The 288358-nt window shown below is 42.7% G+C and overlaps 2 protein-coding genes and 1 long non-coding RNA gene across 7 annotated transcripts in view; 1 reads left to right on the forward strand and 2 right to left on the reverse strand.

Annotated features, from left to right (window-relative positions):
* Positions 1–30973: 30973 nt before the first annotated feature.
* Positions 30974–34123, forward strand: PSMG4 (proteasome assembly chaperone 4). 3 transcript variants are annotated; one of them, XM_061590920.1, is made up of 3 exons: positions 30974–31287; positions 32935–33010; positions 33884–34123. In XM_061590920.1, exons 1-3 carry the CDS (start codon positions 31087–31089, stop codon positions 34021–34023), a joined length of 417 nt encoding a protein of 138 aa, XP_061446904.1. In that variant the 5' UTR covers positions 30974–31086; the 3' UTR covers positions 34024–34123. The 3 variants fall into 3 exon arrangements, with proteins under 3 accessions (XP_061446904.1, XP_061446922.1, XP_061446912.1); XM_061590938.1 differs by having other exon boundaries at positions 30977–31287; positions 33929–34123; XM_061590928.1 differs by having other exon boundaries at positions 30983–31287; positions 33925–34123.
* Positions 34124–35951: 1828 nt separating this feature from the next.
* Positions 35952–183117, reverse strand: SLC22A23 (solute carrier family 22 member 23). 2 transcript variants are annotated; one of them, XM_061590951.1, is made up of 11 exons: positions 181626–183117; positions 149755–149858; positions 147239–147393; positions 74821–74989; positions 70381–70508; positions 68256–68378; positions 61866–61968; positions 57331–57563; positions 53116–53148; positions 50404–50527; positions 35952–42259 (listed from the first exon to the last, which is right to left on the reverse strand). In XM_061590951.1, exons 1-11 carry the CDS (start codon positions 182202–182204, stop codon positions 41902–41904), a joined length of 2109 nt encoding a protein of 702 aa, XP_061446935.1. In that variant the 5' UTR covers positions 182205–183117; the 3' UTR covers positions 35952–41901. The 2 variants fall into 2 exon arrangements, with proteins under 2 accessions (XP_061446935.1, XP_061446945.1); XM_061590961.1 differs by lacking the exon at positions 68256–68378 and having other exon boundaries at positions 181626–183115.
* Positions 183118–256858: 73741 nt separating this feature from the next.
* LOC133365006 (uncharacterized) overlaps positions 256859–288358 on the reverse strand; it is a 49037-nt gene continuing 17537 nt past the window's right edge. Inside the window, exons 1-3 of one of the 2 annotated variants that reach the window (XR_009758089.1) lie at positions 265397–265463; positions 258243–258415; positions 256859–257405 (exon numbers count right to left, since the gene is read on the reverse strand). This is a non-coding gene — a long non-coding RNA (uncharacterized LOC133365006). Of the gene's footprint in view, positions 257406–258242; positions 258416–265396; positions 265464–288358 lie in introns of those variants that run through there. The other variant, XR_009758091.1, reaches the window with a different exon arrangement.

The following is a 288358-nucleotide window of genomic DNA, read 5'->3' on the forward strand; positions in this document are numbered from 1 at the left end:
GCATTTTGGTAAAATAATAGCAGTGATTTCAAGTATCATGTGGTTCACTGGCAATGAACAGTTTAAATTTCAGGAAGTTAGTATTGTGGAATCATCTTAGCATACACAAACAGATTCCACATTGGGGAGGCAGATACCAACAAGCCATAGCTTGCAGCAGAAATGAAACAATAGTATAGTAGCACTGTAAAGGGTATCAAATGTATTATTGCATAAGCTTTCATGGATTACCAAGAATGATGCGTCAGATGAAGAGGACTCTAACCCCAGACTGTTTATGTTACAATTAATTTGTTACAGTAGGGCCCCGCTTTACGGCATTCCTTTTTCTGGCGTTCTGCTGATGCGGTGGCTTTCAATTAGGGGAAATTCCCCATTTTAAAGCCGCTTTTGCGGCATTTTTCACGACACGACACGACCCATTATAGTCAATGGGTTCCATTTTACGGTGATTTCTGCTTTACGGCAGGGGCCTGGTCCCTAACCCGCCGTATAAGCGGGGCCCTACTGTACTCTTTAAGGTGCTAGTGCTGTTAGTTTTGTTGTTTTGCTAAAATTGTACTATGATCTACATTATGGGCTAGTTGTGAGGATAAAAGTGCCATGAAATATTATGACAAACCTCAAATGCTGTTACAAAAAGTAGAATGGTGCAGATGGTTTTGATGAGAAAGGGTGCAGAGCCTATTTGTAATGCAGCAACATGGATCGCACTCTGCTTGCGCACCCCATCCAGGCAAGTGTGTCCCAGCAGACAACCATACACTGGATTCATTGAGGAGGACCTGAATGTAAAAACCAATGTCTGTACATGTGAATATCCTGGTTGTGTCCCAATTTTTTTATTTAATTTATAGGGTTGTTTTTCATTATTCCAAATCTGCCCCTTTCCCCAGGTCAAAACTGGGGACAGGTCAGCTGGAGATAGATTTTTTAATTTGATTGTTCCTTATTTATCAGTGTTACATTTATACCCACTTCACCTTTCCTCTAAGGAGCTCAAGGTGGCATTCATGGGTCTCCTGTTCCCCATGTTATCCTCACAACAACCCCGTGGGGTAGGTTAGGCAGAGAGACAGTGACCGGTCCAAGGTCACACAGTGAGTTTCATGACTGATGTTAATCTTCTCCCAGTTTCACTTAACATCTCTCCTTATTCCACATTCAGGACAAAAACTGTAGAAGTGAATATACTGGGGGAGGGAAATAATCTTTCCCCATGGGTCTGGAAATTTATGGAGTGTGGCACCTTTAAGACTAACCAATTCAGTCTGCAATCCTGTACATACTTATCAGGGACCAATCTCCTTGGAATTCAGTGGAGCTTACTTCTGAGTAATGTACATTTATTGTGGCATGAGTCCATCTTAGAAATTGTAACAGTAGTGACCCCTTCTGAACCAAAGTAAGACATGTCAGTGCTAAGTATTGATAAAACTAGGGTTGCCAGGTTCAGGGCCTGAGACTGATCCTGTATCTTTTCTAATCCTTTCTTTTTCATTTTCCAGCTGGAAAAATAGAGAACATAACACTCCAGATGATCAAAAAGTCTTGTCTGTATTCAGTCCAGAAAAAGTATTTGGTATGCACACGCTACAAATAAAGGTTAGCAGTATAATGAACTGAAAAGCAACAAAGAACTTGAAACAGATGAGAACCAGGTTGAATAGGAAAAAAGGAAGCAGCTGCCAAGTACTGAAAAAAATGTTGATTATGAATATTGAACAGAAAATGGACCAAAGCCTACAGTCAGTGAAAAATAAGATTTTCTTTGAAATAAGAGGAAGAAAAGAGGATGAGTGCTGAAAGGATGTGTAAGAAAAGGCAAGGACAGTTAAGGAACAAAGATGAACAGTAGTGTAAATGGATGGGAAAAAACCAATAACTTGAGTGGATACTCTTATGGGTCAACCAGTTCTGATGTTCATAGCCTCTGGAGTTGGTTGCCAGGATAAGGAATAAAGAAATGTTGGCAACATTCCATTTTTAAAGGCTTTTGACCCAGGTGGACTTTGATTGATAGATAGCTCCAGCAGCCAATCAGAGAGACTAATGTAGGTAGGAAGTTGCTGTTAACACCTTTCTGGAAGTTGGAACTGCCACAATGTTGATTACTGCTGAAGTGGTCCAGCTTCACTGCTTCTGCATTGGAGGAAGGACCTGACCTTTCCACCTGGATGTGATGGAAGACTAGTGGACGTGGAGATACAAAAAGGACAAGCTAGGCCAAGGCAGAACAGCGCCATGGGTGCTATCACCGGGTTAAAGAAATCCTAGCTAAATGCTCATAAATATGCCATTTTAAAATTTCCTGATGTTTAAATTTCTGAGATTTTAAATATTTGTTTTAAATTTTGTGTATTTTTATCATTGTAAGCCACTTTGAGACCTAGATAGTGAAACGTGGAATATAAACCTTTAAAATAAATTATTAAATATTTGCATATAAGTAAACAACGCTTCTGAAATAAAAAAACCTAATTTCTTTTTTAGCTGATGCCTAAACATTGTGCATTAACCACCTACTTAAAGGAGAAATTATGTCCTCACATGTGTAAGGGGAGATTACCTCTTCTAAGGTCGTACCTGCCATCCGTGGGTTTGATAATTTTTTTGTATAAAAACCCCAAAACTAAAAAAAAAGAAAAAAAGAAATCATCTGTTGACAGCTTTTAAATTGATTAACTGAGTAACTGCTGAAGCCTTACTGACCACCAAATATAACCTTCCTTCTTCAGTATTGCCCTGATGCCTCCAAGATTGTTGAAGTGCCTTTACGCTAAAGACTGTGTGCACACTTACCTGAGAGTAAGTTCCATTCAGGTGTGTGTGAATGGGCTATGTATGTATGTTTTAACCCTACCCACTGCTGATATGCAGACCCCAACCACTTTCTCTGAAAGTAAGGCTGACCTCTGAGGGGAAAGGGTTCTCCATCCCTAGAGTATAATGTTGTGTTGTCGATCAGTATAGCTCATAACTGACAGTATAAACCAATATATGCCTACTCAGAAGTAAATCCTATTGCTTTCAATAGAACATACTCTTAGGTAAGTATATAGCCTTAGAGCCTGAGTCACTCCACTGTATCATGCTGGTGGATTCTGTTACTGGGTAGAGAGGATTATAAATGCATGCACTGGATTATTTTAATATAATTTGTCAACTACCAGTTTTAATTTTTAGGTTATATAACTATATATTTTTTTTAAATAAAGAAGTATTATTAAAAAATAACTGAGAAAATACAATTAGAAAATTGGAACAGTTTTATACCCGCCCCAGGAATGAACATGGATTGTTTACTGAATCTTAACTGAATCAAGAAAAAATTAGTTTTACATCTCATTAAAATTGGAACTGGTTTATTTTTCTGAATACCATCAACAGAGTGACATTAAAAAGATTCACATGTGCACTGGGAGTCTGGGAAAAGGTATTTCTTGTTACCCAAATTACACTAATGTCTCTTTTCTTAATTTCCTGGGGAATGTGAGAGAAAATGGAATATGTTCTTAAGAGGAAACAAATTAAACAGTAACACCGCTTCCATATATGTTGAGAAGGTACCTCATCATGTTTAATACCAATTTCTTCATTGTTCTCAATGAGACATCCCACTGGGTCCTATTGATTCCTCTTGTATAGTTGAAACTGATATAGTGTCTCTAATACACAATTTTTAATTCTCTGTTAGGAAATAAATCCTTGCATTTTCTCAGTTTTTATTATGCTTCCCTTTTTCTAGGTCTCTTTTTACTTCCACAGAGACATCCCTCCCTCCTTCACTGAAACTCTGCCCAGAGCTCGAGGCTCAGTCTGACAATACAGTCCATTAGATTCCACCTTCTGCAGTTTCCTAGGCAACCAGTCTAGTCCTGGAAACAAGCTGCATTTGAAAAGGATCTCCCTCACCCTGTACCCTGTACCATTTTCATTCTTGACAGTATTATTTCCTTGCTTAAAAGCAGAGGATGTGGAGAATTGCTGCTATGTCAAGATAATAGAATTGTCTCTCGTTCTTTCTTGCATATATTGAAGAGAGAAGTGTCATGGTAGATTGCTTAAAAACAATTTACAGACCAAATTCATTTTGCTGCGTTTTCCTTGCCAGATGCATGGCTACCATTTTCAACTATCAGGCAGAAAGGTGGGTGTGTAAAGTCCTTGTACCATCAGCTTTTCCCAGATCAGTCAAAATTGACAGGCATGACTTCTTGATTCTCTCTTGGCACATCATAAAAATGATTTTTGACTTGTGTAATAATAACATTACTTAGGCATCAATCCTATACCCACTTACCTGGAAAAGGTAAAGTTGTCCGAGGGTTACTTCATTCTGGCCCTCAGGACTTGGTTGAGTCATTGGTGGCCCGCTGTAATGAGTTTGCTGGACACTTCCAGAATAAGATCTTATGCATCCGTCGGGACTTAGACTCCCAGTTTATAGCAGTTGATCCTATTGAGGTGTCCAGAGCAGTCTTGTCATGTTTTATTGGATGAATTTCAGTTGGTTCAGCTCGAGGATGTGGACAAGGTGCTTGGACAGGCACGTGCAACCACTTCGGTACTAGATCCTTGCCCCTCTTGGCTTATAAAAGCTAGCAGGGATGGAACAGCTGTCTGGGCCAGGGAAGTGATAAATGCCTCTTTACGAGAAGGAGTGGTCCCTGGCTGTCTAAAGGAGGCGGCAGTAAGACCACTCCTGAAAAAACCTTCCTTGGACCCAGAAAATTTCAACAGCTACAGACCGGTAGCAAATGTTCCATTCCTGGGCAAGATCTTGGAACGAGTGGTTGCTGGCCAACTCCAGGCGCTTTTGGATGAAACTGATTATCTAGATCCATTTCAATTGGGTTTCAGGCCCGGTTTCGGCACTGAGACAGCCTTGGTCGCCCTGTATGATGACCTATGTCGGGAGAAAGACAGAGGGAGTGTAACTCTGCTGATTCTCCTTGATCTCTCAGCGGCTTTTGATACCATCGAGCATGGTATCCTTCTGGAGAGGCTCGTGGAGTTGGGAGTTGGAGGCACTGCTTGGCAGTGGTTCCGTTCCTACTTGGCGGGTCGTCTCCAGAAGGTAGTGCTTGGGGAACATTGCTCGACACCGTGGGTTCTCCAATATGGAGTCCCGCAGGGGTCGGTTCTGTCTCCCATGCTTTTCAACATCTACATGAAGCTGTTGGGTGCGGTCATCAGGAGCTTTGGGGTGCGTTGTCATCAGTATGCTGATGACTCGCAGCTCTACTTCTTCTTTTCATCTTCTTCAGGTGAGGCTGTCAATGTGCTGAACCGTTGCCTAGCCGCGATAATGGACTGGATGGGAGCTAACAAACTGAGGCTCAATCCAGCAAGACTGAGATGCTGCTCGTGGATGGTTTCTCTGACCAGGTGTTGGATAGTTACCCTGTTCTGGACGGGGTTACACTCCCCCTAAAAGAGCGGGTTCGTAGTCTGGGAGTTTTGTTAGATCCTTCCCTGTCACTTGAGGCTCAAGTGCCTCGGTGGCACGGAATGCGTTCTACCAACTTCGGTTGGTAGCCCAGCTACGTCCCTACCTGAGCAGAGAGGATCTTACATCAGTAGTACATGCTCTGGTAACCTCGCGATTAGACTACTGCAATGCGCTCTACGTTGGGCTGCCTTTGAAGACCGTTCGGAAGCTACAGCTGGTCCAAAATGCGGCGGCCAGATTAATAACGAGGACCAAGCGGTCGGAACACATAACACCTGTTCTGGCTTGCTTGCATTGGCTGCCAATATGCTTCTGGGCCAGATTCAAAGTGTTGGTTTTGACCTATAAAGCCCTATATGGCGCGGGACCACAAGACCTGTCGGAACGCCTCTCCCGATACGAACCTGCCCGGACACTGCGCTCTACATCGAAGGCCCTCCTCCGAGTCCTGACTCATAGAGAGGCTCGGAGGGTGGTGACAAGATCTAGGGCCTTCTCAGTGGTGGCCCCCGAACTCTGGAACAGTCTCCCCGATGAGGTGCGTATGGCGCCGACGCTGTTGTCTTTTCGGCGCCAGCTTAAGACATACCTCTTCTCTATGGTGTTTTTAACTTAAATTTTATACAGGAAATTATTATGAAATTTTGATCTTAGTATTTATATGTTTTGTAGTATTATCATGTAATTTTTATGAGATGTATTTGTATTCTTTTTTTGTTCACCGCCCAGAGAGCTTTTGCTAGTCGGGCGGTCTAGAAATCCAATAAATAAAATAAAATAAAATAAAAGCCCCTCTGAATTCAATGGGACTTGTGTTTGAGTAGACATGTATAGGATAGTAGCAGTAGTGCTCAAAGTCCTTTATGTTATCTCAGTAATCCATATAGCAGCCTTGTAAGGTAGACCGGTAGTATTTCCCCACTACTGCAGTGCAGATAAGGGAATCACGGCTTGAGAGGCAGCCTAAGGCCAACCAGTGGGTTTTAGGGTGAAGTGAGGTCTGAACTGGGGGACTTTGCAGTTCATAGCTTATTATCTTGACAATAGTATCACATTACCATTTTAATTACATTTAGGTAAGTACTTTATTGATTTCAGTGGGAAAGAATTTATTCTGCCCTACTGAAATCAGCAGCACTTACATGTTCTTAACTTTGGCTTCAAATGAGTCCATAGTCTTTTTAATCATAAAACAGTACAGCTACACGTGCAGCAGTGCTGTCCGCAGGATAAAGGGGTCCTTAGCTTCTTGAGAAAAGTGTGTTACTTTGGAGCCTTAGTAATATTTGCTTTATTTACAAATATGCAAGCAAATTCGTCCCCCACTTAGACTGAATCTGTCCAAATTTTGACAAAAATCTGTTAACAAACATGGAAAAGAAAACAATGGCCCACAGACTGGAAGCGCTCAATATACATTCCAATTCCAAAGAAAGGGGATCCCATGAAATGCAATAAGTATACAAATTTAAACCATACCAAATGTGCCTGGGGCAGAGTATTATACATCGTTCGGGGAGACTTTCGGGGACCCCAATTAGCGTAGTGACGGGTAATGGGAGGTATGGTGTTGTGAGGAGAACGTGCCAGGTAAGGGGAACTCGTCCCAGACAAATAGTGCCTGTGACTTGTTCTGGTTCTCCTCACATCCCCAGGACTGCTGGTTGTTTGTCAGTCAGCCTTCGGATCTCCACATGCTGTTATTAAATGCCAGGTCGGTATGTCATAAGATCTCTCTTGTTCACTATCTGATTGTGGAAGAAGCTGCCGACCTGGCCTGTATAACTGAGATCTGGGTGGGTGACCAGGGAGGAGTTGCTCTTTCCCAGATTTGCCCACCTGGGTATATGGTTCAGCATTGTGGTAGAACCGAAGGTCGGGGAGGTGGGGTTGCTGTGGTCTATAGGAGTTCTTGCTCACTCACCAAGCACCCTGTCCAAGTGACGACTGGCTTGGAATGTCTCCACCTTGTGTTGGGCCAGAGAGACAGACTGGGAATTTTGTTGGTGTACCGCCCGCCTTGCTGCTCAACAAATTCCCTAACTGAGCTGACAGAGGTAGTCTCGGAGGGACTGTTGCGGTCCCCTAGACTATTGGTACTAGGGGACTTCAACATCCATGCCAAGACTGCTTTATCTGGGGCGGCTCAGGACTTCATGGTTTCCATGACGACCATGGGGCTGTCTCAATTTGTTACTGGCCCGACACATGTCGGGACATACCCTTGATTTGATCTTCGCCACTGGACATGGAGATGGTGATCTGGAGGTTGGGGACTTATCATCTATACCATTGTCATGGACAGATCACAGCTTGCTGAGGTTTAGGCTCACAGCGACCCTCTCCCTCCACAAGGTCGGGGGACCTGTTAAAATGGTCCGCCCCCGGAGACTAATGGATCCTGAGGGTTTCCAAAGGGCTCTGGGGGTTTTTCCGACTGAGAAGACTGGCGCTCCTGTTGAAGCCCTGGTTGATTTGTGGAATATGGAAATGACCCGGGCGGTTGACACGATCGCTCCCATGCGCCCTCTCCTTTGCAGAGCTCATACAGCTCCATGGTATACCTTGGAGCTGAGAGCGATGAAGCAAGAGCGGAGAAGGCTTGAGTGCAGATGGAGGCGGACTCCCGATTAATGTAATTATGCCTTGGTAAGTGCCTGTTCAAAACAGTATATAGTAGTGGTGAGGGTAGCAAAAAAGAGATATTTTGCTGATATTATTAAGTCATCACTCTCCCGCCCAGCGGAGCTTTTTAAAATTGTACGAGGGCTTTTACATTCTGGCCCTCGGGACATTATAGATTCATCTGTAGCCCGCTGTGATGAATTTGCCAGGCATTTTCAAGATAAGATTGCTTGCATTCGTCGGGACTTAGACTCCAATATTATAGCAGTTGGTCCTAATGAAGCATCCAGAGCACGGTCTTGTCCCCATTTATTGGATGAGTTCCAGTCGGTGCAGCTCGAGGATGTTGACAAGATCCTTGGACTGGTGCGGGCGACCACGTCTGTTCTGGACCCTTGCCCCTCTTGGCTGGTGAAAGCTAGCAGGTCCGGAACCGCCGACTGGGCCAAGGAGGTAATAAATGCCTCTTTAAGAGAGGGAGTGGTCCCTGACTGCCTAAAAGAGGCGGTGGTGAGACCACTCCTGAAGAAACCCTCCTTGGACCCAGATAACCTGAACAACTATAGACCTGTGGCGAATGTTCCGTTCCTGGGCAAGGTCCTGGAACGGGTGGTTGCCGGCCAGCTCCAGGGGCTCTTGGATGACACTGATTATCTTGATCCATTTCAATCCGGTTTTAGGCCCGGTTTTGGCACTGAAACAGCCTTGGTCGCCCTGTATGATGACCTCTGTCGGGAGAGGGACAGGGGAAGTGTGACTCTGTTGATTCTCCTTGATCTCTCAGCTGCTTTTGATACCATCGACCATGGTATCCTTCTGGGGAGACTCACGGAGTTGGGAGTCGGGGGTACTGCTTGGCAGTGGCTCCGCTCCTACTTGGTGGGTCGTCACCAGAAGGTAGTGCTTGGGGAACACTGCTCGACACCCTGGACTCTCCGTTGTGGAGTCCCGCAGGGATCGGTACTGTCCCCCATGCTTTTCAACATCTACATGCAGCCGCTGGGTACGGTCATCAGGAGTTTTGGGGTGCGTTGTCATCAGTATGCTGATGACACGCAGCTCTATTTCTCCTTTTCATCCTCTTCAGGTGAGGCTGTTAACGTACTAAACCGTTGCCTGACCGCGATAATGGACTGGATGGGGGCTAATAAACTGAAGCTCAATCCAGACAAGACCGAGACGCTGCTGGTGAGTGCCTTCACTGCCCAGATGGAGGATGTTCATCCTGTTCTTGATGGGGTTACACTCCCCTTGAAGGAACAGGTTCGTAGCTTGGGAGTTCTTTTCGATCATTCCTTGTCTCTCGAGGCCCAGGTGGCCTCAGTGGCACGGAACGCTTTCTACCATCTTCGATTGGTAGCCCAGCTATGTCCCTATCTGGACAGTGATGACCTCGCCTCAGTCGTTCACGCTCTGGTAACTTCTAGGTTGGACTACTGCAATGCGCTCTACGTTGGGCTGCCCTTGAAGATAGTTCGGAAACTCACTTCCGGGAAGGGTGACTTCGCTTGTGCCTGCTTTTTGAGACGAGCTCTCGTCTCAGAAGAAGCTTTTTCAGTTTTAAAATCAGTCAGAACGTTCTTTTTGACTGGTAAAGATTTTCTCCCGGGCAGGGAGAAACGTAGAGATTAACCACAAAAGCCTGTTTTTGTTGGGAGGACTGGATTTCATTAATTTATGAGAGAAGGTTCAGCCAGCAATACCGGACGGACTTCCAACAAGCTCTAACTGATTAAGCGACACGTTTATCTTTTCTTCAAAGAAAAACGGACTTTAACAGGCAAGCATCCTTCTTTCTATTTTTTTTTTCACTTGGTTTAAATCGTTGCAGCAAAGAGAGATTTGTCAATGAATCAGCTATAAAGAATTTCTGGGTGAGTTATAACTCTTCTCTTTTATTCACGAAATTAAGGAGGAAAGAAATTGAAAAAGCTTATCCTTGTTTTTATTGCAAAAAGCTGGCCTGGAAGTGCATTCTAAAGATACAAACGGAAGAGGGATTTCTGTTTCGAGGAGGGGAAAAAAATAAATAAATTTGATTTATGAACTTTGGAGTATTATATGTCCGGGACTATTTTCTTTTTGGTCTATTTCATTTTGACGAATCTGCTTGTTCACGACGCCACTAACTGTTTTGAAGCTGGGAACTAAATTTGTTTTGTATTCCTGAACAAATAAGAGATAAGGCAGGCTGTACTGTCTACACTGTGATGTCATCAAGCCTGGAATATTAACCCAATTGTGGCTGAAATAATTTTTGTTTTTATGGTTTTAAGAATGGCAATCAGGAAAGTGGCTGAGACCATGGAAGAAATTATGTTTCAGAAAATAATGGATGAGATTGAGATAACGAAACAAACCCTGAGACAGGGTAGACAGGAGATGAAAATTGAATTTGGCAAAATGACGCAGGAGCTTAAAGAAATAGGGGATCTTGTGAGAGAGGAGATTGATGAGATTAGAGATGAGAAAAGAAAAATTAAAGGGAAGATACAAGCCCTGGAGATTGGAACAAATGTGGAATTGGAAAAAGATCTGGAGTTTATGGATATTAGAAACAAAGTTTACTGTTTGGAATTCAACGTTGTCTCTGAAGAAATTAATGAAGATATTAGAGATAAAGTTATCAATGTCTTGGATAATTTTCTGGACTGGAATGATCTGATGGAGCTTGACATAGAAAAAATCTATGGAATTAACTACAGATATGTGACAATGGAAAAATTCTCAAGAGATGAGCCAGTGCATTTTGTAAAAAAGAAGAACAGAGATATGACTTTACAACAATATTTCAGCAACATATTCAGAATTGATGGCAAGGAAATATTTGGGATAAAGGAAATTCCCATCAGACTCTTATTATATGACTATGGCTATGACAGCAAGATTAGTATGGGATACTGATAATGGAAGAATGGCTACTGAAATTACTGGACTTAACAGGATTATTGATAATGGAAGAATGGCTACTGAAATTACTGGATTTAACAGGATTATTGAAGATGGAAGATGGAATTAACATTGATAATGGAAGAATGGCTATTGAAATTATTGGACCTAACAGATTTGAACGAGATGGATTAATCGACATGTTTATTTGGAGAAAAATTGAAAGATATATCTCTCAAGGAATTGAAACCTCTCTTTGACTTTTTGTGGAAAGAATAAAGTAATGTTTATGAGATTTGATGATTAATTAAGATAACTACTGGAGGAAAGTGATTTTATAATATAATTTAAGAGACAGGATTGTTATATATTGTAGACCTATAACTGATCTGCGACAAATCGGAAGTCAACATTTTATTTTGTTTAATTATTTTTGTTTTGTTTTGTTTTTTGTCTTTGAAAATTTGAATAAAAATTAATGATAAAAAAAAGAAGATAGTTCGGAAACTACAGTTAGTCCAGAATGCAGCGGCCAGACTATTGACGCGGACCAGACGGTCCGCTCATATAACACCTGTCCTGGCCCGTCTGCACTGGCTTCCTATTTGTTTCCGGGCTAAATTCAAAGTGCTGGTTTTGACCTATAAAGCCCTACACGGCATGGGACCGCAATACCTGGTGGAACGCCTCTCCCAATACGAAACTACCCGTACACTGCGCTCGACATCTAAGGCCCTCCTCCGAGTGCCATCACATCGAGAAGCTCGGAGGGCGGTGACTAGATCCAGGGCCTTTTCGGTGGTGGCCCCCGAATTGTGGAATAGTCTCCCCAATGAGGTACGCCTGGCGCCGACGCTGCTATCTTTTTGGCGCCAGGTGAAAACTTTTTTATACTCCCAGGCATTTTAAAAATTTTAAATATTCTTTTTAAAGAAATTGATTTGTAGTGTATTTTAAAACAGTGTTTCATTGCTGGTATGTTCTGATGTTGTTTGGTTTCTGCTCTTTGTTTGTTTTGCTTTTTGATTTTCTTATATTTGTTCTATTCGTATATTTTCTTGTTTATCCTCTATGTACACCGCCCAGAGAGCCTTTTTGGCTTAGGGCGGTATATAAATAAAATAAATAAATAAATAAAATGCATAAAAACCAATAGGCAAGTTAAAAAACACGTTATTCAAATGATTTATAATACTTATAATGTATTTATAATAAATATAATATATATAATATACATTACATACAGTAATACTGTATATAATATATATAGTAATATACTGTATATATATACTGTAATATAGAGTACAGTATATAATATATACTGTATAAAAATATATACAGTAATATTTTTGTGTTAATTACAATGGCATCTCCGTGTAGGACTAGTGATAAAATAAGGAGTTGTAAGACTCTTACTTTAGCTGCCAAGTTAGAAATGATTAAACTAAGTGAGCAAGGCACTTCTGTGGCTGAGATAGGCCGTCAGCTAGGTTTGGCTCGCCAAGCAGTACAGTTGTGAACGCTAAGGAGAAAGTGTTGAAGAAAATTAAAAGTGCCACACCAGTAAACACTAAAGTGATAAGAAAATGTGATAGCCTTATTGCTGACATGGAAAAACTTTTACTGGTGTGGATTGAAGATCAAACCAGTCACAACGTGCCTTTAAACTGAGCCACCATCCAGGGCAAGGCCCTAAGTCTCTTCAGTGCTATGATGGCTGAGAGAGGCAAAGAAGCTGCTGAGGATAAATTCGAAGCTAGCAGAGGCTGGTGTGATGTTCCTGCTTATATTGTAAATATGGTAAGTGCTGGTTATATAGAAGATATATGGTAAGTGGAGTGAAAGGGGAGGGGGAGTACATGAGCAGTAGTATGCTGAATGATTGGCTGAGCGTTTGAATGGCTGGGAGTATAAATGGAAGAATGACAGTTGAATCTGGGTGGAGGTTTGGTGGTGAATTGAGGTGGTGGCTGTGAGGTGGTGTTTGGAGGTTGTTGTTGAGAGTGAGTCGGAGTTCTGAGGCAATTATTAGGAAGTAAAGTACGTAAGAAAACATATATGAAACCATAAGCTTGTCAACAAAGTAATTAAGTAATCTTGTTATTTTTAGTGTTCAATAAATATTTCTTGGTTTACAAAAAGCCTGATTCTTCAGCTGGGATACACAATCCAGGGGGTATGGCAGAGTAACCAAGGCTGAACAGTAATTGTATCGAATGGTGGCAGCGGTGGAGGAAAAGATATTGTATCCAGTACCACAGAGAAACCCAGGGCTGTAAGCTTCAGTGCAAAAGGCTACAGGGGGGTTTGGGAATTACCTGTACCCATAGACACAAGGTATCGAGATAGCCTGGCAGAGACTAAGGCACAGTCTAAAGGTTATAAGAGATACAGAGTGTTGGGTAGTAAGGCCTAGTAGGGGGATCTTCTGAGATCTGTGCTAGTGCGGTGAAAGGTAAAAATAAACCTGACGATCCTGTCTGCTGGTAGCCACAAGTGAGAGCATCACAGGTGGTGCCAGGGAAGGACGTTACAGCTGGTTTAATAGGTTTAAGGAAAGAAGCCATCTTCACAACATCAAAGTGCAGGGTGAAACAGCTAGTGCTGATGCAATAGCTGCAGAAAGTTATCACGTGCGCTTTCTAAGATCATCGAAGATGGTGGATATACTAAGCAGCATATTTTCAATGTGGACGAAAGGCCTATATTGGAAGAAGATGCCATCTAGGACTTTTATTGCTAAAGGGGAGAAGTCAATGCCTGGCTTCAAAGCTGCAAAAGACAGGCTAACTCTCTTATTAGGAGCTAACGCAGCTGGTGATTGCAAGTTAAAACCTATGATGTTTTATCACTCTGAGAATCCTAGGGCCCTAAAGAACTATGCAAAAGCTAGCCTCCCTGGTTATTATAAATCCAATTCAAAAGCTTGGATGACTGGCAATCTTTTCTCAAATTGATTCACTGACTATTTTAAGCCTACAGTTGAGGCTTACTGCAAGGAAAAGAAAATTCCTTTTAAGATTTTACTTCTTACAGACAATGCCCCTGGCCATCCTAGAGCTCTAGGAGATATGTACGAGGAGATAAATGTTATTTTTCTACCTGCAAATACAGCTTCATTGCTGCAGCCTATGGACCAAGGTGAAATTGCAGCATTTAAATCCTATTACCAAAGAAGAACTTTTGCTAAGGCTATAAATGCCTTAGACAGTGATACAGTAGCTGGGCAAAGTGAAAATAAATTAAAAGCATTTTGGAAAGGCTTCACGATTTTGGATGGTATAAAAACTATTAGAGATGCATGGCAGGAAGTTAAAAGGAACAACACTGAAAGTTGTTTGGAAGAAGCTAATTCCCACCCTTGTGGATGATTGTGAAGGCTTTGAGAATCCAGTGGAGGAAGTCACTACAAATGTTGTGGAAATGGCAAGGGATTAGAATTGTAAGTCGAGCCTGAGGATGTGGCAGAATTGCTTGTCTCCCATGACGAGACCCTAACAGATGAAGATCTTCTGACTGAAGAGCAAAGAAGGATGTTTCGGGAAGAGGAGTCCCATCCTGATGATAGTCCTGCTGTGCCTAGAGAAATGACAACTAAGGAATTGGAAGAAGCTATCAACTGTATAGAAATGGGGATGGCAGCTTTTGAGAGGATTGATCCAAATTTTGAAAGAAGTTCTAAAGTGAATGCAAGCCTTCTAAACGATATTGCATGCTATAAAGAAATTCTAAGGGAAAGGAGACGGGAATTCAGCAGGCAAAGTTCATTGCTTTGCTAGTTTAAGAAAGTACCATTGCAACCTTCAACAGCAACAGCTACAGCTAGCCTTGAACAACCTTCAACGTCAACATCCACAGCAACAGCTTCATCCAAGTCTCCACCATCAAAACAAATACGATTAGTTGATGAGTCAGATGATGGAGACTTGATGACTTGGGAGTCAGATGATGAAAATGTGCCAGCTCCAGGGGCAACGGCGAAGGCTCACCACACAACGGAGAGCCAGCTGGCCTCGCAGCCCTAAAGGATGAAAGGGTGGACGATGCCAAGCACTTCTCTGCCCAGAAGCTGATCACCTTTGTGTGCACAGGAATAACACCTGCATCAGCCCCAACCCGCTCCTCAGCACCGTGCCAGGAGACCCAGCAAAGATAGAGGCGCTACAGCCAATGTTCTTAAGATTTTAAGGTAAGCAATGTGTGTGCACTGAGTGTGTGAGCGAGCAAGCGGGGGTGGGTGGGAGGGTCAGCAGGCGGGGGGATGAGCGAGGGAGCTGGCAGGGGGGAGGACGAGTGGGCAAGGGGGGACGAGCGAGGGAGGAGGCAGAGGGCGAGCAAGCTAACAGGTACCGGGGAGGGCGAGCAGGCAAGGGGGGATGAGCGAGGGAGGCGGCGGAGGGCGAGTGAGTGAACAGGCAGGAAGGAGGGTGAGTGGGCAAGGGGGGATGAGTGAAGGAGGCGGCGGAGGGCGAGCGAGCGAACAGGCAGGGGGGAATGAGTGAGGGAGATGGCGGAGGGCGAGCGAGCGAACAGGCAGGGGGAGGGCGAGCAGGCAAGGGGGGCATGGAGGGCGAGTGAGCAGGTGCGGGCGGGCAACTCCCTCCCTGCAATCCACGGCAGGGGAGCACTACTCCCCCACCATAACGAGGGCGAGTGAGCGAGCAATGCACAGAAAAGCAGAACATCGATCAGCTGTTGCGCAGGGAGCTTCAGGGGCCAAGCACTGTCAGCTGGAGCTCCCTGCGCTACAGCTGATCAATGTTCCGCTTTTTGGAGCTTTTCGGAGGGGGTCTGGTCCCTAACCTGCTGTATAAGTGAGGCCCTACTGTACCAGACTTGCATTTAGCCCAGACACGTAAGCTACAAGATGGCGACTGAGACGGATGCTCATTTAGGAACCTCCGTAGTTTAATTTAATTTTATCATCCATCACCATCATTTACCACCTACCACCTCTCACATTACCTGTGCCGTTGTTGACGGAGTGGATGTGGGTGTATGTGGGTTGCTGCTGGCTGTCGCTGCTTGGGCTGGATGCGTTTTTCCTTGCGGCCTTGGCGCTGCGGACTCGAGTGCTGCTGTTGCGGCCTCCGGGGCCGTCTTACCGCGGCCGAGCTGCTTTTCCCTTGCGGCCTCTGGCGCCGCGGACTTGAGTGCTGTTTATTGCGGCCTCTGGGGCCATTGCCGCCGGGTCCGGGTGCTGTGCCGCCGGGCCACTTGCTGGCTTCGGGTCGCCGCTGCCGCTGGGTGCGTCGGGCTGCTGGTGTTGCTGGCGCTGCGCCCCTTCTGGACTGCTGCCTGGGCTTGGGTGTCACTGCCTGCCCTGGCCCCTCCTGGATTGCCGCTTGTGGCGCTTTGGACTGTCGCTGGCTTGGACTGGGTCACCATTGCCGCTGCTGTGTGTCTGGGCGCTGCGGCCTTGCCTGGTGCGGTCGTGGGCCGCTACTGGGTTGGCCGTTATTACCATCTGCCGGTTGCTGGAGTGTGGCAGCTGTTGCTGGCGATCTTCGCACACTTACTATCTGGCTGTGGGCTTGCTGCTCTCGTTGGGTTAGACGTGCTGTGGCTGTTTCCATTGCCGAAGATTGTCACGGGTCATCATTGCGGTTCGTGGCTCCCCAAGACGTTAACATCTCTATTGTGAACTGGCTGGTGGTCTGATAAGAACTAGGCGTTACTGAAGATCAAGCTGAAGAAGATTCTACAGCTGGCTGCTTTTATTATTGTAGACTGTGGTTATGAATGGATTCTATGTATGATTGAATGAGTGAATGCAATTGAATGAATGGATACGTAGACTCAGATGGATGAGATATAGTTATACTACCATTATTGCCATTATTGTTATATTTATTTAAGGCTAGGAATGTTCGGACTGGATATCTGTATTGGATATCTATTGTTCATGGAAATAGGTATGGGCATTTAATATTCCAATTCCCATCCTATATTTTTAGCAGTTACTATAGTCTTTATAGTTTATAGTGATTAGAGGAGTAGATAAATTGACATTAATTAACTTCGTGAGACAGTGGTACTGTACGAACTTATAGGGAACAGGTTCTGGATCTTGATCCAGACCTGGATTCAATCTCAGAATTGATCCAATTCTCCGGCGTCTGGGGATAGGGACATGTGTAGATCTTGGGGGGATGTGACAAAAAGGGATGGGGGCCAAGGCATACAAACATTGGGCGGCAGACGATGGAGTGGTGCTGGAGGCAGACCATGTCAGAATAGAGGAACAAGGGATAGATGCATAATATCCATCCCTTATTCCAGGTCTGCACATAACCCGAAGATAACTGGGGGATGCAAGATTCCAACCAACCTTCGTTTGCTGCTGTGTAATGCCAGGTCTGTGGTACAGAAAACATCATGCATCCATGATATGATCTTGGATGAATCTGCAGACCTGGCATGTATAACAGAGACCTGGCTGGACGAAGCCTCGGCACCTATTCTAGAGGCGATGTGCCCGCCGGGTTTCCGTTATGCACATCAGCCGAGGGAAGGAAGGCGGGGAGGGGGAGTGGCTGTCATCTATCGGGAGTCCTTGGTCTTTGCCAGGTCTCCTCTCCATGGGACCAAGTTTGTTGACTGCATGTACTAGAGGTTGGGCCCGAAGGGCAGTTTAGGGATCCTGCTTGTGTACCGCCCGCCTTGCTGCACGGCAGAATCCCTGGCCGAGGTGCTAGAGGTGGTCTCGGGTGTGCGCATGATGTCCCCAGAATTGTTGGTGGTGGGTGACTTCAATGTACACGCCGAGACCACTCTCAATGGAGCCCCTCGGGATTTCCTAGAAACCATGACTTCCTGGGAACTGCACCTTAGTAATGCTGAGCCCACCCATGTAGCTGGTCATGCTCTCGACCTTGTATTTGTCCTGGGAGAGGAGAAAAGTGCTCTGAAGTTAGGGGCCATTACTTTTACCCCTGTGTCATGGTCAGACCACTATCTGGTAAACGTAGACTTCTCGATGCCATACACCCTCTGCAAAGGCACAGGACCTATTAGAATGGTCCGCCCCAGGCGCCTGATGGATCCAGAAGGATTCCTGACTGCGCTGGGGGATTTGGAACTTGCTGAAGGTCATTCAGTCGATGCCCTGGTGATGGAGTGGAATACAAGGATCACCGGGACATTAGACCGAGTGGCCCCGAAATGTCCTCTCCCCCTGAAAAGATCCCAGACAGCACCATGGTACACACCACGGTTGTGTGTTCTGAGGCAGGAGGTGAGACGACTAGAACGCCGGTGGCGTAAGTCCCGCTCCGAAGATGCCTGGACACAAGTTAGAGCAGCAGTAGCTGCCTATCATGTGGCAATAAAGGCAACAAAGAAAGATTACTTTGCTGCCTCTATTGCATCAGCAGAGTGCTGTCCCAGGAGGTTATTCCAAGTGGTCCGAAGCCTGGTCGGTCCAGTTGCTCAGGAACCCTTGGAATATTCGAAGGCCTCCTGTGACAATTTAGCAAAACACTTTGCTGATAAAATCGAACATCTGAGAAGCTCGATTTCGCATACTGTGAATGCAGACAGTGGACCAGAGTTGACCAGTCATAATGTGATCCAATGGGATCGGTTTCGGCCTCTTCCTTCTGAGGATGTGGACAAGTTGTTGTCAACTGTGAAACCTACCACCTGTTTCCTTGATCCATGCCCATCATGGCTCGTGATGAGCTGTAAAGAGAGATTGGGCGAGGGGATCAAGGCGGTGGTAAATGCATCCTTGAATGAGGGTGTATTGCCATTAGCCCTCAAGGAGGCAATTATAAAGCCCATCTTGAAAAAGCCCTCCTTGGATCCCCAAGATCTAAACAACTTTCGCCCAATTTCTAATTTACCATTCTTGGGCAAGGTCATTGAACGAGTGGTGGCCAATCAGCTGTCAGCGCACTTGGATGAAACGGATTATTTAGATCCATACCAATCGGGTTTCAGGACTGGACATGGAACTGAAACAGCCTTGGTTGCTCTGGTGGATGATATGAGGATGGCACTAGATAGGGGAGAATTCACCTTTCTTGTCCTCCTTGATCTCTCAGCGGCTTTTGATACCGTCGACCACGGTATCTTACTGGATCGTCTGGAGGGATTGGGAATAGGAGGCACAGTATTAAACTGGTTCCGTTCCTTTCTCTCCAATAGACACCAGCAGGTGGCATTGGGAGATGAGGTTTCAGACCCTTGGCCCCTCAACTGCGGTGTGCCACAGGGCTCTATCCTTTCTCCCATGCTATTTAACATTTATGTAAAACCGCTGGGAGCTATCATCAGGAGGTTTGGGCTGCAGTGCCACCAATATGTGGATGACACTCAGCTCTACCTCTCATTTAAGTCCTCACCAGAGTTGGCTGTGGAGACCATGTCCAAGTGCCTGGAATCCGTGAGTGGATGGATGGGAAGAAACAGGCTAAAGCTGAATCCTGATAAAATGGAGGTACTGCTCGTGGGAGACGAAGGAGGGTTGCGAAATATTGACCCGGTGTTTAATGGGGTAAAACTGCCCCTGAAGGACCAGGTCCGCAGCCTCGGGGTGATCCTTGATTCCAGGCTGACCATGGAGGCTCAGGTTTCATAGGTATGCCGGGCAGCTTGGGGTCAATTGCGTCTCATCCGAAGGCTGCAACCCTACCTTACGGTCCACCAGCTCCCACTCGTAGTACATGCTCTGGTCACCTCTCGTTTAGACTACTGCAATGCGCTCTACGTGGGGTTACCCTTGAAAACAGTCCGGAAATTACAACTGGTACAAAACACGGCGGCTCGTTTACTTACGAATAGCCGCCGTTATGATCATATTACCCCAGTGTTATACAATCTTCACTGGCTTCCAGTTATTTTCCGGGCTCAATTCAAGGTGTTGATATTAACCTTTAAATCCCTATACGGTTTCGGCCCAGTATACCTGAAGGAGCGCCTCCAACGTCATAAAGTGTGCCGCCCTACAAGATATGCCACTCAGGGCCTTCTCTCGGTTCCACCGACTAAAGTGGCTAGGTTGGTGAGGACTCGAGAGAGGGCTTTTTCTGTAGCAGCCCCCACGATTTGGAACTCCCTCCCAATGGATCTTCGACATACCCCTTCCCTAGATATATTTCGCTGGGGCCTGAAAACTTGGCTTTTCCATCAGGCCTTTACGACCTTTGAGACTTCCAAGGTGAACTAGTTCTAGAACTGTAATATGAACAATCTACTAAATACTGTAATTTTTGCATTGTACTGTACTGGCTATATTGTTTATCGTATGTTATCATGTTTTATTGTACGCCGCCTAGAGTGGCCACTGGCTAGATAGGCGGACTATAAATTAAATTAAAGTTTATTATTATTTATTATATCTGGGGACTGAAGGTAGAGCCTGACACTGATTTTATGCCTTCTATGTTACATTTTACCCTTGTAGTCCCCTTTAGTTCCACCCCCTATCTATCTATCTATCTATCTATCTATCTATCTATCTATCTATCTATCTATCTATCTATATTAATTGTATTTTATGTATTTTAATGTTTTTGTGATTTTATTGTTTGCAATTTTATTACTTATGTGCTTGATTTTATTTTTGTAAGCTTCCCTGAGCGCCCTATTATAGGGTAGAAGGGTAGGATAGAAATATTTTAAATAAATAAATATTCTATGAACAAATATTTATTTTTTGCTTAGCATGTATATGTTGGTCAGTGAATCATGCTGTGAGACTCACAGACAGGGTTTTTAGCAAAGAGACTGAAACCTGAAGCAGAAGGGTTAAGCTGTGAGAACAGAGCGCCAGGTTTGCCAAGGTCAGTAGCTGGCTGGGAAGCCTGATAAGGTGGGATGCTTGGAAAAACTCAGTGTGGGGGAAAAGTCGTCTGTGAAGAGAACTGTGTCTAATGTTTTTGCCTAGTAAAGACTCTTACAAGAAACTTGCCTGGCCTGGCTTATTCCTGTTCTATGCGACTCTTGGATTCCATCCTTGTATGATCTATACACGCACACGCCAACAGGGGTTATGGGCCCAGCTTATCATACAAGGTAGCGGGTTCGAGAGCAGTTGACGTGACGTTGGTGCAGAGAGAAACAAAGTGCAAGTAAGAGGCAAGTAAGAGTGGACAACATGGCTGTAAACCTGTTATCCGGGATGCCGATGGAGAGGCTGAATGCTGTAAACTACTCCAGCTGGAAATGGAGAATGAGAGCAGTTCTGATTAAAGAAGATTTGAATGATGTTGTAGAAAACCCCCCTCCAGCAGCTCCTTCAGCAGCGTGGTTGAAGAAAGACGAGAAAGCGAAGGCTTTTATTACTCTGGGGCTGTCTGATTCTCAACTGTTGCTGGTGAGTAATGAGCCGACAGCTAATCAGATGTGGGAGAAGCTAAGAGCCGCTCATGTGCAGCAAACTGCTGGGAGCAGGCTGTGTTTAGCACGGAAACTTTATCAGATGCGTTTTATAGATGAAGTGACTATGACAGAGCATCTGGCTGAATTCCGTAGATTAAATGCTGAGCTGCAAGATAGAGGAGTGCATCATAGTGACATTCAGATGGTCTATATACTGTTATCTTCATTTGATCTAAAATGGGACGTCATGGTCTCTAGCCTGGAAACTTTACCCGACGGACATCTGAATTTGGACTTTGTAGAACAGAAACTTCAACAGGAGTGGAATAGAAGACAAGAGAATAAGAAAACAGAGTTAAAAGAGACTGTGGCTGTACAACAACAACAAAATCAAAGAAACAGGCAAGAGAATAAAATATGTTACTGTTGTGGGTCCCGTGGACATATACAGAGACATTGTTTAAAGAAGAGAAATAACAGGGACTTTGGAAGTCAGAGAACAAGCGTGAACTTTGTTACTAAGGAGGACAATAAACTCATTAACTCTAAGTGGCTTCTCGACAGTGGAGCGTCTAATTGCCTAATCACAGACTCTAGTTTATTTTACACTTCAAAGCCGGCGCAGGAGAAGATTTATCTGGCTGACGGATCGACTCAGGACGCGATTGCGAAAGGCACGCTCAGGTTGAGTAATTTGGGAACTATATTAACAGATGTGTTATTGGTTTCTGGTTTAAAATATAACATTCTATCAGTAAGAAAATTGGCTCAAATAGGTTGTAAAGTTACATTTGAAGGGGATAGATGTTTTGTGAGAAAGGATGGTGAAATATGCATGCAAGGGAAATTACAGAACCAAATGTTTATGGTTGAGTGCAATCTTGATAAACCCACGTGTGCTTGGATAGGAGTTAATAAAGATAAACATGATAATTGTTTACATGAATGGCACAGAAAATTGGCACACGCACATTTCGAAAAGGTACAAAACACCCCAAAGCATAGTCAAGATTTGAAATTAACACATTGTGAGCATGTGGATGAGTGTGAAGTATGCTATAAAACAAAAATGACTGTGACTCCGGTAAATAAGAGCTGTGAAAGCACGACCACTGAACCCTATCAGCTCATACATGTGGATTTGGCTGGACCTTTCCAGTGCTCAAAAGGTGGAGCAAGGTTTTATTTAGTGATTGTGGATGATTTCTCCAGATTTACACATGTGTTCTTATTGAAAAAGAAAAGTGAAGCAGAAGAGAAATTAAAGGCGTTTATACAGAGGACAGAGACACAATATGGGGTTGTTATCAAAAATATCAAATCGGATCAAGGTGGGGAATTTACCAGTAATTCATTTAAAACATATTTGGAAAAGAAGGGAATAATACAGAGTCTCACTGCTCCCTTCAGCCCATCCTCCAACGGAACTGCAGAGAGGAGGAACCGGTCATTGCAGGATTCAATGAGAGCCATGCTAGCAGATGCAGATATGAATAACACTTATTGGGGTGAATGTATTCTGTACACTGTTTATATTCAGAACCGTCTCATGCACAGAACAATAGGCATGTCTCCCTATGAGAAACTGACTGGAAGAAAGCCCAGGGTGAAACACAGAACGTTTTGGGGCAAAATGCTGGGTATATGATGCAAAACAAAAAAGGCATGGTAAATTAGGCTCAAGAGCTCAGGCAGGATGCATTTTGGGATTTCAGAATTAATATTATAGAGTTTGGTTGCCTGAGAAACAACAAGTAGTGTTAAGCAGAAGCATAAAGGTGATAGATAAACCTTGGAGAGACAGTCAAACAGTTATCCTAGATAGTGCAAGCAAGCAGGAAGCAGCAGATGTTCCTTTTGGGCAGCAAATTCCATTAAGAACTGCATTGACTGATCTAATACACGGTGGCAAACGTACTGTAAAAAGACTGAGAAGTGAAGACATGGCAATGCAAGATACAGAAGTGCCAAGTACAAGTGCAGACACAGGTGCAGGTCCAAGTAAAATTGAGAGTGAGGAAGAAATGGAAATAGATAATGTTAGGAGATCAGAAAGAAAAACGAAAGGTCAACCACCTCAGAGATTCACATTTAATGTAACACAACAGAATGATGAAACAGATAAATATCCAGTAGAATGGGAAAAAGAAGGACCAATAGATAAAGAAACAATGGATCTCATGTGGAAGTTTTGTGTTGAGGAATGAAATATAAATGTGTTATCAAATAAAAGTGAACAAAATGACTCTGTGAAACTTGTATGAATAAAGAAATAAAGAAACAAGAACTGAACTGAAAATGTAAATAGAAACTGTAAGAAAACAAACCATGTACTGATATGTATTGTAATGAAAAGTTAATATTGTAGAAATGTAATGATGAACAATGAAGTTTTGTAATCTGTGAGTCTCAGGTGGGGGCTGTTGGTCAGTGAAGCATGCTGTGAGACTCACAGACAGGGTTTTTAGCAAAGAGACTGAAACCTGAAGCAGAAGGGTTAAGCTGTGAGAACAGAGCGCCAGGTTTGCCAAGGTCAGTAGCTGGCTGGGAAGCCTGATAAGGTGGGATGCTTGGAAAAACTCAGTGTGGGGGAAAAGTCATCTGTGAAGAGAACTGTGTCTAATGTTTTTGCCTAGTAAAGACTCTTACAAGAAACTTGCCTGGCCTGGCTTATTCCTGTTCTATGCGACTCTTGGATTCCATCCTTGTATGATCTATACACGCACACGCCAACAGTATATCCCTAAAAAGAGTTCTATGCAACTCAAAGGCTCACATTTGAACACTGGTTACTCCAGTTACAAAGGTTATGACTTCCCCTTCCTTAGTTTGCTTTTAGAGACTTCACAGGTATGCAAGACCTTTTGTTGTTGTTCTTTCAGGGATGCTTAATGTATGAGTGGTGGTGGTGGCCACCAAGCTTGAGTGCACCACCTGAGTGCACATCACAGTGCATAATGCAGGCCCCTGTGCCTTGGGGTGGTTTGTCCTCTGGTCTACTTGAACCAGCAAGTGGACAGCGTCACTTCGTGGTAGAGGCAGACACAAGCGTATGCCTAACTATAGACACTACCAGGCTCACAAATCTTCAGGTCTGCTGCCCAGACCATTTGTGATGTTCATGCCATGTCCATAGTCTACAGCATGTACAGAGAATCTTTTTCAGCCCAAGGGCCTTATTCCCTTCTAGGCAGCCTTCCGAGGGTCACATCTCAGTGGTGGCCAGGGTCAGAGGCAAAAGTGGGCAGAGCAGCAAATGGAAATGTTACCTTTGTACCGTAGGTTCATTTCTACACCTTGCACATCCCTTCTCTCCTCCATCTAGACAAGCAAGAGGCATTAGTAGAGTGCCAGGACACATTCCAGCCAGGGAAAAACACTCAAGCTGCAAAGCAGGGCTAGTGAGAAGAATGGCCTGGACAGAGTTCCAAGGACCAGACAAGAGAGGCACAGAGGGCTGCATTTAGCCCGTGTCTGAGGTTCTCTACCCTAGTCTACAGGACATCGCACTTCAGGACACGTACAGTGACGTGACTACCATTTGTATACAGCCAACTCTAACATCCTATAAACCTAATATGTAGCTGGGGAACATGTGGCCCTCCAGATGTTCTTGGACTCCCATGTCAGGAATGCTGGGACATTTTAAAACCCCTTTCTCCACAAATAGCCTCCTTGCACCCAATGGCTTTACCCTTTCATTGTTTTTCTGTCATGTGGGCCATCCCTCCTTCCAGCTGCAGCGTCTCTCATGGACTAGCCTCTTGGAATTGTGGAGTGGATGAACAAGACGTGTACAGACATTTTCTACAAAGGCCACCAGCTGCAAAGGACAGGGCCTCAGCACTGTTAGGAGTGACATTGAAAAGGGAATATTGGCAAGGGCTGCTGGTCATGGAAGACTGAAAGCAGCGCAACTTGCTTGAAACTCTTCTCCTACTCAGCTTTAACAATAGGTATTTCTCTGCATATCTGGTCAACTAAGCAGTTTCTATGATTCTTGTCTGTCCATGTGTCCATCTATCCATCCATCCTTGCTGGAATGTTCTCTTCTGCAGAACTCTGTAAGATTTAGCATTCCTATCCTTAGCCAATATGCATAGTGTCCAGATTGTGAAAAGTAACAGTCCCTCTTCAGGTGTTCAATTTGCATGTAACAGCAACATGTGAGCAGGGGTGAACACACTAAGCTCTGTCCACTATCACCCTCCATGAATTGGAAGGTGAGCCTCTGATATGAGGAGCTTCCTGTACTTGCAGGGGATCCCCTCATAAGTTAGAACTCCCAAAGATCAGGTATGCACCCAGTGACCCTATTTATTTCTTACATTTATACCCACCTTTCTATAAAAATACTCAAAGCAGCTAGCAAATATAAAATTCACAACAGAAAAGAACCAATCCACTTCACAAATAAGCAACATCACAACAAAGCCATATTAAAAATCAGAGAAAAAGCTTTCAAAAAGCCAGTCAATTAAAAACATAAAATACAGATTTAACACAGAGTAGCAAAGAAAAATAAAACCAGCTCAATAGGCCAAATATCTGTTTAAATAAAAAAAGGTTTTGCCTGCTGACAGAAAGCTATTAACAAATAGCAAAGAGGCTAGGCAAGTGTCCCTAGTTCCAAAGGCTTGGGGCAGCCAGTTGAGAAGGCCTTTTCTTGAGTTCATTTCAGACGTTGGTGAGAGAGAAGGGCCTCTTAGGATGATCTCAGTACCTGAATATGCTTGTACAGGAGAAGGCAGTCCATCAACCAATCGAGTCCCAAGCCACTGAAGGCTTTTTCAGACCTAGCCAGCACTTTGAATTGTGCTCAGACATGGACTCCCTGCAGCCAGTGTAACCTTTGTAACCTGTGTCCTGCACCCTACAATTCTCCGGCAGACAATGTGGTGTCCTCCAGATATTGCTATCCCATCAGCCCCAGCCAGTATGGCCAATGGTCAGGGATGATGGGAGCTGTAGTTGTTGGCTACCCCTGCAAGCCCAGCTGCAGGCAGCATTCTGAACAGGCTTCAAAGGCAGCCCCACATAGAGCGTGCTTCAATCATCCGAATGCAGGTGTCACCATGTACATATCTGATCCCATTACTCTCAGAGCCCTGTGTAGACATGCCCACTAAATAGGTAGCCACATTATTGTGTTGTACATTACAAAAACAACAAAGAATCTTGTGGCATCTGACAGATGAACAAACTGATGATGGCATCAGCTTGTGTGGACTAGAGTCCACTTCATCAGATGCAATCTAAGATCTTCGTCAGATTTTCCAATTAGTATCAAAGAAATCCAGCCCTTACCTCACAATCCTCTAAATATCTTAATAATGTACCCTCGCCACAGTAAGATTTGAGGTGTGTGGATGAGGTGTGGGATGGGGAATAAGTTCTCAAATGGAGAGGGAGGTGTCCAGTCTTTAAAAGGATTTCCCCAGTAGCTGGGAACAGATCCTGTTGTCAGAAATATTTGCTGTGGATAAGCCTATCGGAAAAGAGGGTTTCAGTATGTGTGAAACTGTATAATGGAGCAATCCAGATGTACGTCCCGCTAACTTAACTGGGGTTTACTCCCATGTAAGCCTCCATAGGATAGGACTGAGCCGTTGATTGGAAATTCCAACCCTATAGGTGTGAAAGCAGCCCTGTAGCCAACCTTCTTTGTTAGGTGGGACAGCCACATTTCTACGTGGGGCATTTGGGGAGGGGGGGGGAGAGGTGCATAGCGCCAGCCAATCCCCCACCCCTCCCTGGTGGAGAGGACACAAGGGCCAGGCCAGGGGAAGGCCGTGACTTTCCCCCATCACTCCTCCTCCATCCAGAGAATGTGTTAACTTACATGAATGAAGTTTAATCTGTTGAATTGTCTTACCCTTTTTTGAGAGATCCCCAGGAATACCAGACTCAAAAGCTTGACTTTGCCTATAGCTACAGTTCCCTTTCATCTGTGGTCTGTTTCTTCATGAACTGAACTACTATGGTAAAGACAGTGATCTCCTGGCTTGGCTTTGATGCTGCATTAGGTATCTTGGTTTTAAAATCAATCTGAAAAACAAACTTGTCCATACTACTTGAGTTCTTGATTTTAAAGGAAGCAAAAGCTGAAAGTAGCCATATGCAGACCCTGGACTTCAGGAAAGGTGATTTTAATAAACTTAGAACAATGACAAGTAATGATAACCCATGGCAAGAGACCCTGATGAAAAAAGGAGTCCAAGATGCATGGGAATTGCTAAGAAAAAAATAATTATAAAGGCCCAATTGCAAACAATTCCAACAAAGGAAGAGTGGTGGAAGACAGCAGAAGAAGCCAAAGTGGCTTCACAAAAAGCTTAAAGATGAACTCAAAACAAACAAAAAAAGGACACATATAGGAAGAAAGGCTAGGCCAGAAAGGAAGGGTATAGACAGGTAGCACAGAATTGTAGGAATGTCACCAGGAAGGCTACAGCTGAGAATGAGATAAGGTTAGTGAGGGATGCGAAAAGCAACAAAAAAGCTTTCTTCAGGTACATGCATATTAAAAGAGAAAAGAAATGGTGGTTCAGCTACCCAATGAGGATGGCAAAATGATAACAGATGACAAAGAAAAGGCAGAAGTGCTCAATTCCTACTTTGGCTCAGTCAAGGAACTGGCAGTCCCACCCCATATATACGGTCTGCCTAGTAAACGTCGCAAGTCGTCACCCTAAGAGTTGGAAACGACTCGCACTATAAGTGCGGGGACACCTTTACCTTTACCTTTCTCTCAAAAGAGAGTCTGTAACCCTCCTGGCAAATGTGAAATATTAGCTGAAGGGGCAGGATTGCACAGGGCTGAAAACAACAGAATTAAATCTAACAGGGATAAGGGCAAAGTTCTACACCTAGGAATAAGAAACCAAATGTACAATTATAACATGGGGGATACTTGACTCAGCAATACTACATGTGAAATGGTTCTTGGAATTGTTGTTGATCACAAGCTGAATATGAGCCAATAGTACAATGGGCTGCAAAAAAGGCAAATGCTATTTTAGTCTGCATTAACAAAAGTATTGTTTCCAAATCACATGAAGTACTAGTTCCCCTCTATTTCGACTGGTTAGGCCTCATCTTGAGTACTGCATCCAGTTTTGGACACCACAATTTAAGAAGGATACAGACAAACTGGAACAGGTGCCGAGGAGGACTACAAGGATGATTAGGGGACTGGAAACAAAGCCCTATGAGGAGAGACTGAAAGAACTAGGCATGTTTAGCCTTAAGAATAGAAGAGTGGGAGGTGATATGATACCACTCTTCAAGCAGATGAAGGCCAGCATCTCTTCTTGATCATTCCAGCGTGCAGGAGATGGAATAATGGGGTTAAGTTGCAGGAAGCCAGATTTCAACTGAACCTCAGGAAAAACTTCCTAACTATTAGAGCGGTACGGCAATGAAACCAATTACCTAGGGAGGTGGTGGGTTCTCCTCCAACACTGGAGGCATTCAAGAGGCAGCTGGTCAGCCACCTGTCGAGTATACTTTAACTTGGATTCCTGCATTGAGCAGGGGGTTGGACTCGATGGCCTTATAGGACCCTTCAATTTTATGATTCTACAAGTTTAGGGAAGGGCACATAAAAGAAATACTACAGGGTGTTTGTTAACATCTCCTTGAGAGTCCCACCTTCCATTCTTGTTTCCTGCCTTTAGATTGTCCTGTTGGACAATCAAGGGAAAATCTTTTAACTAGCCTCCAAATAAAGGACAAACTAAGCAATTGAAAACTAATTGTGGAAAGCAACTGGAATTTTTTTTAATTGGTTGCTGGGTTGATTTTTCTATCCAAAACCCCTGAAAAGCCCTAATGCTGAACTGCACATATTTGGAAAATAAGAAATTAGGCCTGAGTTACATCCTAGGAGTCTAACCAGCCAGTTACCTAACTATAGTATACACAACAATATTTCTATTCCTCTAAGGCTGTTTTCATCCTTTGCCATCACATAATAAAAAAGAAGAAACAGCCACTATGATTAAGTTCTTTAAAAGAGGAAAGGATAGCTGTTTTTTCAGATCATTCTAAATTATCTCTCTATTTCACCCTTTAGCAATAAGCACCCAATCATGCTCTGCTCATTATAATAATTGCAAAATAAACAAACTCTTACTTCGTACTGCTGGCAAACATAGTTCTTTGCTGCTGGCTTGGTAGACTACAAATGAAACTGAAAAACAGAGCAAAGGAAAACCCAAGGGGTGGAGTTTAACTGTAGCCCATAATACTAATTCAAATATTTAACTCTTCAAGGGTCATGCTACTACACAGACTGTTTTTTTTCAGGATCACTTAAGTAACTATAGGAGTATTGTGATCATGAAAAATTCACCCTCAATCAGGGAAAGTCTTGAGTGAGCAGACTTTTGAGGGCTCTTCCAGATGAGGCTTTTGTTGTGCACTCTCCCTGCCTTATTCACTGAATTTTTCAGAGGCTCCTATTCTTAAATTGCTCCTGTTCTTAAAACAAGCTGTCATTCTTGAATGGAAGTTTTCGGTTGGTAGCCCAGCTACGTCCCTATTTGAGTAAAGAGGACCTTACATCAGTGGTACATGCTCTGGTAACCTCACGTTTGGATTACTGTAATGCGCTTTACGTAGGGCCACCTTTGAAGACAGTTCGGAAGCTACAACTAGTGCAAAATGCGGCGGCCAGATTGCTGACAAGGACCAAGCGGTCCGAGCATATAACACCTGTTCTGGCCAGCTTGCACTGGTTGCCAATATGTTTCCGGGCTAGATTCAAAGTGTTGGTATTAACCTATAAAGCCTTATACGGTGCGGGACCATGATACCTTGCGGAACGCCTCTTCCGATATGAACCGGCCCGTGCACTACGTTCTGCTACGAAGGCCCTCCTCCGGGTTCCAACTCACAGGGAGGCCCGGAGGGTGATGACAAGATCTAGGGCCTTCTCAGTGGTGGCCCCCGAACTATGGAACAGTCTCCCTGAGGAAGTACGCCTGGTGCCAACTCTGTTCTCCTTCCGGCGCCAGGTCAAAACCTTCCTATTCTCTGAAGCATTTTAAATTACACTGATTTAATTTTAAAAATGTTTATTGTGTTGGATTGTTGCTTGTATTTTAGTATTGTTTTGTTATTTATTGTATTTTTATGCTGTTTTATGTTCACCGCCCAGAGAGCTATTGCTAGTCGGGCGGTATATAAATTTAATAAATAAATAAAATAAAATAAATAAGTTTTCATTGTCTGTCTTCTCCCAAATTAAAAAGTCAATTCCCCCCAAATAATCCTGGGGGAGGCTGAAGCACAGCTGTAGGGGGGCAGCCACAGCCTGTGTTTGTACTTCCCTTAATTCCAATGGAAAGTTCCATTACGCTGGAAGGCTTTGCATGAAAATATATAGGAATAAAAGACCGCCTTTGCAAACGGACCCTCAAAAGCTGGAGTAGCTATGGTAAGCTGGGGGGGGGGGGGTTATTTTATTTATTTTATTTTATTTGTTGAATTTCTATACCGCCCGACTAGCATAACTCTCTGGGCGGTGTACAACAGAGGAATATAAATATACACAATAAATGGGGTTCATTTCCCCATTAAAAAAAGGCAAAAAGAAAGAAGCCTGCGGAATTTGATGCCCTCCTTATCAAGCTGCCGCCCGAGGCAAGGGGGGGGGAGGAGTCCAAGGCACGCATCTTTTGCAAACTGAAAGTGAAAAGCGGCAGGGAGTGCCTGCTGCGCTCGGGGATCGTTTGCTTTTGCCTGCAAGCTGTAACTGGCGGCCCGGCCGCGACTGAATCGCGGTGATGGAGGAGCCGCAGGAGTTGGGGAGAGAGGGCGCTGAGCGGGTCTCCGCGGGCGATCAGATCTCGCTGCACAATTTCTGCGGGCGCCTGTCCGAGCAGCTCGTGCAGTTCCACGCCATGCGCCTGCGGGACTCGCTTTTCCTTTGGATCGGGGAGAGCCCCGAGCTCAGCAACCTGGCTGTGGCCATGTGCACCCCTCGCGTGAGTGCCCGCAGCCCCTGCCTTCTCCTCTGAATCCGTGCGTTTGGGGCCGGGGGAGGGCAGGCTCGGTTACCTTGAAAAGCAGGCCCGCCTGAACATTGCGGGACGGGGTGGTGGCGGCGGAGGTGGCTTGGAACGAGCTTAAAATTTGCCCGTGCAGGTTTCTGCGCAGTTGGTATCAGTGGCTCCCAGGAGAGGCTCTGGCAGGGCTGTGTTGGTTTGCAACGGAAGGGAATCGTTGGGCAGCCCGAACTTGCGCGTATGAACTCAGAAGTGACTCCTCCCCCCCCCCGCCATTTAAATCGGCTTCTCCCCTTCCCTGGGGAACCATGCAGAGGCCTTAAAAAAAACAAAACACACACAACCGGTGGACTTCTCCTAAGAGGAGCGCTTCAGTGGAGTCTTTAAGGTAGGGAAAGCCACAGGAGTCTTGAAACAAATTTATGATAGCCTCCGCCTTCATGTCATGGCCCACAGTCCGCTTCATCAGATGCATGAAGTATATTCCTCAGTTTACAAGGATGGGGGGGGATGCAGGGGAGAGGGAAATGAAAGGCAAAAAGAACAAAGAGGGAGATAGCTTCTGCCCCGGCTCTGCTCCATGGTTTTTCTTAGGCCTGTCATAACTCTTCGCTTTGTCCCCTTCACCATCTTTGGAGGTTCATGTCTCCCTAGTACGGGGGGGGGAAAGCCTGGCTGGGGGTCCAGAGTCTGTAAGTTCAAATCCCTGCTCGTGCCTCCTGGGTGTCAAGGGCCAGCTAAAGATCACCCCCACAGTGAGTGGCTCAGGGGTTACATGCCTTGCCACCTGTGCAGCCATAGGCAAGCTGCATAGTCCCAAGGAGCCTGCAACCCCCACCCTACACTTTTATGGCAGTAGGACCCCCCTGGACTCAGATTGGGGCACAGAACATTTCCTGGACTGACAAGAGGCTTTATATCACGGAGGAGTGAGTGTATCTACCCTCTCTTCCACCATGTAGGTGAGAGGTGGGGAACCTTCAGTCCGTGGGCCAAATGCGGCCCTTCAGGCCTCTCTAGCTGGCCCTCAGACTGTCCCTAGGCAATATACCTCACCAGTCTGTTCTGCACCCTCAAGTGCTTTCTCTTTGAAGGGGAAAACTTTCATAAACTCAGAATCTGTGCAGTTGGGCATCACCTGCATGCATGATGTGCAGGCCTACTCTTGAACCATACAAAAGATGTCACTGACTCTGAAAATTACCAAACTGCTCAGATGCTCTCCCACTATATTTGTTTATATTTTGACTCCAGTCTCATATATGCCATATATTACATGCAGTGCTCAGTGGCCTTCTGGCCAAAGGACTGATCGGGCCCACACCCCAGTGCCACAGAATCTGGCTCTCTCAGGCTGTTTACTGGGCTTGTGCTGTCAGTACGGTAGATAAGAATTCTTTTAATGGTTGACTTAGGAGTAATGGTTACTTAGACACAGTTTTCAAATGTTGGCGGCAACATATAAATGGCTCAGTATGCCAGGGGCAGTAACAGCAGTTCATATGATTTTGGTATCTGCCACCATGTTCCAAGCATCTCTCTCTTTCTTTTTGGTATGTGCAGGAGATAAAGAGTTACTTCTAGAGGATGGAGAAAAAATTCACCAAATCTTTGCTTTGTTTCCAGGACTCCATTCCAGCATCTACCTTACTCTTTGGCAATGCCTCTGACAGCACCTCCAATTCATTAGCCCAGAGATTAGGTACGTGATTGTGTGGGTCTTTAAACCTGTAGCGCAGGGGTGGGAAGCCACAGGTCTGGGAGCCAAATGTGGCTCTCTAGGCCTCTCTGCCATGTCCCTTGGGCCTCTTCCCAGCCACACCCACTCTCCCCAGCCCTACTTTGCACCCCCATGAGTGTTTTGTGCCTTGTTGGAATGCGTCCCCGAACTCTGAAAATGCTTTTTGCTTGGCTGGCTGGAGGACCTAGAGGGGTTTGTGTAGAAACTAAGGTACTGTACCACAGCTAACATTTCTATTCATTGCTCCATCCACTTTTGGCACTGGCATGTGTGGTGCCAGCGTGGCGTAGTGGTTAGGATGTTGGGACTACGACCCAGGAGACCAGGGTTTGAATCCCCACGCAGGTGTGAAACTACCTGGGTGACCTTGGGCCCGTTGCTGCCTCTCAGCCGAACCTACATCACAGAGTTGTGAGGATAAAATGGAGAGGGGAGAACCCATGTCTGCCACCTTGAGCTGCTTGGAGGAAAAGTGGCATGTAAATGTAAGAAAAAAGAAAATAATAAAAAAGAAAATGCCTTCTCCACACCAAAAAAGGTTCCATCCTGCTACAGAAGTGCATCTGAATGGAGGCAACCTCTGTGACAGTGGAAGATATTATTGAAAGCATCCCTTTTATTCTGAAATATGCAGATAGTTTACTCCATTTCCCCTTGATCCTCTTCTTATTCCCTCCTCGTCCTCAATTGTTGACCCTCAAATCTGTTTCTGTCAACTGTAGAAGTGGGCATGTTCATTCATTCATTAGATTTATAATGGTCAATTGACCAGCCAGGAAGTGGGCATGTATTTTTCATTACTACTGCATCTCAGCTACTTGATTTTTTTGCCAGGTCTTTCCAAGAAGGCTGACGGCCATCTGTTTTTGTTTCAGCCAGCAAGACTAAAAAACAGATTTTTGTCAGCTATAATATTCAAAACACAGACAACAGCTTCATACTACTTGTGGAAAACCGAATCAAGGAGGAAATGACAGCTTTTCCAGACAAGTTTTAGCTTTGCATTGTTGTAGCATATCTGTATTTTTGTTTGTATGTCATTTTTTAAAAATAATAATAAAGAACATGATTTCATGTTTTTTCTGTCACTGAGTGAAGTATATTAGATAGCATTTGCTTTTGTTTAGGTTTCTTGAGAGAATGTATTTTTGAAATTGAAAGGAGGCCAGCTCACATCAGTTCTCTGGGTACTAACTGGAAGCCTAGAAGCAGCAAGGTTTGGCTAAGATTGCCATCTGCTGGGTGTGCTTGGTACTGCATACATGATTAGAGAACTTTTCTCTCTACTTCCTACTTTGGCCTCATTTTCACTTCCAGCAGATTACAAGGTAAACCTGTTTTAGGGCTGTTGAAACAGCTAAGGTCTTCTTAACAGGAATAATGGTTCTTTGAAGCTTGACTTCTTTAACTCTGATTATATTTATTAATTGACACACTTGGCTTACAACAACACTAAACTCTGCTTCTACAAACTGAGGAAAAGGAAGGGAATAAGAGAAAAAAGGCAGGAAAACTAGTTGCTTTCACTTCTCATAATATTCAATAGGGGTTACATAAAAAGATATCCCTTTAGGCCTCTCTATGTGTTGCACCCAAACCATTCCCCTTAAACAGACAACAAACAGTTTCAACAAGGGCAGTATAACTTCGAATGTGTGGGCTCAGGCAAGTAACTTATCTTCTTGACCAGCCTTTCCCAACCAGTGTGCCTCCAGATGTTGTTGGGCCACAACTCCCATCAGCCTCAGCCAGCATTGCCAATGGTCAGGAGAAATGGGAATTGTGGTCCAACACCTGGAGGCACACTGGTCGGGAAAGGCTGTTCTTGACAAGTCCCCATCTGTCAAAAAGCAGATGTCAAGGAGAAGGCTTGACTGCCTGTTTTCTATGTGCATGCTTTGTATTTTGTTTGGAAAGCATTCAGTCAAGTGAGCCTTCCCTGCAATCTCAAATGGCACAGTCCACTACAGGTTTACCTCTTCAGTTGCATTATTTGAGACAATCAGTCCCTTCACCAATCCAGTCTAGCAGGAAGGAGAAACTGAACTGCATCTGTGAGAGGAAGCACTGCTGGCATCAATCCAGTGCCAGCTCTGGAGGAGTCATTTAGTGCTTCTCTTTGCTGTTTCTGTTAAAGCACACTTTCCCTGTTCTTAAAAAGGAGGGGGAGGTCATTTTACTTCTCCCAAGAACAACAGGAATAAACAATGTCCAGTATTTAATAAAAGGATAGATAGATGCTGAAGATAATTTTTAAAGTATTTGGTGAGGTACTTTAAATCCACCACCAGAGATTTAATTAAATATTAATTATGGAGACATACTCTCCCTGACTACATGTTTAACAGAGTGGCATTTCACACGGATCTACAGACTTAACAGTTCACCTTTGATAGGAACATAGGAAGTTACTTTACACCATATCAAACTACTGGTCCATCTAGCTCAGTATTGCCTGCAATGCCTGGCAGTGGACGCTCCAGGGATGCTTTCCCAGCCATACCTGGAAAAACCAGAGACAGTGTGGGATCTTCTCCAGGCAAAGCATATACTCTGCTACTGAAGGTATAGTTGTGGGGGAGCAGGTCTTGTTATGGAACCACAACACTGATGTTTTGGCACATTTTCAAAACGTACTTTTGTGTACCCAGGGGTTTTATTAGTCTTTAATTCCAGTAAGTTGTGTTAATTTGCACCCTACTTGGTTTATCAGCTGCACTTCATTTTTTGTATTGCGATTTTAATCTTTTATGAATTCCTGTACACTGCCTTAATACTTAATATAGAAGTATCTATATAAATATTTCAGTTTTAAAAAACCAACTAAGTATTGGCTTAAAGGAGCTTTTGAAGCAGAGCCATGGCAAATGGTGTACAGCAGGCAAGACAGGGAAGCAAGAAGTGAGGTTCTAATGGGGCAATGTCTTTATTCCTGTACATTGACATACAAAGTTGTTCAGTAGGTACAGTGGATGTAACATCATGCAGACATTTAGCTTTTAAGACTGTTCTTCAGTAGTTGATTTTTAAGCTTGTGCTATGAAGAAGCACCAAACTACTTAAGAGTTTTTTAAAAAAAACCATAGAATAACAACGATTAGTCAACAGAACTTCATCAAACTGAGGGGAAATCTCACCCACTACAGACATAGCACACTACATTCCCAAAAAATGTTTTCACACAATACATTTAAAAATGAGGTTTTGTTTACTTTTTTTTAGTGTGGAAGATCTGCCACACTTAATTGGTGTCTTTCTGTCCCAGCTACAGTTGCAACTTGATATTACATTCACAGTTCATTTTAATGGCACTTCTGAGTTTGGTGATTTTTTCCCCCTTTCATTTGGCTTTAGGAACTGGCAGCATAAATGAAACACTTCCAATTAATAATAACTTAGCCAATAACTCGTATCCCTCCCTATATAAGAACTTGTTTCTGTGATCATCAATAAAATGGTTTTCTACCCTATCTTTATAGTGTTTTGTTAAGATAAAATTGTTATAGAAAACATTTTTAAACATTCAAGCCTGACTTTAATGCTGTTAAAAATGGTTTCCAATAAAAAAAATTCAATTCTAAATTAGAAAAGAAAAAGCCAGACAAAAGCGGCTGATCTAAGCTCATTGAAAGGAAAAAAAGGTCAAAGTGGACAGTACATTTCCAGCGCTTTGTTGGCAGGGCCGGCTCCAGGCATGCCGGGGCCCTTGGGCATCAGCTTGCCCTGGGCCCCGGCGTGTGTGCGCATTCAATGTTTGCGCGTTCCCCCTACACCCCCACCTACCTGTCTCCTGTTTTTTACTATTGCCATTAACCAAGATGGCGGCTGTGGTTTCCCTAAGGGGATGAAGTCTCTGCTTCCATCTATGTTGATGGCACACGTGTGTGCTATGCGTGTGCATCTCTGCCATCAACTAAGATGGCTGCAGGGGCTTCAGTACTTTAGGGAAACCGCGGCCACCATCTTCATTAAGGACAATACTAAAAGGCAGGAGACAGGTAAGTAGGGTGTGTGTGGGGGCACAGATCGTGGAAGGGGAGCAGAGGGGCCGCTGAGGACCCCCTGTTACCCTGTAGCTCCAGGGGCCCTCAAGCCAGTGCCCCACCTGGCTGCACTTTAGAACTGGCCCTGTTTGTTAGGATGAACTTGAGGCCTTGTTCCAGTTGGTGGGGCTTAGATATCTTATCTTCAGGCTTGGCAACTACCTTATTTTCCTGAACAGGAAAGACTGGTTGATTTTTGATCACTACTCCATAGGTTTTTATGAAGCCTACCAAATGTTATGCACCCATCCTGAATCACCTGGCGATCAAGGGATATCAATCCTCCACCTGCAACAGCCACAGTCTTCAGCCAGCCCATGTGCAAAAGCTGGTCTTGCAATTGCACTGCCATAAGCTGAATCGGCTTTTGGCACACCACCGACACACGCCGAGTATGGCTTGTAGAGGAATACAGTAGGGCCCCGCTTATACGGCGGGTTCCGTTCTGGACCCCCGCCGTAAAGCGGAAAACGCCGTAAAGCGGAACCCCATTGACTTTAATGGGCCACATCGCGCGAAAACGGCGCAAAATGACGCGAAAGAGAAAAAAATAGCTTTAAAATTAAAAACGAAAGCCGCCGCATCAGCGGAACGCCTTAAAGCGGAACGCCGTAAAGCGGGGCCCTACTGTATCAGAAGCTGACCTGAGCAGAAGATGTTAGCATGCACACAACACCTTTGCTGCAGTCTGTCATGGCTAGAAGTCAGTATAGATGACAGAAAATCATGGCTGCTACAGACTGAGGTTGTAGTGACAATGGTCCTCATTTTCCCATTAAACCTGCCCCTTATTTACCAGCAGGGAAAATCATGGCACTATGTATTTGGTCAATGTCAGATTATTACTTTTAATAGGGTGTTTAAAAAGCTACCTTCATGCAGTCATGAACAACAAACAATGAACATTACCACTAAAAATATACCATTGTATGATCTAGCCCCGTCTCTCATTGTGTTTGGGTGATCTTTGAAAAACCCTTTTCTGCTAAAGAAAAGGAGAACCAATCAGGTTTTGCGGAATTCAGGCTGGAGATAGACAACTGTTTTTAAGCAGAGATGAAGATGGTATAACTGGATTCTTGTTTGGGATGTAGAGTCATTTCTTTTCATCTCAAACAGAATTTTGACCATCTTTGAAGGATTTCAAAGAAACGACAAAACTTGTTTATCAGAGACCATAATAGGATGAATTTGTACACCATGGCCAATGATGCCCTTATCATACCTACAACCTTTCACAAAACATTGTATGTATCCATCCTCACCACCACACCCCATTTTGCTTGTACACTATTGCAGAGCCTTAGAAAAAACTCTACAAAGTGAAATGCAAACAAGTTCAGCGTTTCCCAAACACTTTTCAAGCTTCCAGCCCTCTGGTAGTGTGCTTGTTGCATACTGAGGCCAACAGAAGGCCTAATCAAATGACTGACAAGTTGTGATACACAGTTCAGGCCTGTCTTAATTACCACAAAAGTTACTTTGAATGAATTTGACAGTCCAGAAACTCCTTGTTCATACAAAGAAGTCAACATCACAACATTATAGTAGGCTGTTAACAACTTGCAACCTATTAAGCTTCTGGGCTGTGTTCTGATATGCATTGTGGAGGTATCAGCAAGTACTCTTCACAAGTTATGCAGGACTGCAGTAGAGCAGATTCAGTAGTAGTCTTTGCTAGGGTTGACAATTTAGTACTAGTCTTGTCCATTGAAACTTGAATCAGTTATGAACCATGAGGTATCAAGACAAGTACTGAAATAATTTTTAAAATATCTTCAGTACTATTGCAATGGAAATTATTGGAGATCTTTGAACTATCAAACAAACTGTAAGATAAGCTGGGAACAAACTAAAGTACAGATTCCAAAAGTCAGTCTTCCAACAAAAATGAAAGGGGGGGAAGCAAAAGTTTAAATTTACATATATAAAAAAGATATTTTGTTAAAAAAATTACCAACTGCTCCCTTCACCTTATATAGGCCTTTAAATACATTGCGACACACTCTTTTGCTTTTTTGTAAAGTTAAAGAGCATCACATCAGAAAAGGAAAGTAGAAAGCACAGCAGGTGAAAGAAATGAGCACAACAGGAACTTGAATGATATTAAAATACAATGAACTTCACAGGCTGACAAGTGGTCAACATGATTTGTACGCTATTCTAAGATTATATGCAAAGAGACAGGGAAAAAATCTGTTCTGTACCACAAGGATTGCAAAAGTGCTGTGTGTTGGCCTGGAGCTTTTGCATGTCCACAACCAATTCTCTTCTCTCTCATATTCTCTTTCTCCAATGCTTTTCAGGCCTCTACTCTTGTTTAAAAACAAATATCAAATTTATAATTCATAGATTTTACTAGAAACACTAGTATGTTCCTGATAATGTCGCTCGAAGCATTATATAAAAGGCATTACACAAATTTGGCACGTGAACACTGCACAATTAAAAAGGCCTTATTTTTCAATGTAATGTTGTAATAGTCTGGGCATGAAGAATGGAGAGAAGTGGCGGCCATTTTGTTGTTGAAGCCATACAGTTTATTTGAGAGTGTAAGAAAGACGGGGCTTGAAGTTTTTTAACAAGTTCCACTGAGGTGGACACAGCAGTGGCACTTCAGGGGGAATATATATCACTGAACAATCCAGTGTTGTTTCTTTTTCTTAACAGGGTTTGAGAAAGATTTCTCCAAGTGTCTCATCTTCTGTACGAAAGTTACCAGCTTTACAACAACATCATTTTTCTTCTCAAGTACATAAATTCTTGTCTCTTCTTCAGGTCCATTTTGCTCTCCCAGCAAAAAGCCAGCACTGGAGGCTGCACAACTGGTTATATGACAAGCAGCCTTGTTGGCTTAGTGCAGGTCACAGGAATGCAAAAAGGAGTCTGACAGAGGAAGAAAGAAGGAACACAAGTAAGTTAATAGACAATATATAGCACAAAGAAGGGTCACGCCAGGGAGGAAAGCACAAAAAATGAGCCCTTTCCCCACAAATGCAAGATATACATCAAACAAAGTGACAGTCAAACAATGGCTTCACACGTCACCACACATCTGGCTGCTGCATTCATTTAAATGGCTGTACCACTGGGCAGTCACAAATGCATGGTCCAAGTGGAAGGGAAAGAAGTGGGACAGTTAACTATATGCACAAGAGCCACAATGTCAGAACGTCCTTGCACAAAGCTAGTTCTGTAAGGCTCTTGCGGAAACAAGGCTTAAGTAGCCAACATTTGCCTGCATTAAGACCATTTAAATTGCCAGCACAAATTCTTGCTAGCTTTTGGAGGAAGGGTTTTTTTGGGGGGGGGGTGGCTTCATTAATACCTGATCCTAAACAAACACATTTTATGCAGAAACAAGCCCGGTTGAATTGCAGTGTAAGTTGCTTCCAAGTGCATTTAGGAAAAAGGTATGTGTCTATTTTCAACCTATGGGGCCTATGTATTTCTTTGGGGGAGGGGGGATGAGAAATCCTACAAGAGCACTTGGGATTTTATTTTGGTGCACTTAACGGTGGCCATTTCCCATAAGTTTCTCATTAGAAAATGGCAACCAGCTGACAATATGCAAACCTATTCTTGAAAAACTATTACAAATCTCATACGGAGAACACTCTGGCCTTAATTAAACTTCCAAAGAGCCTGCTCTTTGATTATTCCCCATCTGCTCCACTCCTCTTCCTAATCTTAAGCTTTAACCTATCATGTCAGTTCATTTATGACGTATCACTCATTTTCATTCATTAGAATGAAACAGTCTTTGAGGAACAGGAAGGGCTCGTGGCTGAACCTATGTTGTGACAGTCAGAAAACAGTCAGGAGCAGATAGTCTAGTTGCTCCTGGACCAAGCATGTTCAACTCTTAAACCCTTCTGGCCATCTTTTCCCCTTCCCAAATTGGAAACATTCTCCTAGAAAAACACTACCTTATAGTTCCTAGACCTGTTAGTTTAAAACTACTCAGTGGTAAACAAGGCTTTACCTAGAGTAATGCACTTTGAAATTGCTTATCGCTGTCATTAATAAAAGCTTGTAAGAATTCTCTATAAAGAGATATATTTCTGTTTTTAAATCCACACAGCTGATCACCATTGGAAAAACCTTAGCTTGTTTGTGCAGTGATTTGTTTGGAACTGCAACTAATACGTGGACTCCTCTACTTTTAAGTTTAGAAAACAGCTTTTAAAAACACACTACAGCTCACTAACCAAACTTTTATTTCTGCTGCCTAGAATGGAGTTGGAATTTTAAGTGAGAGCTTTGTACACACACTTATACAGTAGGTAAACCTGGGCAGCGGGGGGGGGGACTGGATTATCTGGCGAGACAGAAAATTTGTTGAACCTAAAATGTCAGTAGTCCATGAATGCATCATCACAGCAAGAAGATACTTCATTTCTCCAACAAAAACACAAGAGACGATAAAAAGCAAAATGAATCCCATGATTTCTTTCTTGGAATGGCTGCTCTTATTGAGAACAATGCAGCTTCATGTTTGTAGTCAACAAAGAAGAAAAGGGAATAAAGTGCTTCATGGGGAAAAAAATCATGAAAATAAATAGAAACCTTTCATGGCTGGACAAAAAGAAAAGTTCTGATGGGTGATTATCTCCAGCCAGATTGCTTTGAAAATGCATTTCCCCTCATAACTGGTTCCAAAGCAATATGCACCCCAATCAGATTCCTACAAGAAGTGGTTTTAGCAGTAGAGTCCAATTCCCCTGTGTATCTGTCCCTTCAGATTCACGGGTCTGTAAATGTTGTGTGGAAAGCTCTGCCACACCTAAGTGCTTCTCCCCCAGCCCACTACATAACCTTCATCCCATTGGCAGTGACGCTCTCAGTCACCCCATCGTTCACGCCTGCTGAATCGTGCAGGCCAGAGTAATCCTTGAGTTCGGAGTTTGTCAGCAGCAAGGGCTGCTCCCCCTTCTTGTGTGGCAGGAGAGGCTGCCGGGTGTAATGTTCACCATCTGTAATGTTCTCCGGCAGGCTCTGGTTTTTACTCTCAGGCAAGAGGAGGATACAGATGATGCAAATGAGGGTGCAGCAGGCAAAGATCACATGGTGGAGGAAGTAGCCTTTCTGGTTGTGGAGCTCCATGATGGGTGCCGTCAGCATACCAAAGCCGGCACTAGCCTGGACAAGGCCAAGTCCACCTCCCCTGTGGAAACAGCAGTTTTTAAAAACATCAATGAGTTTTGTTACTGATTTACCAATTTGTATTAGCAACGTGATGGCATCTTAGACAGATCAGAATCAAACAGACAGGTGAAAGCATAGCAACTGCACCCCCTCCAAAAGGTATTACTTCACTCATACGGTAACTTCTTTCAACAGCAAGAAAACCCTAGGCAGTTTACAACAATTACAAGATTACAATTAAAAAGTTAACAGCAACAGTTACACACATTTCATTGAATACACTGTCAAAATACACAGAAAACAGAAAGGCCGAAACCAAGCCTGGCTATACCAAACCTATCATGCCAGGCAAGTTCTACAGCATGTGTGGGGAACATGTAGCCCTCCAGATGCTGCTGTACTAGAACCCCCATCAGCCCCAGCAAGTATGGCCAATAGCCAGGGATGATAGGAGGTATAGTTCAGGAAAAAAAAAATCTGGAGGGCCACATGTTCTCTACATCTGTTCTACAGAAATGGCCCTCGTGTTTTTTCTGTTCCAAACTGCAAATCATGCTCTCTCCTGCAGCATCCAAAAAGTAGTCCTTACCTCCATCCTTTCACTAGAGGGAGACAACCCCACTGAGAACTTACTCAAACCTAAAGCTTAATTTGTGTCAAAAATATGGCGTCCAAAATAAATTCATCCTCCTGGAATAAGAAGGTACATTAGCATTCTTCACCCTCAGTTCCCAATTCAATTATTACCGTGACAGCCTTTTGCCTATCTTTAGCAGGGGGGAAGGCACAAGATGGACTGTAGCTCAGGTTTTGGACTAAGAAGCTGGCCTCCTCCTCCTAGGCTTTGCACAGGGTCTATACAAGTATAAAGGAGCAGCTGGCTGGTGCCGCAGAATAAAAATGGGTAGAGTTTGAATGGTGCACTTCAAGGTTATCTGTACTTGTGAGGAAAACACTGAGATGAGTTCTGAGAAATTAATTATATGTCAATAACACCCAATTGTGTAAACTATCTTAGTTTTTAACCTGCCCATCCCACTGGCCCAAAACATAACTACGCTTAACATACATTTGAAAAAAGCAGAAGAATAAATTTTCAAACCCATGAAAATCCAAATACTGTATATGTGGAGTAAAAAGTACCTCATTCAACCCAACACTTACTATTAAAAATTAGAAGAGACAAGGAAATACTATACAGCCACATGGATTTTTCACATTCCGCCATTCTGATGATTCCCATAAGCTCATTTCAAAACAAAACCTTACAAAACTTATAGTCTTGAACTCAGAAACGCTCGCTTAACAACCCTCTCAATTTTTGTGGTGATACACAAAACAGTCAGAGAGAATTGAGAGTTCAAAGTTTAAAAAGAGAGAAAAAAACCCCAGAGCCCTTTTGGACTTTTTTCTATCAGAGTTCTCATAATCTGTTGAAATTCATTAAAAATCAGCTATGCTCACAGAGTACCTGTAACCCTATTACTGACCTTGCCCCATACTCTGACCATCTTCTGCAGTTTAAAAGATAAAAAATGCCTGACTGATTTTTAATTAATTTAAGAAATTTTGCCTTGAACTGAATTATAGTGTCGGGCATGCTCAGTAAGAACCTACTGTCAGTGTTCTAAAAGCCAGACTCACAGCTGCTTGGCTTGGCTAATCGAGGCCACACCCACACCAGACTTTGATTTCACGTGAGACAGTCATGGCTTCCCCCAAAGAATCCTGGGAAGTGTAGTTTGTGAAGGGTGCTGAGAGGAGACTCCTATTCCACTGAGAGAGCTCCAGTGGCCAGACTGGTTTAACAGTCAGCCACTCTGATTGAAGGTCTGTGAGGGGAACAGGGCGTCTCCTAGTAACTCTAATCACCCTTCACTAACTACACTTCCTAGGATTCTTTGAGAGAAGCCATGACTGCCTAAAGTGAAATAAAGGTCTGGTGTGGATGTGGCCAGGGACAGCTTTGGTTTAAATTTGGGTGGGAGCCTAAATGTGCCTGCTGTAGAATAAAAAGGTGGGGGAAATGCTGAAAAGCAACAATACTGTTCACAATGTTTTCTTTTGGAAAGGAAAGGGGCTTCCCTTTTGCCCAGTGCCCACCCACCCAATCTCCTCCCCTCCCCTTCCTGCCCCTCCCCCAGGTCAGTGTTGGACTACAACCTGGGAGACGAGGGTTCGAATCCCCACACAGCCATGAAGCTCACTGGGTGACCTTGGGGCAGTCACTGCCTCTCAGCCTCAGAGGAAGGCAATAGTAAAACCACCTGTGAATACCGCTTACCATGAAAACCCTATTCATAGGGTCACCATAAGTCACGATCGACTTGAAGGCAGTCTATTTCCATTTTCAAAAATGATTGCACAGAAATAAATCCCACTGAACTCAAAAAGTATTCAAATGATCAAACCCATCCTTCCTTCTCCTCCTCCTATCCCCTCCCTCTTGCCCCTTTTCCCTCCCCCTTCCTTTGCCCCTCCCTCCACCTCCCCTTCCAATCCCCTACTCCCTCTCCCCTTCCTCCTCCCCATGGTCAGTTTTACCTATCTTAAGCATTATTGCACGGGAGTAAATCCCATTGAACTCAATAAGCATGCAAATAATCAGACCTGCCTTTCCCTTCCTTTCCTCTCCCTTTCTCCTCCCCTCTTCCTTGTAGGGCAGTACAAAATCTCAGAGAGGAGGTCAGGTGTCCTGCTCCCCTGGTGCATTCACTATAGCTGCCCAATTTCCCTGCTTTTTAAAGTTCGATAGAAATATCCGTGGGCTATAGGTACGTTCTTAAACCACAAGGGTTTTTTTTGCCTATTAGTGAATTACAAATAAAACTACTGTGATTATACTGTCTAGTTTAAATTTGCACCAGTTCATCAAGTACAACCTAATAGCATCAACAATTGGAAAAGGAAAAACTTCTGCATGAACAGCTTGTACAAAGGACAACCACTCACAATGGTCCATCTGTCTTTCATTAGTGAAACTACTTTTTATCCCCAGCTAGCTTAGAAACTTTAACTTGTGAAATTCTCTGTATTATCACTAGGGAGCAGCCTTTCCTCAGATTTATAGATTTATTTAATGAGCAGTACAGAACCATTTATTCTGTTACTGAAAAAGACATTTTAAAGTTACAATTTTTTAACATCTTTCTCCCTCTCTATAATTCTTAATATTTCTCTTCCCATCATAAATCCTAAGCAGTCATTCAGTCAATAGGACTGACATCAGATTAAATAAATCTTAGCTGATCAACTGGATGAATTATAGTTGATTGATTAAATGTGCATAAGTTTGCAGATGAAGGAATTAGTATTTCCAAGAAAACTGTACTTTGTTTTCAGATTATGGCCACTCCCGCCATCCATGTCTAGAGAAGCTTCAATGCAGAGAAATCAGACCTACAAACATTATATTCACCCCTCTTTTATGAAATAACATTTTAGTTCTACATTTTGCTATGTGCACAGAAATTTCCTAGACCCATAAGACTGCTTACTCGGGTGTGTTTTGCAAAAACTTGCTGATTACTAAACATTCTTTTCAAAAGCTGAACAGACATTCAACATCCTGTTCTTGTCTATTCTTGCCACAGTTATGAGAGTCCAGCCATGAATGCTTATCCAATCAAGTTTCAGAGAGCTGCAGTTCTATTGGAATATGCAAAAGTAAGCATTGTGCTACTAGGCTAGTAAACATGACATGAAGAACTTAAGCACCCACAGCACCAGGTGTCAAGGAAGTGGCTTGGTGTGTGCAACATAGGCACAATCACTCAGTCCCTTCAGTACGTTCTAGCAGTGGCCACCAGTTTTAGCTGCCAATGCATATCAATTATATTACTGTCTGATGTAGATGACTAGAGGCTTTTGCACTAATATAGGAGGTTGTGCCAACACTGAACAGAGCAGGCCTATTCCATCTCCTCATTCACTGTCTAGCAGCAGCTGTGGTTGATGGATGCATATGCCTTCCCTTCCTTGGCCGCTACTCAGTAGTGATGTACAATAGTACAGTGCAAGTCTGTACAGCAGGTGCACCTGGATCCCAGGACTGGTTTCCTAAGAAAATTCCTCCTCCTTATTTATAAAGAAAAAACATTTTAGGGCACTTCCTCAAGCTCTAGCTTGGTTCATTCACATAATTCCCTCTATTTTTAATGTTCAGGCTGCAAGTGCCTTTGCTTAGGTAGCTAAGACAACCATACCCATGCACAAAAGAGATGCATTAGCAGGCCTGGGAAAACCTGCTTTGGAGAACCTCCAGGGTTTGCAAAAGTATAAACAAATCTTATTTTTAAAAACCTAGTGAAACTCAAAACACCCCAACGAAGAATGGGTGTGCTCAATGGCCATGGGATGCTGACTGGCTGGATGCATGGAAAAGCATGTGGGAGGGTGAATACAACAGAGGAACTCTGAACAGAAGCACTCCACACTTAAACTTCTTTGGGGGAGGCAGTTCCCACTTGTGTCCCTGTCCTTTTCTATGGAGTGTGAATTTCTCTTCTATTGAAACTTTACATTTAGCTTGGGGTAAAAGCAGTAACTCAATAGGCTTTGTTATTGCTTGGGGCTGCTGATACTCTTTCAGCTTCCTTTGATACTCCTGATTCACTCTCTTGCACATGCAACAAACCAGAGGTTCAGCTGATCATGGGACACAGACCCCTATTGCTGACCTTCTGTTCATTGCTGCTAATCTTCTGCAGGTTCACAAAGCGGGCAAAGGGACAAACAGATGATCCAAATGGAAGGAAAAGAATTATGCTGGCTTCTTAGCCAGCCTGTGGATGTATCCCCCCCCACACACACACACAACACAGTCTTCCTTCCTGTACCACAAAAAAAAAATCTCATTCTGTTTTGTAGTCTCAAAAACACACACAGTTCTATCAACAAGTTTACTGCAGGAGGATTAGGTGTTTCATCTTGTTATGTGGCTGAAAGCTGCTTTATAGATGAACTGCTTGGCATAAGAATTAGAATTCTTTGCTGATGCCTAAAGCGCTTGGCAGCATGGAACCAGAAGAACTGACCAGAATGAAGTGATCAACATACTAAAAATGTCAACAAATGATGTCATATCAAAGAGCCTCCCCTCCACAGCTTTCATTGATGTTGTAGTTTCTGGGAGCCAAAACTCATTCTGGATGCTTGAATTTGCAGCTATCCACAACAAGACTTGTGCTTGTGACAAAGAAAATAGAAATTCTAATAAATGCTACTGACTGCCCTCCCGGCTTTCCTTTTTCCTTTTTGTTGTTGCTTTATTTGAAAAGGCTAAGCACTAGAAAGATTTCCCTTAACTTCACCTTCATTTATGACACTCTTAAAAATCCAACTGATGCACCAAGGTTAACTTAAAAGGTAATAATGTGTTTCTTATTAATGCCAATAAGAACAACAGAATGTTATACCTAAAACCAATGCTATTTTATTTAGGGCTGTATCTCACTCATAGTAGATGAATGAATAGAATAGAATTAATGAATAAAGTAGAAATTAATGAATCTAAGGTAGTTATGTTTAGCAACTTCAATGGGTTTACTCTGAGTAGGACCAACATTAGATACAACCTTATCCCACTTTTCCTCATCAGAGCTCAAGGTGGTTAGCAACAAAATTAAAGTAATATTAATAAACAGTTTATTTAAGACAATGTCTTGTGAATTTATTTACTTTTTTAAATGTTTATAGCACTTTTCTTATGTTCAAAGTATGCTCTCTCAAGAATCCTTACAACAATCCTGGCAGGTTGGACAGCATTGTTATCCCCATCCCCATCCCCATATAGCAGATGGAAGGCCTAAGTATAGTGACTTGACCAAAATTCCACCTAGCAGCTAAGGTCACATTTGAACCAGGAGCTTCCCAGCTCCTGGCTCAGCCTCTTAGGGCCAAGCCAGATGTGATGGGGGAGACATGCAATTAGAGCCTGCAGGCTGAGTTCAAGAGTGGGAAAAGGACACTAGGGGAAGAGGTGGCTCCTTCCATTTTACAGGGTGTTTTAATTCTAAATCATTAATCTAAAGCTGCTGTTAGCCTGGGGGGGGGCAGACGTTGTACCTGGATTTAATAGAGGCTTCAAGGAGGAAGAGGGGAGGCAGTTTAATCAGGGAAAGACCACAGGAGGAAAGGATTAAACAACCTCAGCCAGAGCACCAGTTCCCTGATCTAAGTAGTTGGGACTGCTAATCAGGAAAAAAAATGGTGAAAGATCTTCCTTATCGGTCTCTTGCATCACATCTAAGTTTGGCTCTTACCTGCTACTATACAAGTTCTCAAGCTTACCACCACCTCCAACTGGACAGAACCCATAAGGAACTTGAATCAGTAGCTACAGCTATAGACCAAGCAGTGATCAGGAGCTGGCTTCTGGAGTGATACAACCAAATTATACAACTCTACCTTTATTATTATTTTAAAAAATCATCCCACTATTTCTCCAAAGAACTCAGGGCACATAGTCCACCTGCCTCTGTATTCTCACAACAACCCTGGGACAGAATGGGAGGTGACTGGCCCAAAGCTTTTCCACTCCATTTTAATTCTGTAAAAAGTAAAATGTATGACACAATCAGAGTCCGGCAGTACATGTCAAGTGCAGTTTTTCCAATAGTAAAGAGCAGTGGTCCACCTTGCTCAGTATTGTCTACCTGAGTGGTAGCAGCTCTCCAGGGTTTTAGGCAGGGAATCTGTCCCAGCTGTACCTGGAGATGTTGGGTACTGAACCTTGGACCTTCTGCATGCAAAGCAGATGTGCTACCACTGAGCTACAGCCCTTCTCCATTAGGGGTTCAAAGTGTGGTGTAGCAAAGCGTTCCTTAAGAAAATGTGGAAAGCCATGACCCCTTAAAAATATGCATCTTGAATGGCCTAGGACCAGGGAGACAAAGGTTCAAATTCCGACTTAGCCATGAAGCTCACTGAAAGAGAATCTAAGCCTTCTTATGCTGGGCTGGGAGGGGTAGGTTGGAATGAGCGGAGGTGCCCCTCTGTCCAGCAATCCTGGCTGAGCTGGCCTCTTGCTGGCTGCTGAACATGTGAATGGACAGGAGGGATGCTGCTGGGCTCCCCACTGGCAGGAGCCAGCAGAAAGCCCTGAAACAAGGCATTCTCGCCCTCAGAATGGTGATCTAGCCCATGATCGATTGAATCCCAAGCTGATCTCACCGCTATCATGTGATGGCATGGGGCCCAATCTGGGCCCACTTGCTGTGCCAACTCTTACTGTCCCTCCTTCTCCCTCGGGCATCTGAGTAGCAAGGCTGTGGATTTGGCAGTGCCACGCCCCATAAAGCCCGGCCAGCAGGAAGTGAAGGTTTGGCTTGCACTCTGAGTGTCACAAGGATAAAACTGGCGGAGGGCGAACCATGTATGCTGCCTTGAGCATATTGGAGTAAGGGCAAAATAAAAATGTAGTAAATTAATAAATAAGAGTGCCATTGCAGAGGACAATAGGGACAGTGGCTTTAATTACTTTCAGCTACAACAAAGCTACCAGTTTTTCTCTGGTCCACTTTACATGTAAAAGCAACTGCACAGACACAAATGGTGGGCTGTGTGCAAAGCTGCCATAACAAACAACAACAATGCTCTCTGGCAATTTTTGGATACATGATGCAGCAATCACAATAACATAAAAACGGGTCTGAACAATAAGGTGGTTTAACTCTTCAGACAAATGTTCTCACAGCAGCAATGCAAGCTGCTGAAATGGCAGCGCAGGCTGTGTGCACACTGTAGATATATGAATCATGCTGGGGATCTGGGAGATAAGTCAATTAACTTGATGCAGGGGGTGTGCATGGCCTAGTACTCTCCATCCCTTCACCAAGGAGTCAAAAAACATGATTGCTCAATGTGTCTGGTGTGTTTTCTATCAGCAGGACCGTGGCGCATCGGGAGGTTTTTAAACACTCATTTCCTTCCTTGCTGCAGTACTGATGAACTTTCCTGGTAAAAATTGCTATTCTCCCTAGAATGGAAGCTACCATTACTGCTACTCATGCATTTCATGTATCATATAATTGGGCCCAAGGTGGCCACCCCGAAAGCCAGTAGCTGACTGGAGTTCTAAGGTACCAGCGGACTGACTGCCTTGTACAAAAATAAGACTTCAAAATGTCTCCCCTCCCTACAGTGAGCTTTTCATTGCCATACCTTATTACTGTTGGTGTGATTTCTGCACAGAAGAAAACACTGAGACTTCCAACTGCGTGTGATGAAAACATACCCACGATGGAAAATGCAGTAGAGAATTTGTCCTTAATGGTGTCACTCATACCTATTAGACACATACCAAAAAGAAAAAAAAGTTTATTTCTTTCCCATTAATAATTATCAACATACCTCTGATCAAATACTATTATATCTAAATAAAACCAGTCATTTATTTATTATTTGTAGTTAGAGTTCGCCCTTCACCAAATGGTCCCAGGACAAGTTACAAAAATATGACCATTAAAACAGATAAATTCCAATAAAATAATAAAATAAAACCACAAAATTAACCAATGGCAAAGTTAACAAAACAGCTGCACAGAACGCACAGTAATGCAGGAGGAGGGAAAACATATATAGCGTACATTATATAAAAAATGCTCAATAGTCTCTAATAGTCTCTATTTGCCCTTCACGGGATGGTGAAATAGAAGAACAAGAGGGTGGATAGTTCCTCACTCTTTAACTGCATACTTGTGGGCAATTATTTATAAAAGCCAGTTCCTAGCATTCTGTCACACACTTGTGTGACCAAGCAACTGAATCAAGGGCAAGACCCTGCAAATAGGAGCAGGATTGATTCTTGATGGCTGGGGTTCACCAGGGGCAGTAAACAGGTCCCATACCAGTGGCTTCCAAAGTGAACCCTTTTCCTTTCTTTCACATAAGCAAAAGAAAGGCCTATGCAGCTGTTTAAAATGTTTTTTTGAGTAGCCAGTCATTTTAATGATTGTTTTTGTATTGTTTTTAAAGTGTGTTAATGTGGTTGTACACTTCCCTGATGTTTTGCAAGAGGGTGGTATATAAACAGCGTAGTAAATAATTAAATAAGTGAATAGCAGCCATTAATTCCTATGGAGAAAAGTAAACCTGCCATCCACCCTTGACATTGGATGACCTAGCCCTTGCTAGGGAAGTAGAAGGGCAGCAACTTTCAGGAGAACTCAAACCTTCTTCTTAGTATAGCTGTGTTTATACTATATCCAGTTCTCTTTAGGCAGTTGCAGCACAGCCTCATTATGATAACCATGTAGGGATGCTTGAGGAATTCAGCGTTTTGTGCATTCCAATACAAGCTGACTGGATCCACAACTCCTAGCCTAATGTGTGGCTCAGAACTTAGCTACCTACCATACTCCTAAAATGCTCTGATGAAGTTCTCAGCTTATAAAACGTATCTAAATAATTTAGAAATGCACATTGTGAGAGAAAGCATGCTTTAAAAATTCATATTTAAATGTGAATTTAAATTTTGGACAGGTTTTTAAAAGGGCTTTTGGGATCTTTTTTTTACAAATTAATGCAGACAGAGGACAGAATGGATATATGGGCAAACACCGACTGGAAATACAGTAGGGCCCCACTCATATGGCAGGATAGGTTCCAGACCCCCGCCGGAAAGTGAAAACTGCCGAAAAGCGGATCACCTGTAGTGCGGGGGTCTGGAACCTAACCCGCTGATTGCGCCAGAGGAGGAGAAGATCAGATCTTCCTCTCCTCAGGCATGATCAGCTCAAGCGGGAGTCTGATCGCGCCAGAAGAGGGGAAGATCAGCTGTAGCATCCTACAGCTGATCTTCCCCTCCTCCAGCGCGATTAGCTGGAGTGCGGGAGTCTGACCGCCCCCGAGGAGGAGATCAGCTGTCGATCAGCTGGAGTGTGAGGAGCTCTAGCCCCCCCTCCAGCTGATCGCCCCGCTGGCACAGTATTAGTGGGACGCTAAAAAGCGGGGCCCTACTGTAGACTGATTTATCCATCTATACCACTCATGGTCCCTGTAATAAGTAAAGGCTTGTAAGAATACTACTAATTTATACAGAAGCATATGAGAGCTGGCAGGCCCAGTGCCAGCAGGTGGCCAGGCCGAGGGCCCCTGCTGCTGAAAGAGTGGAGCTCCTGCTCTGTGATCCCTGCTAGCATCGGTTTGCAGGCTGCCACCAAACGGTGGCATGATTTGTGGAGCAGGTGCTCTGCTCTTCTAGCCAACAGTACCCCCACATGTGTGTGCAGCTGGCGGGTGCTTAAATACACCCAGTCACTTCACCTTGTGCGTCAATGTGCATGCCTGCCATCACCCAAGATGGCAGGCATGCGCACTAATGTGCGAGATGGCACAACCAGGGGTATTTAAGTATGTGTGCATGCACAAACACACACACACAGGGCTGGTGCCCCAGGGCCCAAGGTGGGCTGGTGCACAACTATGTCTATTACTTGATGACAGCAGCATCAACAACAGGGACTTAGATGAGAATGAACCACCAAGAAAGAATTTTTGCATCATCTCCTGACACCTGAAACCACAATATATTTCAGCTGATTAAGTTCACACATTCAGCTGCCAGTCATCAAGTGCAGCAAACTCAAGTGATGTATGAACTAGCCTGCAATCACTCCTGATTTTCCCAGCACAAAGAGGGAGCCACTGAACATTATTTCCTAACAGTTTGAATATTCAGTATTAGATAAGTTCTCCCACTTATCTAAATGTAGGATTACTTGCTTCAGACATTCACCTGGTACGAGAGAGGGTGGGGAGGAAAGAAGAGTGTGAGCCGAGGTGAAGATACATTGTGGACAGAAGGAAGTATTGTCAGATTAATGTGGCTCATGAAAAATAAATTACATTTGAAAATGCATTTGAAAATTGTACCTGAGTCTGGAAGTTGACTGTATTTTCCTATCACTGGATTCAGAAGCACAAATGTATTAAAAGATGAGAAAAAGAGAAAATGGACAAGTAAGAATACACAGAGGAAAACATGACAATTAAATGCCAGTTATTCAAAAAGTTAAAATTAAATCACACCATAAAATAGCCCTTTCACCCACCCAACATATTTCCTCTTCAATGCTATGAGAGGGTGGGAACATTTTTTTCTCCCCAAACTGCCTGACAGGGTACGCAATTTTCTGTCCAATTCCCAACGGAAAGACAGAATTCTAATGAGAGATAACAATAAAAAGCACAGTGGTGAAGTATTCTAGGCGTACAATCAGTGCAGACTAAACAAAGGCCTTTAATGCTGATAATGAAGGGAGAACTTAAAAGAAGAGTCACAATTGGTTGTAATACTCAGAGGGGGTTCATTAGAAAGCAAAACCCTGAAACATTTTTTTACCTCAGCATTACTCAGCTAAGTTGTCTGTGCCAAAGCTCAACAATGAGTGAACAGATTGAAAAATTATTCACAAGCTACTTGTGGCCCATGTATTTAGAACACACCCACACACCATGTTCAATATGAACAATGAAGAGATCTTTAATTCTAGCATAAATCTGGCACCTGGGAACTCTGGACATTTTTACTACACAGAATTCTAAAAGTTCTCACCTAAAGACCTGTTACAAGTCTCAGGACTCACAAATCTGTGACCGTCATAAATTGGGACCCTCCTCTACATGATTTTTGTATATCTGAGCCATTTCCATATGAACAGTCAATATCTTCCTATATGATAAAAATATAAGCCCTCACACCACCACATCATCATGAGGTGTGACATCAGGGGCTGGGTGAGGTGGCAAAAAACACAGGGCAAGTGGAGGAGGTAATTGGCGGCAGACCAAAGGAGGCAATGCAGGCCACAGTGGTGGCAGTGGTGTTGGAGGAGGCTGTGTAGGCCGGAGTGGTGGCGTCGATGGAGGCTGTGGCAGCAACGACAGAGGAAGCCACAGTGGCATTGGAGGCTGGCACAGGCTGCACCAGCAGTGCCCGAGGAGAGGGAGACAGAGGTGCAGGTCCTGCAGGCCACAGTGGCACAGGCCCAGCAGCACTTGCAGAAGCTGTGCAGGCTGCAGCAGCAGCAGAGGCAGTGGCACCAGAGGCACCACAGGCTGCAGCAGAGGCAGTGGCACCAGAGGCACCACAGGCTGCAGCAGTGGCAGCAACAGAGGAGGCCACGGTCGCACCAGAGGAGACTGTGCAGGCAGAGGAAGAAATTGTAGGCTGTGGTGGTGGTGGCAACAGCAGCGTAGGCAGCATAGGCCACGGTACTGGTGCAGAGGAGGCTGCGCCAGCAGCGCTAGAAGTGGCTGTGCAGTTCACAGTGGCAGCAGAGGAGGCAGCCCTGCAGGCCACAGCAGCAGTGCCAGAGGAGGCTGCGGTGGTGTGGGAAAAGGCCGTGCAGGTCATGGTGGGTGGGAGGGCTGTGGCCTGTGCCTAGGCGGGTAGTAGGGTGGCGGTAGCAGTGGCCCAACAGTCAAGGTAAGCAGGTTGGGGTGGGGAGTATTGGTGCCTGGCGGTGGGGGGTTGAGAAAGTCCCTGTGTGTCCCTGTGTGTTTTGGGGGTGCCTGGATGTGTGTGTGTTGGGGGTGGGGAGTTGGGAAGTGATGTGAGCAGGGGGCCTCTGCCCCCCTAGCAGGGCTGTGGAATCGGTATACCAAACCTTCGACTCCGACTCTATTTTTCTACTGCCCGACTCTGACTAACTCCACCCAAAATTGCTTCCAACTCCACAGCCCTGGAAAGGGCTGTAAATGTCTTTTTAAATTGGAAGCTCTCATAGGAGCATTTTTATCACTGCCTGAATATGCGCTGATCTTGGCATCACAGCATTTGTCTTCATCTGGGTCCTGTGTCATACACTGACACACAAAATGTTTTCCATCTTGAGTTATGGTGAAATGCTCAACTACAGCTGACTTCATGGGAAGCTTCTTTGACATTTTGAATTTATATTTAAAAAAAATTGTCAATCAAAATTTATTTTGAAGCCGGAGTTGGTACATTTCTACTGACTCCGACTACACCCAAAATTGCTTCCGACTCCAACTCCATGACTCTGACTCCACAGCCCTGCCCTCTAGTATAACCTAACCTGGCAGGGATACAGAATCTGTGACCCTCCAGTTGTTGCTCGACTATAGCTTCCATTATCCCTGACCATTAGCCATGGTGGCTATGGCTGATGAGGGTGAAGTGTAACAACATATGAAAGGCCCCAAGTTCCCCATCACTGCCTTAAGGGCTGCTTTATAGGAGATTTTTCAGCCTGTATCTGTACAGTATAAGCTAAAAATGTAATGTGCTGTGCTTAAAAATGTGTGTTGACACAGTATATACCACAGGAAGCTCCTGCTGGGCTGCAGCTCCGTGACACATGCAGTCATTTTGGAAGACTTGCATCATCTACAAGTATCATGTGATCAGAATTCTCTTGAACAGGCACTAAAGAACAAGGGAATTGCCATGTGACAATCGATTCACTTTAAGTCAACATTTGAAAGAGATAAAGTGCTAGTCTAAAGGTAGGGAGGAAAAGAGAATCAAGATTGGTTTATAGTACTCTGGTGGTGGTTTCTTGGCAGTGGTTTTGTGTACTCTAGGCAAAGTTATTGAATCTACATCTAATCCTTATGGGCAGAATTTCAATTAGCATAGATGTCCTTCCATTCCAACTCTGTTCAAAAGTTGGTTGATGCTACTTCCACCAGAAGCAGCAGAATCCCTGAGTCTCAGGGGACTTCTACTTGCAGTGGCGGAAGAAGGCACATAAGTCAATATTCTCTTCTCTAACCAATCATTTACATTTTAAAGCATGGAAAACCTTTCCCAGACTGACTCTACCCGGTCTAGATACAGAGTGTATTTTTGCTGAAACAAAAATAAATCTTGTAGCAATTCAGACTTTGGCAATAATTTATGCATTCAAGGCCTGGTTTGCACATCATGTTAAACCACAATGCATGTTTAACTATTGTTTAATGTGAATGAGCAGAGTGCTGGTTTACACTGCTCAAGCAGTCCCCACTTTGCTCCTCCCTATATGGTTTGCTTCGCTTAAACAATGAGTGGAAAGCCGAGAACAAACCTTAGCTACCACTTGTTTGGAGAGAAACAAGTTATGAGCCCTGTTTTGGATCACATGACAAAGACTTGTTGCTTGTGATGCATTGAGCAGCAAAGGTGGAGACAAGTGAGGATTTTCGAGCAGCATGCACCAGCATACTGGTTATTTGCATTAAACTACAGCTAAACATTAGCTATGGTTTTAACGTGACATGTGAATATGGTCATGTACACAGTTCAAGTGAAGAGTGATGGTCTTGAATCAAGGGAGAAAGGGTTCTAGGATGCTTGCACTACAGTTAATAAATACTGACACATGACAGGATTGCCAGATTGAAATTTGCTATCCTTGCCCCTCTAAATACCTGATGAATTCTGGGCTTTGTCAATAAGAATGTGTTTGCACAGGAAACAAGCAAAGAAAAATTTAGATGCCATTGTTATGGCCATTAGTTTCACCACAAGAAAAGAAAATGGACTGCCTTCAAGTCGATCCCAACTTGTGGCTACCCTATGAATAGGGTTTTCATGGTAAGCGGTATTCAGAGGGAGTTTACCATTGCCTTCCTCTGAGGCAATACCTGCACCGAAAAGTGCTGGATTTTCCACCTCTGTTATAAAATCTACTCCCAGTTATTGTATGATAATTTCTCATGACTTGAACAGTTTCTTCAGCCCTACTGGATATTCAAATCAGAGTTCCGGGGCTGCTCAGTAAACTGTCCATGCAATAGGCGGGAATCACATGACAAATCAGTGGTAAAAGCTAAAATGGAGAGGACAATTAGCCACAATGAAACAGCTGGGATGTGGATAAAGCAATGTGTGGACCGACCCTAAGGAATAAAAGAACAAAGAGCCATATTCTATTTCTTTATTCTTTCTCCCTCTCTCTATTGTCTGGACCTCACTCTTTAGATCAGATTGGTACTGCTAGTTTTTTTTAGTAGTTCCCTACAACAGTATTCCCCACTTACAGCTAAGAACAGCAACAGACTTGAAACCTTGTGCAAATCTAAAACACAGTATTCTTTGAACTAAATCAAGGTCTACAACAGTTTGATGCCTCCACTCACAGTTCAAAAGGCCTAGCTGTAAAAGTGAAGCCAGTGCAGTGAGGATCATGAAGAGCAGCAGTCCTCCTCTTCGCCCAAGAAATCCAACAACTGGGCACATGGCTAGACAGGACACAAGTGTAATTCCTGCCATGGTATAATAGTCCGCATAAAAATTGTTGGTGAGTGACATCTTATCTTCATGACCCATCATACTCTTTGCAAAGCAGTGGTGTATCCCATAGCCAGTCAACCTTTGGGAGACAAAACATGAGGAAGAACAGGGTATTGTCAATCAATCACTTTATTACAGTCAAAAACCAGATACAATAAAATATTAACAACCATTTCAAAAGATTAATTCGCGAAGTGGTATAAAAGTTTTTTAAAAAATTTAAAATTAAAAGGCACACATTTAACAATCAGGGATACATATTTTTCTCCAACGGATTGCAGCAACTGTGTATTTGGCAACTACAAGAGTAACTTGGGGAGAACAATCCCCAAGTAAATAATCCACATAAAATCTTTCTGATCTACCGGGTAATGACTTTAAAATGGGCACGATTAGTTGTTGTCTTAAGTCTTGATAAAAGGAGCAACGAAGAAGCACATGCTCGCTAGTTTCTATCTCGTCGTATCCACAAGGACATAGCCTTTTTAAGTAAGGTATTTTATTATACCTGCCCTCAAGGAGAGCAGAGGGGAGTATATTTAGTCTAATTAATGTAAAAGCTCTCCTATAATTGGGTAAGTCCAAAGTCGATAAATAAGACATTAAAGTGCAAAATTTAGGGTTATGTCTTTGATTCCTAATTTGCATTAAATGCTCTTGAAAATCAATATCACTAAGACGCTTTTTAATTGTTGCGCTAGCCAAATTAAAACCCATCTGTAAAATATTGGGAAGGGAAAATCCCAAATTAGATATTTTAGCGAGGACAGTTTTAACCCAAGGGGAACCAAAAGAATCCAATAAGACTTGCGGGGCCAGACCAATCGGATTGAATAGCAATTTGAGCCAGAACAATAGTTTCATTTTCCAAACAAGGGATTCAATGGATTGTAAACCAACTTCCAACCTCAGTATAAAACTAGGCACACATGTAGGTACTCCAAGAATAGCTCTGAGAAATGAGTTTTGGATAGATTCTAAAACTACAATGTTTTCACTTGTAGTTATTTGTGAGCCATAAAGTAATTGAGGGACAACTTTTGCTACAAATATTTTTATAATGGGTGGAACAAGTTGTCCACCCTTATTATAAAAGAATGATAATAGAGCCTTAGTTGTACGCTTGGCATTTAGCATAGAGTATTTAAGATGCAATTGCAATGAGCCTGTTGATTGAAGAACAATTCCTAAATATCTGAAGGATTTAACTTGGTCTATACAATAGTTATTAATTCTCCATACGTGATTTATTTTTCTCCTTGTGAAAATTAGGACTTTCGTTTTCTCATAGTTTATAATAAGTTCTTCTTTCAAGCAAAAAGAAGCAAAAGCCCTCAAAAGTCTTTTCAAACCAATCGGAGATTGGGATAACAATACTATGTCATATATTGATGAGAGAGCTAGGGTGATATCTTTTATGTCCTATACAACATTTAATGTACTTCTGGTACTAAGTTAAATATTAACCAAGACTCTGAAAATGTTGTGTTAAAAGTCTTATGTGACCTGTACACAGTATACAAATTGATTTTGCACATAATTGCTTGACTTGCATAATTTATCCAATTCTGTTAGTTTGGGGAAAGGGCAAGTAGCAAGAAATCTACTTATGATCTACTTACTAATGAGCCTCTTCTTTGCCATTATTTTACTGGACATACATATAGCCCTGAGAGTAAGCAGTAGCGGTGGAGGTGTGGATTAATCTTTGCTTAAGACCTATGTCAATATATGTATAATAGCAATGCTTACGTTCATGCCTATTTTGGTACTGAAGCATGAACATAAGTAGAGCCCAACTGGATTAGACCAATGGCCTATCTGGTCCAGCATCCTGTTTCCACAGTAGCCAACTAAATACCTATGGTAGCCCACCAACAGGACATGAATGCATTAGCCCTTTCCTGCTGTTGTTCCCCAGCAACGGGTATTCGGAGGCATTCTGCCTCTGAACCTGATGGTAATATACCACCATCATGACCAGTAGCCATTGATAGCTTGAACCTAAATGAATTTGTCTAGTCCTCTTTTAAAGCCAAGTTGGTGGCCATCACTACAGCTCAGTAGCAAATTTAATCGTTTAACAATGCCAATAAGTCAGTCAATTGTTTTTGCTAAAAATACTGTTCATCACAAAAATATAGACATAATCAAGCTGAAACATTTTAGCATAAGCAATCCATAATGCACTGGACCCCATTCTGGTTGGTTGTCCTTTTATGATTAGAAGGAGGCAACTTGCCATTAGTTTCACTTTTTTCCCTGTAATGCACGACTTTACATTTGCATGCTTATCAGTTACCATAGTCAACTGAGTAACAAACGATTTTTTCCTCCAGAGATGATGGCAAATCTAAGGTAATATGTAGGCTCATATCAAGAGGTTCATTCTGCCAGATGTTTGACAGTCACTTGGTTTTGTGTCTCAAGCAGGAATAAAAAATGGGAGGTTCTTTCAAGTCGTTAGAGCACATGTGGACAATCAACAGCCTTTGGCAACTCTCTGTGCGGCCCACTTTTCCCTGCTGCCCAACTGATAAACTGCCAAGTAGCATGAAGTCAGTGACCTTGGCTGTATCATAATCACTGGGGAGTAAAGGATTTAACCTGCCCCTCAAATGATCCTGATGCAGTCCAGTCAAAAGTTCTGTTCCCACACAGGGAGGGAAAGTTAAAAATGTGTGTGCATTGAATGTGTGAGTTATTGGCCCCATTCACCTGGCATATGGCCCCTTGAGTGCCCACCCATCACCACATGTGACCTTTGGGAATAAAAAGATTGTCCAGCCCTGTTTTAGGGAGATGCCATACATGGCTATGGGCTGCACTTCACCTGTGGATCGCAAGGTGCAAAGGCCTGCTCTAAAGTCACATTCACTTGGGATCGGCTGAGCACTATACACCTGATTGCATCCTACCTGGGCTTACTACTTATCTGGCAAGCTATCTTGTCATCTAGAATTTCAGGTCACAATGCTCTGCTCCCCACACTATTTTCTTTCTTACTTGGCAGTAAGTAGTTCAAAAGATCCTGAGGCTGAGATGCTTCTTACAAGGGGTTCACACATGCACATACATCACTTCAGTGCTCAACAGTTGTTGATGCTGCCGAATGTTTGCACTCTTAAAAACTATTGTGTTTTGGCGGTATGAAAAAGTTCTATCTGTTGAACTACATAAGTGAGTGCTGCAGTCAACCTATGATAAACATGGTTATGTGAACCTGAGTCCAACACCACCTAGAAAGGTTTAGGTTGTCCATCCTTGCACTAGTGTTATCCAGGAAGTGGATGATGTATGTAAAAATGTTACATTAATGGCATTGCCATCTATGACCAAAGCAGACAACTTCTCAAAACATTCCAGGCTTCTAAAATGGCACCCTGAAAAGTTGTCTGTTACTATAAATGTTCAGGAAATGACAAAGCAAACTATTAGTTCTACAACACACATTTATGGCTGACCATCTACTGTTCCTTGGGAATTTTTATTTTTAATCTAGAGATTAGAAATTTCTCTGTTTTATTTCAAAATGTTTTGTTTCAAGGATGAGTTTTATCACAGTTACAGGTGACAAACCCTTTTGGCAAACCTGAATGCTTTTAGTGAAAAGCAACATTCACCCACAGATGTATTCCCTTTAACAAAACAATCAGGATGTTTTGTACCACCACCACCACCATCCTGCTTTAGACAAAATTCATCAAAAATTGCATTATATACTGTTCATGTTAACAGTATTGCATACACAGTGTTTTTCTGTGGTACTTGAGAACAAAGACATTAACTCTCAGGAAATGCATCTGGGAAAGACCTGAATGTGGAACTGCACATCATGACTGCAATGCAATGCACAGCATTGGGAGCAGGTAACTTGAAGGCCAGTGGAGAGTGGCTTTATGCTTGCCCTCAAAACTGCTTTTCCCCAGCTGGGGTTGCATACCTATGTTTCCACCACAAACAGACTGGAATAATGGGCTGCTGGGGAAAAGCAGGAGAAGTCAAAACTGGAAGGCAGGGGAAGGGATAAAGCACACTTCTTCTGATCTGTTTCAAATCATCCCTTTACAATGGAGACATGGCAGGAGTTGCAGATGCAACATTTAGTTCCATTTTGAGTCTGATCCAAGGGTGAACTAGTCACTTTGGAGAATGAAGAGCAGCCAGATTTTCTACTATTCACTTTCACAGCTCCAGTCTAAGACACTCAGCAATATCCAGCTTGAAGTAGATCCATGGAAATCAATGGACTAGAGTAACTGAAGTCCCTTCATTCCAATGGGTCTACTCTTAGTTGGATATCATGCACTGGATTTGTGTTTGTCACTGCTCTATGGACATCAATACTGAATATACTGGACAGGAGTATGGTTATACTTACGAATTCACACACAGCACAACTATGTTTTTCCACAGGTTCCTGGTTCCCACCACTTTAACAATGCAAACCTTTTTCGGCCTCCTGGAAAGTTCTCTCTCTAATTCTGAAACAAAAGCAACAATTCACTTCTTCAAAAAAAATCATGCATTTTGAAATTATGCAGAGCATCCTAGCAATACGGATCTTCTAATTAGCATATTCCATTTCTTCTTTCCAAGTTCCATAATATAGTGAACTTTGCTTGAGTTATTACAGACCTCTGAGGCCTGGAAATTGAACAGTATTAAGTGAAGTTCAGTGTACCTCCCTTATTCTTGATTCCATGTATGTACTCATCCTTAATTGCATCCTCTCTCCCTTGCAGGCTGTGGACACACCAGTCGCTTCAAAAGCAGCCAGAATGGTTTTTCTGGCTACGTTTTGAAGCAGCTCTGCCCTCTGCTGGCCACACCTTCCTTCCCCATTGGTGACTTCAGGCCTTTCAGGACCACCCACAGCAAAATGTTGAGCCAATCACTGTCTCTGCCTGAGCCTGCAGCCAATCAGTTGCGAAATCTGTCTGAAGCTGATTTTTTTTTTAAAAAAATGCACTCAAGCTGATCTGACCAGTTTTAGAGTAAAAAGGGGCAGAGCTTGATTAGCATGTGCCCGTTTTCAGAAAAGAGAGGTGGTGATGCAGCAGAACCGGCACAACAGTGTGTTTCTACCCCAAGTCCTCACAGCCACATTCTCATAGAACTTGAGGATTTGATGCTCACTCTCATCTTCAAGATTTTTAGAAATTCATGTGGGCGTGGGTTAACAATTGGAAATGGCTGTGAAACGGAGAGCTAGGGCAGACTTCTAAATACCCATTTCCCTTGTTACCTTTGACTGGTAAGAACTGCCTCCAGGAGATCATGCAGGAAAGAGATCCAATTTTTGTTTCCTCCCTTGACCTTAAGAGCTTCAATCTGAGAGAGCAGGTGAACTAGTTAATTTTTTTTGTGTGAGCTGGCAACTTTTTTTACTTGCAAGGCTGAACCCAGGCTCTATTTCTAGTTAAGTATTGTGTTGGATTGCTTGATATCAATGGTAGCTGTAGGATGCCCATGTGAATGTGTCTGCCTCTTGCTCAGGTGGAAACAACTCTCCCAGGACAAGGGATCAGTACATGCCATAATGCCCTATGGCCCTGCAAGAATTTGTGTTGCTTTTATTTATTTTATTTATTTTATTTTATTTATATACCGCCCTAAGCCCAAGTGCTCTCTGGGCGGTGTACATAAAATAAATAAAGCAATCAGGAATATATAAATACAATGAAACAATAGAATCAAACCAACAAAGGTAAACAAAAATAATCAAACAGTAGCTTTGAAGACTCATGCCTCCTCTACATGTGAGTATGGAAAAATACATCTTTAACTGAAACCCTACTAATAAAACACCGCTACCACCACATACATTAATTTTACCTATTTTTAAAGCAGTCTGAATAATATAGAATATGCATGAGATTGACCCACACCTCGGAGCTTGAACAAGAACCAAAAGATTACGCACAAATGAGATTAATTTAATGATCTCAAGATAATATATTGTAGTTTGCAATGTCTGAAGTTTATTTAAACTTGATATAAGCCTTATTTAAACTTGGTACAGTTACTAAGGAATATGGGAGTGATCTTTGTCTAATTAAATCCCTATTTAAATATAGGGCCTAATTTTTTCTCTCTCTACTCCTGCTAGCACTCACAGAAGAAGGTTGAATTCTGGAGTAGTCTTCTCTCAGGTCCAGCGCTCACTCTGCTTCTCATTAGCTTGAATTATTTTCACATACAATGAGGATTTCTTTCTGAAAAGAAGTTTTCTTGGGGTCAGGTCCACCACACTGAAGACTTTAAGTTCCCTGCTGCCTGCTTGCTGAAGCCTCTCTGCTTCTTTAAGCACAACTCTTCTCGAACTGTTTGTCAGCAGCTGCTGTTTCCTGGTCCTTCCCCTTCCAGACTTTGTTCAGGCTACTCGTCTCAGGCTCAGCCTTATTCTCTTCAGAACTGCCTCTTCATTTGTCTGCCCATTCTGCTTTCTTTAGCCTTCTATTTTCCTTTCTCAGGCTCTTCTCTACCTGACTCAAGTTCCAGCCAACTCCCAAGAGTGCTTTGTCTGGTCTTTTATTCTCTGCTGGCTACAGCATCTGGCCAACAACGCATGGACACCTTGCAGGACCCCCTCTGAGTGGCCTTTACCCAAGAATCAGTAAGAACTTCTGAGTGCCCCTCAGAACACCAATCAGATTAGCCCCTTCTAATGCCTCTGATCAGTATACATGGCAGTGGCATGCACCTTCAGTACTGCTAACTGAGAAAGGTGCTTCTCTCCTTAACAACTGTAACCAAGGCTTCTGCTGGCAGTCAGACCGCCCCCTCCCCATGTTATAACCTTCACAGAGGATTGAGAGCTAATCAGATACAGTTGTATCTCATGGTTCATTTCAAGCAGAGCCATTTAAGTGCAAAACTTAACCCATTCATAGTACATTCTTAACACCTATCCTTTTATCTTAAATAGTAATACGCAATAAATGTCTTCATCACAGTAGGAAAGACAAGTATGTGGATGGGGAGACAGACCTGACTCTACTAAGGGACATGTCACCCCATCCCCACTCTTTTCACCATGGTGAAAACAAATGCCATTCTAATCCCAAGAAAACACCTGAAACAGTGTGATGCTTTCTCTGTGGAGGAACTATAGACAGTAAAAGGAAGCAGAGCCTGCTTTTCTCTTTTCAAATTATTTCCTGAGAGACCAGCGGAATGAGAAGATAAAATGTTTTTCTTGGCATTTTTCTATTTTGAAATGGAGATTCTCCATTAATTGTCCTGTATGCCTTTGTGTAACCCACCCTTCCCCTAGTTCAGCCTTTCCCAACCAGTGTGCCTCCAGATCTTGTTGGACCACAACTCCCATCTTTCCTGACCATTGGCAATGCTGGCTGAGGCTGATGGGAGTTGTGGTCCAACAACATCTGGAAGCACACTGGTTGAAAAAGGCTGCCCTAGTTGGTACTCTTCAGGTGTTTTAGACTACAGCTGCCATCATCCCACTGACCATGTTGGCTGGGGCTGGTGGGAACTGTAGTTTAACTACACCTAGAAGGCACTAGGTTGGGGAAGGATGATTTAAAGCATTACACCAAATACATACTTAAGATTTATCTTCACCACCTGTCATGGCTTATTATCTGTTCAAACACCATTGTAGCTATTTATTATACAAAAAATGATTTCCAGGTTGGGGAAGGTTAATGTAACAAGAAGTTTTGGTTGTTGTTTTTCCAGAGTCCTAACCTAATTAGTTTTCAAAAGCTTTACTATTACCATTTTAAGTCTGAAACAAATTGCAGGGTTGACTTAACAACATGCCCTTCCCCATGTTTTCCTTTTTAATTTTTTTCCCAGCCTGAGAAAGTGTTCTGTCTAACTTGAAAGTTCACATACTGCGTCATGAACACCGATTGGTCCTAACAAAGGTATTGCTTTACTGCCCCTGTACATTTTTTGCCTGATCTTTGTAAACAGTTGGAAACACAAGCCTCCCTCAGACTGATTTAGTCAAATTCCACCCCATCTCCCCCAAACACAGGAAATTTCATTTCACATTTTCCTTTGGAGTGACGTGAGGAAAAGCCCCAAAGAGAAAAAGATGTTTTACACATCTTCTTGCAAACTTTACTAGACGCTTTCCTGTACACTACTGCCATCACTCTTTGTAGCCTTACAAATTCAAGGGCACTGTAGGAAAATGAGCATAAAGATAAACCATACCATTCATTGCAAAATATGAAGCCCAGAATAACACAATACCTCAGGAACTATATACTCAGTATATGTACACCTATTCTTTTTCTAAAGTACTGTAGAACAACAGGAAAAAAAGAGCACCAATTTTATATGTGCACAACAAACTTTCCTATTATCCTCACAGAGTTGGATCCACCGTTCCTGTGAGAATGTGGGAGATGGCATATGGGACTGGTGAGGAAATCAGTGAAAACTGCCTCCCCTCCTTAGTCCATGGGAGCCTCCACTGAGTCTCAGTCTCTTCCATGAATGAACAGTCTGGTTCTAAACCAAAGTTATTTTCAGGAAGTGGAGTTTATAGAAGAGTTAACCTAAAAACACTTACATATAATGGGGGGGCATGGTGGCAAATATACTACAGCAAGAGCATATAACCAAGCCCAGAGTGTAAAACAATGGCAGAGATGGGGGCAAAATAATATGATTAAGATTACCATTTATGTTGTATCTGTGTGCTGCTGTCACCCTGCTTTTCCTCCATGATGGGACTCAGGGAAACATACAGAGGTGCCCCCCCCACAGACTTCTATCCAGGCACAGACCAGAATCTGACCTGTTTAGCTTTATCATGGGAGCTCAGTCCATGCCCTAAGACCATTATACTAGTACTGTATAGTTCTCTATCATAAACATGAACCACATCTCTAAGGGTTGTATTCAGCTAAGTCCTACTCAGAGTAGACCCACTGAAATTAATGAACCCAAGTTAGCCATGTCTATTAACTATTAAAGGGGTTTACTCTGAGTAGGAATAGCACTGAATACCATCTAATTGTCTAGTCAATTGCATCTTATTGATTTCCTTCTGCTATTAAGGCCTTGTTTACATAAAATGTAAAAGCCAGAAGAGCCTTAGGGGAATCACTGTTGGATCCCCAACACCCTCTGCAGTTAAGACAAAGCTAATTAATTGATTGCATCACCTTAAACAACCCAGCAAAACTGAATTGCTGAAGTGTTTTTTTTTAACCTATGTTTGTAAACTTATATTTTGAATGAACACACTCATTTCCACTGCATTAAGCATTTTAAAGAATCTTGTAATAGGACAATTAACTTTTTTTAAGATGCTGGACATTACTAATCACCTGGCTAAACTCACTGAGAGTTTGGAAAATTTGCATCTTAAAACCCATACCTTAAGATGTGTTGTGCCTACATTTATGTATCCATTTCACAGCCAAAGATGTACAATCAACAAAACTCCAGGAGCTGCTTGACTCCAGAAGAAAGCTTCACTGTTTAGGAGATGTGCATAGAACTGTTCCTAAATCATAGTTTGTCTGCATTTAAGACACTGGTCACAAGTCATTGAGCCAAGACTTACAGCCCTATCCTTGGCTATGTGTAGATTGATGCTAAAATGTAGATATGTGCTGAATTGCACAGGAACATAAAAAGATACTGCTGGATTAGGCCAAACACCCGTCTAGTCCAGCATTCTGTTGTCAGAATGGCCAACCAAATGCCCATGGGAAGCCTGTAAGCAGGACGTGAGCACAATAGCACTCTCCCCCCTGAGATTCTCAGCAACTGGTATCCAAAGGCATACTGCCTCTGGCAGTGGAGATAAATCATGTACATGCAATGGAGGTGCATTCTTTAAGTGCTCGATCTTCAACCTGTGAGCACACCTTGTTGGCTGCCTAACCCATTCCACCTGCATCTTCTCAGTATATATTCAGTTTCTCTGAAGGTTGCTTATATACCAAATTCATTTTCTAAGTCATTTCCAGTCTGCTTCTTGGAGTGTCAGCGATGGCTTGCCAGATCAGATTCTTGTTTGGAGATAAGAATAAACTGGCACTGCAAGATCCAGCAGGTGCTGCATTCTTACAGTGCCTCTGTTACTATAAACAACACAATAACGTGTAAGGTAAGTTTCCATGGACACTAGTTGGTCTAAAACTTAAATAACTGTAATGCAACAGAGATTTCAGGGATGACAGATGAAAAAGTTCTCAAAAAAAAAGGTACAGAAATGTAGCCAGAGCAGCAGCTTGTTCAAAAGGGGTGCTCCTCCAAGCCCTCTCCTATGTGTTTGTATGTAGAGGATATATCAGTGGATTAGGCAATTCAGCCACAGAGACAGGGGAGAAGCCACTGTGCTCCCTCTCCTTTGCATCTGAGAGGCAAGCTGTATGATCAGCAGCCTGATCACTGGACTGTTATCTCTTCTGATTGCAGGTAAGGGATCAAATAATTGAGTACTCTCCTATGTAAATAAATTCCCTCCACATACAAAAGTTAGCAAACCATGGAAGAAAGCTCCAGTGTAGCATTATCCGTGACATACAAGGGTATTTTCATATAATTATATTTTCATTAAGTTTCTATTTGCACGTGCAGGGAGTTTTTTTAAAAAAAACTGGGGAGCAATAGATCATTTGGTCCCTACCTGCAGTATAGTCTGAAGTGATACAGCTCATCCACAAACAAATCAAGCAAGGTTGTTGATCCTGAGACCTGTTTGGGGCTGAACTGTTGCAGGCTTTTATAGAACTTCTATATGTTGCAGCCTGGAGAAAATGTGTTTATACATTACCTCCAGCCTGGCTGCTTCCCTCATTTCCCATCTGGAAATCCCTGATAGTAAAGCCATTAGAGCTCCGTGACGGGCTGTCTTTTTCCTCACTTCCTGGCACTGCTATGGGGAACCACTTGTGGCCTGTGAGAAGAAGCCAACCAAACAGGTAAATGAAGCTTGATGAACTGGCTGAGGTGTCAGGAAGGACTAGCAGCATTGCCACATTATGGTAACAACCTGCCAAAAACATCTGAAGCAATATACACTTTTGTAATTAGTGTAACTTTTGTCCATTTAGGTAATTTTGCTTTAGGGCCCCAACAACACAATGCATCCAGTCCCATAAGTCATAGGACATTCAAGCATAAACTATGCTTGGTAGGCTTTTAGATCGCAAGCCAGAATAATCCTTCTCTTATCTCCTCTCTACCAAGCTGCTGTGACTTTCTCAACTTATCTCTACAACCATAAAGGCTAAGAACTTACTTAAAATTATCTGGATTCTAGGAAGTTATTTATGGACTCAAGAATTATGTGAAGGTATATGATGTGTTTCACTCTCTGGAGCAACATATATGTGGGCCCGACCAGTATTTAGATGGGAGGTCACATAGGAATACCATAAATGCTACTTTGAGTGCTCTGGAAGGAAGTGCAGGAAAACATACAAGTGCTGTAGGGGATACCAAATTAGTCAACTCTTCCATCAACCCAACAGTTCAGCTGCATTATCTATCATGTCAGGCCATTTGCCAAATTCACACAAACATTGAGGTGAATAGCAGATTATTACAGATCATCTAAAGGTAAAATGGATGTAAGATGACTTCAGCATGTACACATAGTAGCTTGATTCATAGCTACACTCAAAATATGAGTGAATTGCTTATGATGGAAGCGTAACTCTCTAAGACACCTCACCATGGCTAAATCACAATGCAGAATAAGTCATCACACTATTATAAGGGCAGTGAAAACTGGCTCTAAGTTTGACAAAATGTGTTAAAAGTAGCTTGACGTGTTTAGGGTGTTTTGTGGGGGAAGCTAAAGGTTACACATTTTTGCTGTGGACAGGATGACATTTGATCTATTCAAACTAATGAAAATGCATCATTTTTCAGTTTAATACACTACTCAGGGAAAAACCTCAACACTGATTCAAGTGATTTCTTATTAAAATTCTAACATGTTAAAAAATGCAGTTTGCAATTATGTAAATATTTCCTACACTGAAGCCATTATTTGTTGCCCATAACTTGTAAGCAATTTCTCTCCGCTATGTTTCTACTTTGTACTTTGAAGTACAATGTCATTTTCTACTTTTTAAGTGAACACGTTTCCAATGATTCATCATTCTCCTTATATCTCATGAGCAGTACTTGCTTTAGGAAGCTTGAGATAATGTTTTCAAGATGTTGTTGTCCATTTTGCTACTATGTTTACCTGTCATGCCCCTCCCCCTAAATTCCTACAGAAGTGTAGACAGGAAATTTTGTTTAATATAGTTCAAGACAGTTAAAAGAACAATATAAACTGGGGGTGGTAGAAAAGAACAAGAAGCACAATTGGCATCGGTAAGAATACAGAAACAGATGTGTCCTGTTTCCCAAAAGTAACCAAAAAAATACAACTAGTAACGTAGCAGTATATATCTACTGATGTTGTGTAATTCTGTAGGGGTAGATTAAGCATATAGCACTAAGATGTGGGTGATTGTTCTTGTATGTGGGAGTTAACACACCTGGCTCACTTAGGTAAAATTAATTATTACTTGTGCATTCCAAAGAAAAACAGCCCTTGGAATAAATGAAGTGGATGCTCCTTATTCCGAAATGATACCTTGTTTCTGAAGCAAAACTTCAGAGGAGGTACTAAGCCAATATTTTCCTCATACCTTAGTATTTGTTCTGTGAACATTCTGAAGGGAAATTGTAGACAAGACTAGGTTTCCAAGGAAATCATGAGCACACAGCCTTAACAAGAGTGAAATAAGTTATCTTCCCAAAAGCAAAGCAAGCTACAGAACGCAATTTTTCCTCTGGTGACAACCCAAAATCTTTTATGTGGCTGACTGCACAGCATAAAAACTATTCATATGTCTGTACTTTCATAGCTTATCACACTCACAGATGCAAACACTCACCAGGCATCACTCCTTTGACATCACATTCTGTGCTCGTCCTGTTCCTGTGAGTCATGCGAAGAATGAGCTTCTTTGCAGCTTCAAACTGTTGGGTGGCCATCAGCCACCGAAGCGATTCTGGGAAAACACTTCAAAGATGGTGAATGTGTTAGAAGAGGCTTCCAAAGAACTGCCAGTATGAACTAAAGTAGGGGTGGGGAATGTATAGCCCTTCAGATATTGTTGGACTCCCAACACCCATCAGCACCCATGGCCATTATGGGGGTTGTAGTCTAGTAACAAGGGCCACCTCTGAACTAAAGTTTCTCTATTTAACTAACTTAGCGTCTGCTAGTGCAAGAACAAAGCTGATATGTACATTTTCTGCATGAAATCACTCTCAGGGAAATTTACTGTCCTTCGTCAATAAACCAATATTTGAGCCTCACTGCATGCAGATTGAGAACTAATTTCAACACTTAAAAGTGCTTTTGGCATGATTCACATGGAGAAAGAAAGCATACAAAAAAAGGGTAATCTATGTAGGTTTTTCTGGGAAAACTGGCAAAAAAGATGTCAAAAGAAATAGGAACATCCGTGGTCATTATGTACACCATAGACAAAACTGGTTTAATAGATGGTCTCATTTAGACTATTTCTATACAGTAGGGCCCCACTTATACGGCAGGTTCCGTTCCGGACCCCCACCGTAAAGCGGAAAACGCCGTAAAGCGGAACCCCGTTGACTTTAATGGGCCGCGTTGCACGAAAATGATGCAAAAACGTCGCAAAAGAGAAAAAAAACCTTTAAAATTGAAAATGAAAGGCGCCGCATCAGTGGAACGCCATAAAACGGGGCCCTACTGTACCACTTAAATATCTCTAAGTGGTGAACAGAAAGCAAATTTTACAAAAATATTATGAATAAGTAAATGCTGATACAAATTTCTTCTTCTGACACACTTCCCCACTCAAGTTTCCTGTCTCTCACCTAGGACTCCACCCATTGACCCTGCCCTCACTGAGGGTACAAACAAACTCACAGATCACCAAAATCTCACCATGAAGAGGGTTTCTATAATCTGCTGACTTTCAGCTGCTCTCCATACACTGAGTTCCAGGCTATAGCAGGTTGGGTTTGGTGAATTTTCTAGGGGGAAATATTTGAGCCTCACTGCATGCAAATTGCCAAATGATAGCAAATAGGACACCCCTCCACTCACAGTTCTTTCTCTGGCCTCACTTCCTGCAGCTGCTTAGGGAACCACCTTGGGCAACTTCAGGAAGAGTATAGATTTTAATAACTGATAATAACAACCCTGAGAATTGTAGTTTGGAAGAGAGGGAGGGGGACTACAGCTCTCTAACCAAGATTGTGCAGCACCTTGACCAAAATCCATAATATGTAGGGTCTTTTGGGGGAAAGTCAGAACAGCTAGACTAGTATAAAACTAAAATAAATATGTAGAAGTCCCCAGCGTATATTCCAAAATTCTCTCCATAGATTTCTGACGCTAAAGCGTCTTCTGCTTAGAGGGTGTGTGTGAGGAATCTGAATGTGCAGTGGGGTGGCCATACATCCATACTCAGGATAACTAGAATCCATCCTTATTAACATAACCTTATTTTGATGTTATAGATGAATGCCAGAAGACTCTTTTTGGGCAATCCTATGGGAAGGGGAAACTCCTGGACATAGAAGGTTATATAAGTTCATTCTGTCACTATCTTGCCTTCCCAAATGTTCGCTCCTGATCAACATGGAAAATTAGGTGAAGAATATATGTTCTTTCAGCTTTGTTGTCAGCAGCAGCAAGAAGTAACAATATAAACCAAATAGAGAAGAGAGCTAACTTAATATAAACAGTGGGAGAAATGGACTGAAGAGTATACAGTTCAAATGGGAAAGGAAATCCAAAGAAAGACAGTGGAAAAGAGAACCTGCCACAGCAGTGTCTTTTAAGAACAGGAATGTGCTTTGAATACACAGGATCATCCAGTAACTGCACTTTATAGAAAATGGCTGGCTTGAACCAGCCTAAAATTACTTTGATTTTGTTTACATTCGTTTTCAGAGGGAACAAATAGTTATTTCCCCAACAATTTCAAAAGATACACATATTGTTTAGTTGCTGTCTGTCTCTAAAGGCAGAATTTGTTGATTCTCTCCAGAAATAAGAACACTGATGGGTGTGTGAAAGGGAAATGGGTGTGTGAAAGGGAAAAAACATTCATTACATAAGGGGAATGAATGAAATCTCAATGGGCAACAGGCATACTAACAACAAAATTTTTCTAAATTAGAGTCATTTTTACATTTCTTCCTTTTAAAAACAAGATATGAAATGCATTCTAAACCAGGGTTGCCACGGCTTTCTGACTACTGATTAGCTACAGTAATTGCACAAATACCTAATCTAAGTAAATAACAAGTTGCACCTGGGGATTGATAGAATGGTAACAATTAGGTTAGTGTCCCTTTTACATGTGTTTCCCCATAAGTCCGATTTCTGTGTGGGTTTTTAAAAATCCTAAAATTATTAGGATTACTAACTGGGACAGCTTGCAGGTCTCATACCACAGCACTACTGCAGGAATTGCACTGGTTACCTATTTACTCCTGGGCTCAATTCACAGTTTTGTTTTATATGTCACAGCCCTAAATGACTTGGATCCCAAATATCTGAAAGATCTCCTCCTCCTTTATAGACCAGCCCAGGATTAAAGAATGGCAGAGAAGGCCTTGATGATAATTCCACCAACCTCAGAGACTCAGAAAATGGAAGCACATGAGAGATTCTTCTTGGTGGTGGTCCCCAAACTTTGGAATTCCATTCCATCTGATGTATCCCTAGACCCAACACTGGTAATGTAATTTTCAGAAAGCATACAAAAGCTTATTTTTTCACCCAGGCATTTGGAATTTATTTATTTATTTTATTGCACGTGTATACTGCCCCATAGCCAAAGCTCTCTGGGCAGTTTACAGCAATCAAAAACATTAAAACAAATATACAATTTAAAACACATATTTTAAAAACAATTTAAAACACAATTTAAAAATTTTAAACAATTTAAAACAATTTAAAACACATGCTAAAATGCCTGGGAGAAAGGGAAAGTCTTGACCTGGCACCAAAAAGATAACAGTGTTAGTGCCAGGCTCACCTCGTCAGAGAGATCATTCCATAATTTGGGGGCCACCACTGAGAAGGCCCTGAGAAGGAATTGTATAATGACTGTTTATTTCCTGTGAATAATTTTATTATCTGATTGCTATTTTAACAGTTTACCATCTATATAGAATATTTTACTGTTTTATTATGATGTAACCTGCCCTAGGACTTTTGTGCTGGTGATAAATGCCAAATAAATACATAATCTGCATGAATTTAAATACCCAATAACATAAATAAATAAATCTCCATGAATTTAGTAAAAGAAAAATTTAAAAAATGAAGCACTTATGACACAGTACAAGGACAGACTCTCTTCTTTTTTCTTTTCTTTAAAAGGAAAACCAGACTAGCCACATGGAGTGGTTAGTGCATGTGGCTCCTGCTATGCCAGTTGAAAATGTGGCTGCAGTTCATCCTAGGAATATAATGGCAGCCTACTGGAACACTATATGGAAAAAAACTCATGGCTGCCCCCATGCGTCCATGGGAGCAGCTTCATCCCCCCCCCTTTCTGTATAATCTGCCACAGAGGAGGAGAGTCAGAACCCACCCTTTGATCACTCCAATGCGGAATCTGGCAGTGGACTCACATCAAACTGCATATTAGTCTGGGAGATGAAGATGTGATGAGACCATTTTGGAATTTGAACTCACTGAATTCCTCCACTATCCCTAGTTATTCTCATTAATAAAACTAGCTAGGTGGCAAACAGATATTGAACCCAGAATGCCAGATGTGTTTATATTAGAGAGGTGGTTCATATATATAATTTCAATTGTCAATTGTAGAATTGCAGCTGGTGAAACTGATGAGATTCCTAGGTCTTTCACACAGAACTACAGCTCCTGGTGCTCCTTGAAAGCGGGAATGTAGTGTAGATATGCCCTTTTTGTTAAAAATAAAAATGATAACAGCAAGTTCTCTTCTGTGGGTTTAACAATTTTCCTCTGAGACTTACACCAAGCTTTTATTTTTTTTATTTGCAATTAAAGAAAGCTTAAAATTCAGACAAATGCTAGAACACCTTAAGGGCCAAACTATTGGCTATCTTGGCAAATACATGGTCTCAGTCCCACATGCGCAAGATAAAGGGAAGTGCGGGGGCAAGGGGAAACTTATAAAGGAAGAGGAATGGACATGGGAGGATGTTTAACTCCTCCTGTGCCAGCTAATTCTTCTCTCCAAGTTCATCCCCCAGCTTATGTCTGATTCTGAAACCTGTCCCAGGGGAGGGCAACTATCAGTAAACATTTCTGAAAATAAGAAACAGCAGATACTTACAGCCAGTACAACAACATCAGCAGGAAAGGGCAGATGATGACAGCTTGGAGAACTTGCCAGTCCCGGCAGAGGACAGCCAAACCTGGCAGGAGGATCTGCCCTGCCATCGCTACAAAACTTGCCACCATCGTTATCATGAAACGGTGACCAGGAGGACAGAGTTCTATTCCTGAAAAAGTAAAGAGATGTGACAGTGAAATAACAAATATTTATGAAGAAAAAAAAGTTTCAGGTAAGTTCTCTTTGGAACTTCTGTTCTCAGTTGCTTATGAAATCCAAGTTATAAATTTAGATGATAATAATCCAGTAAGTAATATTCTTTGCAGCAAAAATATATTTTTAACAGAGTTTTTCTCTCCTACTCAATATTCTGAAGAATGACAAATTAGTGAAGGGTGCAACTGTAAGGAATTTATTGTCTCAAAATGTTGACTGTAGGCCGGGGTAGCCAATGTGGTACCCTCTGGATGATGTTGAACTCAAACACACATAATCCCTGACCATTTCCTGTGCTGGCTGAGGGTGATGGGAGTTGGTGTCCAACAACATCTGGAGAGGGCACCACATTGGCTATCCCTACTGTAGGCCATAACACAGAGCATCATATATAAAATATTTTAAAGGCGATGCCATCAGATGACATATACCAGACCATATAACATCAAGAAAGAGGAGCAATCATAACAAACAACTTTGAAAACTCAGGAAGTACTGCCAGCCAGCGTAGACAACACTGAGTTAGATGCGCCAATGGTCTGACTCAGTAAAATTCAGCTTCCTATGTTTCTTGTTCTTAAATTTCACAATTATCTTTATCGTCATGTGAATTTCTAGATAAGACTGATGCAGTTTTGCTGTCATAAAAGCAAACAAAGGACAGACTTTGAGCCAGTTTTTTGTACATAATCCTCAACCAAACCATGGTTTAAAGCAAACAAACATGTAGGATCCTGGGGCAAACATCACAGCCACAGCACTCCTTCCCTGATCATGCTGCTGATGCATTACCCTGGGCAAAACCATAGTTCGACTTAAGAGTTTTGCCTGAGCCCTGGCTCATGGTTTGTCTCCCCCTGACAAACCATGAGTAACAAACCAAAAACAAATATTGGTTACAGTTCACAATTTGTCTGGAGTGAGACAAGCCATGAGCTTGGGTTCAGACACAATGCCAAGCCAAACCATGGCTTAGCCTTGGATAGCATGGTGGCAGCAGAACCAGGGAAGGAGCACTGTGGTTGCAATCTTGGCTCTGGGAACCAACATTTTGCTCATCTATGCTAAGCCATGGTTTAACTTACCATTACATGCAAACTGGGCCACTGAGGACCAGCAGAATATTCAGAGAAATTGGGTTTCAATTCCCTGCTTCCCAACTGATTTCTGTGTAATTTTGCTTATGTGCTTAACTACCACTGTCTTTCCATTATTCTAGCAGACACACACCTTTGGATACTTTTGTATAACAAATGCAAAGTGTATGTGTGTGGGGAGCAATGAAGTACCATCCTTTACCTCTGGACAGCTCACCCTTAAATAAGCAATCCCCTTCCTCAGAATACACATAGAGGATTGCTCCTTTGAAAGCACACCTACAAAATCTTCCTTTACATGGGCAGTTTAAATGTGGGGGAGAAGACTAGGCCAGATGCATTACTTCTCATGGAGAACCTGCACAGGCAGGAGGAATTTTGGCACAGGGCATTTTCACATAAGTAGAAATGCAAACGCTTAAAACTAGAACGAAGAGTGATTTTATTATGAGAATCTTTTTGCTTTGAGAGCCTCCTGGAGCAATAAAGCAGGATTTAAATATTCTAAATAAATATATAAACAAACAAATATAAAAGTATCACATATAATAATATTCAAACCAGAATGACATCACTGAAATAAAGATCTAGAGGACACACACCTGATAGTGCAGGTGAAGGGAACCATTGACCTTCCAGATGTTGCTGAACTACAGCTTCCATCAGCCCCAGCAAGCATGGCCAATGGCTAGGGATGATGGGAGTTGTAATTCAACAACATCTGGAGGGACAAAGATCCCTTACACCTGTCAAAAGACATTAGAAAGCCAACCTCTTTCACAGGGAAAAGGGATCATTCAAAATAGCCATGCAAACCACTGTCATATCTACATTAACTATTCTCTTCTATAGCATTTATTCTTTCCAAACACTGGTATAATTAAATGTGAGAAGGGTTTTATATCTCCACAAACCATGGAACAGAACCTATACATTAGGAAGATAACACACCTGAGGAGCTGGCATGCTACCTTGTTGCTTCCCAGCAATTAAAACAGAAAAGGGGAATCACTTAGACCTACTTGACTTATATGTGGTTCAGTTATTCACTGCAGATAAATATAATAGACAGAGGCAGGCCCGCCCTTAGCATGTGCAGGGCCCGGGGCAAAAGCATAGTTGCCCCCCCCCCATTCTTTCAATGCAACAGAGACAGTGATGAACAGCTTACAAAACAGTATCATTTCAAGACCATTCCTGGGAAGGAAAAAGCCGACTGTGGTGCAAATTCAGAAGTCTGACCTACAAATTCCCAAGGAGCATGAAATGGTGGAAGACATTTGCCCCAGTTAGCCCCGGCTAACTGGGGGGGGGGAGGCAGCAACAACATACACTATCTATCCCGTGAAGGAATGAAGCTGCCCAGTGGTTTTTTATTTGCTTAAGAACTAGCCAAAGGTCTGGGAGGGCGTGAAAAGCAGTCTACCCTTCAAGAAGAGGGCCAGATGGGCTCCCATTACCCCTCTTATTAACGCCCCACTCCAATATCGACCTTAAGTTTAAGCGTGATATATTTACCCTTCTGTTGAAACAGGAGCAAAGGGCTGCTTCAAATAGCATTAAGACCCCCACCACAACCCCTTGCTCCTGTTGTGGAGAAAAATTATATTACTATCTGTATTTCAAGGGAAATGTCTTAAAGGCGGCTGTTCTCCCTCTCTTTGAGCCCTTCAGACCCCAGCCCAGAGTAGCTGAGACCAGCATTGTTATTGCTACGATGTTCCCGAGGCCCACCTCGCTTTCCTGCTGGGATTAATGCTCGTGTTTTCCCCTTCCTCCTCTCATACGGTACGCGAACTGTGTAAACCTGTGCATGCACCTTGTACCTGAAGGCCAAAGAAAGGCGAGAGGGGGAGCGAGAAGGGTTGAGGAGAACTGTGTAAACCTTTGCTCCGTTGCCGTTTGGTTTCTCGGGAGAAAGAAGTTCCATACAACATCCCTCACTCTGGAACCGGCGACAGGGGCTGCAAATGCGAATGCAACCTCTGTGGCTTTATGAGGTTATTCTCACTAAGGAAAGGGGAGGAATGGTTGGCTTAGAATAAACACATGTCTCATCTCTTCCACTGGTCGCCGGTTTCTGCAAATCGTATTGCTGTTACTCCGTCAGTGCTTCTCACTCTATAAACGCAGATCGCCAAGAGCGGGGCCCCCCAAAGCGCGGGGCTGGGGGCAACTGCCCCGCTTCCCAGTGCCTAGAGGCAGTACTGGACAGAGGCTCCATTCCAGTGAAAGAATATCATAACTAAGACTGCCATTCTATACGGGAAGGAAACTGCACTGAACTCAGTGGGACTTTCAGCTCAGTAGATGTGTATGAGGTTGCACTGTAAATCCCATCAAAACCAGTCTGATGCAACAACTAATTCAAGTTCCATCGTTTTCATGACTTTTGACTAACTTTATTTGGATTGGGGCACCAGTTTGCATTTGACTGTACTAGGAGTGGAGGCAAGGATTACTTTTGTTTGTAGCTATCACAGAAAATGAATATCTGCTTGATACCATTAAATATCCACTCCTATTTGAACAAAGGGTCACGATGCATTTTGCCCCACTGACACGCTGAATGGTTGGACTTTTGATCATTCACCAGATTAAAATTGTGGCAACCATATTATCAAGACAGCTATAAAACCAGGCTGCAAACACACAGACATGGACAGATACAAAGTAACACAGTTTCTCTGGATTTTATCATTCTGGCAACATTGCTCATGTAACGAAAATGACTGCCATAGCCTGTCTCTGTGCAACCATTGCCTCCAGCACATAATATATTCTTTCCTTACAATGAACTCAACTTTCAAGTTAGTTTTGCTGCATTTAGCCCTGACTCAATTTAAGCAGAGGACACACTCATATGGTCATCACTGTTGTCTGCAGGGGCTAAAAAGGAACTGGTGCATGTAATAAATAGAGCAAAATGGACAGAGCTTGTGGAAAATATTACTTACACGTCACAGTGCACAACTCACAAGTTTGTCTTTCAAATAAAATGAAAGGGAGAGAGAAGAAAACATTCTTTTACCAAAGAATCCAACTAATCTTGCCCCAACTTAGTGCAAGCAAACTCACCAGCTATAGACTAAATTCTATTGAACAAGTGACATAAATTGGCTTGGCTCCTAATGCCATGTGACAGTACCAACTGGAATGCGGTTCTCAAAGTGCATTCACACATATTACGATGGGGTCTGCTGCGCTACTAATGCAAAAGAAGCTCCCATTCCTTTGGGGTCCTCATTTATAATTTAGCACTTCAGATATCTGCCAAAATCTGTGTCAACGAAAGCTGCATTGGTCATATTTCTTGTTTGCTTAGTAGCATGAGCCCTAACAGATGATGGGGTTGGCGACATAAGCTTTGCATCCAATCTCATCTATCAACTCAAAAGAGGCATAGCATATTACTGATATACAAGGTCCAGATCATGGCTAAAAATGCAGGCTACATCTAAGGCAGGTCCACATAGGGGCAGGATCTCAAATTCAATCTGAATTACATCCACAGTTTCTTAAGCCATGTTGGCTCAAAACAGTGAATTAAATGTTGCTCCTTTAAGTTCTTAAGTCCTAAACTTAAGTCCCAAATTCATGTAGGTATTCCAAAGTCCAAAGAAGTGGCAAGGTTTAAAATGCCCCCACAAACAAATCTTCATCCTCTGTCAAAAACAAATGCTTGCTCCCCCATCCCCACCCGGTAATTTTGCTATCTTCCAGACCAATCAGAATGAATTAATCTGATTCAGGCCCCATCAAATGTCTATTGGCTTAGTTTTACCCACTGTGGGCAGAAAACACTATCTGTAACGATAACACTAATATTAAGTATTTATTGTTGAAAGTGGGGCAAGAGCAACTCCTGTTTTGTTCTTTTGTTTGTGCTCCAGAAGGGAGATAGAGCTAAGGTCCTCTAGATGTATAGGCTTGTTTACCTTTACCTGTGATGCTCTGACTGACTTCCTTCTGTCACTAGACTGTTATGTCTTTAGGGAAGCTTACCTGCCCCTCCTCCTTCCGCCCTTTCCACTCTTCTTCCTCCTCTGACTGTCCGGGAGAGAGGAGACGTCCCTTTGTCTCTGCTCTCTCCTAGCATGGGGCTAACTCCCGCACCTGGGCGTTACGCCTCCAATTTAGCTAGTTAGTTAGAACTAGGTTTGCCTTTCCTTCTACTATGTATTTCTATAAATAAAGTAGCTTTTCTTATTTTACTAAGTCTCCAGTCTCAGTGATGCAGATGCAGGGTAAAAGCCTGCTTTCTTAGGTAAACACACACACACGCCGGCACACTCGCATTTCAACATCTGCTGTTACTCTCTGCTTGCTGTTGTGCTTGCTTTAAATGAAATTAAGCAACACAAATTACACACAGCCAACATTTATATAGCACATTTTCAAAAATGTTCAAAGAATTTCATATCACACTATCTCAGTAGTGTTTACATCATCACAAGAACATCCCCTTTCCCCTCATTTCCCCCCCAAAGAACCCCAGAAAAAATGGGGGGGATTATGATTATTTTCCTTTCTAAAGTGCAATGGCAAGCAATTCCAACAAGGAAAAAAGGGGGGGGGAAACAGCAGAAGAAGCCAATGTGGCTTCACAAAAAGCTTAGAGTTGACCGGAAAACAAAAAAGGACACATGCAGGAAGTGGAAAGAAGGCCAGGCCACAAAGGAAGAGTACAGGCAGGTATCCAGAAATTGCAGGGATGGTGTCAGGAAGGCTAAAGCTCAGAATGAGCAACAAAAAAGCTTTCTTCAGGTACAGTAGGGCCCCACTCATCTGGCGGGTTACATTCCATACCCCCGCTATAAAGCAAAAACCGCTGTAAAGCGGAACTCATTGAATAGAATGGCGTGCGATGCCCGAAAACTGCCATAAAAGTGGAACAAGAGCCGTATGAGTGGGGCTTTAGTCTAATTGAGACCTCTGTATTAGCGAATTGCTGTAAAGCAAAGCGCCGTAAAGCGGGGCCCTACTGTACGTCCATAGTAAAAGACATAGGAAATGGTGGCACACCTACTCAGTGAGGATGGCAAAATGATAACAGATGACAAAGAAAAGGCAGAAGTGCTCAATTCCTACTTTGGCTCAGTCTTCTCCCAAAAAAGGGTCTGTGACCCTCCCGGGGAACATGAAGTAGAAGGGGCAGGATTGGAACTTAAGATTGATAGACAAACGGTCAAGGAATTCCTAATCACTCTGAACGAGTTCAAATCGGCAGGGGCCGATAAACTGCATCCTAGAGTATTGAAGAAACTGGCTGAAGAACTCTCAGAACTGCTGTCTATTATCTTTATGAAATCATGGAGGACCGGTGAAGTGCCGGATGACTGAGGAGAGGTAATGTTGTCCCTATCTTCAAAAAGGAGGAACAAGGAAACTACAGACCAGTCAGCCTAACATCAATCCCTGGAAAAACTCTGGAGCAGATTATAAAGCAATCTGTAAGCACCTTGAAAACAATGCAGTGATTACTAGGAGCCAACATGGGTTTATGAAGAACAAATCCTGCCAAACTAATATTATCTTGTTTTTTGATCGGGTAGCCTCCCTGGTAGACTGTGGGAATGCTGTGGACATAATATATCTCGACTTCAGCAAAGCTTTTGACAAAGTGCCCCATGATATTCTGATTGGCAAGCTAGCTAATGTGGGCTGGATAGAACAACTATCAGGTGGATCCACAGTTGGTTCCAGAAATGGTTCCTTCTCAAACTGGGCGGAAGTAACGAGTGAGGCACCACAGGGCTCGGTCCTGGACCCAGTGCTCTTCAACATTTTTATTAACGACTTGGATGAGGAGGTACAGAGCATGCTTATCAAATTTGCAGATGATACAAAATTGGGGGGCATAGCTAATACCGTGGAAGACAGAAACAAAATTTAAAGGGACCTTGATAGGCTGGAGCATTGGGCTGAAAACAACAGAATGAAATTCAACAGGGATAAATGCAAAGTTCTACACTTAGGAAAAAGAAACCAAATCCACAGTTATAAGATGGGGGATACTTGGCTCAGCAATACGACATGTGAGAAGGAACTTGGAATTGTCGTTGATCACAAGCTGAATATGAGCCAACAGTGCGATGTGGCTGCAAAAAAGGCAAATGCTATATTAGACTGCATTAACAGAAGTATAGTTTCCAATTAGTTCCCCTCTATTCAGCACTGGTTAGGCCTCATCTTGAATACTGCATCCAGTTCTGGTCTCCACACTTCAAGTGGGATGCAGACAAACTGGAACTGGTTCAGAGGAAGGCAACAAGGATGATCAGGGGACTGGAAACAAACTCCTATGAGAAGAGACTGAAAGAACTGGGCATGCTTACCCTGGAGAAGAGACGACTGAGGGGAGATATGATAGCACGCTTCAAATACATGAAAGGTTGTCACACACAGGAGGGCCGGATCTCTTCTCTATTGTTCCAGAGTGCAGGACACGGAATAATGGGCTCAAGTTGCAGGAAGACAGATTTCGACTGGACATCAGGAAAAACTTCCTGTTACAGCCATACGACAATGGAACCAATTGGGCTCTCCGACACTGGAGGCATTCAAGGGGCAGCTGGACAGCCATCTCTCGGGAATGCTTTGATTTCGATTCCTGCATTGAGCAGGGGGTTGGACTTGATGGCATTATAGGCCCCTTCCAACTCTAATATTCTATGATTCTATGATACTGGAGGCAACATAGCTCACTGTGGCTAATAAGGTAGTCCAGTATTATTATCCAGTGTGGGGCTGAGGCAGATAGACAGTGGCTTGCCTAAAACTCATGAAAGAGCTGAGATTTGAACCTGGAACTTCCCATCTCATATTTTACATTGCCTCCAACAGCAACAGTGCCTGACAATGATATATCAACCAATATGGGTGGGGCTCACTGTTAAAAAATGAATGTGTTGTTTGGCACAAGCCCCATTCATTTTGGCACAATGCAGTGATATTCTATGTGGGTAGCGCTCCAGTGGGGAAGTCACAGAGAAACTGGAGCTGTCACTACCCCGTGCGATTTTCTTTCCTTCTTGATCTTGTTTCTCTCTTGTAATTTCAAACAAATTACTTCTTGTGACTCACAAGGAGCATGGTAGTCAACTGCTGAACATATCACAACTGAGATCCTGTCTTTCAACCAGGGAGGAGGTGTGACATCTGCTTTCTGAATTCTGGAAATTCTGGAAAAGTCCTATTCAGATATTTGCAAGGGATAGACATGTGTAGAGGGGTGGGGTGTGCCCCGTCCCAGCGACCCCAGGTGTGCAGGCTCCTCCCAGACCTTTGCAGGTTGAGTGTGAAGGTCTAAAAGGGACTTCTATGTGTGTTTGACTGAACACATGTGGAACCCTCTGTGTGACTGGGAACCCTCCCTTATCAAGATTCCCAGTTGCATGGAAGCTAGTAAGTGTGTTCAGTCAAACATAAGAGCCCTGCTGGATTAGGGCATTTAGTCCAGCATTCTGTTCTCACAGTGGCTAAACAGAAACTTGTGGAAAGCCTGCAAGCAGAACTTGAGTGTAACAGCACACAGAATCCTCCACTGGACCTTTGCTTTCAACCTGCAAAAGTTTGAGAAGAGCCTGTATGGCCTGCGACAGTCCAGGCCCAGACACCCTCTACACTCTTTTAAAATTTGTGTGTTCAGGCAAAAAGCCTGAAGAGGGCTACAGTTTGAATTTGTTTGGATATAGGACAAAAAGAAAAGATGAAATGGGAAAAAATCAACAAACTATAGACTTACAGTACGATTAGCCAAATTAACAACCACACTAGACTCTGAAGGTAAATGTAAGATAATTATGATAAAAAGCCTCTCAGAACAGACCAGGGCATCATTACAGGTATTAATTTCTCACTGCAGTTCCCGCTCTAATGATCCACATTCCATTTCTAGCTACTTTCATTCTTACAATAACACCTGTTATTTTTAGCAGCAAGCTATTCAAAAGAAAAGAAAAGAATCCCTACCAAAATAAATTATCCAAGACACCTTTACCAGATCCTTCTGGAGGGTGGTCTTTTCTAAGTGGAAATTCAAAGATGAAAGGATTCCTATTTATGCCAGCAAAATAAAATTGTGTATGTATCTATATTCACTAATAGGCAAAAAACCTTGCGGTTTAAGAACGTACCTATAGCCCACAGATATTTCTATCAAACTTTAAAAAGCAGGGAAATAGGGCAGCTATAGTGAATGCACCGGGGAGCAGGAGATCTGACCTCTTCTCTGAGATATTATACTGCCCTTCACATTTGTCAAAATGCAAACAGAATTTGGGTTGGTCTTTCACAGTCCAAACCATTTGCTGTGTAGCTTGGAAGAATTTGGTAACATGTGCCTCTGAGCATATGGTGAGTGGTGGCAATACCTGCCATCTCCAAAGATGGAGAATTACATTTTTGTATGTTTGTTGGTGTTCTTCTTACTTTGCTTCTTTCTTGTGTTACTATTGTTTCTACAGAGAATTTAATTTGGAAAATTTTATTTCTCTCGTTATTCATCCTAGAAACGTGTCAAATTTATTTTATTAATTTCAAAGCCTTTTTATTGGTCAGTGTCATATGAAGGTGAAGACAGCCTTTTCTGTTTCAAATTGGAGGTTATGTTCTATTTCTATTTTGGGTGCATTAACAGTGGAATCTGGACCTGCAGTTTGATGTAAAATCAGACTGATTACAATATGTTGCTAATTCAGCAATGACTATAGCTGTTGGAAAAAAGAGGATGCATGTTTTCAGCCTGCTATGTTTAAACCACTTCATTTAAGGCAAGGTGGGCATGGTCAATTAAAAACGTAGAGCACACCTAGCATTTTGCTAGAATATATTTCACCCCTCACTGTTTTATCTTGTGCAAACTGAGACACTCCTGATGTCCACTGGAGACTATTCCAGAAGAGTGAGTACCATTATTCCACAATTATGTTTGGAGGTTTTTTTAGTGTAAATTTTGCAAAGTGTTGTTGTACTTCACATATTCACAGAAATAGAAACAAAAGAAAATGATTTCCTATAGAAAACTACACTAAAATTGCACAGTAAATCAAACATATTTCAAGTGACTATCTGAACTATGTCAACTGTCTTAATAATGTTGCTTCCTCCCTGCTAAAACAAAATCGGCACAGCACATCTTTCTATTATTTGGGCTGACTGCAGGTGTTGCCACCACTCACCATATGCTCAGAGGCACATATTACCAAATTCCTTCAAGCTACCCAGCAAGTGGATTGGACTGTGAAAGACCGACCCAAATTGTGTTTGCATTTTGACCAATTTGTAGTACAGTATCTCAGACAGGAGATCAGGTCTCCTGCTCCCCTGGTGCATTCACTATAGCTGCCCAATTTCCCTGCTTTTTAAAGTTTGATAGAAATATCTGTGGGCTATAGGTACATTCTTAAACCACAAGGTTTTTTGCCTATTGGTGGATTTCTCTGCTTTTTAATCTGGGAGGTAAGAAATGGGATCCTGTGCAAGTTTGCTGAGAATGGATTGATCATTTGTATGCTTATTGAGTTCAGTGGGATTTACTCCCTTGCAATCATGCTTAGGATAGGTGAAACTGACCACAGGGGATGGGGAGGGGAGGAGGGGGAGGGATGGTGGAGGGGAGGAGGGGAGCAGGCAGGAGGGGGGGAGGAGAAGAACAGGTTTGATCATTTGCATGTTTATTGAGTTCAGTGGGATTTATTCCCATGCAATCATGCTTAGGATAGGTAAAACTGACCGGGGGGAGGGAGGAATGGCTAGAGTGGGCAGAGAAGGAGGAAGAAGGAAAAGGGGAGGGGAGCAGGAAGGAAGAGGAGAGGGGAAAGAGGAGAAAGGCAGGTCTGATCATTTGCATGCTTATTGAGTTCAATGGGATTTGCTCCTATGTAATCAGGGTTAGGATAGGTAAAACTGACCATGGAGGAGGAGCAGGGGGAGGGGAGAGGGAAGGAGAAAGTGAGGGGAGCAGAAGGAGGAGGAGGAGGGGAAAAGAGAGGATTGGAGGAGGAGGGGTAAAGGAAGGGGGAGGGGAGGGCAGGTTTGATCATTTGCATGCTTATTGAGTTCAATGGTATTTACTCCCATGCAATCATGCTTAAGATAGGTAAAACTGACCATGGGGAGGGGGTAGGAGGGAATTGGAGGGGGAGAGGATTGGAGGGGGCAAGAGGGAGGGGATAGGGGGAGGAGAAGGGAGGGAGGGTTTGATCAGTTGCATACTTTTCGAGTTCAATGGGATTTATTTCTGTGCAATCATGTTTGAAAATGGAAATAGACTGCCTTCAAATCGATCCCGACGTATGGTGACCCTATGAATAGGGTTTTCATGGTAAACGGTATTCAGAGGTGGTTTTACCATTGCCTTCCTCTGAGGCTGAGAGTCAGTGACTGCCCCAAGGTCACCCAGTGAGCTTCATGGCTGTGTGGGGATTTGAACCCTGGTCTCCCAGGTCATAGTCCAACACTGACCTGGAGGAGGGCAGGGAGGATAGCAGGAGGGGGAGAAGAGGAGATTGGGTGGGTGGGCACTGGGCAGAGGAGAAGCCCCTTTCCTTTCCAAAAGGAAAACATCGTAAACAGAATCATTCTTTTTCAGGCTTTCCCCCACCTTTTTATTCTACAGCAGGCACGTAGCCTCCCATCCTAATTTAAACCAAAGCTGTCCCTGGCCATATCCACACCAGGCCTTTATTTCACTTTGGACAGTCATGGTTTTTATTTATTTATTTATTACATTTATACCCCACCTTTCTTTTCATCACAGAAACCCAAGGCAGCTTACATATGGTTCCCAGGCGATCTCCCATCCAGGCACTGACCAGGGTGCTGAGAGTTGTTAGAAGGCCCCTATTTCCCTCACATAACTACAATTCCCAGTTCCCTGGAGAGAGCAATGGACTGTTAAACCACTCTGGAAAATAGAGCTCTGTGAGAGGCATAGGTGTCTCCTAACAACTCTCAGCATCCTTAATACACTACAGTCTGTTGGGAAATTTCTCCTCCCCTTGTTAAAATGGTCCTCTCAATTTCTCTGTGCACAACCAGTGTAGAGGCCATTTGCGCACAGCTCTATTTCCCACCATTGTAATGCGCAGGTCTCTACTTTGAGACCCTGCAGATTTCTCTTCCTATGTCTTTCCATTCTCCCCTCAAGCTCCTTTTTCTGCCACAATTGATCAGAGAGGAGATGGGAGGGAATGTAAGCAAATCTATTCTGAACTGCCTGGGACTTCTGGATAGGCTGAGGCACAATTTGGCCAGCCTCTCCTGGTTGGATCATCAGGGTAACCTCACATTGATTAGTTCACTTCTACAGCCCCTGCACACAATATCCCTAATTGGAGCAAGCTGCTCATGTAAGTCAGGACAAGCACACTAGGCCCCATTCCTTGTACTGATTTCCCCATTGCCATTGACAACTTGGAAGGCAAAGTCTGAAGCAGGGAGCCTACTCATGAGGGTCCCCCATACAACTTAGAGTTAGAAACTGCACAGGGAACATCCATGAATAGAGGAGTTCCCCCCCCTTCAGATTTCACTCTCCTTGGACAGCAAGGGGTATAGCGATGGGGCACAGCATAGCATACAGGACTTTCACATGAGCAGCACCTCCTAATAGGACCATTGTATAACTAAAACAAACATTTCCCCTTAGCTTTCGTCCACTGGGCACTTCAGAAAAGTCACTTCAATTCTCAAAAAAAGGATACAGCATGACTACCCTACTTTCCCCTTATTTCCTCCTTCCTTATATCCCACATGCTCAGAACATGGATCCTTCAGCAGGTGACAAAATTAAACAAAACAGTTCAATCACAGCATATTCACAAACATCTAAGAACAAACAACAAAACCTCATCCACTAATCTAGTAGTATGAAAACTTTTCTTTAGGAAAAAAAGGCTTAGCTGCCCTCCTAAAAGTCAGAAAGGAGTAAGGCACAGGTTCGCAGTTTGGGTGTGCTCCTGGACTCAGCTTTGAACATGGAGGCCCAGGTCTCTGCAGTGGCCAGGAGTGCTTTTGCCCAGCTAAGACTGGTGCGCCAGCTGCGGCCGTTCCTGGAGATGCCTGATTTGACTACAGTGATGCATGCCTTAGTTACATCCCGTTTAGATTACTGTAACGTGGTCTACGTGGGGCTGCCTTTGAAGACTGTTCGGAAACTTAAACTGGTACAAAGAGCTGCAGCCACAGTGCTAACTGGAGCTGGTTACAGGGACCATACAACCCCTTGTTGCGACAGCTCCACTGGCTGCCAGTTTGTTTCTGGTCACAATTCAAAGTGCTGGTTTTGACCTATAAAGCTCTATATGGCCTAGATCCAGGCTATTTGTCAGACTGTATCTCCCCATATGAGCCTGCCCGGGTGTTGAGATCCTCAGGAGAGGCCCTTCTCTCAGTCCCAACACCTTTGCAAGCGCGATTGGTGGGGACGCGAGATAGAGCCTTCTCGGTGGCTGCCCCCAGGTTCTGGAACTCTCTTTCTAGGGAAGCACGAATGGCCCCTTCCTTGCTATCCTTCCATCGGCAGGCAAAGACTTTTTTATTCCGACAGGCTTTTGGACTAGAAGATGTTTAAGATAGGACCTCATAAGGTCTGTTGTATTGTTCTATGGTCCTATTCTTAATGTTTTAAATTGTCTTAGTATTTTAAGTGTATGTTTCATGGTTTTAATGTTACAGATAGTTTAATTCTATTTTAATTGTATATTTTTGTATGTTTTTTACCTATGTGTAGTTTTTATTTGTAAGCTGCCCTGAGTTCCAGTTTTGGAAAAAGGGCAGGGTAAAAATAAAGAGTAATAATAATAATAATAAGGCAGCCAAATCTCCCCAGGGAGAGGATTACAATTGCCAAGGAGAGAATAGTGGAAGTGACAAGAGAAAGCTACTTGGGGAGGGCAGAAGCAGTTATCTGGAAATCAGGCTGTTCAGGGGGCAGGTGGGAGTTTGATTCAGGGGTTCAGGCACCCCTTGCCAACACTCCCACCTGCTATTCCAGAAGGACACCTCCCTCCCTGATGCCTGCTACCCCTGTCCCTCGCTGTGTTACTACCACCATCACCTAACACAGCCTCTTGGTTCCGCTGGGTTGCTTTTTATACGTGGCCATTTAAAATGTGCTGCATCTGTTGACTCTTTGGTGCATGTCCGAATTACACGTTCCAATTGAAAATATGTTGTTGTACATTCACGTTACATTTTTAGATGAGCACATAAAATGCTTTACGGGCATAACTCTAAACGCTTGTCTGCAGATCAGCACTACCTATAGAACTGGTAGCTTCCCAAGTAAACCTACACAAGTTACTAGTTCACATTTTTTTTCTTTACAAGTCCAGCTGCTTGCCAGACCTATACAAGTACTTTGCATCACAACTTTCAGAATGTTTTCTTAACTAGTTGCAAGCGTTTGCAAGCCTAATGTTTGGTGGCTTGTTTATTTTTAAAAACACTAAATGCTTTGGTAATGATACTATGTTTCTGTTTCAGGAGGACCTTAGCTATAAGAGCAAAATTGCTGATACAGTAGAAGCAAGTCCTTCTTTTTAGATAGCTGCATGCTTAATTTAGTAATAACCTAAAATCACAGAAGCAGAGATCACACGAAATCTACATGCCAATTTTATATTTCTTCAACAGTAAGTGTCACTCTCCATCAGCCCTCCTTGTATTTCAATTACTGTCACTTTCTGCCCCAGTGAATTGCACTCAGAAAGAAAGGAGACACATGTACCTTCCAGATGGCATAGTTTTTACCATCATCATCATCATCATCATCATCATCAACCTGTTTCAGGTCTGTTAAGCATTTCCAAACTAGCTTTGAATGAGAATGTGGATCACAGACAGCCTCACATCCACTGATGGAGCTAAAAAAAATTGTCAATTTGTGTCTCTTGGCACCACATCTATTCAAGAAGGGCACTTAAGGGATAACATTGTTTTTCACACCATTTTTAGTTCAACTGAACAGTGTTTTAATAGATTCCTGGTTCAAATTCCACCCTTCCCTAGTAGAATTACTAATTTTATCTATTCATTACATCAAGCATAGTTCTCCCCCTCCTGATTTATTCTCACAGTAAGGTAGGTTACACTGAGAGTCAGTGGCTGGTCCAAGGTCACCCAATGAGCTTCATGGCCAAGTGCGGATTTGAACCCTGGTCTTCCAGGTCCCAGTCTGACACACTAACCACTACACCACACTGGAAAATATACAAAAAAGAGGGGTTGATTCTGCATTAAAATATTCAACCTACAACCAGCTGGAGAGCAGCTTCTTTCCACTACTAATCAGTTCACGTTACCCAAGCAGCAACGAGGTTTGGTCCCATTCAGGCATTCAAGGAACATGTGAGGGCACAAAGAGTGTAGGGGGTGCAGGGGGGGCATGCCATCTCGACCTACTGGATCCTCATTCTTCCCTCAATAAGTGGAAAGCTCTGAAAGGAAAGCTTCCCACAACTGGAAACCTTGGTAATATGGAGTTCCTGATTGTAAGGAGGCTTCTGTGACCATTCAGCATGTTTAAAAGCCTTTGTCAGACCTTCCTACTTAATCGTGAAAGATTGAGGGTGGGTGCAGGAATGTTGGGGGCAAGGACAGCACACTCCCTCCATGTCTAATACAATATTCCCTCACAAATTCTCTGAGTGCCTGACCAAGGCTGTAGTAAAGGTCATAACCACACTGTGTCGGTTCAGACAATCATATCTTTGCTTAATATGGAGTTCTATGGGAGTTTTGTGAGAAAGCAAATTATAATAAATGTGGGGTTTTTTTTTAGAAGATCTTGTTTACCCAACCAATTATCTTAAGTCACTTGCCCCATAATCTACTTCAATATAATTTGTTTATGCATTCAGAGTGTTGATCAGAAGAGAGATGAAAGCATTAGGAGTAATCAGGATAATTAGGGGCTCTTGATTTGGCTTTGTTTGTCTCAACATAACTAGCCATGGAAACAGCAGCAGAGTCATTTTCTCAGGAATGCAGAGTAGGTGTATCTAAGAATGAAATGTATAGTGACTTGCAAAATACCTCCCATAGGTCATGATGCTTTGCTTGTTGTATTCTTTGCAGCAACTCTCAGGGCTCATCCAAACGGAGTGGGATAATCCACGTTTTCCACATCTGGTTCGTCATCTGACAGTCCTCACTTTGCCTGTTTGTTTGCTCTTTCCCAATTAATGGTTTGGTAGTACTGGCTGTAATGGAGTTCCTTGTCGCTCACCACTCTGGAGCAGCGCCAGCTGGGGTGTGTGTCTCCAGGTGCCCCTGACCATCCAGGGGGATTGTGGGCAGTGCAAGGGATCAGCGCTTATAATTGCCGGGCGAATCCCCCTGTAACCCTTGGGCTCATTCACTGCAGGGTTCAGCCCCAGACCATTATGCGGCTCGGCGGCAGGAATACTGCTCCTGAGGGAAGCAAACAGCCCCCCCACAGGTGGCCTCTTGGCTCGGGCAGGGAATGTGGGCAAACAGCCCCGTGTGCTGCTGTGTCAATCTGCGCTGAAGCGACCAGCACAGGCTTTGCGGTGTTTCCTCTGATAAAAGAAACATGCAAACCACTTATATGCCTATAATTCCTGTATTTTTGTTTGCATTTGTGATATTTCGCAAAACCGGCTGTATGCTTTTCTACCTTTAACGTTTCTGGAGATACACATGATTGCAATTCCACTTATTTCTCCAGAACAGCAAGTAATGATGTGTCATGTCTAGGAAGGTAGACCACCAGTCTCTACGGTTGCGGGTGGTTGAGACGCTCTAGCAAACCGCTTATATGCCAATAATTCCTGTGGGTTTTTTGCTTGTATTTGTGATATTTCGCAAAAGCTACTGTATGCTTTTCAGCTCAGCTGGGCTGCAGAGAACCTGCAGGCTGTGGTTGAAATTGACAAGACTCAAAGAGAGTAGCCTTGCAGGCAGGAAAGCAAAATTGACTAAAGGTGTCTGTAATCCAAGAGGAAAACCTCTATTTCTCTTCTCCCCCCTCCCTCCCTCAACTCTGGATGCCTGGAAGCAAAGACCAATAGTTCAAGAAGGGCATTTGATGCGGGGGGGGGGGATGAGGGGTGGGTGGTGGAGGTTAGGCAAAGATAAATATTTTCTCCCTTGAAAAAGCTTACAAACAACCACAATTGCAGATCTCACCCTGAGCAGCTGCCCAGTTTGCAGGCTGGCTAAAAATTAACCACTGTTGCTGCTTCTGCGCAAATGCACTTTTTTGCAGCTGCGCAGTAGAAGTTGCAGGGCCTCCCCCAACACCACACCATTGCTCTGATAGGTTCCTTTTTCCCGGGCTTTCCTCGGATATTCACGCACATGCGCAACAGTGGAAATACGTGATTGGCTGAGAATGAGGGAAGGGATATGGGGAACCACCCAAGAACTGCCCATCAAACGCCCACAGCTGTAAAGTCCGCGGTATTGCATCCGAGCACCTGAAGGTACAGCGGATGATTCCCAGTTTAAAAAAGCAAATCGTATGATTTGTGGTATTGCAGGAGCGGATTTAACCATGCGAAAATGCGCAAAAGCGCGCGGTGTCATATGGATGACCGGAAAATAATGAAAACACAAAGCGATCATATCACACATTTTACAGTCGTCTGGATGAGCCCTCAGTGTCAAAATCACAAGCGTTGTTTAAAGTGACAACTGACTGCTGATCATCTTCCCATTATGTGTAGCCACAGGTGAGTGTTAGACATATTTTAGAATCCACTGAATATAAGAGATCCAATATGCCCGGCCAATGCCCTGTGTATCCTAGAAAATTCCCTCAGAATCCTTTGCAATAAAAAAGGGCTGTAGGGTAGAAAGTTTTAAAACCCTGCCTTAAATCGTCCTCTAAAAAGAGAACACCAGAAGACAGTCAGTTATAATTCTTATAAAAAGAAGTTGGTTTTGCTAAGAAAATAGGTCCATAACTACTACTGTAAAATAAGGATTTCTTAGGTGAGGCATGAACTATAGGGAAGAACAAACTTATCATTAGTCCAAAGGGTGTGCATGCTGGTTTTGAATCAGCTGATGGACATTATGTGGGCTTTTTCTGCTCTGCTTGTATGGTGTCTGATATAACTAAAGGAAAAAGAGGGCATCCATTCCTCCCCCACCCCCTTTTGCTTTCTGAAATACCTCTCTGATAGGTTTTATAAAACATGCTACAGAGTCATGTAGGCCTTCTCCACTCCTTTTAAGCTGCCTGTCCTCCAACTTGCAACAGACCTAGTTCGCACTGAGATATGTGCAAACTTTGGTCTGCAAGTAAGAACTTGCATTATAAAATGCTTCTCCTTTAAAAAAAAATCTGTCCACAAAGAAAGCTTGCTGGCAGGAAGAAGGATTCTAGCCTAAACTCCTTGCCAACGTCTGCATGCAGTGATTTATTTATTTATTTAAATTTAAGGAAGACCATTAGAACAAAGTTGGAGAATCCCTCTCTACATATATACCGCAAATGCTTTGGCAGGGGAAACTCGTTGCAAAAAATCCTGACATAACTGATGGTACGCAGGCGTATTTAATTAATTTATATCCTGCCCTTCCTCCCAAAGGAGCCCAGGACAGCAAACAACAAGCAATGAAAAAATAAAAACATCTTACCAAACTATTCCAATACAGCCATAGGCTGGGAAAGATCTCTACTTAAAAGGCTTCTTGGAAGAGGGAGGTCTTCAGTAGGAGCCAAAAAGACAACAGAGAAAGGGCCTCCCTAATATTTAATGTAAAGGAATTCCAAAGGGTAGGCGTGAGAAAAGTATTCAGTCTCTCTCTCACTCACTCTCTCTCTCTCTCTCTCTCTCTCACTCTCTCTCTCTCTCTCTCTCTCTCTCTCTCTCACACACACACACACACACACACAGAGAGAGAGAGAGAGAGAGAGAGAGAGAGAGAGAGAGAGAGAGAGAGAGAGATGTTACAGATTATGAGGTGAAATGCCAGTAAACTGGAAATATATATATTTTAGCAACTTCTGAAGATAACTCTGAAGGCATCTGTAGACAGATAGCTCCAACGCTTAGATTTTGGGCCACTTGGTCTCACGTAACAAGATAGCCCTTAACTCATACTCTAACACTCCCACCCTCTGTTCCTTTCCCACACACACCTTGTGTTGGAATGTTCCCCCACTCATCTGTTTGCTCTTTACATTCTTAATAAAGTGTTAAGTAGTGTGTACGCATGGCCTTCCTTAAGATTATTTGCCCTCAGGGAGTACAAGACACAGTGGACAAATTCCTCATCAGTTTCAGGGTACAGAGTTTTGCTCAACTGCACGACACCATTTCTCAAATAGAGTCAGTGCTTAAGCCATAAAGCCAGAGTGGTGTTCCAGAACCTCTTTTGGCCTGAGTTACTGCTTGTGGAAAAAAGTCCATAGATAACAAATGGATATTCCAATTTTATCCAACTCCTTCTGGACTTTAGCTGCTCATCTGACACAAGAAGTTTGTACTGTGACAGCTATAGTGGCACAAACAGCATGGAATAGATCAGGTGTGGGGAACTTTTGGCCCTCCAGATGATGCTGAACTACTACATCCCAGCAAGCATAGCCAATGGACAGGGATCATGGGAGTTGTAGCTGGTCTCATGTAACAAGCTAGCCTCTAACTCATGCTCTCCCACAGTCTGTCCCTTTCCCCACATATACCTTCTGTTGGAATGTCCCCATCACTCCTCTGTCTTTCTCTTTACATTCTTAACAAGGGGTGAAGTAGAGAGTAGGCAACAAAGGTTCCCCACACCTGGGGTAGATATTTATGGCCGAGGGGGTCTCCTTATGTTCTTCAGGAGACACAGACTCTTCCTTCACCTCTCCCACTTTTTGTACTGGATTTCACAAGGTCAGGAGATTAAGGATCGGCTCTTCCCCTCAGCTTTGCCACAATGTCTTGAATCACCTGTGCAAACAGGTCCTCAGTTTCTGCACTGGATCACAATAACTGTATCCTAGTTAATAAGCGCATAAGAATTAGCAGCCTCTCTTTTACTACTTGGTATGCCCATGTGTCCCTATGATTTGGGGTTTGCATTTGAGCTGGAGAAATTTCCTATAGGAAATTTTGAGAATCTCCAATTGAAGTCCACCACTGCTCTGAAAAATAAACAAATTGACTCTTAAGAGTCATAACAACTCAGCCTTAGAAAAGGAGCTGCACTCAGCATTTTGTTCTTAAGCTTGGTTTTCCAACTATCATTTATTTTAAAACAAATGCCCTTTATTCTACAGGACCCTTTCTTATCCCAAATCACAGCTCAAAGAATATCAGAGACATTTGCTTGCTTATCCACATCAGCTCAATCCTTCTTGTTGTTGTTGTTGCTGCTGCTGCTACAGATTTATTAAATAAAGAAACAAAAGGATAGAGAAAACACCAGAAAAACAAAACAGGAAAATAGAACCAAAAAAAGAAAGCCTGTCAGCTCACGTGAACAGCATCAATACTCCCAATCTTAGTTTCAAATATACCTCAAGATACGCCATCCAAATACCCTAATATATATATCAGCTCAATCCTATGAAAGTTTACTCAGAATTAAGCCATGCTGAGTTCAGTGGAACTTATTTCCAAGCAAGCATACATTGGATCACAGTTTTAATTGCACAGGTATGATTTTACCAGAATACATCCTTTGAAAAAGAGAAAATAAAACGTGAAACAGTAAGTTTTCTGCACCTAGAGTTGGGAATGTTTTGCAGATCAGGTAACTAAGGAATGCACAGCAGGAAAACTCAATGTCTCCACAAATGGAGATGTGATGTTCCATGCATATTAATAAAATACAATGAGAAACAAAGCCATCTGGTTCACCATTTAGTCTCTCTTTCTGTTCTAAATCCAGTTTAGTTTTGATTCCTCGTCCATCTGTGCAGGATTCCTCTCCCTCCACAGTCATCTAAAACAAACCTGCTGCTATTAAGCACTCAGGTTCTCAAGCTATGTGACAGGATATCCTCCCCCCAAAGGGCACAAAAAGCCTTGAGAGGGTGCAGAATGAAGTAAGGGGGGGAAATGAAGATCCTCCCTGGGCTAGGCAGAATGTTCTTTCCAACATTTCTTTTCCATCAGCTAAGAATTGAGGAGATTATATCTGTAAGGGCGACTGTATGCTACTGCCTCTAATAGCCCACCCTGATGTGGAATGAAGAGAACTCATTAAAAATGGCTGTCTTGTTCTAGAGATATCTTATTTTAGGAGGGAGCCAAATATGTCTCCTTTTCCTGCATGCAAAGGTCTCCCTGCACTCAATGTGGATCAAGCTGGGTTGGGCCCACTAGAAGTAATTGTTCAGTAGGGGGCTCAAGTTTAAAAACCAAACAACCAAACTACTTCACTCTATTCTTTAGCAGTAGTTCTAAAAACTACTGTGCTGAGCCTCCTACATCAAACACACACCAAGAAATGCAGGTCTCTAAATGGAATTAACACCCAACAGAACAACCACTCAGCTCATGGGCAGATGAGCTTGTCCCACCCGTTGTGCAAGGCAATGAACAGGAGGAGGAGAACTTAGGCAACCAAACATTTTTTAAGCGATGGCAGCTGTAAGGTTCAAGTTCCACCTTTGTCATGAAGTCTAGCTGGCCTTAGGTGAGCCACTCTATTTCCCAGCCCCAAACCAAGCTTGCCTATCTCTGATATAGAAGCAATAGTGACCTACCTTACAGGGTTGTTGTAGGATTGCTTAAACAACTGGAGGTGCTTTAACAACCTAACATACCATATACATGTTTTATCATTTATTATGATCATAATTCCCACCCACCCCGCAACTGAATCTAGCAACCCTAAGCTGGGGAGAAGCTTATACTGTATACCCACTAGGAACTCCTGTTGTTTCTTTAGAGAGGCCCAGCTCATAAGATGAGTCCTGCCAGGTCTGAGCAAAGGTCCATTTAGTGCTGCATTCTGCTCCCAACAGGGGCAGCTAAATGCTTCTGGGAAGCCCACCATGGAGACACAATTGCAATGTCTTTCACCTTTTGTTTTCCCCAGCAACTGGTATTCAGAGGTAGGGATGGGGGAGAAATTTGATTCAGTTCACATTTAAAGCCAAGTCTATCAAATTCGCACTTTGCAAAACAGTCTGAGAACCTAAACACAGCCATCTCTCAAGCTTCACACTTATCCGAATTCTGCAATGTTGTTCTCCAAGAATAAAAAAGGGGAACCCCAAGATGCTGGAAAATGTGGTGTTTATTTTCAAAAACAGCCCAACACATTTCGGCCACTATATTGTCTGGCCTTCATCAGGGGACAGACTGGTCTGCAATATTCTTTTCTAGCACCACACCTTGGTGTGGTCATCTACCGTTTCAAGCAATCCTGCTAGAAAAGAATATTGCAGACCAGTCCATCCCCTGACAAAGGCCAGACTATATAGTGGCCGAAACACATTAGGCTTTTTTAAAAAATAAACACCACATTTTCCAGCATCTTTGGTTTCCCTTTTTTATTCTTGGCTTTTTGGATACTTGCCACTTTCTGAATGTAGCTCTCCAACCAAACAATGTTTACAAAAATGCATATGTTAGGGGAAAGTGTGCACAATAACAAATATATTGGTGAAAACAACATACAAAAATATGTTTATTATGAGAAATAAGCATTAAAGTGCTGACGAACGTTCATGACAATTTTTTCCAAACAATTGTGTACTGTCTTCAAGTCGATTCCGACTTATGGCGATCCTATGAATAGGGTTTTCATGAGGCTGAGAGGCAGTGACTGGCCCAAGGTCACCCAGTGAGCTTCATGGCTATGTGGGGATTCGAACCCTGGTCTCCCAGGTCGTAGTCCAACACCTTAACCACTACACCAATTAATAATTAATTCAAAAAATTAATTAAATCACAATTTTTGACCCTTACTTTTGTTCTCAGAGACAAAAAACATTGTTTCAAGTGTCTATAAATGTTACGAGTTCTCATACAGTTTTAACTATGAAACGTTTTATAATATTGTTCTCACAATAGCCTATGGCTGATAAAACTGAAATGGCCTTGTAAAATGGCATTTTAACATGGTATTTGTTTATGGAATATATTGCTGCTGGAAGAGGAAAGGTATCTATGGAAGAAAAATTAGACCAAAGCTAAATGCACTTTAGTTGCATTTGTACTGTAAGATATATAAAAGGGCTTTGACTGAAACCTGGTCTGAGACAACTATCTTGCTGTGATTGCTCCCCAGTCATATTGATTGCAGTCTCCCCAAGATGGGAGCTGTCAGTTTATTTGCCTTCCATACCATCTGGTCCAATTATGCTCAACCTGCTTGAGACTTCTTGAGATTCTATTCCTGTATACATGTTGAATCATAACAGGAATGGGAGCTCAGCTTACAGCTGCTTGAATTCCTGGCAACAGAAGTTGGAAAAGCAGAAACAAGCAAGGTCAAATGGGATGAATGAACAACAGCTCTGGGCTTTATTTTCAGCAAGTGACCACTGCTGTGCTGTCCACTGCTATATTAAGTCATAAAACACATTCATTGCCAAGCTCCTTCCTTTTTAAAAAGGGCAAATATATCTGCAAGAAAATGGAACTTCCTTCCAAATAAATGCACTTAGGATTGAAGCTTGAAGCCTGCTATAAAATAATGCACAATCAATGCAAGCATTTGACAGATTTGCATTCATTTATATTAAAAGAGGACAATATAATACACTGGTACAAACCGTGCAATCCTATACATGCCTGCTCAGAAGTAAGGGCTGTAGTCAACTAAGTGCTACTCAGAGTAGATCCACTGAAATTTATGAACATAAATTAGTAATGTCTGTTAACTTCTATGGGTCTACTAGGACTAGCACTGAATACCACCCTAAATCCCATTGAGGTCTGGCTTAATCCTAGATAAGGTATGGGATTGCAGCCTAAATAGGACTGGTCCCATCATTAGGTAGAGCGAGGCAGCCATCTCAAGCAGATGATTTGGGTTGTCTTGAAAGGGAAGCAAACTGTTATTTATTTATTATTGTGCTTTTACTGGCAGAGAGAAAAGAAGAGGCATGTGGGATTTTCTGCCCCAGATGCCAAAGTAATATGATCTAAGGCAGCAAAATGTCTTGGGCCTAAGAAACAGATATTCAAGTGCAGGATGGACATGCGTGGGCAAACACATGCACTGTCAGGTACAAAGGTACAAACTTTATGTGCCTGATACAATGAATGCTTTTTGTAGTTTGATATTTGAGTCTTATTTTAAAAATCTCAAGAAGCTGTCCAATGTCTTTCAAATTATTTTTTATTACAAGACACCCTAGAAATGTTGTCTGTATAAAATTATAAAATGAATAGATAGTATAGCACTGTGGATAATAATCACAGGTTATCTCAATTGCAAGGAAAGGCCAAGAGTTTTATTCAAATAAGCTGCTCACCCTGACAGAGGGTCGACAAGGGCATGAGATGGCTTTGCTCTAGGCAAGAATCCGTTCTACCAAAACCTACACTCAAAAAGCAGGTAACTTGGAAGTGGTTCCATACTTCTGAAGAAGATGGGGAGGGGGTTAGCAGAGAGAGGAAAACTGAGGAGTGGAGGAGAGGGGAGGGAGACTTAGGCTATGTGCACATTAGTTGTTTCAAAAGCAGCAAGAACGTTTTGTCTGGCTGCAGTTCGAAACATAACTGCCCATTGTGGGACACATCTCCCTTCCCCACTGCTGATGTCAGACTTTTTAGGACCGCCCACAGCAATGCACTGGGCCAATCACTGTCTCTGCCTAAGCCTACAGCAAAGTGTTTCTACTGGACACACCTCAGATGGCAATGGGGTTGATGGCCAATTGGTTCTGAAGTCTGTGTGAAGCTGACTTCAGGGTACAACACACTTGAACTCCAATTTTCCAGGTTTTAGAGTAAAAAGGGACAGATTTTGACTAACGTCGTGTGCCCCCAGCTTCAGAAAACAGAGGTGGAGGTGTGCTGAAACGAGGATAACTGCAAGTATGTCTCCAGCCTCTGCCAAGTGCATAGAAGCTGAATCTAGAATCTATAGCAGGTTTTGTTTAATATGATTGGGAACTTGTACGTTCTCCATCTTAGCCAGCCAACCTTCACCAGTGTGTTGAGTCATAGGAGAGTGCTGCCAGTTAAAGACAAAAACAAAACAAATGATAACAACAAATGATAACACACCTTTGGATGAACAATGCTTGCTCATAAAAACCGCTTCAACTAGATCTTAACTTACAATTGTTAGACTAAAACCCACCATAGTGTAGATTTCAATAAATTTCCGGGGGGGGGAGAGAATACTAATCTTTCTGGAAAGCTTCTCACCTTCTCCAGAAACTGAGACCACTCCTTTGTGTTCCCAAACACCCTGCTTTCCATTGTAAAATCCAGATACCTTTAACATAATTACAGGATCAAAGGCTCATATTTGCTGATGGTTGAACTGGCCTAACTTCCTGGGAGTCTGGAAGCTGGATAATGCACAGCTAAACATTATGAACTTGATCCAATCCACTGCAGACACAGCAGATGCATGTGGAGGAAGCCCCATTAACACAGCCCAGTTTCTCTCTCTACCCTGCCCACAGCAGCACATGCACCATTACAAAGAATGGGAAGCCTGTGCATTCCCTTCCATATCCCCATCCAGTTCCCCCTCTATGTTCAGTTAAGGAACATGAGCTCAGATCAATTAAACATTTTTATGATGTTTTAAAGTGTTTTTAGCGTTTCTGTTTGCCGCCCATGGCTCCTGCTGGGAGGAAGGGTGGGATATAAATCAAATAATAAATGAATAAACAAACACAGTGGGAAGGAATTTCACAACATAGAGGTCATCACCAAAAAAAGAAAAGCTCAATGCCTACTGCAGCCTTCCCCAACCTGCTATCCACCCCTCTCTGATATTTTTGACTACAACTCCCATCAGCCTCATCCAATACGTTCAATGGTCGAGGATTATGGAAGTTGTAGTACAACACAATCTGGAAGGAACCAGGTTGGGGAAGACTGGTTTTATCTCTGACAGTGATGGCCCATAATATAATCTCTGACTGAGTTCATATAGGACCTAAACGTAGTTAGGGCCTTAAAAAGTCAATCAGAATTTAGCTCAGAAATCATTTGGAAGCTCTCAAAAACTGATATTACTATAGGTAGACAAAAAAATCACACTTCCACATTGTAGGCCAGCTCAAGAACTTGATCTGTCTTCAGGGCAAGCATCATGTAGAGTGCACACAGTAGTTGGTGAAATGTTACCAGAACATGGAACACAGTGGTAAGATATTTTTTAACCAGAAAAGGAGTATAGCTGGTATATCAGCCAAAGCTAATAAAATCATTCTTGACAAAGCTTCTACCTGGTAACTTTGATACAATGAGGCAATCAAGAGCACTATGAAGCTATGAGCCTTGTCCTTTACTATGACCCCATATGTTGTTGTTGTTGTTGTTATGTGCTTTCAAGTCGATTACGACTTATGGCGACCCTATGAATCAGCGACCTCTAAAAGCATCTGTTATGAACCACCCTCTTCAGATTTTGTAAGTTCAGGTCTGTGGCTTCCTTTCTGGAATCAATCCATCTCTTGTTTGGCCTTCCTCTTTTTCTACTCCCTGCTGTTTTTCCCAGCATTATTGTCTTTTCTAGTGAATCGTGTCTTCTCATTATGCCTCCAAAGTATGATAACCTCAGTTTCATCATTTTAGCTTCTAGTGACATTTCTGGTGTTCTAACACCCAATTATTTGTCTTTTTCACAGTTCATGGTATGAGCAAAGCGCTCCTCCAGCACCACATTTCAAATGAGTTGATTTTTCTCTTATCCGCCTTTTTCACTATCCAACTTTCACATCCATACATAGATATCGGGAATACCATGGTCTGAATGATACTGACTTTGGTGTTCAGTGATACATCATTGCATTTGAGGACCTTTTCTAGTTCTCTCACACCTACCCTACCCAGTCCTAGCCTTCTTCTGATTTCTTGACTATTGTCTCCATTTCGGTTAATGACTGTGCTGAGGTATTGATAACCCTACACAACAGGAACATGGAATGTGAGAAGCATGAACCAGGGAAAGCAAGAAATTGAATTAAAATGGATGGGAATGGGACATCTTCAATCAGGCAAGTACAAAATATTTTATGCAGGAAATGAAAAATTAAGACGAAACGGGGTTGCTTTAATAGTGAGAAGTGATGTAGCAAAAGCAATTACAAGCTATAACACAAGGTCTGAGCGAGTGGTATCAATGAGATTTAATGGGAAACCTATAGGAAAAAATTGATCACACACCAAAACAAGATGTGCTGATAATCATGGGGGACTGGAATGCAAAAGAAAGGAACAGAGAAGAACTAAGAATTGTGGGGAAATGGGGCTTAGGAGACAGAAATGAAGCAGGAAAAAGACTTACTGAATTCTTTTCTTGTATTACAATTTGAATTCTATGCAAATTGAAATACAATAAAATTCAATAAAATAAATAAAAGAAGCAATATAATTACAATAAAACATTATACAGCACCTAGCACAGCACATTACAATTGCTACACCAGGCAGAAAAATCATTAAGTGGTCTACCAAGACCATTATCAATTTTCAAATGGTCCATAGGAAAAAGTTTGGGAACCACTGCCATACAAAAAGCAACCGCTAGCTAAGATGAGCATGTATCTGTTTGGTTTAAAAATGAAATAAGGACTGTATGTAGTTCTATTTCTTAGCAGAAGTATTTAGTAACTACAGCGGATTTTGAGAATCAACCAGCCCACCTTTCCCTCAGACACAAATAACAACAGACACAGTCTTCTTAGGTAAAAAAAAGATTGGTGCAACAGTCCACATCTTTGTATGCAATAGTTTATACACTCCAGAGCACTAGCAAGGTACATCACACTACCATTACTTCCATGAAAAATTTACTTACTATCTCTATCTTCTCTGTCTAAACTTAACATTGTGTTGTATATTTTACTTTTAAATATGTTATACAAGTCTGCAAACATAAATAGGCATTGAGTAGAGAAAAGAAAGGGCTAATCAGAACAAAAGATATTGAAGCAAGCCACATTGAATTCAACAGGGCATGCTTTTGGGTAAGTATGTACAGGATTGCAGCCTGAGGTAGAGAGCTGAGCCTGGTTGGATTACATAAAAAGTGTTAAATGGATGCTTGCATCCGGAAAGTCTGGTCCTTGCTTTTGCAAGCAAAACCTAAATGGATCCAACAAATTAACAAATTTCATTTATGTAAGCAGTGTTTAAATTGCTAGGAAAACAACTCTAAATTCTATTTGGAACCACAAATCTTCCAGCATTTTGTCTGTTTATTAATATTGTATTAAGAACCACTTATCCACTTATTATAAGGAAGCCCCTATAACAATACATTGGTCCTCAAGTAAGGTGCAATTACATACTAGTAGGGCTGTACTGAATATTCTGTTGTGAATACTCTCTGTGCAAAAGGGAGGCTTTTCTGGAGTTTAAATCTTCCCACACATCCTCCCATATCTATCCTTTTAACCCCTGCTCACTAGTGTTTGCAGCTCCTCTCTGCTCCTGCTTCATTACAATTTTTTTTTCTCTCCTTAAGGGCTTCTTCCTGTTATTCAAATTGTGATCCCAGATGATTAGTGATCATGTGGTGAAAGTGATGTCACAGTGTTTAGGAAAATCTCCTTATATGATAACATCACTAAAGCAATGTAAAGTGAGAGCAACATTACCTGCCCTCAACTGGGTGCATGACAAAGCCACTTTAGCCAATCAGAATTGGCTATATGATGAAACCATAAGGCAATTCAGAATGAGGACCAAAAGCACTGAGGCTAGGGAAGGAGCCACAAGGATATTTGCCCTTGTTTGCAAACACATACATCCTCTCTGAAATAGAGGTCTCTTCATGGGGGTGAAAATGTTTGTGAAATATCCCTTCCCCATTTTGGCACAGCCTTACATACTAATAATAATTGCTTTTTCTCCAAATGCCTCTGATTTGACTATAAAGGGGCAAAGGAAGAGGAGAGAGCAAATACAAGCATAAATCAATTCAGGATTTGTTTCTTCAGCCCTTGGCTGCTTCCCAGCTTGCTTGGATGATGGTGCTGGCCCTCCCATTATTTAGAAACTTGGGGAAATAGAAGTGTGGGAACTTTGTTCCTTTGTTTACACAATTAAAGCCTTGTATTTATTCATTCATTTTAGATTCGTAGACTCTGCCATCCCTGCCTCAGTGACATGGGAGAACACAAAAATGAAACCAGAAATTCTATAGCAAGATAAATTTGTTATGTTTCCACCTTTACAGTGCAACAACAACATTTTTTAAAAAATGAGGTATCTTTGGCATTTTATTCCTTAAATTCTTACCAGTTGTCAGACCCAATTCAAGGTGTTGGTGCTGACCTTTAAAGCCCTATACAGTTTCGGCCCAGTTTATCTAAAGGAGCGCCTCCAGCATCACCAATTATGCCACCTGACAAGATCAGCCACACAAGACCTTCTCTCGGTCCCACCAGTTAAAACAGCTAGGCTGATGCGGACCAGAGAGAGGGCATGTTCGATTGTGGCCCCCACCCTCTGGAATTCCCTTCCTCTCGATCTTCGTCATGCCCCCTCCCTGATAAGTTTCCGCCGGGCCTTGAAGACTTGGCTGTTCAGGCAGGCCTATGGGATTTCTGGGATGCGTTAGCTTTTAACATTGCTTAGCTTAATTATTGAATGTGGTTTTGGTTTTATATTGGATTTTATTATGTCAGTGTACGTCGCCTAGAGTGACCGTTAATTCGGCCAGATAGGCGACTCATAAATAAAATTTTATTATTATTATTATATTACCATGTAAAGATACGTTTATGCTATATTCATAGCAGCTGGATGACATTGTTACTCTTATTGTTTCAGCCTTTGTCAACTTGAAGAGAGAGGGGGATATACAAACCCTTCTTCTTAATTCCTTTTATGTTATTTATGAATATGGAAGAGGAGAAAACAATTTTCCAGTTACAAGCAGTGGAAGAACAAGGCAATATAAGGGTGGTAATCATGACAACCTTCCGTTTTCTTTAGGCATATAAAGACAGGGAATCTTCCAGATAGTCAGAACCTTCTACACACTATATCCGAGAAAAGTAGACAAATGTTTTTGAAGACTCAAAACTGACTATCCCCTAGAATAGGGGATGGGAACCTCTGGCCTCCAGGCTAATACAACTCACCCAGTTTGCATTTCCCAAAACACTCAACCTGATATGCAACTATCCTTTGAAATATGCACGTCCCCAAACTTGTGATAAGAGTTCTCCAACCAAAAAAAGGGTACAAAAGTGTGTGTATTAGGGGAGAAGAGCCAGTGTGGTGTAGTGGCTAAAGCAGCCTTTCCCAACCAGTGTGCCTCCAGATGTTGTTGGACCACAATTCCCATCTTTCCTGACCAGCAATGCTGGCTGAGGCTGATGGGAGTTGTGGTCTAACAACATCTGGAGGCACACTGGTTGGGAAAGGCTGGGCTAGTGTGTTGGACTACGACCTGGGAGACCAGGGTTCGAATCCCCACACAGCCATGAAGCTCACTGGATGACCTTGGGCCAGTCACTGCCTCTCAGCCTCAGAGGAAGGCAATCGTAAACCCCCTCTGAATCCCGCTTACCATGAAAACCCTATTCACAGTGTCGCCGTAAGTTGGAATTGGCTTGAAGGCAGTCACAGAAGAAGAGGTGCATAAAAATATATAAATTAGTGAAATTAAAAATACATCATATTGGGGGAAACTGCTTGCAAAAATGTATATATTTGGAGAAATGTGTATACAAATACTGAAGAATTTTCATGAGGACTTAAAATTGAAAAACGATGCAGAAATGTGGCAAACTGAAGTCAGGAAAAAAAAGAGAAATGTAGAGTAACCAAAATTGACTGATTGAGTCTTCCCTATGTGTCAACTACTTATTTATTTATTATTTATAATAATGCCTTTTGGGTCTATAAATACCTATCCTGCTTAGGTACCAAATAGTCTTTATTTGGCCTATGTAACTGACTTCATCACTGCCCACTTTCTGTTGTAGGTGATTTGATCTGTTAGTTGGATTTAAAAAAAAAGGAAAAAAGATAATTGATGTACTATTGTGATATTTATTTTTAGCGCATGAAATTTATTTTGAAATAAAGTTGAAAATACAGGCAATGAAAAGCAAGAACACTGCATAATAAATCAGTGATTAGAAGAGAGAAGAAGGAAACTCACTAATTACAATCCTTAGCATATCATGGGTGGGCTTGCAGGACAGTTTAAAGGAGAATCTAACAAACTATTGAGAGTGTTTGACATTTCTAAATTATTAAGCTAAAGCACAATCAGGACAAAAAAAAAATGAGCCTATCCTTGATTGAAAAGTAGTCAGAACCTTGAAGGGCTCCCACATAGAAGGCCAGTTGATTCAATTGAATTTTAAACTATTTTATTACGAATCACAAAATTGTTCTAAGCACAAATTACAGAAAGGAATGTTATAATTATTTTAAACAAACAAGCACACTGTTGAACTAATAATGTCCAAGTTATTTTCCAGTGAATAAATGCTTATTTTTCAGCAATCGTGGTCAGAGTTTCCCATTTCCTAATTACAAGTAATGTTCTTAACTACCAATGCAGTAAGTAATGATGGAGATTTGTTTTATCCTTGCTGCAAACACACCTGCAGATTTCAGGGACCACATGAAGCTCAAGCTACATGTGCCCTTGGCAGATCCAAGGCTATTTTGTTTATACCACTGAAATAAGTAGTGTAATACTAGAGAGTGTTTGGCATAATCTCTGTGGAGAATGGCTGACACCATTGAACCCACTCAAAATGATGAGCTAATTAACATTCTACGGTCTATCTCAGCAACTGGAGATCTATTTTTAGATCATTACAAGCTACCGTGGGAAGCACCAGGTATACATTTTCAGCATGCTTCTTTTTAAATATTCTAATAAATAATTCAGTTCAGTTCATAAATGCTTTTGTCTCCTTCCAATAGTGCTCCTCTGTAAGACTGGAGAGAGCAATGTTTTGCTTATGGGAAAAACTAACATCTAAGAAGTGCTCTCCACCCAGGTATCTTCACTTTATCTGGTTAAATTGGAAGAGCGCAGGATATAACCAATCATTTATTCCACAAAGATGTTTTTAAATCATCAAATGCAACTGGTGCTTACACAGTTGCAGGTGAGTTTGCAAGTAGGATTTTGTTGACAATTTTTAATCCTCCCTGCCAGGTTTTTTGGATTATTATTGCATTAATTTGATTCCCCCCCCCCCAAAGTCAAGAAAGTAAAAGCTAAATATATAATAATACATCAGGGTTTTTTTTCAAGATACTGTGTCTGAGGACAGAAGCAAGAAATGTGGAGCTGTCTTTGTTTCATATCTTCTTCCTTATTTTCAATCCATTAGGAAAGGTATGAGCACTACTATTGGTGACTTTGGGTTATTTGAACAGTGGAGGAGGAAGCCTTTGAAGAAAAAGAAAAGCATTTTTCCTGACCTTGGACACTGACGGAATCTTGCTTTAACTCCCTCCCTCTGAAGAGTTATGGCAGTGTTTGGAAGTTTATCATTACTTCAGGCGACCCTGGAAGTCAATGGAGAAGTTTGAGAGGAAAAAGGCAAGGTTGAAGCACTGTTTTGATTTCACCTTGTGTGCAAATTGTTATGTCTCCTATTGCCGTATTCCAGTGGCCACACCTGCCTTGTCTGTGGTGCTCACACAATCATTATCGCCCTAGTTATCGGCGTAATATTTCCTGTTCGCCCTTATCTGCCTATTTGTCATTGCTTGGCCAATTATCTGATAGACCATAATACATATTTGGCTATGGTCACAGAGATTGGTTATCAATGGATGACTGTGTTCCTTTGGCCACTCTCAAAACTCACGGCTTTTCCTGTGTGCATGCCCCACAGAAATCTGGCCATGGGGGAGAGGCTGCAATAATTTTCAAGTTGTCGCTGCCTACCAAACCCCTTATGGTAAATCAACAAGCACTGCCAACTTCTTTCAAAATGATGACCCTTTGGGTAGGCCATCCACCAGTGGCAGTGGCGAGGATTTATAGGACCCCTGGAGTAAGTTAGGCTTTTTGACAAATTTTCTGAGTGGCTGTCTGCATTTGTGGTCCTAAACTCTTTCCATATTATCTGTACAGATGTCAATATTCACAGGGATACCCTTTCGTTTTCTCAGAATTTTTACTCCCTTTTGCAAGTATTTAATCTTAAGATCTTGGAACTGCCCCTCCACTCATGAGGCGGAAGAGATTCTGGACCTGGTTTTATATAGTAAATTGAACATTGTGCTGGTTGAGGTTATGACTCGGGGCTATCAGACCACTTTTTGGTGTCCTGCCATGTGGAGGTAGCATTCCCTCCCTCTCCCCCTACCTGATTGAGGCAATGCCGGAACTTGTCAGGGTTATCTTTGGATTCTTTTCCCAAGTTCTTAGCTCAGTATTAGACCACTCTTCAAGAACAGCCTCAGGCCCAAGGATGAGTGAATTGAGGGATAGGTTGGTGATTAATGAGAGGGAGAATGCAGGTAAGGAAGAAAGCCAGAATTCGGCAGGTGGTATATTAGATTGTGACAACTTGGTTTGTCAGTTTAACATCATAACTACAGCTGCTTTGGAAATGGTGGCACCTTCCAGAACCCACCTGGTATTAGAACATCACCCTTGTCCTTGGCTGCACACAGAGTTGCATCTGGAATGGACCGCTATTTGCCGGTTGGAAAGGCGGTGGAAGCAGAATCCATCAGCCAATTTGCGTCAGTCCTTGAGGGCTGCTCTTAAAGCCTACTACCATCATTTGGACATATCTTGGCAGTCTTATTTACAGAAGGCGATTCGGTCCTAAGCTTATATGCCACGCCAGTTATTTACCACTTTTAAGACCTTACTGAGCCCAGTGGCTGATCAGGATGAGAGCCCTTTAGCTCAGAGCCTTCTGGCACGTGACCTGGTTTCTTTTTTCTTCTAGAAGGTGACCAAGATTGTTAATTCATTTTTGGTGGAGGGGTCTTTGCCACCACTACCATCGGTCAATGTCCCAGGTCCACTGGCCCAGGCTATGAATTTGTCGTCTTGGGTAGGATTTGACTTGTCTCCTGTTACTGAGCTGACCATGGGTCAGATTATGTCTTCTATTCCTGCCTCTTGCCCTGCTGATCCCTTCCCTTATTCCTGTACTCATCTTTTTTGCCCCTCTTTCTGTCCTATGTAAGTCATTTGGTGAATTGTTCATTCTCCACTGGTATTTTCCCTGACTGTTTTAAGCATGCTGTTCTTTGTCCTCTACTAAAGATTTTTTTCCTGGATCCCTCAGTGTGTGCTAGTTATTGTCCTTAATTGGCCATGATCTCTTTGATCCATTTTAATCTGGATTTCAGCCAGGCTACTCTATGGAGACGGCTCTGGAGCATGTTATGAATGATATTTTGGCGGCTAAAGCTCAGTGTCAGGCATCTGTATTGATTTTATTGGATTTGTCCGTAGCATTCAATACCCTTGACAATCAGTTATTGTTGCTGCAGCTGGCACCTTTGGAAATTAGGAGCAATGCTTTCTCTTGGTTTGGTTCTTTTTTAGCTAATCATTCTTTTTCTGTTTCATTTCGTAGTTCAATTTCAAAGGCTTTTCTACTGATAGTGGGTGTTCCACAAGGATCAATTCTGGGTCCTCTGCTGTCCTCTCTCTATACCCTCCCTCTTGGTTTTCTGATTTCAGATCTGGGATTTCAATTCCACATCTATGCAGACGATACTCAGATTTTCTGAAGTTTTAAATTTATTGATGCTGATGTGTGGAAATCTATGATGGACTGCCTCTTAGAGGTTTCTTCTTGGATGACTGGACATTGTCTGAAATTGAACATGGAAAAAACTGAGATTCTCCTGTTTCAACCTGATCGTCCTTCTGTTCCTCTTTCTCGTCCTTCGCTGTATGTCCAGGCTGTATGGTGACCCAGCTGCAGGAACCTCAGAGTTTTGCTGGATGATCATTTGCCTTTATGCCCCTTTATTGGGGCAACAGCAAAGACATGCAATTTTCACCTTTTGAATATTCATAGGATCTATAGGTTCCTGACTACCAAGACTGCACATTTTCTTGTTCGGGGTCTGGTTATTGTAACAGTCTTTTGGCAGGTTTGCCCTCTTCCTCTCTCCGTCCTTTGGTCCTGATCCAGAATAGCTCTGTTTGGGTCATTCTGGACCTTCCCTGCTACTCTGTGGGCCAGGGATTACTGGTCATTCCACCAACGTGAACTGCCCTGTCAAGGTTGTGAACTTTTCAGGATTTGGTTCTGCATCTGTGGAATGGCCTTCCTGTGGAGCTTCAGCTGGAGGAGGATTCTATCCATTTTCAGAAAGGTCTGAAAAACTTCCTTTTTGATTTGCCGGAGTAAACAAATGGGCCAATCGATTGTGGTTGAGAGGGCTTGGGGTAGGGACTTGGTTTGTAGGAGAATACATTATTTGGTTTTGGTGATGGCGTTAGGTGCCTATTACGATGGTTGATATTAGGAGTGATGTTATTTTATGTACTATTATTTTAATTGCATATTTTTGGTGTGCCGTCCTTTGGAAGGGCCGTTAAAACATCATCATCATCATCATCGGCTCTAGCTCCCTGCCGAGTGTACGCCTGGTGGCAAATTCAGCCATTCCATCCAGCTATAGCAGAAGGAGAGACAGAACTGCAGGGCCTGCCATTGGCTCAGCTGAGGGACAGCAACCTTCGGCTTCTCTCCATGAACTTTTTCAATTCTAACTGGTTGTTATAGGGACTCTGGAACTAAGGACCAAGTTTGGGTTTTTTTAAATCTTTCCTACTAACCTCTTTTCCTTTTGTGTCATGTCTTTTAGACTGTAAGACTGAGGGTGGGGCCTGTCTTATACTCTGTCTTTTTTTTTTTTTTTTTGCTGAAGAGCAAGGTAAAAATACTTTATATAAATAAACAAAATGTGAAGTGGATATGAATTATGTTTGCACATGCATGAACATATTCAAGAAGTGCAGACAAATTAGAAGGAATCACAGCTGTCTTGGTCTCATGTAGCAACCATGAAGATGGCTGTTGCCTGGATCCATTTTCCCTTTTCTGTTTACCAGAGGCCTATGCATTATGCCTCTTTGGAAAAAGGGAGTGAAGAGCAGACATACATATATTTAGCACAGACATCTTTTAAGCAATTCATGCATAAAATTCTTAATCATAAAAAACCCCAAAACAAAATTTGATCTCAAAAGTGGTTAAGACCATTTGATTTCAACCATTTGACTGAAATTCTATCTCCCAGTTTTTATTTTTGTATTTATTTTTTTAGACAAATTGATGCCTCAATGTGGCTAATAAATATATGTACTGAATTGTTTTATCTTTGTTTTAATGTATGAAGCTGATTTTAATAATCTAACTGATCTTTATGGTCATTTGAACCTGTTTGGATTGTAACATGAACTATTTTATTGTGATTTACATTTTTGGTAGGTTTTTTTTGGTAGACTGCTTTATATTTTAAACATAAAATGTTGGCATAAAATAAAGCACTTTATAGTTGCAAATAGAGCACACAGCTCCTGCTATGAAACAAATATAACCATAGCCCTTAATTTCTAACATTTACCAGTAACAGACATTTTCCATGCCACAAGTATAAAATGTCAAAACATTCCTGACATTTCACACTGACATTTTCTAAGATTCCCAACTAGTCATCATCAACATTCTCTCTCCCTCCACACACCCCAAAATTAAGATATGCAAAAGAACAAGTAAAACAATACTTTATTGAAACATGTCATCTTCAGATGTACAAAGGATAAGTATCTTCATGGTATTAGGGATGAGATGCTAAGGAAGTACACAGCAGTATAGCTGATAAAACCCCAGAAAAGAAGGAATGAAAGAGATCAACCAGTCTTGATTCCAGTTCTTGTTCCTTATTTCTGTATGTAACAAATAACACACACACACACACACACACACACACACACACACACACACACACACACACACACTGTGTAGAGCTTCCACAGTTCCAAATAAAATCCTATCCCCGCTTTGACCTACTGCAATTAATTCTATAGACCTATGGCTGCTTGTTTATAAGGGCCCCACACAGCGTTTTGGTAACATTACAACATTTAACAAGCTGCTTGTTTCATAATTCAGGGCCACCCTGCCCTGAAAACCTGAGGAGCAGGGCTTTGTCATTCAAGCTTAACATGACACAAAAATTACAGTGCCTCAGACTCAGGCACAGCAGCTGTTATGTGTATGCCAGAATGAATAAACAGCACTCATATGAAGAATAACAGAAAGTTTTGCTTGATCCTAAAAAGGCTGAGGGACTATGTTAAAACAGGCCCTAAAGTTACTCAGGGTGAGATTCTATCCAACTGCAAAACAAAGCACAAGGAGACACTCATATGTTGGATGCATCCAACTTTCCATACCTCTCATAACAAGGAGGCCCAAGCAGAACTGCCCACCCTTTAATACATTGGTAAGAACATCATTCTGAAGACAGATTAAGAAGCTACTGGGATGTCCTAATGCAACTCCTGTTATAGCCGACAGACTTGAGGAAATATCAAAAGCAACACCATCAAAAATCAGAGTCCCATCCCTGAGCCCAGCCTCACTGTTCTGGAAGCTTATTTAGAAAATATATTTGAATATAGAGTGAAGCATGCTTCTGATTTTAATTGAGGGAAAAATGTTTGGGAAACATTGGTCTGGTTCACACAACAGTAAACTAGAGTTAAAGAAACTATAATTTAACAGAAACAAGCAAGCATGCCGGTGCATGTTGTTCAAGTCACATCCAGACCCCTCCATTTGCTGCACCTTAAGGAAACAAATCAGAGTGCTGATTTAGTGTTGTATGTAAACCAGGGGCCATGGTTTGTTTCTTTCTAAACAAACCTATGAGAATAAGCCGAGAACAAACCATGGTTTATTCTTTGCTTGCTCCAGTGGTTTCTCTGGCGAAAAACAAACCATGAGCAACGGTCTGCACGTAACACTAAGCCTGCACTCTGGTTTACCCCCACACACTGCAGCAAGGGAGGAGGGAGGCAGGTGTGATTTGAGCAGCGTGCACTAGCATGCTTGCTCATTCCCAGTAAATCATAGATTCTTTCAACTCTGGCTTACAGTTGCGTTTGAACTAGGCTATTGAATTAAATCCTCTAGGATGCACATCTTAACATGGTGACGGGGTTTGAGAGTGTCGCAGAGCTGACAGCAATGCCGTCAGGAGTCTAGACCAAGAGGCTGGACTCCTAGCAGGGGCACCCAAGGCAGAATGGTCAAAGCCGAGACACCAGACTAAGATGCATCCAGACTCAGAGGAAGGCAATGGTAAACCACCTCTGAATACCTCTTACCACGAAAACCCTATGAACAGAGTATCCAAAATGCAACATGAGATAATGCTGGAAGATGAGACTCCCAGGTCAGTTGGCACTCAGCAAGCTACTTGGCAAGAACAACGGACAAGTACAAGTAGCGCTCTGAGTAATGATGCAACTGGGTCAAAGCTGAAAGGAAGCCCAGAAGCTGATGCGCACAGATGCCAAAGGAGAGTCCAGAGTTGTACGACGCACACAATAGGAACATGGAATGTGAGAAGCATGAACCAGGGAAAGTTAGAAATTATCAAGCAAGAAATGGAACACATCAACATTACAACACTTGGCATGAGTGAATTAAGAACATAAGAACATAAGAACATAAGAAGAGCCTGCTGGATCAGGCCAGTGGCCCATCTAGTCCAGCATCCTGTTCTCACAGTGGCCAACCAGGTGCCTGGGGGAAGCCCGCAAGCAGGACCCGAGTGCAAGAACACTCTCCCCTCCTGAGGCTTCCGGCAACTGGTTTTCAGAAGCATGCTGCCTCTGACTAGGGTGGCAGAGCACAGCCATCATGGCTAGTAGCCATTGATAGCCCTGTCCTCCATGAATTTGTCTAATCTTCTTTTAAAGCCATCCAAGCTGGTGGCCATTACTGCATCTTGTGGGAGCAAATTCCATAGTTGAACTATGCGCTGAGTAAAGAAGTACTTCCTTTTGTCTGTCCTGAATCTTCCAACATTCAGCTTCTTTGAATGTCCACGAGTTCTAGTATTATGAGAGAGGGAGAAGAACTTTTCTGTATCCACTTTCTCAATGCCATGCATAATTTTATACACTTCTATAATGTCTCCTCTGACCCGCCTTTTCTCTAAACTAAAAAGCCCCAAATGCTGCAACCTTTCCTCGTAAGGGAGTCGCTCCATCCCCTTGATCATTCTGGTTGCCCTCTTCTGAACCTTTTCCAACTCTAGAATATCCTTTTTGAGATGAGGCGACCAGAACTGTACACAGTATTCCAAATGCGGCCGCACCATAGATTTATACAACGGCATTATGATATCGGCTGTTTTATTTTCAATACCTTTCCTAATTATTGCTAGCATGGAATTTGCCTTTTTCACAGCTGCCGCACACTGGGTCGACATTTTCATCGTGCTGTCCACTACAACCCCGAGGTCTCTCTCCTGGTCGGTCACCGCCAGTTCAGACCCCATGAGCGTATATGTGAAATTAAGATTGTTTGCTCCAATATGCATAATTTTACACTTGTTTATATTGAATTGCATTTGCCATTTTTCCACCCATTCACTCAGTTTGGAGAGGTCTTTTTGGAGCTCTTTGCAATCCCTTTTTGTTTTAACAACCCTGAACAATTTAGTGTCATCAGCAAACTTGGCCACTTCACTGCTCACTCCTAATTCTAGGTCATTAATGAACAAGTTGAAAAGTACAGGTCCCAATACCGATCCTTGAGGGACTCCACTTTCTACAGCCCTCCATTGGGAGAACTGTCCGTTTATTCCTACTCTCTGCTTTCTGCTTCTTAACCAATTTCTTATCCACAAGAGGACCTCTCCTCTTATTCCATGACTGCTAAGCTTCCTCAGAAGCCTTTGGTGAGGTACCTTGTCAAACGCTTTTTGAAAGTCTAAGTACACTATGTCCACTGGATCACCTCTATCTATATGCTTGTTGACACTCTCAAAGAATTCTAATAGGTTACTGAGACAGGACCTTCCCTTGCAGAAGCCATGCTGGCTCTGCTTCAGCAAGGCTTGTTCTTCTATGTGCTTAGTTAATCTAGCTTTAATAATACTTTCTACCAGTTTTCCAGGGACAGAAGTTAAGCTAACTGGCCTGTAATTTCCGGGATCCCCTCTGGATCCCTTTTTGAAGATTGGCGTTACATTTGCCACTTTCCAGTCCTCAGGCACGGAGGAGGACCCAAGGGACAAGTTACATATTTTAGTTAGCAGATCAGCAATTTCACCTTTGAGTTCTTTGAGAACTCTCGGGTGGATGCCATCCGGGCCCGGTGATTTGTCAGTTTTTATATTGTCCATTAAGCTTAGAACTTCCTCTCTCGTTACCACTATTTGTCTTAGTTCCTCAGAATCCCTTCCTGCAAATGTTAGTTCAGGTTCAGGGATCTGCCCTATATCTTCCACTGTGAAGACAGATGCAAAGAATTCATTTAGCTTCTCTGCAATCTCCTTATCGTTCTTTAGTACACCTTTGACTCCCTTATCATCCAAGGGTCCAATTGTCTCCCTAGATGGTCTCCTGCTTTGAATGTATTTATAGAATTTTTTGTTGTTGGTTTTTATGTTCTTAGCAATGTGCTCCTCAAATTCTTTTTTAGCATCCCTTATTGTCTTCTTGCATTTCTTTTGCCAGACTTTGTGTTCTTTTTTATTTTCTTCATTCGGACAAGACTTCCATTTTCTGAAGGAAGACTTTTTGCCTCTAAGAGCTTCCTTGACTTTGCTCGTTAACCATGCTGGCATCTTCTTGGCCCTGGCGGTACCTTTTCTGATCTGCGGTATGCACTCCAGTTGAGCTTCTAATATAGTGTTTTTAAACAACTTCCAAGCATTTTCGAGTGATGTGACCCTCTGGACTTTGTTTTTCAGCTTTCTTTTTACCAATGCCCTCATTTTTGTGAAGTTTCCTCTTTTGAAGTCAAATGTGACCGTGTTGGATTTTCTTGGCAATTGGCCAGTTACATGTATGTTTAATTTAATAGCACTGTGGTCACTGCTCCCAATCGGTTCAACAACACTTACATCTCGCACCAGGTCCCGGTCCCCACTGAGGATTAAGTCCAGGGTTGCCGTCCCTCTGGTCGGTTCCATGACCAACTGGTCTAGGGAATAGTCATTTAGAATATCTAGAAACTTTGCTTCTTTGTCATGACTGGAACACATATGCAGCCAGTCTATGTCCGGGTAGTTGAAGTCACCCATTACTACCACATTTCCTAGTTTGGATGCTTCCTCAATTTCATATCTCATCTCAAGGTCTCCCTGAGCATTTTGATCAGGGGGACGATAGATCGTTCCCAGTATTAAGTCCCTCCTGGGGCACGGTATCACCACCCACAACGATTCTGTGGAGGAGTCTGCCTCTTTTGGGGTTTTGAGCTTGCTGGATTCAATGCCTTCTTTCACGTATAGAGCGACACCGCCACCAATATGTCCTTCCCTGTCCTTCCGATATAGTTTATATCCAGGGATAACCATATCCCACTGGTTTTCTCCATTCCACCGGGTCTCGGTTATGCTCACTATATCAATGCTCTTCTCTAAGACCAAGCACTCCAGTTCTCCCATCTTGGTTCGGAGGCTCCTAGCATTAGCGTACAGGCACTTGTAAGCAGTGTCTCTCTTCAAGTGTCTTTGGCACTTGTGGTTAGGCCTGTGGTAATTTTGCTCTTCTGAATTTATATCCTGTGCCCCTGCTCTCACAATGCCTACTTCTAGGCCTACCCCTTTTAAAATTTCATCATTTCTTTGGTTTTTATCCCAGGGGGGAGGTTTATTCCGAACCGGACCTTTCTCAGCTCCTGTCGGGTTTCCCCCCTCAGTCAGTTTAAAAGCTGCTCTGCTACCTTTTTAATTTTAAGTGCCAGCAGTCTGGTTCCATTCTGGTTCAAGTGGAGCCCGTCCCTTTTGTACAGGCCCGGCTTGTCCCAGAATGTTCCCCACTGCCTAACAAATCCGAACCCTTCCACCCAACACCATCGTCTCATCCACGCATTGAGACTGCGAAGCTGGGCCTGTCTGGCTGGTCCTGCGCGTGGAACTGGTAGCATTTCAGAGAAAGCCACCTTGGAGGTCCTGGCTTTCAGCATCCTACCTAGCAACCTAAATTTTGCTTCCAGGACCTCACGGCTGCATTTCCCCATGTCGTTGGTGCCAACGTGCACCACGACCACTGACTCCTTCCCAGCACTGTCTACCAAACTATCTAAACGACGAGCGATATCCGCAACCTTCGCACCAGGCAGGCAAAACACCTTGCAGTCTACACGCCCATCACACACCCCACTGTCTATGTTCCTAATGATCGAATCACCCACTACAAGGATCCCTCCACCCCCTGGAGATATATCCTCGGCACGAGAGGATAGCTGCTCATCCCCCAAGGAATTGGTCCCTTCTAAGGGATCGTTTCCCTCTTCCTCAGCTGGATGCTCTCCTTTCCCGAGACCATCGTTCTCCATAATAGCAGGAGAGCTATTATCGTTGGAGTGGGACACAGCTATAATGTCCCTGAAGGCCTCCTCCACACACCTCTCTGCCTCTCTCAGCTTTTCCAGGTCCGCCACCTTGGCCTCAAGGAAATGAAGTCGCTCCCGGAGAGCCAGGAGCTCATTGCACCGAGAGCATACCCACGACTTCTGTCCAACAGGCAGATAGTCGTACATGCTGCAGGCGGTGCAAAACACTGGAAAGCCCCCACACCCCTGCTGGCTTCTTACCTGCATAGTTTTGTTTAAGGTTTATTACCAATTAAAATGGACGGGAATGTTCACTTTCAATCAGGCAACTACAAAATATTTTATTGATTGATTGATTGCATTTGTATGCCGCCCCATAGCCGAAGCTTTCTGGGCAGTTTACAACAATTAAAAACAAATATACCAATTTAAAAACACATTTTTTTAAAACAGAAATTTAAAAACACATGCTAAAATGCCTGGGAAAAGAGCACCAAAAAGATAACAGTGTTGGCACCAGGTGCACCTCGTCAATAAGATCGTTCCATAATTTTGGGGCCACCTCTGAGAAGGCCCTCTCCCTTGTTGCCAGCCTCCCTCCAAGTATGCACCTGGAGGGGAGCCTTTGATGTTGAGCATAGTGTACAGGTGGGTTCGTGTCGGAAGAGGAGTTCCATCAGGTATTGTGGTCCTAAGCCGTGTAAGGCTTTATAAGTTAAAACCAGCAGCAGAAACATACAGGCAGCCAATGCAAGCAGGTCAGAATTGGTTTTATATGTTCAAACCGTCTGGTCCCTGTTTTATGCAGGAAATGAGAAATTAAGAAGGAACGGGTGTCTTTAATAGTGAGAAGTGATGTAGCAAGAGCAATTAGGAGCTATAACACAAGGTCTGAGTGAGTTATATCAATGAGATTAAATGGGAAACCTATCAACATAACCATCATCCAAGTCTATGCTCCAACAGCAAACACAAAAGAAGAGGAATTGGAAAGATTTTACACAGAAGTACAGGAAGAAATTGATCACACACCAAAACAAGATGTGCTGATAATCATGGGGGACTGGAATGCAAAAGTAGGGAACAGAGAAGAACTAAGAATTGTGGGGAAATGGGACTTAGGAGACAGAAATGAAGCAGGAAAAAGACTTACTGAATTCTGTGAAGCCAATAATTTGTTTCTTGCAAACACATTTTTTGAGCAACTGAAAAGATGACTGTACACGTGGACATCACCAAATGGTCAATATAGAAATCAAATTGTTTATATAATTGGTATCAGATGATGGAGAACCTCCATACTTTCTGCAGAAACAGGAGCAGACTGCGGTACAGATCAAGAACTGGTAACATTGAAAATCAGAGTAAAGCTATTGTAATGCCAAAATACAATTTAAATAATATCCCAGAAGAATAAGTTGTTTCTTGAAAACATATTTTTTGAGCAATCAAAAAGACGACTGTACATGGGGACATCACCAAATGGTCAATATAAGAATCAAATTGATTATGTAATTGGCAGCAGAAGATGGAGAAGTTCCATACTTTCTGCAAAAACAAGACCAGGAGCCTCAATGGATGACTGAAGAAACTCTGAAAATGGTCAAAGATAGAAGGAAAGCAAAAGCAAAAGGAGACAGAAACATGGTCAGAATCCTAAATGCAACAATACAGCGACTAGTACGTAGGGACAAAGAGAACTATTATAATAGTTATTGTGAAGAAATAGAAGATGACAACAAAAAAAGGTAGAACAAGAGCCCTATTCCAAAATATTCGAGAAATTAAAGGGAAATTTAAACCAAGTGTAGGGATGTTGAATAATCAACAGGGGAACACACTGACTGACCAGAAAAAAAAAGGAAGATGGAAGCAACATACTGAAGAACTCTATGATACAAGGATGACAGATTCATTCACAGAGGAACCGTATGATGAAGAACCAGAGATTTTAGAATGTGAGGTGAAAGCTGCTTAAAATACTTGGAAAAAAACAAATAATCAGGAACAGATGGCATACCAATACAGTTGCTACAAGCTACTGAGACTGAATCTGTCCAAATTCTGACAAAAAATTGTCAACAAATATGGAAAAGAAAACAATGGCCCACAGACTGGAAGCATTCAATATACATCCCAATTCCAAAGAAAGGGGATTCTAGGAAATACAGTAATTATCAAACTATTGCCCATGCAAGTAAAGTAATGCTCGAGATTCTACAACAAAGGCTCTTACTATTTATGGAGCGAGAAATGCCAGATGTCCAAGCTGGATTTAGAAAAGGAAGAGGTACAAGAGATCATATTGCAAACATATGTTGGATAATGGAACAGACCAAGCAATTTCAGAAGAAAATCTCCATGTGCTTTAGATTACAGCAAAGACTTTGATTGTGTAGATCATGAAAAATTATGGAATGCTTTAAAAGAAATAAGGGTGCCACAGCATATGATTGTCCTGATGTACAACCTATACTCTGGACAAGAGGCTACTGTAAGGACAGAATATGGAGAAATCGACTGGTTCCTAATCAGAAAGGGTGTGAGACAGGGGTGTATTTTATCACCCAATTTGTTTAATCTATATGCAGAACATATCATACGGAAAGCAGGATTGGACCAATATGAAGGAGGAGGTGTGAAAACTGGAGGGAGAAATATCAATAATTTAAGATACGCAGACAATACCATACTACTAGCAGAAACCAGTAATGATTTGAAATGAATACTGATGAAAGTTAAAGAGGAAAGCACAAAAGCAGGACTACAGCTGAACGTCAAGAAGACTAAAGTAATGACAACACAAGATTTATGTAACTTTAAAGCTGACAATGAGGACATTGAACTTGTCAAGGATTATCAATACCTTGGCACAGTCATTAACCAAAATGGAGACAATGGTCAAGAATGGAGAAAAAGCAGGGCGGTGCTGAGAGCAGACGCAAACGTCCTGACCGGGGTTTGTAATGTATCACACCGGCGGACATGCATCACCAGCGACCAAGCATGCCTGCCTGCCTGCCTAGTGAGCCCTTGCAAAACTTCCACCGCCGTCCTGTGCCTACGCAGGGGCTTGCTTCTCAGTAAGTGCACGGTAGCACTGCAGCCATTAGGCCAGAAACCCGTGCCCTTGGTGTTGGACTCCAACTCCCGTCGTCACCCCCTGGCGATTGGCCGTGCTGCTGAGCTGGGGCCTGATGGGAGCTGGAGTCCTCCAACAACATCTCGAGGACCACAGGTTCCCCTATCTCCGCCGCGAGCCTTCCTTTCCTCGACCTTTGCGGATGCAGGTGCCATCCTTATCCTGGACGCGCGGCTGTCTGTTGTGCACAGCAATTCCTCCTCCTCGCTCAAGCAAGAAACCAAGACAGTGAAATGACATTAAATAAATAAAACCAACATCCGATTCTGCACCAAGGAAAGCCGGATTGGGACATTATGAAAACGAATGGCACAGAATGTTCATTGGAAGGACCCTCCATTGCTCAGCTCTAAAAGGAAAGACATCTTGTTTTGACACATTTGGTTGGAAATTTCGATAAGCATAGCAGAAAGCTGCATTAGCTGATGGAGAATACTCTTAACTATTCATATTTCTGGAACCATTCTTGTCAGAAATTATGACCCTCACAGTTCTTTGGGTATGAATGAAGATTAATCTTCGATGAAGAACATACCTCGGTGCTGGTGGTGATCTGCTGTCGCAGGTGGGGTGGCCCCTATGTCGATTCGGGTCGGACTGGGCTGGGAGGAGCGTGGGCCTTGCTGCCTGGGTTGCAGCGTGATTTCCCCATTCGGAGGCCTTCCGCTTGCCGATCCATCTGCCCTGCTCTCGTCGCTGGTAGATGACATGGCTCTGGGGACTTTGGGGGGGCAGTGGAGAGGCGCTTTTTGCCCAGTCTGGACTGTGTGGCTGTTTTTTTCCTTCTCCCTCTCCGTGGTATTGCGTGGTATCGGGCAGTACCAACTGGAGGACGTTTCATGCCTTCGGGGGCCGCCAGATAGGGAAAAGGACTCCTCGCTCCTGCTTCCTGTCCTCCATCTCGTACAGCTGTCGGCGAACCGACAAAGAACGAAACGGGAGCTTCTCCTTCTCCAGAGCTGGATTTTCCAACAGTGCTTCTTGCGTGGACCTGCCGGACTTGTGAGCTGCGTTGTTCGTGACCCGCGGGCAGGAGCTACAGCTGAACTTGCAGCGCTTGCTGCAACGACCGTTGGAGTCTTTTCTCGCCTTATTGGTGACGGGACACCGGTTGGGCTATTCTCAACGGAGCAAGAGGTGGAGGTGACGCTGCTCGTTTTGAGGAAGTTGGCTTGATACATCTTCCCATTGCCGAGGCTTCGTTAGAAAAAGAGTGGCCTACAGCGGCTCTTGTTTTGTGTGGAGTGTGTATGTTGTGAGTGTGTGTGGTGACGACCTGCATCATGTGCCTGGGAGAGAGGAATCAAAGTCGACTGGGAAAATTTGAGGGGGGCCCAATTAGTGTAGTGACGGGTAGAGGGAGATATGACGTTGTGTGGAGGACTTGCCAGGTGAGGGGAACTCAGCCCAGGCAATTAGTGGCTGTGCCGTGTTCCGGTCCTCCACACATCCACAGGTTTGTTGGATGTCCTATCAGCCAGCTCTCTGATCTCCGGATGCTGCTCTTAAATGCCAGATCAGTACACAATAAGATCTCCCTCATCCACAATTTAATTGTGGATGAGGCAGCCGATTTGGCATGTATAACTGAGACCTGGGTGGGTGAGCAGGGAGGAGTTGGTCTCTCCCAGCTGTGCCCACCAGGGTACTTGGTTCAGCATCACGGTAGATCTGAGGGCCGGGGAGGGGGGGTTGCTGTGGTCTATAGGAGTTCCATCCCTCTCTCCAAGCACCATGTCCATGTAATTACTGGTCTGGAGTGTTTGCACCTTGTGTTGGGTCAGGGGGACAGATTGGGGATTCTGTTAGTGTACCGCCCACCCCGCTGCCTAACAGACTCCCTAACTGAGCTGACGGAGGTAGTCTCGGATGTTCTGTTGAGATCCCCTAGACTACTGGTACTGGGGGATCTGAACATTCATGCCGAGGCCATCTTATCTGGGGCAGCTCAGGACTTCATGGTCTCCATGACAACCATGGGGCTGTCCCAATACGCTACCGGCCCAACACATGTGGCAGGGCACACTCTAGACCTGATTTTCACAACTGGACATGGAGATGGTGATCTGCATGTAGCGAGTCTTACATCAGCTCCTCTGTCATGGACAGATCACCGCTTGTTGAAGTTTAGACTTACGGCGGCTTTTCCCCTCTGCAAGGGTGGGGGACCTATTAAGATGGTCCGCCCCCAGAGACTAATGAATCCAGATGGTTTTCAAAAGGCTCTGGGGAGTTTTCCGGCTGATAGGACTGGCGCTCCTGTCGACACCCTGGTCGAATTGTGGAATACTGAAATGATCCGGGCAGCTGACATGTTCGCTCCTGTGTGCCCTCTCTTATGTAGAGCTCATACAGCTCCATGGTACACCTCAGAGCTGAGAGCGATGAAACAATATAGGAGACGGCTTGAGTGCAGATGGAGATGGACTCCTGATGAATGCAACTTTGCACTGGTAAGTGCCGATAACAAGCTGTATTTTGGGGCAGTGCAGGCAGCAAAGAAACAACATTTTGTTGCCACTATTAAAGCTTCTATCTGCCGTCCGGCGGAGCTTTTTCAAACTGTCAGAGGGCTATTACATTCTGGCCCTAGAGACATGATTGAACCTTCTGAAGCACGCTGTAATGAATTTGCTAGGCACTTCCAGGATAAAATCTCTTGCATCCGTCAGGACTTGGACTCCAATGTTATAGCAGTTGAATCAAATGAGGTCTCCGGAGCACAGTCTGGTCATGATTTTTTGGATGAGTTTCAATTGGTGCAGCTTGAGGACGTTGACAAGGTGCTTGGACAGGTGCGAGCAACCACTTCTGTGTTGGATCCTTGCCCCTCTTGGCTAATAAAAGCTAGCAGGGATGGCACTGCCGGCTGGGCTAGGGAAGTGATCAATGTCTCATTGCGTGAGGGAGTGGTCCCGAGCTGCCTAAAGGCGGCGGTAGTCAGACCACTTCTGAAGAAATCTTCCCTGGACCCAGAAAATCTTAACAACTATAGGCCAGTAGCAAATGTTCCATTCCTGGGCAAGGTCCTAGAAAGAGTGGTTGCAGCCCAGCTCCAGGTGCTCTTGGATGAGACCGATTATCTGGATCCATTTCAATCGGGTTTCAGGCCCGGTTTTGGCACGGAGACAGCCTTGGTCGCCCTGTATGATGACCTTTGTCAGGAGAAAGACAGAGGGAGTGTAACTCTGTTGATTCTCCTTGACCTCTCAGCGGCTTTTGATACCATCGACCATGGTATTCTTCTGGGGAGGCTTGCGGATTTGGGAGTTGGAGGTACTGCTTGGCAGTGGTTCTGCTCTTATCTGGCAGGTCGTCTCCAGAAGGTAGTGCTTGGGGAGCATTACTCGACATCCTGGGCTCTCCAATATGGAGTTCCGCAGGGGTCAGTTCTGTCCCGCATGCTCTTTAACATCTTTATGAAGCCGCTGGGTGCTGTCATCAGGAGTTTTGGAGTGCGTTCTCATCAGTATGCTGATGACACACAGCTCTACTTCTCCTTTTCATCTTCGTCAGGTGAGGCTATCAATGTGCTAAACCGATGCTTGGCTGCGATAATGGACTGGATGAGAGCGAATAAATTGAAGCTCAATCCAGACAAGACTGAGATGCTGTTAGTAGGTGGCTCTCCTGACCAGATGGTGGATGTTCAACCTGTCCTGGATGGGGTTGCACTCCCCCTGAAAGAGCAGGTTCGTAGCTTGGGAGTTCTTTTAGACCCATCCCTGTCACTTGAGGCTCAGGTAGCCTCGGTGGCACAGAGTGCTTTTTACCAGCTTAGGCTGGTGGCCCAGCTACGCCCCTATCTGGACAGGGAAAACCTTGCTTCAGTGGTTCATGCTCTGGTAACCTCTAGATTAGATTACTGCAATGCACTCTACGTGGGGCTGCCCTTGAAGACGGTTCGGAAACTACAACTCGTGCAAAATGCGGCGGCCAGACTGTTAACTGGGACCAAGCGGTCTGAACATATAACACCAATTCTGGCCCGCTTGCACTGGTTGCCTATATGTTTCCGGGCTCGATTCAAGGTGCTGGTTTTGACCTATAAAGCCTTACACGGCATGGGTCCGCAATACCTGATGGAACGCCTCTCCCGATATGAATCTACCCGTACACTGCGCTCAACATCGAAGGCCCTCCTCCGGGTGCCTACCCAGAGAGAAGCCCGGAAGGTGACAACAAGAAGGAGGGCCTTCTCAGTGGTGGCCCCCGAATTATGGAATACTCTTCCTGATGAGGTACGCCTGGCGCCAACATTACTATCTTTTCGGCGCCAGGTAAAAACCTTTCTCTTCTCCCAGGCATTTTAGTATTTCAGTATTTTAATATTTTAGTAGTATTTAATTTTAACAGGTATTCCAGTATGTGTATAAATATAAATATGTTTTAAATTTTTTCAGATTTTAATGTATGTTTAATTGTTGGATGTGTGGTTTTTAATTGTATATTAGATGTTTTATTTGTTGTGCACCGCCCAGAGAGCTTCGGCTATGGGCGATATATACATTTAAATAATAATAATAATAAATCAGAAGAAGGCTAGGACTGGGGATGGCAGCTATGAGAGAGCTAGAAAAGGTCCTCAAAAGCAAAGATGTATCACTGAACACTAAAGTCAGGATCATTCAGACCATGTATTTCCAATCTCTATGTATGGATGTGAAAGTTGGACAGTGAAAAATTGGATAAAAGAAAAACCAATTCATTTGAAATGTGGTGTTGGAGGAGAGCTTTGTGCATACCATGGACAGTGAAAAAGACAAATAATTGGGTGTTAGAGCTAATTAAACCAGAGCTATCACTAGAAGCTAAAATGATGAAACTGAGGTTATCATACTTTGGACACATCATGAGAAGACCTGATTCGCTAGAAAAGACAATAATGCTGGGGAAAACAGAAGGGAGTAGAAAAAGAGGAAGGACAAACATGAGATGGATTGATTCCATAAAGGAAGCCACAGACCTGAAGTTAAAAGATCTGAACAGGGTGGTTTATAACAGATGCTATTGGGGTCACTGATTCATAGGGTCACCATAAGTTGAAATTGACTTGAAGGCACATTAACAACAACAACTGAATTAAAGATACAAAAGAGGAAAGTGGAAGGTGTTTTATTTTATTTTTTACAGCCTGGAGAAGCGGTAAGAGATAAAGTAAGGAATGAATGCATTTTTTTAATGAACAAGATAGCATGTTGAACTATCTTGTAAAAATGAACTAAGAGTGCTTGCAGCAGCTATGCTAATGCAGAATGAGCCAGTTGTTATCTGCATGGTGCTATGAAGTCAGTTGTATGTTAACTGTATGCTCATGCAACAGACGGTATAGCACAGTGGGGAGGAGAGCCTGGCTGGGAGTCCAGAGTCTATGAGTTCAAATCCCCGCTCGTGTCTTCTGGATGTCAAGGGCCAGCTAAAGATCACCCCCACAGTGAGTGGCTCAGGGGTTATGTGCCCTGCCACCTGTGGGCAAGGTGCATAGTCGCAAGGAGCCCAGTTTCCCCCCAGCTGGCAGTTGCGGACAAGGAAGGGACTGGCTTGTGCAGCTGTGGTAAGCTGAGCAGGCCCTAGCCAGGTGGGGAGTACTAGCCTTAGATGGTAAACCCCCTCTGAATACCGCTTACCATGAAATCCCTATTCATAGGGTAGCCATAAGTCGGGATCAACTTGAAGGCAGTCCATTTCCATTTTCATGCACATAATTAAACAGATGCAGCCAAGTTTTTGGACTACAGTTCTCATTATTGTGATTGCTGGCCAAGCAGGATAGGGCTCATGGGAGTTTTAGTACAATATCTGGAGGATGCTACTTTGGCTGCCTTTGGGATAATAGATGGCAGCCTTAAGTCTGAAATGGTGTTTGGAATTCTGTAGAGACCAGCCAGTACACATTATGTCATAAGGCCAATTCTTAACCATTTGGCTGTGGCAGTTACCTGAAATTGCTCTTTCGTGGGCTCTCACAAACACCACCAAGCTTTTCTTTTAAAACAGACCAGCTTGTTTAAGGACATACAAAGAATAAAAAAGGAAGTCAACTGACAAGAACAAGACACTTTTTTTCTAAGCAAAATTGATCAAAGAAAAAAGTATGCTTGTGTGTGTGCCTGTGCGTTTGTGTGTAACACACACACACACACACACACACACACACACACACACACACACACACACTTACATGTAGCATAGAATCACAGAGCTAGAAGGGGCCTTTTAGTCCTTCTAGTCTAAGCCCCTGCTGGAAGTCCAAAACCTAGAACAAGATCAGGTCTGTTCGCTTAAATTGCCACATTAGAGACTTAATGAGACAACACGAGTCAGTTTAATGGGAACTTTCCCACAACAGGGTGACCATATGCTTAGATCTGATAGACCTGAAGCAGCTGACAATTTAGGGCAGACTTCCCCAGCTTGGTGCCCTCCAGATGTTAGCTGGTGGCAGCTGTATGCCCAAAGATATCTGGAAGGCACCAGGTTGGGGAAGGCTGCTTTGGGGAGATGGGAAATGTGCAGAAAAATGGAACAATGGCACACATTCCTATTTGTTGTCATTTCAATCTCACTCCCACATCCTGTCAAGAAAAGACAATTACATGATGATTCTGTCCGTTTCCAGCGGTGCAATTATCCAGAGGAAATAGTAAGAAACTGAGGATTAGGGCCAAACTAGATGTTACATTAACTGCACTGCCAGTAGCCATATCTGGGTTTTTCTTAGTTAATGGGAAGTGAGAGGGGGCCCCAATTGTCATCAGGGCCCCAGCATGCACAGAGGAGAGGTTTCTTCCCGCCCTAGCCACAAACCCCATAATAATAAATAATCACTCTACTTCAGCATTTCCCAACCAGTATGCCCCCAGATGTTGTTCGACCACAACTCCCATCAGCCTCAGCCAGCATTGCCAATGGTAAGGAAAGATGGGAATTGTGGTCCAACAACATCTGGAGGCGCACTGGTTGGGAAAGGCTGCTCTACATCATAATCAGCATAAGGAAAAAAGCTTCCACTGCCATCAATGACAGCTTTTTTTAAAAAAATTACTAATTGTGTGTGGGGGGGCAATTTTCATTGGAATTGCAGCTGGGGTAAGAAGGGTAAAACCTATTATCCACTGTGGTCCTGTTGAAAATGAGGAGCCCTGCACCCAGTATTAAAGGGGGGAAACACCCCCAGACATCACTGCTAGCCATGTCATTAAATTAACATCCAGTTTGGCCCTAAATAATCAAATTGCAATCAGCCCAAGCATACATAACTTTTAACTACCTCCCTCCTCAAAGGAACAACAGCATGTTTATTGGGAAGAAAGGGTTGAGGCAAGCACCAGGACTGCCAGAGACATTTTAGTCCCAGAGGCAAAAAAAATAAAAAATTGCACTCTTGCCCCCACGGAAAAAAATAATCAAATAACTGACAATTTGTTGCCCTTTAATTTTGCCTGGGTGTCAATGTCATTCTCTTCATGGTAGTGTCAGCCCTGCCGACAGCTCATTCTTAATAGAGAGATGGCAATCACTATATTTATTCTTTATAGACATGTTTAGCAGTATTAAACAACAATAACACCTGTACTGAATTATCCATAGGGGCTACTTGGGCAAGATGCTCTCAGTGGTCCCCCTTCTCTGAATACACTGATCTTGTTGTTCTCGCCACAGTTGTCCACTGCTGATTCTCTTGTCTTTTCCTCTTCCAGGCCACACCTTAAGGGAGGTCACTGCAACCTGGGCAACCACTGTTCCCAAGCCAAGCAAAATTGCTCGTTATTGGATAGCGAGCTTCTTGTTTAATGGATCAGAACTTCAAAAACCAATTTAAAGATTCATCATCTCTGTATTAGTCTCTCTTTGTGTTAAAAAAAAAGCTCCCCAGGAAATAGGGGGTAAACATTTATTTATTTATTAAATTTATATACCGCCCGACTAGCAATAGCTCTCTGGACGGTGAACATAAAATAGCATAAAAATACAATGAATAACAAAATAATACTAAAATACAATCCAATACAATAAACATTTTTAAAAGTAAATCAGTGTAACTTAAAATGCTTCAGAGAATAGGAAGGTTTTGACCTGGCGCCGGAAGGAGAGCAGAGTCGGCGCCAGGCATACTTCCTCAGGGAGACTGTTCCATAGTTCGGGGGCCACCACTGAGAAGGCCCTAGATCTTGTCATCACCCTCCGGGCCTCCCTGTGAGTTGGAACCCGGAGGAGGGCCTTCGTAGCAGAACGTAGTGCACGGGCCGGTTCATATCGGAAGAGGCGTTCCGCAAGGTATCGTGGTCCCGCACCGTATAAGGCTTTATAGGTTAATACCAACACTTTGAATCTAGCCCGGAAACATATTGGCAACCAGTGCAAGCTGGCCAGAACAGGTGTTATATGCTCGGACCGCTTGGTCCTTGTCAGCAATCTGGCCGCCGCATTTTGCACTAGTTGTAGCTTCCGAACTGTCTTCAAAGGTAGCCCTACGTAAAGCGCATTACAGTAATCCAAACGTGAGGTTACCAGAGCATGTACCACTGATGTAAGGTCCTCTTTACTCAAATAGGGACGTAGCTGGGCTACCAACCGAAGTTGGTAAAACGCATTCCTAACCACCGAGGCTACTTGAGCCTCAAGTGAGAGGGAAGAGTCTAAAAAGACTCCCAGACTACGAACCCGGTCCTTTAGGGGGAGTGTAACCCCGTCCAGGACAGGGTATATATCCACCATCCGATCAGAGAACCCGTCCACCAACAGCATCTCAGTCTTGTCTGGATTGAGCTTCAGTTTGTTAACTCTCATCCAGTCCATTGTCGCGGCCAGGCAACGGTTCAGCAAATCGACAGCCTCACCTGAAGAAGATGAAAAGGAGAAGTAGAGCTGCGTGTCATCAGCATACTGATGACAACGCACTCCAAAACTCCTGATGACTTCTCCCAACGGCTTCATGTAGATATTAAAAAGCAGGGGGGACAAAACTGACCCCTGCGGGACCCCATATTGGAGAGCCCGCGGTGTCGAGCAATGTTCCCCAAGCACTACCTTCTGGAGACGACCCGCCAAGTAGGAGCGGAACCACTGCCATACAGTACCTCCAACTCCCAACTCCGCGAGCCTCTCCAGAAGGATACCATGGTCGATGGTATCAAAAGCCGCTGAGAGGTCAAGGAGAATCAACAGAGTTACACTCCCTCTGTCTCTTTCCCGACATAGGTCATCGTACAGGGCAACCAAGGCTGTCTCGGTGCCAAAACCGGGCCTAAAACCCGATTGAAATGGATCTAGATAATCAGTTTCATCCAATAGCGCCTGGAGCTGGCCAGCAACCACCCGTTCCAAGACCTTGCCCAGGAATGGAACATTCGCCACTGGCCTGTAGCTGTTAAAATTGTCTGGGTCCAAGGAAGGCTTTTTCAGGAGTGGTCTCACCACCGCCTCTTTCAGACAGCCCGGGACCACTCCCTCTCGTAAAGAGGCATTTATCACTTCCTTGGCCCAGCTACCTGTTCCATTCCTGCTAGTTTTTATCAGCCAGGAGGGGCAAGGATCCAGTACCGAAGTGGTTGCACGTACCTGTCCAAGCACCTTGTCCACGTCCTCGAGTTGAACCAACTGAAGCTCATCCAACAAAACAGGACAAGACTGTGCTCCGGACATCTCACTAGGATCTACTGCTATAACTTGAGAGTCTAGGTCCTGGCGGATACATGAGATCTTATTCTGGAAGTGATCGGCAAACTGATTACAGCGGGCCTCCGATGATTCCACCGTGTCCGGAGGGTTTGAATGGAGAAGCCCCCGGACAACTCGAAAGAGCTCCGCTGGGCGGCAAAGAGATGATTTAATAGTGGCAGCAAAATGATGTTTTTTAGCTGCCTTCACTGCTCCTACATAGAGCTTAGTCGAAGCACTAACCAGCGCATAATTGTATCCGTCGGGAGTTCGTCTCCATTTCTGCTCAAGCCGCCTCCTATCTTGCTTCATCGCTCTCAGCTCCGGAGTATACCATGGAGTTGTATGAGCTCTACACAGGAGAGGGCGTGCAGGAGCGATCGTGTTTACAGCCCGGGTCATCTCCGTATTCCACAGAGCGACCAGGGCTTCAGCAGGAGCGCCAGTCCTATCAGCCGGAAAATCCCCCAGAGCCCTTTGAAAACCTTCAGGATCCATTAGTCTCCGGGGGCGGACCATTTTAATAGGTCCCCCACCCTTGCAGAGGGAAGAGGTTACTGAAAGTCTAAACTTCAGCAAGCAGTGGTCTGTCCATGACAAAGGGAGTGTTGTAAAACTCCCCACATCCAGATCACTTTCCCCATGCTCAGTAGCAAAAACAAGGTCTAGAGTGTGCCCCGATACATGTGTTGGACCACTAACATATCGAGACAGCCCCATGGCTGTCATGGAAGCCATGAAGTCCTGAGCCGCGCCAGACAAAGTGGTCTCGGCATGAATGTTGAAATCCCCCAGTACTATTAGTCTGGGGGACCTCAACAATATATCCGAGACCACTTCCGCCAGCTCAGTTAGGGAAGCCATTGGGCAGCAAGGTGGGCGGTACACCAAAAGGATTCCCAGCCTGTCCCTCTGGCCCAACACAAGGTGCAAACACTCCAGGCCAGTAATTGAATGAACATGGTGCTTGGTGAGTGAGATGGAACTCTTATAGACGACAGCAACCCCACCTCCCCGACCCTCAGATCTACCATGATGCTGAACCAAGTACCCCGGTGGGCAGAGCTGAGAGAGACCAACTCCTCCCTGCTCACCCACCCAGGTCTCGGTTATACATGAGAAAAAATGTTGAGCGCACATTCCGAGAGGAATGCAAGGTTCTCTCTGTCATTTCAGTTGGATCCCCCTTCAGTCTGGAGCATCAAGACTGACAAGACAGACAAGACAGCAACCATGATGGCATCTATCCCATTTATTTTGAACAATTATGCCAAATAAACAAAACAAGTAAACATGGCACAAAGAGCCAATTCAAATGACTCTTCTGAATTAGAATTAATGCACCAATTTATTCAGGATATAGCATTATTAAAGGAAATGTTTGGTGTTTCTTATTGGTAGAAGACCTTTCAACATTTGCTTGGGGCCTGCAGAGAGCATAACTCCAAATGCCTCTTACTGTGTGCACCTGTTCTCTATTTATAGATCACTGTGGTCTAAATTGCATACACTGATTTCTGAGAGGCTGGTGGGAACATAATACTGCTAGGTGCCGTTTTCATCCCTTCCAACACTAACAGTTCTTTGAAAAAGCCGTGCTGATATACACTATTTCAGAAAGGTTATTCCAAGTTAATTTTACAGATTTATAGAACACGTCCTAGCTGAATCAAACGAAGAGTATGGAGTAAAGTCATCCAGAAATCATTCCCAATTTACCACACAAACAAAAAGTACAAGCAACCATTATCAACCTCCTTCTGTGGAAATATTGAAGGACACACACAATTAAAATTGTTGCTGTATAATGTGCACAATCTGGTAATTGCATTGTCATGTTGACTGAAATGAATAAATCTGCAAGTATTCAGATAATCAGCATTTGTTTAAAACAAGAGTCTACACAAGGTGTGTCCCAATAGGTCAATAAATCCTACCACATTGCTTGCTAATCTCTGAGGCTGCAAAAAACAAGAGCTGCCAACCATCTGGCAGGCAATAATACCTTGCTGGTGAGCTGCCTTTAGCTTAGTAGACCACAGATATGTGCAAGTCTGGTTTAGACAAACTGAAGTTTTAGTCACAGTCAAAAAACTGAACTAGGTTTATTGCTTTAGTTAATCAGTGAACTAAATACTGGTTATACATGGACTACCCCATTAAGAAGAAATGGTTTGGCTACAAAAGGAAAAGGGACGCAACATCCTTGCCTTTGACTGGTGAACAAGGACAGATCAGCTAGCTATACCAACTTTTATTTACATATTGTACACATAGATGCATGTGCATATTGTAGCCTAGTCAGTCAAACCTTGACTATCTGATAACACAGAACTTCAAATCACTGCTCAGGAAATCCCAGCTTCTATGTTAGAACTGAATGGCCCATGTTTCTCGTTATTTTAGGGTTAGTTTTAGCTACTTCCCTGGAAAGGAACTGAATGATGCCCACAAGAAAACATAACATGATGTGGCCCAGGAGAGGGCTTTCTCTTTGGTTGCCCCTAAATTGTGGAACTCCCTCCCTACAGAGGTGTGTCTAGCAGCTTCTGCCGTATGCTAAAGACACATCACTTTACCCTGGCCTGTGTTTAATCTCTGTTTTGTTTAACCTACACTGTGCTGCTTTTGTAGGAATAGTTTATTGTTTTATTTGTATGTATGATGATACTACTGTAACCCACCTTGGGGACTAATGGTTGAGGGTGTGTAAGGAACGTAGAAATATAGATATACATTAAAAAACCAGCACTCTTTGTATCAGGGGCACTACCAGAGTGAGCTGGTGGGTGGCTGGGTGGGGAGAAGACAATATTTTAAGACCAGACATGATTGTTCTCCAGGGACACCTATATCTCTGGTAATTCTGGAGGTAAAAAGAAGTTGCCACAATAAATGTTCTTATGAAATACCGGTTTTGCTGTTTAATTTTGAATATATCCAAGAGTAAGCCTCTGAACCGTGCTGTGAATTTTGCCACCCTTCCATTGAAATCCCTTTGACCCTCAACTGAAACCCCTAATGTAACAACATTTAGTTTATCACTGCACTACTCATACTTCGCTTCAAGGACTGGATGTACTTAACACAATGCCACAACTGGTGTATCAGAACTGCCTGAATTTATGAGCCATGACTATTATGCTTGGCAAAGAACAAAAGTTAGCACAGCAGCATTTGCAATGCTAGGGCCCTTTGCTGCTTTACAGCAGAATACAATCCGGAGGGGCAAATGACTTTTTTATAGTACTTGATTTGACAGAAGTCAGGAAAGCTTTAATGGAAAATTAAAAGCACCGTAGCTTGCAGGCATTTCAAAACGCAGACCAAATGTCTGAGCATGTAACAAAAACACTGCCTGCACTACATTACTGGAGTCCTGAAATCCAAATGTTTGATTTACCAGGTCTGTTGACTATCTTAAGCTGGCACTTTGTGTCAGGGACACAGAGAGGAACAGGGGAGCCACAATCTTGGTTACCACATTTTATATATAGGCTTTCTCTGGTTCTGAGAAGTGTGTAAAGACAACTCCATTACTTCACAGAATATCAGCTAATTAGCTTGGGGCCCATCTAAACTTGTACAAGCAGAAATTCTTGCATTTCAAGTATCTTAACATTATAGACTTTCTCCCCGCCATGCAATGATATATAATTATATCACCACACAGCTACAGTACATTGAAAAATCAGATGAGCATTTTTACTATCCTATTAAATAAATTTAGTATCTCTTTTTCTGTATGCCATCATGCAAAACACAAAGAAGAAGTGGTAGTGATAGAAAAAACGAGACTGACTGTTATCAATTGAACTTTTAAACAAAAAATAATTAAAAGGCAGTAATGTCTTAAACGTGCAGCCAGTTCATGGAGACAAATGGCTTCCACATGATACCTCTCTGCTATCACTGGATCACATGTAATGTATGAGCAGCCATTTCATGGATACCCAATGCTGCCATTTCTATGATCCCAGCAGCAGGTTTTTGAATTGTGCAAACAGTGAGACTGTTTCCATGGAACACTGGTACACATATTGAGATAATAAGGAGCACATTCATGAGTGAACTGGCCCTATAAGTTACAGTTTTTCTGTGATTATTTTAAGAATCTCTAACTCTATAACCTTCTGATCTATAGAACATAGTATGTCCATTTCCAAAGGGCCTGGGAAACAGACAAAACAGTTGGGTAACCACCCATTTAGATAAACAGGAGTGCAAGATTCAGAGAGATCAGGAGAAACTGAGAAACAGCAATTCTAGTCTAGATCTGCCCAGGAACTCAAGCAGCAAGCAAGTTCAAAAATAAATGTTGACAGTTTTACTTAAGATAATTATATTCTACCTCTTTGTATATTGCTGATTCATGAGGCAGCTAATGATATAAAAATCTCAGTAAAGCAACAGAAGTAGACAAAGCAATGACAGCAATTAAAGCAGACATCAAATGATAGCACAGTAAAAACAGTAAAGGTATTAAGCCTGCAATCCTATGCACACTTCTTGGGAGTAAACCCCATTGTACACAGTCAGACTTACTTCTGAGTAGACCCACATAGGAGCACCTGTACATTACTTTAAAAGCTGACAAAAGCTGCTTCCAGACATTACATGGCTCTTCAGGAAGCTCCATTTTGGCCATGAAACTGGTACAGGAAAACGAGGCTCCAAGTGAGATGATCTAGGGCTTCCGATGGCACTAATAATTTATGTACACTACTCAGTTCCAAGTTCCTAATCTTGGGAACTGGCAGGATATTCAGGATGGAAACGAGACATCCCTTGGAATCCACTGCCTCCTTTGGAAAGATGCTGTAACCACAAATATGTAAGAGTTATGGCTATGCTAATAATTTTTTTTTGTTACATACAGGGAAATCTTTGCCTGTTTCAAAAGTTTCTCCTTCCTATACCTAGCTTCTTGTAAAGAATACTGCGAGGGCTATGAAAAAACCCTCATATTTCCAAGGGATTTCCAATGGATATTGGATAGACATTTTTTCTTGAAAACTGTCATTACAGATTTAGGGAGGTCTTGGGCTCCTGACAAAAATCCTTTTGGCTGCATGGAATCACAACATGGGACCTGAAGGATCAGAAAAAAATGGTGGTTTTTTAAAAAAAATATATACATTTGGGGCAGCTTGGAGGCACCAGTAAGTAAGTAATTTATTGTTACAGCCCATTGGCCAAGCATAGATAAAAACAGTACAAACATTAAAATCATATTAAAAAAATACATTGGTCAAGAATAACTTGTTAGTTCTTCAAATTCTAGATTGGGTTCAGTATCAGAATATACGCTATTCTAAAATTTATTTAGAAGTATTATTATTATCAAGTCTGGGTATATTTTGTGAGTTTTTCATAATATTAGATCTAAGAAGTATAGCTGCTGCAGAGAATTTTGCTATTGAGAGTGATATTTTTGGAGAGTGATCTTCCAGAAGGTATTGATCCAAAGCTATCCATGGTTTATGTTCTATATTTGTGATTAAAGGTAAAATGAATTGTTGTCGAACAACGTTATAGAACGAACAGTAAAGCAAGACATGGATATTATTTTCAACCACTCCCTCTCCACATGGGCAGTGACGATCTATGTAAGGGACCTTCGCATAGCACCCTTCTAGGAGAGCCGAGGGAAGAACATTTAATCTTATCATGGTAAATGCCTTACAGTATTTGGGAATATTTAGATTGGACAGATATGGCATTGGAACAAAACATTTGGGGTTATAGCTTTGATTTTTAACTAATAATAATTGATGTTGAAAATCGATATCTTTCAAACGTTGGCGTATATTTCTTGAGGCATTTTCGAAACCAAGTTGTTGAACGGTATGGAATGAAAAGCCTAATTTTGAAAGTTTATCAGATATTAATTGCGCCCATGGCGAATGAAAGTTATCTATTAAAATATCAGGGGATAAACCTATTGGATTGAAAAATAATTTTAGCCATGTATTAATTCTATAAAACCAAATCTTAGATTCAATAGTTTGAACTCCTGCCTCAAGTCGAAGTATGCAGTTAGGTATGCATTTAGGTAGGGCCATTATTGTTCTTAAAAATATATTTTGGACTACCTCAAAGTCATTAAATTTTATGTTTACACTTGCTTGAGCGCCATATGTCATTTGAGGGATGATCTTGCTTGGGGGCACCAAAAATGTTGGGGGTGGGGCGGATATGGACCATAGACTGAAGGTTAGCCACTCTCAATTTAGAATAAGTAGTAGGATTCCTTCAGATCTACCTTTCACAGCAGGTGCAGCACACTGATCTTGGTCTTCCCACCTTTTGCTACTGGTAATCAAGAGGGAAGCCGCAAGAATGGGGAGAGGCTCTGTCTCTGTTTCTCAGCACTCTGCCTGGTCTGGCTTGCTGAGGAAGGTGCAACCAGGATTGGGAACGGGGGACGTTTCCCAAACCAAAACACGTCTATCCTTTGAAATTTGCACTGCTCTGAATTTTGCAATGCCGTTCTCTAACAAAAAAAAAAGCATGCAAGAATGTGTATATCAGGGGAAAACAGGCATAAAAATGTATATGTTAGTGACAATAACATACAAAACTGCATTATATGAGGGAAAATTAAATTCACATAAAATGGGTACAAATGTTTGGGCAGATCAGAAATCAATGCAGAAGTGGGTTGAACTGAACATTAAGATTGGAAAACTGAGAGAAGCCAAAATTGACAGATTCATTCATTCCTAACCAGGCTATAATCAGTTGTTTGAGAAGAAATCCTGGGAGGAGGGTCTGCCTACTGGCAGCTATGCCAAATCTAGGAACTATGTCTGGTAAAGTACTTAATCAAGCAAGATCAAGGCAAGAAGTAGAGTGAATTAAACACTTTGTTAACAGTTCTTTGGATTTTTTCCCCTTTTGCCTAAGCCTTTTTAGGCAAAGAACATCCTTTTGAGATGGCTGATTTGCCAGCTGTGACCCGATTGGGCTGATGGGAATTGTAGTTCAAAAAAGTAACTTTTCCAAGCTCTGCCTGGCTCACAGTAATTCATACTCTGGTTGCATCTAGATTAGGCTACAGTAACATGCTCTATGTGGTTTACAGCTTCAGCTGGTGCAGAATGTGGCTGCCCTGTTGCTTGTTGGGGGGGGGGTGTCAAGTGATGGGAATATAAAAAACTTATTCTGTCCTGGTGACACTGGTTACTAAGTGCATTTCTAGGGCCAGTTTAAAGTCCTTAATTAACCTTCTGGGGCACTTCAGATTTTTGGACTACACTTCACTTTTTCCCTAACCATTGGCCATGCCGGCTGGGACTAATGGGAGTGGCAGCCCAAAACCATCTGAAGGGCACCAATTTGGGGAAGGTTGCCATAAATAGTTTGAGACCAGGTTACCTTTAGGAACACATATACCTACACAAAACTGCCCAAGCTCTGAGACTGACCCACTATTAACATCCATCAGACTGGCAGGCATGAGAGACCAGAGGCGCTGCTGCCATGCTTGAGGCCAAGAGGTCCTGGCCAAGATGCTCTCCAGGGGACCCCCACATCTCTGCACCATTTCTCCCCCTCCCTATGCTGCCTTGGTTGTTTGCTCCTCCCACTTACCATCCAAGCAGCAGTAACAGAATAAAAAGGTCCCTTCTTCTTTCACTGGGTGGGAAGTGTGGGAGGAGAGATAAAAGAGCCCACCTGTTCCCTTCCCTGCTTGCTATCAAGCAGGGAATGGGTCCCTTTTTCTTTCTTTCTCTTCCCCCATGAAAGAAAAAGGGACCCATTCTCCTTATCCCCTTCTGACTAAGCAGCAGAGTAAGCAGCATCTTTGTTCAGCACTTCTTTTAGAGGTTATTTATACACTGGAGCCAGCACATCCAAAGATTAGAAAGGGACCCTTCCCTGCCCAGCTGCCTCCACCTTCCTGCCTGGTTGTTCTTCCCTCCCCCATCCCGAGCTGCACTCACTGTCTTCGCCTGCTCTTTCTTTCCCCCCTTACCAGGTGGCATCATCACAACTTCGCTTTTCTTTTAAACTCTGTATCTAGATCAAGGATAGGGCTGCTACAGCAAGGCTCCAAACAGCTGCGCTGCCCTCTTCAGTTCTCCGCTCATTGTCGGACTCATGTGGACCTAGAGGCACTCTGGAGAATCAAAGATTTTTGGAGGGGTTGCTGTTTTCTGGAGCTTTGCTCCAACCACAGCAGCTTGCCATTGTGAAAGAAGATAAGAAAGATTGCGGGTCTGCTGCTATCACTTGGGAGGGCTGCAGATACCTATGGGCTATGAGGGCCTTGAACCTGTACCCTGAACATCGGGCTGGGCACAGGGCTGGTGAGGGGGGGGAAGCTGGTACAAATAACCAGGGCCCGGCTGTCTGGAAGGGGCCCCGGGGCCCAACTATGTTGCATATGTTTTTGTCTTTCTCGGTAGTATCATTATTTGTCAATTGTTTGCGACATCCATTGTAAAATGGGTGAATTTCAAAGAAAATAATTATATAAAATATTAAAGTGTAAAGATTTTTAGCCAGTCCACCCTTGCTGGGGGGCCAGAAAAACATTTTTTACCGGGGCCTGAACCTGTTCTCGGTGGCTCTGGCTGGGCATTTTCAGGAGTGGCCCCATTAGAGTGGAACTTTCTTCCATGGGATGTTGCCTGGCTACTTCTCTGGTTGTATTCAAAAAGGCCTTTAAAACCCGGCTACTCCTAGCTGGTCTTAATTGAATAAGGTTGTTGGCTTTTAATTTTAACTGTTGCTGCCCTTATCAATGGTGTTGTGTTGGACAATTTGTTTTCAATCTTATGTTTTAAATAATTTTAAGGATTTTAATTGTGAATCGCCTTGAGAGGGTCTTTGGCCCTGAAAGATTGTTTAAAAATACCTATATAAAATAATAAACAAACGGGGCAACCAGAACCGTCCCCAGTATTCCAAATGCAGCCAGACCAGAGAAAACTGGCGTGTCAGGGGAAGGATTACAGCCTAGCCTACTTCCTGACATGCTGGTTTTCTGTGTGTGTGGAATTTTTTTGTACGCAGGAGCGTCCAGTCATGAGAACCCATGCCTACAGTTTGAAGTGTTTCATATCATATGCTGCTTGTGAGAATTAGGCCCAAGGTTCCTTCCACTGGCCTGCATACAGTAGCCAGTCACACCAACATCTGAATCGAAACTCAGCAGAGGATAGTTACATCTACCAGAGTTTTCTATCCACTCCAAGGGCAATATTATTTTACCTCAGAACTGTGCAGTCATCATAGATTTGTTTTCCAGCAACACTAGAATTCACATTATGGCCATTTAGAAGGATATATTTTTATACAGCAGTATTTTTAGTACTATAATTTCAAGACAATGGGCAATATCCAACGCTGCTGTTCCACAAGCACAGCCAACTTCCGCTTGCGCAGACTTCCAGCCCCCCTGCACATCCTCTAACTGTGCTCCAGAGGGTTGGAGGACCCTCTGGAGCAGGCTTTGAGGGTGTGCAAGAAGGGGAATTATAAAATTGTGCCACTTCTTTTTATCCATCCATCTTTTTCAAGTGTAATGCAAATCCTCTCCAAAAACCCTCCCTCTCAATTAGTCCCCTTCATTTTTTATAATCTCAATATTATACACTTTCCATTTTTCTAAAAAAAACCAAAACCCTCACAAGCAATTCACCCTGCTGCCATCCCAGATTAATTCTACAAATCAGTCAACCAGAAGGCTGTCACACACAAGACTGATTCAAGAGAATGTTCTTTTATTCTTATAAATTTAGGGATCAGATCTTTGCTGGTAATGTTTAGCTTACTTCATTTGGAGAACTTTTATTTTACAAAATTGCATATAAGAGGAAAGCATTAACATGCTTTAAAAATCTACCTTCTCTGATCCACCACAGAAAGACTAAGCAATTTGTATTTGAACGCTTCTGAGACACATCGAATGACAGTATTGCTGAAAGGGCCAATCAGCAATTTTTTTCTCTTACCGCAACAAAGCTCAAGGGACTCATCAGAGGGGCAGAGATCAATTGTGCAAACTGAAAGCAAAGTTGAAAACCTTGAACTTTGCCCTCAACAGAAAACAAGTACTGTACAAATGCAGCATGTGCTTATTCTATCCCAGCTAAAGGCCCATTAGGTTTGGTGGTGGCTGAGAAAGAAGAAGAGAGAAATTTACAACTCTTTTCCAACCCTAACACACCCATTCCTCAAACATGGGAAGGAGGGGATTCAGCAATCCTTTTTTTAGAAGTCAGTTATATAAAGCACTTGTGACTGCCCAGGACCACCCACGAAATGTAAAAACAAAGAAACAAAATGTTTAACATTTCCTTTGAATCAGATGTGTGCATCAGAAGGGTTTAATAATAAAACCACATTCCTAAAGCGGTGCTGATGGGAAAGTGTTTTCCCCACCATTTGAAAAATAGTGTTATACTGGCATAACACATTTTCATTTAAGCAGTATCTCACTATTTTATTTTTTAATATAGTCAGAAAAGTGTTTTACAGCCAATTAAAAGACTGATTTAAATTAATGGCATGATCATCACTACAAAGGTTATAACAAGTGCATGCTGAGCTGCAATGGGTTCACCTGTCCAATACATTCCTGCCCACATCAGAACCACGCCTCTTAAAAAGAGTAGTGCTCAGGGCCCCTATACCTATGGAAATTGTGCTGCTCTTCTGTCTTACTTAAAAGTGTCAGGCTTTCTCCAGGAAAGGAAAAAACAGAAGTAGCTCTGAGAAAACATGGGATGACAGCAAATGGATGACAATATGTGGACTTCCTGTAATATGTGAGTGAACGTGGCATGGCAATTCCACCCTAAACACCTACCATGGAAGTGCCCATGGAAGCTGGCCTACTTTTGCCCCATCCAATAAAAAAGCAATGACTCAAATGATGAATGGGGTGGTGAGATGGTGACAAGATCATTACCTCTCCCATTTATCACTGAGGTGAATGCCTTTGGCAGATCCAGATCTGCTTTTCTACATCAAGACAGACAAAATCCAGGAAGAATACAAAGCAATCTTTATGAAGGGATCCAAATCCATTTCAAGTGAATATTCTAAGGAGAATATTTTAAAAGTAAAGAGCATTCTTTTAAAACAGTAGGATATATTTAAATCATTTACATGCCCAGAGAGCATATTGGTTCTTTTATATAAAAGAATTCCCTGAAAAAGAGCAGGACTTTTAAAATAAAGATTGCATTGAATCATTTGGGCATTTGCATTTTTTGTCATTGCAGTTATCCACTGGTACCACCCTCACACGTTACTTCATTTTCCAAACCCGGTTTGGCCCTGTTACCCTAAAAGCTTCTAGGCTCCAAACACGAAACAAGCTTAACATGATTTTAAATTGCCACACAATTATATATGACCACAGCAGTTAACTCCTTTCATGAGATGAGTGAAGGCCAATTCTCTTCCTAAATAAATATTGAAAAAGTAAAATGCTGACATGTATAAGACATAAAATGCAGACATCCCCTATCAATGTGTGTAAAATCAGATACACAGCTAGCTTTTAGCTGCTCTCTTCGCCTTTCAAATTCAGTTGCAGCCCTACTCAACAGAGTGCCTATCATAATGTGAACAACTCTATTTCAACTGCAGTAAAGGCTATGTTGTCATTGCATTTTTCCTTGACTACATTTCATTTCTGACTGCATTTCTGACAGTGACTTATTCTGTACTACAGCAAACCTATTTTCAGAGCCCAGCCACCTGCTTATTCTGGCCTATGATTCCTAATTTTGCAAGACACTTTTTAGCTCACCCATCCATGAAATTACTGAACACTCTGCAGTTGTGTGCAAATCTGTGTCATTGACTACATGCTATTGTGCTCTAAGGTTAAGGTCATTATAGAGATGGAATGCAGCATTCTAACTCGATAGGTATTAAAGATGGCAGGAGCATCTACCTGAAAAATGGGAAATTTTATATACTTCACCTTTTCAGTAACAACTACTGCTGCCCTTAGGTGATCCTTTTAGAAGTTATAAAAACAGCAAAGCAGAAGGGAGAGAGAACCGTAATGGTCTTCTAAGTAGACAATATTACAGATTGGCTACTCAGTAATGAGCAAAAGGCATCTGCCCATGCTGAGAGGCACTCTCCATAATTACTTCTTCAATGGCAGAGCCTTGACTCAAGGGCTCACATAGTCAAGGGAAGTTTGCTTGTCAGATTTAAGACCGATGTGACAGTTCTAAGACAATGAACCAACTCCCCGATGCTCACTACTTTGGCCTCAATTCTCCCTGAACAGCCTATCTTTATTAAAGATTCTTAACAATGTTCTTTCTCAAAGATTTATGATGATAGTTCAGATGAAGATTTTCCTTCTTTAAGCATTCAGTACAATCAAATATTATTGTCTCCACATGATTCTTGATATTTGCAGGATATACTGTATTTCATATGAGTAGCAGTCAGATAAGCCTGTTATGAGTCTACTCAGAAGAAAGGCCCATTGAGTTTGATGGGACTTACTCCTAGATAAGTGAATATAGGGTTGCAATCTGAGGGAGTCACTCAGCAAAATGCATTCGCAGAAAAACGACTCCTTGTTGAGATTTAGAGATACCCATAACCATCAACAAAAGACAAAGGAGCACTATTAGAAAAGGAGGTGAAGAGTGTTAATAGACTGCCAGGGTGCTGTTAAGGACCTGTGTTATTTCTCCATTCTGTTTTGCACGAGGATGATACATAAAATGAAAAACAATTGCTAAGTCGTGGCAATTAAGCTACTCCAACTCTGCCATTCCAAATGCTCTGGGAAATAAGAGTCAGATAAAAACCTGAACAGATGGGGAAAGGCCTAACCCAGGACAAAGCCCTGTGGGTGCTTGCTTAATATTTCCTCCCATGCTGGCATGGCTTCATTTAAATCAGTTCATTTAAAACCAAATTCACACATGTCAGGACCAGATATTTTGTTGTAAAGGTCATTAAAGGGGTGAGCAGTCATTACAGAACAGCCTAAAACATAAATACAGGTAATCAAATATGTTTCAAGTTATTTAATTGTATTAACTCTTAAAGAGCAATTGGGCAGAATACCACATACATGCTTATCTTTATAATTCTAAATGTAAACAGGCCAGAGACTTAGAATTGTTGTTTTTTGAACAAAAACTGGAAATCCAGGGAAGGAGCCTGGAATACTCCCTAAAGGGGGCCAAGCTCCCAAAAGATTTTTGTAGCTACTAGCCCTGGCACATGTCTAGTGAAACTTCATTTTTGCCCACATTATTCTAACTTTCTTATCAGGTTGCCATTTGTCTCAAAGGAAAAGTCTGGAATGGTTTCCTATGCTCTGGAGCACTGCTAGAGTGTGTCCAAGGTGCCCAAGCACTGGATCTTTTGCACTTGGCCACAGATCTCACACCTTTTTATTATTATTATTAGATTTATATCCCGCCTTTCCTCCCAATAGTTTCACTTAACAGGAAAGCTGTCATGCTGCAAAACCCAGAGCCATGATACCCTAGCCCTCCACCATCTTAATTTGTATTCTGTGTACGGGGCCCAGACTATGCGGTTGGCACCCCTTAGCTCAGAATAAGCCCTCACAGCAAGAGCCAGAGTTAGTTTCTTCTTTCTGAAAGTTTACCTATACTTGCATCCAAATTGTTGGGTGAGATTCAATATCAATTTCACTGTGCCTCCTTGCCCAGGTAAGGCACGAGCTGGATTGGACCCTGAACCAGTATCTTTGGCCAAAGTTTCCACCCGCACAAAGCTGCCCTGAGTCCAACTGAGCGACAGCCTTGGTCAGATGGACGAGTTTATTTAGGAAGTACCAACACTTTATAGATCACCAAGGCACGGTAAACAGTAAACAGATGAAAGACAGAGTCATCAAACAAAGTCGTAATAGAGACATAATAAAAGAACAAAAGGTGCGTTTTCATCCTTCCTGTCTTCCTGTTCTTCTGACAGATCCTTTCTTAAAGTTATCAGCCCCCTTGGAACAAACCCTTCATGACTAGTGTATTGGAAAAGAACAAACATGTTTTGTTCTTTTCAGGGTTAAATGCATCTCTGAAGGGAACACATTCTTTGCCTTTGTCCTAGATACAGAAAGGCGACTTCAACGAATTCTAAATGCCAGTACTTTACAAAGAATTAACACATACTTAGCCCAAGCCTGAAAGAAAGGCTAAGGAGAGATGCATTTTAGAACACTCATAAGCCTACAAGGGGATAGTTTAGATCCATTTGGGGTTGCTACTTGAGGCACTCATATTTTCCATGCCAACAATATAAGCATATGCAAATGTTAGGCAAATTTGTGCTATAGGCCTATGTCCCAAGTCTTCTAAGTACATAGCAACACCCCCCAGGTAGGCTTTGCTTTTTGGTAAGTTAAAAAACCTGATTTTACCAGTTGCTTTAGAAGCTGTTCTGACACTTTCCATGGTAATTAAAGCAAGATTACTGATTTGCCAGCTCACACATTACATTTTTTGAAGTACACACTTAATCATGTAAATCATGAATGCAACAGGGTATTATTTTTTAAAGCACTGAAGACATACAATAGCTTTCTTCACATGTTCAGGTTGAATACATGAAGGGGCAAATCAGAATTCAAGGAGTAAACTCTGCTCTATCAATGACACTGTGGCCACTGGATGCACTCTCCAGCCAACATGTGATCAGCATCAGCCTTAATGAACCCTGGCCAGTCAGGATTCCCATCCCCATCTTGGAACCTCTCTGCACAATGAAGGTGACCCCCTTCAAATTTAACCAACTGTGTGTCAGCTTGGGAGTGTTGCTGGTGAGCACAGCATGAAGATAGAGGACCTAGCCACACGTTTGTGCAGACCCTTCACATGTTCGGAAGTGACCATCTGAAGAGGACTCATGCTTGTTCTTATCCAGGTATGTAGTATTTCACTGGCCTGCCATGAATTTTCAAATACATAGTTAGCAAAAATGCAGCGTGTGGTTCGAGATTCAGTTTGAGCTCTTAAAAACTCCAGCTGTGGCTAAGGCATTTCTCTCACAGAGGAGTAACATTCATCAATAATTTACTCTATGAAATATTTTCCAGAATAACATTTTTGAAACAGAACGTTGGATTTCAGCAAAGCACACCCAAAAGATCCAAAGAGTTACTTTACGCATGATCAAAGGCTTAGGCATATCCAGCAGGGTTTTTTGGGTTTTTTGGGGGGGGGGGGTCCCTTTGGCATGCCAGATCACAAGCTGCTTTTGAAACTCTGCTCATTCACCAAATGGATTGCCATGTGGCTAAGTGACTGCTGTTAAAAAAAGACAAACCTCAAACATCATTGAGCAGTGCTTTGGATCCAAGCAATCAGCCCTTGAGATTTCAGTCTCAATTTTTGCTGAGTGGGGATAATAGTCTTGGAGCTTATAAAATTAGTCAAATTCATTAAAATGGTGACACAAAAATGCTGTAGAGTCAGGTGATTAAATGTAAAAGATAATAAAATTTCACAATAGTATTTTGCATTAGCACTGTAGATGAATTGCAGTTCTTGATTAGTTGAATATTTCTTTTTCCCTTTCTTTTTAACTTTGTAATCTCAATACATTAGATCTGTTTACACTTGCTATAATGCTTTAAACACGATGTAATATTGTTTCTGTAAGCTGCCTTGAGGGCTTTTGTAGTGAAGAAGCAGTGTATGCATTTTTAAAACAGACAAGCAAGCATGCCATATTGTATTGATGTTGGTTTGGTTCCAAAGATGCCCTTTTGCTAGTGGAAAGCCTCTTCCACACACTTAGAGATGCAAAAGAGCACTGCATTACATTTTTTTCATGTGTCTACACCAGAAGAGAGATGGGGGTGCTCATGAGCCTAGGGCTTGTACATGTAATGCTAAAGTACAGTTTAGCGTTACATCCCAATGAGGCCAATGACTCATGTTAAGGCCAACAACTCATGTATTAAGGATGATGGTTTATCATGCAGGGTACAGCAATAAAGGAATGGAATTGACATCTGTAACTACTGTTTGCTATTAATTACATGGTCCTGCACTCTACTAAGACTTTACTCAAGAACTTTTTCTTTCATCTCAAGGCCTCCAGGAAATATGAATACTGAAACAATGCTGAATGGTTACCAGTAACCCTTGTTCTACCTGCTGCATCAATATGCAGCATTCACTTTAATTGGGGTCTCACTGATCCCAATGCCATTCAAAAAAAATATCAGCAAATTCACAGAAGATGCCTCTCTCGATGTATATTAGTTCTGAGAAGTCAAATAAAGCATTCATGATTAAAGGCAGTGCACCATAGATTCTGAATGCTGGAAACAAATAATCATACCCTACCTGTGAGCTTTCCATAGCATCTCACAGGCCACAATTAGAGACAGACTGTTGGCCTAGGTGGACTTTTGGTGTGATCCAGCAGAGCACTGCTGACGAGGTGTACAAATTTTAGTAAGAAAACACTGCATTACACCTGCTTCTATCTGATACTGAGATAATGCATCAGACACAAGGCCATCTGGCTTGTTTCTCCAACATTAAACAAGCAACTATTGAGTAATAAAATGCATGCGGAATTAGTAATTCGTCTGTTTTTCTTTCTTGCATAGTATTATTGATATATACCCTACAACAAATTGTGCCATATTGCAGACGGTATGCTTTTTAAGATGGCAGGATGCATTACAAAGGCAATACTTACGCAGTGCGTACAACGAAAGGATTATTCCAGCCAGGCAAAACCCTTCAAAAAACCTGAGTGTGCTGAACATCGTCACATTCACTGACAGGGCCACAGTCAGTCCAAATATCAGAATGAATAGAACAGAGAAGAGCAGCACTGGCCGACGACCAAACCTATAGAAGGAAAAAAAGGAACAAAGCCAAATGTATTTCATACTCAACGTGTCATTTTCCCAACCTATCTTTCATAAAACTTTGATTCTTAACCTTCTCTATGGACACACTTAGGGAGCAATATCATGCAGGAGATCTGTAATCAGGATATTCTGCATTTTTAAAATTTTAATACTTTGGGAGGAAAACACTGCTTTTACCTGGTGCCTAAAAGTTAGAAAGGCAGGCACTAATCAAGTGCTTTTAGGGATGGCAATGCACAACCAGGGTGCCAACACAGTTGTGGCCCTGCCTCCAGATGTCATCTGTTTATCTCAGATGGTAGGCATGGAATGATACTGTTATGGTTCTTATTGGATTAAAGGGGGAATAAAAAGGAGAAGTTCAGTATAGCAGAGGCATCTAGAGAAGGGCCTCCAATGACAATATAAATGAGTGCAAAAGCTCATATGGGAAGAGTTATCCCTTCAGAAACCTTGCTCCCAAGCTGAGTATGACTTTACAGGTCCAAATCAGCTCTTTGAACTGTCCCCAGAAACAAATGGAAAGCCAGGTTCTCATAAATCCAGGAGCCGGGAGCCTGTGGCAATCCAGAGGGGATGAAGATCCACTGGGTGTGTGAAAGTGCTTTGGTGTGCATGAAGTAGCTCTCTAAATTTCTTATTTTATTTGTTATACTTTCATCCAGACTTTTTCAGTAAACTCAGGGCAGCTACAGCAGTAATCATAATCTGGCCCAAAAGCGTGGTTTGAGGAAAAATTAAAAATGATAAAAGCCTTTTCATTCACAAACATTTTGGTGCTCCTATTTTCTACCAAAATACCCAGCATGTACATAAAAGGAATTTCAAGGGAAATACCCCCCCAAACACCCAGAAATCCCTCCAGGTTTTTTTTAATTAAAGATGTTATATCTAGTCCTTAAGTAGCCTGCTGTGCTGGTGACTCAAGTTCCAGCTGGCAAAGTGGAAGCAGGTGGAGGTGCCATTTATGACAGCTGTGTCATAGATTGCAGCCATTATCTAGATAAAATCCAAGTCCTAACAGCTAATCTAGCTTCAAGTACGTAACGTGTTTAATAAACCATAGTCTCAGTCTCTGTTGGTTACCAAGCAACAGGAAGATGCTCCTATCAGAGATCTAACAATGATTTCACTTTTCTTAGTTCGGTTTATTTTCATATAAGCAAAATCATTAGGGAAACATTTCCCACAGTAACTATTTTTTCAGTCCAACAGAGGTGATTTTCTGACTGAGGCAAAGATTTGCAGTTTTGCATCACACACCCCTGCCCCATCTCACCCTTTTTGTTCTCTGTGGAAGCAGACCTGTTAAGAAGAATCCCAGCAGCTTCAACAACATGTGAGAAAAACCATAAGATCACTTGCAATACACAACATATTTTGGATATCTCAAAAATGAAGTTCAGGCCATTTGGTACTGCCAGAGGTTGTTCTCTTTATGTTTCTGATTATATGAAACATGTCCAGCTATGTAGATCCACGTGCATCATCAGGCTTCCACATGTATCACTTGTTCAATCAGGTACTACAGGAGTATATCTGATGCCCATTGGAATGCCCATCACACAGGGTGGATGCTATACATTGCTTTTCAACACAACACATATAAAAATGCACATCTTCATCTATATACTTGCACTACTCGTGTAAAAATATTTTGTTTTAAAGCATAGCTAATGTTGAATCAACATGCAAAAACGAAGTTACTACTAATCTGCTCCCTTTCCCAAATACAAGAATTTAAAAAAAAAAAAGTTATTTTTTTTAATTACTGGATTTGCCAGCATTTTATGCCTGCTATTCAGATTTGTATATAATTTGTATGTCAGCCTTCTCTTTTCTTACTGGTAGTGGGACCCCATGATTGGAAAAGAATAGGGTTTTATGTGCCTCTGACGGAATTACATTTCTCTATTGGGGAAAGATATCATTTCTAGTTAAGTAGCACTTTTGTTTTCCCTGCTCTATCCTCTCCCCCTTTTTTATATTGTTACATACTGGCACAGAGCTAGGCCAGCCACTTCTGCAAAGCTACCACAGCTTAATAAAATTGGGCTGACAGCCAGCTTTAGGGCAAGAACATCACCTAAAGCCATCCATACTAACTTAAACACCTACTTTAAAAATTAAAATGACTTCATTTTCCACAACATCATCAATCAGTGGCAAGTCAGCTGTGAAATATGTTGCTTTTGTGACACATGAATTGAAATGGAATGCTATGGAAGAGGCAACAGCATTCAAGGGGGAAAATGCAGTTTCCTTGAGAAAAGTAATTTTATAATGATCTGGAGAGACATATTTATCACCTTTAATCTACGTGTGAATTCTCACTTACCAGTCAGCTATACATCCTGTTATTAGGTAACCAAAAATTAATCCTACAAGCAGAGAGAATTTTGCGATGTGGACTTTCCAGGAAGACTCACAAACAAGATCCCACTAGAAAAGAAGAAAAATAAATGTATTTTAAATGCATGCCATTATTCTCATACTGCAAACAGAACTGCATACAGCAGAGACAGCCAGTGTGGTAGCCACCAGAAGTAGATGAACTAAACACCCATCATCCCTGACCAGTGGCTATACTGGTTGGAGCTGATGAGAGTTGGAGCCCAACAGCATCTGGAGGCCATAGGTTTCCATGGCTGAAGCCCCTCATACTATGTGGAATATTAAAAGGCATCAAACAATATATTTAAAGCATCTTACCCAAGTCACATACATTTTATAGAGATATTAGAATTGCCTTTCTGGATTAGCCCATACTTCACTGGTTCCAGCATTCTGTTCCTAATTGTAGGTTGCTAAGAGCCTCTTGAAGCTCTCAAACATGGTATGAGTGAGAGTCACTCACTCTTGCTTGTGCCCAGGATCTGGTATTTACTGGTATATTCCCTTTGAATATGCAAGCACCTTTTCAGCTATTATGGGTAGGGATGGGGGAGAATATCTGACAAAATCAAACCTGGTACCGGATCCCAACTGAATAGTTTGCTATCCCTTCAGAACGGCACCAATCCCTTGCGGCAGGCCGCAGCTGTACGCAGCACGGAGTTTGCGGCCGTCACTGCAATCTACAAGAATTTTTTTTCTAAATTCTCCCCCTATTTTATGTAATTTTGACACTGAGCCATGCTACCCGCCTCACCCCACCCCCGCCCCTTTCGTTGCTGCTGTCCTGAGCTAACCAAGGGCTGTCTCTCTCTCTCTTTTTGTGCTAAGTGTTCTGTTTTTTGATCCTGAAGTCTGAATTTCAGTTATAAAGCTGTTCAAAAATAATGTTCCTTTATTCTGTCTTAAGCAGAAGAAAGGGAAACCATGCTATGAACTTACAATCCTTCTACATTCCTCAGAATACTCCAGTGAAAAACTGAAGTATTTACAACTAATAAGATTGGCAGATTCTAACAATTATTTGTAATCTATTTGCTAGTAGTGATGTTTTTATCATTGCTTCCTGGACAACATTAAAAATAGAATGATTAAAACATTTACGACTCCATGAAATTTGGACAAGCTTTGTGGGAGTTCATCCCACCAAGTAGCCTACCACATGCTGCTGCGCCACTTTCCCAGCTGTAGCAGTGCTGATGCTCACTGGAACCAGGATGGGGCAGGACAGAGTGGTGGAGATACCTGCACCCCCACCACTGCCATCAACCTGATGCTCCCCTGTTCTTTCCCCCACCCCACCCCATCCCAGTTTCAGCAAATGCCAGCATTGCTATAGCCAAGAGGGTGATCCAGTGGTGGCACCTCAAACACCACAACTGTAAGACATTGGGTTGTATTCAACATACAGCTAAGTTGAATATTCCATCAGCGCAATGATTCTTCCTGGCATAATGGATCGTTCTCCCCTTCTCCCCCTGTGTACCCCCTAAATCTGTCCTGGTGGTTCCCACAACTCTCTGGAGCAGATTATTATTATTATTACATAAATTTATATCCCGCCATTCCTCCTAGTAGGAGCCCAGGGCGGCAAACAAAAACACTCTAAAACATCTTAAAAACAAAATACTTTAAAATATATTAAAACAAGCATCTTCAAAAACATCTTTAAAAAAAGTTTTAAAAAACATCTAAAAAGGTAATTCCAACACAAACGCAGACTGGGATAAGATAAGATATGGGGATGATGCGGAAAACACGTTGGGCAAGGAGGGGGGAATCCCCTTGCACTAAGTGAAGTCATTCCACTAGCACAAAAGTTTAGCACACCCATTATCATTGGCTGAAAGAGGCGTTCACTGGACACAGTACATCACCTACTAATTCATAATGCCATCTTACAACATGAAACAGCAGCTCCCAAATGCTGACACTGGCTGTCCCAGATAAACAAGCCTCCCCCAGAAGTTCTTACTAGTCACAGGGGTAGGGATTTGGCTCATATTTCAACACAGGCTGAGCTGTAGGGGTGGACAACCTGAGCTGCTTGGCTGCATTTCACAGAAAGAAAGAAAGAAAGAAAGAAAGAAAGAAAGAAAGAAAGAAAGAAAGAAAGAAAGAAAGAAAGAAAGAAAGAAAGAAAGAAAGAAAGAAAGAAAGAAAGAAAGAAAGAAAGAAAGAAAGAAAGAAAGAAAGAAAGAAAGAAAGAAAGAAAGAAAGAAAGAAAGAAAGAAAGAAAGAAAGAAAGAAAGAAAGAAAGAACCCTCTGACAGATTACCCCCAAGCAAATGTTACCCTCAAAAACTTCCCCATCCCTCTTCTCTCCCCTTAGGGTAATGGCTGGCATTCAGCATGAGTGGGCTGCAAGGGCCCATCTCCTGCACTGGCTGTTCTTGCCACCATTAGCGATCTTTATAGACCTGTCAGCCACTGCTTGCAGGTAAAAGGCCTTTCCCCAGGCAGCTACTGACAATGTGTGATGTGAACTAGTGAAGCTGAGAGAGGAAGCCACACAGAGAACATCTGATGTCTCGCAGTTCTGTACACAATGTAACACAAACCAAATCCCCAAACTTGCCACTGTTATGAGCTCTGATTTCTCCCCTCATTAGAGGGTGAAATGTCACGTTTATTCCCTCAAAACCAGCTAGGTGCCATTCCTGCAGCTACACAGCACAGCTGCTTATTTCCCTCTAGGCTACGCCACTGAATAATATTTTAAAATGCAAAGGTATGCAGCAAGGCTTTGCCTTTCTCTTTCTTGAAAAGGAACAGATTCATGACCTGATGCTGTCCTGTGTTCAATATTTTCAAATCATGTACCATTGCATACATACAGGAGATAAGCTTGGCTTCAATGACAAATACTTTCCCCTCTCTGATTACTTTGTTGTGTCTGCAGGATCCCCAGTTGAACAAAGCTTAATTATATGCACCTGCTCTGACATTAGCCTGAAGGAGGACTTGCTAGTCTGGGGATTTGCACATCGGTCCAAATCTCCCACCTTCCGTTTTGAAAGTCCATCTGAGAGATTAGAAGCAGCTCAGTCCTAAAGGCTACTGATATTTTTCTCATCCACTCCAATTGGCCCTACTTATTCAGAAGCTTCCCTCTGCTCCAAGTACATCCCCCCCCCCCAAAATCATGGCGCTAAGTAAACTACTCCAAAAGTAGTCTCATCTTACCTTTGAAACGTAAAGGTTTCTCAAGATGTTCTGCCAGCACCCATATAGGCCTGGAATCAATCAGCCCAGGGAGATCATGATTCAGGCTACGATGCAACCATAAACAAGGTCCTGTCCTTTCTGTGCTAGCCTTTGCCCGCCTGGTGCTCTGCAGATGGTCTGATTACAACTCCCATCAATCCCAGACTGCACAGCCATGCTGCGTAGGGTTGATGGGAGCTGCAGAGTAGAGAATCGGGTTGGCAGACGCTGCTATGCAAATTCTTAAGGGACTGGGGCAAGACTCCCTTGTGCAAAGGTATATTTAAATTGGATGTTAGTTCCTGGAAAATCAGTGCTTTTTTCCTTTACCGCAAGGGCCGAACACCCAACCACTCCCCTAGTCAAGATACCCTGTCTTGTCCAGTGGGCAGATAAAAAAATGATCCTGCACTGAAAATCACTGCATACCTCTCAGCCTTATCCACCTAGGGCTGAGATCCCTGACAAAGCCTTTCTGCATTCTTCCACGGTATGCTCTGGCATGAAGCACCTGGTGATTTCAAGGGCTACAAACTGATGAAAGTGTCATGGGTTTTGCATTCATTGAAGGAACTCCAGTAGCACCCATAATAAAGGTGTGGGGAGCCTTTGACCCTACATATGTTGCTGAACTACAACACCCATCAGCCCCAGCATGCATGGCCAGTGGCCAGGGATAATGGGAGTTGTAGTTCAGCAACATCTGGAGGGCCAAAGGTTCCCCACACCTGCCATAATAATACCTCTTGTCCCACATAATCAGTACTGGGGAAAGCTGATGCCACTTCCACACATTGTAGCCCAGGGGGGCTGCTTTAACAATGCCTTCATGCTTTTTAGCTACATGGGGGTGGGGGGAGAGAAGAGCTGCAATATTGCTGGAGTAGAAAACGCAGAAGATCCTGGCATCATCATCATCATTATTAAGATTTATTGCACTCCCTTCACCAAATGATCCCAGGGCGGATCACAACAATTTTAAAATACATCATTAAAAACAGTAAAAAGCAACCTATTTAACAGCAACAATTTAAATATTCTTCTCTCCCCCCTCCATTTCTGTCCCCCTTTGTTTCTCCTCTTCCTTTCCTCTTGCCCATCAGCAGCACTTCGTGAGGAAGGTGGAGCCAAAGACAGAGCAAGAGCTGCATCAAGGAGTTCTAGAGCTGAGTGACTGAATAGGGAGCTGTTAACCCAGCAAGGGTCCAGAGGAGACCATGAAGTTTATAACCACCTCCTGGGTCATCTGGTGTGTCATTAGTCATAGCAGAGTCTTCCCCCTCCTCCCCGAGCAAACCCTTGCATCTGAGGAGACCCAGGCAACAGAGCCTTCTGGCAGCCAAATGGTCACTCCCACGCTGACTCTGGGCTTCCCACTGGGTCCTTTACTCTTGAGGTCCGGGTGGCAAAGGGGCAGAATCGGGGATCAAGGCTAGGGCTCTCAATGTCGCTGGATGGGTTGTCTGGGCACTCTGGCGAGCCATTCATGAGCTCAGGGACTTCAGGCTCCCTTGAGATTTGTGGGCTCTTTCAGGTCCTAAGTTGTACTGGGTTCTCCACAGAGTCCCATGCCTCAGAGGTGGTCTCTCCAGGAGTAGTGGTTGGCAGGGAGCACAGGGTAGTGTTGTTTACCTGGCTTCCCAATGCCAGGGTTAACTGCTAGTTACCAAGAGGGAGAGGGTCTAGGGTGGCCAGAACAATGAAGGCACAGCAGTGGGAGCATCAAATTGGCTCTGCCGGCCCCATGCCAGCATCCCCTCCAGCTCACCTATCCCGCTCTCAGTGACCCCGGCATTTAGAAGCCAGGGAAGCAATGCTGCCTCGCCCTCTGCTACTGTTCACTGGGGTCAGGGCTATCCAGGATCGATGATGCTATGACCCAAGGTTGCCGTAAGTGCAGAAAACTTGAACTCAGGCCAGTATGCGCATATAGGCTTCAACAATACACACGAGTTTAAAAATGATTCAAAAATACTTCTTATTCATCTGACCAGTAAGGGGAGGTGCCTGTGTGCTGAATGCTTAGCAATACATGCCAAGCAGAGGCCACAGCGTCATACATATGCATAAGAGCCAGCAGCTGCAGTTACTAAGGAGTAATGTCCCATTATGTTCAATGACGCTATTTCCAAGTAATCATACACAAGATTTCACAGTAAACCTAGAGAAGTTAAGAATGGAGATTCAGCTATCACAGAACAATACAAAAAGGTATTTAATTCTTAGGGAAAAGTGGTTTTTTGTTTGCAACCAAACTGCATTTTAGACTCTGAGGAGAAAGCTATGGAAACGGAAGGATTCTGTTATGGCAACAGAATTTAATTTTTTCTTCCACCACCCTTATAAAAAGCCCTCCCAGATATTTTAAAATACTGTTTGTTCATTTGGCATTGTTACTAGTGGATACAAACAGGCACAGCAGAAATTCAGTCATTTGCTATCTCCATTTACTTGTTTACTTATTGCAGCAGAGAAATGTGCAGACTAATTTAATGAGATAACCTGTTCCTTTGACATTCTGTCAGCCCTAATAATATTACTTCCTATTACAGTTCATAACATTATAACTGATGGAATTTCCCTCTGGCCACAAGGTTTAACAATTTAAATACCACATAGCCCATTTACATCAGATGTTGAGTCTCCAATAGGTACTGGGGAGGTGCACAAACCTCCAATAGGGCCTTGGCATAATTGCCAGCCCCACCAATTTGCAAAACATAATAGTAGGCATGATCACACATTTCCCAGCTTCAGTGTTGCTTCTGTTTCCTTGTATTTGGCAAAATAATGAATTGCATACTAAGTGATTTCAGAAACATGGTTGCCTCAGCCTTTTCACCAGAGGCAAAAGGGCTGAGTTGCGACAACATCTCCATAGCTGACTAGCCTGCTCTGGCGGCAGCAGCACACCTCCATATTATATTATATCTGGCAATAAAGCAAGCCACTCAATGAACTGAACATATACATTAGTTATAGAAGATGCAAAGAGATAATGGCTGCTTTCACTTCTAAGCAGCTGCATGCCTGCTGTTAACCCCTATCACAAAGCAATTCCTTATGGATGAGAGCAAGAGTTTTTATTATTTATTTTTTTAAAACCTTATACTCTGCCTTTTTTCACCCAGCAAACTCAGGGTGGCTTATAAAACAAAACCTTGTAGCAATAGAAAAATCAACAAAATTTCAAACAGCATAACACACAACCATCAAGGGAAAAGTACTAAAATAACAAGTAATGAGAACATTCAGCCAAATGCCTTCTTCAACAGTGATGCCTTAGCCTGCTTTAGAACCTACCTGGAAGAAGAGATAACCCTCTAGCATAATTCACTAATAAGCAAAAACCCATTGTGATTTAAGAATATACCAATAGCCAACAGATATTTCAATCAAACTTTAAAAAGCAGGGAAATTGGACAGCTACAGTGAATGCACCAGGGGAGCAGGAGACCTGACCTTGTCAAATTTGTCAAAATGCAAACACAATTTGGGTTGGTCTTTCACAGTCCAATCCACTTCCTGTGTAGCTTGGATTAATCTGGTAACAGGGGAAGGGAAGGGAAGGGGAAGGAGGGAGAAGGGTAGAGTAGGTTTGATCATTTGCCTGCTTATTGAGTTCAATAGAATTCACTCCTGTACAATCATGCTTAGGATAGGTGAAACTGACCTGGGGAAGAGGCAGGGAGGGGGAGGAGAGGGAGCAAGCTGAAGAGGTGGGAGGGGGGAAGAGGAGGGGGACAGGGAAGGGAGGGGAGAAGATTGGGTAGGTGGGCACTGGACAGAGGGAAAACTCCTTTCCTTTCCAAAAGAAAAACATTATAAACTGTATCATAATTTTTCAGGATTACCCTCACCTTTCTGTTCTACAGCAGACACACGTAGTCTCCCATGGAAATTTAAACCAAAGTTGTCCGTAGCCACCCCCACACCAGACATTTATTTCACTTTAGACAGTCATGGCTTCTCCCAAAGAATCTTGGGAAGTGTACTTTGTGAAGGGTGCTGAGAGTTGTCAGGAGACACCCTACTCCCCTCACAGAGCTACAATCACCAAAAGAGGGGCTGACTGTTAAACCACACTGGAGCTCTGTCAGGGGAATAGGAGTCTCCTCACAACTCTCAGCACCCTTCACAAACTACACTTGGGGGAAGGAGGACTGCTTAAAGTGGAATAGATGTCTGGCATGGGTGTAGCCTCCTGATTAGCCAAGACAAACAGCTGTTACTCTGGCTGATAGAACACTGACAGGTGGTTCATACTGAGCATGCATACACTATTATTGACTCCAATGTTAAAGTTCTTAAATTAATTAAAAATCAGCCATGCATTTTTTTAAACTTTTAAATGGCAGATGTTGAAGGTAAGAGTATGGGGCAAGGTCAGTAACAGGATTACATGTACTTTGTGAAATGGCTGATTTTTTTTTTTTTCAATAATTTTTATTCAGATTTTCATAAAACATACAAGACAAAATCATAAAACATTCAAAGACAAAAAACAAAATCAAAAATAGTTAAACAAAAAGAAAAAAAGAAAAAAAAAAAACAAAAATAAAAAATAAAGAGTAAAATATTGACTTCCCATTTGTCAAAGATCAAATCAGTTATAAGTCTATAATATATAACAATCCTGTCTCTTAAGTCATATTATAAAATCACTTTCCTCCAGTAGTTATCTTACTTAATCATCAAATCTCATAAACATTACTTTATTCTTTCCACAAAAAGTCAAAGAGAGGTTTCAATTCTTTAAGAAATATATCTATCAATTTTTTTTTCCAGATAAGCATATCGATTAATCCGTCTCATTACTAATTATGATAATCTTATTGTCATAACCATAGTCAAAATAAACATTTCAATTAATCCATCACATCAGAATCTGTTAGGTTCAGTAATTTCAGTAGCCATTGTTCTATTATCCCTATTAGTTCCATTTTCCATCTTCCATCTTCAGTAGTCTTGTTAAGTCCAATAATTTCAGTATCCAATCTTCCATTATCAGTATTCCATAATAATCTTGCTGTCAAAGCCATAGTCATATAGTAAGAGTCTGATGGGAATTACCTCTATCCCAAATATTTTCTTGCCATCCATTCTGAATAGGTTGCTGAAATACTGCTGTAAAATCATATCTCTGTTCTTTTTTTCAAAATACACTGGGTCATCTCTTGAAAGTTTTTCCATTGTCACATGGCTGCAGTTAATTCCATAGATTTTCTCTATATTGGGCTCCATCACATCATTCCAGTCCAGAAGATTATCCATGCCATTGATAACTTTATCTCTAGAATCTTCATTAATTTCTTCAGAGATAACATTGAGTTCCAAACAATAGATTTTATTTCTAAAGTCCATAGACTCCAAATCTTGTTCCTGTTCCACGTTTGTTCCAATCTCCGGGATCTCCTCTCTCACAGGGACCCCTGTTCCAGTCTCCAGGGTCTCCTCTCTCACAGGGACCCCTGTTCCAGTCTCCAGGGTATCCTCTCTCACAAGGACCCCTATGTCTTTAATCTCCTGTGTCTCCAAACAATAAATTTTGTTTCTAAAGTCCATAGACTCCAAATCTTTTTCCTGTTCCACGTTTGTTCCAATCTCCGGGGTCTCCTCTCTCACAGGGACCCCTTCCAGGGTCACCTCTCTCACAGGGACCCCTATATCTTTAATCTCCTGCTTCATTTTACTCAATTCAATTTTCAGCTCCTTACAACCCTGTCGCAGGTTTTGTTTCGTTATCTCAATCTCATCCATTATTTTCTGAAACATAGTTATTTCCAGCTTCTCAGCCACTTTCTTAATTGCCATTTTAAAAAAAAAATATAGGAAAACCACTTCTTATTTCAGCAACAATTGGGTTAATACTCCAAACTTGGTGACATCACAGTATAAACAGAGCAGACAGCCTTATCTCTCCATGCTTAAGTAAACAAAATGCAGTTCCCAGGATCGAAACAATTAATGGCGGTCGTCAGAAAACAGATTCGTCAAAATAAAATAGACCAAAAAGAGAGTAGTCTCAGACAATATAATATTCTTCAAAATAAAAATCTGGAATAGAAATCCCTCTTCTGTGTATATCTTTAGAATGCAAATCCAGGACAGCTTTTTGCAACAAAAACAGAGATAAGCTATTAATTAGTGAGTAGCAGAGAGAAGTTATGGCTCCCCAGTGAGATGTCAAAAACCGATCAATCTGGCAAATCTCTTTTAAACAGCAACAATTTAAGTCAAGTAAAAGAAAAATATAGAAAGAAGGGTGCTTGCCTGTTAGTGCGTTCTCTCTTAGAAGATAAGATGAACGTTCGCTTTTCCAGATAGAGCTTGTTGTTAAAAATCCGTCCCACCTTCGTCGGCTGGACCTCGTCCCATAAATTAATGAGATCTGGTCGTCCCAACAAAAATAGGCTTTGAGGTTAATCTCTTCGTTTCTCCCTACCCGGGAGAAGTTTAATCAGTCAAAAAAAAGAAAAAATCTGACTGATATATCTGAATAAGCTTCTTTTGAGGCAGGAGCCCGTCTCAAAAGCAGGCACAGGCTAAGTCACCCTTCCCGGAAGTCCGTGAAATGGCTGATTTTTAATTAATTTCAACAAATTATGAGACCACTGACAGAAAAAGTCCCACAGGGGTCTGGATTTTTTCCCTCTTGTTTTACACTTTGAACTCTAGATTCTCTCTGAGTGTTTTGTGTATCACTATGAAAACTTACGAGGGTTGTTAAGCAATCATTTCTGAGTTCAGAATTATAATTTGATAAGATTTTGTTTTGAAATGAGTTTATGGGAAGCAGTAGAGCGGCCTGGGAGGTATTTCAATTTAAGATGGCAGAATGTGAAAGATCCATGCTGGCTATGGTATACAGCCACTCTTGTGGGGGTATAATACAGCTGTAAGTAGCAACTAACCCAACCTTTCCCAACCAGTGTGCCTCCAGATGTTGTTGGACCACAATTCCCATCTTTCCTGACCATTGGCAATGCTGTCTGAGGCTGATAGGACTTGTGGTCCAACAACATCTGGAGGCACACTGGTTGGGAAAGGCTGAACTAACCTAATATAAACCAGGAAAAGGGCTCTAAAAGTGGTCATGATAATGACCACACTTGGGCTTGCTTCAATGTTGCAGTTTAGAGATCAGTGTTCAGTGATCCTACATATGCCCTCTCATTCAAGAACCCAAGAAGTGTCCTACTAGATCAGATCAAGATTCACCTCATCCAACATTCTTTATAAGAATTGGAATTTTACTGGATTTGTTTTAAAGATGTTTTATTGTTTATCGCTTGCTGTTTGCTGCCCTGGGCTCCTATTAGGCTGGATGATGGCTAGAGAGCAAGTGGCGAAAGACGTGTGTGAGGCTGATCAGGCATGAGTAAAACATCATAACCATGCCTACAGTGTGGCAGCAAGGGTGGCAAAGAAGGCCCACTTCTCTGCCTCCATCGCATCCTCAAGTAGCTGTCTAGTGGAGCTTTTCCGTATGGTCAGGGGTCTGTTGACATCAACTCCAAGAAATGGAGTTTTAGACTCTTCGGAGGCCCACTGTGAACTGTTTGCAAGGCACTTTGAGGGTAAAGTTGCTCACCTCCATAGCAGTCTTGATGCCCCATCCACATCTACTGTGGGTCCCCAATGAGGTGTCCAGTGCAAGGTCTGCTGCAACCTCTTGGGAATGGTTTCAGTTGATGTGCCCTGATGAGGTAGACAAGGTGCTTGCGATGATGAGGCCAGCAATGTGTCCTCTCGACCCTTGCCCTTCTTAGCTTATTAAAGCTGGCTGAGAGGGTTTGACCGAATGGATCCAGGGTGTGGTCAACGCATCATTGTGGGAGGGAGTGGTTCCAGCCACCCTGAAAGAGGCGGTGATCCAACCACTCCTGAAAAAGCCCACCCTGGACCCATTGTTCTGCGACAATTACTGACCAGTCGCAAATACCCTCTTCTTAGGGAAGGTGATTGAGAGGGTTGTGTCACAGCAATTGCAAGTACTCTTGGATGAAATAGATTAACTTGACCCATTCCAGTCTAGGTTCAGGCCTGGTTATGGGACTGAATCGGCCTTGGTCGCCCTGACAGATGACCTCGGGAGAAGGACAGGGGGAATGCGACCCTGTTACTCTTACTTGATCTCTCAGCGGCTTTTGATACCATTGACCATGGTATCCTTCTGGGCCAACTTGGTGAGATGGGTATTGGAGGCACTGTTTCAGAGTGGTTCCGATCCTATCTCCAAGGTCGTTTTCTGAGAATAGAATTGGATGATTGTCTTTTGACCTCCTAGCAGTTGTGCTGTGGGGTGCCACAGGGTACCATCTTGTCCCCCATGCTGTTTAATATCTGTATGAAAAGATTTGGGGCAAGGTGTCAGCAGTACACTGATGATGCCCAGCTCTGTCCTCTGTAACATCTGAATCAAGAGAGGCTGTGCAACCCCTTGACCGCTGCCTAGAATCAGTGGTGGGCTGGATGAGGGCGAATAAACTGAGTCTGAATCCTACCAAGATGCAGGCGCTGTGGGTTGGTGATTCCCGAGTTCAAATAATTGGTCAGTTGCCTGTTTGGGATGGGGTTGTACTCCCTCTGAAACAGCAAGTCCATAGTCTGGGGGTGCTCCTGGATCCATCTTTGTTGCTAGAGGCCCAGGTGACCTCAGTGGCTAGGAGTGCCTTTTACCAACTTTGGCTGCTAAGACAGCTGTGGCCATTTCTGGACCGGGATAGCCTGACCACTGTTGTCCATGCACTGGTAACCTCTAGGCTGGATTACTGTAATGAGCTCTATGTGGGGCTGCCCTTGAGGTTGGTCCGGAAGCTGAAGCTGGTGCAAAATGCGGCAGCAAGACTGCTCACTGGGGCAGGGTATCACCAACATGTCACCCAGCTGCTGAAAGAATTCCACTGGCTGCCCATTTGCTACTTGGCCAAGTTCAAGGTTTTAGTCTTGGTGTACAAAGCCCTATACAGCTTGTGACCAGGATACCTGAAAGATCATCTTATCCCTTATATACCCAGTCGATCACTGCTCTCTGCAGGTGAGGGCCTCCTGCAGATACCATCTGATCAGGAGGTCCGTTCCACACAATATAGGAAATGGACCTTTAGTGTGGCGACACCTACTCTGTGGAATTCCCTCCCCTTAAATATTAGACAGGCGCCATCTCTGTTATCTTTTTGCCACCTATTGAAGACCTTCCTCTTTCAACAAGCCTTTTGAGATCTTATCCCAGTCTGTGTCTGTGTTGGAATTGCTTTGTAATATGATTTTACTTTAAACAGTATGTTTTTAAACTTTTTTTTAAGATGTCTTGAAAGCTTTTTAAAAAAATGTTTTTAAAGATGTTTGATTTTAATGTACTTTAAAGTCTGTTTTTATGATGTTTTAAAGTGTTTTTAATGCTTTTGTTTGCCATCCTGGGCTCATGCTGGGAGGAAGGGCAGGATATAAATTAGTAGTAGTAGTAGTAGTAGTAGTAGTAGTAGTAGCAGTAGCAGTAGCAGTAGCAGTAGCAGTAGCAGTAGCAGTAGCAGTAGCAGTAATTCCAGCAATCAGCAAATGCTTGGTGACCTACCAGAAACTGGCCTGTGATCCACCAATGATCGCCGTCAACTTTCCCCCGAAGGAGCACTTTTTATTGTGTAGGTTCCTCTTTGCCTTTCTCCTAGTTCCCAACTGTATACCAAGGCTACTGCTCTCTGCAAATATATTTTGGAAATTGGAAATCTAACAAGGTTAATGAACCACGCACTTTCATGCATAAAATTTAAGGGAGAGGAAGAGAGAAAATATGACTAACAAGAAAGGAAGGAACAATTGTGTGTGTGAGAGAGAGAATAATTGTGCCAAGGACAGAAAACGTAATGGAGTGAAACAAAAGAGTCTCTTCCAGGCAGTTCTTAAAAACATACTTGTCTCCATTCTCTTGCTGGCATGCCTCCAGCTCCAGCAGCACAATATCCTATCTCTACGAAATGGAATGTGGGAAGGCTTAAGATATAACCCCACCAGCTGCTTTAAAAAAAATCAGGAAAGATAGGTACAGCTGTAGCAGAGTGCATAGCCTTGAAATAACTAGCTTTTAAAAAAAAACATTTTAATTGATTTTTCAAATGTTTGTACATCTTATATTACAGCTGTCACATCTGTAAGCTTACAGAGTTAACCATTATTTTTTGTTATGTGCCTTCAAATCGATTACGACTTATGGCGACCCTATGAATCAGTGACCTCCAAGCGCATCTGTCATGACCCACCCTGTTCAGATCTTGTAAGTTCAGGTCTGTGGCTTCCTTTATGGAATCAATCCATCTCTTATTTGTCCTTCCTCTTTTTCTACTCCCTTCTGTTTTTCCCAGCATTAGTGTCTTTTCTAGTGAATCATGTCTTCTCATGACTCCAAAGTTTCATCATTTTAGCTTCTAGTGACAGTTTTGGTTTAATTTGTTCTAACTCCGTGGTGCAGAGTGGTAAGTGGCGGTAACGCAGCCGAAGCTCTGCTCATGGCCAGAGCTCGATTCCAATGGAAGGAGGAAGTTGAATCTCCAGTAAAAGGGGTCAGGTCCACTCAGCCTTCCATCCATCCATGGTCGGTAAAATGAGTACCCGGCATATGCTGGGGGGTAAAGAAAGGCTGGGGAAGGAACTGGCAATCCCACCCCATATATACGGTCTGCCTAGTAAATGTCGCAAGACGTCATCCTAAGAGTCAGAAACGACTCACACTATAAGTGCAGGGACACCTTTACCTTTTTAACACCCAATTATTTCTCTTTTTCGCAGTCCATGCTATGCGCAAAGCTCTCCTCCAACACCACATTTCAAATGAGTTCATTTTTCTCTTATCCACCTTTTTCACTGTCCAACTTTCACAGCCATACATAGAGATTGGGAATACCATGGTCTGAATGATCCTGACTTTGGTGTTCAGTGATACATCATTGCATTTCAGGACCTTTTCTAGTTCTTTCACAGCTGCCCTCCCTAGTCCTAGCCTTCTTCTGATTTCTTGACTATTGTCTCCATTTTGGTTAATGACTGTGCCGAGGTACTGATAATCCTTGACAAGTTCAATGTCCTCATTGTCAACTGTAAAGTTGCATAAATCTTCTGTTGTCATTACTTTAGTCTTTGACGTTCAGCTGTATGTAGTCCTGCCTTTGTGCTTTCCTCTTTAACTTTCATCAGCATTCGTTTCAAATTGTTACTGATTTCTGCTAAGAGTATGGTATCGTCTGCATATCTTAAATTATTGATGTTTCTCCCTCCAATTTTCACACCTCCTTCATCTTGGTCGAATCCCGCTTTCCGTATATGTTCTGCATACAGATTAAACAAATAGGGTGATAAAATACACCCGTCTCACACCCTTTCCGATTGCGAACCAATCGTTTTCTCCATATTCTGTCCTTACAGTAGCCTCTTGTCCAGAGTATAGGTTGCGCATCTGGACAATCAGATGCTGTGGCACCCCCATTTCTTTTAAAGCCTTCCATAGTTTTTCATGATCTACACAGTCAAAGGCTTTGCTGTAATCTATAAAGCACAGGGTGATTTTCTTCTGAAATTCCTTGCTCCGTTCCATTATCCAACGTATGTGTGCGATATGATCTCCATAACAATAAACAATAAAGTAATGTAAAACAAGTTCAACTGTACTGCCCCACATATCCAGCGGAGATCAAAATTAATTTCAGGGACAGGAGTACACTTTCATTACAACATCAGGACTCCATTGATAATAGGGTTAGGGACAAAAATGACAATGGTGGTAGTACTATCCTAGGCAAGGGAAGGGGAGCTTGCTGGTAGTTGTTTAAATGCTATAAGAAGAAAGGTGGGATATAAATATAAATAAATAAATAAATAAAATGCAGCAAAGCTCCTGTACTGGAATAGTAGTACACAGCACTGCTCAGCCTTTAAAAACGTTTTTTTTATATATGTTTACAAAACAACAGTGGGAATGGGTGACTTTTCCCCCCTATTAGCAATGATTTCATAGGCGCTATCCAATAGGCTCTGCAACATTTATCCAGCCCACATATCTTATGACAGATGTGCAAACTATTGCCAGGGAGGTGGGGGAAACAAGTTAGTATTTTCCCAGCAACAAAATATTATACTTTAAAGTACTAGGAAAATGTGATTTCTCCAAAACAGAAGTGTTGCATTGGTATTAAGATGTCTGAATCTTCTGCAACAAATGTGTATCAACTTTGTATGTACTATATAGGGAAAAAAACCTGTATTGTTTCAAAAGGCTATATCTGAGCAATCAGACATAAGAGTAACAGCATATGCTGAAGACCAGAGAACTTGCATTTACTCCAGCGTTTTCTAAATGTAGATCGTATTTAGGAACATTTTGGAAGATATAAATTGCTGTCTTTTCTCAAAAACTTCATATATCGCACAAGCTGAAACAGAAAAGGCTATTTTAAAAGGGACAGGGAAAATTGCTGTGTGGCAGTATACTACACTTAAAATCCATACTGCTATATCACCCAGTACTATATTTTCAATCTGAGCTCATTAAAATGGGGGCATTAAGTACTAAATTACACAGAAATTAAACACTTTCTGAGCAATTCCCTGTGCAGATTCCAGTACAAGTCAAAATGTGAACATTTGATTGTACTTAATGTTTGTATCATGATAAGCAAACAATATTAGTGCAACAGTGGAAAATGCAGAATTAACTGGTTTCTTAGGTGGTTTTCCATGACAGGTGAAAACTACCTAGTCAGCTTTGAAATGGTGAGTTGTCTGGTCATCTATGACGTGTAAGATATTCCTTCCAGAGGACCAGGAAGGGGAAGCATTTGTAAAATTGGATGAGAACTGGTTCTTTCAGGCTATCAGCATACAGCAACAGAAATATTCCGGTCTAGTAACCTGAAGCCCATCCATACCTAACCGCAATATCCACATTTTCCGTATTTGGTTGGTGGCCTCGAGATCCATGCATGTCCTGTTTGTGGTCGGATTTATATTGTGAAAACCAGATTTTCAAGCATCCATACATGTGGGCTTTTTTTTCTAAATCACTATAGCATTGGCCACTCCCCTAAATCCACCCCTTTTCAGTGATTGGTCCATAACGTTGTTTGCTTTCTGCACGCTTTTTCGAAAGAGCACAGAAACACATATCTTAAAAATTCCCATGCAGGTTTGTGGATGTGCAAAAGGGCAAAGTTAATGGACCCCCCCATAAGAGCAAGCAAAATAAACATCTGGGCTGTTGTATATAACATAGTGCATAGCGCACAGCTGTTGGGAGGGGAAAGAGTGGCTTTGCCTGCTGCTTGTTTGGCTGCAAGATCAATGCCCCCTATCAACCCACGGAAGCTCAGTTAAAAACCACCTCCTTTAAACCATGTGTTCAATGAATTGTTAGCATAATATCACAAAATAGCTTTTAAGTAGAATTATTATTCTTTAAACATTTTATTTTACATTTAATTGCAAAATAGTAGTTTAAAAAAAACAAACCCAATGCAATACAGAAACAGAAGCCAGAAGTAGGAAGTACCCCAGTTCAGTACCAGAAGCAGGAATGAACTGTAAGGAAGGAGGAGGGGTTGACAGAGGGTGGATCCAACTTCAGTACCGGAAATGCAACTGGCTATTAGGGGGGAAAGAGACAGGGGGCTTGGAATATGACGGAGGAACGCCCATGGAGTGCCTATTGCAGGAAAGTCTGCTGCAATGCATCTGAGTGCATGGACATTAATGCAACTGATTATCGATACGGGAAAGCTTATTGTTTTTTCGGTGGTATTTCTAATTACATTTTGTGAATGCGAAAATCCATACAAGCTTGCAACATCATATGGCAACTGTGAATTAACGAGGACACAAAGCAGTAACACTGCAGATTATACAGTCATATGGACAGGCCCTTGGTTGCTTAATCCAATTCTGAAATTTCTTTGTGTAACCCTGTGTTTTAAAAAGGAGACAGGTTGCAGACAATTTGAGGACTCTTACAGCACAACCCTATGCACATCTACTCATAATTAAGTCTCACTGAACACTTTTTCTTTGGTATTCATTGTTCAGTTTCAGAATCCAAGATAGCAACAAGAGATATGAATCATGTAACTTTTTTTTGTAAATTTAAATTTTTAAATATTTGGTTACTAACTACAGGATCTTGGAATACCCCAGAAGTCTTATCAGTATGCTTATATAAGCTGAATGTGCCAGAATAACTATCACTCCATTGGTGCCATACTCCCAGTCACTAAAACAGACTAACACAAAGAACTGCTTGTATCTTCATAGTTAGCAGGAACTGGTTATAGGTTGTATGTTGGAAAGTCTCTGGTTCAAATCTCAGCTAAGCCATGCATTTGCTGGGTGAAATGGAAACGGACTGCCTTCAAGTCAATCCCGACTTATGGCGACCCTATGAATAGGGTTTTCATTGTAAACAGTATTCAGAGGTGGTTTACCATTGCCTTCCTCTGAGGCTGAGAGGCAGTGACTGGCACAAGGTCACCCAGTGAGCTTCATGGCTGTGTGGGGATTCAAACCCTGGTCTCCCAGGTCATAGTCCAGCACCTTAACCACTACACCACACTGGCTCTCTTTTGCTGGGTAGGGCTCCCCAATATGTAGCAATGGTACAACTGGCCTATCTCACAGGGTGAATGTAAGGCTTACTGAGGTAAGTGTATCTGAGCTCTTAAAATACTATATATAAACAGCACAATCTTAACATGTTTACTCAGAAACAAGTCCCTCTGTTTTCATTGGGACTTGATCCCTTGCAAGTATGCTTAGGATTGCGACCTAAGTGTTACCATCATCATCCCATCATTATGGTAGGCAGAGTATATTTGGAGGATTCATATACTGCAAGGCGCTCTGAGGTCCTTTCAGCACAGGGGCACACTGTACTCCCCTGGGGGATCCTTTGCAATGGAGGCCAGACCAACATGGGACAGATGGAACCACATTCACTCACTTTTTTCGGGGGGGGGAATATAAAGAAGTGCACTCAGGGACACTGTTAGAGTAGAGGCTAAATCTACTTCTGGACCCTGGTGATCCAAGCCACTGAATGCATTTTCCCAGGAATGAGTCTGCACATTAAGAAAACAGAAATGCTATGTGGATGAAAGATGTCTGGATCCTCCGTAGCAAATGAGTAACAAATGTACAGTGTTTTTTAGCATCACAAATGCAATCTGAGAAAGCTTTGTCCTAATGTAGACAACTGACTGAGCACCTGCTCTATACAAAACTTGATTGCAATGAACAGATGCTGTCCATCTCCCATTAGCTTCAATAGGGCTTATGCAAGAGAAGTGCCTACTGAATTCTATTTTATTTATTTCTGCCCATTTACTGCCATGTAACTATGGCTATATCCTAAGCCTACTTGGGACTCCTTTAATTTTGGAAATAGCATGTATCCTCCCCCACGTACACTGTCACAGGTGATAAGTGTCCACATCCATTTCAGCGTAGACCAACATGGCAGGAAGCCCAAACTGGTGATTGGTTCCCATTGCGTGATATCATGGGGGGGATTTATCTTGTTAAGCAAGCAATTTTCAAAGCTGGATTTCAGGGAACTCTGAGTTCTTCCTTAGAAGAAGAGTTCCTTATCAAGAAGATCAGGAATAGTGGCTACCATCTCCAGAACAAAAGCTTTTCCACCACGACTTTTCTTCCTCTGCAAGGCATTGCAACAGGAAAATATGTGGGTGTATTCTAGGGCTCGCTCATTCCTGTGAGGCTATGGTGAAGCCCGCTAGGTCTGGCCACTGTCATGCATGGACTAAGAATGCTGTAGAATAGCGTGCTTCAACTGGGTTTCCACTTATTGATGGAATACACCTCCAATCATCCCCAGTCAGCTTAGTCAATGGTCAGATGATGGGGATTGTAGTCTAACATCCAGGAACCCAAAGCTGAAGGACACTGCTGTAGAACACACTGCAGAATCCTCAGCATCACTGCACAGAGTTTACTTCGCAGTCAAAACTACATGGAAAGAGTTATGCAAATATAGAAAGCTTGAGAACCACTGCACTACACAGTTTGGGTTTGTTTGTTTATAGTATATATTTGATTGAAAATAATGTAATGTAATCAAATAAATGAGACTTTCAAATAAATGTGGTCAAAGAGGGACGCAAATTGGTTCAATTTCCAAGATTTTGACTTAATTGAGTTGTGGCCTGGGTTGTTAGAATGTGTACTATGCAAAGCACAATAGCTTACATATTTTATTCAGTGCAATGAATGCTTGGTCCTAAAAGAGTTAGTGCCAACTCTATGAGCACTCTTGAGATAAAATGAACTTTAATATGCTTTTCCACTGTCAGTACAATCGAAATGAATCAAAAGATAAAACAAAGAGCCCTTGAGGACTCTGCAGCAAATCCATGTCTTCAGATATACGTATTTTGTAATAACCCTGTGCCTGTAAAACCTGGGAAATTTTTAGAATTAGTTCTGTTCCTTTCTTAAAATCCTGATAGATCCAGATATAGTCTCTTATCCTCATGGCCATTAGCTATTTGCTTAATTTATAACCCGACTCTATGAAAATTCTAATTTTTCAGTAATGAAATGCTACCTTAAATTGTTTAGAAACCCACTTCACCCATAAACATTTATTGAAAAGAGGGAGAAGAGCACCCTTGCACAACCATCACAGAATACAACAGGGTTGTTGCAAGGCATCAAGTGTATCTGAAAATGGAAATGGACTGCCTTCAAGTCAATTCTGACTTATGGCGACCCTATGAATAGGGTTTTCATGGTAAGCGGTATTCCGAGGGGGTTTACCATTGCTGTCCTCTGAGGCTGAGAGGCAGTGACTGGCCCAAGGCACCCAGTGAGCTTCATGGCTATGTGGGGATTCGAACCCTGGTCTCCCAGGTCATAGTCCAGCACCTAATCAATCAATCCATCTTGCATATGTGACTCCCAGTTACTCAGAATGCAAACCCACCAGGCAGTAATCATGTCAGTCTATGATCTGTGCGCAACTGAACATATTGTTGTAACACAACAAATGTTTAGCATTGGAGATTTTAAAACAAAAAGAAAATTATGCAGCTCTCCTTATCAGCTGCTGTGTCTGACAGCAAGTTCTGTAGCAAGAAATTCCCTTTCTGTACTCCAACTTCTTCCCAACCCTTTAAAATAAAGATTGATTTATTTCTCTCCCCTGAACTATATGGGAACACCTTCATATAGCAGTTCATTCTATGGACAATAGTGGGATACATCACAGTTAAGCCTTTGGTGGTAACTGTTGGGATTTATTAAGGAGTCAGGCCCAGTACTCACGTTACCATATGAGGGGCTCCACTGACACCCTTTCCTGCACCTCTGGAATAACCAGGTGGCCAGGACCATGTGGGAAAAGCCCATGATGCAACTTCGTACCAATATGTCAGCCCTCAGGAAACCAATCTGATGCTGGCATGTGGAAGAGCTGCAGCATGGGCTCCTCCCATGCTACTTAGGATTCCTCATGTTATCCCATCAGTGAGGAAAAAGAGCAGCCCTACAGCAAGCTTCCATGCCCTTGGAACAGCACTTGTATCTCTGTAGAATAGCAAAACTCAGACCTGGTAATTAATATCCTAGAAGCATAGCTAGAAACTGGGTAGTGGGTGGGAATCCTTATATAATCTTATAAATTGAAATGAATGCTGAAAAATCTGGGAACCATCTGAGGCATCTGTGCCTGAAACCCTAGGCATAGATCATAAGTTATAAGCCAACAAAAGTTACTAGCCTGCAAAAAAAAGTTTATTAGCCTGCAGGGGGCTGGCAGATAAGGAATAGACAGCTCTGTCCCTCTTATAGCATTCTGCTGCATTTACGCTGGGCATGAAGGAGGGGTGCCCTTCCCCTGGCAGCCAGCTTGCGTTCTATGCAAAGGAGAGGCAGATTGCTCCATCCTTCCCCTACCAGCCCATTCATTCACCTGCACACACTTTCTTTTTTGTCTACCAATACCAGGCTGGTGCTTAAATACAAAGTTGTAACAATAACATACAAGGGGGCTCACAGTGCAAGTCTATGCGTTACTTAGATGTCTGTCCCACTCCCATCTAAGTGGATACAGGATTGCCCAACTAGATAGTTGGCTTAGAAACACAGGAAGCTGCTTTAAACTGAATCAGACCATTGCTCCATCTAGTTCAGTATTGTCTACACCAACTGGCAGTGGCTCTACAGTTTCAGTCAGGAGTCTCTCCCAGCCCTACCTGGAGATGCTGGGGATTGAACCTGGGACCCTCTGCATGCAAGGCAGATGTTCCACCACTGAGCTATGACCATAACTCAAATGCTTGAGAGACAGAACAGCAACAGATCGCTAATGCTTTGCAGTCATGTTTTCTATGTAATTCTATTTCTCTTCCAGTGAATAAATAACAATGACTCTTCCTTCTGCAAGGAACAAATATATAAACTGCTGATAAACATCTGTTTAAAGCTCCTGCAAGGGATAGCCAGAACTGATTAATACACAATAATATTTAAAGAGCTTTGCTCACCAAAGACATAACTTAACAGCCAGGACCTTCAGGGCCCCGTCAGCACTTTACATCTGCCAAGAATAAAACGCAGAGGGATAGAATAAAGTTTTAACAGTGATTCAAATATAATTAGATGTTTCTTTAAAGAAATAAAGACAAGAGAAAGCAAGAGATTTACTGAAACACCACATTGCAAGCTTTGAGTTATGATCAAGAGTCAGGACATGAACCTAGACCTGTGATTAAATAAAGCCACTGACAGTTCCAAACTGTAATGCCAGCTCTTTTTCAATATATTTGTTTGAGCTGTATAAAGAAACTTGTTTTTCATATTATCATGTTCAATCCCCAACTACAGATGACAGTTTAATTTGTGGGAGAGCTTAACCTCAGTGAGCTGTTCCAAATGCCAGGGCTCAGCCCTAGAAAAAGCGAGGAATGACAATGGAGAAAGCAGCTCTCACCACTGAGTAACCACAGCCTTGGATTAGGCTAGCAGCAAGCTCCCAAATCAGAGGAAGTGCCTTCCAAAAAATGATTGACACCCCCCCAGCACCCATGTCTTGCTGTAGTAGTTAAGAATGCAGAGCACTGTCTAATACCATGTCAGCATATTTGTCCACCTATTCGAGTAATGTCTACTTGAACTTGCAGCACCTCTCCAGGGTCTGAGGCTGTGGTCTTACCCATCACCTGCTTTCTGATCTCTTTTGACTGGGCATACCAGAGACTGAATCTGGGATCTTCTGCTTCCAAACATGGGCTCCACTACTGAGCTACAATATCTTCCCTAATTGGTAGCTTAGCCAGAATACGGGGATCAAAAAGGAATACTGCATTTAACTTGCATCTTGTCTGCAGTCTCCATCCAGTAGTGCTAACTTTAGGCGCCTACATTATATTAGTTATTAAATTTATATCCTGCCCTTCCTTCCAAAGGAACCTAGGGTGACACTTAGCTAGGAGAAAAATCCACTGAACTCAGTGGGATATACTTCTGAGTAATGCATAAAACTGCACTGAGACCCATCACGTAATTATTATTAATTAGATTTCTTTTGAAAAAAGTGGTTAAGAGAAAAATCAACTCATTTGAAATGTGGTGTTCGAAGAAAGTTTTGCGGATACCATGGACCACGAAGAAATTGGGTGTTAGAATAAATTAAACCAGAACTATCATTAGAAGATGAAATTATGAAACTGAAGTTATCATACTTTGGACACATAATGAGAAGACATGATTCATTAGAAAAGATAAAAATGCTGGGAAAAACAGAAGGGAGTAGAAAAAGAGGAAGGCCAAACAAGAGATGGATTGATTCCATAAAGGAAACCACAGACCTGAACTTACAAGCTCTGAACAGGTGGTTCATGACAGATGCTATTGGAGGTCACTGATTCATAGGGTTGCCATAATTTGTAATTGACTTGAAGCCACATAACACACACACATTAGATTTTTCACCTGTTCTTCACCATGAAGTCAGCAGGAGGGGTATAATAATTTTAAAATAGAATATTAAAATATTAAAACAAATTACAGTCAGGAGAATATGATGGGTCCTAAAAAATATATTTCACAGGGTGTCAAAGGCTAGGATAAAGAAGTGTGTCTTCAACATACTATGAAAACTACATAATGAGGGTGCCAGATAGACTTCTGTTGTGCTCTGTTTAGCACTCCATGTGGAATGAAGAAGTCTTTATTTATGCTGTTGCTACATAAGGGGAGAATAAACTGTTAAAAGCTCCTTGTAATATGAAGAGCCCCTGCAGGAACAGCATCCTCCAGGTCAGTGTCCATATCCATTAAGGCTATGGAGCAGGCAAGGCAATATCACAGACCCTGAAGAATGTAGTGCATTGTTTTTAAAATGTTACACTCCCCCACATGTAACATCTGAACGAATAGCCCTGCTGGATGAGACAAAAGATTAATATCTATCCTGCTTCTTCCAGTGGCCAACCAAAATGGCTATGAGAAATCTAACACAGGGCCAATTAAGAGTATCATTTAACTGTTTTGAGGTTTTACCTGGATTAAAGTGATATTCTTAATTGCCCCTGTTGTAGACTTCTCATCGCCTTTTGATTGGCTACTGTGAGAAACAGAATGCTGGGCTAGCTACTGTCTCTTATCTGATTCAGCAGGACTGTTCTTACAGTAAATTTGTACTGCTTTATTGGTTGGTGCTTTACTGGAACTGTGCTTTTAATTTGTTTTAGCCTGTGCGTTGCCTAGAGAACTTTTTTATTGGGAGACTAATAAATGGAGTAAGTAAATAAATAAATAAAATGCACAAGTTCTCTGGCTAAAATGATGAGGAAGACATGATGGGGTAAATAATCACATGGAAAAATATATCTGTTTATCAATCCAGTTTATACCTTACCCTTTCTCCTTGGAATCTCGGACAAATACTCTTTTATTCTCATTTTTAAAAAACTCTTTGAGATTGGCACCCCATGGTCACACTAACTTAACTTTTTTAGGGCCACAGGCACATTTGGAATGTTGAGAGAGTGATGTGAGCACCACCTCTTCTGGTCCATTCTCCCCCCAATCTCCAGACAGAAAGCATGTGCACACACAACCTTTACTTTTCCAAGGAGTCTGGGTAAATGTTGGATCCAAAAGAATTCAAATGGATCCTCTTGAATTTGCATGATTTTTCTAGGGTTTCCCCAAAGCTACCATCAAATTAAGTGTGACGATCTGATGCTTGCCACCATTATGAGAACATTGATCCAAGACATGTATCCTCATGAAGGTTCATGATTTTTACACAGTATGACAACAAAACCAACGAATCACGGAAGAGCAAAGAAAGTAGACAGAGAAGACTTTCTCTCTCTCTCTCTCATGTAACACTAGAACCTGGGACATCCACAGTTGACCACCAGCTTGGATAGCTTTAAGAAAGGGTTACACAAATTCATAGAGAATAAGAATATCAACAGTTCCTGGCTATTATGACTATGTTCTCCCTCCACTGTCAGAGGCAGGATGTCTCTGAGTGTCAGTTGATGGGAATCACAAGTGGGGAGGGTGCTCTGGTTCTCAAGTCCTGCTTGTGGGCTTCCCATGGGCATCTGGTTGGCCACTGAGAGAACAGGATGCTGGACAAGATAGGCCACTGCTCTGATCCAGCAGGCTCTTCTTATATCCTTACACCTCTGTACACAGGGGCAACCACTGATTTGATTATGTTTTTTATGAAAATCTGCTGGAAAGCACCAGATCTGTGATAGTTTATGATTCAGTCAGTGGAGACAGTTGTGACCAGTGATTTAATGGCAATTTGTCCTGTAAAAAATGCAATTACAAGTGGGCCTGTTTACTGGATCCAGCTTCTTGTCTGTGTGCACTTTCTCTCTCCCCTCTCCCATTCATTCATTCTCGTTCTCTTTCTCCGTCTCTCTGGCACTAATTTCTTTTTCACTGTCTCTCACTCTGGCACTCAATTCTCTCTCTCTTTTCTGATCGCCTCCCACTTTCTCCTCTCTGGACATTCTGCCCCCCCCATTGATCCTTCATCATACCCTCTTGAACGCTTTGCTTTCTGTTCAGCTGACCAGGTGCCAATCCATTACTCTTCCAACTTCAGCTCCATGAATTATTTTTCAAGGAGGGAAAAGGTAACCATCCTTGCCAATCCATGATGAAGGAAGCAGAAAGCAGGAGTGGGTGGCGGCTCACTCAGAGGTTTTGCAGGCACCAGGAAAAGTCATCAAGGGCATCATGTTAGCAACCCCAGGACTACAGAGGGATAATGAGTGGTCTAATCTCATTAAGTCCATCACTCTACACCACACTGCAATTTCCATAACTGTAGCAGGAATCACATTTGCCCATGCAATCCTGTACCTAGGAAAAAACAGATGGGAATGCACACAGAGGAAAAAAATGCTTCACCTCCATATGTGAACCCATATTCTGACATGGCTGTTGTGAACCCACAAAAATTGAGATAACTCTTTAAACATACACTTTTCATATATGTATGGGAGGGGAAATACCTATTATAATTTTTCATTACAGCTTTGTTATAATGAAGAACGTTCAACAGCACACCATTTTTGTATCTTTGCTCAGATCTGTTTGATCTGTGCAGTGTTTTTAAAATGCATTTCTCCTACCCTTAAAACCTTGAGTTCTCCCGCTTGGCTGCTTTTTATTGCTATTTGACAAGAAAGTTTCCAAAGATCCTCAGCCTTTGCGTTTGAGAGAATAACCCTAAAGGCAACTTTGCTGTATTGTGTGTCTTGCTTGTAGTTAAAGTGGTTTGCCAAAAAAATAAAGAAAATTCACCTCAGTTTTTACCATGTTAGTAATGGAATTCTGTTCAGCATATTTGCCACAAATGCATATATAAACCTGTGCACACCTTTCATTAGTGGTATGCAGACATAATCCTGGTGCAGATATAACATTTCTGATCTCTGAAACCATGGCTAGAATATTGGGAGCAGGCTAAAGATGTCCATGACCCCACCTCCTCTCCTGTGTGAATTCCCTTCTCCTTTCCCTTAAAAATCATGATTCTAACCAAAGTTCTAACAGGCTTAGAAGATGCTTTGCAAAACTAACCATGGTTAGCATTACTGTTTAGATTAGTAAAGTGAGTACTTCACATATGAACACACTAGGAGACAAAACGGGGAGGGGGCAAAGGAGGAAAGGAACTCTACCAAAAGTGCACATCATCCAAACTCATATCATACACTCCTCATATCATCTAGGCTTTGAAGGGGCCATGGTCCTCTCCAGACTGGTGTTTTATTGCAAGTGTATTCTACAACATTTTCTTGACACAATAATAGTGTATTACTGGTGGATTTATTCTGCTTTAGTTTATTCTGCAATGCTGCTCTAATGCTAACACACTGGTCACATCCACACCATACATTTACAGCACTTTTATACCACTAACAGCCATGGCTTTCCCCAAAGAATCCTGGGAAATATAGCCCTGTCAGGGGTCTCCTAACAGCTCTCAGCACCCTTATCAAAACACAATTCCCCAGATTCCTTGAGGTAAACCATGACTGTTAAAAGGGGTATAAGAATGATTTAAATGTATGATGTGGATGTCACCATTATTGCTGTCTAGAGAGACTATAGTGTAACAAAAGCGGGGCAAAAATAAACCAGAACACTTATAGTTATAAAAAGTTACAGGATTTCAGCAGGAAGTTATAGGATATGAACTGACTGAAAATGAAGCAGTGTAACCACCCCCAAAGCTTTTGCAGGCACAAACAGTATTGGAAGCATAATAGCAACATGAGAATACATCATCATGAATGTGCAATAAAATGACGTCTGGAAGGGCCTAACATTTCACAACTTAAAGGATCACCTGAGGAAAGCAAATTGGTCTCACAGAACATACATCCTCTCAGGCCAATTCCCTCGCTTCACAGGCCCCCACTTCTTAGCACCAGCCCAGCCAGAATACTGTACCATGGTTAACACTGACAAGGAAATGGGAGAGGGGAATTTGCCCTGGAGAGGAGAGCTGACAGGAATTCTCAGTCTTTTCTATTCTCTGAAGGTAAAAGCAGGAATGTTGCAGCTACGCCAGCATATTATGGCATTAGAAGTCACCGTGGCTGAAATAATTTCAAGATGCTTGCTTTATACACCATCTTTACACCCTTTTATTTTAAAAGGAGGCATGATGGATCCTCCACATGCATTAAAGCAGCGTTACCCAACCTTTTTCGACCCAACGCCCCTTTGCAAAATCTTTTTGAGCCCTCAGATTAAGTATATGCCAATGCTTCCTATTCGACCCTTAAAATATGAGTAATGCATAAAAGGCATTTTCAATTATTATTACTGATCGTTTTTATCATGTCTGTTTATTGCACTTAGATTACACATTGAATTCTTAGTATGATTTATTAATATACCTACATAGTTATAGAAAAGTAAATAAAATGGGATTTATTATAAAATATTAGTGTGATCCTTGAGCTTGATGAGTTTTGCCTAACTTCACAATATCTGGAGTATACTTGGATAGTAATAGTCTTAAGTCACCACGACTAACAATATCCAAACGGTTTCGATTCTTCACTAGTATGCGATTCATGGCACTAAATCCTAACTAATTAAGTCCACACAGTATGAACCAATAGAATACACTGTGTTACTTAACAACAGACTCATTCAGTTTACCGGCATTGTTTCGTTAAACAAGTTCATCTAAACATCACAGAAACAACAGGTAGCGAGTGTGTCCCATTCCTGAAGAAAACCAGCGAATAATTGTCTGTGTCACCCGTTTGCACACGGCACTCATCCATTAGAAGAATGCGCCCTCCACCAATACATCCAGCTTATCAAACACTCTCTCGTGATTGGTTCCAACATCCCTCAAGACAGCATCGGAACATTACCTAGTGCCGGGGCGTGGCTAATATCCCCATTCCTCGATATGACACTGGCCGCTATTCAGAATTTCTTTACTAAAGACCACACACTATTTATAGTGTTATTTCCATGAATTGAGACTATTAAATACATTCTAACTGGGGACAAAACAGTTTAAAAATTAATGATTTGTGTATTAAATAAAATTAAACTTAAATGCTTCAACTGTCGCATCAGACCGCCAAATGTCAATGCCCCCCTAATGAACGCAAATGCCCTCCTAAAGTTTGTAGTCACGCCAACACCCCCCTGAAAGGCTGTAACGCCCCCCACAGGGGCGCTACCGCCCACGTTGGAAATCGCTGCATTAAAGGGAAGCTGAAACTATTTTCAGTAATTGCCACTAGCTAGTGCAGGTGGCAAGAAAAAAGAAGTCTATAGTCACTTGATTAATCCATGCCAGTTCACAGCACAGTTAATCCAAAAACACAGTTTCCAGGAGGAATGAGTTTTGCTGAGCTTTGGAGATTTGGGATTAAGGGAACTACCATAATGATGTAACAGTTTCATTTTACACTGCAGTTGTTTACTAAGGTAAAGTTGGGAACAAAAGTGCCCTCCAGCCCATTCTTAGGGTAAATGAGTCATCTGCAAAGGAACCGTGATCTGCTATCTACACTAATTAGCAAATACGGAAAATGCAAATGGCAATCTGCAACAAAATGTTGCAGAGTACCCCCAACCTTAACAGTAACGCTGTTCCTGTTCAGTGCTCCTGTCATCCTGCAATAGAAACCCTGTAGCGCTGTTCAGGACTTAGAGGGGAGGAAATTTTTTAGGAAAAAGGTTTCTTTCTCGCCCTCAGAAACCTCCCTCTGCTATGTTATATAGCATTAAAGGGTTCAGGACCAAGAGACAGCCATGAAACTAAACACTGTATTGCCTTTTCTTTACCCCCTTCTTGGAAGTGGCTATAATGCCATGGCATCCCTCAGAACCTAGTCCCCACCTCTGGAATCCTATTATGCAAGCCAGTTCCTCATTCATTTGCCTCCCACATCTGCTGTAACTGACACCTTTAATATTCCATGTCTCAGCTGTCCTCAACATTCTGTAAGTCCTGAAAGTCACTCAGCATAGGTCTTTGCCAGAAACAAAATGTATTATACTCCAAAGGAGTCCTCTGAGTATACAGAAACAACCACCTTATTTATGGGTTTCCATATGGATAGACACAGAACCATCCAAATTTATTGTTAGAAGTAACAATGCGGCTAACAATTCCAGTTTATTCACCTGGGAGACAATTTCATTCACAAACAGACTTAGGAGGCAATTACATGGAAGCAGGTCCCATTACACAGAGTTAAGTGTTTCCTCTACATAGGGTTTTATGAAACACATATCCTGTTTATTAACATACACTTAAACTGGAGAAGGGGATATTTAATTCACAGTGTAATCCTGTACGAGTCTACTTATTAGTAAGGCCCATAGAGTTCAATGGGATGCACTCCCATTTTGATCACTGGATTGTAGTCTCAGATAGTTACAGACAATTTGAAGAAGAGGTTATCTTGGTGCATAGTACATTAATCCTTGTTTTTGTGTTGTTTTGAAAAAACCCACAAAACCTGTTTGACTAGGCGCAACAGAAAGAAAAGTAATGTGTGCATATTGCAGAGGAAGTTCTAGCTGTCTCCAACTATTTTAAGATTTCTTAAGTGCTATTGGCCTGCTTTGCATATAATGCTAAACCATATTTTAGTGTTACATGCAGGAGCTTTCCTCATCCTCCTCTGCCACAGCCACAAAAAATTGGAAGCTTTCACTTCTATTGTCAACTAACTGTGGGTTCTTGTTATATCCAAGACAGAGATTGTAGTTAGCGTTAATGGTTTGGTGAAAAAGGCCAGAGTCATCAACCATGGTTTGAAGGCAACTATAGAACACCAAAACAAGATAACACTAACCATAGTTTATCCAGGTTCAGACAGAATGAGTAACCATAGTTATTTGAAAATGGAAGTGAACGCTGCCAATCGTCTCCATGTGACCACATCAGAGAATGTGAGGGGAGTGCAAATGCACAAGCCCAGCTATGGTCTAATGTTATATGCAAATATAGCCAGAGCCTTAAGGTGCATTCCACAAGCTTACTCTAGAACAGAGTAAAATATCCTAGCATCCCTAATACATCAGTTCCTTCTCATCCCTGTCAGTAGGTAACAAGCTGACTTAATACAGTATAATCCTAAGTAAGTTTATTCATATGTAAGTCCCATTGAGCTGAACTGGGATAACTTCCTAGTAAATATGTGCTTCGGATTGCAACCTTAAGCTTGTAGATGTGCTACTTCCTTTGCCAACTTGCCTCACATTGACAAATACCTAAGCAACACGACAAGGATGCTCTATTTGTAATAGGTAATCCATTACAGAAGTATCACACATATCAGCAATAACCCCAGCTCCTGACTGCGAAATGCACACCTTGGAATCCATACCTAGAAACACACTGTAAATGTCTATGCGGTACAAGATTTCAGCAGCATATGATACAGGCACAGAGGAATGGTACAGAGACTTTCTTATCACAGGGGTAAACATTTGTCAGACATAGGTGAGGTGCTGTTGAAAAGTAGTGTTTTGTTACCTCTTGTGTTAAAATCTAAAACTGGATTACCAGGAGTTGCAAAGGCCCATAAGAACACACATTGATATCATATGCAATGGACGCATGCGGAAAAACTCTTAAGACAACAAAGAGAAGGCCTACTTTTTCTCTAGTAACCCCGGGATGTCCTTACATGGCATCACAGAACACACTGTTCCTTCTGGGGGAAAATTTTTGAATAATGTACAGATACAATGATACACAGAAGAAAGACCCTCCAGAATAACCCTTAGACGTGTGCATGCCTTCATGTGGGATCTATTGATTGATGCTACCGCTCAACTCCAACATCATCTACAAAGGACTTTAATCTTGAACACAAGGAGATGAGCTGCATTAAAGGAAAGAAACCTGATATATGCTCAGAAATCCTTTCCCAGTATTACTTCACATACTCAAAGGCCAATTTAGATGGTAAAGCTGCCACACATGCTACCAAAATGCCCTATCCCCAAGTAGAATAACATTTAGAAATCCCACACCCTGAACATCACACAAGTACTTGAAAGGTATGCACACCAGGGCTGGTGCATCCCTGTCAACAGGGGCTGAACTTCATACTTCGCATGTTATCAGAAGTGTGGTGCCCTACTTGCTAGCCAAACATTGCCTCCTCTTTGTGGAAGAGGACTTTCTGCTGTCTAAACCAACCCTCCTTGTACTGCAAAGCGACTCAGCAGTTGAGACCCGGTGAGCCCTGGCACAAACTAAGCCCTGCACCACTGGAGAAGCCCAAAATGAGATGACCTCTCTAAAGTCCTCAGTTCTACAACTGAAACTGTACAGTCTTGTGTAATTCCAGCACAGAGCTCCACTTTAGGGCACCAAGTTTGCATGCCGAAGAATATCCCAGGTTCTACCCAGTTAAAGGGGCACAAGGAGCAGAGCTGGGAAACATGCAGCAGACCCTCCGGACCCTGGAAGAGCTGCTGCTGCTGGTCAAAATAGTCATCAACCAGGCTAGTCGAGCCAACAGTTTGATCCAGGTTATGCCAGTTTCAGCCCTTCACACGTATTTAACCTCTTACCTTGCTCACTATATTCTGTCGAAGGCCAGCCGAGATCCGGTGATACCTCTCGCTACACTGGCAATAACTGTCGTTCTTCTCCTCTGAAGTGGGCAGTTCTGGGGCTGCCACTATCCCTCTGCTATAGCTGCCGCTGCTCTGATTGTAGCTGGGGCTAGTAGCAAGGCCCCTAGCAGGCAGATGGGGGTGCCCTGTCCAGTTACCCTGCCCATCCGTGCCCTTGCACCAAGAAATAGGCTGGACCAAGAGGAAGCTGTCCGAGAACTGGCTGAAGCCAATGAAGAGTGCCGGGATCCAGGTGAGAAGGATGAGGGTTTTTTGGTGCCCGCCGCCCAGACCCCCAAGGAGAGGCAGCACGGAGCCATCGTAATCCAAGAGCAGGGGGCTGCAGGACCCGGAAGGAGGAGGGGGCGGCGCAAGAGGAGGCAGGCTCTGGATCTCCGCGGCCAGACCCCCCGCAGGAGGTGCGGCTGTAGCTCCAGCCGCAGGGTCCGCCCTCCCGGCAGGCAAAGAGCCGTTTTCCTCTGTCAGTTGCCGCCCTCCTCCACCGCCCTCCTCGCGTCGCCGGTCTATCGCCATCCGGCAGGAGGAGGTGTTGGCAGCCGGAGAAGCTCACATAGAGGAGGCTGAGGGTGGCGGCGGCGTACGGTGCGTACCGGCAACGGCTGTCGTCTTTGCTGCCGCGATCCAAGGGTTTGCAAACCTGTCGCGATCCAGCAACGAATCGGAGCAGGTTTTCCTTGCAGGATTCTCCAGCACACACGTGTATATTTATACACTCGGAGACGGTGGTGATCTCACGCCTTTGCCTCCCCGCGCTTCAAGGCGCGCCCATTCGCCGGCGCCGCTCCCAGCCTTCCTTTCTTCCCTCCCCTTAAAACCTTCGTGCGTCTTCGCTGCTGCTGTCCTCCTCCCTCCCCGACCCCCGCGGCCACCAAGACTGCGGGAAGCCGGGTGGCCCAGACCCAACTGGAGCCAAGGGTGATCGGAGCTAACAGGTCCCTTTCTGGTCACTGCGGCTGCAGCTCAGGGGCGTAGCGAAAGGATCCACCGACCGGCTCCTCGCGGTCTCTCGCCAGCCCCGATTGCCGCACATCAGGCTCGGCCGGGGGACGATTCCCCCTTGCCTGGGAACATAGAAAGGAGCTGCATTCGCTGCTCCCAACCGAAGCTGGATCCACTGCGCGGCGGCGCCTTTTCCGCCCTCGCCTACGGCTGTAGGTCGCCTCAGCTTTCCAAAGCGAAGGCTTCCCTTTTTCGGGAAGGGGGTGGGTGGGGTGAGAAGGCTTCGCGGCGCCTCGCCTCACTCTCGTCCTTTCTTCCAGTGCCTCGGCTTTGCTCTCAACCTGCAAGCCCAACCCCCTGACCCATCGCCCGCCTCCGTCTCCTCCTCTCCCAGAGGTAAAGGTAATAACCGCCCGGCCGCAGCACCTGCTGCTGCCGCCGCCGCTACCGCGGTACTAACCCTGCTCGCCCACTCGACTCCCCCTGCAGGGGACGCCAGGAACATCCCCGCCCCTCAGCCCTTGAGCGTTCAAGCCCTCAATAGCTCCGGCGCAAGAGTTCCCAAGAGGCTTTTGGGCGAGTGCCCGGAGAAGGGACACGCGGGCTGTTGGCTCTCGCAGGGAACGTCCATAGGAGAAAATAGGCTGTGGGTCGCAACAACAAACATGAGCCCGACCTGCGGTATGTTTACTCGGAAGTCCCTTTGAGTACCTCCTCATATGTCCCATTCAGAGAAAAGAGTTGAGCGTCATGGTTTTCCGGTAGCATTGCTATCGTAATTATTTTCACAGATGCCTGGTGTTAGGTCCAAACCCAACACGCAAGTCGCCCTGTCAACCCCAACTCGCTTATTACACCCGGGAAGAGTGCGGAGTTGAGTGCAAATGAACCCACTATCAGAGATCAAGTAACACGAGACAAAAACCTTTGCAAAGGGGACCCAATACTTACAAGCTGAAGCAGGCCAGCATGGGAACCTCGTTTATTGGTGTTCAAGGGTTTATATAGGCTTACCCCGAAGTTTACAATATCGGGTTCACGTCATAAAATACAAAAGAAGCAATTGCTAACTGTCATAGCTTTGGGGCATATGTAAGGAGGTAAAGGGGTACAGGGGGAAGGACAAAGTGGAAACATCAAGACTATCTCTTAGACTCTATGTCTGCATATTTCGCATGTCCTTGAGATAAGCACTATGCAGGAGCAGACAAAGGCAACTATTGAGGGGAGGCCCAGCTGCAACCGGGCGCCCCCTAAACTGGAGACAGACATGATATTACTTTGCTTACATATCAAAGGAGTTTTACAAGTCAAGGTTTGTGGGACATTGGAACAGCGTTTGACATTCCTATGCAAGGCACATTAGTAACAATAAGCAAGGTTATAAGCATAAATGTGATACAGAAATGCATAGTAGGGACGTGTCCAGCTTAAACCGGCTTTTATTATGCGAGCCACTGGAATGTAGGTAAGGGTCAGGTCACCAAGAAATAAACCGACATTTTATATCAAAAGTCAAATAAAGGCCACTTTGGTTCTATTTCCCATAAAGCCCAAGCTGGTTTAGATAGGACAAGTGAACTATAGTTTTACAAGCACTGGGGATTTCAATTTAACCCCAACACTGGCATCTGTGTTTTTCTGACTCGGTTAGGCTGCAGTGACTCCAACACAAACACATACTTGCCTCGAGTGCCTCGTTGAAGTCAGGGGAACGTTACTTTTGAGAACAGGCATGTGTAGCCCTGTAGGACCCGGCCCTATACCTTTGCACCACCAGCATAAATGCTAGCCTGCAACACCGACGTAACGTTACTGCAGTGTAAGTGCAACGTTGTGCTTTGTGAGTGAAGCTGTGCTGGTATCTCAAGTACTTTCTGTCAGAACCAGGCTGTAGACTGGGTATTAAGAGAAACGAATTGGAAATCTGAGGCATTGAATTTGCGTGACTCCTGAGAACCCTAGGTTTAAGAGTGAGCATACTTTTAAAAGACACTGACATTACAGTAAAAATATAAGAGCCTGGCTGTCTCATCCAGAGGCAAGGCATGGAAAAGTTTTTTATTTTTTTTTTTAAAAAAATCTCTGCATTGTATCTTCCAGAGTCAGGTGATGTTTGTGCTGGGTGCCCTAATACGGTCAAGCCTCTTTACTTTCTACCTTTAAAAATATGTGTTATTTTTGGAAAACCACATCTCCCATAAGGAAAACAATAAATCAGCAGTTGCTCATTTGTGTTGCTCGTTCATTGATTAAGGCTGCACTGCTAACTTGTAAAAAAGTTGTTTAAATCTGATTGTGTGCAAGAGAGAGAGATAGGCACACGATCATCCAGGCACTTCATTTGTAGTGTTATATTTTTCATAGGTATTCTGCTGTTTCCAATTTACCCCAGTGGCAATCCTTGACAGAATGTTTCTGTGTTCTGATCTCTCCCTTCAGTCGCTATATTAATATAGGGGGCCTGCTCGACAGTGATATTTAATTCAAATGAAATTCTGATTTAAAAAAGGTCTTGCACAGGGACTTTGTATTAATAATAATGCAATTTCGGTCTCCAAGGTAATCCTCCAGATGTGTTGCAATCTTCAGAGAATAGCTCCTTAGAACCATGTTGCTGAAATTCAGATGGGTCTTCAACCTACAGGAATCAGACATAGCATGCTCATGTCATTTGTGCTGCTGGAAACAAAATAGCTAGGTTGTGCTCATGTAGCAAAAGTGACCACCCACCAAAACATCACCACAGTCATGATAAACTGGCCACCCCCAAACAGAACAAAACCAATGAGCTTGCACGCCAGGAGTGACTGTGGATGTACAACAGGTTATTTTTATTTTTAACATATTTTCCACAGTAAAGAGAAATTTGGGCTACATGTATAAAAAAGTACGGGGTGGTCTTTTGATGACAATTATGTCATATGGACAGTATGATAACCTGTGTGCATAAGCAGCACCGATTCCATAATAATCCTCTGACTGGAAGTACCTTTACTTCCAAGTAGACACACCTAGGATTGTGCAGTACAAATGTCACTGGCACTGTAATCCTATGCATGTCTACTCAGGAGTAAATCCCATTGCATTAAATGGAACTTACTCAGATAAGTCAGTGTATATACTAGGACTGCAGCCTGACAGCACATCCACACCAGACATTTAAAGCACATGGCTTCTCCCCAAGAATCCTGGGAACTGTAGTTTACCCCTCACAGATCTACAATTCCCAGCACACTTAACAAACGACACTTTCCAGAATTCTTTGGGGAAAACCATGTATGCTGTGGCTGTAGCTTGAGGTTTTGCTTTGGAAAACCAACCAGGCAGGTGCACCTCTCCCACCTTCAGTTCAGAGTTTATGAATTAACTGGTTGGACCAGTTTTGAAAAGGTCAAGTGATCACCTATTTCCTGATGGGCACCAGCCCCAACTTTGTGCTGTGTGTAAGAATGACTCCTTTTGCTATTCTTCTTCTTCCATTGTCTTTTATAAACTGGGGTATTTTTCCTTCTTTCTTTCGAGCTGTTGCTATACAGTACTGCTAATAACTGACATCAGGGGAGCTAATGTTGGTCATATCTGAGCCAGGTTTAACTGGCGGTAGGCTAAGAGAAACTATTGTGGGGCTATAACCAATGGTGCAGCTAGGTGGGTGATTTTGGACTTAATGGTCTTCTGCTACCACCAGCCCTTTAGATGGTAATGTATACTGCTTCAATTTCTGATAAGCCAGCCAGCCCTTTTGTGTTTGGGGGTCCCCCTGCTCATTTTGCAGAGCACAGCCCTGGGCTTCCCAAAGTTCTGGCCCGATGGAATCCCTGGCGGCTACTCTTGTGGGCTTATTTCCAAAGCTGGCCTTCCCGCTCTGTGGGATACTTTTTTCTTTTGCAAATATTCCTGGATAGGCACTCTAGTGCTGAGGTTACCACTATCTGCTCTCTCCCTTCTGTTCCCTTATGTCTTCCTGAGGGGCACTTTGTGGCCAGTTTCTGGTGTTTCACATAATCGCCTCTGTACTTGGTGGACTTACTTTATCTGTGTGTTTGTTTCCCTGTGGATGGTTTATTTCTTTCTTTTTTTTAAAATCAAAAGTAGAAATACACAAAACCACATGTCCAAAATCTAAAAAAAATTATATATCATAATCAACAAAAAGTTACTACAATTAAAGAGCTACAAACCCTGTGCACAGTTTCACTGTTGCTCCCCCATCATCAACTTCTTTTCCAGTCTTGGTTATTGCAAATGTCCCAATCTAGAGTGGTGAAAGGATTCCAAGGGCTCCTGTGATTACCCAGGGTTCGGTTTCCTTGGAATGAAGGTCAGCAGAGACTGGCTATATGGTTTTATTTACACATATATGCAACCTGTGCATAACAAAGAAGGGCTCACAGCATGAACACTCCAAGAGAACTTGCTTCCCCGTTAGGTTTCTTGGGAGCCTTCCTAAAGCCATAGTTTTGGATTTAGCACAGAGAACACAATCAGGCCTCTCTGTGTGTTTCCAGCTCCACCTTAGACTCACAACAACACACAAAAGCTCTCTCTTCACCCTAGGAGTGGAGGACTACCTCAGTTGTTCCCATAGTAACACAACTTCTCTTGAACAAGTCTTTAGACATGTAGATCAGGTACTTGACAGACCCATTAATTTAACAAAGAACCTGGCTTGACCAACACAGCAGGTTTCTCTGCTACAACTACATCTCTACAGATTCAAAATCAGAGACTGGAAAGGGGACCCAAAGATGTAATCCATACCAACCCCTAAATCCTATAACAATATTCTTGTGTAAGCAATCTGTTTTCTGCTGGTAACGCTCTATCTGCACTGATTCTTTATTTCTTGTTTGTATAATGTGGGATCATAATTTTGCAGTCTCACAGCATGCATCATGATACATGGGCTGTGGTCCTCTGTTAAAATTTAATATCACTGCCTTTTGCTATTATCTTGTACTTTCACAATGGTGGTATGGTAATGCCTGTGTGGCCTTAGACTTTAGCAAGGATATAGTTGTGATTCTATCCTCCAACGTATAGTCTTCATCTTATCCTTCACTCTGTTGTTGGACTGATGGAGGATTTGTCAACTGTGTGTAGGCCATGATATTTGTGCTTTTCTAGTGCTGCAAGTTTATGGGCCCCATTTGTCTTTTGTGGGTCTAGATCCCTTTACATTACATTTTTACAGGGGTATCTGGGGATCATGGGAGATCTACATGGAATGGGACTTGCAGCTTTATCATATTTTTGGCCTGTGCAATGTATATGGGGCCAGGCCTGGCCTCCAAGAGGTCTTCTGTATCTTTAAAAGTTGTGCAGGTGGAAGGGAGAATTCCACCTTGTGGTTTTTCCCATTACAGTGTTGCAAGAACACCTGCACTTGACTGACTTTCTCTTCTCCTAAAGATACAGGATCAGTCTCAGGCCCTGAACCTGGCAACCCTAATGTGGCACCTTCAGCCATCTTATAGCCTTCTGTGTATGTATGTTTGTGCTTTCCCTCTCTTTGGATATTTCCAGACAGAAGTTAATTTTATTATTTATTATTATATTTATATCCCACCTTTCCTCTAAGGAGCTAAGGTTTTCTTCTCCCTACATTTTTCCTACAACACGCCTGTGAGGCTGAGAGACTATGACTGGCCCAAGGTCACCCCATGAGCTTCACGACTGAGTGATGATTTGAACCCTGGTCTCCCAGATCGTAGTCCAGCACTCTAACCACTATGCCACACTGGCTCTCATTGTGCAATCTCAGCAGCTTGTGTGTGCAAGTTTTATGCAGGATCCACATGTCAATATCATGATGAAATTGCCAGCCTGTACTTTTGTTACATTTGATCCAGATTTTCCCAGGTGAGGAAATAACTGTTATACTGCTGCAGGCACCATTGGTGTGGAAATTTATAACTGTAAACAAACCTATATTTTGAGGCAGGAAGTTTGTCATGTGTGGTAGCATTGGGTGGGTGTTCTCTAGTGTCCCTCTCTTGAACTTCTGTTTGCTCTTATGTTCAGGTTTTGCAGCTCATTGGGTTAAGCTGACATCTGTCTAGTCAGTCAGTTCTGTTTTAGCAAATTACTAGCGTGTACACAGGATCCCAATAACTTAATCTAAAGCCACAAGCCAAAACATTTAGACTTAAGGTGCCCTAATCCTAACTCCCAAGGTAGGTGCTTAATCTCCATGGACTGTGGATTGGGCTGCCTGTGTTGTCATGGTGGGAGGGTAGGGGTAAGGGGTGGCATTTAAGAGAGCTTGAGGAAACTGCAGAGCTGTCCCTGCAGAACACCCTATAACTGCCATGTGCATGGATTAAATAATAAAATGTGTATTTTAGGGGGAAATGCATAAAATATGCAATGGATTTATGACTGAACACATGTGAGGTGGACAGCAAATGACAGAACAGCAATGAATATCCATGATGGACGAAACAGAAAGTGTAGGAGCTAATGTGCCAATCACATGAACAATCATAAAGCCCTGGAACCACCCTTTTACTTAAAACTGCAGACATCTGTTTCTGCTTTTTTTTTCTCTGACACACACACCAGGACAGCACTTCCATGACACAAACTGTGGCGACTGCCTCAGACAGCAAGGGAAGAGGTGGTGGATTAATGTCCCCAGCCTCCTATACACTTGCCTTGCGCTCCTGGGACTGTCACCGCCGCCGTCACCTATCAGTGTTACAAAAGTATCCTTAAACTTTTAACCAAACTTAAAGCACACTTTCTATGTGCCATGAAAAATTGACAAGGAAGCAGGCATTCTCCTGGGCCACCTCAACCAGAATACCTAGTTCTGATGAAGGACCCCTTGGTTCAGAGTAAGGCAGGGAATAAACTCCCTGCATTACCATAACTAATACAGCACTAAAAAAGTAAGCACAGGAGGAGTGGGGAAAGAAAGAGGAATGGGCGACACAGGGGGAGGCAAGGAGTGGGCAGACAGCGATGCTACCCTCATCAGGTGGTGCAATATATTGTGCCAGCCCAGACACACACACTTCACCTGCCATACTCCGAGGTCTGATGGGTATCTCATTCAAACACACAGATCTCTCACCTATCAAGCAGCCACTGACGAATCATCCGGCAACCAACCATCAGTGCCTTTAATAGCAAACTCTGACAGGATTGGAACCAAAAAGGAGCCACTAAGGAACAAGAGAGAGGAATCTTTTCAAAGAACAAATGTAAGGGAGCAAAAGTCCCCCCCCATGAGCATGCTCAGTGTAGCCACAAAATGTTTAATGTAAATTAGAAAAGAATATTTTTTTGGTGGGGAGGGATACCTGATTTGCAAGGAATGGCTGGAGGAAGGATACACTGTTTATTTATTATTATTACATTTATACTCCACCTTTCTTTTCATGACTGAAACCCAAGGTGGCTTACACATGGTTCCCAGACGGTTTTCTGAATTTCACTTGTTCTGAACTGTTAAACTGAAGAGAGAGAGATGGTCAAGCTGTAACAATATTTTGTTTTGCCTATATCATGGAGGACAGTATTTTGGACTCAAATACTTTTATTTAACTTATTTCCTTTTTCACCCTACAAAACAGATTAATTTCTATACAAAATTCCCTGAAAGTAAAACTATTTTAGATTAATTACTTATGTATAAAGAGAGCCAGTGTGGTGTAGTGGTTAAGGTGCTGGACTACAACCTGGGAGACCAGGGTTCAAATCCCCGCACAGCCATGAAGCTCACTGGGTGACCTTGTGCCAGTCACTGCCTCTCAGCCTCAGAGGAAGGTAATTGTAAACCCCCTCTGAATACTGGTAACCATGAAAACCCTATTCGTAGGGTCGCCATAAGTCAGGATTGACTTGAAGGCAGTCCGTTTCCATTTTCACTTATGTATAAAACATAAGAACTGTAACTTCATTCCTTCAACAAAAATGCAATCTAGTAGAACAATGAGGTTAAGAAATCAATTTTTCTAAAATCAGTGTGAAAAGTTCAGCCTTCATCTTGTTCTTTACACATATAATTTCTCTTATATCACTATAAATTATCTAACGCAATTGGGGAGTTTACTGCATGGCATTATATCTACAGGAGCTTGCTTAACAGAACAAAATGAGGCAACACAGAAAATACTCAGAGGAAAATCAGTGGCTCAGTGGCCTTATGCTTAACCCTGGCTTCTGCTAATCATGGTCTGAGCTTCCAAATGTACAAAAGCAAATCCTAGCTGAGAGCTGCTTCTCTGCTTTTGGTTTTCTATCCTCTCAGCACTAAGTTTCACACATTCTTAAACTGACTTCCCTCTCCTTGATGCAATAGCCTCTGGAGATGCAATGGCTATAACTATGATTTGTCAATTTACTGTGCAATTCTATACATTGCTATTAAAGAGTACACCCCATTGAGATCCATAGGACTTGCTTCCAGGTAACACAATGCAGGACTGCAGCCATAGACATCTACAGCAAACCACAGTTGGACCAAACCATGGTTTGCAACCCCACTTCAAACTATGGTTTTGGGTTATAGTTGGCCAGCCAGTCCCAAATCATAGCTTGTCCATTCAGACATTGTGCCAAATCAGAGATCACCAACATGGCACCCACGGGTGTCAGTGGACCTGCCAGTACTTGTTATGTCATCTGCAAAAGGTCTTGGTAAAAATTCAAGAAATCACAATACACAAGAAACTGTTTGCTCTTCCAGTTTAGTTCCTGTTTGCACTGGCTCAGCCTCTCCTACATTGAACACGTCCCTTTAAATGTGCTCACATTTCATTGAATGCAGGATTGGATACCCAGCCAGCAGTTTGCAGCAGCCGTCAGTGGCCTCCAAAATGGGGTAGAAATGGAGCTGCTGTCGCACAATAGTACTGAGCCTGACCTGGACCTAATTGCTGCAACAGCCTAGGGCCTGGCTTAGCAAAGAGGCATATTTTCCTGCCCTTCCTCACCTTCCAACCTGTCCAGTGCAAGTGGAAGGGCTATGATGGTAGCTACACTGCTCAAATAATCCCCGCTGATGCTAGCCATGGGGTTTGGACTGCAACCTTAATATGGATCCAAATTGTCCCTTTCCTTTAAGATTCTCAAGTGGCATCTTTAAGTTGCAGTCCTATACCCACTTACCTGGGAGTAGGAATGAGGGAGAAATTGGATGTTCACATTTAAAGTCAAATCTATCAAATCCACACTTTCCGAACCAATATGAGAACCAAAACACAGCCATCCTTCAAAATTCACACTTATCCAGATTTTGCAATGCAGTTATCCAACCAAAACAATGTCTACAAAAATGATATATTAGGGGAAAGTGTGCATAAAAATGGATATATTGGTGAAAACAACATACAAAAATGCATTAGGAGAAATTGCTTAGAAAATGTGTATGTTAGTCAAAGCTGCATACAAAAATGTATTTATTAGGAGAAATTTGCACTAAAATGCTGAAGAATTTTCAGGAGGATTGTTTTAAAAAACAGCAAATTACTGTAGAAATGAGAACTGAATTTAATAATGGAAAAATGAGAAACAGAACTGAAATTGACAGGTCCTTCCATCATTACCTGGGAGTAAGTTGACTGCCCACGCATAATTTTGTGAGGCACAGTACAACCTTGTACTGTGGTTGTATTGTACTGTACACACACATACTATGATCCCACCCCGTACATATAATCTCATAAATTACAAAACAAAAGATTCTATTTTAATTCTGAAATTTCATTTTCTCTTTTAATTCTGCAATTACACCATGGCCCACCATAACCCCAATTCCCCCCCTACTTGTTTGCTTTTTTTTTTTTAGGATAACATTTAGCTTGAAGAATAGTTCCAAAGAGCTTGCTAATTATTTATAACTTTTTTGGACTTAATAAAAGGTTTTATCCTAATGGGTTTTCTTATTCCATTGGACCAACATGGCTGCAAAGACTTTATAATAAACCACTTTATTTGCACAGCACTGGGGGGACAGTGCCTCAATTCTCCCCCCCTCAGACCTGCCCCCAAGCCACTTGATACTAGGGTTGCCAGGTTCTTGGCCTGAGACTGATCCTGTATCTTTAGGAGAAGAGAAGGTCAGCCAAGTGCAGGTGTTCTTGCAAGTCTGTAATGAGAAAAACCACAAGGTGGAATGCTTCCTCCCCCCTCCACAACTTTTAAAGATACAGAAGACCTCTTGGACCATGGACCTGGCAACCCTAGTTTGATACTTCCTTCTTGGGTGGGGGTGTGGATGTGTCATTTTGGCTATATACGCACCTGCATTCACAGCCTGAATATCAGAATGAGTTTTAAAAGTAATTCTTGCTGGTTTAACCCTTCATGGTGAAACACCTGTGTTGTTGCCACCATCATCATCCCTCCTTTTGGATGTGTGCCTCCTTGCCTCACCTATGGGGAGATTCAGAAGACAGCACAGACACACCTTTTTATCTAGGCTTTTGGAAATACTGGATAATTGTTCATCCTCTGTTAATGATTTTACTGGCTGTACTTTTTTTGTTTTAGTGATTCATTATTTATGTATGCTTTTTCATTTTCTTATGATGTAACCTATCTAGGACCTTGGTGAAGGGCGGGTAACAAATGTATCTAATAGTCATCATGTGGCCTGCTTCTGTGCCTTCAACAGCAGCCAGACTCACTGCAACATAGCAGCTGAAATGTTACCCGTCATTTCTTCCTATGTCAGGAAAAGCTTCACCTGCTAAATTGCTGTATCACTATCTGGTTATTATTAAAGGCCCAGAAGTAGTTCATTAACAAAATAAGTTGCGATACCTCTTTAGCATGTAATTTACTAGGTAATATGAATATATGACTGGTTAATGCCCACCAGTGTAGGCTAGGCACATGTACTTTTCTTGTGTGACAAACCATTCTAGCTGGATTTTGAGGTTGTACTGAACAAAGTCCAAAGTCAGTTACCTAAATCCACCTTCACCAGTACCTAATCCCCAGAGGCTGAGGATTAATTTTCACTTTACCTCAGATCTTCAATATTTTCCAGCTGGGCTGGAGATTCCTAAACCCAGGTACTATATTTTAAGAGAACTCATATGCCCATATTCTGACAAAAATAGTGTTTTTTTTTCACCACCCTTTCAAGCATACCTGTTTAAAAATACATTGTGGCACTATGTGTCTTAAGAGATACAGTTGCTATCTTGCAATCTGTCCCTTGGCCAGGTTTAAGCACGATGCTGGACATGTCAGAAAAATTTGCTGATGTAGTGGTTCATGGAGCCAGCCTCATCTTAAATGAGCCCTTTGCTGCTATACAGACAATACTGGCTATCAATCTGTTTCAAAGTGCTTGTTTTGTCCTTGAAAGTTATAGAGGTTGCCAACATGGCACTCCTGGGCACCAGCATGCCTGCCAATACCTCCAAACGGTCTCAGTAAATATCCTCTTAAAAATCCACAATGCATGAGAGACTTTGTTCTTACTGCTGAGTTCCTGTTTGCACTGGCTCTGCCTTGCCTTCACTGAACACATTCCTTTAAACATGCCCACATTTCAAAGTCCTCATCCATCTAGGGCAGCTTATGTGGCTAAACATGCATAGTTTCAGCAAGAGAATTGCATCAGGTGCCTCACCCACAATTTTCAAAGAGGCAAGGGGGGAGAGTTTGACATGGTACACCGTTTTCACATATTATGGCTCTCACATGGAGCACCCACCCCAAACGTTTCCTTGGCCACAGAAACCGAGACCCTCAGCAGTTTCATGTTGTCCATGGAAAAAGAAGTTTGGGAACCACTGTAGCAAATAATATTAAGGGAGCATAGCATGGGGTGTTGTGGAGAAATGCATCAGGAAAAGTTTTGAATTTATTCTAGGATAGATACATGAACAGGGGGAAGTCACATTGCTTGACAGAATATTTTTAACTGTCTAATGCTAATGAGACAACAAAGGTTTTCTATTTTTATTTTGTTGTAATCGTTAGCCGCCTTCAACTGCTAGGAAAGCTAGGGTATAAATTTGTTAATAAATATTGTTACAAATTTGTACTGCATTTGGAAGATAAAACACAGACATTGTTGCTGCAATTTGATGCATTTCTTTACATCATTGGTCCCTCCACTAAGCAAATATATCTCAACATTCTCCTGGTGGCCACCATTTATGGACTAATTAGTGGGAAACAGAACTTTGTGGTGAGTCTTGCATAATAAAAGGAGGAAGCAAAGAGACAAGACAGTGGTTGCTGGTATAATTTAGGTTTCCCTTATGACAGACTGCATATTTTCTGCGATAGTTTCCCAATCTACAATAATCTTAATTATGCCACAGAAGTGCATGCTTCTTATTAAAATGGGAGTGGGAAGGGCTAGCTTGAACAGGAAGGAAAAGGGGGGAATTGTTTGTTTCAAACAGTTGGGGATGATTGCCAATATTTTTTCTGATAGAGCACCTATGTTTTTAACAGATGTATGAAAAGTGGAAACTCAGCCGAAGCCTTTCCCTAGACTACAATGTTAAAAGCATAGGAGCTGGCCAGAAAAATCTTGGGTGGATAGAACATAACAACGTAATAAGAACCTGCAGGATCAGGCCAATGGCTCATCTAGTCCAGTATCCCGTTCTCACAGCAGCCAGCCAGATGCCTGTGGGAAGCCTACAAGCATGACCTAAGCACAAGAGTACTCTCCCTGCCTGCAGTTTCCAGCAATTGGTATTTGAAGGTATACTGCCTCCAGCCATGGAGGTAGAGCATAACCATTCTGGTTAGTAGCCATCGATAACCTTATCCTCCATGAATTTGTCTAATCCTCTTTTAAAGCCATCCAAGCTGATGGCCATCATTGCTTTCTGTGGGGGTGAATTCCATAGTTTATGTGCTGCATGAAGAAGTATTTTCTTTTGTCTGTCTTGGATCTGCAAATAGACACAGTGGCATGTCTCCACCAGAAGTATAAAAATCAAACATACGATAGGCTTTTAGCCTTTGCTGCATCTTCATGCTGGGGGAAAAACTGCAGCCTGTGTTGAACATCATATGGATATTTATAGGAGCCCTGACTTCTTTCTTTTGAAGAGGGGAGGAGTAGCAACCCAACATGCCTTTACCCACTGTACTCTCATTTTAGAGAAGGTTGTGCCAGGTGGAAGGATGTAGCCACTCTTTCAGTCATAAACTAGCTGCACCGGCAAGCTGGCATACAAACTCTTAGATATATGATAAAACAGGTGAGTTCCGACAGGTAATTCAGGGCTGTAAAGAAAGATACAGGATTTTGGTTTGTATGAACACAGTATTAATTTTTTTAAAGACATGGGTGGGCTCTGCCCCCCTGCTTGCTTTGCTTGCCAAACAGCCACCCCCATTTATGAAACCCCAAGCCCCCATCCCCTGCCTCACCCCAACCCTCCTGCCACAACCCCAGGAAACCCCACTCCCTTTGCCAACCCACTTGCCTCTCCTGTTCCTCTGCCGCTGCTGCCCCATGTCACCACCCTGGACAAACACTGCCACTGTGCAACACACCAAGGCTGCATACTTGCCACTCACCCAGGCTGCCACTGCCCCCACCCTCTCCTCTGGACAAATGTCACCACTGAGCAGTACACCTAGGCTACATACCTAGCCGCATGCTGGCCCTCTGCCCAGACTGCTGCTTCTGCCACCGCCACCATATAACCACCACAGCACCTAGGCCACCCACTCAAGGCTACTGCTGTCGCCTTGCCAAGGCAGGCATTGGTGGGCAGTGCGAGTGGCATGCGGGGGGGGGGGAGAGCATTTGTAATGAGCCAGCCCAGATGATGGCTTAAAATATGCTGAAATCATTTACATCTGCTTATATTTTCTTAGAATATGCTTAATTTGCTGAAATAGCCTATAAAGTCTGCTTCTCGTGTAAGAGCCATATAGTAAGAAAGGGGTCATTTAAAACTTTCCCCCTTTTTCCTCTGTCTCCTGACTAAAGCTGTAATTTTCCTATGAAAGCAACTGGAACATATAGAGATAAGATGTCTAGGCTAGGGTTGCCATATTGCTCGGATAGCCGGGTTTTACCCAGATTCTATGCATGCCACCCGGTGCCCGGCTAGCCCCTTACGTGGCCCGGATTCTCAGCTTTAATTTTTTTAAAAATTAAGTTTCTATGTGGTCCGGTTCTCGAGATATACATAAAAACGTCAGCCACCCCCCTCGACTGTTAAATCTTTCTTTAAACAGTACTGTACTATAGCACTTTGTAGCTTTAACCCCGCCCGTTTAGCATTGCAGCCAATCAGGGATTGTGTTTCAGTTTCATTGACCTCAGGCAGTGTCTAGAAAACAAAATGGTGGTTTCACACACACACACACACCCCGTTTATCTGAAAATCTCATAAATTGGGTAAGTATATACATTTCAGGTTTTTTTCCTCTTGTGTGCAGGAGTCAGAGCTTGGGCAGTGTTTTGAAAACCGTCCCAATACTTGCTTTTTGTAAAAGCAATGCTAATCCCATATGCCCAAAGTAAATCCCATTTAATTCAATAGGACTTACTTTGAGTAGACATGGTTATGAATGTGCTGAAAATCAATGGGACTTTGGAGTGAATGTAAAAAAGAATTATGTTTGTGTTCTAACTCTTTCTGTCTCCAGTCCTATTTTAAAGCAAGTAGGCAGGGCTTTCTTAGGTATTACAGTTTTTATTCTGTAGGAAAGTAATACTGATTTTTTTAAAACTAATACTGATTTTTCTGCAATGACCAACTGGTTTGACAATAAACTATTATATGGGCTGTATGTATTTATACATCTGCAGTGTGTGCGTGTGCATGTATGGAGTCTTTCCAACACCCCTGTGAGGTAGGGTTGGAAACCAAGGCAGCTCACAACAAGAAATAAAGCCATTTAAAATCCAATAACCATAAAACAAGTATAAACAGTTGCAAAACAGCGTAAAGTGGCATGATTCGGAATTTTGGGTTGTGTGAATGGAGTTGCTAATCACTTGAGGTTGCAGTTCTGTCCCTGTTTGAGTAAGCCCCACTGAATACGCTGGGACTTGCTTCTGAATAAATAAACTTAGGATTGCACTATAAATATCTTTACAGTTTGTGTAAATAATAAATATATTTGATAGTCATGCTTATATACATATTTCTTCATTTATCATATTTTTGGTTTTTGGTTAGGAATCCTGACTGGTTGTGAGATGCTTAGTTTTCTGCCTTACTCATAGGAATCTTGTTGTGGTTGGTATGGTATTACATTTAGGAAAGTGTTACTGCCTTCTGGTTTTTTTTTTCCTATTTGCATTTCACTTATCTTTAACCTCACTCCGTTACAGCCATAGAAGCAACAGCAGTATATGCAAGATAATTAACTCCCATTAGTGATAAGAACAAGAATTTATAATTATTATTTCAATTAAAACAAGAGGCTTATCAATACTTTGAAGAGGACCAGATATTTATTTTCTTTCTGAGCCCAGGACTGGGTCTTTCATGATGCCCGGGGGGGGGGGGGGAGCAGGAGAGTAGTCGATAAGACAGACATCCTGGCATTCGTAATCTAATTAGCAAGGTATGTGTGGGGTTGTTGCACACTTCCAGGCCCAGTTTCATTTTGAGTAGGGAGGTGGAACCTGTGTAGATGTGGTTGAGAAATTTTGAGTTAAGCAAAGCTCTGCTTTTATAAAACCTAAGAAACATACAAATACTTTGAATGTCTGAGTGCCTGCACCAGTGGAATACTGGAGGAACTTGTAAAACTTGCTGCAACGGTATTTAGAACTGAGCATGTGGTGTGAAAAACTCCTTTTCCTAACATTTTGGCTTGTTTTTCTCCACCCACCACATCTCTGAAATATATTGTATATGTAATGGTTAACCATGCTGCTGCCCTGACTTACTTTATGTTTGTTGCTATTTTGTGTTTTTATTATGTTTTTATATTGATTGTGTATTTTTATTGTTTTTATTATATTTGTAAGCTGTGCTGAGCTCTATTTTTAACAGCAAAAGGGCAGGATATAAATTCTCTTAATCAATCAATAAATACTCCATAGTGTTGGAAACTAGAGTCTAGGCATTTAAGGCTGAAAATGTTGCTTTCAAAAAAAAGATTTCGCACATCTTTCCCCAGTTTTTGGTGGTAATTCCTAGGCACAAAAACAAAACAACTGGACAATCCAAATATTAATATGCAAATATTTTGCATAATATGCAAATAATATGCAAATTAACCTGCCCGGATTTGTGGAACTGGAATATGGCAACCCTAGTCTAGGCAGACAATCAACACTCAACCGGCATTTTTAGGAGCTCCTTATATGGTATGGTTAATACTAACACATTCTACTAGTAATTTACATTGAGCATTCTTGTCACCTCTAGGAAAAGGCAGAAAGATCGCTAGTGCCACCTCTAGTAGACAGCATAATTGATAAGGCCATGGGAACAAATCTTCTCTTGTATATCAATATGTATAAAAGACCAGGTCTTACAGCACTCATTACCCCTCAGCTCTGCTGGAGTAGGGGGTTGGAAGAATGCAGGAGAACCATCCATCTATTCCATCCATGACATGTGATGGGTGATGTATCATGGCATGTATTTCCATGTACTTTGTAACTTTGTCTCTGTAATATGACTTAGCATTTAACTCATCTATTGTAACTTCTTTTAATTAAGATGTCCCTTCAGAGTCGTTTACTTTTATGCTAATTGGATATCCAGCAACTTCTTTCATGCTGATATGTATTTATATTTTTCTGTTTCTGCAATGATGGCTAAGGCCACCTAGAATGCATTTTATTAGTTGCAGTGTGCAAGCTATGAATAAATAGCATATATTGTAAAGACTGTTTGCTGTCTGAAGTCTGACTCCCAAATAGAAATTTTTTGGTACCTCCCAAGGCTTAAGAATTTTTGAGTGGGGTCTCCTCTATCTTCCACCTACACTAGACTGCTGTTGATAGCCTGTGAGCTTAGGTGAACTAACATTCGACAGACAAGGACTCTATGTAGACACAGAGGAAGGAAGGAAGGAAGAACCCTCAACCCTGTGCATTCACTGGCAAGGGGGCTGGCCTTGCTGAGATCATGTTCATGCTGCAATTCGCAATGCCATCTATCTGTGGTGCTGCAAACTGCAGCATGACATTTACATTTTTATATCTATAGACATGCAAGGAACCCACTAACTTTTTTGGACCCATGGGCACATTTGCAAACTGGAGAAAATGTCATGAGCACCATATACACACTGCAATATATTCTGCGACTACAGTAAACTGTTACTTTCTAGCCTAATTTCAGGGGGGCAGGGGAAAGGGACCCTGTGGGCACCAAGGAAGGGCTCTGCAGGCACGTGCACACCTATGGGCATTATGCTGATGATCCCTGATGTAAGGATTCTAGTCTAGCACTGCAGTTACGCCCACAGTTTACAGCTTTTTCAAAAAACTTACTGTTTTCCTGTGTGTTCAGCAATACCCTGAAGCCCTAGGAATTTGTCAACTGAGATATTTACTAACACAGAAAGGTGGAAAATGTTTACTTCCTACGTTTCTGTGTGTGCTAGAGTTCAAATACCCATCTACCCATGAAGCTCACTGTGTGATCTTAGGCCACTTGCTATCTCTTAGCCTACCTTACAGGGTTGTCATGAGGATAAAATGGGGAAGAGGAAAACCATGTATGCCACCTTGAGTTCCTTGTTGGGCTAAAATGTAATAATAAAAATAAATATATAAATAAGGGATAAAGAGTAGCACAACTAAGAATGATAATAACGCCAACAGCAACAACGGTAACCCTCTCCCTTTAATTGCACATGCTCCTTCATTATGATGTAACACAGCCTTTGCCAACCTGGCTCATGTGGTGGCTGGGGCTGATGAGAATTTTGGTCCACAACAGCTGGAGAGCACCATGTTGGTGAAAGCTTATGAAACATGTTGTTTAATATGGTTTAATTAAAATCTTGAGATCACAATCTATTGCATGGTTCTGTACACACAGGGCCAAAACAGTTGAGATGCAGCACATCCATGATCACATCTTACGCTTTAATTTTTGCATAAGAGCAGCAACGGGAAGAGCCCTCCAATTTTGATCTGAGCAGTATAAATTCAGGAGGAGAGTGTGTGTGTGAACTTTTTCCACACTTTCCATTTCCCTGATCTACCCCCCCTCCCAAAAAAACCCGCTCTTTCCCACACTGGATTTTCCCCCATTTGGGACCTTGATTTCCATTGAAATCTGCAGGGTTTTAGCTAACATCTAACTCTCTCCTGAAATGTGGTGTGATAGAGTGAGAGCGTGTGCTTGTTCGGTATGTGTGTGTGTTTGTGTTTGTTTGTTTGTTTTTTAAGTCCAGGTTATTCTTTTAAAAATTGACACCAGCTCTGAGTTTCTTCACACAAATGGAATTCTAGCCTCAATGCACTTGCTGCAAAGACTATTTTCAAAACTTGTCAAGCTTTTCAGAGACAATTTTATAAAAGTCAATTTTTCCTATCTGGACAGCCCCATTTTCAAAGGCTGGCTGGTTGCTATCAAGAGATAAGCAGAAAGTAAAAAATGACCTACCCCACCCCACGCTCAGACACAACCTAATATAGTAAGGAAATTGAATCTGGTTAATTTCAGCTTTTACCAGGCTCCTCCAGAAGTGCTAACAAGCTTCCACTCTCTTTCTCTCATGTTGTTCACTCATGTATGTTCAGTCACAATTTAAGAAGGCCAACATCTTTGGGCTTCTTTAACAGCTTATTCCACCCTTTCCTAACCTGGTGTCCTCTAGATGCTTTGGACTGTGCTGCCTGGGGCTGATGGGAGCTGTAGACCAAAGCATCTGGAGGGCACCAGGCTGGGAAATGGTGGTGTATGGCAAGAAGAATACCAACAGATTGAGCTTTTTGCCATCATGCCTGGAAATGCTTCTCTACTGATTATCTGTGCCTAGGGTTGCCAGCTAACAGGAGGAATGGCATCTGTCCTATTCCTGTGCTTTTAAACATAGGTTTAATATACAGAAATAAGCAGGCTTTCATAGCATGGAGCTAAACAATGACCCCCAGCTAATTTGCTGCAAATCAAATTTCTATTAAAGGATCAGCTACAAGTCAAGTTCAAAAGTTGGCAACCACTGGGATTTCCTTCAGTGTGCCTGTCAATGCTCTTTGAACTACTGCCCCCCCCTCAGGTCACTACAGATCACTCAGCATGATACACTTTCTTATTTCAACAAGTGCCCCCTGATTCTGCAGTATTTCCAGTGTTTGTCTCGTAGAGTTGCCTCCATTTTATAGACCGGGCTTTTAGGGATGGAAGGATATGTCAGTTCTGGTTCTCCCAGTTTCTCTTTTTTCAATCTTAAGTTCAGTTCTCCACATTTCTGCAGCAATTTGCAAATTTAAAAAAATCTAATGAAATTCTCCAGAATTTTAGTGAAGAGTTTCTCCTACTAAACACGTTTTTGTATGCACTTTTGACTAATGTACACATTTTTGCCAGTAATTTCTCCTAATGTAATACATTTCTGTATGCTATTTTCACTAACACATTCATTTTTATGCACACTTTCCCCTAATACATGCATTTTTGCAAACACTGCTTAGTTGGACAACTGCATTGCAAAATTCAGATAAATGTGAATTTCAAAGAACGGCTCTTTTTCTGTTTTCATGCTGTTTCGGAAAGTGCAAATTGGACAAATTCAGCTTTAAATACAAACTGAATTGAATTTCTCCCCCATCCCTACTTTCTTTACAGATTGTACAGCAAGGGGAAATGAAGAGGTGAAGCTTTTGCAAGCTGTTCCAGGATTCTACCCCCCTCCACATCTTGCTGCTTGTTATCGAACATTCTTTCTACTAAGGTTACTAACATCCAGTTTGAAGTCCTCCAAGATTGCTGCAGCAAAACAAACCACGCTTCTCTTTCCTCATTCTCTCTTTTTCTTCCAAATTGAGCTTTTCACCCCCACCCCCAATATTGTGTTTCTATCCATAGTAAGCAGGAAATGCATCTAAAATCTTGGATGAATGAGAAAGTGCTGAAGTATAACCTATTTTATGCCAGTCAGAAACATACACTCTGATTCCCCCCTCCCCCTATTAGTCCAAATCATCCAGCCTCTGAACAGTTAGTGCTACCCAGCAACCCAGTACCAGAGAGCCTTCTGATTGGCTGTAGCAAGAAGAACCCTGCTTTGTGTCTGCATGCACAGCCCAGCCAGAGCTCAGCATTTCTAATCTGTATGAGAAGCAGATTGCCACACTCGTTCACTTCCCCTGCAACCTTACTAAATCACACATCAGGCATAGCTAGCTTCAACTGAGCCCTGCTGTGCAGAACTTGAGCAAAGCAGTGAACGTGTCATGTGCATAATTTCCTACCTGTGCTGTGCCCTGAATGCACTATGAGCTTCCTCCTCCTCCTGTGCCAGTTCTGAAGTGATGTGCAGCAGTTTAAGCTTGAGGATCTGTAGAGAAGGCATTGCAGTTTCATGCTGCAGTAAAGTATGGGGATACAATGAGAGTGGGATTCCCAGGGTAGCTGAAAGATTCAAATGAAACACAAGATTTAAAAAATAAAAATTACCTTTGGGTAATTAGCTTAGTAAAGACGTAAACATATTAGGGACTGGCCTATCCTCTAGCCCAGGAAAAGGAGAGGGTAGTTGGGGATGGAAAGCTTGCTAAAAACTAAAAGGCACAGTCACATATAACTAAAGTCAGCAAATGGAAATCCCCAGACCAAATTTGTTATTTGTCTGCCTAACTACCAATCCCAGAAGGCGTAGATGAGTCACATCTATGGAAATGGGGTTTAGCAGATGTCATCTTTAAGGAATAGGGTGTTTGACTGCTTTCCTTTCTTTCTTTCTTTCTTTCTTTCTTTCTTTCTTTCTTTCTTTCTTTCTTTCTTTCTTTCTTTCTTTCTTTCTTTCTTTCTTTCTTTGCAAAACTAGTTGCTAACAGGGACAAACATTTTTACCAAAGTCAAAATAATCCATAAAGTTACAACCTGAAAAAGAAATGTCCCAATATGTTAAGTTCCTGTGCTCTAACCACTACAATTTCACCAAGCAGAACTTTAATTCAATGAACCTTTCCATGATCAGTTCTCTCAATCATACAACTATGAAAGGCACAGGAGCCCTGCCACAAATAAAGTTGGCACTCCCAAGAATGGTGTGTGCACATGCATAAATGCATACACTAAAAACCAGGTCCCAACAGTATGATTACCCCCTGCAGGAGCAAGATATCATACTGAAATTACAGTAGCATTCCTGATTCTTAAGTGAATATACAGGGCAACCAATGCAAAGAAATAAGGTATGGCAGCCCCGAGTTTTGGGAGTGGAGCTGCTGATCAAGACCTGGCCCTACCATTAGGCTGGGTGAGGTGGCCAGCTTCAAGTAGCAGGTTTTGGGGGTTCCATTAGGGCAACAAATTATCAAATCTTTTAATATATATATATATTTAACCACCAATCAGATCTTCCACTTCAGGAATCAAAATGTCTTGAGCTGTCCGCACCCCTCTCATTTTTCATTATGCTCCTCCTGCATTGCATTACTCAAATGGAAGTACAGTAGGGCCCCGCTCATACAGCGGGTTACGTTCCGGACCCCCGCTGTAAAGCGAAAACCGCTGTAAAACGGATCCCATTGACTTACATTGACCAAAATGGCGCCCAGCGGCAAAAAACTGCCGTAAAAGCGGAATAAGCACTGTAAAGCGGGGCCTTTCTACAATTCACAACCGCTGTATTAGCGGAACGCTGTAAAGCGAAGCGCTGTAAAGCGGGGCCCTACTGTAACAGTTGTGTGTAACACTTGTCTGTTTCTGGGTCCCTTTGGACTGTTTCCCCCCCTCTCCCATTGATGTATTCTGGTTTCTGCAACATGTTATTGACACAACAGTTGTGCATTAGTGGTGGATTTATACAGGACCGTCTGCACATCATTTTGGTTTATTAGCTTTTATTCAGTTTCCCCAATAGGATTGTATTATTGCCATCTGAAGGGGCATTCTTGTGCCATAGCACAATTAAAGCAGAACAGAACAACAATAACAAGATCCATCTGGTATAAAAAGTTACAGGCTTTCATTAGGAAGTTACAGGACATGCATAGATTGGAAACGAAGCAGTATGTCTGCCCCAGCATTTTTGCATGTGCACATGGTATTGAAAGTGGGATTGTATATTACCGCCCTGATACCATAATGAGTGGAAATCTTCATGATTGCCCAATAAAAAGACATCTGGAGGGGCCCTATATCTCTCTGATGAGGAGTGACTGACTCAGGGCTTTTCTGTACCAGTTCTAGTGCCATGCCATTTTTATCCTGTTATAGTCTGATTGAGAGGCTGGTATAGCACAGGGGGGAGGAGAGCCTGGCTGGGAATCCAGAGTCTGTGAGTTCAAATCCCCGCTTGTGTCTCCTGGGTGTCAAGGGCCAGCTAAAGATCACCCCACAGTGAGTGGCTCAGGGGTCACGTGCCCTGCCACCTGTGCAGCCGTGGGCAAGCTGCATAGTCCCAAGGAGCCCAGTTGCCCCCCAGCTGGCAGTTGCAGACAAGAAAGGGACTGGCTTGTGCAGCTGTGACAAGCTGAGCAGGCCCTCGCCAGCTGGGGAGGACTAGCCTCAGAGGGAGACAATGGTAAACCCCTTCTGAATACCGCTTACCATGAACACCCTATTCATAGGGTCGCCCATAAGTCGGGATCGACTTGAAGGCAGTCCATCTATCTATCATGTATAGTCTGGTTGATAAAGGGATTAGACCTGGAGATTCCAGAAGAATTAGTAGACTAACCTAGCTGAAAAATAGAGTATTTAAAAATGTTCTAGTGTTGTCCTTCCCATTAGGGCCATATGGCCCTATAAGAGCTGGAAGGGTTCTCAGTAGGCCATCAAGTACCACCCCTACCCACCCCCAACAATGCCTATTACTTTGCTGATAGATTCCCAATTTATCACAGTCTTCACAGAGCGACATTTTCATTGGAAATCTGTTCCATCATTGGGCAGTTTCCTGATATTCATCCTTCACCTGTTCTCCTGCAACTTGAATAAATTTATTTCCATCTCTTCACCACGGTAGATCAGAGGATCAGCTGTCAGTGTTAACTAAAGCAGAGTGGTTTGTGAAAAGCTTTTTTTGTGGAAGCTTGAGGAGGGATTTGAAGGGCATTACATTTTTTAAAAACCACACCATTTTTGAGAGTACAGGGCTTGCATAGGTGGTGTTGGGCATTTGGAAAATGCTTTGTAAAGGCCTGAACAAGCCCTTTGAATTATCTCCTCCTACTCCTGCAGCCAACTTTGACCTGATGTAATTATGGCATCAGACAATTGACCTGTCAAAGTTGGCACATGGGGGTGAGGGCAGATAAAGGTCTGGCCCATCGGGCCAAAAAAGGTCCCCACACCTCTATAAAGTATCCTGTTTTAATACAGCGGCAGTGAAACTGGCAAGATTGGCATTCCTCAGGGCCAGCCTTCAGGTGGCACCACAGGAAGGGGGAGGTACATGAAAACAGGAACTGTTGTCTGAATGGTGCATAGGGTTGAAGGACAAATTTGATTCCATCCACATTTAAAGGCAAACCTAACTATTGTGCTTCTCGGAACAATACTCAAACTGCAACGCATTAATCATTTGAAATTTGCTCTCCTCAAAATTTTGCAATGCAGTTCTCTAGCCAACTAGTTTGTGCAGATATTCACATACTAGGGTAAAGTACACATAAAATGCATATATTAATAAAAATAATAACATAAAATGCATTCTATTGGTGGAAATTACTTGCAAAATATGCACAGTAGGAAAAATTGCTTGCAAAAATGTGTATATTAGGAGAAATTCACATTTAAATGCTGAGGAATTTCATGAGGACTTTTTAAAAAAATTGCATTATCTATCAACAACACAAACAAAACAATATGACATGATAAGATAAAATCAGTTAAACCGTTTGCATATAATGAAAAAAGGTTAAGTAGATAAATGGGTATATTTTGGGGCACAGGGAGGTAGCTTAAAATTTCACTAAAAGAACATTTGTTTTATTGTGGTGAGTGTTTTCCCTGCTTGACCTTGTTGAATTGCTAGCAAATGGCTGTTCCACTGTCTCCCAGGAGGGATATTTATGAGCTCCAAAAGCAGGCATATCAGTCTGGCACTTGTGGATCTGTGTAATCATTGTCAATAAAGGAAATAAAGTCTTGCCAAGCTTTATTGAATGAGTCTGTGGCTTTACGTCCTCGTAAAGTTCTTAAATAGCATGTCAATTTCTCCATCATGGCGAGGTTCCATAGCTGTGTGTATCAGAGGTGGATGGTTAAACTGGCTGCATCTTTCCAGTAATGGGTGATTACAAGGCGAGCTACCATCAGCATGTATCGCATTAAGTCCTTAGTAGGGACATGCCCATTTTCTCCCAAAAACAATGTAAGGAGACAGAGTTGTGGGTCTTTCACCGCTGGAGAGCAAATGATCAGGCTGATTGCAGCAATTACATCTTCTTGGTACATTTCAACCATAGGTCAAACCGTCATAGATGAATGCATGATCCTTTAAAACCACACCCCCTCCAGCAGTCTGCAGAGCCCTCTGCCCATATCCTCACTCAGGCGTTTTACAAAAGAAAGAAAGACAGAAATGCGGGAAATGGAACTTAAAATTGGAAAACTGAGAAACAAATCAAAACTGACAGATTTTCCCATGGGGAACTCAGTCATACAGCCAATCGAATTGTGTCTCTGTCCGCCGCACACTTGATGTCACACGTGACATCAGGTGTGGAGCAGTGGCCATGGTTTGGGAAAAATGGTCTCACAGGCCAAACTGGGACTATGCTGGGCCAAATTTGACCCACAGGCCTGAGGTTCCCCAGCCCTGCTCCATTCTCACTTACTGGGACCATTTCTCTTTGCTCCTGGGGGCAGGGGGATGTCAGCAGCTAATCCAGCCACACTTAGTGTACCACTGACTGCAAACAGGAGAATTGCCTCATTATTTATTTATTTATTTGATTTATATCCCGCCTTTCCTCCCAGGAGGAGCCCAGGAGTTCATGTATTGTTTTTCTAGCATTCTGATTGAATGGAGGATAGGTTCTCACATCATGATGAAGATCAAAAGCTTCCAAGAGAGGAAAGCACAACGTTCACCTTGGGGAGAGAGGGAGAGGGAGAGAAGGGTTACCCACATAGCTCTGAGTGAATGAAGGTCAACAGCAACGGAAACCTAAAAAAGGAAATGTTGCTTCAAAGAGCTCATATAATCTGTTTTATAATTTGTTGCTGATTCCCACAGTTTATATCTGGGTCTGTGCCATTACCCCTTGCGGCATTTCTTTTCGTTTCACACTGTTCCTTTTCCTGGTACTAATTTTTGAGCACTTTGTAAATATAAGTGCTCACCCCTCCTTGGGATGAGAGCCAAATTTGCCTCTTGAAGAGACAAGGTGGTGCATCCACTACAAACAGAGCCACGAGCCAATAGCCACATTGAGAGTCAGTGTGGTATAGTGGTTAGAGCAGGGCTGGGGAACCTATGGCCCTCCAGGTGTTGCTGGGCTCCAACTCCCATGAGCCCCAGCCAGCATGGCTAATGGTCAGCAATAATGAGAGCTGTGGCCCAACACCATCTGGAGGGCCACAGGTTCCGCATCCCTAGTGTCAGACTAAAACTGCAGAGACCCAGGCTGAAATCTCCACACTCAGCCATGAAGCTCTCTGGCTGACTTTGAGCCACTCACTACCTCCCAGCATGGATAAAGTTGGAAGGGGGGGGTGTAACCAGATTTGCTAGTGGGTCTATACACACATGTGCATGAACATATGTCATGTGTGCTTGCAGAAGAGCTCATTTTGGAGAATTTGCAGTACTGCTCTTGGAATCTACTGGAGACAATTGTGCACGCACGCACGGACAGAGGAGAATTGCATGGTCTTTGAACACTGTGCTTGCTTGGGGGATTTAGCATGGACCAACAAGGAAGCAATATTAATGGGCTTCCTTCAGAGAGCTAGCAATGATAACACTGCTGTTGGGGCTGTAATATTTATTTATAATAGAATAAAGGTATAAAGGTAATAACATGCCAATATAAATTGATTTCAAAGCAAGAAAGCAGCTTTACGACTTGAAACCCCACTACCGAAACATACAGAATGGAATGGGTTAATGATACATTACACAGACTAGCCCACCCACGTGTTGCCTGGACCATTATGCTTAGTCACTATTGCACAGCAGGGGAAGAGTGAGGCAGAGAGTTGCCTAATGTGGAATTATGAGGTGGAGTCTTAAAGATCTGGCTTTGGCTATGGAGAACGCAAGAGCACCAGGAAAGGGGAAAGGTTACACACAACATAGCAATGTATCCCATCTTGTCAGAGCCACAGGTGAGCAATACTGGGATAATACAGGGAATAGAGAGAAGTGTGTTGAGACACTATATTTACCTGTCTGGCAGTAAACATAACTTAGGGAGGGAAACAGCTTGATTTCATCACACTAACTTAAAAGTGCATTGCTACAAAATGGGCTAGTGGTCTACACTTCTGTGACTACTTCTAGGTTCAGGTGGAGCCCATGATCTCACCAATGGAGTCATCTCCCACTAATCTCCAGGACTCAAATCATCTTTGAATCCCAGAGAGCTGCCAAGAATGCTTCCTTCCTGAAATTAGACTTTTTAATTATTTTATCCTGGGTTCTCATTAAAAATAGAGAGCTCCGTTCCTCAGAACAGACACTGTTTGGTATCTCTTTGCAGAGAATTCCCGACTAGTCCCAAAGAAGAATAACAAACATGGTCCAGAATCAAGGGAACACAGAAGGTGGAGACAAGGGAGAATCAAGCTATAATTGTGTGTGGGGGGGGGAAGAACTTAGCTCACATGGTTCATCATGATGAGGGTCGAACGTCTGAAAAAAACTGAAGCGGAACAGACTTCTGGTAGCATCCCCAAGAGCTGAACATATTGGGGATGTGCACTTTGCTATAGGAAAAACTACCTCTGCTATAGCAACAACCTCACTCTGAATTTGAAAGGGCTTTTTAACAAAGGTCTGGACTTGCACCTGAGAGTTCTTATAAGACAAAATATACAGGTGGTGCAGTGATTCTATTCTTTTATTTTCATCCTCCTATTTTTCCACTAATTTGACCAACATGGTTTTGATGTTCTGAAATCCTAACTTTTTGACCTCAGGTGAGGACTTTCAGCCATGCATATAAAGAAATGCCCAATTAATGCAATGATAGTTACGTTATGATAGCTTTATGTGGATTAAAAACTTCTGTCTGCAGCAAATGAACATATCAGTCCAAATCTTTTCACTGTGTAAAAGCTACAGACTACCCCCAAGCAATTACAGCTGTTTAATCTTGCCTAATTTAGTCAGAAGGGAAATGGAAATAAGCAGGGGGTTCTTTCCTTAGAGAGCTGTCCAATTTCCCCATCACTCCTCAGAACACAGTCAATGAGATTTTCAGTGTCTGAAAGGACACACACACAGTCCACACACTGTAGCATCTTTGAATTCAGCAGAATGCTCTTATTTTCAGAAGCTTAGAATTTTTTCTCCAGCAGGGTACCTCACAGTTTAATTTTAACAGTTATTTCAAGGTGGATTGTACAAACATAGCATGGTAATGAGCAGTTTGCAAGACCGAGCTCAGTCCCAGGTCCTGAAGGTTCCTTACTGCTGCTGAATATTAAAAAATGAGCTAACAACAAGATCCCCTCTGCAAATTTCATAGTGGAAGCCAGAAGTCAGAAGGCACATCCTAGGAGAAGCCAAAGTGGTATAAGAACCACATGTCCTTAAAGCAATGGGTGAAATCCAATGCTGTTGTTCCATTTCTGGATTCAGGGGAGATGTCTTCTAGCATTCGAGAAAGCAGTGTGTGGCTTTGTCCAATGTTCCTTTCCCCCCACAGCATCCGACACCACCTTCCATGCTCTTCTGAAGGATCCCCCAACCCCTCTGGAACAGATTTTCAAGGGGTGCAGAAGGCTGTAGCAGGAAGGAGACTTCGGTGAAACTTGCCTTCACTTCTCTTATGTTAGTGGGCATCTCCACTGGATTCAAAGCCATGCTGCAAGCAAAACACCAGCATTGGATTTCACCCAGTGAAAATAGGTACATGTTTTCCAGTTAGCAAATGAAGATAATGCCATCTTATTTGACACGACAGGTGATCAAATGGATACTGGAAAACATAAACATGTACAACCAATATTACAGGTTGCCAGTATGCTGTTGGGCTTGATTAAAGGAGCTTTATATCCCTTCACAGTCTAGCCCTTTCTGAGATCACCTATCCTAGAATGAGCCTCCAAGAGAGCTTTAGTAATCCAGTCAGGTTCTGCTTTGTGTTCCTTCTATGCATGAAGTGAGAACTGTCACAGCCAGAAGCCGGGCCTTTGCATCAGTTGTTCTGAGGCTGTGGAACAGATCTCCACCACCACCCCGAGGTGTGTGATTCCCCCTCCTTGCCAGCTTTTCTGCAGGTCTATAAGACATCTCTTCAGTCTGACTGCTAGTTTGACTGATTAGTCTTTTGAAATTCTGCAGCTGCCTTATTCAGTGTTTTAACTGTATTATATTATATTTAGGGAGCAATCCAATGCTCCTCAAGAGGGTGTTTGGGGGATGATTGGATGGTGTAGACCTCTCTTTTCTGCTGGTGGAGAGGCAGCTTTGCCACTGGAGACCTCCTCAGTACAGTGGCAGAAAGCCACTGTTGCTGTTCCATTGGCAGTTAAGTTAGGAACGGAGCAAGTGACCTTGAGGCAGCTCACAACAATGTGAACACAGAAAATAACATACAATTTGAAATCACTATCACCAACCCATCTATTAAATATTATAAGCAGTGGGTTGTATGCAACTAAGTTTTACTCAAAGTAGATCCATTTAATTACACCAAAACTAAGGACAATTAATTACACCAAAACTAAGATTATGACCTTTGGTAAGAAGAGGACAATTGCAAACTGGGTCCTTAATGGACACCCCCTCGAACAGGTTCGCCTATTTAAATATCTGGGCATTTGTTTCACCAAGAACCTTTCTTGGAAGTCCCACCTAAGGTCAATTAAATTTGTTGGTGCCAGATCCTCAGCACAACTCAGGAGGTTTTTTTACGTCAGAGGGGGCCAACTGGTCAGCCCAATTATCAAGGTCTTCGTTGCAAAAATTTTAGCCTCCATATTATATGGAGCGGAACTCTGGGGGGAACTTGTAAAGCGGGAGATAGAAATCCTGCAAAACAAGTTCCTGAGACAGACCTTAGGGCTCCCTGCGGGAACCCCTGCTGCGCATCTCAGAGCGGAGCTCGGCCTACCCTCACTGGCAGCCAGAATAGATTTGGCTTTCTTCAGATACTGGCGCAGATTACATGGGACTCCTGACTCTTCCCTTACCAAACAGTGCTGGGAGGAGCAATTGAAAGATAGGGGATGGGCCTCTCACTACTAAAAAATGCTAGAGTGGTACAATCTCCCCTTGGGGGAGTTTTTGACTCTTAGTCCGCGTGCCCTTAGGGGTTGGATTTTCAACCAGGATGCAGCCCGAGACCGGGTGTCTATCTTAATAGCTTCCTTTTCCCCATGGTACCCCCAACTCAAACTTAATCATGTTAAGTCACAGTACCTAGAGGTCTTAACACACGCTCCATTACGTAGAGCCTTCTCGGAACTTCGATGCCAACAGATGCCTTCCGCCTATTTAGATGGGAGATATCTAGGAATCCCACTAGAGAAACGGAGTTGTATTTTTGGATGTAACTCTATAGAAGACATTGCCCATTATTTGTTGCACTGTCCACTGTATGACAACCCCAGACAGAAATTCCTGGCCCCTCTCTTCCATCTTTCGCCAGGCAAATGCCCCCAGGAGCTGGTAGTGGAGTTATTGAGCTATAATGTTAAACAGGTGACCGTCTCCGTGGCCAACTTTGCGTTGACCGCTAGGAAGCTGCGTATGATTTATATCCAAGATTTTAAAGCTTTTAATGTTTTGTAAATGGTTTTAGCTGTGTTTATCTGTTGATATTTTATAATTGCTGTATTTTGCGATGGCCTATGGCTAAAAGCAATAATAAATTACTACTCCCATTGAAATTAATGGACCTAAGTTAGTCACGTTCATTAATTGTAGTGGGTCTACTCTGAGTAGGGCTAGCACTGGATACAACCCAGTATCTCTATGTCATCATATACACAGTATATATATTGCAGTCACATACAGAATGAAATCAGAAGACCTGGTGGAAGAGGGAAACGTCTGTGGATGGGGTCACAAAATAGACAAAGTAGGCACCAGCCAAATATTGGAGGGGAGAATATTCCACATCCACAGCGCCATTGCTGAAAAAGCCCTTTGGTGAATCAGAAAGCTCCTGACTTCAGCCAATGATTGCGGCACCAGAAGAGCCTCCCCAGCCAACCTCAAAGCCCAGGCAGGACTGTATGGGGAGAGGTGATCCTTCAGATGTATGGAAAAGCCATTTAGGATTTTATACATCACAATAAAAACCTTGAATTCAGCTTCGTAACAAATAGGCAACCAGTGCAGGTCTTTGAGAATGAATGCCATACAGTCTCATGCAGACTTGCCCATTAACATTCTGGCTGGTGCAGTTTGCATCAACTGTAGCCTCTGGACCACCCCCAGTGGCAGCCTCATGTAGAGCAAACAGAAGAAATCCAACCGAGTAGATTATTATGGCTCCCCTCCCAAAAAAAACCCTAATGGGGGAGCAGGATCATGTTCAAATGTTGATTCTTATGCTCAGCCTGTATACATGTGTAAATATAAACCTTATATCACAGAAATGCCGTAAGTCTCCAGCAACTTGAATTCCAAGGACGCCAAACCCATAATATATGCTGGGATGGACCCCTGAAATATCTCAACACTTAGACTGAGATGACATATTAAGTCTTCCCCACCTTCCACACTGGCCGTTGGATGTGGGAGTTGGATGTAGCTGCTCCACCATGGATTCTCCCCTGCCCCCAACTACAATATGATTGCTCTGTTGTGTAAACCACCAAAGTTGTGGGAAAGCATCTAAGAAATGTTTTAAAACAAATAAGAAAGAACTTGTTCCACTTTATTTCTTTCATGGGGGGGGGATAATGGAATATTTGAGGGGATAAACTTTGCCGTAGAAAAAGTACAACACACAAGATGAAACTGATGCAAAATCCAACAGCCCATCTCCTGGCAGGAATAGACCACAAAGGCAACATCACTACAGTTCTACACAAGCTGCATGTTGTGTTGTCATCTAGAAGCAAATAAAGGTGCTTTTGTTTTTAAATCAGTTCTAGGCTGTTTGGCCTTTACATGCCTCATGTACTGCCTCCTTTATGCTCCCTTATGATCTTTGTGGGGCCCACAAAAATAGCAAGAATGTCACCAATGTACTTACTACAAATGGCAAGGAGATGTACAAAGATGTTCTTAGTGGTTGCTTTCCATCACTGGACAGAAATTACATATTCTAGACAGTAATGGAAATATAAGTCTTGAGTCATTTAAAATACATGTGGGATTATTTTAGCTGTTAAGGTCCAGTATATATTAGACAGAGAAATTGAGAAATGGCAGAGACATACAGTATGAGATAAAGTTTCACTGTTTAGGAAGTGTATAGGCAGTGAGATGACAGGGAAAGACAGTTCGGATTAGGAAGGAGATAGGTGAAGTTTTGTATTTCCACACTGTTATTTATGTACAGTGATGTTTTTGCAAGCTTGTCAGAAAGCTTCAATTGGGTTAAGTTTCACAGGTTTTGCAGTTATTAGTTGTGATTTTAATTTCTGTGTATATGTTTTTATATTGTGTGTATTATATATTTTTACTGTCCAGAGTGGCAGGACAACCTGCCAGATGGGAGTCTAATAAATCCAATAAGTAAATAAATAAAATAAACAGATAACACTACTTAGACCTATCACTAAAGTATACTCCTGACGTCTCTCTTATTAACTGTTACAAAAGAAAAATTACTAAAATCATAGTTACATGTAGTTATTATTAATAATATTATTAATAATAATCATGCTACCATGACTGAAACCTATCATTTTAATTGGAAAGTCTCTTATAATTACTGCTATTTTATTAGCACAGCTCCCTTTTCGACCTCCAATTTCCTATAATACCCTATTCTGGCAGGTTATCCAAAGAGGTTCTCCTACTGATCATGGATATAGATTTAGATATGCATTTAGTACGTAAACGTCAGTCTACAGAACAATAAAATATATAGCCTGCAAAGTTGTTGTTGTTGTTGTTGCCCATTTCTACAGTCTCGGTTCTGATGATAACTGTTTTCAAAATGGAACCCTACAAGAACAAGAATCTCCAAATGAATGGTAGCACAGATTTGTATTTATCTATTTTTGTAGAATAGCTCTGATGGGTGGAGATTTTCTGTTTGATGATGAAAGAGCAAAGCACTTGTGAACAGACAAAACAGAAGTGGGGCAAAGAAAGGTGGAGGGAGGAGACACAAAGCCTTTTACAGGCATTTTGCACATTGAGCTGATGGTCCTTTGGCACAAAGGATTCAAAGCGATGAGGCATCCCACTGAAAAGGGGCATGTGGCTATTGAACGAACATCAAATGCCACTGCTTTCAAGAGTTCCGTTCTGCGTAGAGTTCTTAAACTGTGTAACAACTTAAAGAAACTGGGTTGAAAAATAATGATACCACATGATCTTTCACTTCTCATTTTACTCAAAGCCATCTCATCCTCACTTTACTCGTAATGGAGAGGAGTTGCTCTGGCAGAAATGGAATCAGGAAAGTAAAAAGGAACACAAAGTTAGGACAGACAAAAAGAATATCAGTTAATATTCTTGTTCATTTGACATGTCTCCATCCGTTGTCACATTTGTTCTCCCATTTCCCTTCAGCCATGTACACAGCTCCACTGAAAGACTACATCAGTTGTTTTTTTTAAAAAAAATATTTTTTAACAATTTTGCAAGAGACAAGGTTACAAATCATAAACAACAAATACATGAGAGAAATCTCCAGAATTACAACAAAGGTAAGTAAGAAATAAATAAGATATAAAACAAAGGTCTGCATTTAATCTTATTATCCTTTCTCTCTTCACAGATTCCACAGTGAGCAGCACAGAGTCCCCAAAATATTGGCTACTGATCTCTGATGTAAAGTCTTTTTGCTGTTAAGAGTTCCATAAACTTGTAAACTTTGCTGGTGTATTTTGGGGGCTCTGCTTCTTTATTTATATATTTAATAAAGTCAAACAACCAGACCAGATAAAAAGTGTGTTTTCTTGATATCCATCTGTGTAAACAAAACTTTTTGTGTTAGCTTTTCTGACATGGTCAGAAACCAAACTTGTTGGATCAAATTTCCACCATGGCTTTATCTAGGTACTTCCAAAAGCATGCGATGGTCAGGCTAGTTGTTATTAGCATGTAGCTAATCAGTTCTTTATTTTTACATTCCAAATGTTGGCCATCCCAGATGTTAAGGGCTCACTATTCTACAGTTTTGTCCAAGCAGTATGGTCTACCTCCGTCGGTGCCTAGGTCCCATTCCCAACAATCTTTTAAACCTTGTAAGTTTCCTATGTCCAGAGCTATCAACAGACAGTACAACTTGTTTTGTTCAAGTTCTGTTTGTGTAAATTGGTTTAGAATCCTGGATTGCTGTGTTCAGATGAAATGGGAATTCATGATTGGAAGCTTCTAATCTTTCATGTGTGGGGAAAGAGGATTTAAAAGTGTATGAGCCTAAAGCTTGTGCCTGCTCATGTTCAAATGGCAATCTACGGTCTGAATGCAGTTATTGCTTGGTCCTAAGAGCAATTGGCTTTTACCTTATGTAGTTTGATATAGTTTCATGTCAACTATTGGAACCCAGCCCTGGACTGGATATAGCACTGAGCTACATCTTTGATAAACCAATTGAAACAATAGTGGTGAGTGCTTGAGAGGCTCCATCGTGTAGAGCTTAGAAAGACTGGGCTGCACATGACTGGAAGGATTAGTTAATTTGTTATATCTATATATTGCTTCACACATCCAGAGGTGTCCCAAAGTGATTTAGAATACAAAATACATAAATTAAACAACACAAATATAAAATGTTTGTCCAAAGAAAGTACTCTAAAACAGCACAAATTAATCACCCCCTTCATATAGGATCGACACCAGTTGCCACCAAGAGTTTAGGAGAATTACAGATGCAAGGTTGCTATGTACTATCAGAACTTGGTTTTCATTCATTATACATAACCCTATTATTGCAAACTGTAAGGTACATGATGAAAATGTCGACCCAGTGTGTGGCAGCTGTGAAAAAGGCAAATTCCATGCTAGCGATAATTAGGAAAGGTATTGAAAATAAAACAGCCGATATCATAATGCCGTTGTATAAATCTATGGTGCGGCCGCATTTGGAATACTGTGTACAGTTCTGGTCGCCTCATCTCAAAAAGGATATTATAGACTTGGAGAAGGTTCAGAAGAGGGCAACCAGAATGATCAAGGGGATGGAGCGACTCCCTTACGAGGAAAGGTTGCAGCATTTGGGGCTTTTTAGTTTAGAGAAAAGGCGGGTCAGAGGAGACATGATAGAAGTGTATAAAATTATGCATGGCATTGAGAAAGTGGATAGAGAAAAGTTCTTCTCCCTCTCTCATAATACTAGAACTCGTGGACATTCAAAGAAGCTGAATGTTGGAAGATTCAGGACAGACAAAAGGAAGTACTTCTTTACTCAGCGCATAGTTAAACTATGCAATTTGCTCCCACAAGATGCAGTAATGGCCACCAGCTTGGACGGCTTTAAAAGAAGATTAGACAAATTCATGGAGGACAGGGCTATCAATGGCTACTAGCCATGATGGCTGTGCTCTGCCACCCTAGTCAGAGGCAGCATGCTTCTGAAAACCAGTTGCCGGAAGCCTCAGGAGGGGAGAGTGTTCTTGCACTCGGGTCCTGCTTGCGGGCTTCCCCCAGGCACCTGGTTGGCCACTGTGAGAACAGGATGCTGGACTAGATGGGCCACTGGCCTGATCCAGTAGGCTCTTCTTATGTTCTTATGTTCTTATGTTCTTAGTATATTTTGGACACTTTCAATCAGCTAATTTTAATTAAAAACATCATAGACCTAGGTTCCATTTCTTGGCAAATGTTTTTTGTGCATTCCGCTACTTGGGTTTAACAAGAGAGGGCTGTTGCCTTCATGTCCTGCTTGTGGTCTTTCTAGATGTATCTAGTTGGTCACTGAGGAAAACAGGATGCTATATTCTACTGGATGGCCCATTGGTTTGATCCTGTAGGGATCTTACCTTATTAAGAATGTCTGAAGAAACGAATCCAGAGCAAGCATGTTGGCGCATGTCAGTCCATCCAAATAGTACTTATTAGTGGTCATTTTGAAAAATTATTTCTATTTCTTGTGGTCTTGATACATTTCCTTCTTGATTGTAAATGTTTATGAGTAGTCTCTGTGTGTTTGAAACCACTGTTGTTTCTATTTATAAATCTTAAGGCCTGATCACATACCTTCCTGCACTAGCAGAATAGGTCAGGGGGGTCAGTGCACTACTATGACATGATGACCTATTTCATTGTATCTCTTGGAGCTGAGTTGGGACAGGTGATCAGGCCAGCAATAGCTATGATCAATAGATGTGCCACTGCATCTTTTCTGCCAGCATATGCACAAACAGGCAAACATATTGGCTCCAACAGACCAATGCCGCCCTGGGCTCCTACTGGGAGGAAGGGCAGGATAGCAACCAAATAAATAAATAAAATAATACCAGAGTACACCATAACACAAAGCCAGTGATCATTCACTGAGGAGAGACACAGTAGCTCAGCAGTAGAGCACATTGCTTGCATGCCAAAGCTTCCAAATTCAATCCCTGGCATGCCCAATTATTGGTAACAGGTAGTGCTAAAAGCCTCTACCCAAGAACAGCCGGCAGGGAAGGGCTTCACTGTGCATCTGACCTCCCAGCAGTAAAGTCTCTGACACTTACCAGGAAGAGGTGGTGGGGATGTTGGTGCTGTGTGAGTGCACCAGCATAGTCAGTCTGATGTTCCTGCCAGTGTACCCACACAGCACCGGCACCCCCATCTTCTCTCCCTTTTCCTCCTGGTGACAGTGATTCCGCTGCCGGAAGGTCAGGTGCATGGCACCATCCCTCCCTGCCAGTCGCTACAGACTTTCTCAGCCTTAGCCCTGGAGAGCTACTACAGTCAGAGTAGAGAATACTGGGCTAGATTGGCCCAGTAAAAGGCAGCTTCTTATGTCCTGCTCTGTATGCTGGGACTGCTACAGAGTGTGACCAATGATCTTCTGTCTTTTGAACTTTAAAAGCACGATTTCCCATGTTCACCATGGCAGAGAATTTTAAAGAAGCGAGAGAGGAACACACAATGGTTCATTTCAACAAAGGGTTCTGTCAGAGAATTGCATAACAGCACGGAGCCTTACTCTACTGTTTACTTTCATTACATTATAGGATTGAAGCCCTGCCCTTTTCATCAGTACTGTTCAAATACACAGCAAGGAAGGGAGGTGAGATTTGCACCTCTGCCCTTACCAAGTAATGCTATAAACACGATTGTGAAGACAATCACGCGAACAGTTGGGTATTATGGTATTCAAATGGCACAAGGAAGGGAATATGAGAATGTAAAATGGGCGAGGGATGTGAGCAAAGTAGACAATGGCAGCCTGCTGAAATGTTCCAAGCAACTGGCTGGAATAATACGACAGAAGAAAAAACTCAAGGAACACAAAGGTATACCCAACTCTGCGGAAAGCACAGAGTATTATGGGCACCTTAATTAGGCCTAAGGAGCTGCACACAACGGGAAGGCACGCTGAGATTTTTGCGGGGAAGGGGGAGGAGAAGTATTATGCCTGTGCAGCTCATGCCAGGAATACATTGCAAAGTTGACACATGACAGATGAAACCTTGGGGAAAGATGCTCCACAATAATAGTCCTAAACTGACCAGGGAGATGTTGACTTTTGAACAGCAGCAGATTTTTGGGAAGATATTACAGGCAAATGGAAAAGGGTGAAGAGGGCAGAGCACTCCTCAGGTGGCATCTGCCCTGGGAGACCCTGTAGCTTTGGAGCTGTAGATGGAGAGGAGGAAGGGGAAGAGCTCTTTCCAACTGCAACTTAAGTAAAAAAGAGTTGAAGGGTGTGGTCACCTTTTGTGCCAGGAAACAAAGGCACTGTTAAATTCTAAGTAGGTATATTTACAAAGCTAAGTCTTTTACAACAGCTGCGGGATAACCGGGGCTTTTTTTGTGACAGTAGTACTCACCAGTATAGAGTACTGGCATCTCTTTCTCCCCCTCCTTTTTCTTTTTTTGCTGCCCTTGCTAGCCATTTTGTGCTAGCACCCCATTATATTTTTACCAAGGTATGAGGACCGGCACCTACTTTTTTAGCAAGAAAAAGAAAAAAGCACTGGATATAGCTGTGTCATTCTGTCCAGGTGCAGGCAATTCCTGTTCTTCCGGATCTCTGATACTGCAGCTCCCAGCCCAGCTAGGCAGATTAAGTGTGGTGTTAAGTATGTTGTAGATTAAGTATGGTCTATACATGCAGCAGAATGAGATGGCAGAACAGTGCCAAGGGCAAGCCTTAGGCAGTTGTCAGAAGTGGGCTGGGAGTCAGGGATGGAGCCAGGACAACACACACACATGGCCTAACTACACATGATGCTAATTGCATCACTTGCAATTATGTCATCATTCTTTTCTTTAGCTCATGATGGGCATGGGAGACAATGGTCACTGGGAACACAGCAGGTCAGGAAGGGAGGTTTAACTGCCCCCCTGTCATGAGCCAGGCAGAAGGGAGGAGGCTGGTTGAAGGCGAGTCAGATGATGAGGACTTGGACTGGGAGCCCGGGGTGGGGGAAGATACCGGGGTGGACTCACAGGACGCCCCCAACCCCCATCTCTGATGGCTCAGCTCCCCCCGCTCCCGACTTCCCTGCAGATTCACCAGCTAGCTCACTGGACACTCTCCAGCGGGACACATCCCTGCTGCCTCTGAGACACAGCCGGACACGTCAGTCATTTCCCCGCCTAGCGCTGCCCAGTTTCCCACGCCCAAACTGGCAGAACTAGAAGGCCCCCTCCATTAGAGGGGGAACCAGAGATCAAACCACCTTAGTTCCGTGCACAAGGTGGGAAGTTCAACAGGCAGAGCTGAGGAGCCTCCGTGTGCATGTACAATCCAAGCCTACTTAAGCTGACTCGGGGGAGACCCTATTGCTGAGTCAACGTCTTAGTGCTGTATTAGCATGCTTAGTCAGTGTTAGCTTAGGGCCAATGTTCCAGCAAGCTTAGTTAGGTTAATGAGGCTCACTGCTTTCGATGGAGTTATAACTTTAATAAAAAGGGGAAAAACCACAGACATGTCTGCGACTGAGTCCTTCGACAACGGGCAGGACACCCCCCCACACACAATTGCATTATTAGGATTAGAAAAAAGGATTCCATTGACACCAATGGGGTCCTACCCCCTGCAAGCTTCAATGGAGCACAAGAAGTTTCATTGTGATTGTGGGGGAAGTGTTAAACCTCCCCTCCTTGTGTATTGCAGTCCCAAATGAACATGACCCCTCTGGATGTAACATTAAACAAAGATAAAAATGTCAACAAGAGAGCAAGCAACACGATTAGCATTAAGTGTAGTTAGGTCCATATTTGTGCTCCAGGAAAACCTTAATGCTTAGGCAAGGTTCTGGTCCAAACAAGAAGCCTCTCAACCCATCCTATTCAGGAGGGTCCAGAGGGTGGGGCCAGTCCAGCATCTGAGTGTACTTCCCTGACAGCAGAATTTTCCAGGCTGCAATTCAAGCAGCTCAAGGATCAAGCTGTGCATAGTGGCACTGAAGGGTCCTGGTTCTAGCCACACCCTGACAGCTCCTGCCAAATGGATGGTCCTGCTTCAAGCTGCAGGTGTGAAATCAGATCTCTGAATGCTCCCATATCTTACCTGTACCCTGAAAGTAGAAAACTCACACAGTAGGGAGACTGCTGAGCTAGAAGATCCATTCTCCTTGATGTGCTAAGCTGTTGACTTGTAGAGAGTTTGATACATGAGGAAGAATTCCAAAGTAGCCTTAAGTGGTACAGTCCACTCTACTGCACCTTCTCTAGAACAGGCCTCAAACTTAGGTGGGAAAGAGAAAAGAGATGCTGGTTGCCCGGCCTGGCCTCCAAGAGGTCTTCTGTATCTTTAAAAGTTGTACAGGGGGAAGGGAGAATTCCACCTTGTGGTTTTTCTCATTCCAGTGATGCAAGAACACCTGCACGTGGCTGACTTTCTCTTCTCCTAAAGATTCAGGATCAGTCTCAGGCCAGGAACCTGGCAACTCTAAGCATCATCCTGAGCATCAGGGCTAGGTATAAAATGGGAAGGGAAATAGCAACAAGAAAGTTTGGGAAGTTTCCAGCTACTAGAAGAAGAAGCATCATTTGAGCATTGAAGAGTCCTTAGAGTGCTTTGCTGGAGGAAGAGGAGGTGTCGGGCAAGTGCTGGAAACTACTATATGCCAAAGTGAGAAACTGTCCTGCCCAGAGTTAGAATCATGAAATGGAGGCGAGACTGGAATCAATTCTTGTTTTATTAAAGTAACATCAAAGGCAAGGCATCTCATAGAGGTCACTTACTAGCTCACTGTAATCCCTAACTAACTACTCAGACTTACTCTGCAGCAAGGGAAGTTGACTCAGCACCCACAACAGGGGCACGCAGGTTTATATAAGAAAGGTTTTTGCTCTCAGCCTCTGACTCCTGTGCGGTGCCTCCTTCTGACCAAGCCTCTTTTCTCGGAGTCGCGCACGGGGTGTTCATCGGACAGTCTAGACCAGTGTTACCCAACCTTTTTCGACCCAACACACCTTTGCAAAATCTTTTTGTGCCCAACGCCCCCCCTCAGATTAAGTATATGTCAATGATTCCTATTCTTCCCTTAAAATATGAGTAATGCATAAAATTTATTTATTTATTTATTTATTAAATTTATTAGTCGCCCATCTGGCTGGTTTACCAGCCACTCTGGGCGATGTACAACATAAAAACATATAATTCACATTAAAACTTTAAAATTCCAACAATAACCTAAAACCTAACCCACCCCAAAAGCCTGCCTGAAGAGCCAGGTTTTCAAGGTCCGGCAGAAGCTCATCATGGAGGGGGCATGGTGGATGTCATTTGGGAGGGAGTTCCACAGAGTGGGTGCCACGATTGAAAAAGCCCTCTCCCTAGTTCTCACCAGTCTAGCTGTTTTAACTGGTGGGATGGAGAGAAGGTCTTTTGAGGCTGATCTTGTTGGGCGGCAACGTTGATGATGCTGGAAGTGCTCTTCCAGATAGACTGGGCCGAAACCGTGCAAGGTTTTAAAGGTCAAAACCAACACCTTTAATTGGGCTCGGAAAGCAACTGGTAACCAGTGCAACTCCTTCAGCACAGGAGTGATGTGGTCTCGCTGGCGGCTACCCTTAATCAGGCGAGCTGCTGCATTCTGTACCAGTTGCAGTTCTGGACCATTTTCAAGGGTAACCCCACATAGAGCGCATTACAGTAGTCTAGGCGAGAGGAGACCAGGGCATATACCACCAATGGGAGCAGATGGTTTGGAAGGTAGGGGTGCAGCCTTTGTATTAGATGGAGTTGATACAATGCTGCCCAGCTCACAGCCAAGACCTGAGCCTCCATGGACAGCTGGGAGTCAAGAATGACCCCCAGGCTGCGGACCTGGTCTTTCAGGGGCAATTGTACCCCATTAAGCACCAAGTTAACATCCCCCAACCTTATCTTGTCTCCCACAAACACTACCTCGGTTTTGTCAGGGTTCAGCTTCAGCTTATTCCTTCCCATCCAGCCACTCACCGACTCCAGGCACTTGGACAGGGTTTCCACAGCCAACCCCGGTGAAGACTTAAATGAGAGATAGAGCTGCGTGTCATCCGCATATTGATGGCATTGCAGCCCACATCTCCTGATGATAGCTCCCAGCGGCTTTACGTAGATGTTAAATAGCATCGTGGAGAGGATGGAACCCTGTGGTACCCCACAAGTGAGAGGCCATGGGTCTGAAACCTCATCCCCCAGTGCCACCCTCTGGTACCTATCATAGAGGAAGAAGCGGAACTACTGCAGTATAGTGCCCCCAATGCCCAGCCTCTCCAGGTGGTCCAGGAGGATGCCGTGGTCAACTGTAACAAAAGCCGCTGAGAGATCCAGGAGGACGAGGAAGGTGCATTCGCCCCTATCCAACGCCCTCCTCATATCATCCATAGGTATTTTCAATGATTATTACTGATCATTTTTATCATGCCTTTTTATTGCACTTAGATTACACATTGAATTCTTAGCATGATTTATTAATACACATACATAGTTATAGAAAAGTAAATAAAATGAGATTTATTGTAAAATACTAGTGTGATCCTTGAGCTTGATGAGTTTTGGCTAACTTCACAATATCTGGAGTATACTTGGATAGTAATAGTCTTAAGTCACCACGATTAACAATATCCAAACAGTTTCGATTCTTCACTAGTATGAGATTCCCTGCACTAAATCCTAACTAATTAAGTCCACACAGTATGAACCAATAGAACACACTGTGTTACTTAACAACAAACTCATTCAGTTTACCAGCATTGTTTCGTTAAACAAGTTCATTTAAACATCACAGAAACAACGGGTAGCGAGTGTGTCCCATTCCTGAAGAAAACCAGCGAATAACTGTCTGTGTCACCCGTTTGCACACGGCACTCATCCGTTGGAAGAATGCGCCCTCCACCAATACACCCAGCTTATCAAACACCCTCTCGTGATTGGTTCCAACATCCTTCAAGACAGCATCGGAACATTACCTAGTGCCGGGGCGTGGCTAATATCCCCATTCCTCGATATGACACTGGCCGCTATTCAGAATTTCTTTACTAAAGACCACACACTATTTATAGTGTTATTTCCATGAATTGAGACTATTAAATACATTCTAACTGGGGACAAAACAGTTTAAAAATTAATGATTTGTGTATTAAATAAAATTAAACTTAAATGCTTCAACTGTCGCATCAGACCGCCAAATGTCAATGCCCCCTAATGAACACAAATGTCCCCCTAAAGTTTGTAGTCACGCCAACGCCCCCCTGAAAGACTGTAATGCCCCCCAGGAGGGCGCTACCACCCACGTTGGGAATTGCTGGTCTAGACTCCTCAGATGCTGGCTCCATTGAAGGGGGAGGAGACGTTTCTGGTGGGGAGGCATTTGAAGGGCCAGCCAAGGACTCCTGGGGGGGGTGTTGCCATGCGCGCGAGGTCTTGCTCCAACAGCTCTCCTGGCACTCTCGGCAAAGGAGGGGTCTCCGCGTGAGCGGGTGACATTCCCGTGGGAATCGGAGAGCGGTTGGGCATGTCTCCTCCCCCCAGATCTTCAGGAGCATCCTCCCCATCTGACATCTCTCCCATCTGTGGAGCTGGGGGCGTGCACTCCCCCCCCGAGTCACTCTGCGCTGGGAAGGGATCCTGGCGCTCCCCCAGCCCTGGATCCAGGCCCCCTAAGTCCCCTGGGTCTCAACAGAAATGAGGCAAATCATCATCAGGGCTAAACTACACATAATGAGGGCAGCCATATTAATAGATTAGCCTTTAAAAGTGAACCAAATCAAATTTCTCCTGCATCCCTCGCACTGACTTCGTTGTTTGTTGGCAACTACAGTTTCCTCGAAGGCAAGATATGTCAGGAACTTATTTTGCTTTTCATGCAGAGTTCAAAAGTTCGGAAAGAGGGAAGGGGAAGAAAAGCAACTATGTGCAGTGCCTTTTCGGTAAAAAATGAGGAGCTGGTACTTATACCTTGATAAAAAGTGCAGTGGGTGCTAGCTGCACAAAATGGTTGCTATCGGCAACAAAAAACAAAAACAACAAAAAAAGACTATGTATTGGAAATCAGAGCTTGGAAAAGTTACTTTTTTAAACTACAACTCCCATCAGCCCCAGCCAGCATGGCCGCTGAATTGGCCTGATGGGAGTTGTAGTTCAAAAAAGTAACTTTTCCAAGCTCTGCATTGGATCCAGACTTAGTTGCATTTGACTCCAACAGATATCAATGGGATTTAAGTTAAGTCATGATAACTAACATCCCATTGATTTCGACAATATTCAAGATAAACTAACTTAGTCTGGAATTTGGATCCAACCTAATGACTGAGTGCAACTGTACAATTCTGCTGAGGCTGTGAACTTAGTCAACTGTTTGTAGTACACAACAAGATATACTTTACACCTTAGGGAGACAAATATCCAATTGATTTTTCTCTCTGAAAGGACACTGGGTGGAAAAGATGTCTAATAATAGGAGCAAGAGTCAGCAGAGCAGAAAATGGTGGTGCTGACGAAGCAGTGTCTAATGACAAAGATGAATACACAGGTAGCAGAAACAGCCACTGTTCTGACAACCTGGGACCTCTGCCTCAGCAAGTTGCAAAGATTGATCCCAAAGAACAGCAAGACATAATTAAGATTTGGTACTCTATGCTTCTGGGTCAGCAAGCATGATAGCACACAACTGGTGGTGTGGGAAGTATTTCAGGGAAAGGCAGCCAAATATTGCCTTTGGATGCATCAGCAGTGAATGTGGGAAGCCCGCTGTGTGGATTGCACTGACCATACCTGTCTGGCTGCTGTAGTGCTGCATCTTGTGGGCCTCAACTGTGGAGACTGGACATTCTGAAATAATATACTCTCTCTGAAATCAGAGCAGTCTGGGTGAACTTCCAGACAGTCAGTGTTTTGCAGGAGGGATTTAAGCACATACTGGAACTTTAGGTTTGCTCACTTAAAGTGGATTAAAGCATGACGTCACCCTAGCAGAACAAATCTACTTTTTTTAAAAAAAACATATCTTTTGCAGTTTGGAAGTGATGGGGAAATACATTGGAAAACTATGGAAGAATGAATGATTAACAGAAGATGCGTAAACACACAACAAATAAATCAGAATGAATGCAAGATGAACATTCATTGTCATATAACCACTCTATTAGAGCAAATGCTCAATATAGACAAGACGTGGTCTATAGTCTAACCAGCTAACCAGCACATAAGCTTTGTGCAGGCAAATCAGGATGAATACTGAATAAACAGGTCATCTGAAGGTCTCCCGGATTAAGCCTAAGATGCCCACTCACATTAGTGAATCACAACAATAACAAAGTTCAGTTTAATAATCACTGTCAAGTTAACACAGTAAGGTTAATTATCATGTGTGATGACATGGAAGCTGTGGAACAAGTGCAGACATGCAAAGAATGGAAAAATTGTCAGGTCTCTGTACAAATCCCAGGAATGGAACCAGCCTTGCTCCCTCAACTAACTGCTGGCTTTCAAATGATCTTTCCAGCCATGAAAAGCTGCTGACAGATTTAATGAATTACATAATCATGGACAGGAAGAAAGCAGGAAGTGCATCTCATTAAGAAGCAGGCTATGACTTTTCTTGTAAAGTGAGTATATCTTTTCTCTCTATCAGTAACTCAAGTGTACGAGCCATGGACCCACATCTTTGCTGGATGAGTGAAAAGCCTAGTTCCTCTTTCTGTTTTGTAAGTCAAGATGCAACACAATATTCCAAGATTGGCATATGTACACATAAAGAGTAAATTGGCATAAGCACGCATCTTGAAAATATTTCGTTATGGATCTCAGTAATACTAATTCCCAAATTAATTTCCGGGAATGTGGGAAATGATATATTTTACTACAGTCTGTCAAAGATTAAAACTATTTATTTTCAGTTTCTGTAGACTAATCTAATAGCCAACAATTATTTATTTTGGCTGAATCTGCCCAGGTAGAGATGCTATACATTAGCATAAATCAGCCTTTGCCAACCAACCTGAAGCCCTCCAGATGTTTTGGACTACAACTCCCATCAGCCCCAGGCTGGAGCTGATGGGAGGTGTAGTCAAAAACATCTGGACAGCACCACCAGGCTGGTATAAATAAATTCACTAATAGGCAAAAAAAAACCCTTGCTGTTTAAGAACGTACCTTTAGCCAACAGTTATTTCTATCAAACTTTAAAAAGCAGGGAAATTGGGCAGCTATAGCGAATGCACCAGGGGAGCAGGAGACCTGACCTCCTCTCTGAGTTATTGTACTGCCCTACAAATTTGTAAAATTGGAAACACAATTTGGGTTGGTCTTTCACAGCCCAATCCACTTCCTGTGTAGTTTGGAAGAATTTGGTAACATGTGCCTCTAAACACATAGTGAGTGGTGGCAACATCTGCAATCAGGATTACATCTCCAAAGATGGAGAATCACATTTTTTGTATATTTGTTAGTGTTCTTCTTGCTTTGCTTCTTTCCTGTGTTACTACTGTTTCTACAGAGAATCTAACCTAGAAAATTGTATTTCTCTCATTATTCATCCTAGAAATCTGTGTCAAATTTATTTTTGTTTTTAAATTTGTATGTCTGTTTTTAATGTTTTAATTGTTGTAAACCACCCAGAGAGCTTCAGCTATGGGACAGTATACAAATGCAATAAATAAATACATAAATAAATACATACATACATAAATAAATATTATATTCAAAACCTTTTTATTGGTCAGTGGCATATAATGGTCAAGATAGCCTTGAAACAAACAAATTAAATATTATTATTATTATTATTATTTTGTGTTTCAAACTGGAAGTTATATTCTATTTCTATTTTGTGTACATTAACTGTTGAATCTGAAACTGCAGTTTCATGTAAAATCAGACTGATTACAATATGTTGCTACTTAAGCAGTGAATCTAGCTGTTGGAAAAAACAAACTTGGCCTGCCCAAGATGTATGTGTTCAGCCTGCTATGCTTAAACATTGAGGAATGTGAAAAATCGATGCTGGCTATAGTATACGTTCAACTATGTGGTCAAAGCTACACGTGATGCTCAGTTGTGTGATTCTTCTAATGTTTTTTTAAAATGCAAAGCCACCCCAGAAGCTGCTATCAAGAGCATGCAGAGATACTAGGGGAGATGGGCTGACTCTCATTTTCCTCCCCGCCACATGTCTGCTCAAAATTTAATGAGCACCTAAGCAGCTTTCTCACCCATAGTCTGTATCTTTCCACTTGGGACAGAAAAGCAGGTGGGGGGATAATTTCAGCAGACAAATAACAGGAAAGATTAAATTCCTTCCTCTGGTCACTTCCTACTCTCAGTCACATTATTTGAGGCTGCTTTGCATTAAAATATATATGCATGGGGGTGGGGAAGAAATCCATAACTATACACCATGTGTAATTTGACTTGCCATCTATATTGTTTTTATCTACACTCATTTGTAACCCACAGCTTGGAAACCTGAATATGGCAAATTACAGGGGACATGCTAGAACTGTATAAAATTATGCATGGTGTGGAGAAAGTGGACAGAGAAAACCTTTTTTCCCTCTCTCATAATATTAGAACTTGAGGACATTCGAGGAAGCTGAATATTGGAAGATTCAGGAGACAAAAGAAAGTACTTCTTCACACAGTGCAAACGCGAAATGATGGAATTTGCTCCCGCAAGAGGTAGCGATGGTCACCACGTTGGATGTTGACAATCTGCACTCTTGCCCCTCCATTTCAGCTAGGTAGCCCAACATATTGGCCCAGACAGAATCCACAAATCCAGGAAGGATCCCGTCTGATAGGAACATGGTCCTTTAGTCTGACCAGAGGGTGTCTTGCATCCCCCCCATCCTCCCTACAGGTTAATCCCCTATTACCTACAGAATGTGACCTGAGCTCTAATTGGTCCAAAAGAGCCAAGTGCCCCTCAAACCCACATGGGAGGAAAAATCCTTAAAATGTGGCCTTTGTCTCTCATGACATGAGGGTCCATGATGTCTTTCATCCACCATCAGGAAACAGCCTGCACTTGACCAGCCAAGCAGCTTTACACACAAGGAGCCCAGAAGCCTGTTTTGTAAATAGAAAGGATGGTTAAACTAAAAAGCTGCTTTTATTTCTCTTCTGCTTGTTCCCGTTCTTCTTTCCTCTTTTGCCTTCTTTATTCTTAATAAATGTGATATAAATTAGACAGTTGGGTCTGTGTGTCGATCACCATATTCTCAGGGTATTCAGACACCACCACCCCGTGAGTCTAGGGCTCTTGGGATCTCACTAGTGGGTAAAAGGATTTTGGGGTTCTAAAGAAAAGTAGATTCTTCAGATTGCTGGGAGTGATAGAGAGTTGGGTGCTAGCTCTAGCCCCCCAGTAAATTACAGGGGGATTGGCTGGAAATGCAGGGAGCACTGGTCTAGGGTCCTTGGATCTAGTACTAAATTGGGCCTTTTATGCGGCTCATTGACCATAAAAAAGATGATTGATTGAAATTGGGGGGCCCAGATTCTTCCTGTCTGGGACAAAGGGGTATAGGAAGTGATGGTAGCTCCACCAGATAATTTGAGAAGCACAGCTGGTCTACTTTGCAAGGCCGTTGGCTAAGAAAGGGAGTAAAGAAGACTGTTCTGAGCCTCCCCTTCCATCACACCTACTAGCCATGATGGCTACGTTCTACCTCCATTGTCAGAGGCAGTGTACCTCTGAATACCAGTCACTAGGAAACACAAGTGGGGAGAGTGCCATTTGTGGCATTTGCCTGGCCACTGTGAGAACAGAATGCTAGACTAGATGGGCCTTAAGTTTGGCCTGATCCCGCAGTCTCTTCTTGTGCTCTTAAGTTCTTACAAGCTGAGACTGCTACTTGCTCACAGTAATATGGGGGGAAATGCATGGCCAAGCAATGTGCTGAAACAAGTGCAAAGCTCAGACGCTCTCCGCTGGACCAGACTGCAGCTAAAAAAAACCTTGACCCCACACGCCTCCTGCATTATCAACAGTCTTCATTTCCCCCCCTCCTATCTACTGTGTTGGGCTACTTTTTCTACCTGCCCAAACCTCAACAGAGAAAGGAAGCATTCCATGGCCTACCTTTGAAGGAGTGAAGAGTAAGGCTAGCAGTGTGACACAGAAGGCGGCTTTGTATGCAAATACAGAAAAGCACGCACAGACATCCCCAGCACATTGTAGGGGTGAGCTAGGCTAGGACAACAGGTCTCTTATTCTTCAGCAGATGTTTCAATTGCACTAACTGATGGAAGATCTACTGAATAAAATCTTGCCAGCGTGCGTATGGGTGCACACTGCATTTTTGAATGAAAGTCCTTTCCTTTGGCTGAAGTAAAGGAGCTATTCCAATGTTCCTATACCGTCGTAATTTTTCCAAAACTTGCAATATAAAGTAAAATTAAAATTTCAAACAACAAATGAAGTATAGTTGTGTTCTTTTGCCATGCAACGTTAAAAACAATTATTTAACAGAATTTGTATACTGCTTAAGTGTAAAAAAACCCCTCTAAATGGTTTACATAAAATATAGAACAATATACATTAAATAAAAATAAAAAGTCAGAAGTTAAAAACAAATTGGCCTTTTTAATAATACAAATAAAATCAGCATAAAAAATGCCTGATAAAATACATGCCAACTTTATATATGAGGGCAGCTTTGCCTAAATAGTTTTTTAGCAGATGCTGAAAACAGTACCGAGAAAGCACCTGCCTAATGTCAATGGACAGGGAGTTCCAGAGTGTAGATGCTGCCATGCTAAAATATAAATTCCTTACAAGTATGGAATAGGCCTTACATGACACTTATAAAAGTGCAAGTTCTGCAGGCTGAAGTGGTTGAGTGGGCATATTTGGGATAACATGATCCTTCAAGTAAACTGGTCCAAAGCTGTTGAGGGCTTTAGAAATACCTTGAGTTTGGCTTGATAACAAATGAGCAGCCAGTGCAGTTCTCTAAGCTGGGGTGTAATAGGCTGAAAGGCTCTCACTGCTGTCAGCAATTTTGTTATAGCATTCTGCACTAAATGCAGTTTCCAAACCAAGCACAAGGCAAGTCCCACATAGAGTGCATTGCAGTAATCCAGTCTTCAAGTCACCAATGCCTGGACTGATGTGGTCAAGTTCTCCCTGTCCAGGAATGGCTGCATCTGTCATACTAACCAAAGCTGGTAAAAGGTGCTCATCATAGGCCAAGGTTACCTGAATCCAGAAGCATCCCCAGACCATGTACCTGCTCCTTCAGGGAAGTGCAATCCAGTCAAGGACAGGCAATGGACACATTTCATGAACACAAAAACCATTCACCCATAGTGCCTCCACCTCACCAGGATTCAAGCTCATCCAGCCCGCCACTGCATCTAAGGATTAGTCCAAGGCCTACACAACATCTCCTGACTCAGATGTTATGGAGAAATAGAGTTGCATGTCATTAGCATACTGATGGCACCTTGCCCCAAAGGTCTTGATGACCTCTCCCAGCAGCTTCATATAGCTATTAAATAGCATCTGGAATAAAACAGTGCTCTGTGGCACCCCATAGAATAACTTCCAGGGGGAGTTTGTGTTTTTTTTATCTTAAAAAATCCTCATGAAAATTCTTCAGCATTTTTTCTTCTAATAAACAGTTCTGTATGCAGTTTTTACTAATGTACACCTTTTTGCAAGCAAAATATTTCTGCTAATATAATGCATATTTGAATGTTATATTTCACTAATATATTCATTTTTATGCACACTTTCCCCTAATATATGCATTTTATGCATATATATACTTCATTGCAAAATTTGCATAAGTGAAAATTTCAAAGGATGGTTGTGTTTCATTTTTCGTATTGTTTCAGAAAGTGTGAATTGGCTAGATTCTGTTTTAAAAGTGAATTGAATCACATTTCTTCCCCATTCCTAGATATAACCAATGAGATTTGACTAAGTACTGATATCAGAGAGAGCAAATGAAGCCCATTCAGAAAGAAGGCAGTAAAGCATTTCATTCTCTTTTGAATCAATAACGGAAGAATAATTGAAACAGGTGATTCAGTTTTCATTTTGTCCTAATTACACATGCTAGCAAAATGTCCATCATTATGGTGGGCAGGATCAGGATGTGCATCTAGGGAAGACCCATATATTGCAGACAAATCTGGTAGGGAGCAATGTGCCTGTGTGCTCTGCATGGAGCTAATCACTGGGATATTGGCTAAATCAGCTCCTTATCCCTGGTGATCCTAGTGCCCTGGGCAGGATATTGCCCCTATCCTCAACTGTATCTTAAATGACAGTTGATTGCACAGAAGTCATAGTCATGTAGCATTCAATGAGAGCCACACTGAAAACTGAGTCATACCCTTAGATGAACGCCAATCTTCACTTTTTGGACACATTAAAGAGTGATACAACCCTAGGAACGAACTATATATACACACATTCCTTTGTTCGTTGCAGAACTTCAAGTGACATTGTTTGGATGAGTGAACAAAAAAGGAAAGCTTATAACTCTCTCTGATTACTATAGGGAATACTGTAAAATAATATGAATATTAGCGACATTTCTACCACTACACAGAACTTTGAAGAAATCTCTTTTTTCCAACCTTTCATGCTTGAAAAGATCAAAATTGGCATTTCCTTTCTTTCTTATTTTTCAAGCTGCCTAGGCAGGCATACCTTTAAAAACTTGCTTTGAATTTGATGAGGCAAAACAATGTGCCTGACATCTGAAAAAGTCTCTCTCCAGAAGCAGATTTACCCTTTGCTGACATGGAAGGACTTTTTAAAGACTGGGTTGTAAGGTAGCTAGCAAATTAAAATATCTCCTAAAATAAATATGTCTTATCTAGTCCAAATACTATGAATCAGAGAGGGTGGAGTATATATACATGCTTATTACTCAAGCACACGCCACAGTTAATTTATAATGTATGGACAAAAAAATGGAATAATTCTGCCTTGAATAATGAATCCAGGAAGAGATGTAATTCTCACTGTGGCAAGATTCAGTTGAGGTATATAAAGAAGCTAGTTGTTTTTGCTTGGTTCATATAAATAGGGTTGTTGACTTTTGGGATACCCCCCCCCGTGAGTCTAGTACTGGGATGGGGAACCTGTGACCCACGAGATGTTGCTGGACTATAACTCCTATTGCTCATGCTGGCTGGGGCAGATAGGAGTTGTACTCCAACAGCATCTCGAGGACCAGAAGCTCCCCCACTCCTGGTCTAGAGGTAGAGACAAAGTGACACAGCACATGGCAAGGGGGAGGGCTGAGCCAGATGGTTGGAGGCAGAGCTAAGAGAAAAGTGAGAGAGCCCTATACATGGAAGGGAGGGATGGAGGAATCTCTCGATTTCAGTTTTCCTTGGTTCCTCATTTTTCCAAACTTAAGTTCAGTTCTCCGCATTTCCCCATCAGTTTGCAATTGCTAAAAAAAGACGTCCACATGAAAATTCATCAGCCTTTTAGTGCACATGTCTGTTAATATACCCATTTTATATAAGTTTGCTGAATATACACATTTTTGCAAAGCAATTCCCCTAATATAATGCATTTTTGTAAGTTATTTTCATTTATATTTGAATTTTTATGAATGTGTTACTCTAGTATATTCATTTTTATAGATATTACTTGCCTGGAGAATTGGCAAATTTTGAAGGATAGCTGTGTTTTGATTCTTGTAGTGTTTTGGAAAGTGCAGATGAGGTAAGTTTGCCTTTAAATGTGAACTCCCCCATCCCTAATGGAAGACAGGGGGAATTTTCATTAATCTGTTTGCTTTTCTTATGTTGGAAGATATTTACGTAGGAGAGTGCTTTCAAGCAAGCAGCAACCCACCACTCGCAGTCTGAGGTAGTATATTTCCACATGAAAGGATTGTACCATATTGGTGAATGCATGTTTAACTTCGTTATGATTCAGAGGACAGCACATCCAATTCCTTCAGTTTCCTTCTGCCTGAACATCCCACATAGATGACAGGGGTCATCAAAAGTTTAACACGGGCTGTGTGATCCACACCCCCGAGATCCTGAGTTCAATCCTGCACCATTAAGGATAATGGAGAAGTTCTCTGTCTACAGAAGGTAAAGGTTCACAAAAGCAAGATCACAAAATACAGATCACATCCTCCTCCTGCACTGAAGGGCAAGCCTGCAGAAGGCGGAGTATGGCTGAAGGTCACTAGAGCTGTAGGTACATGATGGTAGTGGCAGCAGTGAAGGGTCACAACTTCTTTCTGCAACACTGACAATATTTCAGATGGGATGAATGCCCAGGGGAATAGTAGCCAGTCAAGATAGGCTTTTGAACTGCCCTGAACGCTGACGTAAAGGCTACATGAAGAAGATTAAAAAACAACAGAGGCACCTGAAAGGCTCACACATTTATTATGGCATACATTTTTATAGACTATGGTCCTCTTCATCAGACACATGGAGTGATCTCTGTTGTCAGGTATATATATACATGCATGGTGGTGGTGGTAAGATTGCAAACAGTGAGGTCAGAGGATTTGAAAGTGATTAGGAATTCTGAGCCACCAGCACAGGGTTCAGCATGCTTTCTGGCTACAAACAAGCCCCCAACAATGGTTGACAATGAGGAAGTTGCCAGCATGTGTGGCCCCGTAATTTTAATTGCATGGAGAGAATAATACCGGAATAAGACAATTAGGTATGATGACAGTAGAATAAACACACTATTGAGAGAAATTCTGAGTTAGCACTATCTCAAAGGCATTTTAGTACTTTTGGTCTTGAACAACATTATCTATCACTGGCAGCTAGACAGTCCCTACATTGGCACTTTGGTGTTTTTACAAATCTTGGATAGCAACTGAAATTAAACAGAGACCAGTCTCTGTTAAATTAAAAGCCAGTTCTGCACATACACACACAGCCCCTTTTGCTGAGGTTTGGCTCATTTTTTACATGACTAGCAGGGCAATCCTATATATGTTTACTCAGAAGTAGGTCAGAGGTCATTGGGGCTTTCCCAGGTAAATTGGTATAAGATTGCATGCTAAGCTAATCTATGACATCAAAAGCATGAAAAAACAAGAGTGCATATTTCTTTCACTGAGAGTCTGTAAACATAATTCCCCCCACTTCTTAGAAATGTGAAATTGTATTCCTTTAGTAATCAGATGTGCCAAGGCATGAATGGCTCAGAAGTCAAAGTAACAAGCATAAATAGGCTCATAATTCACCTTTCCCCAACTTATGTTCTAGGTTAAAGAGCGATGTTAAAGAGAAAGCCATTAACAAACTTGAAGGAACATTTACAGATGAAGAAACAAATAAGAACCCTTCTCAAGGATGTCTTCAGATTAAATACTAATTATATTAATATACCTATTCTTGTGTTGGTTTTGTTTGATTTTCTTGTACAGCACTGTGATGGGCCTCCCTGGGGCTCATTGGTTCTTTGCTAGCCCCTGGCCCTTTAAGTAGGCCCCAGTCCACACCACCAGGCACCAACCAGGCAACTGCTCCTGAGGAGGCCACCTTGGGATGCTACCTGAAAACTCTACCCATAGAGTTGCCAGGTTCTTGGCCTGAGACTGATCCTGTATCTTTAGGAGAAGAGAAAGTCAGCCAAGTGCAGGTGTTCTTGCAATGCTGTAATGAGAAAAACCACAAGGTGGAATACTTTCTTCCCCCTGCACAACATTTAAAGATACCGAAGACCTCTTGGAGGCCGGGCCCAGCCTCCGAAAGATCTTCCGTATCTTTAAAAGTTGTGCAGGGGAAAGGGAGAATTCCACCTTGTGGTTTTTCTCATTACAGGGTTGCAAGAACACCTGCACTTGGCTGACTTTCTCTTCTCCTAAAGATACAGGATCAGTCTCAGGCCAAGAACCTGGCAACCCTACGTGGGAGATGAAGGAGGAACATAAGAAGCTGCCTTATACTGAATCAGACCATCAGTCCATCCAACTTAGTGTTGTCTACACTAACTGGCAGGAACTCTCCAGGGTTTGGGGCAGGAGTCTCTCCCAGCCCTACCTAGAGATACCCAGGATTGAACCTAGGACCTTCTGCATGCAAGACAGATGCTCTACCACTGAGCTATGGCTCTTCCCCAAAGAAGCAGGGCAGGGCACTCTCAGTCTTCTGCCTGATGGAAAATAAGGAGCCCAGCTGCAACTCCTCAAGCAGAATGAAAGAGAGGGAGACAGGGAAGATATAAAAAGCCTAGAAGAGGGGAAAGAGGGGATGATACTCCAGTGGGGATGCAAGGAAGAGGTGGCAATAGCGAGGGCCAAGGAAGGCTTCTCCATGAGCAATTTGGCCCTCACCCCTGCCAGAGGCCATCCCCAGGCTCTTCCTCTAAGCCCCACTGGGTAGGGCCAGAGAGGGAATATCAGTGTCTTGGGTTTACCCAGCACCCCCTTCTTCACAGGGAGGTATAAGAGTTCTGGACTTAAGCCTGCCAAGGCACAGCACAGCAGCAAGACACCATGGGAGAGAAGGCCTAAGGAAGCAGTTGGAGACCTGGATAGAAGCAGGCATGTGAAGCAACCTATCTGTAATAAAGCTGTAGTTGCAGCAGACCAAGTGTGAGTTGATGCCTTCTCTAACCCCTTAGTCAGGCATGGGTATGTGCCCATGAAAGCTATGGTACATGTCTCTGTTGATGTTCCCCTTCCCCCAGAGTACAGCACAAACCCTTAATGGAATCTGAACAGAAACACATTTTGTAACTATTAAAAAGGGTTAGAGAGCCAGGCAATGGAAGTAGGAGGATTTGATGACTTTCGTGGATGTCACCAGGCTAGGATTCACTGGGCAAAATATAGTAAAGTCAGGCGGCTCTAAATCTTACTGAATTAAATAGGACTCGGGCATTTAATGGTGTGATTTCATTTTACTTATTTCAGTAGGATATGCAGCAGCAACCCGGTCTTATGCATTTTTACTTAGAAATAAATCCTAATTTGTTCAATGGAGTTGATTCCCAAGGAAGTATGTAGTTTTCTCTAGTCAAGACAATGATGAATTGCAGAGCTGGAGAAAGGCATTTGATTTGCCACTGATGTTGGTTTTGCATTTCTAATACACTTTTAGTGAATAACTAGGTTTATGCAAGCATTCAAAAAAAACTCGAGGCTGCAGCCAGTCTTTTGGTGGGTAAATTCCTCTCCTACACACATTCTGAATCAACTTGATTGTATGTTTATTCAGAAGTCTTATGTAACCATGCACAAGACAACAGCCAAATGCTGCAGTCCCATAGATCCAGACTTGAGACTATGTCCCACTCAGTTCACTCAGAGTTACTACATTCATAGAACTGAGCTGTGTGTTGTTGATCTTGTATTCTGTCCAGGAGGACAGAAGCTGCTATTGTATTGGTCTTTAGCTGATGGTCAGGATTCACTACTGGTCACAACCTGACATAAAATATATCGCACCAGCAGCACTACCACCATATAGTGAAGAATGTTTAGGGCTTTGGGCTAAAGATCACCCCAGGTCTGAAAAGGCTAAAGACTAGTGGACTACTGCACCTGCCCTTCTACATCAATCCATCCATCCTCAGTTGCTTTAGAACTAGCAGTTCTGGCCTGTGTGCTTGCTTTTGTATTCTCATGATTCATGCGCATTCTGCATGGTAGTTGCCAAAGACACCATTGCTCTCATTTACAAATGAAACTGCTCTGGTAAAGGCTGTCCTAAACTTCTCACTGGAAGAGAAAGCAAGGAACAATTGTTTTGGAAAGGCCACCATTCTGCTGTCCAGAATGCGGGCAAGCAACAAGACATGATCAAGTGATCAGAGTCTCTTAGTTCTTATACAGCCTAACCTCTGCTGTCTTCCTTTAGCCCAAAGTCAAGAAGTGCAAGTGGCAAAGTCACTGCCTATTCAAAAAAAGTAGCAATTTTATTCAAGGCGACAACACAAAACATATGAGCTGGATTTCTTGGTTGCAAAATCAGAGCTAAACTTTCTGCCGGCATGAGTCAAACTATCTGTCTCTATCATTTTAGGTCTGGGTTGAAGGTGTCATATGTTTCTCCCCCACAAGGGCAATCCACGCAGTGAAAATGTGGTGATGCATGCTGTGGTGTTTTATTTGGGCCTGAAAACAGGACAGTGTTTTCAGGAATGTGATTTTATTTTGAAAGACAAAAACTGCTGAGGTTGAAATACTACAAGTAGGCTAGAGGCTTTTTCTTCTCTTCTCTCCTCCCCCCTCCTTCACCAATACATGCACAGATTGGATTGCCAGATTTGGATATTTTAAAAAATGGGCCTGATAGGCAGATCCAGGATACAGATCCAGGCTTGTACAACTGGTGAGTGTAACCCACCAATCTGAATGTATTGTGACCTGTCACAGCAAAACAGAAGGGTTGTCAAAGCCCTGTTAGACCATGACATGGTGGAACAGGCTGCATTGGGAAGTAGTGGACTTGCCTTTGCTGGATGCCAGCTGTCAGGGAAGCTGTATTTGCAAGATGCCTGCATTGAAAAGGAAGTTGAACTAGATGATCTCCAGGGACACTTCCACTTCTAACATTCTACGATTCTGCACTCAGCTTGTTAGGTCACGAGTTGTCCAGGCCTGGTATGAAACAAAGGAAGACAGAACAAATAGCACTCACTGATCATTATTCTCCTGCAGAGTGAGTCTATTGTCTTCCAGTCTTCAAAATGTAAACGACAAGCATGCTTATCAGAATCTGGAATACAGTTGTCTGTCTTGCCCCACATCCCTTGCTTTTGGTGGGCTGTCACATATTTTAAAGCACTGCATTCTATTGAACTTTGTTGCCATTTTATCCAAAAGCAACATAACGACTTTTTTAAAGTTGAAGAATTGCCCTGCACGGGAGGATGTTACAGGTGTTAGCCAATCAGCCCCATGCACAGCCAGCTCCTAAAGATGCTCAATCAGTCTAGATTTTATTAGGTTTTATGCTCACTTGTCTAAAGGCATTAGCTGGAGGTTAGTCAGCAGAACATAACCTTTCACACATTTGACATGTTCTTATTGCAGATGGAGAAAGACAGGGAACACTTGGGATCTGCTGGTGAGGTCAGGCTAAAACCTTTGACTCATGGCTTTCCCACTTGTGGTTGCTGCTCATGACCTGTTTATTGGGTAGGCTACTAGAGAAGATCTTGCACAACCTAATGAAACAGGCCACATTGAGACCAAATTGTTTTCTTTACATCAGTGCTGCTGACTGACAACACAATCATGCTATCTTTGTGAAGAATTTAACTTTCTTTGTAATGGCTTGTGAGGCCAGGAAGGGTCCCCTACCCTTCCTTTCCCTCTCCTAAAGTGATGACCTTTTATGAATGAATGGAATCCTGAATCAGAAAAATGAAGCCAGAGGAGACATGGGGCTGCTCCACACATAACTTGATGACAACAACATCACGTGATGGCTTTTGAGTGAGAAATTACAGATATAATATGACAGATAGAATTCTGCATTGCTTCATTAGACACAAGGCTTTTCAAAGGCATTAGTTCAGCCTTTCCCAACCAGTGTGCCTCCAGATGTTGTTGGACCACAACTCCCATCAGCCTCAGCCAGCATTGCCAATGGTCAGGAAAGATGGGAGTTGTGGTCCAACAACATCTGGAGGCACACTGGTTGGGAAAGGCTGCATTAGTTATTCATTGAGCCACCAGCAGTCAAATGTCTGGGGTAACTGAAAAATCAGGAGAAATGTGTACAAATGTGAACCAGCTCTAAGATGACCCTTTTCAGAGGAAAGGTCCCCATCAGCCTGGTTTGGAAGGAGTGTTGCTCTGTTCCCCTGTCATTCTTGGGAAAAAGAAGCCACATAATATCATAAAAAAGAGCTAGGCAACCTGCAGCCTAAAAGCCTCATGTGGCCCATGGCCTAAACTCATGCAGGTGACAGGACAGAAAAATGGAGGGAAAGGAGATGGCAAAGAGAGAGAATAGGGGGCTCCCTAACTGTTGTGGTTTTAGCCCCACCCATCACTAGCTCCAGCCCTGCCCACTATCAGCATGTAGCCCCTGGCTGATTACCCCTGTGGGAATATGGCCCTCGACAAAAAAAGGTCCCCCACCCATGTAGAATGGACTAAACCTTGCTACTGATGCTTCTTTTTTAGATAGGCTATGCAAAGTTGTTAGAGGTGGCATAAGGTCTTTACTGACCTCTCCTAGTGCTGCTGGGGATTCATGATGTATTCAATACATTGCTTTCCTGGCTACATCCATTCCCAAAGGTGACTGCCTCATGACAACTGCCACCACAACGGACATCCTTGGTTGGCACTGAATCACCTCTGAAAGCACAATTCTATGCATGTTCACTCAGAACTAAGTCTTGCTGAGTTCCTGTACATAGCCCTAATAACATGAAAGTGTCAAAGTGAAGCATAAGATAGGATGGCAGAGTAATAACAACAATCAAAAGGTGACATCCAATCAGTGACCTTTGCATACAGGACTTTGATCCAGCAGAGTAGGGGAGGGTTTTTTTGCTGATTTACCTTTCTCCCTGCAGTCCCCCTTGCCACCTTCCAGCCTGTTCAGAAGGGCTCCCAACTCTCTGGAGTTTATTTTGGTGTGTGTCTGCTGGGAGCTGCAGGGGGAGAGGGAATGGTCAAAAATAAATAAAAATGGCTTCCCCTCCTGTCCCCTTACTGGAGGGATCTGTTCTCTGCTGGATCAAAAACCCTACATGGAGCACAAGGGCACCAGTTAGATTCCATCCAACAATTCCTAACAGCCCATGTGGATCCATTCTAGAAATGAGAGAGAAGTGTGTTTATGGTTGCCAGGTTGAGGGTGTCACACCCTCCAGCATTTCAACAGATGAAAACAGGGACACATCCCTATTCTTGTAACAAGAACACCTGCCTGAGTGTACTGTACCCACACTTTTCAACTGTTATCTGTAACTGAAGATACATCACTGCCTGCTGTATGCTATATTCATTTACACAGTCCTATGACGATCTAAAAGCAGGGCATCTTTTTTTTCTTTTTCTTACTACTTATATCACTGCCTATATTCATAAACTGCATATGGACCTCCTAGGCACAAGAATAGATGGAAGAAAAAGGGAGGAGTGGTGTCCGGTAGATAATAGAACCTAGGTTTTTCGAAAAATACTGGTTCTTGAAAGCAGGTCTTGATTCTCTCCTAAGATGGCCACTTATGCACCATAAAAAAAGAGGAAATGGATCCCCACAAAAGAGGGCACAGATTTGCATGACATTTGTTTATGCAGATTTTTATGTATATGAATAGTTTGCGCCTGGACTGTAGGCACATAGTTTGCCTGGTCACAACCTTCCCCACTATGGAAATGGACTGCCTTCAAGTCAATCCTGACTTATGGCGACCCTACGAATAGGGTTTTCATGGTAAGCAGTATTCAGAGGGGGTTTACCATTGCCTCCCTCTGAGGCTGAGAGGCAATGACTGGCCCAAGGTCACTCAGTGCGCTTCATGGCTGTGTGGGGATTCGAACTCTGGTCTCCCAGGTCGTAGTCCAGCACCTTAACCACTACATCACACTGGCTCTCTTCTCCACTATGGTGAGATAGATTTATAGTATTTCTGTTTAATTATTTCTAAACATGCATCTATCTATGCCTATGAACTAGCATATGCAAATTGTATACAAATCTGTACCATCTTTTGGCCTTTTTTATGTTGCCCTTCCTCTTTTTTTTGTGGTAATGTGTAAGTAGTCACCCTACCATTGAAGCACATGAGAAACTAAAGAGGGAAAGGCCTTCCTAGTTGCAAAATGACAAAAAGTGCGTTCTTTTTCAAAACAACAGCATGCAGAAACACATTATTTCCTCGACAATAAAACACAAACAAACCACAATGTCCTGCTGGGAATGGCAACAAGGAAAAGTTCAGATCTTTTCTCCAGTACAGTAAGCCATGAGCAAATAAAGAATAGACTCCGTGAGGATATGTGTCAGAGTAAGGACTTTTCATCATCTGGCAACGCCCTAAGTTTCACTGTATGCGTCAGACAAATTACAGGTTTCAAGGAAGGCCATTTCTATACACAATGTGCTCTGAAGGACGAACAGTATAAATTTTCAGCACATATTGAAAGCTAGTGTAGTGGCTAAGAGACTAACAGTATGATTCTATGTGTGTTTACTTGCAAATAAATCCTTTTGGATTCAGTGGAGATTACTCCGGGTTGCAGCCTGAGCTATGAATCAGGAAGTCCCTGTTTTAAGTCTTGCTTTTGCTGTAAGCTCACTAGGGCTGCTTACACACCATACATTTAAAGCACACACCCCTTCCACAAATCCTGGGAAACGTAACTTTGTTAAGGATGCTGGGAATTGTAGCTCTATGATGTACAAACTAGTTTCCAGGCTTCTTTTGGGGGGGAGGGGGATATTCTTTAAATATGCTTTAATCATGGCCAGCCCCATTCATGCCAGGGTCCTTGGGCATCAGCTTGCCCTGGGCCCTGGCATGTGTGCATGCACACGCGCACGCCCCCTCCTACCTGTCTCCTGTCTTTTAGTATTGCCATTAACCAAGATGGCAGCCATGGTTTCCCTAAGGGGATGAAGCCTCCATTGCCATCTTGGTTGATGACAGGCATACGTGCTATGCACACGCAACTCTGCCATCAACTGAGATGTTGGCAGGGGCTTCAACACCTTAGGGAAGCCTGAGCTGCCATCTTCATTAAAGGAAATGCTAAAAGGCAGGAGACAGGTAGGTGTGGTGAGGGAATGGCGGGCAGACAGAAGCTCCTGCCCTGCGATCCTCTGCAGTGGATCACAGAAGGGGAGTGGAGAGGCCCCTCAGGGGGCCCTGCAGCCCCAGGGGCCCTTGGCCAGGGGCCAACCTGGCCACCCTTTAGAACCAGCACTGGCTTTAATAGTCAAGGAATCAGAAAAAAGCTAGGACTGGGGAGGGCAGCTGTGAGAGAACTAGAAAAGGTCCTCAAATGCAAAGATCTATCACTGAAAATTAAAGTCAGGATCATTCAGACCATGGTATTCCCAATCTCTATGTATGGATGTGAAATTTGGACAGTGAAAAAAGTGGATAAGAGAAAAATCAACTCATTTGAAATGTGGTGTTGGAGGAGAGCTTTGCGCATACCATGGACTGTGAAAAAGACAAATGAGTGTTAGAACAAATTAAACCAGAACTGTCACTAGAAGCTAAAATGATGAAACTGAGGTTATCATATTTGGACACATCATGAGAAGACATGATTCACTAGAAAAGACAATAATGCTGGGGAAAACAGAAGGGAGTAGAAAAAGAGGAAAGCCAAACAAGAGATGGATTGATTCCATAAAGGAAATCACAAACCTGAACTTACAAGATCTGAACAGGGTGGTTCATGACAGATGCTATTGGAGGTGCCTGATTCATAGGGTCGCCATAAGTCGATATCAACTTGAAGGCACATAACAACAAAAGGTATGGTGGGAATGCAGTCTCTTTAGCCTTAGCAAACCACTCTCTCTGAGTCTCAACTCCATATCTGTAATACGCAGATAATAAAATTGTTGTATTGAAAAGAATACAAGATCATAGAATCATAGAGTTGGAAGGGGTTTTGTAAGCCATCTAGTCAAACCCTCTGTTCAATTCAGAAAATCCAGAGCTCATGCATCCCCAACAGATGACTGCTTGAAGATGCACAGCAGCACAGGACAACCCCTTCCCCCATCCCAGGTTACTAGTTCCACTTTAGAGTTGTTCTTACCATTAAGAGGTTCCTCCTAAAGTTCAGCTGAAATCTCTTCTCCTGCAACTTAAGCCCATTTGCTCTAATCCAGCCCTCTGGATCAGCAGAGAGCAAGCCTTTGCCCTCTTCTATTGGTGACAGCCCTTCAAGTGTTTGAAGAGTGCTATCATCCCCCTCTCCCCCAGTGTTCTCTTCTCCAGGCAAAACATGTCCGGTGCCTTCAACCTTGCTTCATAACTGATCTGGTCCTGAAGACTTAAACTCATTTGAGATTGCTAGGCTAACCAACTCTTTATCATGTGTAAGCTGCTCACTGCTCATGTTACTTTTGTGAGGCTGCACACAGTCCCTTTGAGGAAATGATGGAGGCAAAGTAGAAGTTGAGCTGTTCCACCTTGTCTGTGTCTTCACCATCCTTACTGAGCTGAGGGGCTACAATTTCTTTCCTTTTCTTCAAACATGTCTGAGCTGAAAAAGCCCCCTTTTCAGTCAAAATACATTGGGGCCTAGTTCTGGCACTTCTGTAGATGCAAACACACAGCAACTGTGGCACAGGGGTGAAGAGATCAATGCCATTATCACCTGTGCTGTGATCTCAGCAGTAGCTTTAGCGCCTAACCTTTTGGCAGGCCACCATCTCTTAGCCCCAGGTGACCTGATAATACTGACCTAAGGACCCAAACTGTTGTAAGGATTGTAAATGCTAGCTTGATTTATGCCAGCCTGTCACTTTATGATCTTATTCTCCATCCCCCCACAACCAAGGCAGTCACATCTCCCCTTGAACACACAAAGTACAGAGTAGGTTCTGTCTGGCAGGGAGATTGGGGAAATCTGACAGGAGGGTATGAGAGACCATCTCCCAACTCCCAAAAAGGGTCAAACCATCTCCCTGATGGATGTGGCTGACTTGTAATTGGCTAGCCACAGTCACCTGTCAATCAAGGGCCACCTGAGGCAGGAACTCTTTACATTACGACTGCTGCCAAACACTCCTTTGCCCCTCTTGATCCCCCAACCTGCAATTGATGCCCAAAGCTGTCATACTATATTAAACAATACTGTAGAGTACAATGCAAATCTGAGACCTGCAAGGATAGAACACAGCTTTCCTTCATACAAAATAAAGGGGGGGATTGTGAAAGTGTTCTATGTACTAGGGCTCATCTACATGGGAGCATTTCTTTGTAGGAAATATACTTCTTGGACCTTCGTTTTTCATTTGCATTGTCCGCAGTTCCTGCTCAATGTAAGCTGCCAATCACATTTTCCCATTCACACTGCAGGCATTCCTGTGAGGAGGATTAGTCTCACTTTTCCCTTGTGGCTCTGCCCTCTAATTATATATTTCCACTCCCTCTGGTTGTTAGGTGATCAAGCATGTTCAGTCTGTTCTACCAGCTGCAGTAGGTTCCTTTAAAAACAACAACCTGTAAGTGCAAATATCTGTGTTTTCCCTGGTAGGATACAGCCGAAATACAAATCTTTGTTTGAGCAGTGTTATGCTTTTGCACACAAGTTAGGGGGAAAAGAAAATAAAGGCACCGTTTACAGAAACATAGAAAAGGCCAGCAGAATGGAGAGCATCTGGAAGTTGCTTGTCAGCCTACAGGAAATACAATGAACGAAGGAAGGAGGAGGGAGTAGGCATAGAGGGGGGAACAATTGACACACACACCTAAAAGTATCTGAGTAAAGCATCTGCAAGCACTAGAGAAATTTTCGTATTATCAGTGGATTGGGTTAGTACAGATTTACGGGGGGAAACTGCATGATAGCTTGTTTGCCAGTAAAGGAGATGTAACACACAGTAAACCACCATGTATATGAGCCCTAGGACACCAAAAGAAACAAAAAGATGCTTAGGTAACTGATTAATGATGTTATGTTGTTCCTAAAACTCATTATTATCAGGTGGACTCTGATAACAAGCCTCAACATTTGCTGACCTAATTGTGTTCTGACTATTTTTTTCTCACACATGCCCTTCTTGTAGCTGCATGTAACAATCCCAATGTCAAGATTAGCCTTCTGCAAATGGATGAGGTGGAGGAATCCACCTTAAGCCAGCCAGCTTGATTCTCTTTTCTGCTCAAAATCAGCCCTCTGTATAAGAACCTGACACTGAGAAAGGGATGCTCCAATTACTTCCTGTCTTCCAGGAACTCCCCCCCATCTCCCTGCTAAGGAACTCTTGCACATCTGCCACTGGACTCCTAGATGATGTGGAGATTCTGGGGAATGTTCTATGGCACACATACCGTTTATGTGGGATGCCGAGCAGAATAGTTGGATTTCATTGTCACCTCACATGAACTGGAAGTATACCGTAGGGCCAAACTACACATGAAGTGGGAGACTTGTAGTCTCCGGATGGTTCCCCCCTTCCCCTGTAATGTAGCTGCTGGGGATTGCACATCTGATCAGAACAAAAGGGAGGGGGAGGAGAAGAAGTGCTTAACACTTTCCATGCAGGCAGTTTCCCAATCAAAATCATCCCAGCTGCTTTTCTCCCCATGGGGGGGGCAGGGGAGAATCATTCTACCCAATAACATTTCCACCACAGGTGAGAGTATAGCTAGGGAGCAGGTGACTTTGAATTATTATTATTATTAGATTTATTACCTGCCCTTCACCAGAGGTCCCAGGCCTGGTTACAACAATTTAAAAACACGTAATTAAAAGAGTTTAAAACAACCTAAATGACATCACAGAAAATAGGGTGGGTCCTAAAAATATACATCTCATGTGTTGAAGGCCAGGATAAAGAGGTGCGTGGGAAATGTCTGTCAAAGATAAGATTAACCCCCCCCCACACACACCCTAATGAAATTTAGAGCTCACTGCAGCTTCACTCAAGTAAAACCAAAAACCCTCATAAAATGCTTCACTTGTCTCCTACATATTGTCTACTTTTGCCCTTAGAATCTGTTGGGGTAAGCAAGCTTGCATGCTTTTAATAGGGAGATGCCCCTTCTAGCCAGAATTTGGGGACACTTCTATGCTTGTTTACTGTGATGTAACTTCCTATTGATAGGTGTTATTTGACTTCTTCCATTCCTGTTCTTTGTTAAGAGATGTTGTTCTCTTATACTAATTAATAGCATACTATTAGCCTCTACAGGCTTCTGTGCCAGACGATCCCAATCATGGACTAAATTTACTACTTACTTCTGTCCTTTTCTCTGCAAGCTAGAGCCTATGTTTCCTGAACATATGAAAGGTTGTAACTATTCTTAATACTTTTTACCAAAGACTGTCTCTGTTGTTTTGATTCAGCTAGTCTGTATGAGGGGAAGGTGGGCTGATTAATTCTCATTCCACTTTGCAAAATATATACTCTGCTAAGAAACAGAACTACTGAACTATTTCTATTTCATTTTACACCAAATAAAACCCACCCACTGGTCTCCCGTGGTTGCATCTTGCAGGAGAATATCAGCAACAGTGAGCAACCAGACCATTTCTGACCTTCTCACAGAGGAATTACTGAGCAACTTTTGAAGAAACTCAGGTTTTTCCAGAACTCCGTTCCAAAACAACTGCTTCAACAAACCAACAACTTAAGACTCTTACGTGGTGGAAGATTGGCATAATCCTGGTGGGCTTTTTAAAATGATAGGTTACAAACCATGATGGAAGGGTGAAATTTTGTGCCCTAATGCCTCCAAGCCTTGATGGACCCCAATATTTCTTATCCCTAACATCAGAACCAGGTTTGAGGGGGCCCTAGGCAAGATGCCTTCTGTTGAGCCCCCCACATGGGCTTACCTGGGAATGGTGGGCAGCTGCAGCATAGTGCTTCAATGAGTACCAGCTGGCCAAGTCTTTGTAAGTCTTTGTGTTTAGGTGATAAGTAAAACTGAGCACAGGGCGATGTGTGTGTGCATGCAAATCCTACCCTTAACATCCCTGGGTGTAGTACAAAGATCTGGAAACTTTTTTTTTAAGCCAAGGATCCCACTCCAGAGGATTCTAAGTCTGTGTTCAATCATGCAAAGATCTGAAAAGCAGTCCACGTGTCTGGGGGTGTTTGGAAGAAGTCTTGTGTGCATAACTCTGCTCCTGTACCAGTTATCTTACTTATCAATGTTATTTAGAACAATTATAACTTTCCACAATGACCCAAAGCAATGCTACATCAAGGGAATTAAAACAACACCTTCATTTGTTTGGAATGAGACAAACCACAAGCTCGGGTTTACACATAATGCTGTGCTGAACCACGGCTTAACTCCGTGTAGCATGGGAGCAGAGGAGGAGTGAAGCGACCTTGATTTTTAATCTTTGAAGCAGCACATCTACTCATAAGCACTGAGCCATAGTTTGGCATAGTTTTACATGCAAATCTGGGCAATGTGTCTAAAAACCCTATTTAGGTAAGGAGGTATGTGTTAAATGTCAAGCAAGTGCTCTTCAGATAACTGGGAGAAGATTCGCTGTCAGGGACAGCACCTTCATTTTATCAGACAGCAACAGAACAGAAAACCCCATCCAATGCTGTTAAGTCTCCCCAAAGCATTAAGTAGCTGCACAATTACTCTGACAAGAGTAAACATATTAGATTGCCCTACCCTTTGCTCTTTTACAATGAGTTAACTTTTTTTCATCTCTATTTGTGGGCAGCTGACTTAATTACACAATATACTGTAAATGCTTACTTAGAACAGACTTGGATGGAAATTATTTATTTAGTTATGTAGTTGTTCGAATCAAAACAGCCTCCTACCTCCTACCCTCTCCCCCCTAATTTTCTTCACAGTGATTTAAAATAGTTAACAAATAATGCATCGTAAGCAAATAATGCAGATGGGAATATTGCTAGGCACTCCCCACTTCCCCAAGTGCTAAAAAGTTCCAGGGGTAGTGCTTCCACCCACTGGTTGGTTTCTGTCGGATGAGAGAGCACTTAAGTCTTATGGTTAGGGTGGCCATTATGTCCTACTTTACAGTGGACGAGTTTACTATTTGAAGGAGTTGTCTATTTGAATGGTTGTCTGATTGAAGACCATTTAAAGATAAAAAATAAGGGGCCGTAAAGTTGCCTATCAACAGCTAAGCACCTGGACAGCAGACTGAGCAGGCACACCAGTCACCTGGTCACAGTCTGCCCCACTGCAGTGAGATACACTGCATCATATTTCTATTGACATTTTAGTGCTTAAATGTGTACCTATACTTATAAACTAACCTATGCAAATTTTATGCAGATCACTGTGATGTTCCTATATTAATGTATATATGGTAAGTGTTGTTGTTTTAGAAGATACATGGTAAGTGGAGTAAAAGAGGAGGGGGAGTGAATGGGCAGTAGAATGCGAGATGATTGGCTGAGTGTTTAAAATGGCTGAATGTATAAAAGGAAGAGTGAGAGTGGAATCTGGGGGGGAGAAGAGAACTGAGTGGGTTGGTTGGTGGGGTTTAGAGAGTTGTTTGCCAGGAGGGAGGTGGAGTTCGGATTAGTATTGAGTAAAACCATATGCTTATGTGCCTTAAGAAGAAATCTTGTTAATCTTGTTAGCTTTGTTATCTGTAATAAATACTTAATTTGGTTTACCAAAGGCCTGATCCTTGGCTGGGGTTTCACAGACCAGAAGGGAGGGTAAGGTAATGACCAAGGCTGAAGGGGAACTGTAACTAATGGTGGCAGCGGTGAAGAGAATAACAATACCAGTATTCAGAGTCTCTGGGAATACTAGTATTGGGACGTTACTGGTGGTTGCCTAGCAGGGGGATCTGTTGAGATCTGTGCTAGAGCGGGGAGAGAAACCATAAGAGAGAGCGGTCCGGACTGGTGGAGTCCCTGGTGGTGCCTAGAGACAGGCAGTAACCACGAGCAGGTAGGAACCAGACAGGGAGAGCCAGGGAAGGACGCATCACAATCACCATCCTCTTTTTGTCCTTTCTTTTGTAATCCTCTTCTTTTGTAATGCATAACAGGCCAACTTGCTAATGGCATTTTAATAAAATGTACTCTATCTGCAAATATACAAGTAGGCAATATAAATGGTCCACCAACTCACAGCAATCTCTGGGCTGCCTCTACCTCTTCCAAATGTTAAAACTGCTATTTTTCACATATTGACACATATACACACTTCCCATCCTGTGTTTGCGTGCCACCTTCTCCCAGCTCTGATGAGTAATATTTCATCCAAACATATACACATTCCCAACCTATCAAGAAACCCTTTATTCATTTATTATTACTTTTTTAATGAGAATCCATTGGATGAAAGGTGATATAAAAAGTTGCAAATAAATAAAGTCAGCTAGCAGAGCTGAGAAATTGTTCTGCCGATGCTCAGTGCATCTTCCTAATGTGACTCTTTTTTCCAGTGATTTTGCTGCCTGCTTTAATTATTGCTAGTTTGAGATTCTTCAGCTAAGGGTGGCAAGGCATTGTTTGAAGCAGCACCCACATGATTCAGGATTATTTTAGCAATGCCAGTGACAAATCCCCATGATACTCAGATAAATTTGTCAAGTTTCAAAATACCCTGACAAATTCATCTGTTGTTAATCTATCAGCCTCTTGAGGCATAAGATGTTAAGCTCACTCTTGATTTTATCTTTGGTAGACATACATGATTTCCTATATGAATTTTCCATTTCAAGTTAACAATAATAATCTTCCAAAGTAAGTCTCTACCTGTTCAGATTTATGCCCAAATTATTTGATGCAATGTGTGAGTTTCAGCAGTCTTATTTTGGTTACAATTTAAATATTAACAGAGTTTAAAAGAGCCATCTGTCAGAAGGTTTTTCCCCCCAGGCAAATCAGGATAAAAAAATGGCTGGGAAAAAGTGAGAAGAAGTACAGGTCCTCCCTCTGCATGTGCGGGTGCAAAAAAAGCATTTTTTTTAATCAGGAAAGAGCAAACAAACAGGCAAAGTGAGGACTCTCAGATGACAAACCGAATATCGAAAACATGGATTATGGCGCTCCGTTTGAATGAGCCCTAAGACAACCGGTTGCACCTGGCAATTGTTGCATGGCTTATGGGCTGGAGGCAGGGGAAGAGAAAGAGGGCCTCCAAAAGCTATGCACTATTTCAGTTCCCAGGAAGGACTGGTGTTTTCCTTAGCTGCCTTAACTGGTGGGGATCGCATTGGTTCAAACAGCCAAGTTGTGGACTACACCATAGTGACACTGCCAGAACACAAACTGGAAATTAGGAATTCAGTAGAAAAGGATTTAAATGATATTCTGGACCATGCTGCAGAGTTATACAGTTCTTAATTTCTTCTGTTCATTCACTTATTTTGCCCTTTTTTACCCACAACACTAATAGAATCACAGAGTTTGAAGTGATCTAAGGATCATTCCATTGTTATAAGCTGCCTTTGGTTTTTCTTGGTTTTGGCCCTTTCAAGCTTTCAAAGGTTAAATAAAATGTATAAAAGTTGGGAGACAAGAGTTATTATATATTGAAAAAAACAACAGCTAGAGTGCAAGCTGTCTAGCTGCTGTAAGAGTTCTTTCACTTTTCACTCCTTCCTCCCCATCTGAAGACTGGGCAGTTGCCCACCTCTCTGCTAGAGAACAGCTGGTTCAGAAGTATGCCAAGAGTCTGGGCACTTCCCTCCTCCCTTCTGTAAACAAAAGGCATCTTGGGAAACAAGCCTGTTAAGCCATTGGAGAGAGACAAACTGCAATATTGTCAACCCTCTAAGAAGTCACAAGTCATATCTGTAACAAGTTACAGGATGCAAAGCAGTTAGCCCTCTAAGAAGGCACAAAAGAGTAAAGTAAAAGCCTTCATCTGATGAGAAAGGCTTACAGCATGCAAACCCGATGCTCAAGACCAGTCCTTCGAGACTATGCCAAAGAGGCCAGTCCTATTGACTGTGCCGAAGATGCTACCTGATGCTTACCAATGGCTGCTTAGAAGCCAAGCACATTCCTCCATTTTATAGATCCCCACACAAGGGTGACAGCATTCCTTTTCCTGAAGCAAAAAGTATGTATTGTACTGTAATGCATTGTATTTAGCAGATATTATGTAAAGTTTTGAGACCCTGTAGCTAAAAAGAGAATATTATGTAAAGTTTTCAGACCCTTTCGCTGAGGCTAAAGAGAGAATAGGCCAAAGAGAGTATTGTTGGTACAAATAAGAAACATCTAAGGCTGTGTATGGGAAAATATCTCACAAGACATCTCAATGTAACGAGGCTTAGTATGGCATGCTCAATTCCCCTGTCCCATGCTTGTCTCATGCCCCTGCACTCCAGTCAGGCAGGCCTCTTGTGCTTTCTCACCCTGCCGATGTAGTATCGAATAGTACAAAAGGTGGGAATACTTTGTTTATGTAACATGGATGAGGTAAGGAGAGGCCTTTAATTGGCTAGAATGGGCTATGGATGCCAAGAGCTCGATAGTGATGTTTTCTCACACAGCTAAGGGCTGGGAACCTGGCCTTTAAGGCAGGTGCAATGAATCATGCTGCTACAAAGCTCAAGGACACTGACCAACAGAATTGATAAACAAAGGCAGAAGTGTGAGACCCAGATGAAAAAATACCCCAAAAGGTATAACTAAAGTCACAGGTGCAAACCTGCATCCAGGTCCAGGGACTCTTTTGGGTATAAATAAGGCTCCCTAAATTCTGTTCAGAGAGCTTCAACACAGACCGAGTCCGGTGAGATGCTGTGTACCTATAGGCCAGCTGGGATCTCTCTGTTGTTGTTATCTGGGGCTTCCAATTACAGAAAGGAAAACGTAAGATAAACTGTGCTCAAGAGCTGCTTTTATCTGTTTAGTGCCTTGACTGTAATAAAACACCAATTGCTCTCAATTGTAAATCTTTTCCACTGGTCTGATCATTGCTTTTGAAATCTCCCCGAACCTCTTGCCTCTGGCAAAACAGGCTGTTATTAGATGTTTACATTTATAACTATAAGGACTTGTTAAATAAACTTGTTAAAGCCAGCATGTGCCGCTTTAACCATTATGTTATAAATCTAGCTATGTATCTATGTAACCCATGTAAGACAGACCCAGCTATATATTTGTTAGCATTGTATGTCCTGGCTATGTCCAGCAATATCATTCTGTTTAACTGTTAAGCTACTGGCTAAGGTTAGATTCTTTCTATAATTATGTATGAACAATTTCTGCAATGGCTGAGGCCACCTTAGTACAGAAATGATTTTCTGCTGTGGAATCCTATTATATTTCCTGATACATCCTCAGTTGAAAGGGGAACTTGGGTAGGATCTCTTTTTCTAAGTTTACCTAGCCACTCATCTGCTGTGGATAACAGGACTCAGGTGAGGACAACATTTGCCATTTAAAACTCTGGATATACCTAAACCTAGAACCCTCATACCTGTGCATCCACTAGATAAAGGTCCAGGTGGTAACACTATCCATCCTCGTTATTCCACTGAACATTTCTCTAGCAGACAATCCATTTGCATGTATATATAAAGAAATTAACATATATCAATAAACAATTCCCTATTTTTGTTTTTTCCTGGATGTAAGTAAATGTATTTTTGTGGTTGGAAGAGGGGGAGGGCCACAGCTCAGTGGTAGAGCATCTGCCTTGCAGGCAGAAGATCCCAAGTTTGGGAAAGTCACCTGCCTAAAACCCTAGAGAGCTGCTGCCTGTCCGTGTAGGCAATACTGAGCTAGATGGATCAATGGCCTGGTTCAACATTAGGTCGCTTCCTATGTTCCTATACTTGAGGTAGGTGTCTGATATCATTGTACCTTGGGGTTGTTTTTTATAAGCATGAAATCTTCAGACCTCCTAAGAGGGATGCTAAGTATTCTGTAGGACCATCTCTCTAGAGCCGGGCTAGAAAACCTGTGGCCCTCCAGATGTTGTTGGACCACAACTCCTATAATCCTTGACAACTGGTCATGCTAGCTGAGGCTGGTGGGAACTGAAGTTCAGCAACATCTGGAGGACCACAGGATCTCCAGCCCTGCCTTAGTGGGATCTTAAACCTTCCTTACTCTGCCAAAGGTGGGAGAAGAAGAGTGGTGCCTGTCAGCTTGATCTTGCCTTGGGAAACAGGAGCCTAAATGATGGGGAGGTGAACTGCCTAAAGTCTTTAGACAGGCTGTGGAAGGGACTACAAATAGTTACATAACTGACAAGAGTGGTAAGGATTTAAAGACTGTTGGCTTCCTTTAGGCCCAGTGAAACGAACAATTTCTACATTAGAGCAATGCCTACTGCTTCACCTTAGGATGTTTCATGCTTGATGATGGTTGCTGCTAATTTATTGTCTTGCTGGGTTCAGTGTTTTATTTTCTAATATTGATTATATTGTGTTACTGAATTTTAACTATGTAAACCACTGTGAGTGGTTCCTATTTGGAGCTGGAAATATAGCATATAAGTTGCCTAAGAAATAAAATAATGGGCTCTCTCTACCTCTCAGAAACCACATCACAGCAAGGTGGAGACCAACTAGTCTCTATCCAGCATCAGACAAGGAGCATCTGCAGGGATCTTGCTTGCTTCATCCCTCTCTGCTAGAAAGAACAGTTTGTAACTAAGAATTTGTGCCTGAGTTTCCTTTCCCCCTTCTCCCTCTGTATCTCTTTTTCTTTTGTGCCATATATTTTGTTTGTAAGCCTGAGGCTGTCTTATTATAAGATGCACTGGAAGCCTCTCCGTTGGCTCTGCCCCAAGACCAGCTGCATCAGGTTCCACTCTCAACTGTCACGTGCAGTAGCCATTCCATCAGCTATAGGAGATGGGACTGCAGGACCTGTAGCACTGACTCTGCTGAAAGACTAATAACTATTGGCCCCCATTCTTTTGTCTTCTCATTGATTTTTTTATTATTTATATCCCATTATTATTATTAGACACAGATAAGCATATAACAAAAAAGGACAATAGGCAAAATCGAATAGGCATTATACTGCAAATCAACAAAACCACTGCTGGTGTTTACAACCAAAATACTGTAAATCCTGATCCTCATGAAAGTATCGCCTCAATGTTTTTTCCCATTTCTGAGATAAGTTTTTTTTTTGCCATTGTGACAAACTTTCAGACCTTCTCACACCATTCTTTAATGGAAGGTGTACCCACTTGCCTCCACTGTTTCATATATGATTGTAGTTGCTACTACCATATAAGATACTAACATTCCATGCTCTCTTCTTACTGACTCTTTCACATAGTTAAGTAAATAAAAGACTGGGTGCAATAGTATATTATATCCTAAATTTTCATTTAAATGCTTTGTTATTCTTCTCCAAAGGCTTTTTGCATGCTCACACTTTCATTGATATTTGTAAGGCACTCTGGAAGCCTCTTTCTTGACTGAAAAGCAGTGGAGGCTGGTGGCTCTGTTGTCAGTGGGGCAGTGAATCCACTCTGGGTTTTAGTCTGAACTTTCAAGGAGCTGTCCAAACGGCTCACTTTGAACAGCTCCTTGAAAGTTCAGACTAAAACCTGGAGCGAATTCACTGTCCCACTGACATTGGAACCACCAGTCTCCACTGCTGAAATGGGAGATAAAATGCTGTTAGTGCTGCCATTGTAGATCATGACGACATCATAATCATCCTTCGCAAGCCTCAGAAATGGAAATCTTTATCCCAGTCTTCATCTGTATTGAAACTATTTTTGTTTTTATATATTGAATTGTTTTAAAAGATATTTTATATATGAAGCTGTTTTCCCCCCACACTTCTCATTTCATTGTTCTGTTTTATAACTGTATATTTTAGTGTAACCTGTCCTGGGACCTTATGGTAAGGAATGGGTAAAAAACTTAATAAATAGAGAAAGAAAGCTTTCAAGAAATAACTCACATATCCATGACCCCCTCATGGTACCACCCCCCTCTGGTATCTCTCCCTCACTGGGCAAAATCTGAGTGACACAAATGACAAAGAGCCTCAAATCAAATCAATGTATGTTTATTTATATGCTATAATATGGTCCAATAATGACTATATGATGTATGACTATGCAGCAGTTATTTTTGTGGTGGGACCTTATAGTAAAGGGCACATAAGAAATTGAATAAATATATAAAGCTTTAAATAACTTACATACTACCACGACTTCTTCAGGTATTTTTTGAATACCCCCTCTGGTTTTCCTCCCACAATGGCCCTCATGTGAGTGACAAGGCAAAGTTTGAGTGACAAACGGCAAATTTAATCAGTTTGTGTTTATTATTTCATTATACAACTCTATAATGACTATGTGATTTTCTGCCTTGAGGCAGAGCTGAAATTCTTGCTGTGCTTGGAAAGGCACAGCAGCCACACAACTGGCATGTGGGCTACTCTATGCACATGTGGCCACAGCACTTCGCTATACTGAAGGGCAGGTGTTCTGCTGTTTTTCCTCCAAAACGGTGGAATTCATGATGGAGTACACCAGCTCTGCAGCATCTCCTTGACAGGGCCAGGCTTCTTGCTTGGCTTCTCCTCCATGACTGGGAAGTCAACATCAGCACAGGGGTCTTGATTGACTCAGACAAAAGGTAGCTGCCAGTGGGGCAGCATGGGTGGAGCTGAATTGTTCCCCTGGCTTCCCACAGTGCAAGTCATCGCCGCTGACCGAGAGGGGGAGAAGTGAGGCATGGGTAGCTTGGCACAGTGCGATGCATGGCAGCATGTGTGTCAGACTGGGTCTGCTGCACTGAGCTACCCATGCCTCACGTCTCCTCCACCCAGTGTGCAGCAGCGACCTGTGGTCCTGGGAAGCAATACAGCACCACCTGTGCCACCTCCCCCAGCTGTTACTGCAGAGAGCTCTCATGCTCTGAGGCTTCAGTGCCTCTGGGAGAGCTGGAAAGATAACACTGCACAGCTGTTTCTACAGTCCACACGGGGAGCAAGTGTCTTTTTACGCTGGCTGAAGTCTGGGTACATGGGGGTTGGATCAGTGCAGCCAGGGATTCTGAGTGGGGCATGGGGCCCACACCCAACTCCTGCACCAGCTCCCACTGCACGTTGAGGTTATTTTTGTGGTGCAGCACTGACTCCGTATGGACCTTGAGCCCATCTCCAGTAGGTCTTGATGCCCAGCATCCCCTGAAATTGCAGGGGATATGGAACATGCTATGCTTTGCAGGCTTGTGTTTTTCTCATGAGGAATTGAGCATGCTGCACATGACACTGCATACAAGAACAGCCTTGGCAGGACCCTGTTGGGCAAAAGACAAAAAACAGGGTATAAAACTCAAGGGACTGAAGAGATGGAAAGGATGCTGGAATAAGCAAGTTTGCATGCTGCCCCCTTTGATAGGGAGATGTTCCCTCTAAGCAGTACTGGGGATATCTATATGTTTGTTTACCATGATGTAACTTCCTTAAAGGGTGGGGTTATTTACCTTCTTCTTCCTCCTCCTTTGTCTGGGGATATTGAGATCTCTGTATATTCTCCATTAACCTCTAGCAGAGGGAGCAGGCAGATGCTCCTTCCAGGAGCATCCTCGCCAATGACTGAAAATGGACTGAGACTACGGATCATTTCTGTCTAAGCTAAAGCCTTTGTTTTCTTAAACATATGAAGGCCGTGAGTAAATATTCTTTTATTCTTTTTACCTAAGAAGATTGTCTCTTGATTTATTTGACTAACTAGTATGTCTGAGAGAAGGTGTGGGACTGGTTATTCTCAAATCCGCTGTTGCATTTATACTTTGCTAAGGAATAGGACTACATATTGTTCCTATTTCATTTAAACCAAACAAAGGAAGACCCACAATCGTGCACCATGAGCTGTGAAGTGGGGCTCAGCACCTCTGGAGAGAGATTGCGTTCATCTGATGATCTTTTGAAGCTTGGTCTTCCCACAAAGAGGAGAAATTTGTTTTCAGTTGCACACAGTCTTCTTAAAATGGTGCCAGTGCCAATAGTTCCATGAAGAAAAGGAAACCTATAGGCCCTTTGTAACATAAAATAACATACATAAACCAGGAACTAATGATTGTGAGGAACTTCATAACTCCTTTTAAATTTTTAAAGGAAACCTCTATACCAACCTGTTCCTACTTTGATTTCAGGGCTTGACAGAAAGGAGGTAGCAGGCAGGGTGATCACTCTTGTCTAACCACCAGTTCCTAACTGCATCCAAGGAAATTCATCTCCCTTTCTTACTGGAGGCTCATGTCTTCTCTCTACTGAGCATATACAGGAATATCGTCCCTTCAGAATTCTTAAAAGAAAATATAAACCAGTGGGTTACGTTTACATCAAGGGTAATTTGCCTAGGATGATGCAGCCTTGAATGAGTTTGGGCCACATAAAGGGTGGGGATCTGGAATTTCCATCATACTGGGCATTTAATTCTGGGGATTTAAGAGGTTTTCTGAAAGAATCTGCATGATGATGATGATGATGATGATGATGTTTTAGAGCATTTTTAGTGTTTTATTTGCCACCCTTTGCTCCTTCTGGGAAGAAGGGCAGGATATAAAAATTAAACAAGTAAATAAAAAACAAAATAAGCATGATGATGATAATTATATTTTTATTATTATTATTTCAGGGATTTATATACTCAGGAGGGCAGGCTCCAGGTTTCTATGAGCAGCCCCTAGATCTCTCACTTTCCTCCACAAACCACACCCTCTCTTGGCCCCACCCCTTTAAATTAAAGCACAGTTTGACCAATATAGGAACCCACTATTTTTAAAGAAAAACACACAGCAGCCTTTCCCAACCTTTGAATCCCCAGATGTTGCTGGACTACAATTCCCATCAGCCACAGCCAGCATACTCAATAGTCAGGAATTATGGGAGCTGCAGGCTAGCAACATCTGGGACCCAAAGGGAAAGGCTGACACAAACTTTAGTATTTCAGTAGTTGCCATTTTCACATTTTTGTCAACAGTATAACTCAGTGGTAACTTAATATGCTGTCCCATACATACTTACCAGGGAGTAAGTCCCTCTGAACTCATTGGGGCTTATTTCTTAGTAGACATATATATAGGATTGCTGTGTCGGAGGTAGAACTTAAGAGACATACAACTTAGAGGTAAACAAAAAATAAACACATCCAAAACAATCCATCAGAATAAATGTTCTTATCTCCTCTCCTGAATTAGAAATGTAGTCTTATTTCTATGTGTTGCTACAAAGAAAAAAACGTTACTTGTGGAACCTGTAGACTATCTCATTACGTCAACGCACAACTTCCTCACCACCTCCATTGTTTCAAAGTTATCCAGAATATTATGTCTCTTAAGTTCTATATCTGATTCCTGCCAAAAGTAGACAATCTGTAATCCTGCACCTACCAATCTAACTCAGTAAGGCTTAATGCTCCGTAGACATGTATAGGATTACACTCCATCAAAATATATTTCAGTTTTTCAGGGGCTGCACCAACTACAGCTACCAACTCTGCCTAACATAGCTCACAAAGGTATGTTGCAAAGATACAAGGCTGTTGCAAAGATAAAATGGAAGGGTAAGTGGAGGAAGGACAACATACACAGCAGTCACAAACTACATAGAGAGAAATAAACATGCACAAAGCCAAGAAAGCACCTCCCAATTGCTTTAACTACTTTTTCATATGCAAATGTATGCTGTCTTTTGAAAGTGGGGTGCCCCACACATGTAATAAGATGTCCGACAGATGGAATGTCAACATGTAAAGCTTTCTCCTTAATTGTATTTCCAAACTAGAAAAGGCTGACTCTGTTTAATTTCTGTGTGCCACACAGGTGTTGAAGGTACGAGAGTCCTGTTCTTCCCCAATGCCAACCCTAAAGCATTTGAAGAACTCACGTTAAGAGTAAAAACAACAAAAACAACTAAATTTGGGCAATTTAATAATATATTTTAAAATCAAAATATGTAAAATGAACATATGTAACTGTATAAAATATTCTGAACATGTGCAGCTTCCCATTTCAAGAACTTCCTCTATTCATTATTTTTGCTCATTTACTGCCTTGGGCTAGTCACCAACTCTCAGACGAACATACCTCACATGGCTCTTGTGAACATATAGAAGGCAGAATGAAAATGGCGACAAAAGAAGGCTTATTCTCTGATCGGATGGTGGATTCATACCCTATCCTGGATGGGGTTACACTCCCCCTAAAGGAGCGGGTTCGTAGCTTGGGAGTCATTCTGGACTCTTCCCTTTCACTTGAGGCTCAAGTACCCTCGGTGGCACGGAATGCGTTCTACCAACTTCGGTTGGTAGCCCAGTTACATCCCTATCTGAGTAAGGAGGACCTTACATCAGTAGTACATGCTCTGGTAACCTTGCGTTTGGATTACTGCAATGCGCTCTACGTAGGGCTGCCTTTGAAGACAGTTCGGAAGCTACAGCTAGTGCAAAATGCGGCTGCCAGATTGTTAACAAGGACCAAGCGGTCCGAGCACATAACACCTGTTCTGGCTCGCTTGCACTGGCTACCAATATGCTTCCGGGCCAGATTCAAAGTGTTGGTATTAACCTATAAAGCCTTATACGGCACGGGACCACGATACCTGTTGGAACGTCTCTCCCGATATGAACCGGCCCGTACACTACGTTCTGTTACGAAGGCCCTCCTCCGGGTTCCGACTCATAGAGAGGCCCGGAGGGTGGTGACAAGATCTAGGGCCTTCTCAGTGGTGGCCCCCGAACTGTGGAACAGTCTTTCCGAGGAGGTGCGCCTGGCGCCGACACTGATATCCTTTCGGCGCCAGGTTAAAACCTTCCTCTTTTCCAAAGCATTTTAATTTAAATTAACCTGATTTTCATATTTGTTGTATTGATTTTAGATTGTTCTTATTTTATATGTTCTTATTGTATTATATTGTGTATTTTATTGTATTCTTTGTGTTCACCGCCCAGAGAGCTATTGCTAGTCGGGCGGTATATAATTCTAATAAATAAATAAATAAATAAATAAATAAAAATTATTCCTTGTATTATAGACATGAAATGTTAATTCCTTTAATCAGAGGGGTGCAGGCTGGACAACAGCTAGAGCGCAAGTGGTGAAAGATGTGCTCCGAGGCTGATCAGGCATGAGTAAAACTTCGGTAACTGTGCTGACTGTGTGGCAGTGACGGCAGCAAAGAAGGCATCCTCAAGTAGCCATCCACTGGAGCTTTTCCATATTGTCAGGGGCCTGTTGACAACAACTCCAGGAAATGGAGTTTTACGCCCTTCGGAGGCCCACTGTGAATCGTTTGCAAGGAACTTTGAGGGTAAAGTTGCTTGCTGAGGATAAAGTAGCAATCTTGATACCCCATCCACATCTAATTGAGATATCCTAATTCACAAAGACAATCTTAGCGCAAGCAAATTATATTAATTTATTGTATTTAGATGTTTAACCTGCTTTATCCCAATGGCTCATGCGTGGTAACATTAACAAAGCACCGTTAAAATCTACATTTGAAAGCCCTATAATCTATAGTAACACTCGTGCGTGCGCGCGCGTGCACACACACACACACACACACACACAAATGTACTATCAGTCTTTGACCATGTCATGCTTTCCTCTGGAATGCACTCAAATTTATACTTTCATGAGTCACCAGAGGATGGGATAACTGTGGGAAAAAACTTTACAGAAATCAATGGAGGATTGGAAGTGGTAAGAGCAGAAAGCTGATTTGTGGCTGCAGCTGTTGCTACCCACATAAGATAAGAGAGCTAAGAGTGAGTCACTCAGTCACTGCTTTTATCAAGATTGGCTCTGTGCACCCAACCCACCCCTCATGAAAAGGAAGCCAGGCATTCCTTCCACAGGTCAGTTGCTGGCTCTTTTCTGGATTAATTTTGGGAGTGTCCCTATCCTGATTACCAAAGCACTTCCCTCCCTCCACATACTTAACCCTATGCATCTAATTCCTGACTATTTATCCATGCACTTTGCCCCATATTCACTGGATTTATTTCTCTTGATTTGGCACCAAGCTTGTACAAACTAACCACTTACCTGCCTAGGTACAAAGGTTGTTTTCTTTTAGATCACAAATGGCATAGGTATGTGTGTGTGGGTGGTTGGGCTAATACAAATGCATGGGCTAGCTAAGGACTGATTAGCACAGCAAACTAAACGTTCTTCTGGCTTAACCTCTGAATACCCATACTCCAATCCTGACTAAAGAGTGGGAGAGGGCAGGAGAAGACACATGACTGCCACAGCCCAGGTTCTTCCAACTATGGTGTATTGCCTCAACCCTCCATAACAAGAAAGCCAAGGGAAGAACCTTTGGGGCTGTACACAGCTATTAAAGGTGAAAAAGCTCTTCCTCCTTTGTATTTGGCCACCCTACACTCAATACCTAGTAAAGGAGAAGAGTTGGTGGTGATTACCTCTAGTTTAGATGGCTTTAGAAGAAGATTAGACAAATTCATGGAGGCGAGATCTATCAATTACTTTTGGATGTAAGATGTAAATGCAACTTCCATAGTCAGAAGCAGCATATTTCTGGGACAACTGCCAGTGGATTACTATCTCCATTTTGTTCTGATTGCAAGCTTTCCATTGGCTCTTGCTGGCCACTACTAGAGTCAGAGAGGTGGACTAGCTAGATCAGGGATGAGTAACCTGTGGACCTCCAAGTGTTGTTTGCCTCAGCCAACAAGGACAATGGTCAGGGATAATGGGAGTTGGAGCCCAACAGCATCTGAAGTGTCAAGGGCCCTCTCTCCTTGAGCTAGATCCTTGATACAATCTACCATAGGTAATTCTTATGTCCATATTCTTAGTTTCTAACAAAGCTATTTCATTTACTGAATTATCACACTCTACACTGAGGCATTTGACCAGGAATAGTGCCAGCTGGTAACAGTGACCCCTTGGAAATCTCTGCCGGTTGACATCTTGTACTCATTTGTGGTGCAACATAATTAAGAATGAGAGGCTGAAGCAAGGCTATCACAGCTACGTTAAATGAAACACAATGCTGCATATTTGTTTTGGCCCCAGCTGTCATGCTGATACTCTATCAGCTGTGACAACATATCAGTATAATAAGAGTCTTCTGTCATCACAGGAAAGGGGGGAGGGAAGCTGAACACTGTAGTTAAAAATCAGGAAGCAGACAAAGACAGACTGTCTTGTGGAAGTTCTGCTTTTCCATGGGAAGTGCCCCTGTTCACTTTTTACAATCCTGATGTCCCGTAGGGCCTTTCCAGATGACTGTGCATTCCCTGTACAATAAACTAATAATTACTGAGTTGTTGGAAGGGACCCAAATGTATTCTCCCCAGATAGCACAACTATCTACTGTGGAAGTTAGGAAGATGATTTAAATTTTTCTCTGAGCTAGCACAACTTTTGATGAGACACCAGTTTCATGACTTGTTATAGGTGTTATTAATTTATTGTTTTTAGGATTATATTGCACACTGTTCTGTGTATGCATGTAAAAAAGCAGCCTGAACACCTTCAAAATAAAATATAAAATAAAATGCCGTTACTGGGAAGCTCTCTCTCTCTCTCTCTCACACACACACACACTCTCTCTCTCTCTCACACGTATTTATGATGTTATTTGAGTGTCATCTTAAATGTGGTTGCACATGCCATAGGCATCTATTGGATATTGCCTGTGACACCACTGGGATATTCTTTCCTTTAACTTGCTTCATGATTTTAGCTTTTGATTTAGTTTGTGCCACTAGCAGTATCCTCCCATCTTGCAAAACTTTCCCCCCTCTTTTCTTTTCAAAATGAAAAGTTTGCAATGCATTCCTTCCCCTTTTAAGAACTAAACCACACAGACTACCTTGTTAAAATACTAATAAGCACAGTGGCAGAATAGCATAAAATATTTCCCATAAGAAATCTCACCCTAGATCTGTGGGAACAAAATATTGCATTACTAGCACTACAAAATAAGAACAAAATGAGTTTTCCATTTCATCTGGAAAGGCCAACAAGAACTGGGATCACAGTGGAAGCAACAGATTTTCTCACTGAGTTAGAACTATATCTTTCCCCATTTCTGAACAATATTATGGTATAATGATGGGCTCAAGGGGATTAAAATACAGCTATATTTGTGTGCACACAAATCTATGTAGGATTAAGCCCCACCAGCACTAAATTGTACTATAACTATTCCTTGAAAAATGTTGACAACCCTCTGATAATATTTCTTCAGATAACACTGCGGCCAATTGAAGACACTGAAATTGTGTGTCTATTTTCACAATGCTGGGTACAGCAGAATTATTTGCAGTAATGTTTTTGCTGTCATTATCCCCTAATGTGACAGAAAACTGCAAAAGTGGATAAGATTTACAATATTTATGAACTGCTGGAAAGTACCTACTATGGCTCAGAGCCACAAGAAGCCATTCAGTCTTTTTCAAGCCCCATTGATTTTAGCTATATTATTGTTTGGCACTGTGCTCTTATTAGGGTCAGGTTGCCGGAGGGTATTTTTTAAAATTATTACCGAATGATCCAACACATGTTTGTTCAGAAGTCCCACTGAGCAATGTTGGACTTGCTGTCTAGTAAATATGTTCAAGACTGCAGCCCAATTTGCAGTATGCTTACTGATAATAAATATAATAATAAAATTTTATTTCTGAGTCGCCTATCTGACCGAGTTAACGGCCACTCTAGGTGACGTACAATGATACAATCATACAATATAATAAATCAATAAAACCACAATCCGTCTTGAATCAGCATTAAAAACTAACCCATCCCAGAAATCCCATAGGCCTGCCTGAACAGCCAGGTCTTCAAGGCCCGGCGGAAACCTATCAGGGAGGGGGCATGGCGAAGATCGAAAGGAAGGGAATTCCAGAGGGTGGGGGCCACAATCGAACATGCCCTCTCTCTAGTCCAGACCGAGAGAAGGTCTTGTGTGGCTGATCTCGTCAGGCGGCATAATTGGTGATGCTGGAGGCGCTCCTTCAGATAAACTGGGCTGAAACCATATAGGGCTTTAAAGGTCAGCACCAACACCTTGAATTGGGCCCGGTAAACAACTGGTAGCCAGTGTAGATCTACTAGCACCGGAGTGATATGATCACGGCGACTGAGAAAAAGTCTTATTGCGTTCAATGGAACTTAGGTCACTTCCAGATGACCATTGAGTATTCATTAGCATTGTGGAGAGATTAGACAATTTACATCACAGCAAGGTCTATCTCACACTTTCCAGTGCATTTTCCCCATAATTTTCCTTATCACAAAAAGTGACTGACCTTATGTTTCTTGGCCTACCTTGTACAGTCTGCAGAGCAGTGGTTCTCAAACTTTTTTGGTTCGCGGCGCACTGTAAAACATAAAAATTTTCTGGCGCACTTTGTGTACAAAATTAAAAATATATTAATATATTTTAAACTATAATAAAAATTAACTATAGAAAACTATTACTTACCCTATACAAATGGGTTTCTTCTCATTTTTAAAATATACTTTCATAATATTTGAGGCACACCTAGCCACCTCTTAGGGCGCACCAGTGTGCCTGGGCACACCGTTTGAGAATCACTGCTGTAGAGCCTTGCAGTCTGTCGAGCCTAGTGGAGGGAGGCCTTGCCTCAGACTGGAAGTGTCTCTGAGATGTTGTCTTCTGTTGAACTGAACTTTCTAGAAGTCTAGTCATGTGATATGAGTATTCTTCAAGGATTAGTTTTGCAGGATAGGTGAAGACAAAATTAATACTGGCAAACACGAACAAAGTTCCAGGAATTCTGGGAGCTGTAGTATGTCACAACAGATACCTGTCCTATGCTGCAGCTGCTCGTATAACTGAGAAAATAAAACAGTGGATTTGGACAAGGAAGGCAAGGACAAGGAGCCTGCACAAAAAGGTGAAAGAAGAGTCGGGTGTGTCCTGTGATTTTCTAAACTGCCTGTTGAAAGAGAAAACTAACTGTGCTTCCAGGCCTACTGAAGGGCTGAGCAGGCAGGAGGCACTTCAAGACCTGAGAAGAACTGTAGCTGTTGGAGACAGTTCTTGGACCACCAGCTGCTGAACACTAAATTTCCCCACTTTACCATTGGAAACAGTTCCTTGCTCGCTAAGACAAACACAAAGTTTGTGTTTGTAGGGATGTTTAGATAGGGACAGAGGGGGGAAATTGGTTTTACTGCTTTTTTGACTCGAAGGCAGACCATTTCCATTTTTTAACCCTTATGTTCCATTCAATCATTTTAGCTGATAATCTTTTGGATATCCTTTCAACCTGAAGGTTCCTTTTCCCAAATCTATTGTTGTACCACTTTAAACCGGAATGAAAAACCATAAATCCAAGAGTGCTGGTGCAAAACCAGCTCCCCAGAGCATTGGCTAGCAGCATTCAACAGTTTGCCACAGTCACCACCAACAGAAGCTGTTCTAGCTGATGTACCTTATGCACCACCTGCCAACACAATATATGCAGAAATATTATCATCTGCACCTGCTGATGAACATCAAGAATCTACTGATGCACCACTAACACTCACATATGTGCCTGCCCCCATCAACAATTAAGTTCTATGTTTGTTTTGTTCAGATATGTAACAATTGTATACCTACATACTGTTTAAGTAGAGTTCAATATGAATCAATAAATAACTCTGACTAGTCAAGTAATTAGTCCCATCATTAATATAGGGTTATGAAGATTTGAAAGGAACCACTGTTCATCTTCATTATCTATTTCTTTTTATCTTTTCTTGTCTATTTCTTTTTTAGAAACTACCTAGCTCCTTATTAAATCCCATATGCCCAACTGCACAGAAACATACTTCACACTGCACTTTTTTTTTACACTGCACAAAATGCATCTAGTGGCATGTAAGAACAAACCTTGGATTTGTCCGATATGAGGCAAAATGGTGGGGTGAAAAAGACAAGATGGGGGCTGTTGTCTGTTGAACCTTTAATATGGAATTTGGGTTTCACACAGAAGCAGACAACGTAAAGACTCCAGCTCCTGTAGAAACAGGTGATCCTTCAAGCAGCCAACTACTAAGCTTTTTAGGGCTTAACCAGCACTTAGAATTGTGCCTGGGAACAGACTCACAGCCGGTGTAGCTATTTAAGTGCTCATGAGATGTAGTGTTCCCTATAGTAAGTCTCAATTAGTACAAATCTCAGCCACAAGACTGCTCACTGAAGTTTCCAAGAAGCCTCTTTTGAGAAGCCAAGTTTTTCCCTGCCAATTTTGTATTGAGGCCTTGACAGATCTCACTTGGCAAGGCATTCCATAGGGTGGGTGCCACTACAGAAAAAGCCCTATTCTTCATGGCTACCTGCCATGTTTCTTGGAAAAACAAGGATTTGGGAACCAAAAAATCAGACTCAAAACTGCCTATGATATGGATGTGGGTGCTTTATAAAAAAACAACGTGAACAACATGTACACATCTGTCATAGCTGAATGCGCAAGAGTAAATATAACCAGTATATGCAATGTTTTTGTATATACTGGTTATATTTACAGACATGCTATGACAGATACATACATACATACATACATATATATATATATATATACACACACACACACACACACACACACACACACGCACACACACGCACACACAGCTATGACAGATGTGTACATGTTATTCATGTTTTTCATTTTTTTTAAAGCATCCACATCCATATTGTAGGCAGTTTTGACTTTTTGGTTCTCAGTTCCTTGTTTCTCCAAATTCCAGTTTGTGGGGATATTTTTTTGGTTTGTTTTACCTGCCATGTTTCATCAGGCAATATCGAGGAGAGGGGCAAGATTTGCTAGGAATTAGCAGAGCCAACTGAACACAATGCCCTCAATGCTTATCCCTTTGAGATACCTGGGCCCAGGTGTAGTGCCTAGCTCCAAAACTGAGTTATGCTGTCACCAATCCTCTTTTTCCTCTAACCTTAACACAAAGGGAATTCTCAAGGCTATGAGTGAGTAGTATTAGTTATGGAGATGAGAGAGCATCCAGCCTACACCTGTCCTTCCCATGCAGCAGGTCAGCTTGGTCTCCTCTAATTCTTCCTAGACACAAACAATCAGTTTCATGAGACCCAAGAAATCTAGGCAGTGTGGGCAGAACACAATCTCTCACATAAGCAGTCACAAATACCATTGGACCCCAGCAGCCACTTTTAAGAGAATTTATTAAGAATCCAGTTTAAGGGAGCCAAAGTGGAAAACAAAGAATGGTGCATGAATGGAAACAAAGAAATCTTAACCCGTCTATCTATCCTAATGTACTTACTTACAAACAAGTTTCTGGTCTTGTCATGAATAACATCCTAGATAGTCAGATCATTTTATTTTATTTACTATTCAATTTATATTCCACCCTTCCTTCTTCCTAGGAGAAGCCCAGGGCAGCAGACAACAAATGATAAAACATAAAAACATATCTTAAAACTTCTTAAAAACAAAACATCGTTAAAAACATCTCTAGAAATGTCTTTAAAAATGATGCTGAGAGACCAAGGAGTGTTGGCAACATTCCATTTTTAAGGGCTCTGATTGAAAGGTGGCTCTGACCAGCCAATCACAGGAGTTGCACACGGCCCAGAATATGGCCATAATACTTCTTTGGGGCTAAAGGCTGAAGCAATTAGGGAGTTAATGGCAAAGAGATGGGGAGTTGTCAGAGTGTTAGACAGCAGTCTTTCATCATTGTATTGGGAAATCAAGCTAGTACAACTCAAGGCAATGGAAGCTGAATGAACTATACATTTTTTAAGAGACTGGCTGGGAAGGCCAGAACCATGCAACATCTCTCCATAATGTGTCATTTGGCCCTTAGTCCACAATAGTTTCAGGTCCCAACAGGCATCTCAGTCTCACTAAGTGCTTGTCTTGGAGTCCTGGCTAAATTCAGCTCTACATTAATTCTTCCTTCAGTTTCTCCTTGTTTCTTATGCGTGTGATACTTTTGAGTAGTTTTGTTTTTCCTGCTGACCAAACAGTCAAATATAGACAGTGCCGGGGGTGAATCATTCTGCCTCGAGTTGATGAAAAAGATGTCAACACCATCTTAAAGTTCAGAACTCCACATTTCTTTTTGGTCACTGAACTTAGAACTATCCAATTCCTTTTCAAAGAAACTTGCTGCCTTAGTATATCTAAACTAACGCCTCAGAGGAAAACCCTCTGACGGTTCCTCCCATTTAAAATTGCTTTCTACTTTTGCTCTGACCTATATTTTAGGTAATATATGCAATCTGTATAGCAACAGATCATTTCAGAACAGCAGCTATGCCTTGCCAAACACAACCACATAGCTTGCATTTAAAACTGAGCAGCTTTCCTTTTATGCCAGCCTTTCAATGTAGATACCATTGGGTTGGTAACACAAACAAATGTAAATATTGTTCAGCCTGGTCTCAGTATTAAAATAAAACTGCTAGACTCTTAACAGGAATATCACATTAACAATTCTTAGTTGTAATGCAAGCAGGATTATCAATAATTAAACAACATAAAAGGAAGAAGGGCTGGAAAGTGCAGCACAGAAATGTTTATTACAAAGTCAACCTTGGTGAATGTAGTAGGTTCCAGATAACAAACTGATTGGTAGGACAGAGTTATGTTACTTCCCAAAGGGATCAAAATAATGGTAACAAAGCCATCCAAACATCAAACAGTAAAATCTAAATGGATAGATTGCCAACATCTCTTTCAGTTCAATGCAATTCAGTATTTACTGTAACCCAGTGGTTCTCAAACTTTTTTGGTTCGCGGCGCACTGTAAAACATATAAAAATTTTCTGGCGCACTTTGTGTACAAAATTAAAAATATATTAATATATTTTAAACTATGAATAAAAATAAACTATAGAAAACTATTAGTTACCCTATACAAATGGGTTTCTTCTCATTTTTAAAATATACTTTCATAATATTTGAGGCACACCTAGCCACCTCTTAGGGCGCACCAGTGTGCCTGGGCACACCGTTTGAGAATCACTGACTGTAACCATTCCAAAGCATTGCAATCTTGGACAAAGGCAATCTTCAACAACAAATAATTAATTCCTAATATTGTAAACTAGCCTGGTGAGTTACCACGAGCTGCTTAATCTCTGCTGTCAGTGCCCTCTTCAGGTGCAGAAGGGAATAGGTGTGCAATATCAGCCACAAATATTTGCAGCAATAAGAAGCCTCTGGATTGGCCAAGCCTGATATAAATTCTAGGAGCCAGGTCTACTACCTTTACCTGATAATAGAGTCTGCCTGCTGCATTTCAGCATCCAGCCTCAGTGACAGTTAAAGGTCAATTTCTACCTCCAGCCACTGATCTCAGGAACCTTGGATCGAAGACAACACATTCAAGGCATGGATATGGGTATGGCTGCCCATGGTTCTTCTAGCCCAGTACTGATCATTTGCATATTCACATACAGATTCAACATTTTGAAAATCTGGGTGTGCAAAATATATTTTGGTTTCTGTGTATTAACAAGCAACAAATTGTAAATAATCTTTGCTGTAAATTTTAGCCCCTGAAGCCAGGGTTCAGCAGAAATCGACTATATATTTTGAAAGTTGTTTGTTGGCTATGCCTTTGGACACCTCATAAGATATTGTCAGGCACCAGACTGCAGGGGCCCTTGAGGGTGGTGGCGGCTCTACTGCTGCCACTGTCAGGAGCTTCAATAGGCCTGGCTGCGTCAGCAGATTAGTATGCTGTGTGCACACACCTGTCATCACGCAAGATGGCAGGGGCGTCTTGATGCCCCACCACCATATTTGGTGATGGCAAGCATATCCGTGCTGACGTGGTGCAGCTGCAGTTAGATGCACAGCCAGTCCATGCCAGCGGCAGTGGGGGGTTGCCTAGGAGTGTGGATGCCACTCTGCGATCCGTGCCAGCATCAGGGTATGGGGCTCATGCTACATGACCTGATACTGGTGCAGATTGTGGAGCAGGAGCTGCACCTGCCCAGTCTCAGTAGCAGAGGCCCATCTCAGCACCAGGCCAGGCCATCCCCTGGTGCTGGACCTAGATATTGTACCTAAATTTTGCAAGATGTTTCCCGAGATCAAGTTTTCATCTGTGTTTGGATACAATTGGATGGCATTTTGACTCAAGATGGTGGACTGAAACTTTCAAAACTGTATTGATTTTAACCACTGATTTAAAAAATGTACTGATGTTTGGTTTCTTAGAATTTCTGAGCAATGCTGAGTACAGGCTGCTAATGTTCTATATTCTGAAGAATCCACCATATTCCAAGACAGAGAGGCAGAATGAATGCTATCCACATCAAAATGGCAAGGCACATACAGTTTCCTAACTGGATAACTAGCAACACAAGAGCACACATTTAGTTCCCTGATAGATTCTCATAAATTTACAGCAGTGTTTTCCATACTGTAGGCTGGGGATCCCTAGTGGGCCTTAGTACTGTAGCTAATGCCCAGTGCTTCTTTGCTGACCTACTCTGCCCTAAAGGTTCAGGGGAATTTTTTTTCTTTAAGCCTTTTTTATTTGTTTTTCCAAAATATTGGGGGGGGGGACAGGAAAAATTGTTCCCCCCTCCTGAATTTTTCCAGTTTTTCCCGGCCCTTCAGATCTCTACTCTGTGGCTGGCTGAGTATGAGGGAAAGAGGAGAAAGAGCAAGGAGGCAAGAGGGACGGTTGGACTGGGGGAGAGGAAAAAAGTAATACCCAGGGATGGTACTGAGCCTTCTGGTTCCTCCCTTTCACACACACTCATGCCCGACACCTAAAGATGGAGGAGCAATTTGATTCAGTTTGCATTTAAAGGCAAGCTTACACACTTTCCGGGACAGTATGCAAATTGAAATGCAGACATCCTTCGAAATTCACACTTATCTGAATGTAGCAATGCAGTTCTCCTGCCAAGTAATGTGTAACAAAATGCATATATTAGGGTAAAGTATGTATAAAAATGAATTTATATTTGTGAAAATAACATACAAAAATGCATTATATTAGGAAAGTTGCATATAAAAAGGTGTATATTAGGAAATATCTGCACTAAAATGCTGATGAATTTTCATACGAACGTAAAAAACAAATCGCAAATGATGTGGAAATATGGAGAACTGAATTTCAGACTGGAAAAATGAGAAACTGTGAGAAACCAAAACTGACTTTCACCCATCCCTACCCACACACCCCAAATGAATAAGGAATCAGATTATGTACTCCTAATTAAGCTTGGCTGTCCCAAATCATACACTCTCATATCCAGGAGAGCATTGTCTAGAGGCGACAGACTCCTGTCCAACCCAATGCTTTATTTGGATGCAAGACTACTGTCAAGTGTGTGGTCCCATGCCAAGTAAATCCAAAATATGTAGAAGAGAAGAAGAAATAAGCTTTAGCCCACCACAAATCATACACCCACATATCCAGTTCCCAGATAATGCTCTTTATGAGATGGCATAGAATAAAGTCTGTCCTGATGCTTTGTATGAGTGCAGCAGTGTATGGGTCCACACTAAAAACTCCCAATATATGTTCACTCCTGGAGGTGTGAGTGTAGGAACTGGGATTTCCCAAATACTATTGTGGGGCTGCACACCCTCAGTTGCTTCTCATTCTCCCTCTCCCTCTCTTTACATATTCTGGCTATTATTGGCATAAATTCACACTCTTTCCAGTGTTTTGAACATAAGTGTTGGACCAGACACAATATACTGCCACCTCATAGAGGACTCTCTCCTGCAAGTGTGAGTGCATAGTTTGTAGTAATCCAAAACTTATCTAGGGGTGCATACCCCCATTTTGTAATTTTATTCTACATATGTTCACTATTATTGTCATTTATATGAAAACATAATATAATTATAGTATATTGAATATTACTGAAACACCTAAAAATGTATAGTTTGACAAAATGTTTGTGGATATAATGGTTCATGAGATAGGTACTGCAGGAAAATGCTTGGTGACCATTTTGGAAAATAGTTTCTGGGACTTATTCCAACCCACACATGAAAACCACCAGTTAATTACAAACTATCTTCTGTGTCATCCAAGTGGAAATTGCAATCAGTAATTACTTTCCTCTGGAAGTCTATTACAGGGAGAGGCCTAAGGGGGACTTTTAAAAATATAGCGCTCTATTTTCCTGTGTCTATCCCACAGAGGCAGATAGTGTTCCAGATGTGGGATATGGACTTCCACCAGTTCACTTGAACTTTGTGATGCAGTTCACCAACCTAATAACGTTTACAAAAATGCATGTGTTAGGGGTAAGTGTGCATAAAAATTAATACAAGTGAAAATAACATACAAAAATGCATTATATTATAAAAAAGGGCTTGCTATAATGTGTACATTAGTCAAAACTGATAAAATGTGTTTATTAGGATAAAATCGCACTGAAATGCCAGAGAATTTTCATGAGGATTCTTTAAAAAAAAGAATTCATAAATTGCTATAGAAATGCGGAGCACTGAATTTAAGATTGGAAAAATGAGAAGCTGAGGGAACAGAAATTGACAGATCGTTCCACCCCTGTGTGTAATATGACAAATAGTATTCAGGTAGATGACCTGGACTCCTACCAATTACTGGTTATCCATGAGAATAACACAACCACATGATGCATCTATTTGCCGTTCCTAGTGGAAAGAACAAGATGATACTCATGTCAAGGATGCTGACACACAGGACTTCTATAAGCCATCCTATTTTGTTGTGCTTCAACTGAGGAGGCAGATCAATGACTGAAGAGGCAGATACTGTTCCAGGAATGCAATCTGGATTTGACTCCGTTATCTGATAGCCATAATAACCCATGACTGGAATGCAAGAACAAGTCCTGGGGAGATAGCAGATGCTGCAAACATAAGAACAGAACCACATCAATTTTTGTGTAAAAAATTATATTCCATGGGAATATAATCTAAGTGTGTGTAAACGTCTGCAAATATCAAGCACCATTATGCCCATAGGGCTTTTAGAAATCTGGCTATCCTATTTCCCTAGAACAGCACCAGAAAAGTGATAATGCCAGATCTTACACAAAAAATGATGTGGTTCCGTTCTTATGTTTGCAGCATCTGCCATCTCCCCAGGACTTGTTCTTGCATTCCAGGCACCATTATTCAGCTGTTTCAAACAGCTGCCTGTAGAGAAATGTTCCCTGCTTCTTCTTTTTTTTACCAATATGTAATGTCCTCCTTTTAAAATCACACTGCTCTAGGGCCCAGATTAATAACAACAACAACAATAATGTTTTGCAAATCTCACAGAAAAAAAGAAACATTGTCGGCTGACATTGACAATAAAAATATTCCAGTGATTTTGACTTAGCCTCAAACATATCTATTAATATTTTATTTATTTATTTATTTATTATTAGATTTATATCCCGCCCTTCCTCCTAGCAGGAGCCCAGGGCAGCAAACAAAACCACTAAAAACACTTTAAAACATCATAAAAACAGACTTTAAAATATATTAAAACATCTTCCAAAAAGTTTTTTAAAAAAGCTTTAAAAACATCTTTAAAAAAAAAAGTTTAAAAACATATTAAAAAGCAATTCCAACACAGACGCAGACTAGGATATTGTCTCAACTTAAAAGGCTTGTTGAAAGAGGAAGGTCTTCAGCAGTCATTGAATATTTTCTAATATTTAAAGGGAGAGAATTCCAAAGGGTAGGTGCCACTACACTTAAGGTCCATGTCCTATGTTGTGCAGAACAGACCTCCTGATAAGATGGTATCAGCAGGAGACCCTCACCTGCAGAGCGCAGTGATCAACTGGGTATATAAGGGATGAGACAGTCTTTCAGATATCCTGGTCCAAAGCTCTATAGGGCTTTGTACACCAAAACTAGAATCTTGAACTTAGCCCGGTAACTAATAGGAAGCCAGTGCTATTATTTCAGCAGCGAGGTAACATGTTGGCGATACCCTGCCCTAGTGAGCAGTCTTACCACTGCAGTTTGCACCAGTTGCAGCTTTTGGACCAACCTCAAGGGTAGCCCCACATAGAGTGCATTACAGTAATCCAACCTGGAAGTTACCAGTGCATGGACAACAGTGGTCAGGATATCCCGGTCCAGAAATGGCTACAGCTGTTGAACCAGCTGAAGTTGGTAAAAAGCACTCCTAGCCACTGATGTCACCTGGGCCTCTAGTGACAAAGATGGATGCAGGAGTACCCCCAGATTACGGACCTGCTCTTTCAGACAGAGTACAACCCCATCCAAAACAGGCAGCTGACCAATTATCCGAACTCAGGAACCACCAACCCACAGCACCTCAATCTTGGTAGGATTCAGACTCAGTTTATTGGCCCTCATCCAGCCCAACACTGAGTCCAGGCACCAGTCTAGGATTTGCACAGTGTTTCCCAATTCAAATGTTACAGAGAAATAGAGCTGGGTATTGTCAGTGTATTGCTGATACTTCACCCCAAATCTCCTGATGACCGCTTCCAAGGGCTTCATATAGATGTTAAACAGCATGGGGGACAAAATGGTACCTTGCGGCACCCCACAGCACAACTGCCAGGGGCTGAAAGACAATCATCCAATGCTATTATCTGAAAACAAGATAGGATCGGAACCACTGTAAAACAGTGCCTCCAATACCCATCTCACCAAGTCAGCCCATGAAGATACCATGGTCATTGCTATCAAAAGCCCCCGGATGATCAAGTAAGAATAACAGGGTCGCACTCCCCCTGTCCTTCTTCCAATAAAGGTCACCCATCAGGGCGATCAAGGCCAATTCAGTCCCATAACCAGTCCTGAACCCAGACTGAAATGGGTCAAGATAATGTTTCATATTTATTTTATTTATTTATTTAATTCAATTTTTATACCGCCCATAGCAAGGCTCTCTGGGCGGTGTACATCAAATAAAAATATATATTTACATTCAATTTAAAAGGACCTAATCATCAAATCAACAGTTTAAACATACAACAAAAGTAAGATTAATCTAATAAACCCATATTAAATACAAATCAGAAGTAATTAGAGAGAGAAAAAGATGGAACATATAACTATCTTTACAAACATTAAATACAAATACTAAAATACAAAAATTTTTAAAATGCCTGGGCAAAGAGGAAGGTTTTCACCTGGCGCCAAAAAGATAGTAAAGTAGGCGCCAGGCGTACCTCGTCAGGAAGGGTGTTCCATAGTTTGGGGGCCACTACCGAGAAGGCCCTCTTTCTTGTAGTTGCCTTCCGGTCGTCTTACTGAGTAGGCACCCGGAGGAGGGCCTTTGATGTTGAGCGCAGTGTACGGGTAGGTTCATATCGGGAGAGATGTTCCATCAGGTATTGTGGGCCCGCGCCGTGTAAGGCTTTATAAGTTAAAACCAGCACCTTGAATCGGGCCTGGAAACATATAGGCAGCCAGTGCAAGCGGGCCAGAATCGGTGTCACATGTTCTGACCGCTTGGTCCCGGTTATTAATCTGGCCGCTGCATTCTGCACAAGCTGCAGTTTCCGAACCGTCTTCAAGGGCAGCCCCACGTATAGTGCGTTGCAGTAGTCCAATCTTGAGGTTACCAGAGGATGGACAACTGAAGCAAGATGTTCCCTGTCCAGATAGGGGCGTAGCTGGGCCACCAGCCTAAGTTGGTAAAAAGCACTCTGTGCCACCGAGGCCACCTGCGCCTCAAGTGACAAGGACGGGTCCAGAAGGACTCCCAAGCTGCGCACCTGCTCCTTCAGGGGAAGTGTAACCTCATCCAGAACAGGTCGAACATCCAACTGGTCAGGGGATCCATTTACTAACAGCATCTCAGTCTTGTCTGGATTGAGCTTCAATTTGTTCGCTCTCATCCAGTCCATTATCGCGGCCAAGCATCGGTTTAGGACCTTGACAGTCTCACCTGAAGAAGATGAAAAGGAGAAGTAGAGCTGCGTATCATCAGCGTACTGATGAGAACGTACTCCAAAACTCCTGATGACAGCACCCAGTGGCTTCATATAAATGTTAAAGAGCATGGGGGACAGAACTGATCCCTGCGGGACTCCATATTGGAGCACCCAGGGTATCAAGTAGTGCTCCCCAAGCACTACTTTCTGGAAACGACCTGCTATATAGGAGCGGAACCACTGCCAAGCGGTACCTCCAACTCCCAAATCCGCAAGCCTCTCCAGAAGGATACCATGGTCGATGGTATCAAAAGCCGCTGAGAGATCAAGGAGAATCAATAGAGTTACACTCCCTCTGTCTTTCTCCCGACAAAGGTCATCATACAGGGCGACCAAGGCTGTCTCCGTACCAAAACCGGGCCTGAAACCCGATTGAAATGGATCCAGATAATCGGTCTCATCCAAGAGTGCCTGGAGCTGGGATGCAACCACCCTCTCCAGAACCTTGCCCAGGAATGGCACATCTGCTACCGGCCTATAGTTATTCAAATTATCTGGGTCCAGGGAAGATTTCTTCAAAAGCGGTCTCACCACCGCCGCCTTAAGGCAGTGCGGGACCACTCCCTCACACAGTGAGGCATTAATCACTTCCCTGGCCCAGCTGGCAGTGCCATCCCTGCTAGCTTTTATTAGCCAAGAGGGGCAAGGATCTAACACAGAAGTGGTTACACGCACCTGTCCAAGCACCTTGTCAACGTCCTCAAGCTGCACCAATTGAAACTCATCCAACAAAATATGACCAGACTGTGCTCCGGAGACCTCATTTGATTCCACTGCCATAACATTGGAGTCTAAGTCCTGACGAATGCAAGAGATTTTATTCTGGAAGTGCTTGGCAAATTCGTCACATCGAGCTTTAGAAGATTCCATCACATCCTTAGGGCCAGAGTGTAAGAGCCCTCTGACAGTTTGAAACAGCTCTGCCGGACGGGAGATAGAGGATTGAATAGAGGCAGTGATATGTTGTTTCTTTGCTGCCTGCACCGCCCCAAGAATACTTGCAATTGCTGTGACACAACCCTCTCAATCACCTTCCCTAAGAAGGGGGTATTTGCAACCAGTTGGTAATTGTTGCAAATCAAAGGGTGCAGGGTGGACATTTTCAGGAGCGGTCAGATCACTGCCTTTTTCAAGGTGGCTGGAACCACTCCCTCCCACAACTATGAGTTGACCACACCCTGGATACACTCGGTCAAACTCCCTTGGCAAGTTTTAATAAGCTAAGAAGGGCAAGGGTCGAGAGGACACATTGCTGACTACATCGTCGCAAGCACCTTGTCCACCTCATCAGGCCGCATCAACTGAAACCCTTCCCAAGAAGTTGCAGCAGACCATCTCCAAACCATCCCTTCCTCCATCTGGAGCAAAAACCAAGTCAAGGGTGTGCCCTACCCTATGTGTCGGGCCAGTGACAACTTGAGACAGCCCCATGGTCATCATGCAGGCCATGAAGTCCTGAGCCAGAACACTAGAGGCAGCCTCAGCATGGACATTGAAATCACTGAGGACTATCATTCTGGGCTCCCCCAATCAGCAGCATCACTAGCGGGAGTGCGGGGGGGTGCGGATCTCCGGCGCGTGCCCTCCCAGGGGCATGGACAGGGGTGGCTGGTCTCTTGCGAGCTCGCCACACTCCACGCTGACGGTGGAAGGCCCGTCCAGGCTTCACTGCCAGTGAGCAAGCGCCTGCTTTCGGTGCGCACCCAACCGGGTGCCAGGGGGCAACGGCGTCACTAGCGGGAGTGCGGGGGAGGTGCGGCTCTGGGTGTCACCCCCTCATGGTGTCACCTGGGTGCGATCTGCACCCCCCGCACCCCGGTAGTGATGCCCCTGCCCCCAATACCACAGCCAAGATGGCCTCCACCAGCTCAGTCAGAGAAGCTGCCGGACAGCAGGGTGGACAGTACACCAGCAGCAACCCTAGTTAATTGTCACCTTGGCCCGACACCAGGTACAGGCCCTCACAGCCAGCTCCAAGACAGAGTGGTTTCATGATGACAGAGATGGAAGTTCTGTAGACCACAGCAACTCCTCCCCTCCATTCCTGCAGCCTATGCTGGTGTTGCACTGAGTATCCAGATGGGCAAATCTGGGTCAGATCAACTCCTCCTAGCTCACCCACCCAAGTCTCAGTAACCAGACAACACCTTCATCCACAATCAAATCATGGATGAGTGTATTCCTATTATGTACTGATCTGGTGTTAAACAACACACACAGGCCAGTGGACACAGCAGATGAGCAATGAGGAACCCATCCATGAAAGGAGTGAGGAACAAGGCACAGATGTTTCAGGTTTCAGGCCTGGTTATGGGACGGAGACGGCTTTGGTCGCCTTGGTGGACGACCTACGCAGAGAGCTGGACAGGGGGAGTGTGTCCCTGTTGGTTCTACTGGACCTCTCAGCGGCTTTCGATACTATCGACCATGGTATTCTTCTGGGTCGCCTTGCGGGGACGGGACTCAGGGGTACTGTTCTGCAGTGGCTCCATTCCTTCCTGGAGAGACGAACCCAGAAGGTGGTGCTGGGGGATTCCTGTTCGACCCCTTGGCCGCTCGCCTGCGGGGTCCCTCAGGGTTCAGTTTTGTCCCCTATGCTATTTAACATCTACATGAAACAGCTGGGAGCAGTAGTCTGGGGGTTTGGGGTTCGGTGCCATCAATATGCTGATGACACCCAACTCTATTTCTCCTTCCCACCTACTTCCAAGGAAGCTGTCTCGGTATTAAACCAGTGCCTGGCATCAGTGGTGGACTGGATGGGGGCAAACAAATTGAAGCTTAATCCAGATAAGACAGAGGTGCTCCTGGTCAGTCATAGGGTGAATCAGGGAACAGGGATACAGCCGGTGATGGATGAGGTTACACTCCCCCTGAAGACACAGATTCACAGTTTGGGTGTGCTCCTGGACTCAGCTTTAAACCTGGACTCCCAGGTTTCTGCGGTGGCCAGGAGCGCTTTTGCACAGTTGAGACTAGTGCGCAAATGCACCCGTTCCTTGAACCGTCGGACTTGGCCATGATGACACATGCCTTAGTAACATCCCGCTTAGATTACTGTAATGATCTATACGTGGGGCTGCCTCTGAAGACTGTTCGGAAACTCCAGCTGGTTCAACGTGCTGCTGCCAGATTGTTAACTGGGGTGGGTTACAGGGACCATACTACCCCCCTGTTAAAAAAGCTCAACTGGCTGCCAGTCTGTTTCCACACACAATTCAAAGTGCTGGTGATGACCTATAAAGCCCTATACGGCTTAGGTCCAGGCTATTTATCAGACCGTATCTCCCTGTATGAACCTGCCCGGGCCCTGAGATCTTCAGGAGAGGCCCTTCTCTCAGTACCCACCTCCTCTCAAGTACGATTGGTGGGGACGCGGGACAGGGCCTTCTCAGTGGTGGCCCCTAGGCTGTGGAATGCTCTTCCTAGGGATATAAGAATGACCCCCTCCCTGCAGTCCTTCCGGCGTCAAGCAAAGACTTTCCTATTCCAACAAGCTTTTGGTACTGACAGTTGCTAAAGTTGGGACTGCTGGGACCTGCACTGCTAATGCCAAATATCACTATTTTAAATTGGTTTTGATTCCTTTTGTCATGGCCCCGTCAGAGGACTCCTCAGATGAGGATGACTCGGGAGTAACAGCAGCAGACCCAGGAGCAGCAGACCCAGAAGGAGACACGGAGGAGACTCCTGAGAATCCAGCTCCTTCTCCCCCTCAGCTGCAGAGCACCCCAGATACAGTAGAGGCCCTGCAGCCAGACGCAGACAGTGAACAGGATACTCCCCCCTCACCTGCAGAACGTAGACAGCAGAAGGTCAGGCAGAAGAGAGGCAGGCCTGTCCCCTTAAGGCCCAAATGCTGAGGGCTCACACCTGCTGTCAAACCTGCTCCTTATAAGGCACACATTGGCCTCAGCTTGTTTCTGACTGCAATGTCAGGCGTGGCTTCGTGTATTCCTTGTTTCCTTGCAATGTCTCTTGGACTGACCCCTTGGCACTTGACCCTGGACCTCTACTGACCTCGCTTCTGGACTTCTGACTCGGCAAGTAAGCTTCGGACAGGCCTGGCCCTTATCAGGTTCCCTCCTCATAGACCTGGCAGATTTACGACCAGACTGCCGGCTAAGGACTTTCCTTCCCTGCCAACGACCCAGGAATTTCCAGCCCCCACCAGCACTGCTGACTCAGTGCAGAGCTGACACCTTTTTATCTAGCAGTATGATTGGTTTTAATATTGGATGTAGTTTAATTTCATTTTAATGTAGATTCTGTATGTTTTAATTATATGTGCTTTTATCTGGAAGCCGCCGCGAGTTCCAGTATTGGAAGGATGGCAGAATATAAATAAAGAATAACTAACTAACTAACTTGTCCTCGTCTTCTATGGTGGTTCACCACCTCCCCATGGCTATACTTTCATCTACCTATGATCAGCCTGACACTGTTTTAAGTTTTTTACCTTTTATTTTTATCTTTTAAGTTCTTTTATTCTCACCTTCTTATATGTATATGCACATAAATACTTGTTTTATGTTTGTATGTGTATGCATAATGCATTTTATGTATGTAATAATAATAATAATAAAATTTAATTTGTGTGTCACCTATCTGGCCGATGGCCACTCTAGGCGACGTACATATAGTAAAATGCAGCAAAATACAATACAATAAAATACAATATAACAATATAAATTAAGATAACAACAATACAGGGTAGGAGGCATTTCAATCATAAGAACATTAAGCTTCCCCAGAAGTCCCAAAAGCCTGTTGAAAAAGCCAGGTCTTTAAGGCCTTGCAGAACATATTCAGGGAAGAGGCGTGCCGAAGATCTTGTGGGAGGGAGTTCCAGAGGGTGGGGGCCGCCACTGAAAAGGCCCTCTCTCTAGTTCCCGCCAATCTAGCTCATTTGGTTGGCGGGACTGAGAGAAGGCTTTGTGTGGCCGATCTTGTCAGGCGCAGAGCTTGGAAAAGTTACGTTTTTGAACTACAATTCCCATCAGCCCAATCCAGTGGCCATGTTGGCTGGGGCTGATGGGAGTTGTAGTTCAAAAAAGTAACTTTTCCAAGCTCTGGTCAGGCGGCATAATTGGTGGCGTTGTAGGCGCTCCTTTAGATAAACTGGGCCGAGACCGTATAGGGATTTAAAGGTTAATACCAACACCTTGAATTGGGCCCGGAAAACAACTGGAAGCCAGTGTAGATCGAACAACACTGGCATGATGCGGTCCCGGCGACGACTGTTTGTAAGTAGTCGAGCCGCTGCATTTTGTATAAGTTGTAATTTCCGGACCGTTTTCAAGGGTAACCCCACGTAGAGCGCATTACAGTAATCTAATCGAGAGGTGACCAGGGCGTGTACTACCAGTGGGAGCTGATGAAAAGGAAGGTAGGGTTGCAGCCTACGTATAAGGTGTAGTTGATACCAGGCTGCCCGGCTCACTTCCGAAATCTGAGCCTCCATGGACAGCTTGGAATCAAGTACAACCCCGAGGCTGCGGACCTGGTCCTTCAGGGGTAGACTCACCCCATTGAACTTCAGGTCAACAGTTCCCAACCTTCTCTTGTCCCCCACGAGTAGTACCTCGGTCTTGTCGGGGTTCAGTTTCAGCCTATTTCTTCCCATCCATCCACTCACGGACTCCAGGCACTTGGACAAGGTCTCCACAGCCAACTCTGGTGAAGATTTAAACGAGAGATAGAGCTGAGTGTCATCCGCATATTGGTGACACTGCAACCCAAATCTCCTGATGATTGTCCCCAGCAGCTTCATATAGATGTTAAATAGCATGGGAGAGAGGATAGAACCCTGTGGCACACCACAATTGAGAGGCCAAGGGTCTGAAACCTCCTCCCCCAATGCCACCTGTTGGTACCTGTCAGAGAGAAAGGAACAGAACCACCGTAATACAGTGCCTCCAATTCCCAATCCCTCCAGGCGATATAAAAGGATACTGTGGTCAACAGTATCAAAAGCCGCTGAAAGGTCAAGGAGGACAAGAAAGGTGAATTCTCCCCTATCTAATGCCCTCCTCATATCATCTACCAGAGCGACCAAGGCTGTTTCAGTTCCGTGACCAGTCCTGAAGCCCGATTGGTATGGATCTAAGTAATCCGTTTCATCCAAGTGTGTCGACAACTGATTAGCCACCACTCGCTCAATGACCTTGCCCAAGAATGGTAAATTTGAAATTGGGCGAAAGTTATTAAAAACTTGGGGATCCAAGGAGGGCTTCTTCAAGATGGGCTTTACAATTGCCTCCTTGAGGGCTGATGGCAACACACCCTCTTTCAAGGATGCGTTTACCACCGCCTTAATCCCCTCACCCAACTTCTCTCTGCAGTTCATAATGAGCCACGATAATGCATTTTATGTATTTTAATAATATTTTATACATTTTAATTTACTTGTAATTTTTAATGTTTTATTGTGTATTTTATTATATATGCGTGCAATTTTATTGTAGCCGCCCTGAGTGCCCTATTGTAGGGTAGAAGGGCGGGATAGAAATATTTTAAATAAATAAATTAAATTAATCACTAAAATTGGGGTGCCATCATCCATGTTCCTCCTTACTAAGACTCCTCCTAAACACCTGATGTGGACCCTACAAGAGCCCACCAACAAAACCTACCTGAACCAGTTAGCCAAGTAGGCCTCTGAGAGAGTTGGGAACAGTCAGACCCACTCAATATCTTTCACACAGGGCACATATATTCCTCCCCCATCTCACACCCAGGGAGGGCCAGGTTTCTGCCAGTTACAGACTCTCACTCCGAAGGCATCTGGTGACTTTCTCCTATCATTCAGTTCATATGTCCAAATAGATATTCAAATGAGATTTATTAAGCTCTATCAAACATAGAAAGGGCAGTGAGGGCTTCAGATCACTGAGTAGTGGCTGGTGAGTATTCATCCTTCCAACCTTGCAATGTAAGTCTCTTTGCAACCATAAGGGCTTGCAGGGTCCACTTTGTCGTTAATCTGTTAGTCCTCAATGTTGGGAATGTAATTTAAGAGTGTATAAACATCTGCAAATATCAATGATTTTTCCAAAATAAAGTTAATATAGACAATAATTGTTGACCAGAAATAGATCATAGGATATACCCGCTTCATATGCCTGAAAAATGCATTAATCAGTATTACATTGTCAGCCTCTATCTGACCTAACCAATTCCTTCCTATAAAGGCATGATGGAGTTTAGTATATCTGGAACATCCGTTTTTGTTGAATCAGCTTCAAATTTAAATTTAAATAAACATGATATATAGATGCTAAAGCAACTTTCCATTGATTGAAATGAATGAAACACTCTAACTTTGTATTCTGTTTGTGTCTAAGATCCCAAACATCCAATTTACAACATTTCAGTAAACATTTATAAACAACTATTATGAGTTTGGCTCTCTGCAAAAACCCTCCAGCAATATAAGAGATACTGAAGCACTCAAAGCTGACAGCACTTAAATAGACATTAAAAGGTGCTGTAGTTGAAGATATTAGCATTCAGCACTAGCACATAAGTGGTATCTAAATTACAAAATTGAAAATGATAAAAATAATCCATCTGATCCTATTAACTGATCTAACATATACATCCCACTGTCAACCCACTTCTTCCACAAAAGGACTGCCACTATATTTTAAAATCTGGATTACCCCATATAATAGTATTAATTGAAATAATAGTTCTAGGCTGATGGCAGTTTTTCCAGATTCAGTATCAACATTTTATATTTTGATCATACTGTAGTCTTGACACACCTAAGTCAGGAAGTTAATAAAATTAGGGCAAGGGTGGGGAACTACAGGCATGGGGGCCAAATGCAACTGTGCTAATACCTCTCATTTGCCTGGATGGAAAGATGAGAGGGATGGCAAGTGTGTGAAGAAACCTCTGACTTAGATGTGGCTGTAATGTAGATTACTGTACAAAGGTCAAAGTCACACCTGCTGCTCTGTCTGCCTTTTGCCTCTGGCCACATTCACCATTGGCATGTGGCCCTAGAAGGCTGTTCAGAAGGGAATATGGCCCTCAGGCTGAAAACAATTCCCCACTCCTGAATTAGGGCTTGTTTCTCATCATTGAAATTCACAGGGCAATCCTAAACATGTCTATTTGGATGCAAGGCCCACTGAATTTAGTGGGTCTGAATTTAGTGGGTCTGACTGCCAAGAAAGAGTGTATATAGGACAGCAGCCACAGAGTTGCTGACTCAGGTTTGCTGTTCTGCAATAATAATCTCCATCTGCACAAACAAGGAATTTCAAGGTGTTTTCAGCCACACAGCCACAGCTCTTGCATCTTCAGTGTTTTCTACCCACCAGAGTTAATAAGGATGCCAGGCTATGTGACTGTTTTAGAGGTTCTTAATATTTTTAAATGCTTTAAATGTTTTTATTATTTTTTTAAAAAAGTATTGTTTTGTTGTTTGCCACCCTGGCCTCCATTGGGAGGAAAGGCAGGATAGAAATCTAATTGATCAATAAATAAACTCTATTGTTCATATGATCATTGTTTATGTTGGGATGAAAGTAGAGTTGTCATCTGAACTAAAACAACTCACACTTGATTATTTGTATGAGTTCTAATTATGGTTAATTGATTAATCAATTATGTCTGCATATATCTGCATACAAAGAGAAATAATACTTCTGGAGAAAAAAAGGAGTACGCTGTTTTTAAATTATGCACACAGGCTTTGGAATTACTAACCTCTTAGGAAGAGGTATTCTCCTCTGTGTGAGAGAAGTTGGAAATGCCCCAATGATTTTTAGACTTACAGGCAGGCCCCGCTTATATGGCAGGTTCTGTTCCGGACTGCCGCCGTAAAGCGGAAATTGCTGTAAAGCGAAACCCATTGAAAATAATGGGGCACGTTGCGCGAGAATAACACAAAAATGTCGCAAAATGTCGCAAAAACGGCCTTAAAACGGGGAATTTCCCCTAATTGAAAGCTGCCGCATCAGCGGAACGCCGAAAAAGGGAACGCTAGTAAGCAGGGCCCCACTGTACCTCTTTACAATTATGGAAAGTTATTCTGAACAATGTGTTATCTGCTCTAAGTCTCCAGACATGAGGTTACATAGATGTTCATGGACATTATAAAGTATTTTGTGAAGTGCAAGTTCAATATGACAATATTTAGTAAATGTGCTTAGGATCGCACCAATGGCATTCCCAAATATGTACTTTCACACAGACTTTTACTTTCTGTAACACAATTTGTCCGAGCCTCCACACATTTGTCTGAGCCTCCACACCGGGTAGCAGGGCCATAATCTGGGTAAAACCTTGATAACCAGGCAATATGTAAACCCTAACTTTGTCCAACCAAGGCTACAGAAAGGTAACCTAGGGGCTGGGACAAAATATAGCTAGGAGCACTCCTTCTGCACCTCCCCCAATTGCTATCAGTAGAACACAGATTATTAACGTATATGGAATATCAACAAAATAAATGCATTAAAATTTAGTATCACTATTTAATTATGATGAATTCACTAGTAACCATGAATGGCAATTCACTAGACTGGCAAACCTACTTTAATGGAATGCAAAAGGAGTATCTTACAACATCTGGAAATTATAATCACCACAGGTTCTATAAACATTATTTGCAATTACTAAAATTAAGACAAGGAATGATCAAACACTTCCATAATTCAAACAAAAACCCTTTATTACAGTGATTAACAAATCATTTAATACTTAAGTAGGTAGCCTATGTGAATGACTTCTTGCTTTCGTTTTGGTGATCAGAAGAGATGTGGCTAGCAAACATACTTTCTGCTGAGAGCATAATTAGGTAGTTTTTACCCTTTCTAGATCTTAAATAATCCATGTTTCACCATACCAAAGGTACATTCACCTGGCGCAACCAATATGGGGAACTGAGCATTCTTAGGGTAATGCATATTTGCAGAAATAGATTTGCCAGGGCTTTGACATAAATTTGGATAGAAATGGAAACAAAGGTGCAAGAAAGAGGATCTTGCCCACTTTCGGCTCTGGCCTCATATACCACTGGCTTCAGTCCCATTCACTGCTGGCATGCGGCCCATGACAGATTACTTCCAAGGGAATGTGGCCCTTGACAGAAAAATGGTTCCCTACCCTTGTCTTAAATTTCGGTTAAGACCTGATTTAGACACACACTGTTGTGCCAGTTCCAGTGTGTCTCCACCTCTCTCTCTCTTTTTTTAAAGGGGAGCATACAATGCTAGTCAAACTTTGCCCTTTTTACTCTAAAACTCTGGTCGGAGCAGGTTAAGTGCATTTTTTAAAAAAATCCAGCTTCAGGCAGATTTTGCAATTGATTAATAGATCAACCTGTTTGCCTTCCAGATGTGACCAATGGAACCGCTTTGCTGTAGGCTCAGGCAGAGGCAATGTTTGGCCCAACACTTTGCTTTGGATGGTTCTGAAAGGTCTGAAGTCAGCAGTGGGGAAGGGAGGTATGGCCAGCAGAGGACAAAGTTGCTTCAAAGCACAGCCAGAAAACCATTCTAGTGTGCCCACAGCCTTAGAATAGCTGATCTGGAGTACCATCTCACGTATAACAAGAATGTAAGTATATGTATCTGCAACTGCAGTGTAGGAACATAGTAGCTTCAAGGGCACAACCACATGTCTAATTTTGTTTACATACAACCTCCTCTTCCATAAGAGGAGTTGGTAATGGTTCAGAGCTGAATGTACTTCGTTTAATATGTATGAATGTCAACAATGTTCACTAATTAATTGAAAATCCAAACAATGCTTTAGAGAACTCAATATGGCAGGGGGGACGGGCACCAAATTGCTGTTACATAGTCAGCTGCTGAATCTATGGCCTGGATTTTTCTTATTTCATTTTCAATTATTTTATTGATTTATTTTTATTTATTATTTGATTTATATCCCGCCCTTCCCCCCAACAGAAGTAAACCTTGTTATGCATTGGCTTTTCTAGTTCTTAGTGACTTCCTTTTTGGCTTTGTTTCCCTTTCATCCTGACGACTATGGCTTCTACATGTTTATGAACTGCTGTTCTTCCAAAAAAGGAAGATGGTATATACATTCTTTTAATAATGAAAAATTATCATGTACAGATGAGGAGTTTGAGAAGGGTCCAGGCCAGCCTAAGACATTTCACTGACTAAGGCAAAAGTCAAGGTGGTGTCTCCCCACCATGTCACATACAGGAGTTGACTGGCAGCTGAAATTTAATTTGATATGTACAATGAGACAGCATCCTCCATTGCACTTGAAGGTAAGAGGCTAGCTTAGAAGTGTCAGGGGAAGTCTCCAATACTTTGCTACCACTACCATCCAGCATCTGCTGCCTGAG

The sequence above is a fragment of the Rhineura floridana genome, chromosome 1 (assembly GCF_030035675.1).
Source record: "Rhineura floridana isolate rRhiFlo1 chromosome 1, rRhiFlo1.hap2, whole genome shotgun sequence".
Taxonomy (NCBI): Eukaryota; Metazoa; Chordata; class Lepidosauria; order Squamata; family Rhineuridae; genus Rhineura; species Rhineura floridana.

Excerpts from the sequence above, each read along its gene's own strand:
- SLC22A23 (XM_061590951.1), bottom strand. The coding sequence starts at position 182,204 with ATGGCGATAGACCGGCGACGCGAGGAGGGCGGTGGAGGAGGGCGGCAA. Across the intron at positions 147,394-149,754 it reads ACAGGATGTATAGCTGACTG|GTTTGGTCGTCGGCCAGTGC; the intron begins GTAAGTGAGAAT and ends TTCCTTCTATAG. Across the intron at positions 57,564-61,865 it reads GTTGTGCTGTGTGTGAATTC|GTTGACTGGCTATGGGATAC; the intron begins GTAAGTATAACC and ends TGTCTCCCAAAG.
- PSMG4 (XM_061590920.1), top strand. The coding sequence starts at position 31,087 with ATGGAGGAGCCGCAGGAGTTGGGGAGAGAGGGCGCTGAGCGGGTCTCC. Across the intron at positions 31,288-32,934 it reads TGGCCATGTGCACCCCTCGC|GACTCCATTCCAGCATCTAC; the intron begins GTGAGTGCCCGC and ends CTTTGTTTCCAG. Across the intron at positions 33,011-33,883 it reads TTCATTAGCCCAGAGATTAG|GTCTTTCCAAGAAGGCTGAC; the intron begins GTACGTGATTGT and ends TTTTTTTGCCAG.